This window comes from Drosophila novamexicana, unplaced genomic scaffold, assembly GCF_003285875.2.
Source record: "Drosophila novamexicana strain 15010-1031.04,08,12 unplaced genomic scaffold, DnovRS2.1 tig00000024-arrow-pilon, whole genome shotgun sequence".
Taxonomy (NCBI): domain Eukaryota; kingdom Metazoa; phylum Arthropoda; class Insecta; order Diptera; family Drosophilidae; genus Drosophila; species Drosophila novamexicana.
Window position 1 is genome coordinate 532982 of NW_020824768.1, and position 253235 is coordinate 786216.

At 42.0% G+C, this 253235-nt stretch overlaps 19 protein-coding genes across 37 annotated transcripts in view; 6 read left to right on the forward strand and 13 right to left on the reverse strand.

Moving 5' to 3' along the window:
* The window catches only part of LOC115771210 (serine/arginine repetitive matrix protein 2), a 4786-nt gene extending 1067 nt beyond the window's left edge, over positions 1-3719 (reverse strand). The window contains exons 1-3 of the mRNA XM_030716809.1: positions 3608-3719; positions 1655-2102; positions 1-560 (exon numbers count right to left, since the gene is read on the reverse strand). The exon at positions 1-560 is cut by the window's left edge and continues 1067 nt beyond it. Of these exons, the coding sequence (XP_030572669.1) occupies positions 1-560; positions 1655-2102; positions 3608-3719 (1120 nt within the window). The remainder of the gene's footprint in view (positions 561-1654; positions 2103-3607) is intronic.
* Positions 3720-25941: 22222 nt separating this feature from the next.
* On the forward strand, positions 25942-30212 carry LOC115771153 (WD repeat-containing protein 63). The gene is made up of 7 exons (XM_030716726.1): positions 25942-26290; positions 26348-27012; positions 27063-27225; positions 27681-28969; positions 29027-29202; positions 29262-29461; positions 29524-30212. The coding sequence occupies exons 1-7, from the start codon at positions 26091-26093 to the stop codon at positions 30164-30166; spliced, it is 3336 nt and encodes a 1111-aa protein (XP_030572586.1). The 5' UTR covers positions 25942-26090; the 3' UTR covers positions 30167-30212.
* A 2999-nt stretch (positions 30213-33211) lies between these two features.
* Positions 33212-36070, reverse strand: LOC115771146 (gamma-tubulin complex component 2 homolog). Its single transcript, XM_030716717.1, has one exon. The coding sequence runs from the start codon at positions 35731-35733 to the stop codon at positions 33574-33576; it is 2160 nt and encodes a 719-aa protein (XP_030572577.1). The 5' UTR covers positions 35734-36070; the 3' UTR covers positions 33212-33573.
* A 6842-nt stretch (positions 36071-42912) lies between these two features.
* LOC115770999 (rho guanine nucleotide exchange factor scd1) lies at positions 42913-92212 on the forward strand. Of its 3 annotated transcripts, none has more exons than XM_030716499.1 (17): positions 42913-43046; positions 49761-50717; positions 50811-51086; positions 65207-65330; positions 66299-67054; positions 71001-71126; positions 71461-71584; positions 75614-75914; positions 76121-76726; positions 87546-87671; positions 87738-88327; positions 88382-88543; positions 89264-89996; positions 90057-90270; positions 90331-90447; positions 90509-90961; positions 91238-92212. In XM_030716499.1, the coding sequence occupies exons 1-17, from the start codon at positions 42921-42923 to the stop codon at positions 91450-91452; spliced, it is 6006 nt and encodes a 2001-aa protein (XP_030572359.1). In that variant the 5' UTR covers positions 42913-42920; the 3' UTR covers positions 91453-92212. The 3 variants fall into 3 exon arrangements, with proteins under 3 accessions (XP_030572359.1, XP_030572360.1, XP_030572361.1); XM_030716500.1 differs by having other exon boundaries at positions 50814-51086; XM_030716501.1 differs by lacking the exons at positions 42913-43046; positions 49761-50717; positions 50811-51086; ... (4 more) ...; positions 75614-75914; positions 76121-76726 and adding an exon at positions 85416-85629 and having other exon boundaries at positions 91238-92191.
* Positions 68628-69524, forward strand: LOC115771000 (protein late bloomer-like). The gene is made up of 3 exons (XM_030716502.1): positions 68628-68775; positions 68845-69018; positions 69081-69524. Exons 1-3 carry the CDS (start codon positions 68698-68700, stop codon positions 69477-69479), a joined length of 651 nt encoding a protein of 216 aa, XP_030572362.1. The 5' UTR covers positions 68628-68697; the 3' UTR covers positions 69480-69524.
* A 120-nt stretch (positions 92213-92332) lies between the features above and the next one.
* LOC115771120 (ubiquitin-related modifier 1 homolog) lies at positions 92333-92954 on the reverse strand. Its single transcript, XM_030716684.1, has 5 exons — positions 92885-92954; positions 92764-92831; positions 92623-92704; positions 92508-92556; positions 92333-92446 (listed from the first exon to the last, which is right to left on the reverse strand). The coding sequence occupies exons 1-5, from the start codon at positions 92914-92916 to the stop codon at positions 92378-92380; spliced, it is 300 nt and encodes a 99-aa protein (XP_030572544.1). The 5' UTR covers positions 92917-92954; the 3' UTR covers positions 92333-92377.
* An 8131-nt stretch (positions 92955-101085) lies between these two features.
* LOC115771161 (four and a half LIM domains protein 2) lies at positions 101086-172164 on the reverse strand. Of its 9 annotated transcripts, XM_030716739.1 has the most exons (9): positions 171932-172164; positions 149156-149241; positions 130422-130798; positions 130123-130367; positions 112638-112838; positions 112018-112192; positions 102019-102188; positions 101725-101911; positions 101086-101653 (listed from the first exon to the last, which is right to left on the reverse strand). In XM_030716739.1, exons 1-9 carry the CDS (start codon positions 172007-172009, stop codon positions 101496-101498), a joined length of 1677 nt encoding a protein of 558 aa, XP_030572599.1. In that variant the 5' UTR covers positions 172010-172164; the 3' UTR covers positions 101086-101495. The 9 variants fall into 9 exon arrangements, with proteins under 9 accessions (XP_030572599.1, XP_030572598.1, XP_030572600.1 ...); XM_030716738.1 differs by lacking the exons at positions 149156-149241; positions 171932-172164 and adding an exon at positions 146236-146472; XM_030716740.1 differs by lacking the exons at positions 149156-149241; positions 171932-172164 and adding an exon at positions 131097-131319.
* LOC115771163 lies at positions 157263-159387 on the reverse strand. The gene has a single exon (XM_030716744.1). It carries the CDS (start codon positions 159206-159208, stop codon positions 157661-157663), a length of 1548 nt encoding a protein of 515 aa, XP_030572604.1. The 5' UTR covers positions 159209-159387; the 3' UTR covers positions 157263-157660.
* Positions 172165-173770: 1606 nt separating the features above from the next.
* Positions 173771-175694, reverse strand: LOC115771023 (coiled-coil domain-containing protein 22 homolog). Its single transcript, XM_030716549.1, has one exon. It carries the CDS (start codon positions 175533-175535, stop codon positions 173880-173882), a length of 1656 nt encoding a protein of 551 aa, XP_030572409.1. The 5' UTR covers positions 175536-175694; the 3' UTR covers positions 173771-173879.
* Positions 175695-176131: 437 nt separating this feature from the next.
* Positions 176132-177448, reverse strand: LOC115771170 (probable E3 ubiquitin-protein ligase sinah). The gene has a single exon (XM_030716753.1). It carries the CDS (start codon positions 177348-177350, stop codon positions 176418-176420), a length of 933 nt encoding a protein of 310 aa, XP_030572613.1. The 5' UTR covers positions 177351-177448; the 3' UTR covers positions 176132-176417.
* Positions 177449-179427: 1979 nt separating this feature from the next.
* Positions 179428-183594, reverse strand: LOC115771111 (E3 ubiquitin-protein ligase sina). 6 transcript variants are annotated; one of them, XM_030716675.1, is made up of 2 exons: positions 183577-183594; positions 179428-181457 (listed from the first exon to the last, which is right to left on the reverse strand). In XM_030716675.1, the coding sequence occupies exon 2, from the start codon at positions 181328-181330 to the stop codon at positions 180386-180388; it is 945 nt and encodes a 314-aa protein (XP_030572535.1). In that variant the 5' UTR covers positions 181331-181457; positions 183577-183594; the 3' UTR covers positions 179428-180385. The 6 variants fall into 6 exon arrangements, with proteins under 6 accessions (XP_030572535.1, XP_030572534.1, XP_030572536.1 ...); XM_030716674.1 differs by lacking the exon at positions 183577-183594 and adding an exon at positions 183143-183218; XM_030716676.1 differs by lacking the exon at positions 183577-183594 and adding an exon at positions 182264-182572.
* Positions 183595-184334: 740 nt separating this feature from the next.
* LOC115771290 (dnaJ homolog subfamily C member 16) lies at positions 184335-187030 on the forward strand. Its single transcript, XM_030716913.1, has one exon. The coding sequence runs from the start codon at positions 184596-184598 to the stop codon at positions 186933-186935; it is 2340 nt and encodes a 779-aa protein (XP_030572773.1). The 5' UTR covers positions 184335-184595; the 3' UTR covers positions 186936-187030.
* Positions 187031-187110: 80 nt separating this feature from the next.
* LOC115771289 lies at positions 187111-194180 on the reverse strand. The gene is made up of 6 exons (XM_030716912.1): positions 194074-194180; positions 193703-194006; positions 190398-192356; positions 190136-190335; positions 189779-189916; positions 187111-189715 (listed from the first exon to the last, which is right to left on the reverse strand). Exons 1-6 carry the CDS (start codon positions 194083-194085, stop codon positions 187325-187327), a joined length of 5004 nt encoding a protein of 1667 aa, XP_030572772.1. The 5' UTR covers positions 194086-194180; the 3' UTR covers positions 187111-187324.
* LOC115771296 lies at positions 192385-193231 on the reverse strand. Its single transcript, XM_030716920.1, has one exon. The coding sequence runs from the start codon at positions 193141-193143 to the stop codon at positions 192472-192474; it is 672 nt and encodes a 223-aa protein (XP_030572780.1). The 5' UTR covers positions 193144-193231; the 3' UTR covers positions 192385-192471.
* An 87-nt stretch (positions 194181-194267) lies between the features above and the next one.
* LOC115771297 (transmembrane protein 258) lies at positions 194268-194749 on the forward strand. Its single transcript, XM_030716921.1, has 2 exons — positions 194268-194366; positions 194427-194749. Exon 2 carries the CDS (start codon positions 194428-194430, stop codon positions 194662-194664), a length of 237 nt encoding a protein of 78 aa, XP_030572781.1. The 5' UTR covers positions 194268-194366; position 194427; the 3' UTR covers positions 194665-194749.
* On the reverse strand, positions 194738-196653 carry LOC115771292 (tumor susceptibility gene 101 protein). Its single transcript, XM_030716917.1, has 7 exons — positions 196499-196653; positions 196320-196404; positions 196190-196255; positions 195858-196133; positions 195590-195804; positions 195174-195529; positions 194738-195114 (listed from the first exon to the last, which is right to left on the reverse strand). Exons 1-7 carry the CDS (start codon positions 196541-196543, stop codon positions 194928-194930), a joined length of 1230 nt encoding a protein of 409 aa, XP_030572777.1. The 5' UTR covers positions 196544-196653; the 3' UTR covers positions 194738-194927.
* Positions 196654-196885: 232 nt separating this feature from the next.
* Positions 196886-204902, reverse strand: LOC115771291 (tyrosine-protein phosphatase non-receptor type 61F). Of its 4 annotated transcripts, none has more exons than XR_004018928.1 (7): positions 204417-204803; positions 201042-201215; positions 200718-200980; positions 200290-200656; positions 199374-199912; positions 199005-199303; positions 196886-197029 (listed from the first exon to the last, which is right to left on the reverse strand). XR_004018928.1 is itself a non-coding variant. In XM_030716915.1 (7 exons), the coding sequence occupies exons 1-7, from the start codon at positions 204525-204527 to the stop codon at positions 197011-197013; spliced, it is 1599 nt and encodes a 532-aa protein (XP_030572775.1). In that variant the 5' UTR covers positions 204528-204811; the 3' UTR covers positions 196886-197010. The 4 variants fall into 4 exon arrangements, 3 of the variants coding, with proteins under 3 accessions (XP_030572775.1, XP_030572774.1, XP_030572776.1); XM_030716915.1 differs by having other exon boundaries at positions 199178-199303; positions 204417-204811; XM_030716914.1 differs by lacking the exon at positions 196886-197029 and having other exon boundaries at positions 198500-199303; positions 204417-204802.
* A 25-nt stretch (positions 204903-204927) lies between these two features.
* Positions 204928-205898, forward strand: LOC115771294 (mitochondrial assembly of ribosomal large subunit protein 1). Its single transcript, XM_030716919.1, has 3 exons — positions 204928-205353; positions 205408-205668; positions 205727-205898. Exons 1-3 carry the CDS (start codon positions 205065-205067, stop codon positions 205882-205884), a joined length of 708 nt encoding a protein of 235 aa, XP_030572779.1. The 5' UTR covers positions 204928-205064; the 3' UTR covers positions 205885-205898.
* Positions 205899-205915: 17 nt separating this feature from the next.
* On the reverse strand, positions 205916-206975 carry LOC115771293 (rhythmically expressed gene 2 protein). The gene is made up of 3 exons (XM_030716918.1): positions 206697-206975; positions 206546-206634; positions 205916-206480 (listed from the first exon to the last, which is right to left on the reverse strand). The coding sequence occupies exons 1-3, from the start codon at positions 206852-206854 to the stop codon at positions 205942-205944; spliced, it is 786 nt and encodes a 261-aa protein (XP_030572778.1). The 5' UTR covers positions 206855-206975; the 3' UTR covers positions 205916-205941.
* Between the last annotated feature and the right edge of the window lie 46260 nt (positions 206976-253235).

The following is a 253235-nucleotide window of genomic DNA, read 5'->3' on the forward strand; positions in this document are numbered from 1 at the left end:
GGCTGCTGCGCCTAACCGGACTGTATGTGCTGTGTGGCTCCTCGGGCAGCACAGCCGGCTGCCCCCTGGCCCAAAGGGAGCGACTGCCGACACGTGTTGTCGTGGCCACGGTCTTGGCAATGGGCAGGCTGATGCGTTCGCGTTGCGGATTAAAGTCAAAGGCTCGGATGCCGCCGCCAACATTCGAGAGCCTCGAACTGGCGCGCGACACACTGACCGGCTGCTCGGCGCCCACGAACTTGGCATATTCACGCTGTCCGCCGCGTCGTCTGGGCGGTGCTGGGGTCGGTTGGCCGCTGGACAGGTCCGACTGCGACTGGGAGGCGCTCGACTGTGAGTTGCCCTCGAAGCTGAAGTGGCCATCATAATGGCCCGGTTTGTCGCGCAGGCTGGTGTAATCCTTGTAGACGGAAAAGTGATTTTGGCTATGCGCAAAGCTCTCGTAGGGTCTAAATTTGCGACTCTTGGCCAGCTGATCGGCCAGTTTTTCCCATTCGGTGGTGCTGGGACGACGTAGCTCCTCCTCTTCCTGCTGCTTCTCCTTCTGCTGCCAACGATTTCTGCATTTGTGTGTGTGTGGGGGAGGGGGGTTGTTTTTTGTGGGCGGGGTGCGTTTGTGTATGTATGTTAATACGGATTTTTTTTGTTTTTTTTAGGCAGCTGTTCTGTGTGCTTTGTGTGTGAGGAGCTCTGTTTTATTACACTCTTGCCAAACTCTAAATGGATCTCTTATTTTGTAACTACGGATTATTGCGGACTATTATACTGGAAATGGACATTACGAAAAGCTAGCTTGTGGATGCTCCTTAAGTCTGAGCTTTTTTTGAGAACCGGACAAGCACGACGGAGTATCGGATTCTGGCCCCGCCCGGACTGGGCATCAAGGTAAGTTTAAGTTAGAAATTTTATATTGAGCAAGACCTAAAACCTTTTTTGAACCAGCCCGATTGAGGCCCTAAACTTGTACCCTAAAGATTCCAAAGACAGGTAGAAGGTTTGAGCGTCGTATAGCGAACCCTCCTCTACTATTCTGTTTTTGTGATTGTTGCCCTGAAAGAGTTACAAAAATATATTGCTTATGAGAGAAATGAAAGACTTGAGAAACACGATAGTTCTCATTTCTTGATACTTAGTTATGATAAGTTACAGACAATTAAACTCGCAGATCCCCAATTTAAAGTGAACTATTTCTGACCCCTCCATTGAGCAATAGTTAAGCAAGAGCTCTTATAAACCTGGACAGGCCAAAGTTTTGTTTATAAGTGTGTTATAGTATATTTAAAGATATATAATTATGTATTACCAATACTACGTACAAGACTTGTTGCTGTTGTTCTTGTTAGTTAGCTAATTGCTAGCTCGCAATAATAAGAAATGCAGAGTATATGATATGTACATGGAGATAAAAGTTATTTATTTACAATTTACACATAGTTTAAGAGAGGGAAAAAGAGAGTAGTTTATATATATATATATATATAAGATAATTATATAGTATTATATGATAGATATTTACTTGGAGCTACAAACGGGCACTACAAAAGCTAAAGTACAAACTACGCGCTTATATGCATCTGGGTGCAACAGTTTCTACGTTTGATTCAGTGGACTCTACGGGCTCTACGCAACGGCTGTGCTCGCTAGGCTTACTTACTCCACGCTCGCCGCCGCCTGCGTCGCAGCTGGCTGCACTGCCTCCGCTGTGGCTGCCTCCGTGGCAGCTGGCGGCAGAGCCTTCGTATCGCTCATCGCCTGGGCGCTCAGCTCGGCGAGCTCCTGCAGCGATGGCTTTGGCGTTGGCGGCGCCTCCTCTTCATTGGCCAGCGCTCGCTCAATCTCCGGCTCCGGCGTCGACGTCTTCAGACTGTCCGCATCTGCCTCAAGCGCGGGCGTGGGCGCTCTTGATGTACTTGGCTCGGCCGTGGGCGCTGCGTCCGTTTTTGCCTCCAAGTGCAGACCCTCCATTACCTTGTGCTTGGCCTCGTCCAGTGCTTCGGTGCCATCCTTAAAGGCGCTGCCCAGCTCATTGGTGATGCCCGCGACGGCGGTGCTCACCGTTTCCTTGGCCGTGTCAATGGTCGAACAAAGCGCTTGGGTGGCATCTAAATGACAAAATGTTGACAATAAGTAAACATTTATGCTATTCTTGTTCATATTGATTAATATGCGACAACAGGTCGTTAACCTGCCTGTCAATTAAGCTGCCTGCAATCAATATGTGTAGTGTCGGGACTTTCAGTTAAAGAGATACCCTGCATAATTACCTATGGTATATAAATGCAAACAAACATCATGCATTGAACTCAAGACAGACTATTGAATACATTGTATTAAAAATTAAAGTGAAGAATGTTCAAACGATTCTTCGATCGATATTTATCGATTTACGATTATGATCTTGATATGATATGCGAGATCATTTTATGTTTGGAGTAAGCCACATTGCAGCAAAAATGAAAATGAACTGAGAATGATTATTTGGAAAGCTTTTTTACACTAAAAGTCAATCAATTATTATTAATAATAAAAAGAAATCTAGCTTCCTTTGTAAATAATATGATCACAACTCAAAAAGTTTGTTCAATTTCGCTTAAACTTTCTTTGCTCCTTCACAAATCGAAATTATATTATGATCTAAAGGAAAAACACTTGCAGAAAAATATTCTAAGATTCTAAGAGTCAAGTAGCTAAAGTCTACGACTAATAATAATTGAAAGAAAATCTTTGCAAATAACTACCTAGAAGTAGTCCAATTTGCTGAATCATACTCTTTAGTGACACACTGCTCCAAACTTTAAAGGCTTCTCCTCCCATTTATTCAACCTGGAAAACTAATGATAAATGTCTGCAGGTCCTTTGCGTGGCAAGGCCACAATTAGTTGGTTTCGCCATCTAATGAAATAGACTCTCACTTGTTTGCCGTGTAATTTGCCAAAGTGAATGAATCAATCAATTTGGCAATTGGCCTAGCAAAATGCCAGCAACACGTATATGTAAATTTCTACCTATATTATTTAAAACAGAGGCCGTCTGCTCCAATTTGCTGGTCACGCAAAAAACTCGTTTTTCTTCATATGCTTTTAATAGAAATATGTGTGTAATATATGCATAAATATGTATAAATATGTGTGTATATGTGTGTGTGTATAAAGTAAGTAGTGCTCATAAAAAAAGGGAAAAAAACGTGTCGAAGCGCAGGACACGCAGCTTTTTGGCTTTTGCTGCTGCTCAATTGTTCTTGATTAGCTGACATTATTATATTGGCCCCGGGCTCATTATGCGAGCTCTTTATGATGGGACTAGCACAATAGAAAGCGTGGGGTCAAAGGTTGAATAGTGTATTGCGGTTGGTTTCATAAGGCTAATGAATAATATGCCCGATTGATTTGCTGTCACGACGCACTATGCAAATATTAAGTATACGTCTAGTGTTTAACATTTGCTGCCTGAATGCACTCGGTTGGTTGGTAATGAGAAATGCGCTTCTAAATGTCAACCAACACACACACACAGGCACACACACACACACACACACACACACACACACACACACACACACACACACACACACACACACAGGCACACACACACACAGGCACACACACACCTTCAACAGCCGCCTCGCCTTGCTTCTTGACATCGCCTGCCACATGAGTGGCGGCTTTTAGCATTTCACTGCCCGCGGTCGCCACCATTGGAGTGCTGCTGGCGCAGCCCATGGCTGCTGTCGAGTATATATACTCAATATATATATATTTTTATAGAACTGCAGTTGGCTGTTGTTTTGGTTGCAGCGCACAATTTTCAAATCATATTCATAGAATGCAAGTGATACAAAAAAAAAAAAGAAACTGCTAAATATGAATAGAACACAACGCGCCCGCCTTTGGTCACGAACTCAACGCAACTGAACTGGCCCAAAAGTACAGGACCCAGGCAGAGGGTCAGTTGCCTTGGTCATTTAGCAATGGCAATAGTACACCAGCAACAACAGCAACAACAACAACAGCAACAACAACAACAGCAACAACAACAACAGCAACAACAACAACAACGGTAACAACTACTTACACATACAATGAGCACTCGTTGGGGCACGCAACAGGACCTCGGTTCAGAGTCAGAGTCTTTTGCCCATTTGTGTGTAGGTTCGTGTGCGTTTGCCACTTCAAGTGAACCAAATTGTTGAGGTCATGCGCGTTGTGCGCACATTTTATAGGCTAAAGGGTTTCACTTCTGTTGCTGCTTAAAAAAAAAGCAACACAACTAGCATAAAAAACTAGCTAAAATAGGCTAAATATGAGTACCCACTGTGGCGTGTCTAGGTGGCGTGTCTGGCTACGCTTTGCCCGCCGATAGGTGGCGTGCCTTCACATGTGTGTGTGCGTGTGTGTGTGTGCAGTGAAAAGTTGTGCCACCAACACATATGACGCAGTTTTTCACTTGTTGGTCTAGTTTGTTCATGGTATATGAAAACCAGCAGGCACAGTAAGCTCTGCAAAGTGCAAAACAAACAGATACCCTTGCCACCAATTCTGTCTAAGATATATTTTTATTATAGTAGTCAATATTGCCCAGATTACACTTATAAGCTGCCACAACATTCAATGTTGAGATATTTTGAAGAGCAAAAAAAGGAAGGTTTCTAAATCCGCTCAAGGATTAAACGGGTCTATGTTTATAAGACTTATTTCACATGTAACAAGCATACTAAGGCTATCCTATCTTCTTGAGATGGTTCACATCTAATACTCTTATATTTATCTCAATGTTTCTAACCGCTGAACCTTGCACTTGAGTTCATTAGGCAACTGAACTTTGAGGATCTTACTAGTTCGACCTGCAGACTGCCTCAGGCTGTTTTTCTATCTCATGGAAAGGTCATCATCCTTTAGATTAGTTCGTGTCTTCAACATGAACTTTAATTTGAATGATTTATCTAATAGTTTTTTTTCATTCCCAGAACTGTTTTAACTAGTTTTGATTAAAGATCAAGCCTTGGAATATATCTTTAACATTTAAAGAACTTGTCCTCGACCTGACAAAATTTATATAAATATGTGTGCCACATCTTTATTGCTTTTTACACAACCGTTTCTCTCTCTTTATTTTGTTATTATTTTTTTTTCAGTTTTTCCAAGACAATTGCCTTATTATCTTTTGTGCTAGTTAGCTGGAACTAGTTAAAACCCACACATACATATATATTTATATTCTGCTACTAAGATCAAGATCTTCACGATGGATGCCAGTTAAGATTTTGACGTCGCGTCGCGTTATTCTTTTTCTCGCTGAACATTTACGAAAATTGATTTTTGATTTATTTTTTGGTTTTTTGTTTTGCTTTTTATACTCCGAATCCAATGATTATCAAGGGTGTATACATTTTGTGCAAATATACGCAAAATATTGAAAGTAGCATCTGTGATCTTATAAAGTTTATATATATATATTCCGGATCAGCCTGACGCACTAATTAGATCTAGTTATATCCGTCTGTCCGTCCGTTTGTCTGTATAAACACGTCGATCTTGGATATCATAAGAATCTTGGGTCTTTAATATTGATTATTAATATTGAGATATGGTTTCTGTATAAGCACTTCGATCTTGGAAACCTTAAGAGATAGAGACTTGAAATGATAAATATATATATTCTTGTATGCTATACCTCCCCCATTTTCCACAGAATTGCAATTGTCCCACGACAGCTCACTTTTGAGTTCAGGGTATCTTAAGGACGTGCACTCCCGACTAGAGCGCTCTTGTTTTTGCTTATTTTGCGATCAACGGCAACGTCCGGCGATTGGCGCTGACTGCGTTGGGTTTGCGGCTCGATGGGTTCGTCGAATGGGTTTTTGCGCGTGATTTATGTCAGTCAGGCAGTGACAGCGCTTTTCATGAGCCAATAAAGTTGTCCATGTCGCTTTGTCATATTCATATATCATTGCCATACACCCGGCGACTTATGTCACATGTTCCGCTACGGCTTCAGCTGCGACTCCATCTGACTTTGACTTTTCAAATGCGAATACAAATATGAGTGCTCCGTTGGAGAGGCCTGCGTATAAACGGGGCTTAAGTGCGCGATCGAATTGTGACAAAACACAATTTGGTCGGTACGAAAAACGACACTCGACCAACTCGCATATAAATCAGCGCACGCAGCTGGCCAAAAGCTGAGCGCGTCGAGGTTCATTAGACTTCGTCTGTTGGCTCTTGTCTGTCTGACGTTAATTACATAAGCTAAGCGGCGCTTAATTATGTGCTCAACAATAGCACCCAAGTGCTTAAACTCCACATGATGTAATGCCCTCACCCCGAACGGTATGCGAAAGTTAATTGTTTCCATACCCTTGCTGCAGGTTAACTCAGCTAGCTGTGCAGGCTTGTTACGCGCGGAAGTAATGAAAGTTAATGAAAGTTCACAAAATCACTCACAGTCCATTGAAAGCTTTTCAATGGAGCCCTACATTAAGCAAAAGCTGCCGAAAGCTTCAATAAGCTCATGAAAGCTCGGGAAGTGACTTACAACCAAGTTAAAACTCCTTTTATATCACACATTAATCAAAAGCTGCCGAAAGCTGATTAAAGCTATTGAAAGCACATTCAAGCACCAAAAGCCCTTCACAGGCTAGTTGTTCTTTATAAGCTTTAAAAAGCACAGAATCACCGAAAAAGCTCATGAAAGTTCAAATCCAGTTTAGAACTAAATTGAAGGCTACTTTCAACAAACACAGATGAAGTCCAGCTGTTGCATTTCTTAATCTATTTAATATATCTTAAGATTTATTACTTTTTTATATTCAAGGGCATTAAAAGTTCGGTATATTTGTGAACAGTCTAATAACTGTTGGTGGTATTCGTGTTCACTTTCAATACACGCAAGAATAATGGCAATTGTCAGACAGGTAGACAAACTGACTGACAGACGGAGGGAGACAAAGAGACGGACAGCTTCCTCTTGCAATTTGTATGGGCTTTTGTCTTTGGCGACAGCTTCCTCAAACATGCTTTGAACTTGGCTTAGCAGTAGATTGTACAACTTGTTTGCTGCTGCCCCAAAGGGGCATAAATTGTAATTATGCCTGCCACTGTGGCAAACAATAAATCTCAAAGTATTTATCGTGCAACATGACAGAAGTGGGTCGTACCTGGGCTGGGATACAATTGCATTCAGTTAGCGCCTACCCTATTTTTTTTCTCCTCGCTTTATTATACCCTAAAAAACGGTTAAAAAGGGTATGATGATTTTCGCAAATGTATGTAAGGGACTGAAGGAAGCATCTCCGATACCATAAAGCACATCTATATGAACAGGAATACAAGCGAAGAGGATCTTGTTGACTTTCCGTCTGTCGAAAACTACAATAATTGGAGAGATTATAGCTAAGTAGCTTAGTATGTATATTTTTGCATAGTATACACAGTTTGGAAATTTTGTATATATTTCTAATTCCTCCTATATCCCTCACAGAATTGCAAAAATCCCCATTTTTGAATGCAGCGTCTTGCACTTTGGTATATACACATATTTGTATGACATATACAAGAACTGAAACTTTCATCATGATCAGGCTATAAGTTCCTGAGTTAATCAAGAATGCATTTCCCATAAATAGTGTGGGGCAAAGGAAGAAGAAGCACATGCAGCCTGCCTGTGTATTTATGAGTATGCGTGTATTAGTAGGAACCTAGAGGTTGGGAATCATGGGTTAAGGGTATCTTCCAGTCGAGCACTCTTATTTACTTACTTTTTGCATATGGGGGGAGTTAACAAAAACCCGAAATAAAATCAAAATACTCGTAAAGCCGAGCTTAGATGTGTGAGTGGTGGCAACAATCGAAACACACATTTTTTAAATGCAGTTATGACTAAATGCAAAAGTTATTTTTATGGAGCTGTTGTTGTGATATTTGTTGTTGTTGTGATTGTTGTTGTGGCTGCTGTCGCTTAAAATTGTGCGCATAACTTAAAACATGAAAAGTTACTTAGAGATCGGGGCACCGCGTCGTGGCAGCCTTTAATTAAAAGCGACAGGTTTCCAAGACATTCTGCGTTATTTGCATTGATGCAGTTGCAGTTGCAATTGCACTTATTGTAATTACATACGATATGCCGCTGACCAAAATGCCGCGCCCCGGCCCCCAATGCTGACACACATTCGCCTGCGTTTGAAGATGCAAATGGAGCCGCGATTCGCGGTCAGAGGCGCCAAATTTATGTAATCAAAAACCAAAACCAAATCAAATCAAAAAACGAAGTAAAGAAAAACATAGCCAACTTTAGCACGGCATTAAATTGCCAGCTCCGCGCTTTGATGATGTCAGCTTTAGATGGCCGGCCAAGTCGGCCATTGAAGCGAAGGCAATACAAAACCTAAGCAAAAAGGTTATCGATGTCTCAAGATCGCCAGTGAAATGGCAGGCAGCGAACAAAATTTCACCCGTAATGCAATCGCACGCAATGTCCAAGGTCCAAGACAAGATCTGAATTACCAGAGCGCGCCTCCTGTGTGCCAAAGGGAAAGCGGCGCGACGTTTCTAGCCACGATGAGTTTTTGTTTTCCTCTTTTCTTTTCTTTCGCTTTTAATTATATGTATATCTAAAATGTATACAAGTATAGAACCTGTGCAGCATAAATCAAAAGCTGACGGGCAGCTCACACTTGAACTTAATTAAAAACGCTCGAGAGCTGAAGTTGGGCTTAGAGCGTGATTTTTGTAGAAATATCATAAATCAATGCAGTGCGAAAGCAAACGAATAAAATTCAATTTGTAATCAAAATACAGAAAAATAATAAAAACAAAAAAAAAAAAGAAAGACGACGCCTGCAACGCCCTACACAATGTAGGCAGAGGCAAAAAAGAATCTGTGGCTTCAATCAGCCAGTTGCCGCAGCCAGAAATACCGCAAGAGTCTTAGAGCCAGAATCAAGGAATAGCTTAGCCATAGCTTCTAAGAATGCACTTGGGTTAGCTGACGGGTTTTGGAGAGGTTGTGGGGGGGCGTAGATGAGTAGATGAGCCCGAAAGACCATAAAAATGAACATGCCAGGCGGCTGTCAAAAGGCAACGGCGCTGTTCTTGAGACGGCTACTCAAAAAAGAGCAGACAAAATGAAAAGAACGAACGAACTCAAGAGTGTGTTTGGTTTTCCTTTTTCTTTCTTTTTATTTTTGGAGTGACGTTTCGGGTTTGGCATTCAGAAGAACAAAAGCCAGCGCCGCAGCGCTGCTCCATTGCCCGAGGGGCCTAGAGACGGCAGCGTGACGGATCGTGAGAGCTACGACTAGATCAAGTGTGGACTGTCAATGAAGAGTCCAAGCTCAAGAATGCCTTAGTTTTTACAGAATGTCGAATGATAATGAACTGGTCACTGAGCATTTAATTGTAGTGGAACTAGTTAAGCAATAGAACCAATGAACAAGTTCTCTTTAAACTTTCTTTCGTAGCCATCACTACTGAACTATTGTCAAGCCATGAACCAGTTTACCAGCTTGTAATTTTATTTCTTGAGATTCTACAATTTGGTTTGTTATTTATAGATATTCTATATATTATGTTCTAAGTGTGAAGTATCAGCATTTATAGTGAAATATTTTCTTGGAAAATCCTAAGAATACGAATGTCGCTGGTTCCGTTCTCGGCTTTCGTGAAGCAGCTTTTCCACATCCTGCACCCAGCATATATGTTCTAAGTTTTAATGCAACATGTCTAATTTAAATTGCCCGTTGTTCTGAAAATATTGAAACTGCAAATATTTTCGTATACAAAATGCGGGCTAGATTTGTGCTCTAACCAAAATTGACATGCATCAAATATAGTCAAATATAATTGTTGGAGTTTCTAAATTTAGTTTTAAGTTTCTCATTTAGAAGTTCAAAATATGAAGCAAATCAACTATTTTTAGTCTGTTTAACTATTTAACAACTGATTTGGGATAAGGTTCAGATCTTAGTTAAAAACAATTTTAATTTCATGCTTCGAGCACGAACTAGTTCATTAATAGACTTCTCAAGATAGACTTTTAGACAACACGTTACCAATACTCGAACCACTTTAAACTAGTCATGACTTCAAGTCAAGAACTTGCTTAACTCGGGTTAAGTAAAACAGTCAGACTCTTGATCCAGTTTATGAACATTTAAAACGCGCTAGCTACAACTTATTGTCCATCTCTAGCCAGGAGCGATCGGCGACGGAATGTGTATGGACTGCGCTTCATTTGATTTCGTTCCATTTGCTGTTTTGGCCTGTTTGCGTTAACCTTGGGGCCAGCGGATCGGAGCAGCAAAAGAAGTTTTTTTGTTTTGCATGCCGCGTCTGAAGCGAGCGCGACGCGGTGGCAAACAAAAGTGGCAAAGTGATTGACGTCTTGCAACGCTGACTTTTCTTTTCCTCTTCAATTCGAGATCTGTGAGCGCACACAAATTGAACCTGCCAACTGGCAGCTAGCAGCTAGCGGTGGCAATGCCAGCTGCAATTGACTTTTGTGGGTCAGGGTCAGCCAGACAAATGTCAAACTAACACATGCAACACGGGCGGGGCAAGCGCGGCCAATTGCACACGCAAGCGACTCGTTCGAATATGCGAATGCGAATGAGTGTATTCACATGTGTCCGCAGCCACTTTCTTTACAATTAATATGAGTTACTCTCTGTGTGTTTGTGTGTGTGCATTGTGTGTGTGTGTTTATCGCTTCTTGCTAATCGCCAGGCTGGCAATCAGCGAACGGTGACAGTTGCGGCTACTCCTACTTGCCACAAAAACAAAAATCGCGGCCGTTGCATGAATTATGGCACATAATTTGCGTGCGCATGCGCAAATTGCGGCACAGCCTTTTTTTGGGGCTGGGCATTTTTTTGTTGCCATGTTGCCATGTTGCAGCTTCCTGCTGACAAATGAGGCAGGTCGATTGAAAAGTGTGTCACTTGCATTCTTGTTGCAGCTCGAATTACCAACCAGAAGCAACAGGCAGGAGGATGCCACAGCAGCTCTGTGGCAGCTCAGCTGGATTTATTGGACTCCCGCGACTGTGCGACTGATTTATAATTTCATTGAACTATTACCGAGCCTCGCTGGCAGGCTGGCAGGCGGCTGGCAGGCAGGCTGGCAGACAGCAACAGCAACAACAACAGGCGCGCCAAATTGATTAACAATCAAAATAAATCAATACACAGCCCCAAAGCAAAAATGTGTCAAAACTTGCAACAAGCAAATTGCAATTGCAACACTTTCGCTGCAGATTTGTTGTGTTTTTCACACTTGATTTACATTTTAAATTGAAAACGGCCGAAACTGAAACCAAAATTCGAGCCAAAATAAAGTGTATATCGTTGCTGGAGCCGGTGCGCCACAGCCCAGACAATTTCCAGGCCGGCGGGCATGAAAACTGCAAGACGAATTGGGCGACATTGTCAGGGCAAGTCTGTGGAAATTGTTATACCCTGTACCCATTGGAAATGGCCTAAAAAGTGCATATTCGTTTCGTTTCAATGGAAGTAACAGGCAGAGGAAGCAATCTCCAAATACCTGTATCATAGCAAGGATCTCAGAGATTATGTGTTTGAGACTTTACATTCTGAATATCGATTTAACTTTCGCCTGCACAGAATTCATCTAATCAATAACTCTTCCCATTAGCACGAAATCAATAAATATCGATTTTCAGATAAAGTTCTTTCAAAGCATATCTCGCAGTTAATACGAGCTGGAGAGAAAGATATATTGTATGACAAAATATATACATTATTTCATTTTATGGATAACTCCAGACCTTTCCTTCTACCCGAATGTACTAATTTCTAGAGATAATGCCTTGGGCTTTGGTATGCATACATTCTCGTATGCCATATTAAAGCCTTGAAAATTTCATTAAGATCGGACTTTAAGCACAGAAGTTATTTAAGAATGCATTTCTTATAGAGTGTGGCAATGGAAAGAAGTTTATCTGCTTGTAACGGCAGCTCAGCATTGAATCCAGGGTATCTGCCAGTCGTTCATTGCCGACTAGAGCACTCTGACTTGATATTTGTTGCTGCTGTTGCATGTTTATGGATTGTGGGGCATATGCACAGACGCCACAAGCTGATAAAGAGATCAATGGCAGAGTTTTGCCTGTCTGGGCTGTCTCACCTCTCTCTATCTCTGCCTCTCTCTCCCTCTCTCTCCCTCTCTCTGTTTCTTTCACCCACATGCTCGCTCTTCTGCAGGTGAAATGTCAAATCCTCTGCACATTTTACACTTGGCGTCGACTCCATGCTCGTAATTTAAGTCTTAATCGTCCACGCCATAAGGTTGTTAAGCGTCTAATTGAAGTTTCACTTTTTTCCATCTTTTTTTGGCGAAACGCAACTCGAGTCTGTGTCTGGGCTGGCACAGATCGAGACCCCAAGCTGACCTCTGGCCGCAGCGCAGAGCGCAGATACATTAATTATCTGTAATGAACGTTTACACTTATTTATTGGCATTAAATCAACGTTTAACGCGCTTTGAGCATGCACTTTGCCTGCTGAGACCCGGCTTCTGCCAGCGACGCCAACTCTGACTTGACTTCAACTGCAACTTTGTGGCTCTGTGGCCTTCAAGTGCGTCTCGGACTCCACGGCCTGTCGGCTGCTGTTTTTTGTTGTGCCTGGCTGCTTGGCCGCCCGGTCATGGCCCTCCTTGTCCCTCCGCGTCCACAGTTCAGACACTGTAACTGCTCTGATATGCATGTCAAGCGGCCGCAAATTATCGCCCGCTTTGGATGGCACTTGAGGTCGCTTCCGTTTTGTGCAATGAGTCGCTTTGTGGCGCGCTTCTAAGCCATCCACTGAAAATTGGTGCCGCCTCGCGGGTTCATTGGCATTTTGTGCCACATAACAAATGCCTGGTGCTTACACGCTTATGAGTTATGCGCCTTCAGTTAAGCAGTTAACCAGCCAGCCTTCCACAGACACTGACTCGAAAGTGTTTGAAAATGAGCGCAATTCAATCAGTGAGAAAAAATTTAGAATATTGTTTTGTATTTTTTGTTAAAAATATGATTAGGATCCCATTTTTTAACAAATGCTTGTTTATTGGTTAGTAAAATATAATGGAGGTATATGTATAATAATAGATAACATTCCAGAACTATAGTAAAATATGTAGCTCGTATCTTTAAGGCCTACTTTCCAAGTAATTTGCGAACTCCGAATGCATGTTGCATTGTAGTTCGTTTTCTCATGTTACTGTCAGCAGAATCTGATTGGCAAAAGTTGCAAGTCACTTTTAAGCTTTAAAGTGCAATTGCTAAGTTCATTGTAAGTTTAGCAGTTAGTTGCAGTTGCGTTCTGATTTTCGTGCTCTTAATTGATAAAACTGGACAGGCAAACTTGCGGGAGACTTATCTGCCTTATCTGTATCCACAAATCATCACGAGAATGCTTGGCAAAACTTGCAAGGTACTTTGAGTACCTTTTTAATGAGAATTAAAATTACAACGTCTTTTAAGCATTGCAAGTTTCGCAATTGGAAAAAGTTGCAAGGAACTTTAAGTGCTTTGGGATAATAAGGTAGCTGCTTGTAAAATAAGTTAAATATTTAACCATTTTAATGTAAATGAGCACAATTTGTCGTCTAGCTACATTTGTAAACTCGGCGGTTGCCATGAAGTTGACAGCAGGAAAATCTGTTCTGTTTCAGACTCAGTTTTGTTTTCTTTATAGAGTATAGTTCTGTACTCTTGAGCATTGCAAATTTTACATTTGTTGCGTCAGCAAAATCTTCCTGGCAAAAGCTACAATTTATCCTCAAGCTAAATTTATACATTCGCCAGCTACCATGAAGTTTGTCAGCTTGAAAATCTGTTCTGTTCGTGAGTTCTGTACCACAGTGCACAGTTGTTAAGGTTTATTTGGCCAATCAGCAGGCGCAGTCTTTGGCTCATAATCATAACCATTATGATCTCATCTTAGTCATGTTTTATGTATGTGCTTTGGGCTAATCAAACATTTATTGATTGCCAGCTAGCGATTTAACAGCAACTGTCAATTGGCAGGTGAAAATGTTAGATTCTATGCGACGATGCTGGCAGCTTTGGATCTTGATGGTTATGCAAGGGGCTTGTTGCGGGCTTTGGGGTGTGTTCATTTGGCCACCAGGGCCGCCTTCAATTGACACGTCAAACCGATGTAAAAAATGCAGCTTGAAATACTTTTGAATGCTGCAGTTGTTGGCTTATATGTTTTTATTTGTATTTTTATATTTTGGTCTTGGCTAATTGCAGCCACTTGCATGCCATAAAGATTTTTAGTGTACAAAACATAAATATATTTATGTCGGGCGCCGCGGCCGGGCAACTGCAACTGCAACTGCGAATGCAACAATAAAAAACTGTGGTAAAGACTCAAAAGGCTGCATGTTGAACACCCACAATGCATAAATAACAACGGCAACAACTGAGACCCGCCCTCGCCCCCTGCCAACCCCTGCCAACCCGTGCTCCTGCCGCGCGCCAACAGTCACAGCAAATCGTGGCGAAGGTGAAAGTGTTTCTTTGACTCTCCGCTTGCAATTATATTGTAAATGATTTTATTATTTATTTGGCGAATTAATTTCCATTGGCTCGCAAACGACTCGCAGCACATCGCATGGCTCGGCCGAGATGTGATATATTCCATATAAATATTTATGTTTTAATTAAAAAGGCCACAAGGAAATTGAAAATTACATAAATTTGGCAATTCATTTGTAACGCATTTTCCACGTTGCAACCAGCTTGAAACCCCTGCTGCCCCCTCTCGCGGCCAGGAAATTGTGGCATTTATTTCGCTTTTATAGGTTGCAATTTATGAATGCCATTAATCCAAATTAAGTTGGATAATTGCACGTAATTTACAATCCTGATGCGTGTTATTTGGTTTACACTACATGCGATTACGGCGACAATTTTGAATATCCTCTGTACAGCAAGTGAAAGAAAATGTTATGCCCATTTTGCAGGCTTTAATAATATGGTGATAAGGTCTAAAATACATTAGAGAAACTTTAGACTCCACAGCTGAGCGCACATTTAATGCAGCATCTAGAGCTAGTTGAAGTCCAATACTTGTTGAAGTATATGAAATAGGTCAACAAATTCCAGCAGCAGAAAAAACTCCCAGCTAAAAATAAAAATTATAAGCACCTGTCAGGAATGTGTAATAAAATACTTAAAAGATTAATATACATTTGAAAAAAAAGTGAGAACACATATTTTAAAGAGTAAAGAAAATGTTGTGTAGATTATAAAGTGAAATTCATTGACCTGATAGACAACATATTCAGGCAAGCTGAATAATCATAAATGGAATATTCTTTATATGATGAGAGCTGCAAGACTGAAAAAAGTTATGGATTGCTAGGCTCATAAATTGAACCAGCACCTTTTCTATATGCTTATGTTTTTCGGTTCGCCATGGTGCAAAATATACTTTGCCGACTTGCAACCGTACTTTGTGTCAAATTAACTTACCTTCAGAAACCCCTTAGACATATTTTTACTCTTTTATTAAATTTTCTGTTATTTCTTTACAAAACAAAAGTAATTTATTTTCTTCTCGTCTTGTGTTATATATTCTGTTATTTCTATACCGAAAAAAAAGAAGTAATTTATTTTCAAGCTTGTTAAGCTTCCCAGAAACTAGAAACTCTGAGCTGCTTACATAAGAGCTTATCGCATATATGTTTTATTTTAATTTTGTTGTCTGACAGCTGAGCTGACTAATTAGTGCAGGCTTATCTAGAGGAGTCATCGCTGCTGATTGCATTTCGTGGGTTAATCGGGCAAGATCATAATTCATCATAACACATCTCTGGATGACAATGCGACCTTCAAGCGTTGGGTCAGTCAGTTTGTCACTGGGCACTGTCTGAGATGCTGCATAAACCTTAAATTGGGTTCAGCTCAAGTGATTCGAACTGGGACAGGGGCTATCTGGCAGTGGGGCAGCTGCTGCCTCTGCTGGTTGAGCATCCGCTACAATTTGCAACGTATTTTGGTTTGTTCGGCAACTGGTTTTGCGCAATTTTTACGTGTTCATTATCATACAAATGGAGAGTACTGAGCAGATGCACAGTCACAGTCACAGTCACAACGACATCGACATCCACATGCCACATGCCGCATGCCGCATGCCGCATGTACAACGTAGTTTTTTGGACACAAACGAAAGTGAACTTTTTAATGGCGGGGCCAAAGCCAAAGCATTTTTATCTGTGATGCTGCCTTCGAAACGTGTTCCATGGAATGGCCTGGCCTGGCCCGAAGCTGTAGCTGGAGCTGTAGCTGGACCTGGAGCTGGAGCCTCTTATTTATCGTCGCTTTTTTTATGATTTAACATATGTACGTGTTGCTGTCACACATATACGAGTACACGCACCCAAACATGCTTATATATTAATTTCATTAATAATAAGTAATTTCACTTTTCATTTCACTCAAAAACGAGCCAAGAATTCGCAACTTTCGTTGCGGGTGAAGATGCCGCCATCTACCGCTGCCCCTCCCTACCTCTCTACCGCCCCTCACCCCTATCTCTACGCTCGCTCGCTGGCAGCAGCAAAAGGCCAAGCGCTGGGGCCAGATGAGCGGCCAGACAAAATCGATGGGCATATTAATTGCTGCCGACTGCCGGGCCAAAAACTCACGTATGCGTATACGTAATTTTTGATTATTGACTGTTAATTACATGCAATTTTTACGTTGCCTACATTTTGTTTTTATTTTTGTTTTAGCATATCCCTTAGCATATCCTTACGAACATAATTAACAAGGCGGGAGTACTCGACTTTAATATACCCTGAATCTTCTTCTGCCAGAGATGCTTCCTTCTGCCTGTCAAATACATTTGCACAAATACGTTATACCTTTTTTAGCAATTATCAGGGTATATAAATAGAAGTCATGCCCGTGTGGTTGGCGGGGCATAGAATACCACCACAGCATGTCCAACGCTTGTCGTACGAGGCGACTAAGAGAGACACTTTGCTGTATAGCCGAGTTTTTCGGGATTAAAATTGTGAGAATGTCTGAGTTCTTTAGTCGGGGCCACAGAAAATCTATAATATATATATATTGATATCTGTATTCTCTTTTATTATGCGCAGAACAATGTTATCATTGATCATAATAAGATATTCTTCCGTTTCATTATATCAATAAATATCGATTTTAATACGTGGTTTTATAAGCAGAACTTAAATTCTAAAAGCTGGACACAAGAAATTTGTTAAGTTCTTGTATGAACAACTATTATAGATCTCCCGATATTTTAACCAGACTTGAGCTTTGCTATATTTCAAGTATTTGTGGAATATTGCATTTGTTTGCTAGGGCATTTAATATTCGGTATGCAGCTGATGTTTTAATCAAGCTTGAGCTGTGCTTTACTTCAAATATACTTATATGCAAAATTACATAAACAATTAAATGTACTTATAAGTCATATGTCTGCTAGAGTATGTAGTATTCGGCGTCCTGTTCTCACTACTTTATTTATTACTTCAATATATCATTTCTTTTATTTTTTCGTGGCGTCAAAGACAAATGTTGCAAGTTGCCGCCGATCGATGTGTGGGCTTTTATCGCCTTGCGGCAGATCAGCGCCAGCATTTTAATTGCTCCCGAAAATTGAGTTATTTTGAGTTATTTTGATTGCAGCCCGTTGACCTTTTTTGTGTTGTAGTTTCGTTTTTTTCTTCATTTGATTCGTACTGATTCTGGTACACACCCAGCAAAATGTCGAGTGCTTTGCGGCTTTGGTTTCGCTTGATTTTGGCTAGCTGCCTGGGCCTGGCCAAGATCACTTCTGGCGCTGGAGTCGTGCATGCCGATGTTTATCGCCTTGCCGATTCATGCGAGTGCTGCTGTTGGCCAAATAAAATTGTAAATACAGGGGATAAAAAAACAAAAATGTGGCTTGATTTCGATTCGATTTGTGCAACATTCTCAGCCCACGACTGGCGGGCATTAGTTTTAGTTTATTGTCATTGTCAAATGCTGGCCAATTGGCTGGGAAAATTAATCATTAAACTTGCCGCGGGTGGTGGCAAATGCTAATTTTCGCTTAACAGGAAATTGGCATTAATTTGTGTTTCTTTTTTTTCATGGGAGTTTTACGGCCAGACGCACTGTTGTTACATGCAACGGCCGCATGCAACTGCCGCATGCACCTGCAGCATCTGCCGCTTGAGTCGCGCAATAAAAATGTAATTACGCCCTCTAATGCCACACACAGGCGGCAACAAGTGGCAACTGCAGCCGTTGCCGGCCTATGCCCCTGACACTGTGGCAACCATCAACATTAGCAACGCCCTGTGGCTTCTGCCTTGGCCTCCGCCACAGCCGCAGCCGCAGCCACTGCTCGAACGATGGCCATTTTGATTGATTACACATGCGCCGCGTGGGTCGCCGTTAATGTTAATGTTGCCACGTTGCCACAACAACTTTTATCTATATATGCAACACATCGGCATGACGTCATGTCACAGCTAACAGCAATGTTTGCAATAAAAAGATAACTAACGAATCCAAATTTAACTCCTTTGTAAAGTCTTTAAGCGAATGCATGCAGCGTGCTACAAACTAAAAGTGGGTTTTAATAGCTAATGGTTCACTTTTCTTTGGCGCCATTCATTTTAATATCTTATGCACATTATTCCTAAGCATAAAAAATATAATTGAAAATATGTAGTTTTTTTTACAGTACTACTTAAAATGTTAGAGTATTTTACTAAAGGGACGGTGTAGAGAGAGAGAGAGTGGGAGAGAGTGAGAGAGGGAAGGAAAGGGTAAGGGAGAGTGGAAAAGGGGAGGAAAAATTGAGTGGGGTGTTCTATTGTAATACCATTTAAGCAGCCTTTTTAAAATTACTTTAAGTACTTACACGAAATCTTGAGAATTGCATAGAGAGGCGATTTGTTAGTAATAGCTTGAGTGTCAGTTACAGGTATGCTGGGTATGAATAAGCTGATAAGGGCAATAAGTCAAAGCTCAAGGCATAACTGGAATTTATGAGAATCGCAAAAAACTTCGATGTAAGGAAGATCTTATTGTAAAAGGAAAAGGGAAAATCAAAGTGGTAGAAAAACAGAACGGAGTTGATAGAGAGGCGAAGCGAAAAAGATTCAAGTGTAAGAAGCGCAATTTTTAAGGAAATGTGTTGCAAGCCCATCTTTTACCTGTTTTACAGGGTATACAAAATACTTTCGATTTCAGTAGTTCTTTGGGGATTCTTGCTCTCCAGCCACTTTGCCATTTGTCTGGCTGCCACAAAGATTACCTCAGCAGCAGATAGAGCAGAGGGGCAGCTCGCCGGTTAGCAGACCAAAAGTCTGCAGACTTAGCCACAAAGCTAAATTTCGCTTTCTATGGCAGAAAGTTTGACAGCGTGCGGCTAAAATTTTGCACGTTTGACCAAATTTGGGCCTCACAACAGTTCGGGCGACCGCTGTGGCCAAATGGTGATGACGATGACGATGACGCCGCTGACTGCTGCTGGGCTGGCAACGTTAACGCCTGCTGCTCAACCTCCTCCTTCTCCGCCTTCTCCTTCTGATGCTGCTCCAGCAGCAGCTCCTGCTCGTGGCCTGGCGTTGGCGCAAGCTCTGGTAGCTTCTTGTCGCCGTATGTCATGCGGTTTTATCTTGATGCCGCTGTCGTCGGGAGTCATGCGCCTGAGCCTGAGCCTGAGCCTTAGCCAGAGCCACGGCCAGAGCTGTAGCCTGAGTCAGATTTCGCTGTTTAACATAGTTAAGCTGGAGTGCGCGCGAGGGATTTTCACCGCAATACAGTAGCCGCTGCACCGTACTACGTAGGTTGAGGTTGAGGTCAGTGCACCCGGTCGACTCACATCCAAACTCAAACTGAAACTCGTACTTTTCGTCGTCGTCGCATTCACATGTGATTAAAAGCTAAAACGCAAGACCATCATAAATATCAAATGCGCCACAATTTAGGGTCTATGTGGACTCTGTTGTTTTTTTTGTGTTTTTTTTTTTTTCGATTTTCATTTTCCATTTTCACTTTTGTTTGAATGCTGAGCGACACCTGGCGACGAACTATGGAACAGCACCCAGCACATGAGTCACACAGGCTGTCACCGGGCGCCCAAGCCCCACAAAAGTGCATCATAAATTATGTTTGGCTTGGCGCTCAGTAAACCTTTTTTCCTATTTTTTCCTATTTTTTTTGTTTTGTGCTAACCATTTTCATTTGCTAAAGTAGTCACACGGTCAATTGGCTGGGACGAAGACGTGGACGTGGACTGGCACAGACGGACGTAGCACATTTGTCGCCGGCCAAAGCGAAATCGAAATCGAAATTGAAATCCTGGTGCTGCTGGCGCAGTCTCAGATCTCAGGTCTCAAGTCTCGGTCTCGGTCTCAGTCTCAGTCTCAGCCTCCAAGTTCCAGGCGGAGCATTAGCCACAGCAGCCACACTTTGGTCACGAATGTCGGTCAAACGTGTTTTTCGCTATTTTACAACTTTAAATATGCCAACAATGGACGGGGTACCGCTGCTAAGCACCACCACAAAATCCGCCATCGCCACCGCCATCGCCACCGCCATCGCCATCGCCCTCGCCATCGCCATCGCCATCGTTTTGGATCGCCGCACTTTGGATACTTAATTTGTGCGCATATTTTTGCAGGGATTATCATTGTCACAACCAGACACACTGCCACTGCCAATTCGATGCGGCAGCCACATTTGGCCACATGTGAATTCTAATTTACAGATTTTCCTCAACAGATTACTGCAAATTTTCACAGTATGCCGCCAGCGAGCCAAAGGGGAAAGTCTATGCTTGGGGTTAATATGGAATTAGCTCGGGCTAATACCCGCCGCAAATATTCTCACTTATTGAAAATTTAAACTATTAATTTAATAATTATTTATTGTTGTAAGCGGCGAGAGCTATGCTTATAGGAGAAAAGTTTCGCTTTTGAGAATTCTTTAAAATGTTATCGTGAAAATTTAGCCGAGTCGATCTAGATCGAATGTCCGTCCGACTTTCTATCTGTCTGTCCGCCCGTCTGCTCGTTCGGCTGTCCGCCCGTCTGTCCTATAGGAGCCTAGGTCCTACGTTTTTTTTCGATAGTCGACAACTTGCCCTGTTTCCAAGCAAACGATAAAAATCGATATCAAAATCCTGTTGTTTGAGTTAATATCTTAGGTTTTATGAGCTAGAGTTACCAATTGTGAGCATGAAGCTTCGCGAATAGTATACACATATTTTTTTCATATTTTACTCATGTATAATTTCTCCTCAAATGATCAGAATTGGATAAATTGCAATTTATTTGTAAAATATTCAGTCTCTTTGCTTTATTAGCTCCCCTTTCTGACACAAATTTCCAACATTTCTTTTGGCACTTTCGCGCTGCACAACACTGCACAAATATGCATGAAGAAAATGTGCCGAAATCTGGCCTAATCTAAATTGATCGCTTTTTATCACAATTCGCCATTTGTGGCGGTCTTCAGCCTTAATGGCACACTGTGGGTGGCCCCAATTTCAAGCTCTAATCCAATTGCGTTCCTCTACCCCAACCGCGCCGCTGGACTTATTGCGCATACGCCATGGGGCCGAACACAGCCAGAGCCGGAGCTGGCGAGTCAATGGGCTTGGAAATCAGTAAAGCATTTAGCTCACTTACAAATTTCTCACATAATTCACAAAACGTCGTAATACGGAAGCCGATTGCTGCTAAATTTCACTCGCTGATAAGTCGCAAAGTAAATTTGGCGCTCAAATTTGAATTTCATGTCCCTTTTATCGGTGCGACTATCTAAGCTCAGCCTAGAAGTGGGCATTGTTTGGGTTGTTGTTGTTGTTGTTGCAGTTGTTGTTGTTGTTGCTGTATTTGGCCAATTTGGCAGCAGCTAATAACGGTGCTTGGGGGGTTTGCCTTATTGGGCGGCCGGTCCATTGGATTGATGTGCCAGGGTACAGCCATTTTTTGGCTACCGCAAGGTTATAAAATATCGAAAATTATGCGCTTCGACTACCGTTGCTGTCGGTTGTCATCAAAAGCGGCGCCGTAGAGTAAACGTGGCAACTCTGGCTGTGGCTGTGGCTATGGCTGTGGCTATGGCTATGCAACTGCAACTGCGGCCGTGTGGCACTTAACACCTTTTTGACACACAGCCAACGACGTCAAATGCAAATGAAGATAAATCGCTGCCTCTGATCTTTTTAGCACCTTTTTGCATATATTGCAGGCAACTGGCGGCAGGCAGCAGGCGGCAGGCAGCAGGCGGCATGCAACGGAACGGCAGTCGCTGGTGACAGCCACAAACATGCAACATTTTGTCGCCAGTTGTACAACTCGCCGCCCGACTGTCTCACTCTTGTTGCATGGCATTGGCTCTGCCCCACACTGCCTGCCGATTATGCTGCTCAGCTCAGCTGAACCCAGCCCGGATTTGGCCCCCGCTCGGCCAATTGCTTGTCTTTGCCGAGTATCTCATAATTTCTTATGATGTTTGTGACAGGCATATATCGTAATCTAATAGATTTATATATATGTGTCTGTGTCTGTAAATAACTTGCTTGTTGCAAGTGGCAGGCAAACAGTTCAAATAAACTTACGGATATCTTGATGAATATTAATTAAAATCATTCTGAAATATTTAATTATTTTGTTGCAGTTGTTTATGCTTAAAAGATATACGATGTTTTGCCAAAGGTAACAAAAGAAAATATAAAATGAAAATAAAATTAAGAAATTTCGGAAATTCATTAGGGCAGCATTATAATAATATATGATATTCCTTTTTATATCATGATTTATTTCATTATTAAATTAGTTCATATTCTGTTTTTTGATTTGATTAATATGGATGCATTAATTATAAACATAACTATAACAAAGGGGTTTAATGAAGTATTCAAGCTTGTTTTTAAAACATTTTAACGACAGTTTCCTGAGAACTTGGGTGGAGTTAGGACTCATTCAACTTTTCTGGCGCTTCTTTTTATTTAATATATTTTTAGCTTTATTTTCAATCTACCTTTAAATTTCTTTTGCCGAATGAAGGCTTAATCAACCTAGATTCTTTCATGAATTAAAGGATTTTTGTTTTATTTTGGGTGTGATTGTAATATATATATGGAATCAGCAATAAAAAAAGGATAGATTCTATACAAATCTTATAATAGTGAGCTTATATGGAGAAAAGTATATAAGTATTATAAATGTGTGTGTGTGTGTGTATTTTGTGTGCTTATGCATGTGTGTGTGTTGGCGAGTGTGTGTAAATGTATGCATGCATGTATGTATGCATGTTTGTTTTCTTGCTGTGCTGCAAATTTAAATAAAACGAAATTCTACCAAGTGCTCTCCTCCTCGATTCTCAAAAATTCAAGTAGGCCTTGCTGCAATTCAACAAGGCAGGAAAAGTGGCCTGCGGAGGAGCAACGTGTGACGGTGGAGCAGTAGGAGGTAGAGCGGGTAAGTTGATATGTGTGTAGATGTATGTATGTATGTATGTCTGTATGTCTGTATGTATGTATGTATGCATGTATGTATGTATGTATGTATGTATGTATGTATGTATGTATGTATGTATGTATGTAGATGTATGTATGTAGATGTATGCATGTAGATGTATGTAACATGCTTTAATGTTTCGTAAGCATGCACACAAACATATATGTATGAATGCATATATTTATATATGCTAAAATGCATGCATACATACATGCGTGTATATATGTAATAAGAATAATAAAATAAGAAAGCAAATCTTTAGCAAAGAAACGTTTCCTATGCTTCGTTTCTCGGCTAAAGCTAAAGCCGCACTTCGAGGTTCGGTTCGTAAAACTGGCTTTCCAGATTAAGGCCTGCGGCTTACATGCTTTTCAAATTTTCATAAATTATATTTACAATTTCTACCTTCGCTCTTCTTGATAAATATGCAAAAACAAATCTGTGGCAACAAACAATGCCCGGTTCGGGTAAGGGTTCAACTGTTCCTTAAGCAATTTATACAGAATAAATTATTGTGTAATTCCGGGCTTAAAGCGGTTCGGTTCAAACCCTTTTGCTTATGAGCAGCAATTGGAGTCTGTGCCTGGAGAGAGTATCACGTATTTGCTGTTGCGAAAGAGCAAAAATGTTGTGCCCCGTTTGTATTTAGTCAGACTGTCAATAAGGTCAAGGGGGGAGTACGTACTACGTAGCTGTAGTAGCCGGCTATTGTGTGCCCCTTGTTTTTTGGGTCCGCCTTGGACTCACTTTGCATATGAGCAGCTTGCGAGCTGCGGCGCACAATCAAAAAAAATTATCAGCCTGGGCCACGTCGTGGACGTCGTCGTCGTCGTCATTGTTGTGCCTGGCTTTGGTTTGGTTTGCCTGTCGGCGGATGAGGAAGTTGTTGGTTTGTTTGTTTGGTTTGTTTTTCTGTTTATTTTTTTTCTGTTTTTTTTGGGTTTGAACTGGGTTTTGAGCTGCATTGCATGCTGCTACAACTATCGGTAGGCAACTATCATCGGCAGCTTGTCGCGTTTTTTATTTAAATTACGAAATGTTTTGTCAACAATTTGTCGAGTGATTTATTTGGTTAGCCGAGTGTCGAGAGTCGAGAGTCGCGAGTGGCGGCTGGCGAACTAATCGGAGGTGCAAGTTATCAGCTGACAGGTGCATAAATTGCGTTTCAAAAACCGAAAGTTGCGCCCAGTTGGTTGTCGTCGTCCAGAATGCTTACGAAAATGAAAGTGAGCGACGTGCATCCATTAAATGTGTGTCAGTTGCAGTTGCAGTTGCATCGGTGGCACCGGCAACACATAGCTGGTGCATTGACATCCACATGCGGCCCCATGCTCGGCGGCCTGTCCATCACAGAACTTTCGATTTCGATTGCGTAGCGCTGCCGTATCGAACGCTTTCCACATTGCCGTTTGTTGAACTGCCCCAACTGCCACAGATCATGTCCAGGCAATGAAGAAGTGAGGGAGGGGGGCATGGTCACAAGAAAAACACATATTTCTGCCAGCGCTTTTTTGAAGCGCCAGTGACTGACACACAATTGCGTTGCTTTTTATTTTGATTTGCGGCGCATAGTTCCGTATTTGGTCAAAGATAATGATGTGAAATGCAGCAACAACCACAACAACAACAACAAAAACAACGGCAACGAGAGCAACGACAACAATCACCCACTCAAAAATTGTTGAGAGAAAAATTGCGAGGCCTCGACTTGGCCAATGCATGTAAATGAGTGAAAATCTTTTCCAACTTAATTTCGTTTGCTGTGCGTGTGCCACATGCCCCAAAAGAAGTTGCCACACACACACACACACACACATGTTTACACTCAACTGCAAATATACCTCTTAGAAAGTCTGCATTAAATAAAACATTTTATTATTATCAGAAAGTTTTCTATCTTAATTAGAAAATACATTTCAATATTTAATTTTTAGAAAATGTTTTCTAATATTATATACAGGGAAATTACTTTCCTATATTTAGGCTCATTTAACCAACAAGTTTTCTTTAGAATTTTTTTATATTTCTGGAAGAATATATTCCTAAATTTAGAAAGGCTTTATATGGCAGCTATTTCTACTAGCTGGAACATAGTTTAATTTAGATTGAAGTAATTTCATAAATGAATAAGAAGTCTAGAGTCTAATAATTTCATTAGAAAAAAGCCTGGAGAGTATAAAGATTCGACTTGTTTAAAGAAATTCACTTTCTGGAAGTTATAAATTTTTTTCAATATTTTAGAAATTTTTTTTCTGTTTTTTAGATAAAACTTTTCGCTTCTCAGAAAAGTTTTTAACTTTCTAGTAAATTTACGAATTGTTTTCTCGTTTGCTAAAGAATAGAGAGAATCGCTTAGACAAATTCTAAAAGGGAATTTCTAAAATCCAATTTGATTTCGTTATGTTGTTTTTCTGAGTGTATGCCCAGGCAATTTGTGGGTGAAAGCCCACTCGGCGCATGCCCAGCCATTGCCATGACACAGTTGAAATATTTGAGTTCGAGTCAAACGTAAACAACAACAAATCTGTAGCTAGAATAAACAAATATAAACCGATATTTAATATTTAACTAAATCAAATATACAAAATGGATGAGGGCGTGGACATCGGTGGGGATTTGGATATGGGCAATGAGCTCGGGGGCATACAGAAGCGCCGGCCCTATATCAAGAAGTTTATTCAGCCCGGCTCCGATGAGGAAATCGACGACATGCAAAAGCTGTACAGTGTGCAGGACTCGTGGCGCACTCTGCTGGCGCTGCCCACCTGCCAGAAGATTATGGTCGTGTAGGTGTTGCAAGATGCATGCTAAGATATCTTCTAATCACAGTCCATGCCACGCAGTGAGTCCGTGCAGAAGGTGCTGAAAATCCAGGTGGGCGTGAATGTTACACAGGAGTTTCCATGGAAGCAGCTGAAGTACAAGGATATGCGCGATGTGCTCTTCGAGGAGCTGGAGAACTCGGCGGACCTGCTCAAGCTCTTCAAGGGCTTCAATCCGGAGAATTATGTGCTGATCGGCTACTGTCCCACGCTAACCGAGGCCGATGAAGATCCACCTGAGGGCGATCCGTTCATATTCTACATTAGCAGCAAGGACACCAAACTGGCCATGGGCATCGTGCAGAACATGGAGGCCTTCGAGCGCTGGCGCATGCAGCGCCGCCTGCGCAAGAAGCCGCGCCGTTGGGTCAGCATGGGCACCGAGGAGGAGATGACCGTGCTCGTGGAGCGCTTTCGTGACGAGCCCGTCGACGTGGAGATCCAAAGCGTATATCCCATACAGCAGCCGCGACATATTGCCTTCGACTATCGCATGGCGCGCGATGTGCGCGATGGCGTCATCGAGTTGCTGCCCAAGGAGGATGTCAAGTACGAGAACATAACCAAGCGTCGCTTATCCATGGCCGTGCAGTCGGCGCCGGCGTGCATCAGCCGGGAGCAGCAGACCAATCCGACATTCCCCTCGAACGCCTGGTCGCAGTATCTCTATGAGATTGACGATGAAGGTTAGTCCTTGCATTTATATTACTGGATACTCTACTGATAACCCGCTCAGATCTGGAGCTGGATGAATCGGACGTGGAGGAGGAGGAGGGCGCCGCACAGCGTCCTGGTTCACCGGCCAAAGTGTCCGTCATGCCGAAACCAGCACCTGAAATGTCGAATCAAATGCAGCTGCTGCTCGAGACGCTCGACTTCAATCAGATTGATAGCTATCGGTGGGTATTCAATGGGTATTGATATGTGTGCAAAGGGTGTACTGGCTGTGCGTCCATCTATGTAATAGGCATAAGAAACTGTCTCCGAGTTAGTTATGTCCGTCCGCCTGTTCATTTCGGCAACTACAAGACCTAGAGACTTGATATTTGTTGTATTTATTCACATATAAACTAGACAGAACGAGCTTATTATCTCGTCGATATCTTTCCGTTTTCGAAATATCGATTTTGGGATATGGTTTCTTGAGCATAACTCGAGGAATTTAAGAGCTGGATACACAAAACATCAGGTGTAGGCTCGCGTTGCATTTTTATCCTTGGGTGCGATACCTTAGTTCTAATTTTACAAAGTTCGGACTCTAAATACCGATGCTATTCAAAAACACATAGTGTGGGGCAAAGTGGAAGATTATTTTTCTTTCTGTTAATGCAAACCTAATCGGAACGCCTTGCAGCAACGACTATCAGCTGATTTCGGCCAAGCATGTGGTGCACTATACCAATCCGTTCCTGCAGGAGTTCATCTGCTTTGCCAATATCTCGAAGAGCGACAAACGCTTCGTGGCCAGCTGCGATTGGTATCCCAAGCTGTCCGGCCTCATCGCTGTCTCCTACGCCTTCAGCACACCCGTGACCGTAGATCTGGCCACACATCAGGTGAACTTTGTGCAGCGCGCGGTGCTGGAACCGAATCCCGTGCTGCTCTGGAGCTTTGCCGACAATTTAAACTATAAGCTGGAGTTTGAGGCGCCATTTGAGGTGACGACGCTCTCGTTCTGTCCGTTTAATGGAGATATTTTGCTGGGCGGCTGCCAGAATGGACAGTTGGTGGTATGGGATCTGCAGGGGCGCTGCGATCACCTGGAGGAGGAGGAGTACTTGACGCCGGCGCAGGCCAAGTATCGAGCGCTGATTGGCGAATTTCTCAACTGGACGCTGGACATCAACGAGGAGGTGGTGGTGGCGCCGGCAACCATGTCACCATTGGAGCACTCGCCTAACGGCGCCATCACCGGCATCTACTGGCTGGCCAAGAACTTTTATTTGAATCACTTTGGCAAGGTCTTCTCCGATCCGGATAAGCGCAGTCATCACCATTTCTTTATCACTTGCGCCTTTGACGGCACCGTCGCCTTCTGGAATCTGGACGGTGAGACATCCAAGAAGGAGAAGGAGGCGCAGCGCACCAAAAACCTGCCCAAGGAGCTGACCCAAAACGAGTCGGTGTTCAAGTCGAAAACCATTAAGCCCACCTACAGCATCTTCTACAATGAGCCGCTGACTGGCATCATAGCGGACACTTCGGTCTTCTCGATACAGACACCCTCGCCCAAGGTGATTGCCAGCTCGCCCAACAACTATCCCATTCAGGTTGTGCCGAAGAATCCGCCCGAGCTGCGTCAGTCCCTCATACTGTCCACCTATTATGGACACATTATACGCGTCGAGTGGCAGGGCATGTACAGCGAAGCGGGCGCCAAGGAGCAGGTGAATGCCTCCGTCAACTTTGCCATGGTGCACGATGGACCCGTGGTGGCCATGAGCAAGAATCCCTTCTATCCAGAAATGTTTGCGTCGATAGGTCGTACCGTGTTTGCGCTGTGGAAGGAGGACTATCATGATTCACCCATAATTTGGCGCAAGCGTCCTTGCGATCTGACTGCCGTCGCCTGGAGCGAGACGCGTCCGGCTGTCTTGTACATAACACGCATTGATGGCATTCTGGAAGCTTGGGATATTTTGGGTAACTAACCAATAGTCATCTTCCAGAGCTTGTCCCACATGTATTCATTGACCGCAGCTCGGGATGATGATGCAGTCCTGACTGAGGTACTGGGCGGCGGCATCATCACAGCCGTCACCGAGCATCGGCCCTCGCTGCCCCACAAAATCCTGGGCATTGGCGACTACAACAGCAGCATACGCATGGTCAAGCTGCCGCACAGCTTCGATGTGCCGCTGGACAATGAGCTCGCCGTGAGTCTAAGTGGCTGGCGAAATCCTTTCATTCTTCCATACTCCACACTCTTTCACAGAAACTAATGAAATATGTGCTGCGTCAAATCACGCGCAAAATGAACATTCGCGCCTGGGAGCAAAAGTACTACGAACTGAACAAGGACATTATCGAGGCGAAGCGCGAGGCTGAGGAGGAGGCACGCAAGGAAATGGAACGCCTGGAGCGGGAACAGCTGAATCCACGCAAACGCGCCTCCGACATGGAAGAGGAGCATACGTAAGTCTAAGGGTTGAGAGCGATTCGAGGGGGATGGTTAATTCCAGCTCTTTGAATCCTAGTGGTAACTTGAAAGGGGGCTCCAACTATAATGAGCGCATGGCCAAGAAGTGGGACGAACTGAATCTCAATCGCATGATGACCATACTCATGTCGCGCAAGCAAATGGATCCCGAGAAGCTGGCGCGCGAAACGGCACTGGAAAAGGAACGCCTCAGCTATGAGATGGCCAAGAAGGAGTCGCACGCCCAGCTGCTGCAGACTGTCGACGACGATGTGGCCACCATACGCTCGCGCATCCTGCCCGCCGAGGTGCAGGACCTGCAGCGCAGCGAGATGATCGCGGAGCGGGTCAAGAACGAAATGGCCATGGCCGAGTCCTACGAGAGTGTCGAGCGGCTCGCCTTCAAGAAGCTACAACGTTTCCCCGAACTCAAGTCCATCGACTACATCGAACTGCTCGAGCGCGGACTGCAGCGCCGCCAGCTGCTGGATCAATCGCTGGGCGGGAATACCGAACGCCTGCTTTGGTACAAGGAGAAGCTGCGTGACAATCAGATCTTCGAATGCGATTTCGGCGTGGATCTACTCTACAATAAGCGCAAGCTGGGTCCCAAAACCAATACGGATTCCGAAGTCGAAGCCGAAATATCCACAACGGAGCTCGTGGAAGTGGAGCTGCCGGAGCAGCCCGCGGATGAATAGAGGAACAATTGCATTTCCATTAATTAAAGTAGAATATGAGAAGCAAGAGGGTTTCTTTTTGTTTATAATAGGTTTAAGGCTCGAAACGGTTTGCCTGGAAACTGGTTTAGCTGCAAAATAATTACGATTGAACGGGAAATTGATTCCGTAGGGGGAATATGATGGGATGTAGCTTAGTAAACCTTCTCTAACAAGATGTTAAGCTTGGACTTTTTTAGAACTAGCTCAAATGGGAACTTAAGCAAACTGAATTGCCAACTGAATTGTAACTCAGGCTATTTAGGAACAAATAACATTCCAATATATCAAAAAAAGGTTTCAGGTTAAGATTCGGCTGCTCTTTAAGCAAGTTATTCGGCTTAGAGTTTGGTTAAGGTTTTGGTTTAAATATCTTTTGGCTTTCGAGCACAAACTTAATTGCAAATTAGGCCCTTCAAAACGCTCGCTTGGCAATTAACTAGCTTATTAATTATGAGCTTGTTTAGTTAAGGCCTTTTATTAAAAGCTTCATCAAGCTTTGTTTAGGGTTAGTAATTATTTAAATCTGATTTTTGATTTGCGCACTTCCGCAACGAACCTATGTCCGAAAGTTCTTGAACAAATCTGTTTTTGAATGACAGCTCAACCAAATTGCGAATTGATATTTGAATGTTATGAATTGCCAGCCAACAATTCATTAAAAACAATTCAATGGGTTGGCTGTGGCAAATAATTTGTGTCTTAATTAAACGTGCAGTGAACCTTGACGTCGCACTTCCGCCGCAGCCGCCAAACAAGAGTTCGAGTTCATGACATTTCTAAGCGGCGCACAAATGAAGTCATCTCGTGACCGAGGCGTGTCACAGGTTTAATGAACTGAACCGCAGTCGCGGTCGCAGTCCGAGTCGCAGCCGCAGTCACAGCCCCAACCACAGCTCCGACCACAGTTTCCCACGGCACTCGGCCGGCTGCTGGGCATCAGCTGGCCGGCCGGCTGCCATAATGCACATATCAGTGGACACAGCTCACTCTAGCCCGAGTGAGAGCCGCATTCATCTGGTAAATGGATCTGGACAGCGGCAGTCCATCATTTTCGCAAGCACATAATGATATACATTTCGGAAGCAATGCATCTGAACTTTACCATAATTTTGCGACCATTATTATTGGTGGTTGAGTTTTGCTCTGCCGCCGGCCGCACTTTATTGTTGCATCATCAACATCAACATCATCAACAACATCATCATTAACATCGTCGTCATCATCAGCTTTCGAGCTCGACCACCTGTTGTCCTTAAAGCGCAAAGCGATAAATATAAAGTGAGTTCAGTTTACCTTTTGATGAACTTTTTATTTTGCAGTTGCCGTTTTTGATACCCTGTTCATAATGTGAAAGGGGTAGATTGACATGGTGTGTTCGTTCGTCTATCCTTTGCCTGTGGTGTTTCAGAGAATGAACAGAGTTCTGTTTACCTTCTGATGCTGTTGTTACTTTGCAATTGCCATTTGTATACCCTGTTCAGAACACGAACAGACTATACTGACTAAGCTTGGGCTGTTCGTTACTTATACTGTCTTTTGTGAGGGCATATCCCCAATGTTACATACACTTCAGTTTGTCTTTTCATGCATTTTTAGTATGATAGTTGATGCACTGTTTTAATACTCTGTTCTCAATGTGAAAAAGTTATATTGGCTGATTATGTCCTTCACATTTTTCGTAAAATCGATTCTTCGTCGTGGAATATGAATGTCAAAGGTGGTAGGAGCGAAATTTCAATGTTCGCGCGAACTACTTCAAGCTCTTTCACGGATAAAGCCGGGTAATAACCGCTTAAACATCTATTTGAGTAAAACTATGCTCGACTACAGGGTAGCAGCCAGTCCAAGCCTTTCGCCAGCTGCATTCTTACTTGCCTTTTTTCACATTTTTTTAATATTTATTCATAAAAGATTTCTGCAGAGCATTGCGTGAGGCTCTGCCCGCAAATTCGACCTGGCTGTGAGTGCATTTTCCAGATTTACATAACAATTGGCCTTTGAATTGAAATTGTTGTCGTGGCGAGGGCGAGGGGGGCGCAGTCGGAGCTGACCAGGCGCACAGGCGAACAGCAAGTGCCTAAAATCGCTTTTGCCGCCATTTAAAATAATTTACGATCTTATGCAAATCGATGCTTGATGCATTCGCTGCCGTGACTTGGCATAAATAGTCGCACTCTGGCCAGAAATTAAGCACACAAATCGATTATTCACGCCCATTGTACGCAGCTCCAAGCTGTGGCCTGAATTTATGTGCGCGCTGTGTTCGGACCAAGATAGTGGTTCGAACCCGGAATTATACACTTTATTTGTAACATAAACCAAGCCTGTAAGTCTATGAAAAGCCAAGTCCCCAAGTTTAAGCCTGAAACGTATAAACTTTTTTAAGTAATTCATTTAAAATTTTTTCGTAAATTCCATTTCAAAGTTCCGCGCTTCATGTTGATGTCGGAAACTTTGAGAGCTAGATACTTGAAATTTGAAATATATATTCTCATGCCCGATTCGTAGAACCCGCTCAAAATTTTCTGTCGATATCTCCTACCATTTTCAACAAATCGATAAATATCGATTTTGGGCCATGATTTTTTAAGCACATCTCGAAGATTTTACGATCTAGATCCATCAAACTTAGTATATAGTTTCTAGAGTTGTATTAATAGACTTCTTGGAAACTTCCTCCACTGGCCGGCTGAATCACTCATAAAAATCGATCAAAATCGATTTTAAATCATGTTTTTTAAGCATAACTCGAGTATTATGCGAGCTAGATAGACCAAAATTGCTGCGTAGATATGTGTCGAGTGAATAGATTACAAATATTTGACTCTTTCAATAACTTGCCCCACTGCGGACAGATGAAGTCCAATTATCGATATATATCGATTTGTAGACATGGATACTTAAACATAACTTGAGGAGCCTAAGAGCTAGATCCATCAAGGTGTAGATTAAAAATGTTCCACTCCTTGCATACTTCCCCTCCATCTTCCCACGGAAACACTCTTGATTGTATTGGCTTGCAGCCATGATCGCATATTTTTATTGATCAACTATTGTTAATTTAATTAAAACTGAACTATTTTTCTTCGTTTACTTTTTAAAACTGAAAATAACTCGAGTAATTCATAAATTTTCGTCGCTTTCGCCAAAGTTATTTCTAGTTCTAGGGAAAAGTTCTAAATTGATTTTAGATGTGACTGCGACTTGCTGCGATTTGAAGCAACTTGTTGCAAGTTGTTGCAACTTGTTGTAGATTGTTGCAACTTGTTGCCAGCTAGTCTGAACACCTCAATTGGGCATTATGCTTGGGCAAACACAGGGAATTTGGGGGCCACGGTTAATTTGGCATGGCTGAAACACACACACACACGAAAATAAAAGAAAAGCTAAAACGAATTCTCGCTGGAGGCGGAACTGTCACCCAGATCCTGGCTAACATGCTCGAGGCGCTTCAGCAACTGCTTGCAGGATTCGCGCTCCAGGTGTCCGCTGGCGCTGTTCGGCCGCGCCAGCTCGATGAGCAGATCCAGGATGCCAATGAGCAGGCTGTTGAGCTCCTGCTCGTACTCGGCCACGCCAGCCTCGAAGTCCGGCCCGCCCCCCTGGCGCTCCAAGAAGCTGCTGTAGTTGAGGCACAGCTGGCCCAGCGTGTGGAGGGCGCGCACAAATGTCGCCGGCGCGGAAAGCAGGCACAGCAGCTGGCACTGGTCGAGCGTGTCCTGGAACTGTTGCAGCAGCTCGTCAACAAATTGTGCCTTCTGCGCGTTTTCTAGCAGCGTCTGCCAGCGTGGCTGCACAATGTCCCCGGTCATGTGCTGCTCCAGCTGTCGGATGCACTCGGTCATGCGCTCCAGCAGCGCATCGGCCCGTGCGCCGTGCTTGGGGGTGGCGCCCATTTGTCGCAGCACATAATGCAGATAGAAGAGCACACGATGCAGTAGCTGCAGCTGCTCCACGGCATCCTCGTGAATGACCAGGCTGATGGGCCACTTGGGCTCGTAGCGCAGCGTAAAGGCCTCATAGCCATTGATCGCCAGCTGTGCCGGCAGTTGGCTGGAGTCCGTCTCACTGGATGCCTCCACCTCGCTTGACTGCTCCTGGTCGAAATTCTGCTCCGGCTTCGACTTGATCAGACGCTTGTGGCGCCTGGCCAGCTGCGTGGCCACATCGCAGTCCATCAGCTGGCTGCGCAGCAGATGCTTGTGCGGATCTGTGCTCTGCTGCAACAGCTGCAGCATTATTTGCTGCAGTTTCTCCGGCTTCAGGCTGTCCACGTTGCACTGCAGCTGCCCCGCACAGTTGTCCAGCACGGCCTCCACCAGCTCCAGACGCTGCAGCAGAAAGTAATCCTGCAGATTGTTCAGGTGCTGCAGCAGCTGCTCCTCCTTGACCAGCAGCTCGAGCAGCTTGCGTGCCGGCAGCTCATAGCTGCTGCGTATGAGCGCCACATGTGCTGCCTCCACCTCCACCTCCCCATCCATCTCCACCGGCGGCACATAGATGAGCGAGGCCTGCATCAGCTTCATCTGTACATTGCACTGGCGCAGCACGTTCAGATACTTGCCGGCGAGGAATATGCGCTCGGCATGCGCCGCCAGGAAGCTGGGCAGCCGTTCCATGTGCAGACGATAGCGTTGCGCCCAGTAGGCGTGGCAGCACTGCTTGGGCGAGAGCAGGGTGCTGCTCATGTCGCTGGCGCTGGTGTCCTCGACAAAGAACTCGCGCCGCACATCGTACAACACGCCCTTCTGCGTCCACAGCTGCACCATCTTCATGTAGTAGTGGGAGACGTCGCTGAGGATCAGCTTGAGCTGCTCGCACTTGAAGTGCGCCTGGTGCTCGTCCATCAGCGAGAGCAGCTGGGCGCTGTTTAGCTCCGAGCGACGCACCCGGCTGGTCAGGCTGGCCAGCGCGTGCATGGTCTTCAGCCAGGGCCGCAGCTGATGCACCAGCTGCTGCAGATCCAGCTTGCGCTCCTGGAGCTGCGTCTCGAGCCCGGCCTGCAGCTCGAAATATTGCTGCATGCTCTTGTGCAGCGCAATGCCCAGAGTGCGTGCGCAGCCGGTCGTCATGATCGTGTCCTCGATGAAGCCTTGGACATTGATGTAGTAGCCGATCAGGGGCAGCAGCTCGTTGGCCAGGGTGCGGAAGGCGCCGCTGAAGCTCTCGTCGATCTTGAAGCGCACCTTGTCGACCTGATCGGTGCGCAGCTGCGAGATCTCCTTGTAGGGCATCTCCGGGCGAATGTGCGACGAGGGCACACCCGAGAACGCATAGATCAGATCCCGTATCAGCAGATGCTCCTGCCGTCGCGCCGGCAGCTTGCTAATGTCCTCCGTGGGCATATAGAAGCCGCCAACGCTCTCGAATATCCAGGAGCCCAGCTTGCGCTTGAAACGCGCCGGCCCAGCTGTGCTCCCATCCTCCGTGGGCTCCATGACATCAGCGGACCGCTCCGTGGCGTCCTCCTTGGGCGCGTTGTCCTCAGCTTTGCCCAAACGGAAACGCACTCGCGGCTCCACGTTCTCTGATGCTTCGGAATCCATAATGGCAATCGGTAAAATATATATATATATATATATATTGCTTTATTATTGTGATTAAAATGGGAAAGTGTATTGATTGCTGCTGAATTCGTTCAAAATCCAGCAAATGTAAGGGGATTCTGTCCAGAATTCCTTCCCTTGCTTTGCTTTCAATTGAAGAGTTTTTTTTTGTTGAGCACAAACTTCTCTAAGCTGCATAGATTTTGAAAATTTGGACTATATCTACATAATGTTTATAGAAAAGATTACAGGAATTTTTAATTTTGGGGCGAACGAAAGAAGCTATTACAGAAATGGAATATTCCTAATCTGAGTGTGCTCTATAAGAACCTACCTACCAAATTTCATGCATCTAGCTGTAAGAGTCTCCGAGATATTTACGAACGGAAGGCCGGACAGGCATGGCTAAGCCGACTCGGATGTTCAGACTGAGTGGGAATATATATATATACTTTATAAGATCTAAAAAGCTTTCTTCTGCATGTTACGCACACTTGCGCAAAATCATTATGCTTTTCTTTTATCTATTATACAGGGTATAGAAACAGTCGGCTTTCCTTGTATCTATTATACAGGGCATAGAAACAGTCGGCTATTAGCGACTGTGCAATACTCTGCTTACATTTTTAAGGCAGCTATGAGTTAAGTGCCTCTTAAACTGTAGCTCTAAGACAATGACTCTCAAACTGTATAAACTGGGTTTGACTAAGTTTAAGCTTGGTCTAAGGAGAAGAATATCAGTTATCACCTTACGATTCTCAAGCTCTTTAACTATTGCAACTATATATTTTCTTGATTGACCCGATCTCTAGTAGGCGTCTATATATCCCAAGCCCAAAAACCAATATACCTAGCTGTCTCATGTGCACAGAGTATAGAATGCTGTACACACACAAAAGAAATGTGCATGTGTATTTAGCATAACGGTTCTGTATCTGCAATAAGGGTATTTTATTAAGCCCGAGCCAGTTTTGCTGTAACTCTAGAGTATCGCATGAATTTATGATAGATACTCATGCTAAAGGTTAAAACCTGAAGCCATGCCATCCATTTAACACCTGCGAGCCGTGCCAGGCTATGGCTAACTTATGAATGAACCGGCATCACAATTCATTCAACAAAAAACTGGCAACAGTATTCATTTAGTGGCTGTGGCAGTGGCAAGTGGCACGTACCCACGGCAGAGACCAGGCCGTACCCAGCGGCGACATCAGCCGCACAGGTGGTTTTCGCATTGGATACCTGAGGCAGTCACATGAATCAGCTGTGCACCTTCGTGCTCAGTTCGGGAAACGTGTTGAGAATTTTCCACAATTCGAAAATTCACAGCGCTGGGAAAGCCAAAACTCTCAATGCACTTTCTTTATAAATAAATAAATAAATATTGTAGAGTACGCTGCACAGATAACTATGAGAACACTTTATTTATGGGCTTTGTCGCGTGAGTGCCACTTGTCGTTGTTGTTGTTTTTGTTCCTGTCGTCTCGCTGTTCTCATTCTAAACAATGCAACGTCAGCGTCGACGGCGGCGTCGTCGTCGACAGCAACATTAGCATAAATAAATAAATAACCGTAATGACAACGACAACGCCAACGCCAACAGCAACAATAAAGTGCATTGGCAACGTGAGCGAGCTAGTAAATAACAATAACAATGACAACAAGAAGAAGTACCGATAAAGCTTTTGGGCTTCTGTTGCGTTTGCGGCTGCTTCCTCTTCTTCTTTCTATCGCCGCAAAATGCACGCCGAGCTTTTGTTTTCGTTCTCTCTCCTTCTAGCTCTCTCGCACTAATCGTCTTGACAGGGAGTAGGTAAAAGCACCCACATGTGTTCACGGCACTGTGGTGCCATATGCATGAAATTTTAAGTTATTACTCAAAAAATAAACAAAATATATTAAATGTATTGACATACTTATTTTATTTCATAATTTCAATGTTAAGTATTATATGTAACAAGTTGTGTTCGATACATTGCCTTTGTATAATTCATGCCTATTCACTCTTACTATCAACCACTGTGCTTCGGTCTATTACAATAACAACAACAACAAAAGCTCCTCTGGTATGCATGTATTTGACTGTTGCTTTTGTTGCTGTTGCCGACAATCAAATTGAGTGCAAAGCTTAATTTCAGTTTAGGCAGCGACCGCGGCCTAGAGAAGGGCTGGGCTTAACTGTGACGGCGGCAGCGACAGCGACGCCGGCTTTGAAGTGCGATGTGCTCTGACTGCAAAAAAGTGCCGTTTAAGGTTTCGGGGTTTTTTTTTGTCTACTTGTTGTTGTTTCGCTTTTGCTTATTGCATTATTTATACGCTCGCATTTACTTTCTTGGGCGCTACTCACGCACGCACACAAGCTATAAACAAAACGTGCACGCAGACAGCGACAATATCAACAATAGCAAAAGCTACAACAACAACAGCAACTACAAGGTGTCGCATTGGTGACAATTTGCGCCTACTGCAACACTCTCGGTCTCGGTCTAAGCCGCTCTCGCAGTTGACGCTGCCGCGGCCGCAGTCGCAGCAGCAGCGCCAAACGCGACCGCATTCTCAGTCAAACAACAATCGCAACTGAAGTAACAACGGTGTCCGCGTCCCGTCCACGGTATTAATAAGTATTTACCAGACCACCCGCCCTCCGTAAATCGCAAGTGCTATTAAGAAATAAGAAGAAGCAGCCGCTGAAAAGTGATTAAAGTAAACACACACACACGAAATATTGTGCAAAAGCTTTGCCAAAAGAGCGCCAAGTGCAAGCGACTTGTAGTGTTTCTGTCTCTGTCGCTCTGCCCGAAAGTGATGAAATTGTTGTTGCCGCATTCAGCCGGAGTGTGTTGTTGTGCTTAATGTTGCGTCTGCCAACGCGCGAGCAGTGTGTCGAGTGGCTGCAGTGCATCCTGGTGCTGATCCTGCACGTCTGGAGCTTTTGCAGCATGTCGCTAACACGCAGTCGTCAAACGACGCTCAAGTGGATTAAAAAGCGTTTGGCGCTGCCGCGTCGACGCCAGCAGCAGCAGCAGCAGCAGCGGTCGCAGCAGCAGCGGGTGAGTGTCCTGAGTGTGACCAAAGTGGGTCAACTGTAAATTTCAACCCCATTTGACTTTGTTTAACTCCATCAAACTAATTGATTTTTGTCTAACGCTTAATTTCTGTGGAATTCAATTAAATGCGACGGACGGACGGCGTCCCGGCATAAATTCAATTAAAGCCAATAATTTTCGGCGTAATTTTGCAGCTAATTTTGTTTTTCCTGCGAAAGGGTTCAAGCTTTTCGCATTGGCGTGACTTGCTACAATTTCTCCAAAACTGCAGACGTCAAAAGCTCAACCCCCCCCCCCCCCCCCCCCCCCCCCCCCCCTACGACAACGACAACTCTCCCCCCGCCCCCCTGGCCGTGACGTAGTCGCCAACTGTCTGCCGCTTTGTTCCGTTTCCGCTTTTGGGCCACGCCAAAAGGTAGGTGTGTCCACCAGCCTGGCCTGGCCCTATCTGGCCTGACCGTGAGCCGCATTCTTGTTGTTGTTCTCGTTGTTGTTGTTGTTGTTGTTGTTGCTATTTTGCATGTTCACTCTGTGCCTGCGCCTGAGCCTGGGCCTGTCCCCAGTTTGAGCGATTATCGCTGTCAGTTTGAAAAACAGTTCTGCGCCTCTTATCATCAATTCAAGCTAACTGTACAGCATTTTAGCCGCATTGTTAGAAATCAAATTTATGCGAATTTTATGAAAGTTTTCTTGTTTTCTTGTTTTTTGTTGAATTTCTATATTTTTGTGCATTTTTGGCAATTATTTGCGCGATTTCGAAATAGTTTTGTTTGGGCGTGTTGCCGTAGCTGCTCATAAGCAGGCAAATTGCAGGCACAACACGTCTAAGGGGAGAGTACGGCAGACGCTGCGAGCATATCAAAGAGTTTTCTATTGCCCTGATAGAGAGTATGGACTGTTAATACCCTTAACCCATTGAATTGAGTAACAAGGGTTAAATGGTTTTGGGCAAATGTAACAGAACTGTGTTTCCCTGTAGAGAGCCTAAAGATCGGGTATATTTGCCGCCAATTTGAAAACCACTGCTTTAAATTTACAGTTAGATAGTCAATAAAAAGGGTATTCAAGAAGCGTTCTTGTCTATATTTCTAGTAGATAGTCTAGAAATTACCTCAAGTCCTTTACCTTTGAAAGTCCACACTTTAAACTTGCAGTTATAGAGTCTAAGAAACTCAAGAATTTCTCTTTTCGATCAGGTTTAAGGTCACTGTGAACAGAGTATGGTGCAGTCGAGTGTACACGATTGCAGCTATCGTACTTAGGCTCGTGTCGTACTGGCTTAGTTGGGTTAAGAAATAGGATTATAAGATCCAGGGTTGTTAGTTTCATTATAAATCATAATTTTATTATAAGTTTAATAATAAATTTCGCTGGTTCGCTTCAGAGTTTGAACCCGCGCACTACCTTTACGTTGGATTCCTTTAGTTGCTTCTCCGATGTCCTGCTTAAGATTCGTTTCATCGAAAAGTAAATTGTAATTTTTGGTGCCAACTTAGCAGCCCCGCTAAGCCAACATACTTAGGGTCTAAATCAGGTTTTTAAACTAGGTTTAATGTCATATGAGATAATTGTTGGGTTAAAGCATTTCCAGCACATTAATTATATCTATTGTATCTAATTAGAAAAGTGCTGACATCATTAATTGACTCACAATTTAATTGAGTAACAACTGGCGGAAATGCACATTGAATGAGTTAAGAACTCAATTGAAACTGATCAGCTGATCAGAGATGTGATCAGTATTTAAGAGCTCTTAGGAGCTAGTTGCAGCTTAAGAGAGAGTATTTGGCGTGTGGCATTCCTCACACATAGCTTCGGTCTGGTTGTAAATTAAAAATATAATATTTATACGCTGTCCAAATGTTTATTTCTCATCACTTAAGCGCTCGGCCTGGGCTGGCTGTAAACAAAAATCGCATGTTCCGATAATCGAAATCACGCGGAATACCGGGGAATCGAGCATAAAACCATTCTGTGTGCGGTAAACAAAGGGCCTGTCAAAAGACGGACAGCGAGTGTGGAAACTATTCGAGTATTTTATTTTTGCCAAGTTCAAGGCGCTGGCAGATGTCGCTCTATGCGCAATTATGGCTAACAATGTCCGCCGGGGGCATGGTCGAGGGGAGCGCAGTGCAAACAATGAGACTCCCCTCGGCACACAGCAAAACAGACTAACAAACAATAAAAAGAAATACCCTGTCTCCCCTGTGCCCAGCAAATGTGGGTGTGTTGTTGTTAGCGGCAAATTCATCCATCACTATGCAACACAATAAAACAACGTCCATAAGAACGGGGTGCCTAAAGTCATAAAAAGAATTTGAATATTACTTAGAGACGGGTTTCTGTTTAGGAATAATTAATAATGCGTTCCGAGAACAATTACGTTCAAGTCTTAAGAGCAAAGGAATTCATACTATTTTGTTTTTGAATATTCTTCGTTCGTTAGTTTTTTTAAAGCAACTCTATTAACTGCGACTGAATTTGCGACAAAATGAGTGTCAACTTTAGCTAAAGAAAGTTGGGACTACTCAGTAATAATTTTATTATTATATCAAATTGTATTAATTAGATAGGGTGGAGATATAATGATTGAAGAAATTTCAAAGCAAGCCCCTTGGCACGCTCCGAACATGCCAGAAGGGCTGCAACTACTCATCAAACATGTTCGATGGTTCGGTTCGAGTCAATGACTCGTCTTGATATTGGTTCGAGTATCTGGTTGTGCAACAAGGGCGCGTTCGAGCCTTGGCTAATCAAATTGAAAGAAAACACATTCGCTTCGATCTTGAGATATTTTTTGATTATTCAAAAGCAAAAGTAAACATTTATTGATATTACTTAAGAATAAAATGTTCCCATTTATTTATTTCTATTTATATAATTATGAGAATTTAAGTTATGCTGTAGCATAGTGTATTTGTTTATTTGGAATTCGACTGACTGACTGGCATTCAATCAATTCAAGCGCGATTCATTCGTTCAGCGGATTCACATTGAAAATCGTTCGCACGCATGGAAAATCATTCAAGCCTGGCAATGGGCGAGTGTATCTAAGCGCTGGGTGTGTATCCGTGTGTGTGTGTGTGCGAGTGTGTGCTGAACACCCTCTAAGCTATTTCTGTGTGTGTGTGTGTGTGTGTGTGTGTGTGTGTGGGGCGTGTGTGCGGCTTTTCCATTTGGCGCTCGGCTCATTTCAATTTAGTTGCGCGCCGCAAACGCTTTGAACTTGTTTTCCACCGGACAGACGCGGACACATCGCATTCGCAGCGCCCAGTTGAAGTCGAAGTCGGAGTATAACCAGACCCCAATACCTGTGTGTCTGGCCCTGCCCAGAGCCAAATCCTAATCCCGGCGCGTTTTCCCATTGATCTCGTCGTTCGCATCGCGCAACGCCCCCCCGCAAAAATTTGTGCGCGTTTTGATTTTTTGGCGCGTTTTTCATTTGGATTTTTCTCGACTATTTTTTGGCCCCTCGCACATTGCACGTAGCTGGGGACCTGAACCTTTCTGGCGCTGTCTCTTGGCTCTAGGCTAAAAAGAAAAAAAGTTAAAAATAAAAAAAAAAAAAAAAAAAACAACAACTATGTATTGATAAATTGCCAGCCGACGATTTCCGTCGTGACCCGCGCGTTATGCAAAATGCTCAAATGTAAATAAATATTAAAATAATACAAAAATCCGACTGAGTGCGGCTTTGTTGGTTTTTTGTTTTCGTGAAAAATGAAGTGAATCTGTCTTTTGTAAAGTGAATCGCCATTGCCATAATAATAAGCAATAATAATAATAATGTAAGCCGACAAATTTCGGAGTGGCAGCCAGTACGAGGCGAGTCGAGGCGATTCGAGTTGAGTTGAGTCGCAGCAAGTCGAGTCATTTCTCGCGTTTCTTACAGCATTTTCTTTATTTATGAAAACAATAAACGCAACACAAACTACGCATTAAGCGTGCCCCGCGACCCTTTCAATCCTCCCCTGGACCCAGCCTCGAGCCGAGCTCAGGCCCTGGCCCAGTCTGGAGACGGTTTCCTGGCACTGTGGCACGCATATAATTTGCATGTGGATATCTCGAGCGGCGCGCATCGATCTTTATGAGTCTCTCACCCCCCTCCGCACCGGCGCCCCCGTCAACTGCAGCAGCGAGATGTCTTATGTAATCTGGAAACTATTCATGAAGCAATATGCTCGCCTGCGCCTGGGCCTGGGCCACAATACGCAGCAGCCTCTGAGGCCGACATTGATCTGGCATTCGTATGCGGCCATTGCAACGGTAGGTGGCTTCGCTTTGGGGCATCCACAATAGCTTATGGAAATGGAATTGAAATTGGAATTGGTTACGGGATTGGGATTGGGTCTCGGTCTGGGTCTGGGCATGGGCATGGGCTTGGGGGTCACCTGGTATATGGAACAGCCTGTTGCCTGAGCTGAGCTTTTATTGATTTAAATTGAGTAATTTGTAATGGCACAGATCCATATTTGCCAGTTGAGCTCGCGTGTAATTGCAGATTTATGTTGCACAATTACTCATAACTAAGCGCTCAAATTGAGAGATCAAGACACGATATCATATTAAACCCATTTACAACAGACGCCCATCACTTTAGCAAAACGTAAGCGATTCCCACGGGGAATACCTTTTTTGGCCATGGCATGACAACATTTGTATTTAAGTCTTTGTTTCAAGAACTGATTTTTGAAACGTTAATCACATTAATTGCATGTTCAAGCCAACGTCCTTTGCTCTTCATAAATTTTGATCTGCCATAACTTAGACAAATGTATGCATGTAAAATGAATGTGTCATGCATGCATGTATGCAAATATATACGAATGTCTGTTTGCATTCTATATATCTTCTATATCTGTTTATTAAAAACATTTTACTTTCCTTGGCGGAAAGATGCACTTTTAATAAAACGTATTCTTAAATTGCGCCCTACTACGCGATTCTCACGAATTCAAATAGGCCTTGCAGTTCTTCATGCTTCGATAGCAAGTGAAGTGTCTCTCTGTGTGTGCTTTTCTGCATGTGTGCATGTATGCATGCATGTATGTATGTATATTTGTATGTATGCATATATGCATGTATGTATGTATGTATGTATGTATGTATGTATGTATGTATGTATGTATGCATGTATGCATGTATGTATTTATGTATGTATGTATGTATGTATGTATGTATGTATGTATGTATGTGTATGTATGTATGTAATGCATTTACATATATATGTTTGTATGTAATGCATATTTATATATGTATGTATGTGTGTATACATGTATGCATTAATATATGTTGTACTGTTCCATTATCTTTCTGAAAATGGAATTGATTTCCCTGCGATACGCCTTTTCGCACCTGATTTTTTACTCTAATTTGATTTTAATTGATTTTTCTCAAAATAATTATTTGAATTAATTTTTGTTTTTTGTAGTAGATAAAGTAGAAAACATTGACAGCACATTTCCCGCACATTAAAGCGAAGCCAAAGCGAGCCGCAATTAATGCGAAGGAAATGAAGCAGATTTGGGGGCCAACAAAAAATGATGCAGAAAAACGAAAGCGCCAAAAAGACAAACTAAAAAGTTGCCGCAATTGACGTGCTCGTAATTTTTTTTATTGATATGATATGAAGAGCAGGAGACGGGACCACCAACAGGCCAGACCCGAGATCCGAGAGCCGATTTGTTGGCCAATGGCCATTTGGGCATTTGTCCGATTCGCTTGCCGGCTTAAACGTACTGTCTGCCCCATTGATAATAACAATCTGGCCAAGAGACAAAAAAAAACAGAAACAAAAAACCCAGCTAAGAGATGCAATAAGTCAGCGCTAAGTGTTAAAATGTCGATATTAATTGTGGACTGGCTGCCACCGGTTGCAGCAGCAGCAGCAGCGGCTCCTGCCACAGACCCTCCCCACCCCCCACCCCCCGCCGAAGCTAGACACACGCTCGCATTTAAATAAATTGCGATTATGGCCGCAAATGTGGCAGGCAGCAGAGCCAGTGAACCGCGCAACGGCCGCCAATGCGCTAATAATATTTATCAGTGCCTCATTTGTTGCACGGACATGGAGTAGGGGTGGCACTCGATGGCCAATAAACCCCCCAAAAAAAAAAAGAGGAGAAGCAAATAAAAATTGTTGGCTGCCTGCAGTTGCGGCTAATTGCAATGAATGTTGTTGTTGTTGTTGCTGGTTGTTGCCTCGCTTTAGTTAATGTTGTTGTTGTTGTTGTTGTTGTTGTTGTTGTTGTTGGCACGTTGTTGCCTGTTTGGTGGGGGACGCTGCTTTGTGCATCCGCTCGTCAGTTTTCGGTTGCCGTTTTCCACATTGTTTGCCAGCCATCCCATGCATATTTATTTATTGCAACTAAGTAAGTTTTGCATTTTAACCAGAAATCATGCAAAAAACTGAGACATGCAACAGCAACAGCAACAGCAGCAACAACTGCCACAACTCAGACGCTGAACGGCTTTCAAATCGCCTTCGAAGCTGTTAACTGAGGAAAGAGCCACGGAGAGCGACAGCGAGACATGAAAACTGTTTAAGTTTAATATTTTCCCGCGCGCGCACACGCACAACGTGGGAAAAACTCATGAAAAATTCAACAACGCATTCGGTTTGAATACAAACATTTTGCATGCCCAATTGCAATACGGCAAAAGGCAACAAAAAATACAAACTCGGACTTTGGCCGGAGTTACCATAGGGCAAAAGCCGGAAAAGGCGCCACTGATAAGCTGCACGGCACAAGGAAATGCATGAAGAACTGCTCACTCAAAAAAATCATAAGCGCATTATATCATATCATATCGTATATGCAGACATATCTATATTAAAATGTAACCCGATCTGCGATTGGTAATCAGCTTTTAAATGAAGTGCTAGCTACAAATATTATTAGATACCTTAATTTGGCATGAAGTAGACCTCCCAGTAGAGCATAAATTGCCGAGCAGCATTCACCCTTCCTTAAGCTCTTCCAGCTGTCCGTCTTCATTACATCTCGTCTGCTTTTAGGTCTATATATAAAAGTCTATACATAATGATAAATTGCCTATTATATTATATATAGCTCCAACAGCAACAATCGATTATCATTATAACAAAAAACTGCTCTGTTAAAGTTCTTGGTTTGAACCAGCGCCTCGCCTTTAGTTTCAGCTTATTTTCCACATCCCTGCGCCTAGCTTTTATTTAAAAACTTTGCCATATCTTTGAATTTTCGTTAGACAATTCGATTTTCCATTTACATCTGCCCCTTGTACTGAAAATATTGCCAGCCAGTAAATATTTTCACAATCAAAATGCGGGCTAAATTAGTTGCTCTACTCAAAATTGGCAACTGTCAGATAAATGCAGTGTTTGAGCTTAAAGTTATATTGTACTTTGAGCCTGTAACTGCCTTAAATGTGTTCTTTAATATTTTTGGTGCTTTTTAAAACCTTATCTAAATAAAATAATAACTAATACATTTCGAGCTTATGCTCGTTCCAGCTTTAACAGCATAGAATAAAACATTTGGTCTCCTTTTTGTCAACGTTTGAGTCTACAGCTAAAAGGCTAGCTATTGGTGTATAATTGAGTATATATATATATATACAGAATAATCTTTGTTAACTATTATTATTATTATTAATTAGTTAATTAATTGTAACTTTTAGTAATAGTTGATAAAGCCATGTCTGTGTGTTCGTCCGTCCGACTGCCTTGAAACTTGGCTTAAGTACGTTTTTCTGCTACAGGTAGGACATATGTTAAAACTAGTCGGATCGGAAAACTATATCATGTAGCTGCCATAGGAACAATCGGTCGAAAAGCAGATTCTTTTCTTTTTCTCACATATTCTCACATATCTGCAAAAGGCAATTGTCTACAAAGGTATTAAATCTTCGCCGTGTCGAACATAAACCTACTTTCTCGATGAATTATCTTTATTATTATTTATTCTTTTGTTTATTTTATTATGTGAACCAATTTAGGCGCAGTTGCCTTAAATGTTTACCCTTGCCAACTTCAACTTATCTTTATTATTATTGTTGAACTTACTTTAAGTCATTTTGGCTGAGCTCTTAGCCAATCGATTTAAGTTGAATTGATTTAAATTGAATTCCCGTCTTGTTTGGGCCACTTAAAATGCGCGTCATGCAATCGTTAGCCCGCACTTTGCAGGGTATGCGCCATTCGTTTACACCTTGTCACATGTCACACGATATTACGGGCATTTTTATTTTATTTCTTGATTGTTTTGATTTTAAAATTTTTTGATTTTTTGTGTAACTGCTTAGCATGCAAATGGGTTTTCTCACATCATTTCCATTTACAGCCATAGCCAGAGACTCGACCAATTCATTTCTCTCTCGTTTGGGAAGGTGGGAAGCGGGAGGGAGGGAGGTAGGGGAGGGGGCAGTCAGAGGTTAGGCCAAGCCATTAACGCGTCGGAGTTGGAGTTGGAGTTGGAGTCCAAGAGTTGCGAGCTGTGGACTCAAGTAATTTTCAATTTCTTTTTTGGCTGCGGCTGTCGCTTAATTTGGGGAGCGGGAGCAGTTGCAGTGGCCACCCACGCACACACACACGCACACACACACGCACACTCGAATGTGTCTCCAATGCGAGTCCATTTGTGGCGCGGGCGCAATTGCAATTTGCACCGCCAACGCAACCACTTGGCCACATTCAATGTCCACACACAGTCGCACACATACTCGCACACACAAATGTGGCGCCCCGTTAGCCAGTTGCTAACAAATTAGTTACTGACGCAATATTTTCGTGTATTCCGCTTGTCTTTTGCCACTATCAAAATCACACGCAATAAATTTAATTTGTTTTTAGTGGGGGCAGGTGTCTAGCTTGCCGAGTGGAAGACCTGGATGCTGGCGGCGGCAGCAGCGGCAAGCGGCTTGTCCAATTAATAAAAGAAAACGCAGTCATAATGTTTTGATTAGCACAAATGTGACAAGCAGCTCGCATACGAAATTCATTTTCCAGCTTAGATTTGGGCTCTTGATTTCCGATGTGGGTCAGCCAAGTAACTGGACACGCGTGAGAAGCCAATGTCTGGCAGCTATTTAATATATATTTATGTACAAATATGTGTTTATGTGTGTGCATCAAATGAAAAGCAATTCCAAGCGCGCCGCAAGGTTGGAAACTGGTCCACGATGCACTGAAGCGACCTTCCATTAATGGCCAAGCTGGCTGCGGAGCTGGGCGCAACACTTTTCTTTGATTTGCCTGCCACTGGCCAATAAAACCTGGCCAACTCGCTGCGACCCACTGCCCAAGACCAAGACCCAGTCTGCAGTCCGCAGCAGACACGCACGCACGCATAAAGACGCCTCCGGGCGGCCCCAGTCTCAGCCCGGGCCAGGCTAATTAATTGATGAGCTGCGTCCGGCCGCAAATTGGATGCCGCTGCTTTTGCTGCTGTTGTGGCCATGGCAATGGTGCCTCGCCAGAAACTGGCACAAATGTACAATATTTTAGCTGATATATTTATTGGTATTTATTTTTGGGGCGCACTTCAAAAGTAGCCGCCTGCTGTTGGCAATTTATTGTGGCGCATGCGCATGCCGCATGCCGCATGCCACTGGCGACATCTGGCGGCCAGTCTAGAGCTCCGGCTAGGACTAAGCACAGGACACCAAATCAAAGCAGTTAGTGGCCAACACAAAGCGGTACGGACAACGCGTTTGCCAATTCTCTAGGTGTGTGTGTGTGTGTGTGGTGTGTGGGCAGCAGAAAAAAGTGTTGCATGTGCGTGCCTGTGCGGCTTATATGGCAAGCGGCCGCTTAGCCAAAAAGTGTCACATTGTCAGCCGAAATTTTAAGCATTTTTTTTTCTTGTTGTGGGTCGGCTAGCCAAAAGCCAAATTCAAATTCAAAATCCCAAAAGCAAATCCAATGGCATTGTTATGTGTTATGGTCAAAAAGGAGGCGGCGGCGACGGCGTTGGCCACTTTTTGGCCACTTTCACTGCGCAAATTTGTGCAGTGTGTGCAAAAGAAAGTGAATTCTACTGTGCTACACTTGACCTATGACAGTAACAACAACAAGGAGACCAACAACAACAACAACAACATGAGAAACATTTGACGTTTTGAGCTTTGCCAAAGTCATTTGATTGTCATGCAATGCAAATGCGACTGCAACTGCCAACTGCTGCGATTGCATTTGTTTTTACTTGTATTTTAGTTAAGCGCAAACGCCCCCTTCATGCCGTGCCACGCCCATTCTGTTGTCTGTGGCTCTGTGTGAAATCGGATCAATGTTGTCCCCAATTGATTTTTTGTTTAACTTTTAACATGCACCCGGTCACCGGGTAGCCCCAGGCAACCCAACCCTGTGTGTGTGTGTGCGTGTGTGTGTGTGTGTGTTCGAAGAACCTTTTTATTTTGTTTTTGTGCCCCCAATTGGAAACACACCCTATTTTAGGTAAACACATGTTTAACAGCCAAGTGCAGCAATTTATATTACTGGAAAATCTCAGAAAAATTAGTTAGCTGTTGTATCCCTCTAATTTATTCTGTTCTCTCTAGCCTTCCTCTCACTCTCACTTCTAACTTATCTTGAAAAATTTCTAACTTATCTCAAAAAACTCATTAGAATCTTTAAACATTTTATGAATGCATTCAAAGTCTACTTCTTTCTCTGATTCTTACTTTCTCATTCCTTGGCATCTTTACATCGCCGTTCTATGCGATTTTCACTATACAAATTTTAGTCAAACAGTTCTGTTTCCTTGAACTCTCTTCAATTATTTTCATTATCGTTCACGCCTGCCTTAACTCTCTCTGTTTCTCTTGCTTTTTGTAGTTCCCACAGGATATTTCAAATTCCGAGCTAATTTTAACACTATTTTAAGGGTTCCGTAAAGTCCAATAGTTCTATGACCAAAATGCATTAACTCTTTACCTTTGCTTGTATGTATTTTATTTGTAAGTATTCTCTTTCTGTTGCTGTCTTTTCGCCCAATGCAGACTGACACAAACAAGGCAGCTGCAGCAACAACAACATCTGCAACAACAACAGCAACAAACGGCGACCCAGGAGCCGAATTAGTGGATCAGGGCCATTTAAGCGAGATCTTGGTGCTGAGTGACACTCAAATCGATGGCCAGGCCGCGACGGCGGCGCCGCTAGCAGTGGCCATCGACATGGACAACATGAACACGGACATGGACACGAGCACGGACACGGACACGGCCAACAACAACAGCAACAACAACGACATGAACGAGGCCAGAGCGGGCCACACAGCGCCAATAGCGCGCGACGAGTTTGTAGAGGAGCTGGAAGAGGAGGAAGCGCAACTGGAGACGATGCAGCAGCAGCCCGAGCAGGCGGAGCAGCTGTCGGCGCTGGCCAAACCAAATGCTAATTATGTGTGCTGTCAATGCCCAGCAACAACAGCAACAACAGCAGCAACAGCAACAACTGTGAACCGCAGCAAGTCGCGGGTACGCAGCTATCTAAAGAAATGCAAGCAACGCCTAACGGGTCAGCAGAGCAGACCAGCGACAACAGCAACAACAGCAGCAGCAACATCTGCAACAACAGCAACAACAGCAGCAGCAACATCTGCAACAACAGCAACAACAGAAACAACAACAACAACAATTACAATGATCAAGAACGAAGGAACAGCACCCACAATAGTGCAGATAGAGTGCGAGGAGCAGGCTGCCGAGACTAAAGAGGAGAAAGAGGAGGAGCAGGAGGAGGCGGAGGAGGACTCCAGCTGTGGCAGCAGAGATTCAGCCAGCGCATATATCGACTGCATGCCGCTCGACTTGAGTCTGCGTCGAGCGCCAGCCGCGCCGCAGGAGTCCAGCAGCGATGCCAACAGCAGCGACTGCGAAACAGAAGAGGAGCTGAGGTTGCCACAGGAGCAGCAAGAGGTGCAGGAGGTGCAAGAGGAGCAGCAGGCTGTCCAGGTAACCTACAACAACAACAACAACAACAACAATAGTTAGCCCACTAACATGGGCCCTTTTTCTCTTTTTGGGGCGTACTTAATGTGCCCACAGCAGGCAATTGTAACTGGAGCTGGAGCTGGAGCTGGGAGTGCGAGGGAGACGGAACTGGCTGTGGATGTGGATGTCATGCTGGCTGAACTGATTGACAGGCATCTGTCGCACATTTATCCCATCTACTGGGCACGCACGCGTGCGATTTTAATGCGCCAGGCACGTGAGCTCCTCCTAGACCATTTCGAGGGCTGCCTGCCCAGTTTCGAGCAGCGATACCTATGCAAATTTGCGCAAATTGCCGCCAAGCTGCGCGCCACTCATCAAATTGGCGAGGTAAGTGCCCCACAGACCCAACAGGCCTCCTCCTCCGCCACCCCCTCCCCAGCTGAGAACCCCACCTCGCAGATCGCAACAGATTGCCAGATAGAATGCCACAGATCTATCATTTAGTGTGTGCGTTTCTGCAGGCTCGCAAATTAGCGCATGAGCAATTTAACGATCCCCAGCTATGGAAATGAAAATAACAAATGCGAATTGCATGGGGTTGGCGAACGGGAAGGGGAATGGGAATAGGAACGGGAACGGGAACGGGAATGGGAATGGGAATGAGCACGGGAATGGGAATAGGTATGGGATTGGGGATGGTTTATGCATATGCATATTTAATCGAACAATAGCCAACGTTTTTATGGCTACTTTCAGCAGATCTATTTTCTGCAAAGGCAACAAAGCAGGCAGATGACCCAAAAAAAATGGGCTCTAAAAAAGATAAATAATTTATGAACAGCAGGAACAGAATGCAGCATATCGCAAGCTAAATAGCCTTATAAAAAACTGTTAATTAATGAGGCGGGAAATTCAAAATTTAAGTAATCAGACAAAATTATAAACAATTTTACACTATTTTTGCAAGTTAAGCTAGTAAATAGTTAAAGTTCATATAAAGTGAAGCTTGTTTCGGGAGGTTAATTAAATGTGACTGCCAATCCATGCATATCTCTGCAGCTAACTTTTAAATATTTATATTTTATTTCAATTCACATAATTGCTCTATTATCTGCATAGTTTTTCCATTTAATTAACTAGCTAATTAGTTGGTAAATCCCAAACAAGCTTTAAATTTTCTGCCTATCTTCACGCAAAGTGTTTTAGCGCAGCCCTGGCAGCTGTTAATTTAGGTCTAATGCTAACAGCGTGCAGCCGCATGTTACAGCTGCTTAGCAGTGCCATGCTGAGCATAACAGTGCCAAATTGAGTACAACAGCATGCGCTTTGCCAATTGGACAGCTGCGCGTCGTGCAAGCGGCACGAAGTGAACAAATTTCAATTTTTCGAATAGGTCGAATTGGTTTACGTTCGGATTCGTGTTGTCAGTTTGAGATTTGAATTCGCGGCGCGCAGTCTTGTGAGCGGCAGAAACCAAACGAAGACGAACGTGCAGCGCGGAACGTGCAACGCATTCGTATTTCGTATGTTTTTTCAACGGCGACTCGACAACGAAATGTGCAACACTTTTTACAAGGAATAACAACAGTTGGCAAACAAATCAAATGTCCCAGTGAAGTGTCCGATAAAAATAATAAAAAAAATCAAAGAAAAACAACAACGTTTAAGCCAAAAGTGTGCCTCAACAGTGTGATGCGAATTGCATAAAAACGAAAGAATAATCGTCTTTTTGTTACTATAAAAAAAGATAAAAAGCACAAGCAAAGTACCTATAAAAGTGCCTACTTAACGATTTATATGCGCATAAATCAAGCGATTTATTTGTTTTTATAGTCTGAGGTAATTTCTGGCTTTTATAACTTAAACATCATTTACAAGAAGTCAAAGCTCAATTGCAAAGCAAGTTTATTATTAACAGACTCAATAGTTGGGAATTATAATAAATAACAGCTGTCATAACTGTTGTTGGCGAGCGCCCCTGAACTTTCAGGCAATTAGCAATGTATTTGGGAATGTGTGTTTGCCATATTTGCATGACAATTACAAAGGCCGGAAGCCAAATGAAAGCCCAAGTTGCGTCCTTCGACCTACGCTCAGGTATTCTACATTTTTTTCTTGTAGAACCTTCACTTGAAAGACTCGACGAGAGCGCAAAGTGCGAGGCGAAGCACTCGTAAATAGGCTTTGGATTTGACTTGATTTCAATGACAAAGCCAGAGACAATGTGTGGGCTGCCTTTCAAAACAGACTTTGGAAAGAAAAAATCAATTTTGTTAAATCTGAATCGAAATCTTGTCCATTACAAAATATGTTCTTGACGAATTTGTGTTAAATGCCGCTTATCAGCGGCAGACAACGAGCTGTTGCCAGTGCCCGAACCGTAATTTATGGTAATTTGCGTTACGCATACGCAGTGTGGCACTCGGTTTGGCCACAGCCAACAGCCACAGCGATTGGCTCAACACATGTTGCACATTCGTCTGTGGGAGTCTCTAAAGTGCTCCACATGACCTACATACAACAAGCCGCAGCAACAAGAGCAACAACTACGGCAACTTTGACTCGGGCAGTGTGTGGAACAAACGTTCTTTTTTATTTGAATCAATCAGCAAAAATTACTACGCACATTTGCAGTTGATTTTCGAGAAGCCGTAAAAAGTTTCAGCATATGCTGAACCCACAGCGTGGCAACAGCAGCAGCAGCAGCAGCAGCAGAGGGCGCCCCTTCTTGACCCCGCAACGCCTCCCAAAGTTGCAGCTGCCTGTTGCATGTTAATTGCCTTTTAATTTCTCAAGCTGTGCGTTGTCTGTGTGTGCGTGTGTGTGTGTGTTTAATAATGAAACTTAATGCACTCTCCGCAAAGATTCTTAACCGTCTGTCTGTTTTTTGTTATTTCTGATGCGTTCTTATACCCTATAAAAAAAAGAACTTTAAAGATGGAGAAATTTTTAAAAAATTGTTTATCTTGGGAAAGAGTCAATTTATGGCTGACACAAACAAATTTGTTCATTCATATCTTTATTAGTTATTTTATTCAAATATTAAGTTATATTCCAAAAGTTTTTAATAATATCTAGCTGATTTACCTGCACGCTTCTTGACATTATCTGCTCGAGTCGCACTTTGGCTTTTCTCACCTCTAAGAAGTAGAAACAAGAAATTGTGAGCTTAAGACTTAAGATTGAGAAGGGTTTTGCTTTCACATCAAATGCTGTCAGCTCATAACACATTTTTTCAAGACGCCTTCAAACCTTTTACAGGATATGTCGCAGCCTAGCATGCCTGAGAATAGAAAACACTTTATGTAGGATTAAAAACTGGGGCTTGAGTTCAAAGATCTAAGAACACAGTTTGGAACTCTCTAAAAGAAACCATTTATGAAAGGATTAGAAACTAGAATTAGACAGTTTATTACTTGAGATTGAAGATTAAAGATCGAAAACCACTTGGAATTTGGTTAGCTCCCGACACATTAGATTAAATACACTTACGACGATTTGACATTTCATTTGACATCAGGTAAAAACCATTTTCAAAGCTAGAACATTTCTGTAAAAATTGAAATATGAAGGAATTGAAAATGAATAAATTTAAATAAGGAATAATGGAAATTCTTAAAAAGAAAAACAAGAAATAATATCTATTACCAAGTATCTTGTGATTTGCTAATTACTAAAAGAATGTTTTAAAGTTTAATTTAAAATATTTTTATGTAGTTGTAGAGGGTTTTTTTTTATTATCGTACTACTATATTATATAGCACTATAGGAAGAATCGGCCGAAGTGTTCGGTTTTCCAAAATCTTTTCATCAAATTTAGCCTTTTTTTTACACTTCTCACTAATTTGCCAAATTAAAAGGCAGATGTTTGCAAGGATATTATATCTTTGGCGTGCCGAAGATGTTCTTACTTTCTCGTTTTATTATTATTTGTGCGGATTAGTTAAGAGCAGGCTGTATAGATGGGTCTACTTTTGAGATGGCCACCTTGTTTAAGTATAACGATCTCTAAATGTCGCGCCGATACTCATTACTCATTTAAAGATGAAAAGCAAATGAAATCCATAAAGTTCCTCAACTCAAGGGAATATAGTTCGTTTTGGCAGCTTTCACGGGGTATCGCGCAGTTTGGCAGCTGTTTAAAGAACTCTTTAACTTGCTTTATTTATTTTTATATTATGTGATTTTTTTGTTGGTGTTGTTCTTGTTTATTTTTCAATGAAGCACGTTCTGTAATTTAATTCGAGCTTGTGCGCAGACGCAGCGACGCACTCACATAGGGAAAAGGGTCGCAAACTCTCATCAGGTTGGGTTCTGTGCTTTGTTCGAGTGCCTCAAATCGTAAGCGGAAATTGTGTATTAAGTGGACGCAGGGGGAACCTACAAAATAATGTAGAGTGTTTGGGGTAGCTGCCTTTTGTTGCCGTACGTCTGTCTCTCTCTCTGTCGGTCTGTCCGTCTGTCGGTCTGTCCAAACTGATTAGGCCCCGAACAGAGTTTCTGATTCTGTAACTCTGCAGCTGGTACATGGCATATCACTTAGCCTAACAGCAATTACTGTCGAGCGTCGAGCGTCGAGTGCTTAGATAGAAAACAGCTTCCGAGTTGAGCCAAAGCAGCGCCAGTTGCAGTTCCAGTTGCCCCATCATCAATCCCCCGATAAACAGACTCTATCCAGACCCAATTCCAAATGCAGTTGCCGTTTTTGTTGCTGTGGTTGCCAGACGTACGTACTGCGGCCAGATTTTCGCAGTCTGGCAATAATTTTTGCTGGAAAAGTGCTTTGAACTGTGTGTTGAACACAACATGATCGGCATTTGTTAGCGATAATGAATTGAACATTTCTGAAAACATGTTTGTACATAATTTGTATGCAGGCACCACTCGGCACCACTACGGGACTTGTCTCCGTCCGTCCATCTGTCCATCTGTCTGTCCATCTGTCTGGCTGTTCCTCTGTCTCACAGTCGCCCTCCCTCTGACAGGCTCCCTCTCGGCTTGTGTTGGTCTAACTAAGAGCTAAGATACTCGATCTGTATCCTATGGCTGGCTGTTTGTTTTGTGCGCGCACACAAAAAGGCTAACACAGAGAGAAAGAGAGAGAGGGGGAGAGCGAGAGAAAGGGAAAGAGAGAGCAAGACAGCGCCTTGTTGTGTAGAAAGAAAGAAATGTGCAAAGTGTAAAGTGCATATTTATGGCTTGCATAAAATAACTTGTAAAATGCATTCACGAGTGCACACTCGCATTCATATGAACAGACACGTGTTGTGCATGACTGAGTGTGCGTGTGTGTGTGTGTGCGAGTGTGAATTGGCTATAAAGTCATGACAATCACATGTCGAATTAGAGTTGAAGAGGAAGTTGTCGTTAAGGATATGGATATGGATGAATTATAATGTTCGCATACGCATTGAATATGAATTACGACGCAAACATGTATTCAACATGTTTGCAGTTTTGTTTGTGAATACTTTGAATAGTTTCTTCACACGCTTCGCACAGATAACTGAGTTATTTGAGTTTGTAAGGCTAAGCTTTCAGCTTCGAGTAAGACTTTTTGCAAGCACTTAATACAATTTAATGTGCTTTGAGCTTTAATGAGCTTACAAAGTTGTGCTCTAAGCTGAGTCATAGATAATGAATAGATATATTATTTGACTAGTTTATGGCATTTACAAAACCAGCATTATTCAAAATACATTTTAAGCTATGTATAATATAATATTTATATCAAGATACAAAAAATGTATACTAGCCCAGCTTCAATTCCTTTGACATCTTTTTTGTTAGTTAGATCAAAATTTCATCCAACTTTCATATTTAAAATATTTTAGCCAACAACTCTTAGGAGCTCTTTCTTGGTTTTTAGCTCGCTTTTTATCTGCTTCATTTCATATATCAGTTACCAGAGACATAACTCTTTGAATTCCTGTTCTTCACTTTTGTTTAAGCCATGCAGGAGATGCTTTGAGCTGCTTTTGCCACTTCATTATAAGGTACTTAGCTATAACTAAGTAGCGACGCCTCAAAGCATCTGCGCAGTTAATGACAGTGACAAACGGAATCCCAATGCCCAATCCGAATCCCAATCCCGATGCCCTGCCCACTGTCCACCGCGTATTGCCCCTGCCCCTGCCAGGCGGATTATGTTACCCACAAGCTGAAATGATGTTTGGGCTAAGAGAAAAAAGAAAAGACTTGCAACTTGTGGATGCGCAGCTGTGCAGTTGGCAATAGATATGGCGACGGCGATGGGGACGGCATCCAGAAGTGCATAGAAGATAGCCTTGAATTATTCAAGCGCGTGTGACTTGCTTAGTAATTAACCCAGCACAAAAGCCGCAGGCTGATGATGAGTCGCGGTTTGGATTGACTTTGAGTGGGGGACGGGACGGCAGGAGAGGGAGCTGCAGCTGGAGCTGGGCTTGAGACTGCGACTGCGACTGGAGCCGCAGCTGCTGTTGTGGCTGGGGCTGGTGCTGGGGCTGGAGGCGGCGGCCACGTCAAGTGGCAGTGGCAGACACCGAAACCGAGACACAACAAATGTGTGTGTGTGAGTGTGTGTGGCTACATTGTGTTCCTTTTTGTTTGACTGACTGACTGCCAGCTTGCTGTTGTTGTCTGCCCGTTGCCGGCTGTTTGTTTTACTTTGTTTTTTATGTCATTATCGTCATTGTCTGCCCGTCTCGGCGCGTCTCGTCTGGCGAAGGTGAATGCTTCCTGCAATGCCTGACAAAAACGCTGTGAGAATCGGCTGCTTCAAATGCTTGCCTGGCACACCAAATAAATTGTTATAAATTTGTGCAACAGCAACAACAACAACAACAACAACAACGAAATCCCATGAATGACTGACAAGCCCTTTGCGACAATTGTGTGTACTCTAGACCACGACGAACGACACGCTCTACTAAATGGTTCAATAATAAATAACACTCGACTGCATTGCGGCCAGAGAGTTGCCGCCAGGATTATTGTATTTGGCGTCACGTTATTTCTGCATTTGTCAAGTTCAAGCGTAACCTTTATTACACTAAACAACAAGCTATTGCAGCTTGAACTTGGCAACTTGAACTTTAACAGAGATTCAAATTAGCTTGAAAATTAAAAATATATTTAATTTGAAAGGTTTTCAGACGAGCTTTAAGCTACGATCCACTCCACTTTCTACTATCAATTTCACATGCTTGAAGCTTTAACAACTTTTTTAAGTTGTTAGACGAGCTTTAAGGTCCGATTTATTCCATTATCTACAATCAATTCAAGGTGCTTGAAGCTTTAACGTGTTTGCATAACTTCAAGCCGAGCTTTAAGCAACGATCCATTTCACATTCCTACAATCACTGCATAGGCTTGACTTTAACGCATTTCTACAAGATAGAGACAATTAGTCAAGTTTTTAAAGCTTCCACGTGCTTTCAAAGACGAGCTTTAAGTTTCGACAAACAACTAATAGTCAGGCTGGAAGCAATCGGTGTTATTAGAAGTTTTAAGAGTAAGCTTTGGTTTAACTTAAAACTTCTACCTGCAATTGAAGGATTCATTTTATTTGATCAAATTTATTGCTAGAATTTTAGTTTAAAGCTTGTTGCACAGTGTAGTCCGACATAGAGCTTTTCGTGTAGACAAACAGCGACACCTTGCCTGGGGCGAAGTTGTGAGTAGGATGTCAGATCGCGCCACCTTCGTGATTTGTGACTGGAGGGCACATGTGCCGGCTGAGCCACCATTGCAGCCATAGCTGTGACCGCCCGGTGGTCCCGACTCCTGGTCAATTCAATGGGAGTCCGTTTGTCCGTCCGTCTGTCTGTCTATATGTCTCCCCGTCTGTCTGTCTGTCCGTGTCTTTGTCCGTTTGGCCGCCGGATTAGCATTGAAATTGACTTCGTGCTGTGCTCATTAAAATTTTACGTGCATAAAGTTTATTTCGATTTGCCCGGCGATGTCGTTGTCGTTGTTTTCGTTGTTGTTGTTGTTGTCGTTGTCGTTGTCTTTGTCGCTGGCCACGTCCTTATCCTCAACCTCAACCTCAAAGTCAACGCCACCAACGTCATAGTATTTTCTCAATAAAAACGCCAAAAAAAAAACCCGAAAACAATTACATTTCGTGGTTGCGGCTAAGAACTTTCCTAGAATCTAAGACTGAGGAAATTCTCTGCTCAACAAATAGCTACTCGTTGATTTTCATTTTGTGATTTTTCTCATATTGAATTTGACTTCCTTATTGGCCAAAAAAGCAAAAGCAAAAGCAAATCGAAGACAGCTACTCGGTTAGAAATGAAAAACCCTTTCGGTTATGGCCCAGACGCAGTTATTGGCGTTGCTTTTAATGTGTTTCAGCATTAACAAGTTTACGGCCGTTTTTGGAATTGATGTGGCTAACAACTTTTTCAATTATCCAGCGAGACGCAGACCGAAAGAATCAGAGTCCAACACTAAGTCGCAGACCGAGCCAGATCATCTTTTTGTCCACAGTTTGTTATGCTTGCTGTTAAATTTACCCTATCAGAGAGTTCTTTTAGTTTGTCGCCAAGTGTGTAACGCTGTGTGTTGCCATATAGCTTATATATATTCTTGAGTAGTAGTAACAGGCGATTTGATTAAGTATACATATGTGAACTAAGCTGCCAGTGAAGCTATCTCTTTAGAATTTGATACAGCTGCTTCTCTGGGCTGCAAAAAGTATAAGTGATGGGATGGGATAGATCGAAACACTATATCCCATAGATGCCATAGGAATGAACGCTCGAGAATTAAATTTCTGTATAAATAACTCTTGTGTTTCTCATTATATCGTGACTAAACTTGGCATTTACGAGTTCTACCATGCTCCATATATTTAAGCAGATCGGTTTACTATATCATATAGCTCTGGGGAAAATATAAGTCGTAGAACCGAGTTATTGTATGCAAAGTTATTCTGTTGTTCAAGAAATTTCAATCAAACACAGCAATTACGAGCAACGTCTTCTGCCAATGTATCCAATCGACACACTTTAAGATATATTCTTTGTATAGGAACAGTCGGGCATAATTCAACTCAAGGCCCTTTCTTCGCAAGGGTATTTAGGATTCGCCGTGGTGCGGCAACTCTTAGTTCTTTCTTGTTTTTCTGTTATTATGCCATGGGGCTATAAAAACTCGTTTTCAGCTGTTTTGCCGAAGTTCATGATCAGCTGTGAACTGAAAGTGGTTGATTGGAGCAGGCAGCCAGCAGCAGGCAGCAGGCAGCAGCAGGCAGTAGCCCGGCACAACCACAAACTGTCGGCAGAAGAATATCTGCTCTCAGCCAGCCTCTAAGTTTGTACCGGTTTTTGCTGTTACTCGCCGCCAATTGGACTCGTAATTGAGCCGCTTCGCAGCGCATCGCATCGCTTTGGATCGGATCGCATCATTGTCTCAATCCCGGGTCCCTCTGTGGCATTACGTGCACTGCACTGATGTAACAGCAACTTGCCGCAACTTTGTCTGCCTTGCCAGCCTTGCCACAGCAGCAGCAGCAACAGCAGCAGCAGCAGCAGCAGCATCTGGCTTTGAAGTTGCCACGAAATCGAAAATGCGCTTTTGTTGTTATCTTAAGCCCGTTAAGTTGACAGGCTGTGAAGTGCCTGATTCGCATATAATTTTGTATTTTTATTTTTTTTTATATTATTTTCTGATCTCGACTGCCCTATAATATTTCAACACCCGATTGACGGGCAGCGCAAGCAGACACTTCCTGCTTGCAGACGATGCCCAAATCATATAGCTGCCAGTGCCGCTTTGAAGAAGTTGCAACAACAACAAAAATATGCACACCAAAGCTGCCAAAGAACAGCAACAACAACAGCTGAATTTGGCATGCCATCATCTGTATAAAGAGTTGAGAGGGGGGCGGGGGGCAGAGAGCAGGGTGCAGGAGTTCGTCTGCCTTTGCATTCCGGCCATGCAACAAGCATGACAGCCTAGACCTGATCTATTTTGGTCACGCTGCGCCCCGCCCGTGCCCCTGCCCCAGCGCCAGCTGCGCCAGCGACATGCAAAAATATACATGCCATATTACATATGTCTGCATGTGTGTGTGTGTGTGTGTGTGTATTGCTCCTGCTGCCGCAAAACAAACAATTTGTAGGTGTGGCTGCGCCCTGGCTTTGGCCATTGCCGCTTCTGCTTCTGCTGCTGCTTCTGCTTCTGCTGCTGGTGGTGCCATTCTCTTGACGGCCGTTCTGGTAGATGAAGCGGAAATGTGACGTTGACTGCAATAAATTCACTCGCTTTGTTTGTGCAAAAGTTCAAAGAATTGCAGCGGTAGGCGATTTGCAGATGCTTTTCATTGGAATGCCAAATGGAAATGCATTTCAGTGTTAAAAATAAATTATGATAGCAAATAATCAAAAGGAAAAAACTGATCTCAGTTTTAGTCAAAGTTCAAATGGAGTGTATTTTTCAAAGTTGTATTTTTGTTCTTGTTAACATTCTCTGCTGCTAAGCTACAGCTAGCATTCTGTTATGTTAATTTCAGCCAAGCATTTTCTTCCGCGCAATCAACGTAACATGGTTCATTGTTAACATTGCTGCGTAAGTTATGTTTCTTAACATTGCCTTATGTAAGCTGAACAGCCCTTTTTAACATTATTCACCACTGCCTACATAATGTTATTAGGCATTGCCTTAGGGCAGCTAAGCAGTCCTTTTTAACATATGTTCATTTTTCCCTTTAGTTAAGTTCTGCTAATTTTATCTTCTTGTGCGTATTGTTATTTAACATTGCCAAATTCTCCTGTTAATCTAGCTACTCGCTGTCTATTTCTCGTTACGCTTGGCGTAACTGAATTATGTAAATGGAAAACTTTGATTTTTTTCACACTCATATTTCATAATGTATTACACATTATTTTTTGGGCCAAACCAATCCAAGCCCAAATTGAACAAATGAGTTTCAATGCATTTCCCACAAAGCATTGGTCACAAAGCCCTCAAGAAGCCGTCAGGGACGCGAATATCAAATTGATTCGCCAAATTAACGGCCTTCTGTCGAAACGTTTTCTCATGCTGCTTACGCGGCGTATGTGTAATTAAAATTTGCGCCAGCGGCGCTTTTGACCAGGTGTGGCCCTTTTGCCAACATATTAATTATTGTTAGAGCCAAACAAAAATTCCAAAAAAAAAAAAAATAAATAACAACCAAAATCTCCCAATAGACAAAGTACAAAAATAGCAAAAATAAATTCAACAAATTTATAAACTGGGCGTCGGCGCACTTTTTATACCCCACAGGCCAGCGGCCAACAAGTTGTCTCTGTTTTCATTTTATATTTCTATAATTTATTAAGAAAACACGCCAAATGCATGTGCGGCAGTGTGTATCTACCTTTCCCTCTCTGTCTCCAACTGCGACTCTGTCTCTGTTTGTGCAACGCCTTTGTGCGCCTTTGCATGCGTAATTTGTATTGCGCCGTCGTGGTGGTCCCAACGGCCCCGTCATCGTCATCGTCGCTATCCCCGTCCCTGTTCCGATCCGGGTGCGACGGCACCCGCACTGAATAATTGGCATAGGCTGGGCGCCACACGATACCGGCAGCGGACCGACAGCGGATCGACAGCGGACCGGGTCCGGGTCCGGGACAGGGATTCGGATTTGGATACGGATGTGTGTATTTTTGTATATGCATATATCTATATCTGCATCTGCATATATGCTAATGCCACCGCATGTCGGCTTGATTACTAACAGAGCGCGCCGAAATGCGTACAAATACCCTGTAATTCAGTTGCAAAGGCACAGCTGAATCAACATGCAAAGCATGTTCTTAGATATGTTTGCAATTATTAAGAACTTCTAGTTATACATACCACAATTTCAAGTAAATGAACAGGTTTGCAAAGTTCTAGCTAATCAAATGCCTGCAGGGTATCTCTCTCGCCGTTCACTTTCACTTTTACCCAATACATAGACGCACATACATATGTATTCTGACTTTTTGCGGACCGCACGACTGTAATTTAGTTTTCAACATCAAAGGCGTGGGAATGTTGCAAAAACCCGCACAGAATAACACAATGATAAATGCGTCTGTTTTGTGAGCCCAAATTCTGAAAGGATTCAGACAAATCCTCGACAAAAACAAAAAAAAAAAACTTGCCATATTTATGGGTTGCGCCAAAAAAAACTAAAACAAAAAATGCCGCCAATGGAACGGAAATTTGTCGCCGCAGCAAATTGAAAACAGCGAAGCGATCCACTAACAAAAATTTGCTGACTTGACTCTGAAAGCCAAAATGGGCAAAAATTCTAACAAAAAGAGAGAAAAATCTAAAAATACATTTCAAAAGAACAAAAATCGAACTGGGGCTGGGGCTGGGGCTGAGGCTGCTTTTGGAGGCGATGCCAGCGATGCCAGCGATGCCAGCGATGCCGTCGATGACAATGACAAGCGGCGTCCGAGCGACGCGCGCATTTGGGTCAATGACGACGAAACCGAAGCGGCGACTATGCTCCATGATTTAGAACCCAGCGTTGAAGATCGACAACAACAACAGCAACAACAGAAACAACAACAACAACCACAACCACTGCCTGGCCTGGCCTGGAATTGGCGGTCAATCAAGCAGAAAATGTTGCACGAGAAGCATCATTTTAGCATGTGGCGACAGCGGCTTATACAATGTTGCCCCCCCCCCCCCCGCATAACCCCTCCCGCAACCCACCCTACCCCCAATCCATACACTGCCAAGCCGAAACTGACTGTGGGGAAGTTGTTGTTGTTGTTGTTGTTGATACTCGTTTACCGTGCGGAAATGGGTGTATTCAATTGAATAATAAGTGTTTGACTAAATTAAACGTCTTTTTATCTTTTTAACAAAATTAACAGAAATTTTCTTCCATTAAAACGAAAAACGATTCAAGGCCATTTTCAAAGTTGCCATACAATTAAAAGTATTTTTTATATAATTTACAAAAGTTAACTAAACACAAAATAAATTTCCTCCAAATCAAAAAATCAAAGGTCCACAAATATAAGCTCTTAGATTATTATTTTTTTATAAATTGCCATAAAATGAAAAGTACTTGTATATCTTATATTTTTTGGATTATATTATATATTTTGATTTTAAAATTCAATCAATCTATCTCTGGAAGATAAGCTTCTGCAGCTCTCGAGCTCTTCTAAAAACATAAAAATATTTTGCCAAACAAATGTTATCTCTTCATAAATGTGAGGAATAGTCTTCAGCTCTGAGCGAGTATTGTGCAGTCGGTTACAGCCGGTTGCCACATTCTTATTTGTTGTTGTTGTTGTTTTTGTTGTTGTTGTTGCTGGCATTTGCTGTGTGTGGCGATGATCATTTTGTTCAATCGATTGTAAACGATGCGTTGCGATCGTTGCTCTGCGGCTTTGATCAAATGACAAAATTGATCATTTTCTGTTTGAATGGATTTTGGAGCAGTCTCAAAGCGCACAGCGCCTCCCCCCTCTCCAGACCCCCTGCCAGCCACCCCTCGCGCTGCCTGGCCGCACAACAATTGATTTATGTTGGCTGTTGTCTCTGCTGTGTGGGGTCTGTGGCATGTGCAACAACAGCAACAACAACAGCCACGTTGTGTGTTACCTATAAAATATCAGAGCTTTTGTGTTGAGTCAAAAGGTGCTATAAATCAAGCCAAATGTGAGCGCACCTCTTAAATTTTTGTTCGCTGGCTTTTGAGTGAACGTTTTGACCATTTTCCGCACTCTGGCTCTGGCAAATTAACAACAATGCGAAAAACATTTTCGCGTCATAACAATTAATAGCGAGCAAGGATCGCAGTCGACCCGCCGCAGACCCGAAGGTCTCTCTCTCTCCCTCTCCCTCTCGCTCTCGCTCTCGCTCTCCCTCTCGCTCTTCCTCTAAACTCTGTTGCAAGTCTCTTGAGTTTTATTTTGTTGATGTTTTTTTTTTCGGGTTTATTTTTTTTCTGCGAGTTGCAAGTTCGATTTCACATTCCCGTAGGGGTGAAATCTTTTGCGGGTTTTTCTTTCTGAATTTTTGTACGTCGCGTTTATGTTTTTTGTTGTTTTTCTTGAGCCGAAAACGCTGTGGGTAATAACCAAAAATTAGCAAAAATTGCTAAAGTTTGACTTGCATGATTTATCTATAATTTTGCATCGCAAGTCGCCACTCGCCGCATTGCGAGCTGGGGCAGTCCGGCCACACTCGCCATCTGATAGGCCCACAGTCAAGCACACATACACACACACACACAGCGAGGGGGAGTAGGAGAGGCAGGTAGACCCCAACTACATCTGACAGCCTGGGCCAATTTTTTAGTGCGCTTTTCAGCCTAAGCGATTTTCAGTTTTCTGTTTTCTGTTTTTGTCGGTTTCGGTTTCCTTTTTGCAGCTTAACACTTGCGGGTGTTGTTGTCTACATAATTTGACTGTAGCTGCTGCCTTTTGGGCCGCAACCGAACCGGCAAACATGTAATCGTCGTAATAATAAAAATTTGCAAATGATTTCGTTACTCAATCTCCGATCTCTCGTTACAGTCCTGGTTATGGCATGCCGGCTGGCCGCTGGCCACATCCAATGGAGCGCTCGTACTGCAGCTGAGCGACTCTGAAATCGCGCACGCACTTCAACCAGCCGAGCTCTATCTGTGTGTCAAATTGGGTAAGTGGGTCGGCACTCAACAAGCCATCAATATACTCAACAAATTACCAGAATTGGAGAGAACCTCAATTGTGCATGCACGTCCTAGAACGTATTCCAATGCAACCTCTTTAAACTTAACATATTGATACCCTTGAAAAGAAAGTTGGTTTTCTTCACTTTAGAAAATTGCCAGAACTTCTTTATTTCAGTAAATTTAAAAGCATACATTTATAGCAAATATTTTCTAAAATTTAGGCAACACTTATTTGGAGCGTAGTGCTCCTGACTTGTAAAATAGAAAAGATTTCCATACAAAAACACATTTAAGGACTTAATGTTTCTATATGTTAAAAAATTCCGACATGGATAAGGGTTAGCTTATATGTTAGAAGTATGCTAAGACTTGTCATATCCGAACTTGGTCAAGATATCTTTAATAACAGGAAAGATTTTCATACAAGAACTTAATTATCGGTCGAACAATCTTATTCCAGCTCTAGGATATAGTCCGACATAAGTACAAAATGGAACTATGCTAAGTCTGGTAGCGATACTTTGAAAGCTGAGAGACTCATTTGACTCATTTCATAATAAGCTGTTATTTTATAGATTAGTTTAGGAATGCAGTAAAAGTTTATAAAAGAACAGAGACAATTTGAAGCTTTTATCCTGCTGATGTCAAGCTTTCGATAAAGTATGGCTTAAATGCAAAGAAGCTGAGGAACTTTCCATTATTGCTAAGTAAAGGCTGACGAGGTATTGAAGCCATACTTTATTGAGAGCTACATATGCTCCAAAATATTCTCTATTCGTATTAGTTCCTAACTCGCTCTGAATTTTATATCCACCTACAAATCCTTCCCCAAAGCAGACAACAGTCTGACAGCCTGCTTCAGTCTAACCCAAGTTAACTCATATTACAAAATACTTCCATTTTACTAATAAATCCATGTCTTTGCATTCATATTTTCTGTTTAAATTTGCAGATTCTGACGCAGAGGCCACACCGCAGCTTTATGTTGTTTGGCGCTCGTCCCAGCAGCAGCAGCAGCAGCAGGAGCACGAGGGGAGTCAGGGACAGAGTAACTGCCTACATATCGATTACAATAATTCGCAACAACAGACACTGAGCGTGCTTCAGCTAGAGATGTCTATGGCGGCAATGGCAGCAACAGGACACGCACAGAGTCCGGGCCAGGGCCAGGGGCAGGCTAACGATGGCATCGAGTTGCCGCAGCTGCTGCAGAATTTGCTTGTGAGCGTGGAGCGCAGCATTGAGCGCGTGTCGCTAAACGAGCTGCAGATGCCGCTCGCCCTGGGCGAGGACCAGCTCGATGAGGCCAACAACAACAACAACAGCAACAGCAATAGCAACAACATTGGGTCGCCAAAGTGCGCGCTGAGACGCAGCGATTTAATTACCAAAAACAAACTGTTCAACAATCGTTACATGCTCCGGCGCCTGACCAATCGGCAGGACAGCATGAACTCCACCTCGTCGGGCAACAGCAATGCCAGCGAGCGCAGCAGCTCAAGCGGCAGCAGCAGCGCCGGCGAGGAGCTCCACAACCACTTGAATATCAACAACAACAGCAACAACAACAACAACAACAGCACGGAGCTTGTGGCATCCACATCGCCCGCCTTGCCGCTGTTTTGTCTGGGCAACTCATTTCCGCACATTGACAGCGACGAGGAGGCAAGCGATGCGGCAACCGGCGGTGAGAAGCGTCAAGCGCTGGGTAAGTGCATGCACAATAACTAAAAGATACGTATACGTAATGCTGCATTACGCATACGCCGCGCGGGCCAACCAGTTGTGGCCCGTATGCTTGCCCCAGTTGCACTTGCTGCAACTTGCAACTTGCGGCCTGCTACGCTTATCTCAATTGCTGGGCGGTGTTTGGCTTATTTGTTTTTGCCGCCGGAGCACACACAAAGCGAAAAAAAAAAACGTTTATGCAGTCCGCAATTGTGCTATGCAAATCGAACCGCCCCGTCGCGCCCCCCCAACAGCAGAAATACTGAAAAAAATATTCAATTAAACGCCCCGCAGCCAAAGTTGAGCTCATTTTAATACCCTGTATTCAATAAAAATTGGGCTAAGAGGGCTTAACAGTTTTGTGCAAGTGCATGTAACAGGCAGAAGAAAGCGTCTCCCATTCCTTAAACATATACATATATTCTTGATCAAGATGAGGAGCTGCGTCGATCTAGCCAGGTCCATCATTTTGTCATTTGTCGTTTTCCTCGATATATCTTTAATTTTCATAATATCTATGGATATAGAATGTGTGGCATGATTTTTTATAAGAGCTAGATACACCACACTTCGTATGTAGGTTCTTGATAAGTATCACATTAAAGCCCTGCAATATTCCGATCGGATCATAAACACCGAGTTAATCAAGAATATGTTCCCAAACGTAGTGTGATGTTAAGGTAAGAAGAAGCACAGCATACATTCATAAGAGTTTGTGTGTATGAAAGGAAGCTGGCATATTTGTCAGGGTATCTCGTAGTCAGGCAGTCCCCAACTAGAGCACTTGGTTTTTTGTGATCCAAAACGGCGCTTTGAAGTCAAACTCGGGCTGGTTTAATAACACGATTTGATATCGCTCGCAAATTTAGCGTTAATTTGATATATTTTCAGCGCATAAATTTGCCAGCATTTAATTCAATTAATCGCGCTGCGATTGTAGATTTTCGTACAGAATTCTAGTGAAAGTGTGTTTCAGCTATTTGTACTATGCTAAATCTTTCGCATTTGTAGCTTTCGCTGGTTTTTGTACTTTGACTAGAAATCGAAATTGCGAAAGTGTGATAAGAAACAAGTATAGCGAATGTTTGCGAATGTCTGCATAATGAGCTGTAAGATTTGGATCTTAACTAATTATTGATGTAAAGTCTAGAGAAGTTTATACCAAGGCAACAAATATGATAAGTCATGGATAGAGATCGATTCTGAGAGTGTTCGATTTTTTGTACGCTTTCATTAAGTGTAGCTGATTCCCAATCTTAAGTATTTCATGTTTAATTTTCACTGCAGATATATTAATATGAAGACAATTCGTATATTTATCACATTGTACATTTTTATTTTCATATATTCTTCTAATATATATTTAATTATTCCGAAAGCTAAGTTTAAGTTTTCTTAAATAAGTAACAATCAGCAGCCAATGCAAATATCCTAAAAGCTATTACTTGAGCACACTTGCTTTAGACGAATTGAAATACTTACTACTTACATTAACTACTTCGTAGAACCTACACTTTTATCCTTATGTCAACGTAGAGAGAGAGAAAGAGAGGGAGAGACAGAGAGAGAGAGAAAAAAAAAAACTAAAACTGGCTGTGATTTGGGTTTTCCGGCAGCTGTGAGATGTGCTTTAAAACCGAGTGGGAGTGCACTAGTCAACAGCTGACCGGAGCCTGCCTCATGCTCAATGGAGTATTGACGGTAAATTTGCTCGACACATAAATATATGGTATATGTTGATAATTTAGCTGGGCTGTTGCCACAGTGCAGTATCTCTACCTTGGTTCGCTATTCCAATTTGTGTACGTGCTCTGCAAGCTGGGCACCGACTATGAGTTTGGCACCCTGTACGTGCTCTTGTCCTGGGTGGAGGGCATATGCATATTGCTGCTGCTCGTCGACTTGTGCTGGGTATGCTGCAAAATGGGCAACCTCCTGCTGGCGGTAAGTCGATAGACGCACACACTCAGCCAGCGCAGAGTCGTCAATCGTATTCCTGCTCGCAGGCGATCATTCCTGCTTATACGATGGGCTTCTTCCTGCTGATCGCCGGGAGCATGAGTGTGGTGAAGTATACCGATGTCTATGTGGTTGTGCGCAGTTTTTATACAGACAATTTGATGACCTACGAGAGCATCTACCAATGCTGCGGCATTGATGGCCCCAAGAGCTATGGCAATGCCAATACGACCTGGAATGTGCCGCCCTCCTGCTATCGCAACCAGGACGAGAAACCGGAGAATCTCTATCAGCGTGGCTGTCTCTATGCGACCCAGGACCATTGGTTCTGGTTTGTTTTCGCCAATTGCTATTGGTTTGCCTTTGTTCTGTTCACGGTCAATCTCATTACGCACTGGAAACTAAATCGATGTCTAAGGGCAAGAGCGAGGCGGCGTATTCCATAGGCCATATCACAATATAGAACAGAATTTAACCAGATTATACATTGTTGTGTATCGTTGTTTCAATATCTTGTTGTTGACCAGCTTTGAATTGCAGTTTCCATTGCAACCACGGTTAGCTGGGGGGACTAGAATGCGTTGCCAACGCCCACGGCTCGACCACAAAAGCCAACAAAAAGCCATTAGCCATTAACAACGGCGGCCCACAGCATCCGCCGGGCGTTGGTTAACCACAAAATATCGTTGTCTCTACGACAACAAAAACAACAGCAGCAGCTGCAGCAACAGCAGCAACAACGGTGCAAATGCCTTTTAATTTGTCAAAGCCTAAAATATGAAAATTAAATGAGAAACCAAACCAGTGCAATGCACAGTGGGGCAAGGTGTGCAAATTTTGAAGCGAACTTTGAGAACAAACATAAATATTATTTGAATATAAAGAGACATAAACATAACTTAATATACATAACTTAGCACGAATATGGTAAAGTATAAATGAAAGGATTAAGAAAAGAAAATTTCAATATTTATAATTATTAATTCATGTGGGACAGTTTAGTGGAGAACAATAACTAACCCGAGTTAAGCTGCAGCCTACTATAACTATAAGTAAAACCCAAGGCAAATAAGATTTCCATTTCGCCTCACTAGTCTCACTTAATCATTTTTATAAAGAGCTTCAAAGTTATGTAATGTTTCTTTTATAGATCCTCGTCAGGTCTTACGTTTAAAGAGCTTCTAGCTAATCTGAAACTACTTGCGAATTATACGCAAAAACTGAAAAACTAACGTCTTTGTCATCCAATGCTGTTTATTATAGAAAAAGTATTAACTCCCTTAACTCCACAAATTAGGTCAACAGCTAATTTTGGCTACATTCCATTCGATCAGTTCATGGTGTGCGATAAGTTTAGGGTTTTGCCCAAAAGCAAATGGATCACAGATGCTTATCTTGGCCCAATGTGCGCCGGAATGCGATCGACTCGCAGTCGCATTTCGGGTGTGTGGGTGCAATTTGCAAGCGCACATAAATCAGCTGACAAGTGCGGGGGCATTTGTGGCCAGGGTATTGAGTTACATACTTATGTATGCAATGGCACCGTCGAGCACCTGGCATTTATATGCGGCACAGGTGGCGGTGCATTTGAGAGGGCGACGGGCGCAGAGATGCGGAATTTCTGCAGACGCTGCAATGTGTCGCATTTATAACAAAAAAAAAAAACAAAAATTGTCGCACGCGAAAGTGCCGGGACGGAAATTTATGGGGCAACTGGTTAAACCAGCCACGCCCACCCCCAAACGGACATGATGTGATGTGTGTGGGCCACTGTGGCTGCTGCTGCTGCTGCTGTCGCCAAATTAATCAAACGGCATTATTATGCAAAAAATAAAAGAGCTTCGCAGTTCCTGAACCAGTTTTCAAGGTTTCGTCAAGCGTTTAAACTGCAATTAACCCATATCTGAAATGTATATATAAAAATATTGTATATTTATGTGCGCAAATTTGTCAATTTTTGTTCGCAGCGAACAGCGAGTCGCAGCCGGAGCCGTCGTCGCCGATGGAGACGGAGACAGAGACGGAACTGTTGCCGCCCAACTCGATCAGCGAATTGCCCGAGAAACTGTTGAACAGCGGCGTCTATTTGCCAGGTAAATATCTATATATACATATATATATATATATATATCTAGACTTTCCATTTTGCCGCGCTGCTGTGCATAATTCTAGACTTTCGCTAGAAACGAGTCGAACCGAAATTTGGCTTATAAATATAAATTGGAAAATTCGAATCACCTGGCAACGCCCCGTCAGGCAATTTGCCTGCCAGCCGATTGGGTGAAATGCGCTTTTCAATGCGAACTGAAAGCCACAATTCCGACTGCGATTCAATTCAATTAATTCACACACTTTTTCGCACATTAACGCTGTGTCGACCACCCAGAGAGCAATTGAGATTCAGATTCGATTTGCATCTATTCGCAGGCACACGCACCCTCCAAGGCGACCCACTTGTCCATGTGGATGCGGACGCTGTTGCCGGCGCGGGCCTCAATTGCTATGAGCTGGCCACACTGTTGCTTTACTACAGCACCATACCGGAGCGCAGGTGAGTTCAATTGTGGGTGGTTAGCTGGTGTAGGGGGAGGGGCATTGCCTCAATCAGAATCGGCCAGTTTAATGTCAAATGCAAAACGCATGGGAATGGGCACAGCGCGCGCAGCTGTGTTTGTGTGTGCCCCGCACTTCAGTCCAGGCATTTCAATTTGTACCTCGTCGCCGGGGCATGCAACAGGAAAAAAAAGATCTAAGTTCATAGACTCACAAGCAGCCCATCCATATTTACGAGCAGATATGCAAATGTGCAGTTAAAGACTGCCCAAGAGCCCCAACTGGCGCTGGGAACGACTAAGACCAAGACGGCGCTGCACTTAAGCTGCACTAAGATGTTCTAGCCGGGCACGGGAGACTCTCTTTTTGCCCGGTGAAGCCATCTCCTTCGCACCCCCCTCTCTCTGTCTCTCTCCCGCTCGCTCAGTCGTCTGGCTGTCTGGCAATCAGGCAGTCGAACTCATTGCCGCTTAAGAATATGCATGCCAGTCAATTTGCCACTTTGGCTAAAAGGAAACATGCAACAACAGCAACAACAACAACAACAGCAACAAAAACATCGAACAGCACTTGCATTCAATGCTGAGAACTTTGCCATAGAAAATAGAACAAAAGCTTCAGCTTTAAGTCGATAACACTATGCAACAAATCTGAAAACCAAGTAAATAGTAAGAAGAAGTTGTCTAAGCAGCTAAAGAAATGGCATTTGGATTTGAAGCTTAGATTAAAGTTGTTTCTTTAAAATGTGTGGGTTGCAAAATCAGAAAAGTCGCTGGTTCAAACTTACTGACCCAGCTTCAGCTTATGCTTGTTTGAAGCCTTGCTTTGTCATATATTAATATTATTTAAACTTTTATTTTTATAGCTGCCCGTTCTACTGAAGATATCGCAATCCGTAGATATTTTCATATAGAAGTTGCGGGCTAAATTCGATCAGTACCCAAAATTTGCAGCTAACAAATATTGTTAGATAAATGCAATGGTTGGGTTAATTATACTTTAGGCAGAGTCTGCTTAAAAAGTTTTGAGTCTTAATCTAAACGATTTTTAAAGATAGAGTTAACATTTCTACCATTGACTAAACCTCCTGAATTTCACATGTTACATAGATATTTTTAAGATTAAATAGATGTAGATATAATATATATTATATTATATTAGTACTTGCATTGATTAGATTAAAGGCACTTTTTTATTATGTGACCCACATTAGAATAATTTCGTAATATTTCAATATTCAGCTATTTTTTGGTGACCCACTTATCAGAATAGTTGATTAAACTTGGGCCCACCCTCAGCTTTGTTGTCTAGTGTAGCTTAGAATTCTAGTTTGGCTGGCAGGCAGGCAACATTTGCGGGCTCTACTAAAGCATGGCAGACACGTCGCTTGAGGGACTCGGCGATTGCGGCTTCCCTTTGTAGCGAGCGCAAGAAGGAGACAAATGCAGAGCAGAAGTGACAGAGAGAGAGAGGGGAAGAGATAGAGAGAGAGAGAGAGCGAGAGAGAGAGGGGAGAGGGAGAGGAAGCTGCTGCTGCAGGCATATGAATGATCTTTCAGACAGATTCGTGACACTTTGAATTTATGATGTGAACTTTTGTGGCCCAGCGTTGAATGCTTGTTGTGTTGGCTTCTCCACCACGATTCCTGGAAATATCACAGCACAATCTGTGAGATCTAAATCGACATGCGAGAGAGAGACCGAGAGAGAGAGAGAGAGAGAGAGAGAGAGAGAGAGAGAGAGAGAGAGAGAGGGAGAGGGAGAGGTAGAACACACACTCGTTGGCCACTTACGACATTCCCCCCGTTCAAGCATTCCCCATTTCCCATGATTACACTTCTGATTCGGCTTCAGCTTCTAATTCCTGCTGTAGAATCCCGTTTTCAGCTTGAGCTCCAGCTGCATGTTAATTGCTTCAATGCCAATTGCTAAAATGCGGCCAAATCGTGTAGAAAACTTTGACAAACATTTGCGTTGATTATTCGTACTCAAACTGCGCTCCCAAAAACTGGCACAACTCGTCATCAGACGTGCGTCCGACGTGAATGACTTGAGGCTTTGGACTTGGACAGCCACTCACACTTGGTGTGCCATCTTCCTCCGCCCCCTCCCCGCACTACACCTGGCCAGCACGCAGAGCGCATCCATTGACATTATTTGCGTTTGTTTGTCGACATGTGTAAGGTATTCATTAGCTTGGTTGTCCAAATCCAAATGCCAGTCGACTGTGCACGCAAATATTAAATATTTGAGCTGTGTAAAGTTTTCACCAAGAGAGACCCAGACCCAGACTCGGAGTTAAACTTAGACTGGGCGCAGTGTCAACAGCAAACTTCATTTGTTTTTGTTGTCTTTGGCAACTTGTCGCTTATCCAAAACTTACATCATCCACGATGGCCCCTCCTTTCCCCCTCTTCCTCTGGCTCTCTGACAATGATCCATCTCTATGCAGGCTTGTGTGTGACAGCTTGCTGCAATTAAATTTGTTTTTATGGGGCTGCACTTCTGGGAATCTTTAAATGCCGCCTGTTACGAGTGCCAAAGGTATTAATATGCATGCCTGCGCATAATACAAATATAAAGAAAGCTCGGGTTACACACGAACGACCCGGACTAGGACTGCACTCATATTTTATTGCACTCGCCTCAGGCGAAGTACACTGAAATATTTATAACATTTGTTTCTGTTAAGTATAACAAAGCTGCCCTCAGGAAACTTAACATTTCGATTTAAAATAGTAACAGCTCTTTTAATAACATTGCCTAACTATATTAAGCTGAAGTATGTGCAGTAATAACAGACTTAATGAATGCACAACATTTGATTAACAGCGCAAGATCACAAAACATGTACATAACATAGTATGTATAAACTTAATATACAGCTGTTAAAATGTCCCACAAATGTAGATATAAGAAAGATTAGAATAACAGAAGAATATATTGGTCACGCCATAAAGGTCCTTTAATAACATTAATCTGTTATGTTAAACATATTTAACAGAATTTATCCCACAAATATGTTAGTTAAATACAGTTGTTAATCTTAGCTTTACGAGACTGAAAGTTGATAGATTTAATAGTTCGTATCTTTAAATTGAACAAAAGCCTAAGTTGCTCTAGAAAAAGATAGATAAATTTAACATAGTGATCAATATGATAATTTGTAAGAATTCAGATGCATAACTAGTTTATAGAGCATTGCAAATTCGTTGTAAATTTCGCAGTTGGATGTGGCTGGCAGCTAAGTTCATGTGTAGGCTGCTTTAAAATTGAAATGCCAAACGCTTTTGATGGCCGTGCTGTGTGCGGCATCATTAAGCCCGAGACATGCCAGCGCTGATGATGAAGCTTGAGACTTGCAACCCGCAGCTTTGGCCGCTTGCCACTTGCAGCGCGACCCGCCGCATGCGCATTGCGTGCAAATATCAACTGAAATGCGGACTCCTGACGGGGGTGGACCGCGCGCGCGCACTGAGCTCTGTGAGAACAAAACTGGCTAACCAGACGTTGGCATGCATTTACAGTTAGTGCTGCAACAGGTAGGCAGGCGGGAGCAGGGGGGTCGGCAACTATGCGCAGCTGGATAAAACTTTGGCTAAAGTGTTAAGAAGTGCCTGTTGGGCTTTTTATTAATAGGCTAGCTGCCATTAGCGGCAATTTTCAATTTTTATTTACGCTGATTAAAAGTGGCTACCAACTTGTCATATTTACAACTGGCCGCAGCTTGATACACTCAAAGGTACAGACTTTGTGGCAGCAGCAGCAGCAGCAGCAACAGCTCCACAGGCGAGCATCTAGTTGTGGGCCGTGCTGTGGCCAAGTGGCAGAGGCCGCTTATTGCCAATTAAGCTGAACTTGTTTTGGGCGTTGCCAGCATTGGGTACTGCGCGCCGGCAACCAGCAACCTGCCACATTCACAATTTACACCACACACAGCCGCAACAACACACTTGACGTTGTTTATGGGCGCCTGACCGTGCACTTCTTACGGAGACTCATTGCCTTTTAACTTATGTATTTGCAGCATTGCCCATAAAAGTGCACAACAGCAACAGTTGCAGTTGCAGTCGGAGCAGCAGCAGCAGCAGCAGCAGCAGCAACAACAACTGAAACCCGCCCAGCAAACATTTACCATTTTAATTGCCATCGAGAAGTCGCAACATTTATGCGTAATCGACTTAATTTGCCAAAGCCTCAAATTGTTAAGCAAGCAAATTGGCAATTGTGAAATCTTGGCCGTTTGCCTCGATGCGAATTTGCTGCAATTGTGCAACCAGCAGCAGCAACAGCAGCAGCAGAACAGCAGCAATAGCTGTGATCAAACGGTAAGTTCAGGCTTTGACCTTTGCGATTGCAGCACACAAAATGAAATCATTAGGAGGGCCGCCGTCTGCCTGGGCTGACGCCCCACAGCAGACACAGACACCCAATTAAACCGCTTTACACGGCCCAAGAGCCACAGATTCTGGCCACTAATGACGGCTTTACGTTTTTCTGACCTCCTCCTCCCCCACTCTACTAAAACATACAGGAGCAGTCGCAGCAGCAGTCGCAGTCCCAGTTGCAGTCGCAGCCATCGCATTTGGTTAAATTCATTAGCGTGGACCAAGTCACGACAAGTGTTGCGCCACCGCATTTGCCGAGCGGCGCGCTCCGGGGCCAGCATCATCACGACGCGCGCAAGTGGCGCGAGTTCTTTGCCCAGCTGGAGGCGTTCCAGCGTCAATGTTCGGCGGCCGGCGGTCGTCTGGTTGGCGCTTTGAGCGACATACGCGCCGCCGACTTGTTGGGTCTGCCAACGCGCCGTCAGCTTTATGGCCAGCATCGTGCCCTCAGCCGTGCCCTTATGGACTCGCAGCTGCACAATCTGCGCAAGCACGGCGCCACCCAGCTGGTGCGCCTCCAGGCGGCGGCCAGTGCTATCAATGCGCCGCCAGCCACAGTTGCGCCCGCGCCAGCTGCTGCTCCAGATCCAAGTGCCTACCATCTGGACGCGGACCATAAGCTGCGTAAGGTGACGCTGCTCTACAGCGAGGTGGATCGTGCTGCACAGCGTCTCGAGCAGCTCACGGAGCAGCGACGCGAGCGCCTGCGCCAACTGACGCGGCAGCGCGCCCTGGAGGATGAGATCAACGAGGTGAGTGTGTTCTGTGCTCTTTTTATTACATTTCCAATATATCGAGAGTTTATGCCTCGTTAAGTTTTGAATGTGTTCCGAAGAGGGATTACTCAGGCGCCAATTAAAAGCATTGCTCAAATATTCCTGCCAAACTTTCCTTCACCTCGGGCAGTCTCTAAGACTCTTTTAAAACTGTTTGAGAATTCTAAATGCTTTATTCATTCAATATAGCTCTTATCGATTAATCTTGATGTCTTCTCTAAGTGGCCAAATCTTTAATCTAATCCGAATTCCAGGAACACAATATTTTTATGAAAATGCATAAGTTTTATACCAATAATCTGATACCAACACTTGATTCCCTATAGATAATATTATTTTGCAGATCTCTTGAGGATAGGATGTTAAAACTGTTAGGGAATTATAATCATCTCCTAACATATCTTCAACTGTGCCACAATGTTAAAACTGTTTGGGAATTGTAATTTTTGCATTCATGTTCTTCTTCTTCTGTTTGAAATAAGAAATTGTAATATAAAAATTACTTCTCTTATGTTTTCGAATTGAACCCCGAATTTAATATGTAGAAAACTTTATTTTAAATACCTATTTGTATTAAAACATTTTGTTAATTGTAATTTTTCTGTTGAAATTTCTCATTCCTTTATTTTGTCCACTTCTTGAACATAACCTCAAATTAATTCTAATTAATTTTGTTATATTTTTCTTCTGAAACCAAGAAAAAATTTCTTTTTGTCGTCAATTGATATGCTCGAAACGTACCAGGCTCGATGTTTGGTGTCGTATGTGATGATAATAACAAAGTTAAAGAAAGAAGGCGGAGGCGCCAAACATTGTATTAGGGGAAGATGGTAGGGGGAGGGGGATGGGGAGGGGGAGTATCTGTTGACAGGAAATGCGCGCAAGCACATTCGAAATGCCAAATGTATCTGACAGATACGCGGTGCGCAGTCGGGCGACATTGTTAATTGAATATGCATTGCATTTAATGCTGGCTTTATTAATTTATTACGCGCATCCGCTTAATGTGCGCACAACGGGTTCGCCTTGGTAGCCAAACGGAGTCGGTCAGCCAAATGGAGTCGTTAGATAAGCCTGCCAAGATGCGCATCACAGATGCAGTTGCCAGTGGCAGTTGCCACTTGCCAGTTGCCAGTTTCCAGTTGGTAGTTGGTAGTTGGCAGTTGCAATCGTTGTCGTCCTCGTTGCCAATTCCATTTCCTGGCATTTTAATTGACTTGTTAATGGATATGCCTGCTGCCGGCTACCAAGGGCCGCCTGGCCAAATGAATGACTATGCATGATCTCGCGTCTCGCGCCGGCTGCTACCTTTAACCCAAGTGCCAGGCCATATGCCCGGCTGCATAATTGAGCACGCACGCACCCACAACTGGCTGCTGGCGGAGAGGAGCTCCAGCTTATCTGGCCAGGGTAATCTTCGGCTTCAGCTTCGCTTAATCAGCGCCAGTGACAGTTGCAGCAACGCCCAAATGCGCCGCAGACTCCGCTAATGCAATTTCGCTGATTAATCACAATAATTTGTTGTGGGATTAGTTGGCGCAGTCATAAAGGAAGCTGCAGCAACTGCAACTGCAACTGCAGCGACTACTCGGATGCGTTTACATATTCGTCATACTTTCGCGCTACTATTAAGTTTTTGCCATTATTATTATGATTGTTGCATGTGTTGTTGTTGCTGTTGCTGTTGCTGTTGTTGTTGCTGGCCAACAAAAGTATGTCAAATTGGAAACACACGACACGCAGATACGCAGATACTTGTGCTTGTATCTCATAGATAAACGGCTCCTGCATCTTCAATTTCATTTAATAATTTACGGAAATTGGCATTTAAAAATTTGCTGTGCCTTGTTAACGTATCTGCCTGGCCTCCAGCCTTCAGTTTTCGCTTTACTGTTTACAGTATTCGAACATTTTTCACACGCTCCTCCGCTTTTTGAGCAATGTGCAGCAATTTATCAAAAACAAAAATAATAAACTTGGCTTTGGCCAAAAATTGAATTTTAATTGCCGACGAAAAGTTAATGAGAAAAGTGAAAGCAAGGTTAAAGAAATTAAATACGTTTCTTGCGCGATTTTCAATCGATTTGTTTATATATATATATATATATTTTTATTTTTTTTTGTTATTTTGTTTTTTTGCTAACTGGAGCTGTCCGGCTGCCCATTGATTGCTTCATTGATGGCTTCAGCTGGCAGCTCGCGGTTCGCGCATTTCATTAGTTCGCTTCATTCAAAAGTAGTTCCCCGATAAAGACTGTCTCTCTGACTGGCTGTCTGTCCATCTGTCTGTCTGTCTGTTCAACTGACTAACTGACTGGGCTGCCTCTCAATCGATCTGTCGCTCTCTGTCATACCGTATGTCTGTCATATCGCGATCGCCGCAAAAATCATACTAACAGATACTAAAAGCTGGAGAAATAGCAAAAACATTTAACACCACAACACACGCTTTCAATTAAAAGCTGTTGACATCTACTCCAATTTTTGGGCTTTGCTTTCGCATTTGAAATGCTCTAACTTTAGTGCAGAGTATTGTTAGTTTGTCGTCACAAATCACACGACAGGCAGCCAAAACAATTGCCGTGGGAAGACGCTGCTGGACTCTGGAAGGCAGCACACTTCTCTAGAAAGTTGCCTCTATCTTAAGCTCTAATCAGTTAGTTCAGATATTTTAGAAATTAAACAAGTTAAATGCTTTAAAGGCTCTTGAACTTTGCGCTGCTTGACATATTGTTGACATATTTTGGAAGTTTAGTGTATTTATTAACTTCTGAGGTTCTTGTTGGCGCCGATGCGGAGATCTTCATGTTATAACTGATATTTAGTTGTATATGCTGATCTTTTATCATTAAATGTTACTTATATTCAATTTTGCATATTTGGTTTTACCAGGAAAGGCATTTTTGTAGCCCAAATAAGGCTCCGCCAGATAACGTCAGTTTTTTCTGTTGGCGCCCGAGCAGAGTTCTTGATGTTCTAACTGATCATTTTTTGCATATGCTGGTCAAAGCAAAAAACATGTTATTTGGTATTAGTTTTTCCAGGAAAAGTCTTCTTTGTAGCCCAAACAAGGCTCCGGCAGATAAACTCAGTTTTTTTCATTGGCGCCCGAGCAGGGCTTTGTTTTTATTCATGATTATCAATTAATTGCAAACAAAATAATAAATTTAATATTAATAAATTAATATATTTTGGGCTTTGAGACAGCTGAATAAATAGTATAAGGTATATATTTGACTAATAAATAAAAGTTAAAGTTCCAAATAGTTGTTTTGTATATAATCCTCGTATGGGCAACAGCTCCAGAATTCCCAGCATTCTATTAGCCACAGACTCTAGCAGCCATGTGCTATAAGAAAGCTAGCTCTAATATCTTATAAATTAATACTCTTCTAACAATTATGATAATAATATCCATCATGATCATAAAAGTATCAGTCAAATGCACTTAAAGCTCTTGACAGTGTCGACAATTTATGATCATGATAGATATTATTATCATAATTGTTAGAAAAGTATACATTTATAAGATATTAGAGCTAGATTTTATATAGTAAATAAAACTAAGCTTACATTTATTTATAGCTATAAATACCTTATAAAGATACGCTCTACTCTGATGTCAAGTGCATATTGCAGCAGTTGTTATGCGATATTTATTTATATGTTGCTTCGTTAATTTATGCCCAAGAAGTGTATTAAATCTTCGCTAGCCTTGTTTTGCTTAATTAAATCAATATATTTATGTAGTTAGCTAACAAACCGCAACTAAACAGAGCTTCAACTGCTTAACCAATGCCAAATCCGAAGCCCAATCCAAGTCCGAGTCCGAGTCCGAGTCCGAATGTGAATGCAGCTCTGTCACCTAACAAATGTCGCTGTCGTCCATTAGGCGCGCATTCAAACAAGGTGCGAAAAAAGATGCCGCCGTCGCCATTTTGTTGCACTGCAACAACAACAACAACAACAACAGCGACAATGACGACAACGACGACAGCGACAACGACAACGACAACTACGACGACAACAACGACGACATTATGATGCGATATGCGATATTATATCTAAATTGTTGATCGGCTGCATTAGTTGCGCGGGCTGCGGGATGGACTTTAGCTCCAGTTATGGCCACAAGTGTTGACTGGGTGTGTATCGGTGTGTGTGTGTGTGTGTGTGTGTGTCTGTGTGTAGCCTTGGGTGTTGCTGCTGCTGCTGGTTGGTGAAAGAGTTGACGCGTCTTGGCCGATAGCTGCCTGCAGATAGAGATAAAATACACAAGCGCTGGCGGTGAAATTGGATTTGTTTGGGGCGCTTTCTTTGAGCGTTTGCCCGTTTATTTCTATTTATTTTTATATTTTTTTTCAAATTAATTTGCGCGCTGTCGGCAGCTTTTGTGCAATGAAAACTATGTTTAATTGTTTCGCGCCTTGCATTGCAGCAGCAGCAGCAGCAGCAGTGGCAGCAGCAGTGGCAGCTCCAAGGAGCTGCTGACTGACCAGGGACAAGTTTTGGCTTGGTTTGGCGGAAGCAACGCCTCGCTTATTTATGGCCTTTGACATACGAACCCGGGGTCCTCGTAGCGCACAGGAATGCGGTGGCAGAGTTGGCTACTTGCATAACTGCAGCTGCAGCATTTGAGAACTGGCTGGCATAGAATTCGGTCAGCGGCCAAAACTGGCCATGAAATATGAAGGCTTATTTAGTGTCGACATGCTAAAGGAGGAGAGAAGACTCCCAGATCCATTCACAGTGGCATTAATAATAGCTGCGTGTATTAACCCCCACAGCAGACCCGGCCATGGGCAACCGGTTGATGCATGCAAATTCGCCACGCGAACAAACAATGCCTCATGCTGCAACCTGGCTGCCAGCACAGCTGCAACTTTATCTGCGGCTCCTTCAGCTGCGACTGATGCGACTGATGCTCCAAGTGCCTCAACTGCTGCTGCTGCTCCTCCTGCTGCTGCGGCTCTGGCTGTGTGTGTCATCAATGTGGACGTTAATCATACGCTTAGCTTGACAGACATCGCCCCGAGGCAGCAATGCAGCAAGGCAGCAAGACAGCAAGGCAACAGCAGTTGCCGCCTAGAATGTCTGCATCTGCATTTGCATCCGAGTGTTTATTGAATCAAGAAGCTCACCTGCCCCGGCCGTGGCCATAAGCCAGGCCAGGCCAGGCCAGGTTGGAGTGACAGCGAACAAAACGTAATTGTTGTCGCCGCCGTCGCCGACATCGTTTGGGGCATGTCAAAATGTAACTGTCATATTGAGTTTGACATGTTTTTTAACACTAATTTTACACGCATTTTTAGAAATCGTCAACTTCATCAACGGCTGTCATCATTTTTTTCTCTACATTTCGTTTTGTTTTTTATTTCAAGCGTCGTCACGTCCGTTCCGTCTCTGATTCCAGCGATAAGCTGCAGTCACAGTCACTGTCTGGCCCGTGCCCCGTGCCCCAGCTGCTGCTTGTTGTTGCACTTGCCGCAGCAAAGCTGCTTTGCGACCAGCCACAAGTCGGTTGCATGCAATATTGTCACCACATTAACGTCTTGGCCTTTTGTGGCCACAATTTATGACTTTGTGCGTGCACCTCCTCTTTGCTCTCTGCTCCCGCTCAGCCCGCCCCCCTTTTTGGGGCGTATTGCGTTTGGAAAGTGAAAAATAAGTAATATTGTAATCGCCTTTTCGCGCCAAATAGTTTAACGAAATTGCTTTATTATACATATGCAAGCTGTTGTTTTTTTTTTGTTTTGTAGTTCACCAAAAAAATGCAGCCAGGCGCGCCTCGCCCCAAGCCCATGTCAATATTGGGTTGACTGGCCAAGTCAAACTAAAGCCAACTTCGCGGGCAACACTAACACGACTTCGCTGTTTAACGACACCTCTAAAAGTCACAGAGTCCACTCAAGTTTATGTTGAGTCCACTTTAGATTAGCTATTTCAGCCCAGACATTAACTTTAAGCTAGCGTAATGCATGACTTAATGCTCCTATTCCGTTTATTTATTTCGTATGTAAGACTCAACTCTCAGGATTGTGTTTCAAAAGTGCTTTAACTCGAGAGGCACAAGCAGAAGCACAAAACACGACCAAAGTGACATTAAACATGAAAAACATTTCAGTTTTTACGCAGAGGGGAGTTAGCAGAAGGCGGGAGTTGGAAAACCTTTATAAACAGACTGAATATATTTCAATGCAAAATTAATCCAGATATCAAAATATATGATATACCTTCAAATAGTTGTCAAGTCTGGGCAGAGCTTTAACTAATGCAGAAGGTAAAAAAATACAATCAAAAAGATTATAAACTCATCTATATAGGCATTATATTCATTTGATATTTAAGAAGCATTGTGTTTTTGGGCTTTCGTTCATTTCAATAGTTGTTCATCAATTTTGATCAAAATAATATCGAACATATTTTCTTTACAAATGCATTTAAATGCAAAATTAAACTGGAGCTCAAATTCTAGAATATCTAATTGCTCAAATTGATTCAGTTTTTGACATAGCACAGTCAGTTTTTGAAGACCCTTGCCTTACAGGGTATACGAATTTGATCAATGTTACAGTCAACTCGTGTTTGATGGCTCACTTGGCGCACACATCTGCCACTCAGATGTTCTAGGCGAGCCCCTCACCCCACCTCCCCCCACTGCTTTGTGATACACACACTTAGCAATCTAGAGCTTAGTTATTGGCGCTATAGTTTCTGAGTAACTGCCATAAATTTGCAGGCAAATTATACGACATGGCTGTTAAAATAGAAAATGGGAAAATAAAGAACTTAAGAGCCAGAGATAAGCAGCTCGGCGATACGCTTGGACTAGAATGAAGAGCCACAAATTAGCCGTGCCGAAATGAGACAGTCCGAATGGCAAATGGCAAACGCATATCATTTAAGACGCACTTCAAATAAATAACCCAAGACCAGAAATAGAAACAGAACCCCAAAGCCGACAGAGACAAAATCCCCAATAGCTGTCGGAATTTTCTAAGATAGCAGCAACAGCAACAACGGCAACAACGGCAACAATGGCGACAACTTTGTAAAGTGTCAAAATAAATTCGATATTGTGGCTTAAAAAATGTTTATGGCTGTGAGATAAATACGCGACATTTGCGTAAATTACACGACAGCAGCAGCAGCAACAGTTGCCGCCGTCGCAGCAGCAGCAGCAGCAACATTTGCCACGCAGAGCGCTGGAAGCCACGTATGCTCAGTGCCACACAGTTGTTGTTATTGTTGTTGTTGTTGTTGTTGTTGTTGTTGCTGTTGTTGTAGGTGTTGCATGTGTTTTATGGCGCATGCGATCAACTTGTTAAACTGTCACGTTAAATTTGCGTTTTATGTCAGAGCCAACACCAAGAGCAACAGCCACAACCGCAGCAACAACCACAGCAACATGCCCCAACCACAACAGCTTCTCTATGATGTGCCGATCATTGCCGCATTGTGATATAGAGTGCAGTCAACTGGCCGCTGCAGGCGCTTATCAGCGCTGACAAAAGACAAAAGACAACATCCGCTGCTGACGCTGCTGCTGCCGCAGACAGTTGCCACCGGCTGGCAAATAGAGTAATAGAGTCAATGCGACGAGGCTTATCATCAGGCAGTCGCCCAGCTGCAGTTGAAGATGTGCCTGCAGCTCACATATTTACTTAGCTAAGCAAATTTCCAGTCGACAACATCAGCAACATCACAATCATAATCAACAGCCAACATTCACAGCGGTGCTGACAGCTTTTGGCTGTTGAAATTAGCTAGTTTAACCAGGCAGAAGTGTGAGAAAAACTGCTAAATATTGTTTAGACAAATGAGAAAAGAAATGCAAAAGTTCTTTTGTTGCTTAGACATTTTCTTTATTAAATAATACAACTTATATATGATAGAATAACAAATATGACTTTCTAGATTTTCAGTCAATCAGTCAGTCATTCGGTCAGTCTCTCAGCCGGTCATTCAATCTATCAATCAGTCAAGCAAACAGTCAATCAGTCCATCAATCAATCAGACAGTCAGTCAATCAGCTAGTCAGTCATTCAGTCAGTCTGCCAGAATGGTGTGTCTTCAATCAATCAATCAGTCAGTCAAACAGACAGTCAGTCAGTCAATCGGTCAGTCAGTTAATCAATTAGTCAGTCAATGAATCGTCAGTCAGTTACGGCCTTGTAAATTTAAAAAACACGTGTTGAATACAGCTAAAAGTTTTGCCGCCATTGCATTATAAAAAATAGCCAGATTTGGCGAAAAACAAGCCAAGTCGACAACACCGATCAATATGAACAAGATCATGATGTTCGCTGTGCGTTCTGTGCCGGGTTGCAAGCGGCTCGGAGCTTCCAATTCCAAATGCAATTCCAGCGACATTTCCAGTGCCAGCCAACAACCAAGTGCCCATTATTTGCCCAGACTAATTGTTTTGATTTGATTGAATTTCATTGAGCGACGACGGGCGTTAGGGGGGTGAAGTGCATCAGATTTGCAGCGCAGTTCGAGCTGCGGCCGAGTAGCCGCTGAGGAGGGCTGGCAGTGACTGCCAGTGGCTGCTAACGCTTGGCAGCGCCGCGCTTTTCCAGTTCCAATTCCAATTCCAATTGCACTTCCAATTCCAATTCCAGTTCCAGTCGCAATTCTGAGCTGCCTGTGGCATGTTGTTGTTGATGTTGTCGCGCTTAGCGGGCAGCGTTAATTGTTATCGCATTTTGAGCTCAATACGCGTTATGATCTCCACCGACTCCGGCTCCACGTCGCCAGCGACGCCTCCTCCGCCGCCGCCTGCCTCCTCCTCCTTCACCGGCTTCGCCTCCTGCTCGTCAGATGCCAGCGAGCGTGAAACAGCTGCCAGCCATTTGGCAGCCCAAATAGCCAACTATGTGAGTCATCATCCTCCACATCAGCCACATCAACGTGCATCCAACTGAAACTTGTTAAAGTTTCATTTCATTTCGTTTCGTTTGTTTTGTTTTGTTTTTTATTTGTTATATCGCTGGCTTTTTATGATGCTGCATTTGATTTCACTCGAGTCACTCGTAAGGCGTTTGCTGTGCCTGCTGCAGCAGCTTCTTATCGCTGGCATTAAAAATTTCATTGAACCAGCGATTTACTAAATCAATTAATTTATTTATTATTGACTTTTGCCTGTGTGTGGCAATCGCTCAGAAACAATCTCTCAAATGCCATCAGCCAATAAAACTAAAAAAGGCCTTGCGCCCCGTCATGTAAACAATGCCAGCAACTGAGCCGGCTCCACAAAATAAAACAGGGTGTGCCGAGCCTAAAAAGGAAAGACGCGAAAGTGCTAAAAAAATTATGTGCAAAAATACGTTAAAGGAATTAGTTTTCTTTTATAATTTAAATTATGTGCAAATAATAGATTAAATAAAGAAAATATATTAAACATTCCGGAATGCATTTGCAAAAAGTTTTCACAGAGGTCAGATATATTAAATTTATCATAAAGTCTATAAAGTGTTGAGAAATATTTCTATTAAGTGATAAAAAAAACAATTGCCGAATCATTTCCAAAGTTTTGTGAGCACATTTTTCAAAGAAACTTTTACTTTATTGTTTTTATAAAGAAATTTATAATGAAATTCAAAGAACTATTTCAAAAAGTTATTAAAGGGAATGATTTTTATTCAATCTTATTGATCAATATTACAAGAGCTCTTGTTTTTATTGATCGGCGCGAAAATTTTATAAAAGAAGTTAAAAAACAGTTTTAAAAAGCCGAAAGTTAATTTGCACGAACTATCAAAGATTCATTACATCTCTTATTTGTTTTATATGATATAAAGAGCATTTGGAAAACAATTTCAAAAGGGGAAAGATTAAAGATACAATCAAAAACTAACCATTCGATATTTTTGCTGGAGAGTTACCATCAATAACTCACGAAGTTCCTTAATGTACAATTATTAATATCTGCGCTGCATAAAAAGAAAAAACAACTCTCATCTCAAATGAATAATTGCGACACCCTGTATTATTACTCGTACATGCTTATACGTAGACATGTGTATGTATGGTCATGCCTGCCATATCTGATGAGCATGAAGCGTCCGACCAAGTCCGAGTCCGAGTCCGAGTCAGAGTCTCTGTCAGCCGGCTGCTGCTGCTGATTGTGCGGCAACTGTGAAACTGGAGCAGCTGACGCTGGCTGAGCAACAGCACCCGCTCCTCCATAGCCGGCAGACAGTTTCATTCATTGGGGAGGACGCGAACGTGGACGTGGACATGCCCCCAAAAGTGGCTCAGGCATTATCTCAAAGCCAAAGATCGACAAAACACAGACCAAAAACGGAAAGTGAACGCGGCGCGGCGCACGCGTTTCCAGCTGGGAGCGGGTGCTGCAGCTGGAAGCTGGTTAGTTAGTTCAGGTTGGGTCTTAGCCCGCTTCCTCTCTTCTGCTCCCCTGCTGCCCCTGCCATAATGCGTCGCATCATCGATTGTATCAATTCAATTGGACGCAGCAGGTGATTAAAAATTGGTTAGAGCCACGAAATTATCAATGTGAGATCGTTGATTGGCCCGTGTTTGTTGTCGTTGTTGTCGTTATCGTTGTTGCTTTCAATACCTTTGGGAGCTTTATAATACGTCCATTGAGGAATCATTTTATTTGATTTGTGCGCGATTGGTTTTTAATTTGTAAAGTGGAGCCTAATTAGATCGCCGATCGCTTTGTATGAGTTTCACTTTTCATCGACCGAGCCTTGAGGCCGGCGTGGGCGTGTTTGCAACAGGTTTGAAGGTTCCACACTAAATCTTCAACTATTATATATATTTTTAGGTCACCTCTTGGTTGGGCAATGACGGCGCTGAAAACTTGCAAAAATTCGCACAGCTTCAGTTGGACAATGAGGCGCAGCTGAAGGCGCAGGAGCTGGAATTCGAGAAATACTATTTCATAGCCAGGGTGAGCTAAGGCCTTTAAATAATAGATGTAAAGTTAATTTAACCGACAAACCTTTATTATTTACAGAAACACTTGGCCAAGGGTCGCGACCTGCACTTGGCGGCGCAGAAGATAGCCGTACTGAGCGAGAGCGCACGCAACTTGAAGACGGCGCTGGATCAATTTGCGGAGAAGTTGGAGAAGACGCGGGAGCGCATCGAGGGCGGCGCACGGCTGCTGCACTTGCTGACGCAGCATCAGCGCGAAACGGCCGCGTTGGAGGAGCTGCAGCGCCTGGCCGCGGAGCTAGGCGCCACGGCGCTCATAGACAAACATTTGCCGGCCATGCACAGAGCCAGCTCCCAGCCGGGAGCGAGCAGCACGCCCGCTCAGGCTGCCACAAAGCGTGGCAGCTATCGCTGCAGCTCCGGTAATGGCAGCTCCTTTGAGGGTGCCACCGGCGGCAGCCACTGCAGCTGCTGGCGCGAGAGTCGCAATCTGGAGGACATGGACGAGCCGGAGGAGGAGCACGATCAGGAATGCGATGGCGATGCCGATGGCGATGGCGAGGAGCAGCAGTCCAAGATAGCCGATTCCGGCGTCGGCGTTTGCGACAACTGCGAACGCAATCCGAAGCTGGCGCGCATCTGCAGCTGCCAGAGCCTAAACGAGAAGAGGTAAGTGTTGGACGAAACCCAACTCAGATGCTGATGCTAATCCACTTCTTGCAGCCACGACGAACTGCTCGAGGACGAGTGCTTCGAGCGGCCCACAAAGCGCTACATGGACATGCACTCGCCCATGGAGGCGAATGCCCATCTACAGTGCCATGCCTCCAATCTGGAGCTGACCAAACTGGAGGAGCTCAGCTGTTTGGAACCAAAAATACAAAAGTAAGTGCGTCAAATTAGTTAGACCTCTGAGTGGAATCTGAACTAAACAGAAATTGAAATCCTATGAATTTTCTAACAGCTCACAGTTATTCCATAAGGAAAACCTTAGCCATGATCCTTGATCAGCCATTATCTATTTATTCCTTTGCGATGCTAACCATTAAAACTTTATGTTTTGCAATTTAGTTCAACCTGTTCCTAGCCCCCAACCCTATATAAAACAAAGAAGTTCAAATCTTAACCTAATTTCTAGATTTGCTTGCATTATTTCCAAAGCTGGTCAACACTAGAATAATCGACTTTATCCTTTGCAAAGATAATCATTCAAACTTAAAGTTTTGAGAGCAGGCTCACCCGGTTCCTAGCCTTCAACCATACGTTAAATTAAAAGGTTCATGGATTCATCTGATCCTTTCTGGATTCCTTGATTTGCTTGCATTACTCAATATTTTTAAGTAGCTAAGGTTTAGCGTGCTGATCCTATCTAATCTCAACTCTGAAATATAAGTTGTGAAAGATGACACGCGATGAAACTCTAGCGCAATATGGGGTAAGGCCCATAAGAAAAAGAGAGCATTTAAGCTGTATAAAGAGCTGTAAGGATCCTTTTCAAGCGAAAGGCACATAAACCTAGTCTACGGATTGAAAGACTTTACATACATATATTATTCCATTATTATTATTCAAATCATTAAATTAATCTTTCACTTTCGTTGACAGAACGCTTCTATTGATCATGCGGGAAATGATTGGTACCGAACGCGACTATGTGCGCTCCCTGTACTACGTAATCGAGAACTACATCGACGAGCTGCTGCGCGAGGATATTCCGCAGCCGTTGCGCGGCCAGCGGAACGTGATCTTTGGCAACATTGAGAAGATCTTTGAGTTCCACAATTCGCACTTTCTGGGCGAGCTGGAGCGCTACGAGCGCAATCCTCTAAAGGTGGGCGCCGCCTTCCTCGAAATGGAGTCCAAGTTCTATTTGTATGCGCTGTACAACAAGAACAAGCCCAAGAGCGACACGCTGCTGAGCGAGTATGGCAGCTCGTTCTTCAAGCCCAAGCAGCTCCAGCTGCAGGACAAGATGGACCTGGCCTCGTACCTGCTGAAGCCGGTGCAGCGCATGGGCAAATATGCTTTGCTCCTGCAGCAGCTGGTCAAGGCGGTGAAGAGCGTGGAGGGCGCTGCGCTGCAGGAGATCGCCGCCGATGTCGAGGAGTTGCAGCGCGCCGAGGAGATGGTCAAGTTTCAGCTGCGTCACGGCAACGATCTGTTGGCCATGGACTCGCTGCGTGACTGCGACGTAAATGTCAAGGAGCAGGGACGACTGCTGCGCCAGAACGAGTTCCTCGTCTGGCAGGGACGCGGCGGCAAAAAGACACTGCGCCAGGTGTTCCTCTTCGAGGAGCTGGTGCTGTTCAGCAAGGCGCGACGCTTTCCCGATCACAAGGTATGCATGCCAGCCTAGGCCAGACCAATCCCATCCCAACTAATTCCCGTTCCATTGCAGAATCTGGACATTTACATATACAAGAACAGCATCAAGACCTCGGACATTGGACTGACGGCGCACACGGGCGACTCGACGACCAAGTTTGAGATTTGGTTCAGAAAACGCAAGCCGGACGACACTTGGATGCTGCAGTGCATGTCGGAGGACATCAAGAATTCCTGGACCGAGGAGATATCCAAGCTGCTCTGGAAACAGGCGAAGCGAAATCGAGGTGAGTGAGATAGCTTAAGAGCGCAAGATAAACTCTCTAATTAACTATCAACTACTGCAGAAATTCGCCTGGCGGAGATGTCTTCGATGGGCATTGGCAGCAAGCCCTGCCTGGACATACGGCCCAGCAACAATCAGATCAGCGACCGCTCCATACCCCTAACCCAGCTAAACAAAAGTAAGTGCCTGGCCCAAAAACAGAAGCAGCTCTTATACACCTTTGTTTTTTCTTTATACAGCGCCCAAGCTGCGTCATGCGGAGCCGGGCAAGGGCAGCATGCGCCGACCCAATTCGCTCATCTCGGAGAGCTCGTTGTCCAGTGGCACCAGCACCACCAGCAGCTCCTCCATCAGCGGCGGTGGCGGCGGCTGCTCCTCGGGAATGCATGCGGCACACGAAACTGGACGCCACAGTCTCAATCTGAGCTTCAGCAAACTGTCGGGCAGCCACTTGGGCATCAGCAGTAGCAGCAGCGGCAACAACAACAATAACAACAATAATCCCACGGCCACCTTGGAGCTAATAAACGAAACGCAGGCGCTGAAGCTGAGCAACAGCAGCGAGCCGGACAATGCCAACGCAAGTTCCAGCCAACGATATGCCACGCCCACGCTCGTCAGCAGCGGATCGAGCAGAAGCAACAAGCGAAATCACAAACGCTCCACAACAATTGTCAGCCAGCTGTCCATGGGTATAGAGCTTGAATTGTGCTACTTCTTCTAGAGGCCAACAGTTGCTTTTAGTTTTGTATTAAATGTTTGTCTTCCCCGTGTATATAAAAAACACCCCACACCCTACCCCAGTATTATTTGACACTCTACTGTACATAAAACACCCCCCGCTCTGTCGCTCACCTCTAACCTCTAGTTGTATTTGCATGTTCTTTGTCTGTTTCCGGCTAGATATGAATGTTATTCGTGCATAATTTACACTCTACCCCTATATATATACTTATATGCATATCTAGAGAGCGGCATTCTGTCAGACATGTCCATCACGCCGGATCATCAGGAGCACGGCCACGCCCACGCCGCGGAGCAGTTGTCTGGCAGCCGGGGCAGTTGGTCCACATCCACATTCTGCACGGCCACAGCCACGGCCTCCACCTCGACGGTGATCCTGCGTCGCTACAAGTCGTACGCCCACGCTGCCGAGGCAGCAGCGCCGGAGAGCAACAAGTGAGATCGAAGTGGAAGTCGAAGTGTCGCAGTTTTCATCTCAGTTTTCGATGCCCGCATACTTAGTTACGAGAAAAATGAATACATAGCTTTAGCGAAAAACGGTTTCATCAGATTCAGATTTACATATAATACATATGCATACTTATTATTATTATTATTTTTTTGTTATTTATTATTTATTTTTGATTTTAGTTGCGTTAATATTTTGTCATCAATTTTCATCCTATTGTATTATTTGCCTTGGATGCATTTTCTTACATTTATCACATTCTCTGTTTTTAGAAAATTTTGAAATTATTGAATTCAATGTGTCAATGTCGAAATATATTTCATAGCTCTTAATCAACCTTAATCTACGCGTACAACCCACACACAAAACACACACACACAACACACAAATCGAGGGGCACACACAAAGTGCCAGCCGAAAATCAATCGAAATCGAAATTCATAACGTACAGTTAGTTAATATATGTAAATTAAGTGCCTATCTTTAGATTATCGTAAACAATATACATACATAATTGCATATCTTTACAAATATGAATAATGTATACAATTAAGCAAAGAATTGAATAAATGTTGCTTCGAAATATTTAGAATATCGAAACATATCAGCAGGGCGCCACATAAGCCAAGAATCTGCGTATGCTGCTTAACAGTTAAAATGTTACCTCTCCGAATTCAGTTTGTAATTCCCAACAGCTTATTCGCTGCCCTGCTGGTATAAATAGCTAGACGAATAGAAAGTTGTGTAATGTGAAGATAATTTTACAACCCGAACCATCGTGTGGGCCTTTGCCGTTTTTGGTAAAGGGACGTAATTCTGATTTATGCAACTTTTGTTTTTTTTGTATATACATATGTTTTATTTTATCAAAAATACAAAACTTTGTACTTATACTAGTTAACATAAAGCGCTTCTGTTAGCCGCCGTGCAGTGTGGATATGAAAAGCACGTTATCATTCTGTTGCAGCTCATAGTCTAGCTCGCCCTGTAATAATACAATAGCTTTAACTGACGTTTCTTTATAAGATAAGATTAGGTCATCTTACCAGCAGCTCCCAGTCCGTATCATTGATCAGCACCAGGATGCCGGGCCGTCTGTGAAACAGAAGTGCCAACAGCCATAACAAAAGGAACAATTGCTGCTGCCAAAGACTCACTTACACCGTGTTTCCCTGCATGAATAGCTCAGGACGTTCTGTTAAAATGTTGGCGTGCATCCACTTTAGCAAATTCGCTATGGTCCCTGCAATAAATTGTTATACGGCTGGCAGTAATTGATAGAAAGTACCGATGGATTCTCACATTTTTGGTCGCCGTCCAATGCAAGTTCCCGCCGTTTGATATTGCCAAAGAGCAGTTCGGCGCCAGCACTGAAAGAAGGCTTCTTTTAATAACGGTAAGCTTGAAGATTTGCACATATTACCTGAACTCCAGTATTATTTTTAAGTCCGGCATCTTTTGGCTATCTACAGTCAATTTATTATTGTTTTGGTTGTTTGACATTCACCATGAAAGACAGAAATTAACATTGCGTTAAGGGCTCAGTTTTGCGCAATGTTACTCATCCTGCGTTTACATAGCTGCTTTTGCGTTATTGAGCTCTTTTTGCGTTTCTGAAAAAATCATGAAAAAACTTTTGATTTTCGAACCGACCCCGATTTTGAGAAAAAACGTGATGTAACGCCTTGCTTTTTTGGTCGATTTGGGTCAAAATTTAGATTTTCATTTCTTGAACGCCAAAAAATGGTATATCTTTCCAAAATCGGACATTATTTGGCCGAGATATGCCAAAAAATCAACAAAAAAGGTTGACTTTACAAACGAATCAGTTTTTGATCTACAACTTTTGTCGAGCCATCGATTGTTAATAACCTTGAATGCCAATTGATAGTAGTGATCCGTACGAATTCAAAAAGGTATAACATTTCAAAATCAGACGATGTTTACCCGAGATATCCAAAAATAATTATCGAAAAAGTTTTGATTTTCGAACCGACCCCGATTTTGAGAAAAAACGTGATGTAACCCCTTGCTTTTTTGGTCGATTTGGGTCAAAATTTAGATTTTCATTTCTTGAACGCCAATCGATAGTTCTCATCCTTACGAGTTAAAAATGGTATATCTTTCCAAAATCGGACATTATTTGGCCGAGATATGCCAAAAAATCAACAAAAAAGGTTGACTTTACAAACGAATCGGTTTTTGATCTACAACTTTTGTCAAGCCATCGATTGTTAATAACCTTGAATGCCAATTGATAGTAGGGATCCGTACGAATTCAAAAAGGTATAACATTTCAAAATCAGACGATGTTTACCCGAGATATCCAAAAATAATTATCGAAAAAGTTTTGATTTTCGAACCGACCCCGATTTTGAGAAAAAACGTGATGTAACCCCTTGCTTTTTTGGTCGATTTGGGTCAAAATTTAGATTTTCATTTCTTGAACGCCAATCGATAGTTCTCATCCTTACGAGTTAAAAATGGTATATCTTTCCAAAATCGGACATTATTTGGCCGAGATATGCCAAAAAATCAACAAAAAAGGTTGACTTTACAAACGAATCGGTTTTTGATCTACAACTTTTGTCAAGCCATCGATTGTTAATAACCTTGAATGCCAATTGATAGTAGGGATCCGTACGAATTCAAAAAGGTATAACATTTCAAAATCAGACGATGTTTACCCGAGATATCCAAAAATAATTATCGAAAAAGTTTTGATTTTCGAACCGACCCCGATTTTGATAAAAAACGTGATGTAACCCCTTGCTTTTTTGGTCGATTTGGGTCAAAATTTAGATTTTCATTTCTTGAACGCCAATCGTTAGTTCTCATCCTTACGAGTCAAAAATGGTATATCTTTCCAAAAACGGACATTATTTGGCTGAGATATGCCAAAAAATCAACAAAAAAGGTTGACTTTACAAACGAATCGGTTTTTGATCTACAACTTTTGTCAAGCCATCGATTGTTAATAACCTTGAATGCCAATTGATAGTAGGGATCCGTACGAATTCAAAAAGGTATAACATTTCAAAATCAGACGATGTTTACCCGAGATATCCAAAAATAATTATCGAAAAAGTTTTGATTTTCGAACCGACCCCGATTTTGAGAAAAAACGTGATGTAACCCCTTGCTTTTTTGGTCGATTTGGGTCACAATTTAGATTTTCATTTCTTGAACGCCAATCGTTAGTTCTCATCCTTACGAGTTAAAAATGGTATATCTTTCCAAAATCGGACATTATTTGGCCGAGATATGCCAAAAAATCAACAAAAAAGGTTGACTTTACAAACGAATCGGTTTTTGATTTACAACTTTTGTCAAGCCATCGATTGTTAATAACCTTGAATGCCAATTGATAGTAGGGATCCGTACGAATTCAAAAAGGTATAACATTTCAAAATCAGACGATATTTACCCGAGATATCCAAAAAAAATTATCGAAAAAGTTTTGATTTTCGAACCGACCCCGATTTTGAGAAAAAACGTGATGTAACCCCTTGCTTTTTTGGTCGATTTGGGTCAAAATTATATTTTCATTTCTTGAACGCCAATCGATAGTTCTCATCCTTACGAGTTAAAAATGGTATATCTTTCCGAAATCGGACATTATTTGGCCGAGATATGCCAAAAAATCAACAAAAAAGGTTGACTTTACAAACGAATCGGTTTTTGATCTACAGCTTTTGTCGAGCCATCGATTGTTAATAACCTTGAATGCCAATTGATAGTAGGGATCCGTACGAATTCAAAAAGGTATAACATTTTAAAATCAGACGATATTTACCCGAGATATCCAAAAATAATTATCGAAAAAGTTTTGATTTTCGAACCGACCCCGATTATGCAAAAAAACCTGATGTAACCCCTTGCTTTTTTGGTCGATTTGGGTCAAAATTTAGATTTTCATTTCTTGAACGCCAATCGTTAGTTCTCATCCTTACGAGTCAAAAATGGTATATCTTTCCAAAAACGGACATTATTTGGCCGAGATATGCCAAAAAATCAACAAAAAAGGTTGACTTTACAAACGAATCGGTTTTTGATCTACAACTTTTGTCAAGCCATCGATTGTTAATAACCTTGAATGCCAATTGATAGTAGGGATCCGTACGAATTCAAAAAAGTATAACATTTCAAAATCAGACGATATTTACCCGAGATATCCAAAAAAAATTATCGAAAAAGTTTTGATTTTCGAACCGACCCCGATTTTGCGAAAAAACGTGATGTAACCCCTTGCTTTTTTGGTCGATTTGGGTCAAAATTTAGATTTTCATTTCTTGAACGCCAATCGTTAGTTCTCATCCTTACGAGTCAAAAATGGTATATCTTTCCAAAAACGGACATTATTTGGCTGAGATATGCCAAAAAATCAACAAAAAAGGTTGACTTTACAAACGAATCGGTTTTTGATCTACAACTTTTGTCAAGCCATCGATTGTTAATAACCTTGAATGCCAATTGATAGTAGGGATCCGTACGAATTCAAAAAGGTATAACATTTCAAAATCAGACGATGTTTACCCGAGATATCCAAAAATAATTATCGAAAAAGTTTTGATTTTCGAACCGACCCCGATTTTGAGAAAAAACGTGATGTAACCCCTTGCTTTTTTGGTCGATTTGGGTCAAAATTTAGATTTTCATTTCTTGAACGCCAATCGTTAGTTCTCATCCTTACGAGTTAAAAATGGTATATCTTTCCAAAATCGGACATTATTTGGCCGAGATATGCCAAAAAATCAACAAAAAAGGTTGACTTTACAAACGAATCGGTTTTTGATTTACAACTTTTGTCAAGCCATCGATTGTTAATAACCTTGAATGCCAATTGATAGTAGGGATCCGTACGAATTCAAAAAGGTATAACATTTCAAAATCAGACGATATTTACCCGAGATATCCAAAAAAAATTATCGAAAAAGTTTTGATTTTCGAACCGACCCCGATTTTGAGAAAAAACGTGATGTAACCCCTTGCTTTTTTGGTCGATTTGGGTCAAAATTATATTTTCATTTCTTGAACGCCAATCGATAGTTCTCATCCTTACGAGTTAAAAATGGTATATCTTTCCGAAATCGGACATTATTTGGCCGAGATATGCCAAAAAATCAACAAAAAAGGTTGACTTTACAAACGAATCGGTTTTTGATCTACAGCTTTTGTCGAGCCATCGATTGTTAATAACCTTGAATGCCAATTGATAGTAGGGATCCGTACGAATTCAAAAAGGTATAACATTTTAAAATCAGACGATATTTACCCGAGATATCCAAAAAAAATTATCGAAAAAGTTTTGATTTTCGAACCGACCCCGATTATGCAAAAAAACCTGATGTAACCCCTTGCTTTTTTGGTCGATTTGGGTCAAAATTTAGATTTTCATTTCTTGAACGCCAATCGTTAGTTCTCATCCTTACGAGTCAAAAATGGTATATCTTTCCAAAAACGGACATTATTTGGCCGAGATATGCCAAAAAATCAACAAAAAAGGTTGACTTTACAAACGAATCGGTTTTTGATCTACAACTTTTGTCAAGCCATCGATTGTTAATAACCTTGAATGCCAATTGATAGTAGGGATCCGTACGAATTCAAAAAAGTATAACATTTCAAAATCAGACGATATTTACCCGAGATATCCAAAAAAAATTATCGAAAAAGTTTTGATTTTCGAACCGACCCCGATTTTGCGAAAAAACGTGATGTAACCCCTTGCTTTTTTGGTCGATTTGGGTCAAAATTTAGATTTTCATTTCTTGAACGCCAATCGTTAGTTCTCATCCTTACGAGTCAAAAATGGTATATCTTTCCAAAAACGGACATTATTTGGCTGAGATATGCCAAAAAATCAACAAAAAAGGTTGACTTTACAAACGAATCGGTTTTTGATCTACAACTTTTGTCAAGCCATCGATTGTTAATAACCTTGAATGCCAATTGATAGTAGGGATCCGTACGAATTCAAAAAGGTATAACATTTCAAAATCAGACGATATTTACCCGAGATATCCAAAAAAAATTATCGAAAAAGTTTTGATTTTCGAACCGACCCCGATTTTGATAAAAAACGTGATGTAACCCCTTGCTTTTTTGGTCGATTTGGGTCAAAATTTAGATTTTCATTTCTTGAACGCCAATCGATAGTTCTCATCCTTACGAGTCAAAAATGGTATATCTTTCCAAAATCGGACATTATTTGGCCGAGATATGCCAAAAAATCAACAAAAAAGGTTGACTTTACAAACGAATCGGTTTTTGATCTACAACTTTTGTCGAGCCATCGATTGTTAATAACCTTGAATGCCAATTGATAGTAGGGATCCGTACGAATTCAAAAAGGTATAACATTTCAAAATCAGACGATATTTACCCGAGATATCCAAAAAAAATTATCGAAAAAGTTTTGATTTTCGAACCGACCCCGATTTTGAGAAAAAACGTGATGTAACCCCTTGCTTTTTTGGTCGATTTGGGTCAAAATTTAGATTTCATTTCTTGAACGCCAATCGTTAGTTCTCATCCTTACGAGTCAAAAATGGTATATCTTTCCAAAAACGGACATTATTTGGCTGAGATATGCCAAAAAATCAACAAAAAAGGTTGACTTTACAAACGAATCGGTTTTTGATCTACAACTTTTGTCGAGCCATCGATTGTTAATAACCTTGAATGCCAATTGATAGTAGGGATCCGTATGAATTCAAAAAGGTATAACATTTCAAAATCAGACGATATTTACCCGAGATATCCAAAAAAAATTATCGAAAAAGTTTTGATTTTCGAACCGACCCCGATTTTGAGAAAAAACGTGATGTAACCCCTTGCTTTTTTGGTCGATTTGGGTCAAAATTTAGATTTTCATTTCTTGAACGCCAATCGTTAGTTCTCATCCTTACGAGTCAAAAATGGTATATCTTTCCAAAATCGGACATTATTTGGCCGAGATATGCCAAAAAATCAACAAAAAAGGTTGACTTTACAAACGAATCGGTTTTTGATTTACAACTTTTGTCAAGCCATCGATTGTTAATAACCTTAAATGCCAATTGCTAGTAGGGATCCGTACGAATTCAAAAAGGTATAACATTTCAAAATCAGACGATATTTACCCGAGATATCCAAAAAAAATTATCGAAAAAGTTTTGATTTTCGAACCGACCCCGATTTTGAGAAAAAACGTGATGTAACCCCTTGCTTTTTTGGTCGATTTGGGTCAAAATTTAGATTTTCATTTCTTGAACGCCAATCGTTAGTTCTCATCCTTACGAGTCAAAAATGGTATATCTTTCCAAAATCGGACATTATTTGGCCGAGATATGCCAAAAAATCAACAAAAAAGGTTGACTTTACAAACGAATCGGTTTTTGATTTACAACTTTTGTCAAGCCATCGATTGTTAATAACCTTAAATGCCAATTGCTAGTAGGGATCCGTACGAATTCAAAAAGGTATAACATTTCAAAATCAGACGATATTTACCCGAGATATCCAAAAAAAATTATCGAAAAAGTTTTGATTTTCGAACCGACCCCGATTTTGAGAAAAAACGTGATTATTTATATGTTTAATTTAAATGTGTTTTTATCTTTTCAGACTGACAAATTAAGGACTACAATAAGCTCTAAGGACATATGTCAAAAGAATTGTGTTGGCCAGGACTATCAACTGGCCAAATTTCATTATTTTTGCTCGTTTTGTATAATTTTAAGAGAAATAATTAAGAAACTTAGCATAAAAAATAGCAATTTTATAAATTGAAACATAAATAAATTTAAAATAAAAGCGAAATTCCTGTTTTTTTATTTAAAACGGTTTTTAGAAATCCATTGCATACCGCTGGCGCTGGAGCTCTGTCGTTTTGGAACGTCATATCTCCATCGGCAGCCGCTGGCGCTGGAATTATGTCGTTTTGGAACGTCATATCTCCATTGGCAACCACTCGCGCTGGAGTTATGTCGTTTTGGAACGTCATATCTCCATTGACAACCGCTGGCGCTGGAATTATGTCGTTTTGGAACGTCATATCTCCATTGGCAACCGCTGGCGCTGGAGTTATGTCGTTTTGGAACGTCATATCTCCATCGGCAACCGCTGGCGCTGGAATTATGTCGTTTTGGAACGTCATATCCCCATTGGCAACCGCTGGCGCTGGAATTATGTCGAAAATTTAAAATTTAACGGTTTTTAGAAGTCCATTGCATACCCGTAAGGGGCGCCCGTTGGCAACCGCTGGCTGCCGAGATTTTTCTTAAAATCTGCCGAAATACCAGGCGAACAGAAATGACCAGAAGGTCGACGTACAATAATTTTTCGACCGAAAAAATGCATTGCATACCATCACGGGTTGCCCTGGTCGGCGGCTACGCCCCAAATTGGCCCTAAAATTCCAAATACCAGGCGAACAGAAATACCCAGAAGGTCGACAAGTGGTTTGAATAACAATTTTCATTGCATAGCATTAAGGGGCAAAAATGTAACTCAATTAAAATGATCACTGTAAAGTAGCAGAATGAGTACTGTAAGGCGGCTGTTAAACAACAGCTGCAGCTGCAGATAATTTAAAAGGGCTCCTGAAAGAAAAATCATACATGTTTTTGGACGATTTCAATGCACATTTTGCAGGGATCTGATCCTTTAGGTTTCCAAGGACTACATTGATGGTATGGTATAACCAAGAATAAGCTAGTCAACTAGAAACCATCCAGGGGCTGGGGCGGCTGTAAGGGAAAAGCATACATCATTTTGAGCCATGTTCTTGCAAATTTTGCGAGAACTTTATCCTTTAGGTTCGCTAGGACTATATAATTGATATGGAATAATCAAGGATATATAGGTCAACTAGGTACCATGAGTAGAGAACATTTACTGTTTATATTTGGTCCATGAGACAAAAGAGAAAAAACGTAAACTTGCTTTTTGGTCTATTTTTGTAAGAATTTAGATTTTCACGAGGGTAAATGGTATCTCATTCTAAGATCTGAAATTATTTAGCCGAGATATGCCCAAAAATCAACAAAAAAAGGTTAACAACATTTCTGAATCGTTTTTTTTTTCTTATTACACAATAAGAAAGCATAAACCAGACGCCAACTATAATTATTAATTTGTTTAGCTTTAATTTCATTAAATAGTTAAGGACATTGACATTTTGTTGGCATATGTAAAATAATAATGTGTGGGTGTTTAGTTAGCGCAAAGTGTTCCATTTACAATACGAAACCATAAAAAAAAATAACTAAACAATTAAATTGCTAGGACGTGTGCATGTGTGTGTATGTGTTGGCATACACACACATATATATATATGGTTTGCTTTGTTTAATAACATTTAAAATAAGTATATATTTAACTGAAACCCGCGGTTAGGAAACTTTTCGCTCTGTGTGTGTGCGTGTGTGGGTTAGAAGAACTTAAAATAAATAAATAAACATACATACATTATGCAAATGTGGCAACAATAGTTACAGTATATTCCATTTGTTGTTCTGTTTTTTTTTTTAGGTTTTAGGTTTTGTTTTCGCGCTCAAATGCATTTACAAAAAATAATAAATAAGTATATATTTTATACAATTTGACGATTAAGCACAAATAAAATATCAAATTTCAAGCGAGTTTTTTTTTTCTTTTTCTTTATCTTTTTTGATTTGTTTTGTTTATATAGCATTTCTTTTTTGCAGCTATATTAATAAGTATACAAGCACTCGTACAAGAGTCAAAAATTTGTTGCTTCTGCTTGATTTTAAATTGTTTTTGATTTTAGGACTTTGTTTAGCTAATTCTCTCATATCTAATATATGTGTAAGAGTAAGGCAATATTTTGTTTGTATATATCGTTTAATACAACATCTTCCGCTCATCGCTGATTTTTGATCCATTTTCGTTGAATTTCTGTTTAATTTTTATGGCTAATTAACGCTGTGCATCCGCCTCCGCTCCAGCTGCTCCGCTTTACTCTCCCTCCTATCCTCGTCTGTGGCCATTTGGTTGACTTGATGGGACTCCGCAGTTTGGTTTGCCATTTACATCAGCTTCTGCTTGGCACAGTCCGGGCAGAGAATGTCGGGTCCGTCGGTGATGAAGCCGCGTCCCACCAGGCTGGCCTTGCAGCTGGCGCACACAAAGCAATCGTGATGCCAGTGACGCTCCTCGAACGAGATGAACCGTGTGCCGCCGATGCCTGTCGAGCAAGAAGAGAAGTTTTGGACAATGAGTTCCGATCAGTTGCCGTGCAGCTCAGCTGCAACTTACCCGTAATGGGCTTCACGCACGATGTGCAGCGCTTGGCAAACAATTCGCCGAAGCATTCGGCACAGTAGGGCTTCTCGTCGCGGCTGGTGAAGCGCTGCCCGGCCAGCGTGATGTTGCAGTGGGTGCAAGTGAAGCACTCACGATGCCACGGCTCGTTCTTGTAGGTCACGCCACCCGAGGTGATTACCTGCAATTGAACAACTCGTTAATGGGCAAATACTTTTGTAAATGTCTTCAGGGCATCTCCAAGTGGAGCACACCCAACTAGAGCACTCCTTCTTGTAATATCCTCACCTTGTTGCACTTGATGCAGCGCGTGGCAAACTTTTCCTCGTAGCAGCCGGCACAGTAGATCTCCTGCTCGCGCGGTATAAACGACTTGGTGCCAATGGCCGTCTTGCAGACGCAGCAGCAGAAGCAATTCTCGTGCCACTGCCGGGTTTTGTATTCCATTTTTTTGGTACCTGTAAAGGAGAGCGAGACATTAGACAAATCAATTGCTGGCAGCCTTGAACTTTGTGTGCCCGCCCGGATAACATAGTCTATTAAATAGCCCCAAATTCCCGACATATTCAGGGCACAACCATCACAGAAACTCAATCAGAACAATAACTAAAAAAGAAATAACAACAAAAGCCAATATTATTATGTGCGAGTGACATGCAACTGTCGAAGACACAGCCCATGCCCAGCACACAGCCCACCTGCTACCAGAGCTGTGCCTCGACTTCGCATTTTCATAACGATTAATGCAAAAATTATTCAAATTTGCGAGTCTCGAGAGACATCACATTCATGGACTATATATGTTAGATAGATGGTTTCATTAGTTCCCATATAAAAGTGTGCATGGAAATATGTTTATATTATTTATTGCGTGCTCAAAATTTGTTACCAAATATGTGAGCGAAGCGAAAACTTTTGCTGGGTTCACTGACTGCCGCCCATCACTGTGTCAGAGAAGGGTAATTGACTGGAATAATGTCAGGGCAGCTGTTTCTATTGTTGTGCTTTAATTTTAGCCCATAAGCAACAACAGTTCGTATTTTGACAAATTATGGCGAAAAAAAGATGGTATTAATGCACGACAAATTTACGATGTCCATATAAATGTTGAATATCTCCAGAGAGTCGTGAATAAACTTAAAGAACTCAGTGTAGAACAAAGATTTAGATGAGGACATTTTGTTGTTATGTCCCTAAAACTGGCACATATATGCCATAAGATTAGTGTAGAGTTTTTTAGGGAAATTTAATTATTATTTCCCCAGTATTGGTATACATGTGTCTCATTACGATTGGTGTGTAATTCTTTGGGAAATTTCCTTAAATTGGCACATTTATGAGTGTTAGCTCTTAAGGGGAATTCTAGAGGAAATTTAGTTGTTAACATTCGAACCATGATACATAAATATCTGATAAAAAGTTAGTGTAGAATTCTGAATTCCAACTAGTATTAGTACATATGTTATATGTGGAATATTGGGAATATTGGGAATATTGAATTATTTCCCTAAGGTTGACACATATAATTCCCATTATTAGTTAAGTCGTTCACATTAGCAATGTCATTTTCAATGCACTGCTTATTATTATTTCATATTATTATTTGTTGAAAGTAGAATTATAAAAACTCACTTAATATTTTATATTTTCTAAAGTCTTGAATTCTGATTACCAGAACAAGTTTTCAATTATGACACGTAAATAATTAATAATTTATGAACTTTAAAAATCGCTTTAAAGCGGACATTGTCAACATTAACTTGACTTTACCCAAAATAGCATTTTAAATTCATTTAATTATTAAGTTTTTAATGTAAAAGAAGGGGCATTAAAAGAGAGAAGCCCCTTCCTAGCAACATCTGCTTAATCATAAAATGTTTCTATTAATATTTCTTTGAGTGTATTTTTTGGCTCCCATTACTCATCAGGCCAGCGTTGGGCCCAACGAAAGCTGCGATGACGTTATGGAGAGCTGGACGCAACATCTCCGGTAAATTCATGGGGGCGTCTATTTTGTTTTGGTATTTTACCAATTTGGCAACAAGTCGGCCATTAAATGGGCAGTAATATTGATAAATTATGATGTATCGCTGGATTTAATTAACATAATTTACGAGCAACATGCGCGCAACATGTTGAGCACTATTTTACCTGCTTTGGTGGCACGGGGATCGCCCAGGCGGCAATAGTCGCCGAGGGAGCAATAGAAGCTGCGATTCTCCTCGACGGCGCTGGCATTTGGCAGAAACATGCTCAGCACGGCGATGTCCTCGTTGTTATCCTTGGCCTTCTTGATGCGATCGGCGCCAATTGTCTTGCTTTGCAAATGCAAGCGCGACTTCATTCTGGCGCTCAGCACATCCACGTCAGTCATGATTGATCGATTGAGCTTTCTGCTATTAACCAGTGAGTGAATTTTTTGTTTCAACTGCAGCACAACCTAAAGTGTCAGAGCCGACGACTTGCAACTGGCCTAATAAGTCACGACTTGAGCTAAGCCTTTTTTTTTTGTTGGTTTTCGGCCATAGAGTCTTAGCTTAGGCTAAGATGCCATCATCAATTTGGTGCACGGGCAACTGTGTCAGCTGAGCGCCGATCAATGCTCTCACCCAAGAGCTGGAGAGGGGCACAAACCAGTTGCCAGCGATGCAATCTATTGCTAAGCACACGCACTACAGCTAACCAGCTAACCGAACTCGACCAATACTCTATAAAAACAATAGGGGCTGACAAATTTGGCGACGTCGGGTCTATCTCGCTTTGCCTTCAAGGCAATGACATCACTAAGCCCCGCCCGGCCAAAAAATAACACACAAAAATTGACTAGCTAAGCAACAAGTTTCATTAAAAGTTAGAGAATGTTTATAAATAACAACGAGACAACAGCGAGACAACAACAACAACAACAACAACGGCAACAATAATGCCTTCATAAATCATTAAATAATTAACTTTTTACACACAAAACAAAAGCAAATAAATTGCTTGAAAATTTCAAGAGCGCGTGCGCAAAGCTGAGCGACAGGAAATTGAAAGATTTGCGCACAGGAAATTCAGTCAGTGAATATGGCCAAGCAATTAAATCTGATCAAATCTGGCCCAGAACTAAAGACCAATTCCGTCTTCTGCTTTTGCAAGTCGCAGAATAAGTCGAGCTTTAAGAATTTAGAGCCTAATAACAGTTTATATGAAATGACTCACGTATTGTGCTTAATTCAAGAATTTTTATCTTGATTCTATCTGAAAAACTTACAAATTGTTTGCCTAAGAATCATTTAGTTTTCGTCTGCCTCTATCTGTCTTTCTTTTTCTCTCTATCTGCCTCTTTCTGTCGCTCTCTCTCTTCCTCTTTCTCTTTCACTGACTCTCTCTTAGAATCTCTCTCTTCTCACTGTCCCCCTCTATTTCTCTTCCTCTTTCGCTCTACCTCTCTTTCTCTCTCTATCTGTTTCTCTCTCTGTTCAGTTAGCCGCAGTGCTGCACTCATAAGGCTTGCCTTTTTCTTACTCTCTCTCTAGAGACAGAGTCTCCCTCTCTCTCTCTCTCTCTCCCTCTCTGCACAGTGAGTCGCAGCGCAGCGCAGCATTCATAAGGTTTGTCTCACCTCTGCTTGTGGTTAGCTTTTGTTGCTATAGCACAACGTCACATAATTATAACTAATTGAATCGAGCTGGTTGCCAAGCGCTGCCAAAGACTTCGCCCACAACTTGCCACCAAAACGCCCACAAGAAAACACTGAGAGACGACGCCGCCGCTGATGCCGCCAGCTGAGGTCAAGTGTAGATCTGAGCTGGAGGCGACATTGAAAAATTTGCCAGCCACTCGGCCAGGCTGTGTGTGTGGAATCATCTGAGTCCACATTGACAGCCAGCTGTGATCTAAGTGGATTGATTGATTGATTGCGGGCTTGAGACAAAGCTGACTGACTGACTACGTGGCCCCCGAAACAGCGCAGAAATGGAAAGTGCCACAAAAACAAAAACAACAGAAAGAAAAAAGCATAACGCGCTCTGCATTTTTAAACGACACTCGAAATTTTTCACAGTGCTCAGCGAAAATTGACGCTGTGTGCGCGTTGACATTGCGGGCGGTCGTCGCGTGGGTTCGAATTTCAATTACTCCAATTTAATTTAAAATTTACAAAAAAGTTGTCTTTTTACTGCTGTTAACATGCATAAACGGGCATTTGTTGCATTATTATATCACACAAAAGTGCCCGAAAATTGGAGTCTGGCCACACTGTTCGAATATAAATGGCGAAACAAGAGAGAAATGAGAGCGAAATGAAGTCGACTTTAGCTTGCTTAAATTAAATGCCATGTTTCTTAAAAGAAAATAATAATTAATATGTTCTTTTACTGCTTTTAATGCAGCTGAGTATTATGAAAGTGCATTTTTATATCAATAAAATGATCAAAAGTCTGGCTACTTTGCTCAAACATAAATGGAGAAATTGTAGCGAAATAGGAACGAAATGAAAGAGACTTTGTTGAGCTCAAATGTAATGTTACGTGCCTTAAATTAAGCTGAGATTATAGAAAAATTACAGAACAATTGATTATATTTAAGCCAAACAGTACAAAAGTCTGGCAGCTCTGTTCAAGCGTAAGTGGCGAAATTTTAGCGAAAGAGGAGCAAAGTGAAAAATGCTTCTTTGTTCCTTTAAATCTAATAAAGTACTTATAGAAAATAGAGATATATTGAATTTAAATGAAAAGTAATCAATCTAAAAGCATAAAAGTCTGGCAACTTTAATGAAACATAAAAGACTTCATTTGTGCAGAAAGTGTAATGTGTGATGGGCCTTAAATTAAGATCTCAGCTACAGTACTTATAGAAGCTGAAACTACAACACACGAAAATGAGAAGTAATCGTCATAAGTCAAGCAAAGCTGCCCGAACAAAGGTGGTGAAATCATAGCGAAATAAGAGATAAATGAAAAGGACGTTCAATTTTATGTAATTAACATAATATTGAGAAATATGACAACTGAGCCCGTATATTAGGCAATCGCTAAAACTGTTGTCAAAGCTGGGCAAGAAGACAATATCACGAACTGAATCGTGTAAGCCCATCAAAGATGTCGCTTTGTTTGGCTCAGTTTGACCCGCCTGTGCAAATGTCAGCAGCTGCAGGGCACAAGAAACAAAAAACAATAAAAAAAAAACACACACACACACACACACAACTGCCGTGTAGATTTATTAGTTTTGTCAGATTAGTACGACAACAAAAACAAAAGAGAAATTTAAATTGGAATTGAAATTTGTTGCTGTTGTTGTTGTTGTTGTTGTTCTTGTTGCTGTTTTGTGGCTTGTTTGATAAGCCGAGCGGCAAAAACCGCACAAAAGCCAAATGACATTCGATTCATTTGTTTATGTACATTTATATATATAAATACATATATATCTGTTTGCAGTTGAACGCCGAGATACATTATCAAGGGCTTGAGACAGTTCGATTTATTGGTTCGGCTACCTTTTGCTTTGCCTTATACGCTTTTCGATTAATTACAGCTCAGGCTTTCGTCATAATTTCAATGCGATTTCATTTTGATTTCGATTTCATTTCAATTGGCATTCAATTGCAGTGCCAACAATAAATAAATTCATAATAAACAAAAAAAAAAAAACGACAGAAAGAAATGCCAGCTCAAGTGGGCGACCTGCCACAGCTGCCTCTTGGCGTGCATATTCATGATAGTCTGTGTGTGTGTGTGTGTGTGTGTGTAAGTGTGTGTGCCTTGCTGCTTTTCATGTTTTCCATTTAGCTCTTTAAATGTGGCACACGTCGATGTCGATGTCGATGCTATCGCCGCATTTTTTAAATGCAGCCCAAAAAAAGCAGCTCAAATTCATTTCCGGTTTTGGATATGCAATTTCTAGGCGAACTCCAATTGGAGCTGCGCTGTCTCCAGTTACCCCCCCCCCCCCCCCCCCCCCACCACCTGTTTATTAATATTTCATTTTATTATTAATATTGTTGCTGTTGTTGTTGTTTGTGCTGGCAACATGCAGAGGTGTTTAAGCTGCATATTATGCAATGCCTGTCAAAACTCATATCAAGTGTCGCCAAAAAATGTCAAAAAATGCGCATACGCCCATTGTGCGTGTGGGCTGAAATATTGCGCATACGCCAGATGCAACAGCGTGAACTGTTTCATATCAGTTGCAAGTTAACGTCGCCTGTTGCCTTTTCTTTTCGGTGGTGCTGCTGCAGTTGAGAAATTGTTTACAAGCAAAACATTTCGTTAAACAAATTGTCTTTGTTTATGAGAAATGAAGTGAACTACAAATTAAGTGCGGATATATACTTAATAATGCGCGTTATAAATAGTCCAACAGCTGCTCTGTTTACAAGCAATTAATATCAGACATGCAACACGTTGCTTTTTGCACTGCTCAAAACTGAAATTCAGTTGGGTTCAGTCAACACTCGGTTTACGTCCGCGGCACTGGCCAAGCGCTTTGAAAGCCGTTTTGAGACTGAGAATAGCCGACAAAAACAAAGAGCCACAACGTAAACAAAAACAGTCGCAGCCGAGGTGAGTTGAGGTGAGTTGACTTGAGCTGAGTTGAGTTGCAATTGAGTTGCGTTGAGTTTGAGTTCGAGTGAAATCTGTTGACTGAGACAAAGATCTCGTCTTGTTGAACATGGCACAAAAGACATAACAAGGCTGGGGCAAGGTGCCATTTAGGCTCCTCGGGAAATTATGAATTATTTTGACTGACGGAAACTGGTTGCTGCCACCGACTGACTGACTGACTGACTGACTGATTGACTGATTGACTTTATGCAGTTGCCCAGCTGCAAGTCAAGTGCCCTGACATTGCCAACGCCGGGGCGTTAAGGTGAGCCGCTCGAGGAAGCCAGCCAATGCTGCCGCCGTGTGGGAAGCTGCACTCACTTTGCATTTATCGAGTGGTTGGCTGCGATATGGGAAATGCGATATGGAAATGTCAACGGAAAACACTTTCAAATGCCCGCCCAGTGGCAAAATTGCGTACATAATATGTGACATTTGTTGCAGCCCAGTTGCCTGCCCCCCTTTTATGGCAACTGACAGACAGACAGACAGCCAGCCCTAAAGGCCTTTCTCCATATACGGCACATTGTATCTGCCGCGTTGCCCCAGACGGAAATGTTTAGACACGCGCTGCGTGGGCTTTTTGCCCGGCTACCAGTAAACAAAATCAATTGAGCTGCAATAAAATGGTTAACTACGCTGCGCTTGTTTTTATCTGCAATCAATTAGGCAATTAAGCAATTAAACTGCCAGCAGCTGGCTGCAAGTGGCACATCGAAGAAGTTGCAATTGCAAAGCGTGAGATAGCCAAGGCAAACCCACTCAAAAAGACACTCAAAGTGTTTTACTCAACTTATTCACTTATAATTCCCAAAGGGTTTTAGCTTTGAGTAGATGAAATTACTTTTTCTTTCTTCTGATTAATGATGATAGGGAAAAATATCTACAAAAAATACTGTTTGAAGGCATATTATTATTCTATATTATATATTATTATCATAACAATTGAAATTGGTTCAGAAATAAATGCAGTCGAGCAAAGATTTGTCTAAAATGTAAAATGATTTAGAGAGAAAGATATATAGGGCTATTCCCTGCCGGACTCCCCAATATAGAGAACTGTAACTTCTGCTAATCTAGCTTCATATTTGTCATAACTGAATTATAACCTGAATATAGTTGATTATTCCTCAAATCAGCTTAACGTTAGTTGTATACCATAATTTGCTCAGTTCTAACAAGTACTTCTGAGGAACATGCCGCAGCGCTTGAATAGAAACAATACCCATATCTAAAAGCATTAATTTAATTCCACACGCTTATCAGCGATCTTTAATAATAATAATAATAATTTTTCAACACGCTGCGTCTTCGGGCAGGCTATTTAAAAGCCACAAATCATACACGCAGCCAACGCAGAAAATAAATTAAAAACAAGTTCCAATCCATTAAAAAAGAAGAAGAAAAAAAAACAATTCAAATATAAATTCAAAATTTTCTGATGAGTCAGAGCATCGAATTAGACATATGCTTTAATGTGGATCCATCTGTCTACGCAATTTGCCAGCCTTTCGCCTGAATTAGCATAGATGACATAGAAGGCAGACGATGCCTGCGCCGAGCCTGGTTAATTCATGTGATTTATGTTTATGTGGGTGCAACTTGTGGCAGGCAGTTTGACAATTAAAAGTCAATTTTTAATGTTCACAATGAAATTAGCAAATTAGCAAATTAGCAAATTAACAAATACGTTAGGTATTTGATTAGGCAATTAGTTAATGCCTGAATTGGCAATGCAAACGACACTTGTCGGCTTTGACTTACAGGCAACACCTTTGCCAAACAGAAGTAAATATGGCTATATTTTCATATTCATAGAGATGTCTATTCAAATGCCACTCGGATTGGCAGTCGAGCGTGTGGGCCGCGTTGCTGGCATTGATCTCAGCTCTGGCCGCGGCTTGCAGCTTATTTAACTGCCTCCTCTCGTAATTGGCAATGTCAACGTGTACTTCCAGCAACTACAATAAAAAACAAGCCCCATTTTGGGCAATGCCTGCAATTGCGGCTAATAAACGGCCACGTTCCGCATTGACAACGAAAGTATCTGAGCCAAATTTGGAGCGTGCCTAACACTTCATTGATATGAGAATCGGATGGCGTTGATCTCGTTTTGTTTATCTCAATAAATATATAACACCATATGCGTAATAAATTGCTTATACCCTTGCAGAGGGTAATCACATTTTGATATGCCATGTGTGACGCATGAGACAAGATATTTTTGAACACATTAAGTAAATAGGCGTATATATCGTATATACCTATCGCAGCAATCACGAGTTTCAATATGCTCTCCACATGTTTACGTCCTTGTAGCGGGTATTCACATCTATCATGCAATTTGTAACGCTTAGAAGAAGACATGTTGTTGGACCCCATAAAGTACATATATATGCCTAGTAAGTATCTGCAGCTATGCAAGTTAGTTATCAAACAATATGCGCTCCACATATCGTCAAAAGAGTATTTAATCTTCGGCATGCTGCATGCAATTATTCCTCCTTATTTTAACTGATATTTGTCTTAACCAACACGTATTTGCACAACGCTCCAATTGAATGGGAGTCACACAACTGGGCCGCTTGTCATATTTAACACCTTTTGTTAGTCGCCCTCCCCAGCCCGCCAACAACGTCGTCCACCTGCGCGGGTTCAGGGTCTGACACACAGACGCATCTGGCATCTGGCACCTGGCCGGGCTTTAGCCAAGCAGCTGGCTTGGGTTTTAGGCTGGCCGCGTGGGTAGCTCTGGATGACAATGAACTTGCATTTGTGCCGCCGACTGACGTCCATCGAGTCGCTGACTTATGTCTCGAGCATCGCGAGCAGCGCAAACAACAAACTTGGACACAAAGTGTTCGTAACGCGCAAATTGCAACTAAGTCAACGTGTAATGAAAACAGATATTGGACATTTACGTTCTGCTCTAAAACTGGCCCCCAGGCATCATCGTACGTTGCACGCACTCAACTGTAGCAAGTTCATTAGTTGAGCACGAGCAGCAGACAATACGACTCGAAATATACCCTGTAATTAGTTTAAGCATCAACAAAAACTAAGCACTTGTAAGAGTTCCAACACTCTTTTTTTGTTATGATTAATGCTCGAGTTGGAGCTTTCAATTCTGTGTTATACCCTGTAATTAGTTTAAGCATCAGTAAAGCTTTAAGTTAATTTTTCGATTCATCTCATATATTTGAGCTTTAAGCTTTTATCATAAAGGAGCTTGCAAAAGTTTAAAGGACCTTGCTTAAGTAATGCACAGGACTCTTCATTGTTTGAGCTTTAAGTGCGTTTAATTGTATTGAATGCAACTTTGTTTGAGCTTGCAGAAGCTTAAAGCTTTGCTTCAATATTTTCGAGTGTTTCTTAACTAGTTTTGTAGTATACCCCATTTGATGTTTCTTAAAGGGCATGCAAAATGCGCGGCTGTTATTTATGTTTATATGGCAGTGCACATTGGAGATTTATGGAATGTGTCGCCAGTTGGCAACAAATTGCCCTGCGAGTGCAATTAATTTGACATAGTATTAAGCACACACACCAAAAATGCCATTTCTCTCCATTCCCCGCCCCTGCCCTGGCCACTGCCACCCACCCGGCAAACCGGTTGCAGCCTCATCACTTGACTTAGTTTCTATATTATTTATAAAGCCCCCGCAAAGTATGCCACACTTGGGGGCAGTTCTTAGCTCACCTGCACGGAACACTTCGCCGCAGCCATCGCAACGGGATGCAAACTGCGAATCGTAGCAGTTGCCGCAGTAGATCTTATCGGCCTTGGCGCCAAACTGCTTATCGACCAGGTTCAAATTGCATTTGAAGCACAGGAAACAGGCCTCGTGCCAGTGCTTGTCTTTGTAGGATAGATCCTGTGGAGGGGATAACAATTCAAGTCAACTATATTAGTCGATACAGAATATTTAAATAATTATAAAAGAAATGTTTAATATTTTATTATATACTTATACTCAGAGTTACACTTAAGATAAAGATCCATTTCATATATGTATCAGATGATCTCAAGAAAAAACAATATGTTATATTATACTAACTGCATATTTTAAAATCCATTTAATATAAATAAAAGGTGATCTCAACAAATATTGATATATATTATTATACTATCAAATTATTGCAAGATCCATATCGTATATATATGAGATGATCTCAACAAATATAATTTTGGACATATCTATCTTATTATTTCAAGATCCACTTCTTATATATATATGAGATGATCACAACACAAATACAGTTTGGGAAATATAATACTCAGTATTAATTTTTCAGTTATTTGATCTAGTTTATGCTCACCTTCGAATCGATGCCAATGATCTTGTTGCACTCCTCGCACGTATTCGCGAACACATTCTCGTAGCACTTGATGCAGTACGGATGATCGTCCCGGATGACGTAACGCTGTCCGGTGAGGCTCTCGTCGCACTGCCAGCAGCAGAAGTGTCCCGAATGCCAATCCTTGTCCATGGCCTTTGTGTACTCGCCACTGAAAATTAACTGCAAGGCAAACAAAAACAAATGCGATGTTGACTTAAAAAAAAGCAAAGGGAAGCACTCCATAAACAGGCAAATAAACAATCAAAAATTGATATTAATGTAAAAAGTTCATTTGAGTGTTTGCTTTGTTTTCAATTTGCGTGTGGGTCAGTGTAAAATGTTGTATCTTCTCATCAAGTATAAATCGGATAAGTATATATATTTTTGGACAGTATATGCATGTTTCTGTGGCAATACTCTATAGTATGCATGTATACACTTGTTTTGTACAGTATTTCGGTTTTGAGTTTTGAGTTTTCTTATTGGAATTTTGAGTTTTGTGTGAAGTGAACTGTTTGTTTGTTTGTTTTGAATTGTGGTTTTTATGTTGTATGTGTTGCATGTGTTTTGTTTGTTTTGTTACAGACATATATATATATATAGACACATATATAGACAACGACAGCTTCATGTGGGTACCTTTTAGTAAACAGTTTTGCCGAGGAAAGAAGGTAGTAAACGTGTCGTTTTGTACAAGTTCGAGATATGCGAGTACTTTTGGATAGTTTTGCTTGTGATCGATATATATTTTTGTGAGCGAATGTGCATGAGAAATTCAATAGATAATAATTTCGACAAATCGTATGATTTCTAGCTGAACGAGCATACAATACATATATACGAGTCTTGCTGGCAAGAAAAACTGACAGTTGAATGGCAAAAATACCAGCATATCAGGCTCAATGGAAACCTAGACCATTCTGGATGCTCTGTATTGTGTTCATTATTAATTTTTGTTTTAGACGAACTGCCACAAAACTGAACCACACGTAACACGTTCCACCTACCCCCTTTCCTCGCTGGCGGCATCGACCTCGCTGATTTGCACTTCGGATTCGCGACGCTTCGACGACTTCTTGACCTTCTTCGTTTTCTTGGTTTCCGTCACTGTTTGCATAATTTCCACGTCCGCCATTTTGTGACACGCGCGCGCGTTTCTCGTATCTAGAGCCCAGCAAAAAATAAAAGACTTGCACTCTGTTGACCGACTGAACTTTCGAAAATGATTATTATACTATGTCCACGTCTTGCAGGTTTTATGCCGAACCAGCCGCAATTTTCGCGCAACGTTTTGAGCTTTTCCGAGTCGTGATGCCAACTGGCGCGTTTCTTTCACAAAATATTCGAAATCATTTCAGAAAAAAACCCAAGAAAAAAAACTGAATACAAAATCTCGCTGCGCGTTGCGTGTATCTAGTTTCGCCCCCGGAGGCGAGTGTATAAATAAAATCTCGGGGAGTGCCGAAGAGCGCCGGCGAGCAGCGCAGCACAGCGCTGAGCGCAACAGAGAGAGACTGATCTGGGGCAGAGACAGAGAGAGAGAGAGAGAGACAGAGAGGGAGAGAGAGATTGGGTGCTCTCTCTCTCTCTCTCTGGTTAACAAATTACCTTAGACAATGGCCAAGCACGCTAATTATTAATCACATTTTTGAATCGTTAATGCAACGTCAAGTTGGCAATATCGTTTGTTATATTTCATGCACAAATCTATAAATATATCAAATTTGCAGGTGTATGTGCGTGCGTAAGTGTGTGTGTGTGGCACACACCTGCAACAGCTGCTGTGCGCGTCATTTGCACGCACACACACACACACACACACACACACACACACACACACACACACACGCGTAGCCAAAGAGATACAAATAAGCATTTTCCGAAAATTCAGTTTTCCTTTGTTGTTGCCTGGCGCTTGTGCACACGACACACAAGTCACACACACGCACACACATACACACACGCACACACAGTGGAACTTTCGCTCATTTGGAGCATAAATTCCTTGATTTTGTGTCTGCTCCCGCTGTCTGCAACAGCTTTTCCCGCACTTGCAACGTCGATCTATATAGATTTTTAATTGATCTGCTCGGAAAAAAGGGCGACAGAGGGGAGGGCGGGCTGCTGGCCACAGCGTGGGCCGTATATATGATTAATATGAGCTAGATTTTTTTCTTATTGCGTTCCTCAACAAATTGTTACAGCATTTTGGCACAGAGACCGCACATTAAAATGCCAATGGAAATTGTAACATGAAATTGCAAACAGCTGCAGTGAAAACACAAACTGGAAACAGTTCTGGAAATTCTCAAGAGAACACACAAATAAAAGAAAAAGATAAAAATAACGTAAAGAGAAATAATAATAAATCATATCATCATAGTGTATACATAGACGAAGATAAATAATAGGAGCAAAAGTATATCAAAAGAAAATTGTTTCATTTTTGAGTAAAATAAATTAGGCTCCAGAGCTCAAGCCAGCTAAGTAAATATTTGTAAATTAATAATTATTATGATATTTAAATGAAAACTTATAATATTAGCTAAATATTATTTAAATAATTTAATATTAATAATGTAATAATAATGTAACTCAAAATAATAATTAAAAATACTAATAAAGTATTTGAATAACTTTGATAATAATTACATATGCATATTAATTTAATAAAATACCCAAATAATATTGATAAAAATAAGAACAATAATAATAATTATAATTTATAATATATCAAATAAATATTCACTAAACAATTGAACAAATAAGAACAATAAAAGGAATAATATTGCTGTTGAAAACAAATTGTGTTCCCAATTTGTAAGTGCATTTGACAGCTGACAAGTTCTGTCAGATGGATTAATTTGACACCAAAAGGGCAAATGTCCAAGGTAAATAGCACTGCCCATCAAGTCGAAATCTCAATTAGACATATAGCTTTGGGCCGAGACAACTGAAAAGCGGCTAATTTGCAGACGCAGACAAGGCCAAGTACAACAAAATATGCACAAAATTATTAAACACAAAATATTTCTTGCATTCAGAAATATTACAAAACGAACCAAAAATTGGCAATGTTTAGAAATGGCAAGAAAACAGTTCTCGAATTCAAATGCCAACAAAAATGTTGTCTTAAGACTGTCGCAAAGCTAAAACACAGCCACGAAACATGGAAAATAGTCTTGTAAAGAGCACAATTTTTGTTAAAGACTATTTTGGTTAGTTTCATTTACCCTATAAATGGGAAGAGGCAGTAGGAATGTTGTCCAAATATATGTATCAGACAGTATGTAAATTATATATATGACAGCCCAGAGGCTCTGAAGATATTCAGTTCTAGCCTAGATTTTCCTCTTATACCCTGAATACATTGAAAATGCCTAAGAGACTCTGTTACGGATAATCGATAACTTGAAACATTTCGATGAAATCGATAAAAACCGTTATCGAAATCCATGTTGTTTAAGCAAATCTCTTAGGCTTTCAGAGTTAAAGTCATCCAACTTGACTTAACTTCTAGAAAAGTATACAAAGATGAAGTATCTGCCATTTCATAGTAATTTTTAAGTCGGGCATTCCTGACTAGAGTTTGTATGTGCACATATATTAAATCTATGTGCAAGTTATTCAAAAATGAAATTCAGCTTCTTATGAACAAGTTTTATGACTATTCCAAGCTGAATGCAAAGCATTTTTTTTGTCGCGCATCTGTTTACGATCTTATCATTATCTGTGGCTAATGGGTATCTGCTAGTCTGTATGTATTTCCCATTATTTTTTTTTGCATTTTACAAAACATAAAAGTAGTTTTATTACAAACGAAGCCCACAATATTTGCGAATTTATGTCGACTAACGCGTGAATTTTTAGATTATATTTTATGCATGAAGCGAATTGCCGAGTCGAGTCCATGTGCATGGGCACAGACTAAGATACTATATAGACTGCAAATATATATATATATGTATGTATAAATAATTGCTGCTATTAATGCAGCAGACGCCGAGCAATGGAGCAGAGTGAAATGCAATCTTGTTTAATTTTAATTTGTTTTATATTTGTTGTTTTTGTTATATATTTTTGTCTCTATAAATAAATGCAATCCGCGAATCTTTGATAAAAGCTTGCGTGTTTGCGTTCAACATTCGGCGGCATGAAGGCGTTAATTGGGTCATAAATTTATAAATTTTCCAGATTTTATTTTTGTATAATTTCATATTTATTGAACGCAAACCGAGCAGCAGCAAATGGACAACTTATGGAAATGATGTCTAGTCTTTAGTCTTTTAGTCTTTATTTTTGCTATGCTTAAAAATACATTTGATAGAATGCAAAAGTCTGCGAGTTCAAGTTTAAGTTTGTTGTGGAAAATAAGAAATAAATACAAAAAAAAACTGAGCAGGCAGCTATTAAATTTTATGTGCATTTAATATGAATGTATATAAATAGAAGATCAGCTATTAAATGACATTTGGCCAATTATTGCACGCGGCACAAAACATCATCAATTATTTGGCTGGGAAATACACAGAAAAACACGTCAATAAAAAGTAAAGTGTGGCGCATATTTGTATATGGCAAAAAAAAAAAAACAAATAAAAAGAAAAATTAAATTGAAAATGAAAAATGTGTTTGCTGAATAAATACAAATACAAAAGTTTTAATGAAAAGGTGTTTCATTTTTGGTGGCACAGCTAAAAAAAAAATACAACCAAAAAAAAAATGCCAACAGTTTCGAGTGAATTTTCACAACAACAAGAATTTCTTAAACAAATAAACTCCGAGCAGACAAAAAGGCGACTTACAAATAGCCGAATTTCTACAAATTCTCAAGCAGAGCTCGTTCAATTAAAGTCCTACACAGATCTTATATACCCGCTTTCATCTACGGTGCCAGCATAGCCAAAAAAATATGAAATGATAAAATGCGCCAGCTTTTAAAGTACGCCAAATGTTTGCGTCGCAAAGAAAAATGAATTCATGTCAAAGACAAACTATTGAATAAGACTTTTTGGCAACGTATTTCGCATGTTTTTTCCGAGTGCTACGAGAACCATACGTAGTTCATATACCATACATTATTTTTGGTACGTACGTACATCCACATGCCATTACGCAATGGATATTTGTATATTCTTTTTTTCTTTCAGAAAACACACAACACAAAGGCCCTGCGCTCATTGCAAAAACAAACAGCTTGGAGTGCTGCGGTCGGGTGTGCACGACTGTAGAATACCCAGGCTTGCTTTCTATACACACACAAATAAACTTATATACATGAACTTTTTGTAGCTGTTGTGCTTCTTATTTCCTTAGGTAAGCACGATGTATGAAAAATGCATACAATATACATATATAAATGATTAAACTTCTATTAGGCGCAAAGCTCTGCCTTTAAATAAGATGCTATTTTGCTATTTTTTTCTAAGAAATAGAGAGAGTTATCCTAAAAGGAAGTATTTTTAGTTTGTATAAACTTTACAAGAACCTACATATATCATTTGGCGTGTCTAGCCTTCACAATCTTCGAGCTATCCTTAAGAAAACATGTCTAAAAATAATTTGAAAATGAAAAGAGATATCAAGGAACTCATTAAGCTCATACTTAAAAACTCGTAAGCTCTTGCCATTTATGGTATTCAAGGATATATATTTATTTAAAACTTAAGAAAAAGCTTCCGAGATAGACACGTTCACGGAGACGGCCATGCCTCAAGCGGCTCAGCTCGTCCTCCTAGTCAAGACAATAAAAAACTGTATGTGCTCGGCATTCTACAACGCGTTACATATATTAAAACATAACCATTATGCCCCTTTCTGCCCATTGAAAGTAGATTTAGGGTATAACAACAAATGGCAAATACAATGAAAAGGGGACCCCCCAGACCAAAGTGTCCGCAAAGTGAGCTAAACAAATCACCCGAGTGACACACTTTCCTGTTTGTTGTCATAAATATTTTAACGCGAAACGTACAGCCACATTTAACATATTCAATTGGTAAAGAATTCTTTTCAGAAATGAGTGAAAAACCATTTTTACTGTTGGCCGACGCCTAATTTGACAAAGGATATGACATAAGAGAGCTGACAGCATTATTTCAGCGACAAAACAAAAGATGATTTCTAAAAGCTGATTGAATTGAAAAGAAACGGAACACGTTTCATCAAAGCAAAGGGGTTTCTCCTCATTGGAAAAACTAGAAAATTGTTTTAGCTGTGTGGTTTTCAGGTTCTGTTGCATGCTTTTGGGCGCCAGCTGATTTGAAAGCCAAGTGGAAAAACAAACTAGAAAGTATAAGCTGAAGAAGAGATGCGCAGGAATAAGCAGGATTAAAAGCTTACAATTTGTGGTGAGAACAATTTTGTAGCATAAGACAGGAATATCTCCCAAGTTAAGTTAAAGGGTTTGTTATGTGTTCGGTATATTATTTGTCTAAACGAGGGTCAGGGGGTTTATTTTAAGATTATTTATACGCTTCATATAAGTATCCAAAATAACTATAACTTGCCCAATTCAGCAGAATTGTCTAAGTGTAGACTTGCTCGGAAGAAGAAATATTAGATAATAGGCATAAATATCTTAAGCAACTAAAGAACAGGTCTAGCTCGGCAGATACTATATCTAAGTTGAGACCCTAGTTCAAAAAAAGTGAATGAGTCTGCAGACTTGTGTCATTTGAATTTGTATTTGAATTCGATTTTGAATTTTAAGCCAGAGCCTAACTAGCGTTTACCTATTACAGCTTTAAAAGGTAAGAGAATTAGTTAGACAAAGAATCAAATATGAAAATATAATACATTATTTGTCAAAGTGATTCATTTGACTAAAAACAACGAGGATCGAGCCTCAAGTTTGATTTCAGGCAGCGTATAGGGCAAGGTTCGTGTTTTGCAACTACATCCTAAACCAAAAGCAAAGACTAAAATGTAATTATATCCTCATGGACATTTCGGCATAGCTAAAATACAATCGTATTGTGGCTACTTAAAAAGCGCTTCGAAACATGACAGTTTAAGTATATTGTGATTGGTTGTCAAGAGCATTAAAATAAGAACCATCAAATGACTTAAGTGAAATGCCTCGGAGCTCAAATCGATGACATCATGAGACCGAAATGAGCCAAATGCAAAATGGGGCAAAAATATATAGTATACATATAAATATGCCATATAGACTACTTGTATATATATTATATGGCCAATTGTCTCTGGCTGAATGTCAGTGCACTTGGCGCATGCATTTGGGGCGCATTTGTTGAACAAAGTGATCTCAATGTTAGGGCATTTTTCTTCTTTTTTTTTTTTGGCAGAATCGAGAAACGAGAATCGAGATTTGGGGAGAAAACACGCAGACATACAAATAAATGGGAAATATTTTTAGCAGCTGTTGCGCCGGGTCGAACGTTGCGTCAGATGCAGTTTCTGAATGAACCGATTACAAACTATATTCCATCATATATATAAATATTTACATATATATGTATATATTCATATGTTTATTGTGCGATAAGCTAGATAAAAATCATTCGAAATCATATGCAACACAATCATAATCAATAAATAACAATTCAATTGAGCTCTCATTCGATTTATAGATCGTTCGTGCGTTTTTCTGGGTCTGGTCGTTAGTATAATACATGATTCGGCTACCCTCAGTCTGGCGGAGTGGGTGCTGGAACTGGTTCTGGAACTGGAACTGGAACTGGTACTGGAACTGGGTGCAAAATAGTCGTGCATTGTTTTTGTACAGCGTGCGCATTTTGTGTGCTTTTTTTTGGTTTTGGACTTATGAACATGTCTATAAGAAACAGATAGAAATCGAGAAACAAATGTAAGTGTATAGATTATTCGTGGTAAAAATTGTTTGCGTGCGCGCTAGCTAGAAAAGCGGATAGAAATTGGCATCCTTGAGTATGTCAAAGCTGTCCACAACGGAGCGCGCAGGCGCAGCTGTCGCCGCTGCCAGATCGGAGCCGGGCGGCTCCTCGATGGATGAGGCGGGTGTGAGGCACAAGCTGTGCCCGGCACTCAGGCTGGCCAGGAGATTCTGCTGTGTGGAGGCTGGCGTTAGATTCGTGGAAGCCGACAACGTTACGGGCGCAATCTTGGCCAGCGCCTCGGCCAGGGCCACATCGATGTCCGGCTCGGCGGGCTGCTCCTTGATGGACTTCTTGCGCTTCTTGGTTGTCTTTTTCAGCGCGCCATCTTCGGGCGCCTCGAGCTCCGCAATGCCCTCCAGCGCCGCCTCCGGCAAGAGTCCGACGCTGTTGCGCGGCGAGAAGGGCGCTCCGTTGGCCTCCTCGTTGGCGGAGCTGCTCTTGGAGCTGCGTCGCGAGCGCACCTTGCGCTTGGTCGGCGTCTCTGTTGGGTTCTCGGCATCGTCTCTGGTCGCAGAGGAACGTCGTTTGTATTCCTGGTTGTCGGAGTCGTTGTCGTCGCGCAGTTCCTCCTTCGTCTTTAAGCCCTTGCGCGTCTTTTTCTTGCTCTTCTTCTTTTTGGGCTTCTCGCTGGGCGCTGCTTCTTCTTGGTCAACAGCTGTGACCTCCATGTGTCCGCTCTCCTGCTCGGGCAACGTTTCCTCGGCCACAACGGACAACAACTCGCGCTCCGGACTGCGACTGAATAGCGTGATGCTCTCGCCGCCGAGGCTATAACGACGCAGATCCAGTTCGCCACTTGGTGGGAGCTCGTATAGATCCAGTTCCTGTTGCTGATCCTCTGCCTGCTCCTCTGCCTGCTCCTCTTCCTGCTTCAGCAATTCCAACTGATCCTCGCTTGTCTGGGGCTCGACTGGGACATCCTCGCCAGCATCTTCGTCCAGCTTAAAGTTCTTGCGCCAATTATACTCCCGCTTCGGCTTGTAATTCAGATCCACCTCGATGTCATCCTCTACAACGCCCGCTGGCAGCTTTGGGCTGTAGCCGTAGCGCGTGCGCAGACGCGCGGATTGGCGTGCCGCCACCTGGGCATCGCCCAGGTAACGCATTTCGGTGTCCCGGCGCTCGCCCTCGAGCAGTCCCAGCGAAATGTCTATGTCCCGGTGCCTGCCGCCGCTGTCTTCGGATCTGTCCAGCGCTCGGGTCTTGGCCCACAGCGCATAGCGTTCGCTATCCGAGCCCGATTTCTCCTTGTCCGATTCGCTCTGGTCGGCACCTTCCGCCGGCAGCTGCTCCTGCACCATCGTCTCGAATTCCCTGAGAATGCCGCTCTGTTTGCGGTTCTTGACGGCATCGTTGTAGATTTGCTCTATAAAGGAATCCGGGTCGGAGTAGGCGCCGCCGCCCACAGCCCCATCGTCCAGGCTGTAGTCCGCAAAGTCCTCCACATTGTCCACTTCCTCCCAGTCGTTGGCACCGCGATTCGCATAGCGATCGGCATTACGTTCAGCCTCCTCGCACTCGGATGTGTCGTGATGCGATTCATCCGTCGGCTGCGTGCGCTCATTGTTGTCCGAGATGCCCTCGTCCAGCTCAAATTCGTATTCATCTACGTCCGCGTCGTCGTCGTCATCCATTCCGACCACCGTCTGTCGTTCGTCCTCGCTGTCGTTGCTGCTGTAGGCATCCTCGTTGCCCGGCTGTTCGCCGCAAATGTCAAACTTGTAAATGGCGCTCGTCTCATCGAACTCCGCCGCCTCCGCCTCGGCGGCGAGCACGGCCCGTGCCCAGGAGCCCTCCCCTATTTCCTGCTTGCCTGAACTCTCGAGCAATTCGCTGCTTTCATCAAAGTCCAGCTCAAGGCTGGCCAGGTCGTGCGTATAGAAATCCTCCTTTAGCCAAGTTCTTTTGCCCGTCAGGGAGCGCACTTCGATCTGTGATATATAGACGCACTCATCGCTGGGATACTCCTCGACGGGCTGCTCCTGGGCCAGCGAGTAGCGCCTGAAATGATGATATTCCTCCGGCTCCAGATCAGCATACGGATCCAGCTGCATTATAGCCGAGTCCGAGGCGCGTCTCTCGCTATCCAGAAAATCGGTATTCAGATAGCGTGAAAAGTTCTGAAAGTTGACGCTGGCGGCAGCCAGCTGATCCAGCAGCTGATCCTGTTGCTCCCGCTTGGCCGCCTCGGCATCAATGTTCCGCAGAGCATGAGCCTCCTGCTCGTCCCGGATGGGCGACCGACTCTGGCTGCGCGAACGCTGAAACTCGGCCGTGCGATGCCGCAGATCATCCAGCTGTGGGGCTATGCCCAGATCGATAGATTCGCCCACGTACGTGGAGCGCTTGAAACGCTTGGACAGCGCCTCCTGCTGCATGCGCTGCGTATCCTTGAGCTCCTCGGAGAAGCTGCGCTCGCTGTACTCGTTCGTCTTGGGCTTGGCGCCCAGACGCTTCTCGTTCTCCACGCCGCTAGCGCTGATCAGCGAATCGAGAATGGCCGCCTGCATCTCGCGCTGCGCTGCAGCCTGCTCCCGGGCCGCGGACAGATCCAGCGTGGGCGAGGTAGAGGGCGAGGGCGTACGCGAGCGCTGAAACTTGAAGTTCGGCTCCAGCTCGCTGTCCATGTCCACGGATTCGCCCACATAGGTGGAGCGCTTGAAGCCGCTGACATTTAGCTCATCCTTCAGATCACGCACCGCCTCTGAGAAGCTGCGCTCGTAGTCGTAGGGGTATTCCGATTCGTCGACACGCAGCTCGACCTCCTCGCTGGCATGTTTTAGCTTTTGCAGCGCCTCCAGGTCGAGGTCACGCTGCTTGGCACTGTTGGCCAGCAACTGCTCCAGCTCTGCGCTGTGCTGACGCAGGGTTCTGTTCTCGGCACCCTCCAGGTTGAGCATCAGCTGAAAGTTCTGCTCAGCTGCAATGTCCGCGACGGGCGACACAGAGCGCGAACGCGAGGGCGACAGCGAGCGCATATCCCGACCGGTCGGAGAGCCGGGCTCCGGTGTTGTCGCCCGTTGCTGCAGCTGCTCGAAGAAGGCATCGTTTTGGGCTATCAGCTTTTCGTGCCGGTTTTGCAGACTGTGCTCCAGATTGGCAACGCTGGGCAATGGCGAGCGGGAGCGAGAGCGCGAATGCGAGCGACAGCGATTCAGACGCAGCTGCTCGAACAGCCGGGCCATCGACTCGGGCGTATCCTCCGGCTCCTCCGCGGGCTCCTCCTCCGCCACATCAATCGAGATGGTGGGCAGAGGCGGAATGACTGGAGGAAGTGACACTGCTGCCTGCTCGTCCCTGAGATGATCGCGGATTTCGTCGTTGTGCCGAATGCGTTTCTGTCTTCGGCTTTCCAGGCTGCGAGCAATGTTGTCGGCTGTGGGCAGCGGCGAGCGGGAACGGGAGCGGGACTGGGAACGACCCCGCGAATTGGCGCGTTCGGCGCGCATTGTCTCCACAAAGAGACGCATATCCTCGGGCGTGGGCATCGGCTCCGGGCTGTCGCTGGCTGCCTCGGCCATGTCATTGATTTCGATAACAGGCTGCGGCAGGTCGACTTCCGGATGAGCCTCGGCATAGCCATTAGTTGCCAGCTTCGCCGAGTTGTCGTGCTCCTGCTCGTCGCCAGCTTGCGGCGGCGTCTCGTAGACCATGGGCAGCACCTGGCTGCTGCCATTCTGTAGATCGTCGGCGACATTCTGCAGCTGCAACTGCTGTTCGGCTTCATCGGAGATGGTCGCCTCCAGCATTTGCAGCACGAGCTCGCAGTTCAGTTCGCCGGGGATTAGGCCCTCCTGGCTGTCATCGTAGACCTCCAGGGTGTGCGCCTCGTCCACGTCCATGCGGTGGGCGACGTTCCTGGGCTGCGGCGAGGGATTGCGTGATGTGGAGCGCGAACGCGACGGATTCACAGATGCCGTAAAATCGTAAAAGTCGCTGATGCCCTCCATGAGCAGACCGTACTGATCTCGCCAAGGCGCCGTATCCGGCTGATGCACCGCGATGCTGGGCGGCGGCGACGACTGGCTGGCCGTGTGGCTAGCTGCCGCGGATTCGCGCCAGCGCTCCTCGTAGTGATCCATTTCATCGATGCGCGGACTGCGCCGCAAGCCGGGCGAGCCACCTCTCGACTGCTCCTCTGTGGCTTGAGAGGTTTGCAGCTGCGTAAGCAAAGCCGGAAGCGAAAGCAAAGGCATATGAAAGGCAAACGGAAAGCGGTTAAAGCAGCTGAGGATTATGATTAGGGCCAGGCGTGCGTGCGGGAGGGTTAACCAAAGCCAGAAGCACTTACATTGGACTTAATGTCACTGCCGCTGGGCTCCGACTCCGACTGCAGCTCCAGCTCCCGCTCCGTGGCTTTCGCGGCCTCCGCGCTATCCCTGTCCTGGTGTGGCAATTGGGAATTATTCGACATGGATCCATGCTGCTGCTTCATTCGCCACTTACCAGTTGCTCCTTGGAGCGCTGCTGCAGCAGCGTGTGGGCCGCCAGGGCATTTTGTTCGTCCGTCGCGTGCTCGAAGGAAGACTCTTTGGGCGTGATTTGCGCTTCGTCGGGCACCTCTTCGCCCGAGGCTCGCCGCTCCAAATCGAGCTCCTCCTCGTCAATGGACAGGGCCTTCTCGCGCTTCCAGAACTCCGTGTTCTTATAGGGTTCGGGCAGCACCTCGCCCCAGGGATTTGTGCCCTCCTCGCCAAGCATTTCCAGCGAGCCGCTCGCGTCGGTCGCCGGCATCACATCCTTGGCTGGGCTTCGTTTGTGGCGTCTGTGATGGGATTTGACGCGCAGCGCCGGCTCTGTGCTGTACTTGATGGGATTGTAGTCCGCCTTCTCGCCATGCTTCAGCTCCTCCTCCTCCAGCGAGGTGAACATTTTCAGCTCCTCGTCGCGTGAGGCGCGTGAGTCACGCGATGAATTCGAACTGCCGCTCGATCTGCGCTTCTTAAAGGCGCGTCGCCGACCCGAACCATCCTCGCGCAACAGCGGCCGACTCTTGATGCCATCTAGAGAGCGCAAGTAATCCTCGGTGTACTGGACATCGGGCACATAGTCCTCGCCCTCTGGCTCCTGGCGCTCCTCCTCCGTCATCTGATGCGAACGATCCTCGGACAGCTGCGTGCTGAACGAGGATTGTTGGCTGGAATCGGGCTCCACGGAGGAGCCTTCATCGGAGACGCCCGGAAACGTGAGCGTCTTTGAGCGGGCGTAGGGTGCTGCCTCGGTGCTGCCCGTTTGGCCAAATTGCGTCTTGACCCGTTGCACGATCAGCGGCTCCTCGATCGTTGGCTCCTCGAACCGGGGCGGCAGTATTTTCTTGACGCACGGCTCCTCGACGACCGGCACCATGCCAGCATATTCCGCATCCTCCTGCTCCCGCGCCGCCTGCAGCATGCGCTGCTGCAGCATCACCATCTCCTCCTCGGCCTCCATGAAGAGTCGCGCATTCTCCTCGATCGACTTTTGTTTCCTTTCCATGCCCGCTTGGCTCGACGCCAGGCGCCGGGACTGCTCCAACACGAGCGCCTCCTCCTCCAGCTCGCTCTCGGTCGCGCTCAGCTTGCGCTCCCGCTCTGCGGCCAGCAGACGCTCCACAATTTCCGCGTCCCGTTGCGCCTGCTCGGCGTCCAGCTCGAGCATCTGGCGCTCTGCCTGTGCCTGAGCCTCTTCCTCTTCTATTTTCCGCTGCGCTTCGTTTCGCTTTTCTTCTGCTTCCTTGAGTTTTCTTTCATTTTGCTCTCGTTCCCGCTTTTCTTCTGCTTCTTTGCGTTCTGTTTCCCCTTCTTCCAGTTCACGCTGTTTTTCTGCTTCTCTCAATTTTCTTTCGTTTTCCTCGCGTTCGCGTTCGATCTCTTGCAATTCTCTCAATTCATTTTCCTTTCTTTTGCTTTCAGCCTCTTCCAATTTTCTTTCATTTTCCTTTCTTTCTCGTTCGATCTCTTGTAATTTTCTTTCATTTTCCATTCTTTCGCTTTCAGCCTCTTGCAGTTTTCTTTCATTTTCCTCGCGTTCTCGCTGCGCTGCTTCGCGTTGCTTTTCAGCCTCAATTAGTTTTCTCTCATTCTCACGCTCTTGTTCTTCCTGCTCGCGTTTCCTTTCGCTTTCCTCCAACTGCCTTCGTGCGCTCTCCTCCGCTTCGGCTCGGCTCGCCTCGGCTTTCCTGCGCTCCTCGGCCAATTTGTGCTCCGCCTCGGCCAGCTGTTGGCGCGTCTCCTCCTCGATGCGGCGCTGACGCTCCAACTCCGTGGCTAATGCCTCGCGTTTGTCCACACGAAAGCCGTTGCTGTAGAGGACGCCATCCTGCATGACATTCTGGCCGCCGGCGGCTGCCTCGCGTTCCGCCGCCTCCACCAGCTGCTTGTCCAGGCGCTCGCGCAGACGCGGCAGCTCCTCGGCATCGGCGGCGGCATCGACCAGCTCATTGCTTCCTTCCGGATGCCGGCACGTCCAGTGGTACAGATGACGCGCCACAAAGGCGAACTCCAGGGCGCCCAAATAGCCAATCAGCAGGGAGAAGATCAGCTCCCCAAAGCCGGCGAGCGCCTCGTCCGCAGCCATTCGCGTTCGCTTGCGTAATGCGCCGAGCGTCCAAAGAGTATATCCCAGCAATGCAATGCCCTGTCTGTGTGTGTGTGTGTGTGTGCGTGTGTGTGTCTTATATAAAATTCACCACGCACTCACAGACTCACTCACAAGCACTCGAAACACTCGAAGCACTCACTCGGTGATTAGGTAATTCAATTAAAATTTTATGCCACGCGAAAATTTGTCGAAAATTCGTTGTCTCTCAAGCAAAGTTCGCATATATTTAAATTTCTTGCTATTTTCTTAGAATTTGTTCTTGAATATTTAATATATATAGATTTATTTTCCTTTGCACAGTTTTCACTTTTGCCAGCCGGAGGGCAGCTGAGGGCGGCGCCGAGCTGCAGTTGTTGCCAGTTAATCGATCGTCTTGCAACTGATTAATGCGGCCGGGACTAAGGGCCGATACGACTGAGGTGTGATTCACACGGCCAAGCGAATGCCTCGCAGCAACAACAATCAAAAGACTGACAAACGAGCAGAGGCGCTAATTGCCGAAACGGGGCGTGGCAACGGAGGCTTCTATTTTTTGGCAAACGAAATTGGCGAACGGAACCGCGCGCGGTTTCTAATCAGCGCGCCATGTAAATGGCGAGTGATTTTTCGAAACGGCAGCCACAATGAATACACTCACAAATACACTCACACACACTCAAACTTATATGTGTGCATGCATGTATTTTTATAGAAAAATATTTGTTTCACATTTTGCGTTTTTGTTTTCGCAGCATTTTCGCATTTGTTTCGTTACGCTTTTCATTCTGGCTATTTATGTTTTTTAATACATTTGTGCGGCGGGCGACCTTCGCCATTTGCGGCATGGCCAATGTCGCGGCGAGTGTTGCAGTTGCCACGCAGCTGCCATAAATTTGAGTGGCAACAACAACAACAATACTGGCAGCCAGGGCTGCAAAACTAACAACAATTTGTTTGTGGTACGAGCCAACTAAAAGCCTTTAGCCTCGATTCGTGCAGCTAACTTCTCACGTACATAAAACCAGATTCGTGGTTCAAACCCTATTTGAACCAATTTGGTTGCAACCCTAGTTTGTCGAAGCGGATTTGAACCAGTTTGGTTCGAACCTTAATTTGTGGAAACGGGTTTGAATATCTTTGGTTCACAACTTGGTTTATCAATCCGGACTTGAACAAGTTTGGTTTAAATCTGCATTTGTCAAATCAGGTTTGATTCACTTTAGTTTCAACCAAAGTTAGTCAAACCGGGTTCATACCTTGGTTTGTCAAACCAGGTTCGAACCGGTTCGAACCGGTTCGAGCTATATTCGCAGCTTTGCAGCCTTATGTCCAACATAATTTATTTTAATCACATTAAACGATACACAAATCGTTGGCTTTCAGCATATGTATCAGAAAAAAATAAAACAAACAAAATTTCTATTTTTATAAAATTTTCTTTTTGTTTTTCTCATAAATATCGAGATAATGTGCCAAAAATAAATGGGTCGCCTAATTGTTAGTTTGTATTTGTTTGCGTCGAAAGCGAAAGTGTGAGACAGCCGCAAGAAAATCATACGAAAATTGCCTGACAGAGCACCTAAGAAGAGGGCGTGGCAGCACCATATGCCATATATTTATTAGTCTCAATGGCAAACGAATGGGTTTTAATGGCATAGACATTTAGAACTTATATTGAAGCCAACAGCTGTTTAGCACGAAGTTCTCTAAGACTGAAATATTATCAAAAGATGTTCGAGCGAATGACAAGGACACGAAGGAACACGAAGCACAAACGTTATTATTATTATTAGACACCAAAAAAGGCTGTTTTAAAATAATTAAATCGTTAAACTAATATTGAAATAAATTATTATGTGATTCATTTGCAAATACGCCGCAAAAAGTGAACACAGAAAATATATCTAGAGTCGAAATAAAATTCTAAAAACTAAATAAATTAAAACTGGTAAACTATAAAAACTATCTTAGTTGGAATATATTTTCTAACATGAAAATGTATACTATTTTTGTTGCAATACAATAAACGTTTAAAATAATAGAATTAACAATTTTCTACAATTTTAATATACAATTAACCTATAATTTAGCTCAAAATTGATTAACATTTGGGAAGAGATTATTCACCAAACATGTCTCTAATTGAGCATAAGGAATGAAGAGTGTAACTCTGATTATAGTTAACATACTTCCACACAATCTTAAAAGTATACGAAAATATTGCTGATTGTGGCAACATTTGTGGGATTATATTCCACAAAGACTTATAAACTTATAACACCTTCTCTAATCACGAGTCTTGAGAGAAAACATTGAAAAAAAGTTAAAGCTTCGAAATATAAACCCTTAACTTACTATGATAATCTTTGAAAAGTGCTGCGTTTTTTAGAATTCAGATTAGTTTTAAGCTAACATGAGCAACAATAACATTCTGTTATTAGCACGCCGTTAACATCACTTTAACATTTGCAGCATTAGCAGAGGCAAATCATGTAAATTCTTAGGTGTTGTAGCCTAATAAAGCACAGTTCGAAGGGACACACTTTAATCAAGAACGAAAGAGCCTGTTCCACAATTTTGTGTATAATTTTTCTTAAGTCCTGAACAATTTGCTGACTTTGCACCGAACTACTTGCACTTACTCTCGAATTAAAAAACCCGTGCCGTACGATGTCAACACGTCAACAGACAATGTCACAAATGAACTGTCAACTGGCCCAGGTAATGGCCAAAAGTTGCATTAGCTGACTTATCGTTGGGCAACGATATGAAGTTCAATGAGAATAGGTAAGGACACCCGTGCAGGGATTGGGCCGGACACACCTCAGTCATTAAAGGTGAATGCGTGCGACAGGCCATAAAAGCGTAGACCGCGACAACTAGATGACATGGCCGAGCGCCAATTAGAAGCCACAACAATTAAAAGGACCGCCTGAAAGTGTGCTAAGCATTTGACAGCGAGACGAATGTGTGTGTGTGTGTGTGTGTGTGTGTGTGTGTGCAATTTGGTGATGAAAGAGACTCACCTCATCACAGCCCGTGCAGCGGGGTTTCAGCATTTCCGCATAATGACGCTCACAGTAGACCTTGTCATCGTGAACACAGTAGGTGAGATCCACGAGCAGCTCGTTGCAGGTGCTGCAGGTGAAGCACTTGGGATGCCACATGACGCTCTCCACGAACTTGGGCGCGGCCACAATCAAATCGCCGGCTGCAATCTCGTTATCACAGTGCGCACAATGCTCATCGTAAGGTGCATCCTTGATGTAGGCTAAATACCTGAGAGTTAACACCCGAAACTTTGACTCTTTGCAGGTTTACCCACCTATGTCTAATGCGATTTCGTTGCGTGCCGTCACAAAGTCCTCGAATGAGGCCTCGTGCTGCACCTCCAGATGCTTGCAGTGCTCCAGCGACAGATCCTGCTTGGGCAGCTGGTATGCGATCTGCTGCTCACGCAGTCGCGCTCCCTCGCTGCCCAGGCGCGGCACCTTCTCGTCGGGCAGCTGGTCAAAGTAGCGATTCACCCGGGACGAGGCGCGCACGCCGGGCGGCACCCACGTATAGCCCAAGTCCCGTGGCTCCACGCCCGAATCCGCCGGCGAGACCACCTTGAAGCCCAGCCGCTCGTGCACATTGGTCGTCTGCTGCTGGTAAATGGCGTGCGCCTCGCGCGGACACTTGCAGGATTGGCAAGTTTTTCTGCAAAGAAGAAGCGAAGAGATCAACCAAAGAAAATTATAGTGCATGGCTTGTAATTTATATATATATATAATTTATATATATTTTAATTTTTATATATTTTCATTTGTTGAAAAATGCATTAAATAAATTCCAATCTATTTTTCAATAATTTTGCATTTCTTTTTTGAATTAACGAAATTTCGAAATTAAAATGTGGCGTAGTACACTTTATTGCCGCTGCTTGCGGGCAGCGCTAGCGCAAGCTCGTGGCGCGGCGCCATCTAGCGGCAGCTTTCTATACACTGCGGTCGCTTACCTTACAATGAGATCGTAAATTTCGTTCCTATCGAATACTTTGCAGTAAATGCTGAGGACATTGAGGCACGCATAATGCATGCCCGTCCAGGGCACATCGGAGGAGGCCAATGCCGCCCACAGTGGGCACTCAGCGTGACGGTCCAGGTCGAGCATTTTCACCATTTTACGTTAACGACACTCTGCATTAACGTTAACTGTACTTTAAGAGCTGCGTTTAGTTTATGATTATTTTCCAATTGTTGTTGTTCTTGGGTTTATATATTATTGCTTATTACTTTTTATTTTTGGTTTTCTTTTATTTCACTTCTTTTTCTGTTTCAGTTTCTGTTTCTGTTTCTGTTTTTATCTGCCGTTTGACTCATCAAAATTTTGGGTATTGCTGGGGTCGGCCTCTCCATAAGCACTCGGGGGCGCCTCGATACGTAATCCGAAGTGGAGAAATTATATATACGAATAAGTTAAACTGCCATTTGGCACATCTGTTTTGTGGGGGATTATTTGCTCATTGACATTTTGATGAAGGTGTTAATTTGAACCTTTATGCGGGCGCTCACAAATTTACGACGGCTTTGTTTACTATTCAACAATTATTTAAGCACACATATAAATACGCGCTGGTAATATATTTAGTGTTGGATTGCAATTAATTGACTGTTTATTTAGTTTCTTGCAATTAGATAAAAGTAATCAGCGGCATAAATACGACCCAAACCAGCCCAAACATGAGCTCATTTGGCCAAAATGGCATTTGCCCAGGTGTCCAGCACCTGGGATACACTCGAAAGGTATTCGTTGGCGAACGCACATAAAATCAAATGAAGGTAAAGGTAACAATTTGGAGGCAGCAGCTCCAACTGTCCGATAAGATTAATCAACAAAATAAAATAAAGTGTCTGCTTCGCACACACACGAATTCCAATTGGATTGCCTGATGTCATCGGGGGCTATGCCAGCGGGGGCGTGGCTGAGCCTAAAAGATTGTCAACGGCCACGAAAGTGTAGCAAAATAACATAAAAAACGAAAAAGATATAAAGTCAAGTACGTAATAATATAAAAAAATAGCTCGTGAGCAAAGGCTATCTCTGTGTAGAGATAAGTCCAATAAGACACTCGTAATTCCAATAAGAGGAAGTGCACTAAGCCAGAGCTGACCTTTTATAGAGTCGAGAGGCAAGCGCCAGGCGCAGCTCACGATGTTTTGACGTCAATGCGGAAAATGCAACAGGTTTGCAAATATCAAACGGAAAAGGGGCCAAGAGGGAGGGGGGCAAACAGAGTGAGAGGGGGGGGGTTGGCTGCGGGTTGTTCGGTTCTGGCTCGGGTAACGCAAACATGGCATAAATTAATTGGAATTATGGCATGATTCATTATTTGCCATGTCTGTTGCCATCGAGAACGAGATCAACTAAAGGTTTCTTTGCGTACGAATAATATTAGAAAAGCCAACCAAAAACTCAGCTCAAACAGAATATTTAGATAAGAATCTAAGAATTGTTTCGAAAAGAAAAAAATAAGCGGACAGATGAGTAAGCACACGAGATTAACTATTTTGTTATCATGCGAAATGTTCTCGAAATCTTTGGAGAGAAAGTTCACGAGAAGCGCAGAGAAAATAGAGCTAGTCGTGGCATTAGACAGGGTATCATAAGGGTCTAATTGATATGGAAAATGTTCCAGGTAAAGATACATTTTTTTGTGAAGTGAGAACCTAAGAAACCAAAAGCCACAGCCTTTATAATTAGCTTATGCCTAAAAGGCATACATTGTCTATAATTAAAATTTGTGCCATATAATTAAATGTGAAGTAGGAATTTTTTAAATTTTTTCTAGCTAAAGATACATTTTTTCAACGAAGTGAGAATTGCAAAGCTTTTGCCACGCGCGAAATAACTAAACCCAAAATTAATTTTCTCAAAGTAAAATTTGTGGCCTAAGATGAGAATTAATAAAAGTAAATTAGAAAATGAATTTTATAATTATTGAGGCGAAAGAAAACTTAATTTTTGTCTAAAAACTAACATTGATATAAGAAATCGACAATATTTTCTAGCCAAAGATACATTTCCTTTGCGAAGTGAAAATTTCAAATATTCATTCTTTTAGAAAAACCCTCAATTATATACAACTTTCTTATTGGATAATGCCTACAAGTCTCCGATATTTTTATATTTTCTATAATTTAAATTTGTGGCATAAGCTGAGATAAAATAAAAGTCAATTTTGCAAAAGAATCTTATACATTTTTCTAGCGACAGATACAAATTTTTGGATGAGTATTTAAAAGCTTAGTTCTTATAAAAAACAAGTAAGAGGTTCTAGTCGGGAGCTTCCGACTAGGGGATACCCTGAACCCTCTTCTTCCAACATCAAATGCATATATATATTCTATTTTCGAAGCTATTTGTCAAGTTTGGTGACTCTAGCTCTTATTATTTACCAAAATTGTCCAAAAAACAGGACATCGATAGCGATTTTTATCGATTGCTTGGAAACGGAGTAAGTTATCGATTATCGGAAACAAACTCGATCTGGGCGGGAACTAGGAGCACCTACATCTAAAATTTCAGTCTCTAGCTCTTAAAGGTTCTGAGATCCTTGCGTTCATATATACGGACGGACGGACGGACGGACGGACATGGCTAAATCGACTCGGCTATTGATGCTGATCCAGAATATATATACTTTATGGGGTTGGAGATGCTTCCTTCCGCCTGTTACATACATTTGCATTTTGCACAAATTCCCATTTTAAATGGGTTCAGGGTATGAAAAGAGCTTCACTTATGCCACAATAGAATACGCTCTTTACAAGACTAGCTAATGCCAAAAGGTCTTCGATATTTATATATTTTCTACAATTAAAATTAGCAAAAGGAAACTCAGAAGCGTCTCAGCAAAGCCAGAGCAAGTCCAAAATTGGCAAAGAATATTGTGAACTTTTAATATCAAAATAGAGCACATTTAGCTGCTTGGCTCTATAAACAGATAACTAAAGCAACTATTGCCATTACCTAGTACCCGACATATATATATATATATGCATGCATGTATATGCATGTAAATAATCAGAGTTTGTGTTCATGAAGTTGTCATTGTTGTGTGTCTAGTTCTCTGCGGGATGCGCAGCCTTATCGCAGAATAAACAATTACTATGCCATTAAAACGTGTTCACGCCAGATTAAGTGCCCCGACATTGGGCAGATGTGCGTTTGCATTCGCGTTTTCAGTCCATATCAGCTGAACGTCAAGCAGGCAAAAAAAAAAAATGCCAGCACAAGAGCAGATTTCATTTAATTGAATTGCGACAGAATCAGAAAAGTTAAATAGCCGCGAGGCTTTTCACAATCAACAGAAACGACTTTAATGGGCGGCAACAAGTGAAAGATACCCCGTAAATGATTTTGAGCAATCGGTTAAAATATATAATTGAACCGAATATAGTAAGATTTATATCTTTAATGCTAAGAGAGCTATGTCTATCTGATTGAAACCCCATTTTACAGTATTTTCAGGCGCAGCCAACTTAACGCACGCATTTAAGCATTCTGTGCTGCCAGATCGCTGCACGCCCCGCACGTATGCAATTATTTGGTGCTGCCAGATCGCTGCACAAGTTGAGAATTACAAAATGTAAACATTACAAGTAATATTAATAAAATTATGCAATATATAAAAAAAGTATGTTTTCTATTGTAATATTTAATTTCCCTCAAATATATAATTGTCTTTTATGAGCGAAAAATTGCCACTCAAAACTAAACTTTGCACTCAAATCCGTTTTCCAAAAGTCTAAACTCTTAAAAGTTTTAATTGCTGGGCAACCAACATAATATTTGATTTCAAATTGAATGCAAGTACTTTAAACAGTTTTTGGGTTTGCTGCCTGGTTTTGCTAATAAAGTTTTAGTTTGCAAAAGAAAAATGTTTAGCCAACATATCAACGAATACAATATGTACACTATTCCGGCGTATGCCTCTTGCCGGGGGGTATAGTATAGCGAAGCGTATGGAAACATGAAGAACACGGCGGCAACAGAAAGCGTAAAAGTCGCTGCCAAAGTTTTGCTGCCAGATAAATGTAATTAAAAGCCAGAAAGTGCTCCACACACACACACACACACACACAAGTAGACGGCGCTTGTTGTTGCCCGCAGAATTTGGCAGTTTTTAGGTTAGGTTAGAACAAGCGGCAGGGTAGTGGAAAGGGGCAAGGGGCAAGGGAAGGGAATCTGGGCAGCCAACAATTACAATTGATAAGCACCAAATTCACTTTCATTTAGATGCGAGCAATTGGAAAACTTTTGGCGACATTTGAGAGAGGGAGCCCCTCCCCCGACCATCCACCCCAGCACAATACCAGGCGACAAGCAATTGCAGTGTACAGAGCTGTCGGTCTGCTGGTCTCTTGCCGCGCTGACCTTCTTCGCCAGCCGGGAGAGCAAAATCCAATTTTCCACTATAATTGAACATGTTGCGCCATAAACAATAAACCATAAACAATAAAAGCGCGCATAAATGTCAACGGCGGAGTGCAACAAATCTCAATTATGAGCTACCAGCTCAGCCGCAAGGTGTGCGAGCGTGTGAGAGAGAGAGAGAGAGCGCGCGAGAGCGAGATGGCGTGCCTGATAGAGTGAGTGCAGTGAGTGACGCGTGCACGCTCGCGCTCTCTTACTCACCCACGCGACGTAAGCGCGCTCTCTTTTCGCTTTCGATTAAATGACTTTTAATGCGATTACGGCAACAACAACAACAACAACAACAACAACGGCAACAATGAGTGCAGTATTCTATGCACTTGAGTGCGGCTACTGTCCCACATAAACTTAACTAAATAAAAGTCGGTTTATAAATGATGCGTGTAGATGGCAGCCACTAATTGAATCAGTGAGCAGCGAACCCAGTGATAACATCGCCCAAGGTAGATAATTAACATATGCTGTGAATGAGGAAGAGCGAAAGAGCGAGTAAGAGAGAGAAGCTGCCCCCCGCTTGGAAGTTGAGCTGCGGCTGTTGTCATGACAGCGCAGCAGAAGCAGCTTCTAGTTTATGACTTGCAGACACACGCACACACACACACACACATTAAAGTTTATATATGTATACATATAAAAAGAATTATTTTCTTTTGCAACTGTTACTTTACTTAAGTGTGCGTGTGTGTGTGTATGTAAATGCCAAATTGCATTGCGCTTTGTGAATTATTACGGCCTTGCATGCACATTACTTTAGCTTTAGCTTTTGCTTCAGCTTTGCGCTCGTCACTCTGCTGGGCCGGAGCGGCGGCGGGGTGGAGGGGTGGAGGGGGGCGATTACGGTTCCGCGAAATCTGGCCACAATGTGTAACACAAAAATAAAGAAGAGGCGCAACAAATGACAAAGCCGGCTGATGCACTTTGATACATATGAGTGCGAGTGTATACGCGTGTATGTGTGCTTATTTTGTGTGTGTGTGTGTGTGTGTGTGTGTGTGTGTGTGTGCCAAAATGTTGGCAAGTCAGTTAAGATCCTCTTAGTTTTTATACCCCTGTCACGAAATGTGCAGGAAATATCTTCGAGCCCATAAAACGAAATATATATGTATATGTACAGTGTAATCCCTAACAAACGAAGCTGCCTTACACGAAACTGTTCCCAGTATTTTAATGCTCTTTTTATATAAATGGAGAGACAATTTGCTTGTTGTGGGAACAACTTTTATGTTCTTCTGAGATATCTGAGAATCTGTCGGGCTTTAACCTGATTAAAACCTTTTTAAAATCTTTTTGCTTATTCTTAATAATATCTTATAAGAATTATGAAACATATAATAGTGGGAATACCTTCTGAATGCCTAACTACTTGATAAATCTTATTAGAATCAAACTAGCATATCATATAGTAACCTCTATCGGAACAATCACTTGAAAATGAAGTAGTGCATGCAAATTTTGACTTTTGGTATACTCCGTATCTTTTATGTGTTTGAAAAGATATTCTATCTTTCACACTTAATTAATTATGCACTTTTTACTTATTTTTAGCTTTTAATTATGTTTAATAGCTATATTTAAGCTTAACGAAATCTGAAACCTCGTTATAAAACACTTTCGAGTTTTAATACAGTTATAAAGTAGCTTTGGGCCATAAAAAGAGGGCTAAAAAGCGCGCTTATCATTTATGAACTAATGAAAAATGTTCATGAAAGTCGTTTTCTTTAAGCCAAAGCCAAAGGAATTCCGCAAAACTTATTTCGTGTGCGCATTCTATAAGAATTATGTCTTTACAACGACCATCTCCTTATCATATAAAAATGTTCGTGCCAAAAATATTTGACTTTTGATCAAATCTGGCTGTCAACGCATTTGTAAATAACAACAACAACAACAAGAACAACAGCAAGAAGAAGAAGAAGCACAGAAATTGCAAGAATTTCTTTGGGTTTTGTTGCTTTATACAACAGATTTTCAGATGTTTATACACATAACGAAACCGCAATTGGATAAATGTAAACAAATATGTCTGGCAGCAGCAATTGGCATTTAGTTTGTGAACATTCGACGGCAACAAAAATATGAGTTGGCCAATTTGTGAATTTGTGAGCTCCTGAACTTGAGCAGCCGTGAAAATGGGCCGCACAGACGTCACAAACAGCATGTTTCAAAATTAATTACATTTATTTTATCTTAATTTCTTGAATTTAAGTTAAAAAAACCCAAAACGAAACACGTTAAATGACGCGCCGAATAGTCGCGCGGTAAACGCGCGCGTTTGCGTAGCGAGTTGAAGGGGCGCTGCGAGAGCGACCAACCGCACCGTTACACAATTCAATCCTAACTGAACTCTGCGTCGGCGTCGTCGTCGTCGTCGTCGTCGCCTGGTCTGGGTCTGGTCTGCTCTGCTGCGCCACGCTGTGTTTGTTGTCGTCGTCGGCGGCGACGCCGAACGACGCCGTCGCAGCCGAAGCGTAGCATAAACGAAGCTCCCACAGAAAAGAAAGCCAAGCGAGAACAACGCATCGTGGGAGACGGCCAAAGAGCATGCCTTGGAGAGAGTGCGAGTGGGAGCGTGGCAGCGGCGCCGGCAGCGAGCAGCGATAATGACACGGCACTTGCCTATGGTGTTGGCTGCTGCTGTTGCTGCTGCTGCTGCTGCTACTGCGTCTGCCTGCAGATGGGGCTGCATTATGTGCTGCAGCCGCAACCGCTTATTAGCAATGCGAATGCGTTAGGGTTTAAATATGCACTGCACCCTTGAAAAATGCCTAAATGTGAGGGTATATTGGTGGCATAGTAATGTTTGTAACAGGCAGTAGGCGACTTTTTTGGCTATATGGGGTATTCATAAGGGAATATATTTTCCTGATCAGCATCAACAGTCGAAACGTTTTGACCAGCTTAATCTATCTATCTATATCTGGTCATAAGCATGAACAAGTCGATCTCAGATGCTTTAAGTTATTTATAATTTGTTGTGCATTTCAAGTTTATTTATATTTATAGATATCTCTTTAAATTTTCCCAAAATCAATAATCGATCATCACTAATCATCAATTATCGATAAACATCTTGCTTTTAATTGAGCATATCTCGTAAATTACGTTAGCTAGGCACACAAAATGTGGAATTAAGCTTCTGGTATGGCACGTGCAGAACATTTATAAATATATTGGATTATCGATCACTCAGTTACCAATAATCGATACTTATCGCTTATCAAATAAGGATTTTTGAACATATCTTGTAGATTATCAGAGCTGGACTCTTATCGCTGGCTCTTCTATGGCACACATCTTCCTCCCCATCGAAATCGATAACTATCGATTAACCGATTATATCGATTTTTGATAAAAAATGATAGACACAAACATAGGAATATAGCTACTTGTATTTACGCAATTTTGTATAGCTTGCCTGGTTACAGGGCATCTGCCAGTCGACCATTCGCTGCTCATGTTCGTTTTCATGGCGATTCTTCATTAACGCGACGCAGAAACGTGTGAGAACCGCGCTGCCAGTTGGCGGCTAATGAGTCAACAGGTAGTGCGCTTGGCTGCCCCAAAGTGGAGTTGAGTGGATCCGAGTTCGAGTTCCAGTTGTGCCACAAATGCTCTCGTTTGGCTAGGCGAGCTGCATTTCGCTGCATGTAGACCAGGCATGTGGCATGCCACGCTTCCGCTGGCAGCAGCTGCTGCTGCTGCCGGAGAAAAGCCGGCCAAGGTCACAGTCACAGTCACAGTCACAGTCACAGTGAGAAGCGGCCAACTGTGGCCACATTTATCACAGTGGCTGCGACAAGTTGCTGGCTTTGATTACCACATGCAACAAATTACGTTTATTTATAAACAAAGTAGCTAAGCGGCCAATTGAAATGTTTTACTTGAAGCGCGGAGGGGGGGCGGAAAGCGGTGGGGTTTAGCCCACATTGTCAGCAGCTATACGAAATCCATAAAGACAACGCAAATGGCCCGTAAAAATATTATGATGCCATTGAATGTGGCCCGAATTGCCGCCCAGTTGCCTTTGCCGCATACCCTAACTGCGTGCGGTATGTGCAACCATGTGATTGTGCTTGCGACAGCGACAGCCAGCCGCATACCCTGTAAGCTGAATGTGGCCGGAAGGGGGCATATCGGAATTGTGAAATATCTATTAAACTATACAAATTCGATGATCTTAAATTTTGAGCAATTGCCTATAGATTGATTATAACTAGATAATTATATAGGGTATATTGTATTTGTGCAAAATCCAAATGTATGTAACAGGCAGAAGGAAGCATCTCCGACCCCATAGAGTATATATATTCTTGATCAGCACCAATAAGAGCTAGAGACTTGATGTAGATGCTCCTAGTTCCCGCGCAGATCCGGTTTGTTTCCGATAATCGATAACTTACTCCGTTTCAAAGCAATCGATAAAAATCGATATCGATATCGTGTTTTTCGGCAATTTTGGTAAATAATAAGAGCTAGAGTCACCAAACTTGACAAATAGCATCTAAAATAGAATATATATATGCATTTGATGTTGGAAGAGGAGGGTTCAGGGTATCCCCTAGTCGGGAGCTCCCGACTAGAACCTCTTGTTTTTATTTAATTATGTGATATTAAGCAAGAAATACCCTACATTTGGGCGCTTTCAGGTGAACTAAATTCGAAAAAGAATTCTAAAGCCGAGTTTTACCAAACAGAAAACCTTATCTTACAAAAACTGATTCTTCCCAAGGAACTATATGATCTAGTAGTTCAATATTGGCTAAGATTATCTTCCTAAAACTATTGAGCCCAGTTTTAGTTAAGATACATTGAATATTAAAAAGTAAATCTTCGAATAGTGCTTCGGTCCGCTTTACTTGACTTCTTGCACACATACAACATATATATTTGTATTCATATTGCTTATAAAAGTATTTAAAAAATGTGTATAGATACAATCACAACGACGTGAAATACACTTATAATGCAACAGGCAGGCTCCAGACACAATATGTATGTCAACTGGGCAAAGAGCTTCCCCTGTTCGCCAATTACGGGAGAAACTTAAAATTTGTACAACTATTCAATTTGGAATGTAAAGGAAACGTTGACTATGTTAAGAATGCGTTCAGGCCCATTTTGCACTGTTGTTATCCAAAATTTCCATTCTTGATAAGACTTGCCTTCTTGACTGGACTCGAAGATCGTATGACTAGACCTCAGCTTTATATTACACTCGGACCGCGCAAGGCCGGGCAATGCCCGCTTGTTATAATAAATGGTATAAAGCAAGCGACGTCATGAACTTGGGACAAATTCTTCGTGATCGTAAGGCGTATTCGCTGGTTACTCGCGGCGCTTCGATGTCTACAAGATTTTCCCGATTTTCTTATCAGCTGGGTTTATGTATATATATATATACATAATCATAAGTTTGTTTGCTCTCGTTAAACCATATAGATAGTCATTAGATTTACTTCTAAGGCTTTTCGATTCATCTTTCTGAGATACAAAGATGATAAAAGATCCACAAAAATAAAATCGAAGTGCAGGTAAAAAACGTTAGACAACCGATTAATTTAACTAATCGATAACGTTGGGGCCTGCGTCCATCGTCATCCCCCATCCCCACTGGCTAAATAACTGAAAAGTTGTTTAAAAACTTAAAACTTAAACTATAGTATTAAAATATATATTAAATAAAAAGAAAATGTTGCTATGTTCAGTCTAATAAAATAAGCCCTAAAATAGCATAGTCAGACTTTTCCACACGGTGGAAAAGGCGTGGAAAATTAAAGCCGCACAAGGCCGGGCAATACCAGCGAATTCATAACACTTTATCGTATGAAATCTAAGAATAATTTATCCATATATCCAAATTTATATATATGTATATATTTAATTTGTATTTCATGCTAGATTCCACATTTTTGCCCCTATAAAGAGTATGCGTGCTTCGGCTTGAATATTATTCATTATGTTTTCTTATATTTTTGCTAGCTCACTTTGCGGCCACTTTGGTAAATTTTGTATATTTGCACAAGAAATATACAAACATGCGGCATGGGTTGGGGTGTTAACGGGGGGTGTGTGGGGGAGGGGGGCGGCGCGGGGGCATGGCAATGAGTGTTGATTGTTTTGGCCAAGTGCTTTCATTCATGGCGTACGCGCCCGAAAAGTCAACAGACCCTCAAGAGTCTCTCTCTCTCTCTCTCTCTGTTTCTATCTATGGCCAATCCCCACACCCCACTGCTCCCCCGCCCCCGCCCTAACCCCCTTTTCTGTGATGAACAACTCATTTCGCAGCTACATCTTGGCCGTGACGCCAGCAAAGGTCGCCCCACCCACCCCCCAGACGCCGCCCACGCCAACCTCCTGCCTGCTGATCATCATCGGCGAAAAGTTAGAGATTCATTGCGTGCTTTTGGCCAAGTGGGCAGGGTGGCAACGGGGGAACGGGGGGAACTGGGGCGTAATTTATGAGATTTTGTTTTAATGCACAAATCGCTGTAAACATAAATGATTAATTGGTCACAATTGGCAAGGGTGAGGGGCCATATATGAGCCATGTCAGCGAGCCAACTACCAACTGCTGCCTGGACGTGTACTTTAGATTGATGATATGACCAGCCCCAAGCCCTGCCCCTCCCACTCTCCCCCTGCCGGAACACTCTTAATTAGAGGCAGGCACCCCTTACAAATTGCATGCATTATGAAGACCTGGCCCAGAAGGTGGCACTGCCACAAACAGCCGCCGCCGTCTCCGGCTTGTCCATCAGCTTGATAAGCAGCTCCATTAAATGGCCCACAAATACATATACATATCCCTATCTAGTTATATATATCAGGTAATATTGTGCGAGTACGTATTCATATTCGATTACGAAATGCAAAACGTGACTTTGGCGACGCAGCTGATTAATTGATGGGGAATGGGGGCTGCTTAAATGGCCAAATGCCGGAAAAAGTTGGCGCTGCATCGCAGAAAAAAATAAGTAAATAAATACATAAATAAATAAAATAGCAACAACAACAAACAATATAATGGCTAAGCAGAAAATGATGATACCAAGCGGCAATAAATATTGCGTGCAAACGCGGATATGGCTTGACTTCAAATGTGATTTAAATTGTGATTCGAAATGTGATTCAAAGTGTGATTAGAAAAGTGATTTCTTCTTTGCTTAACAAAGTCACGACTTCGAAAACCCCAAAAAGTTGATTGAAGTTGATTTGAAATGTTGAAAAGATCCAAGATTATGTTGTATATAAAATTGACTGGGAGACTAAGTTACTAAATAACTGAATGACTGGCTGACAAAATGACCGACTGATTGACTGCCTGAATAACTGATTAACTGATTTACTGATTGACTGACTGACTGAATAACTGACAGGCTGATTGACTGACTAACTGAATAACTGATTGACTGACTCACTGAATGACTGATTGACTGACTCACTGAATGACTGACTGATTGACTGATTGACTGATTTACTGATTGACTGACTGCCTGATGGACTGACTGACTCACTGACTGATTGACTGACTGACTGAATAACTGATTGACCGACACACTTAATGACGGACTGATTGACTGATTGACTGACTGACTGACTGATTAACTGGTTGACTGACTGACTGAATAACTGATTGACTGACTGACTGCCTAATTGACTGATTGACTGACTGACTGATTGACTGACTGCCTGATTGACTGACTGACTGATTGACTGACTGCCTGATTGACTGACTGAATAACTGATTGACTGACTGACTGCCTGATTGACTGACTGCCTGATTGACTGACTGACTGACTAACGAAATAAGCTGCAGAGTACAACTTATCCTGTCTGAAATATTTGTACATATATATCAGGACTGTAGACTGATTTTGATTCAAGCTGAATCCGGAGTTCCAGTTAACTTTATTTACTATAAATCGAAGCCTTAAGCCATAACAGTTGGCCAAGAAAAACAGATGAGCCATAAAAGGTTTTGGATTAATATCAAGCAAATTAAGAGCTATAAAGCATAAATAGCTTGAGCCCAAAATATTATTTGTTTTTATTTAATTTTTATTTTACGGATGTCAACTTTGATGAAAAAACAAATGTAGCGCGCATTTTGTATGGAAATATTTATGACTTGCAATATTTTCAGTAGAACAAGCGCGCAATTATAATTAAAAATGTATTTGTATAGTTGAATTGAAAAGATATGACAAAAGTTTTAAGGCAAAAACTTGTTTCAAGAATGTGGAAAGCTAGGTTTTCATATACAGTTCCTTCAAATAAGATTTGAATATATTGTTAATATTAATATTACAAATACGTGATTTGTTTTAGGCTATATTTCTAACATAAACTCTCCTGGAATTTAACAAATATATATGTCAATGCTTTAACCCTAAGAAAACTATTTTATGGAGGTGCATATAGCCTATATCAATAGATACATACCCTTAGTCCAGAAATTGTGTCAAAAATAATACAAAAAAGTTTTGCAGAATTTTCCTTATTGGAAATAGACTAGAACAAGCAGATGGGCAAAATAAACAATGCCTTTTGGCAATAATATATAATAGATTTAATTTTTGTATTTGTGCCCATTTAACATATTCGCATGCTTTGTTTATATTTTAAATATGCCTCTACGATATTGTCCATAAAAAAAGAAAAATAAAAAGAAAAACATTTAATTCCTAAAATAATGCAGATGGTAAATAAACTTTGGTATATAAACGGCTTTATAAATAGCTCAGTTGGCCAAATTTCTATAGTATTATTCCAGGAGAATTGTAAATATAAGCCAAATACTATTTAAACTGTGGAACTTTTCAAGTTGATGAACCTTGGACTTGGCCGTCCAGCCATTGACCAACTATAGTTGGCTTTTGCACAGATACATATGTATATATATTGCGGCCAGACCAATATGTTTATTACAAAAGCCATCTATCAATAGATCTTACGGACCGTAAATACAGATACAAAGCCGAAACACACAGAGAGAGAGAGAGAGAGAGAGAGAGAGATGTGTGTGAACCTTTGGAAAAAATTCATGTAGGTTCATTTGGTTTGTTTATTTACCTGTCCATGTCTATGATGCATGTGCCTGTCATTTGCCGCTTTTAATTACAGCCGTCTTTTTGGAGAGAGGGGGCGGGGGCGGAGGCGACTGTGTAACATACAGCTGCGTACTTGTAGGCACATTAGATACATGTATCTTGCAGATACATTTGGCACTGCGTCTGAGTCTGTTTTGGGCTGCCATTAAGGCCATTATTTAACATTAGATAATGTGCCTGTACAGGTTGCTGCTACACGACTGCGTGTAGCCTCTAAAAGGTAGCTAATGTTTTTATACATTTTACCTGCCCCGCCCCCTCCATCACCCCTCACATATTTTTGTCTTGATTTGTGAAAACATCACATGTTCAGACAGCGCAATTCTTGTGTTTATTCTAGTTCCAAGTAAAATATCATTTGCCAGCTTTCAGCATGTTTGAACATATTTGCACATATTGCCGTTAAATGTACTATTATGTGTGTTTCTTTTTCGGGTTCTAACTCACGCCTGGTAATTAATTTGCTTCACGAGACGACCGAACTAATTGGGTTTAATGGGGGCACGTCTCTCCGGGCGAAGGCGTTCTCGAGAGTGCGATTACGAAATGGGAAAGCTTTTGGAATTGACCAATACGATTTATTTGACATGTGTTTACATATTGCGTCAGTTTCGTACATTTTCTAACACTAGCTAAACTATAATACTGTAATACGTCCACTAGGATCTATTTAGTGCACACTACATAAGTCAAGCGTGAGTTTGCTACATTTTGCAACACTACCTAAACAATAACTTTACAATACGCCCTCTAGAATCTAATTAATGCACTCTCCATACGATGTAGTACAGTTTAGTACATTTTCCAGCACTAACATTCGATTTATTTGACATGCGTTGGCAGATTAAGTCAGTGTAGCACATTTTCCAACACTAACAGCTCTAAAACTCTGCAATGAGCTCTCTAAAACCTATTCTAAGCACCCTCAATACGAATTACTTGACATGCAGTTACTGAATGCCTCAATTAAGCACGCTTTCCAACACTAACACAACTAGAAATCTATCATGCGCTTACCAGGAACTATTTGATAACCTTGAAGCTTCAATAGTACATTTTCGACACCCTCCAAATGAATAATATCACCAATAAACATGAAATAAAGAAGAAATGAGTGCGAAATGATGCAAAACATGCGCCAAAGCATCAACCAAAATCAAAGCAAAATTTATTTTCAATCTTTCATGTTTTTCGCCACCCTTTTCGACGATTGCCAAAAGATTGATGATCAATTAAAATACTTTTCGAATTGGCAGCAAAATTCATTCGCTCATAATTATCGGACAATAACTCATATATTGCGCCCGTGGCCGCAGTTTATACGCTGCCCATTAGCCATAGTTGGATTGGCGATTAGCGATTCGGGAACGTGAAAACATTCGCAATTATCATTAACGATATATGGAATTAATTTACAGCTTACAGAAAAGAAGAACAAGAAAACTTGTCGCAGACCAGTTACGTGATTTGTGGCCGAATTATAGAAATGTTCAAAAATTGCTTTTGACAGCTCACGAGCTGATGCGATGAATATCGTTAAGCACTTACCGCTCGGTCGACTGTTTGTCATCGCTGCCGCCAGGTGTCGTCAGTGCTAACGTCAGAGCGGCAGACTTCTTGCGTCTGATGGCCATGTGACGTTCGCGTGTCGGAAACTTTGGCTGTTTCTTGACCAACACTGGCTGCACCTCGAGCACATCACGTGACGCGCGCTGCATTTTCAACTGCATCTTGCGAAAACTTTAGTTGTTTCTTATTTTGTTACTGCTGCTGCTGTGTAAAGAGCGCGACAACAACTGAGCTCGCGAGTTTAAAATGTAAACAATGACAGCAGTTGACAGCTATCTATAGCGGCCATATATAATGCGTGTGACAGATACTGATAAGCCCAGCACACACACACACACACACGCACACAATTGCTCTCTCACTTGCATTGACGTCCGACTGCGAGAGAGAGAGAGCGCGCGAGAGCGCGAGTTGAATATGGAGCGCGTGTAGCCAAAAGCGGCTCTCGATCGCGCGCTCTGCCTGTTTTCGATTATCGAAATTCGAGTTGAAGTTGAGTTGAGTTTCGTTTCGTTTCGTTTTGGTTAATTTTATCCACCTGCAGCCGCCAATTAGCAGCAGCTCATTAACTAACTTTGGCAATACGCCGACTGATCGCGTGGGCAACGCACAAGTGCTGCAAAACAACTAAAAACTAAAACTAAGCCTGGAATTGAGCGTGAGTCAAAGCGAGGCGTCTGTAGGCGGCAGAAGAGCGGCAGAGGCGCGTCAGCGCGGCTGCGAAAACTCAAAAGCTAAGCACGAAGCGCCGTTAGACAACGTCGGCTGCATGAAATAAAAAGCTTAATAGGCCAAGTATAAGCACGAAGTCGTCTGTCTGTCAATTCGTCACTCCGTTGTGCTCGCAGTTTTGCAATTCAATGTCAGCCTCGGCTCCGTTCATTGCTCAAGCTCAGGCCCTTACTAAAGAAAACTACAACAAAAACTGCAAACATGGCCTTTTAACTTGAACTTAAGCTGAACCCCAAAGCTCAGCGCAATTGCAACAATTCAATGGAAGCGCCGACGCGAGGTTCAGCTTTTATTGGCGCAATCGGAATCAATTTAAGGCCCAAGCTTTTAGAGAGCAACGAGAGCAATTGTGCGAAGCAAAGTAAACAAGAAGAAGCAAGTCAAGGTCTGCGCAAGCACTTTAATTACCGTTGCAGCAACCGAAACGACCAATCGGTGCAGACGTTGTGCCTGGAGGGGGGCGAATGAACGATCGCACTCAGCGTCAGGTTATCATGCAACGCCCCCTATGAGCATTTGCAAGCAACACAAAACAAAAACAACACTGTTTTTGTCACGCAGAGTTTATTATGGAAAGATGGCGCCAATATTTAAATGGGAAGATATTGAGCTATTCTCTTGAGCTGAGGAGGACAAAGAGAATTAAGAAGAACTAAGGGGAAGAATTTTTAATATCTTTTCGTAAATCAGAAATCTTTTGTCACTCACAAATTAAATTTTATATTTATTCAAAAAGATTCGCTGAATATTTTTTAGGAATCTCAAGACGTTTTTGGGCGCTGACAACTTAATTTTTATATATGTAAATTTTTAAGGATTTTTCTATTTAATTTCCAGCAATGTGTTAACAATTTTATTCAGCCCAATTTCAGCGACTTAATTAACGTTCAACAAAATAATTATAAAATGCCGCAGCATTTATTTGTCAGGCTATTCACATGATTATATATATATATTTTGAATTTTTTTCAATTATAATTTATGCCCAATGTTTTTTTTTACCATTAAAGTCAAACAGAGCGCTATAAAAAACAAGGCACAATAAAACAAAAAAAAGAAAACAAAAACAATTGAATTATAGCAATTCACACACACACACACACGCGCGCGCGTACACATGCACACACACACACACACGCACGCATGCAAATCGAGTGGAGCAAAAAAACGCGCATACGCCCCGCATATCTAGCAGAAGTTGCGCTTACGTCTGCCCCTGCCCCTCCCCCTTGCCTTGTGCTGCGCAATTGGCGCACGGCCAGCGTCAAAATGAAAATGCCAACAACAACAACAACAACAAAAAGCCGCAGTTAGACAAAAGGCAAACGCAACCGACAGACAAACTAATTTTACAAATTAATAGCGTAATTTGAATTTGCGGCCTGCGCCCGGTTTGACCGTTAAGTGCTTTTCCCAATTGGCAAAGCGACGCCCGTTTCCATTTCCAATTGGACTTTTGCATTTGCCTTCTCATTTGCATTTGTGCATATTTATTTACGCACTGCAATTAAATGCGCTTTAAATGACGCATTAAACATAAATAAATGCCAATTAATTAATCACATTTAAATGTATTTTTGGCCCAAAAAATGTGCCCGCCTTTGGTTTTTGCGGTTGAAATTTAACGGTTTGTTTTTATTTTCATATTTTATGTTCGAAATATTTGGCAAACGTTTTATCGCTGGCAGACATTTTCCTGCCGTTTTTCTTGGCAACGTTGACGCATTATTTATTAATCCCAGCAGAGCTCAGCCGTTGGTGGGCGGGGCTAACTGGGGGAGGGGCGTTGTTAGCGGAAATGCGCTAAAATTATATTGATTTGATCGAAATTGCGGTTAGCGTAGATTGAGTAACAAGTGCACGCCACCTGGCGGCAGTTTAACAAAGCAAGCGCGCACAAAGCTTCTGATAAGCTTTTACAGTACGTGACGGAATATTGTGCCAGCTGCATTGAAAGCAATTGGAATTCGTCTTTTTTATGTTTAAAAATGTGTAATAAATAAATTAAATAAATTTGAATAGCAAATAAATTTATAAAACTGATTTTACGCAAATTGTACAAAAAAAATGAGTTTAGTTGGATATTTCTGCCTTGTATCGCCGATATTTCATGCTTAATCCCCAGACACAACTTAAAGTAATACTCTATATTTTATCTGGAACTCACCTCCAATCGTGTGCCGCAAAACCGGGGCATTCTGTTTTGCATTGCTCGCAGCGCACGCCGTCGTCCACCTCGCGTATGATGACACCCTGGAAATAGACATTTTTTAATTGGATAATTAAGTAAATGCAATAGAAACTTTATGAATTATAGTTAGATAATGCTGATAAGCGTGCTACTTAAAAATAATATATTAGATAATTGACGAACAAAATACACACGACTCTTAATACAGGGTATAAGTTACGCTAATTTGCAATTGACGGAATTTGTTTTAATTGCGGCAGATAATTCAGATAATATATGTATATATATATTTTGTTAGAAATATCGTGCATTTACAGAGGAAAAGATATATATGTATAATATGTGTACAGGGTATGCTCTAGTTGCTCTCGTTTATAGTTATTTATTTATTTATAATCTTATATATTTTGCAAGATTTTTTCGATTCCCAAAAAGGCACAAATACTTACAGAAGTACGACTAGGGCATACCCTGCACAAGTTTGAATGCCAAATGGAAGCGACTATCAATGAAACAGTTGAGGAACTGAATAACACGCAGGCACGACTAGGATATACCCTATAAAAAGCGGACTAACAGCTAGAGAAGCAATTATGACAGCACAATTTAAAGAACTACAAGGAAAACAATTAAAATTCAGTAATATTTTGCAACTATTATTGAATCTTAATTCAAGTGTAAAAATACTTGTTATAAGTATTTTAAACTTAAGCCAAACACTTGAATTAAGCATAAGAAATAGATAAGCAAATTAAGTTCTAATAAATTTCTAAATTAAATATTTACTTAAAAAAATAATCTTAAATAAAGCTTGGCAATTGCGAACTTAAGCAAATTTCTTCATCATTAAAAGACAAAAATTCATGGCGATTTGTGCCCAACTTAAAGCCCCGCGTACTCTTCGTACATAGTTTACAGGGTATTGCCGTGCTAAGTACAATTTACGATTGCACAACTTAATTTGTATTTTGCCCATTTTCGCTCCATTGCGCCCCTCCTCTCCTCCCCCCTCTCCAGCCCACCAACTGTGGCGTGGAATTGCATGGCCAAGGGCCAGAGAAATTTGAATCCGTGGCCGTAATCGTGCCCATTGCCAGAGAGGTCAACAGTCAGAGAAAGAGGCTTAGCACAGTCAAATTGCTGCAGTTGGCAGCTGCTGCTGCTTCTTCTTCCTCTTCTGCTGCTGCTGCTGACGCTATTTCTGCTTCTTCTTCTGCTCCTGCTGCTGCTGCGGCTGCTGCGGCTGCTGCTGCTGTTGTTGCAAGCAGCAACACTTGTTCCAAAATTACACTCAAATATATGTAAAACCAGCATAAAAAGAAACAAATGAGCTGGCTGAGTAGCACATGTACGACTAGCAGATACCCTACAACTAGCTGGTATTGTTTGCCTTGCTTACATTTCTAAAAAAAATCATTCTGGTATAATTTTGTGTTATCTGAATGTTATCAATATATATAATCTACAGATATTCATTATGGCGGCCAAATGTCTGAATATACAAAAGCACACGGCAATACCCTAGAAAGTAAATGTTTTTTTTTTTTCAATTTTAGTGAGAAAGGGGCGAGCTTCATAAAGATTGAAATATTACGGAGTTTGCTGTCTCTAATTCTTATAATTTCCGAGATATGCTTAGAAAACCGAAACAGAAAATCGATATTTATCGATTTTGGCAAAACAAAATGGTTTTCTGGAATAGAAACAAGTTTAATCAGAATGTTAAATAGGAGAACATTTCATTCAAGTACGGTAAAGCCAGCTTCTAGCTGTCACACAAATTTCCTCCGAATCATTATACCCTTGTGTACATAGGGCTACAGGGTATCGAAAAATAAACAACAACTTGGCACGTTTCCACTGCAATTCTGGCCATGTTTCTTTGTCTTAATGTGTGTTATTTGGTGTGTGTTGTGTGTGTGTGTGTTTGTGTGTGTGTAGATGTTGTGTGTGTTATCTTATGTGGTGTGTGTTTGAGCTTGTTTGAATGCAGCTGCAGCAAATATTTGCAGGCTTTTTAGTAATTTTCTTCTTTTTGTTTTATTTTGATTTTCAACTGCAAAAGTTGACTTTTCAGTGCACAGCATTAATATGTAGGCTGCGGCAGAGCTTTGTCCTTTGAGTGGCGCCTCACAATGTGTGTCTGTGTGTGTGTGTGTGTGCGAGTGTGTGAGTGTTTGCCCTTTTTGGCGGCAGTCCATTGGGGCAACTAGTCGAACGTATCCAATGCTGCCGCAATAATTGTGACACGCCGCGCTGAAAATCGATGCTGACCCAGTTCGTTGGCAACCCTACACACATATATATATATATATATATGTGGCTGAAGGGTACAACCCTGGCCTGAGAGGCCCGACGACAATGGCGTGCAGCAAACATTCAAACTGACGGATGTGGCATTAAGTTGCAAGTTGACGGCTTAAGTGCGCAAATGTTTGACTGCCACTTAAGCGGAGCTGCCACTCCCATTCCCCCCCCCCCCCCCCCCCCCCCCTCTTGGCATACCCTAATGGCTACCCAAATCCCCACAGATTAATGATCTGCCAATTAAACACATGTCACGCCAACATATAGCCCATCATACCCAATCACAGCCGCTCGTTCGGCGACAAATGAGTTCTTGCCACATTTAAGAACGGCGAAAGTTTTCCAATTTGCCAAAGAAATAAAAAAAAAACGCTCAAAGATTTACATATTCGCACAGCTGACAGTTGACAAATTTGGCGCTGAGTTCGGCTGAAACCATATATAGGAAACGCCCCAAACGTAAAGTTCCATTAATATTTATAGCGAATAAATGATAATTTCTGAGGTCCAGAGAAACTTAAGCTGACTCTTGCATAGAAAATGAAGCACAAATAATAAGTTATTTAAAAAGATGTGCAAATCTTATATGCGGCTGATAAATAATGGTAGAGGGAATGCCACTAATTTTATAATTATATTGTAATTCTGTTCTAAGTCTGAACTGTGAGAGCTAAGAATAATTCTCAGGCAAGTTTAGGCCACAATAAGTACCTATAACACATTTAACTGATCTAAAATACATATGGAATATCCCTAATGTTATCGATTAATAATTGCTCACAATCGACTTGAAGTTGGCTGCGCTGTTTCGATAAACTTATCGTTATATCGTTCTGTTCAAACGCAAATAAAGAAAAACTTTCCGTTCGAGCGAAAATCTATTGACAAAAATAAATTAAATATATGTTTACGCTCAACAACATATAGATATATCATTTTTTGTTTTTGCAGCTCCATGCAGAATGATGTCATGCTCCAAAGTCTACCCAAAACAATAAACCCAATTCTGAATGTAAAATACTGGCCAAAATAACGCTGGGAAACTATGTGGAAATTGCCATTTGAAGTGTCGTGTAACTCGCATGCAAACTAAATAGGCTAATTCGACAGAATGAGAACTAGTTCGGCCCACACACACACACGCACACACAGTGAGTGTGTGGGCAGCGCCCGCGCACTTGCTTTTTAGTTCTGGGCAAACAAATTTAAACATTTGTATCTGCGTCTACAAATGTAGCTCTGAGCGATCAGCTCAGTCAACTTTGAGCAACGATTTTTTGAAGCTATGACGCGATGCAAGTGTTGACTGTTTGTCTACAAAAAAATGAGTCCGTAGGTCGACGACAACAACAACAACAACAACAACGACAACAACTTAAAAACCGGCTCCGATTTACTTGGAAAGCAATCTACGTATGAGCCACATATCGTAAAAAGCAGCAGAACAACAGAATCTCAGAGCCCCAAAAGTATTTGTTTATTGCAAAATACAAAATACACACAAACACAAACACGCACAACAATTAAAGAGCAACAGTAAAAGGAAAGACGAGAGGAATAAACAAAAAGAACAGCTTACTTTAAGTACAAAATTAACAATTTTACAGAAGCGCCGAATTTCGCTGAAAATTGTTTGCTGCTTTGTTTTTTGATACCCTATAAAAATGGTGAGTAAAGGAGGAGGCTGCAGGCGACAACTACAAGTACATTCGAATTGTCGATCAGCAACAACATTCCAATCGATCTAATCTGTTCGTGTGATTCGACAGGCAAATCTAGGGTATATTTAAGCTAAATGCTTTTATTACATACATGCATGCATGCATACATGCAGACATGCAGACATACAGTCATGCATGCATGTATGCATACATGCATAAATATATACATACATAAATGCTTTTATTACATACATGCATGCATGCATACAAACAGACATGCATGCATGCATACATATGTATGTACATACATACATACATACATACATACATACATACGTATACACACATACGTATACATACATACTTTCACACATCTACATACATATCTACATACCCGCTCCACCTCCTCCGCCACCGCCACATGCTGCTCCTCCACAGGCCCTTGGAGGCAACGTTTCCTGCCTTGTTGATTTCCAGCAAGGCCTACTTGAATTCTTGAGAATCGAGGAGGAGAGCACTTAGTAGAAATTCTTTGGTCTGAGTCTGGTATTAGAAAACAAACCTGCATGCATACTTATAGACATAAATACATACACACATGCATACATACACTTACACACACACACATACACACACATACATACAGACAGGCACACACACACACACACAGTTATATGCCTTGTATTATTATATACTTTTTTCCATCTAAGCTCACAATTAAAGGTTTCATATATAATCCATACTTGATTTATTGCCAGTAAATGTATATTAGGGCAGCTGAAATTTGGTTACAGGGTAACACGCAGTCGTGACGTCTCCTCTAATGCAATCAGTTGGCTCAGTTGACTTTATGTTTGGTAGCTTGTCAAATTTTGCATTAATTAACACTTTTTGGTTTGGGCTCTGATGATTTTCAGCGTTTAACCTGTTTGCAGATGGGCCAAGCAAGGCTACGACTCCAAAGTTTACATTACATTTATTTTTCACAGTCTAGTTAAGATGGCACAAAGCTAACCAAATGCGTTTCCAGCCTAACCGAAAACAAACCAAATAGCAACAAACTTGGGCGTACTTTTAAGTAGCTCAAGATCATGCGTAGATCAGCGACTAACTAAAGCAGTTGTTGCTGCTTTAGTTGCTTTTTTAGTTGCTTTTTTAGTTGCTATTGCCATGCTAAGTTGGCGACTTATCTGGCCTAAGCTCAATGCGAATAGTCAAAGCAACTAACAACGACCCCGTTGTGACTACATTAGAAAGTGTTATAAATAGTCGAAGCTCAAGTTTCAGGTTGATGATATTAGAGCAGAGATTTGTTAATTAGTAAGCTTACTAGTTAAGATATCGATAGAGATAGAGGGAGATAGCGAGAGAGAGGGAGAGAGATGTCGAGAACTAGGGAGAAAGGCAAAGTATATTTTGGAGACTATCGACTCTTCTCTAAAACATAACTAATTGAGGAAACATTGAAGAAAGTGGAATCATTTCTAAATGATTTAAAAACCATTTGTATACATACAATCGTGATTACTATTATTAAGTTAAATTATTGTTATTATGATTGTTTTTATTATTATTTCTTTTAATATAATAATTATTATTATTTTTATTATCATATATTTGTTAATTCGCTCGAGATCCGAGTCTTTATTCATATAATAATAATATTCATTATTCATTCATTATTCATTATTCTTTCATTATTCATTATTTGGTATTTATTACTGTTATTATTTTTAATAATATATTATCCATTTAATATTTTTTTATTATTATTATTACTTTAGATGATATTCTAAGATTCCTAAGACCGTTTCAGTTTTTGAACGTCTTGTTCCCAGGCATCTCAGATATGCAGGTTATTTCCTAAGTTCAATTTCTTGATCTTGGCGCAACATATCGTATTACTGCATATTCAAATAAACAAATGTTTATAAAATTCAACGAAAACCTTTTTGGCTAAACTCGTCGAGAGTTGCGGCAGCAAAGATGGCTTATTCAAAACAAACAAAATGATGTGGGTGCAAAAAACAAAAAGAAATAGAAGCAATTTGACAGCAAACCTCAATTCGAATACATTAATAATAATTCAGCGGAAGGTGTTAGTTCAATTACCTTTAACTCTTTCGACATATAAACAGCTCAGATTCTCAGAACAAAAGGCAATTATCCATTTATATAATTAAATGTAATTGAGAAACTCTCGCAAGAAGCTTTAATAAGAAACTACTTTCAAAAACTTTGAAAAAAATATATATATAAATATTGATAATATATAATAATAAATAATATATAATAAAAAAATAATAATAATAATAAAGAATAACAAATAATAAAATATAAATAATAAGTACGTAATAAACAAAATATAATAAATAAAAAATTGTAAATAATAAATAATGATCGATGAGTAATGAGTAATAAATAATAAGTAATAAATAATGAATAAGAAGTAATAATATTTATGGAATACCTCTAATGCAGTTGGTATAAGAACAGCTTGCAGTTGTATGTAAATAGTCAGAGAGCTTTATATTCAAGGAATATTTTATAAAAATCAAATAATGCATTATAAAATGAAATGCTCAAGCCCACTTACTATGCGAAAAACCCAACGTGCAACAATATAATCGCATAATGAATATGATTCATTTTGATCTACTCGAACACATATTTGGCTTAAATCATTTATGCCCTCATGCATATGTATATATAATATGTGTATAAAGATATCCGTATATCGTTTTTTTTTTCACAACTCAAAAAGGTGCTCGAACAAATCAACTGGTTGTTGACGTCATTTTTTGTTTATACATCATATATATATATATATATCTGCGGGGGAATGTATGCCGTTAAGCGTAGTATTCTGAACATCCAAATAGGGCCATAATAAGCGCATCTGCTTTCTAACTAACCCCCCCGTGAATCAAAATATGGTCGCAACTAAATCGAATGCTCGTCACGTAACGCTCAGACATTGTCATGCACAGTTAGTCATACGAGGGACACGAAAACCCGTACACGGAGTTAATATTGACCAAAATAAAGAATAAACAAAAACTTAAAAGAAAAATAAAAGTCATAATAAAAAAAAAAAAAACTTAAAGTAAAGTATGGTAAATTTTCGAGATTTTTAAAACAAATACCACGAACGCAGACATAATTAACACCTCAATAAAAATGTCTTGTATATATAGCTGCCCATATCTGAATGAATGTATTTTTGCAGTTTTTAATTTTCTTCTCAATGAAGCCGCATACAACATTTAAGGAGTTGATTGGGAAAGATTTTGTTAGCCCAATAAATGTTAATTATCAATTTACACAACACAACTTGGATTTGTTTTTACTCTTATTGCTTGTTTGTAAACAATTCCCATTGTTAAATTAATCTTCATTTTTTTACAGACATTAACAACAACAACAACAAAACGTACAAACACAAGAAATTTTCGGGTACTTTGGACATTTCTCAATTGTTAGCACAATTTGTAAATAAAAATGGGTAAATAAATAATATTCGCTTCGAATGACGCAAATTGTCGCCTGCCTCATGATCTCCACGGGGAGTTTTGGCTAGAGATGAGCGCGTGGCGATAGTTATTTAGGTGTGCCAAGAGCATGACATTTTCAGCAGACTTTTCAGGCTAAACTTGGTTTTGAATAGTTGAATATGGCCTGCGAACGCACAACATTCGCATTTTTTTCAGCTTGGTTTTTAGAAGAAGAATATAGCCTTAAAAGTAAGTAAATTTTGACTTGAATCAAGTGCAAAACCTCTTAAAGTCTAGCCCAGTTCCAAGTTTTTTTGAAAATGCAAACAAAGTTCTTACTTTACAGCCCGTATACAAAACTGAATCTTAAGAAAAAGTGTGCTTCATTAATAATTTTTATAATTATATATGCAAATTATAAAAATTATATTATAAGAGTATTATTATAATATAAGAAGTCTTGAATTAAGCACAATTTATTTGTAAAAATATTTTGTCAATTTAAGAAGAAGGAAAGTCAATAAGAATGTCTCTAAAACCATTTAACATAAGGTTTCAGGCTTATTTCAAGTATGCAAAATTTTTTTTATAAGTAAATTGTGCTTAATTTAAGACTTTTCTTCGTAATGATGTAAAATATTTCAGAATAAGCACAGTTTATGCTTAACTAAGAATATTTGAGAACGAGAATTGATGTTAATATTTTTTCTAGCAGCTTGACGAATGTTCGAGCCCTGAATTCCGGGCACGACGCTTCGTCCACTGCGCTTTGAATTTTAAACAGCATTTTTATCTTTTTACTCCTTTATATATGGAATAACAACATGAAACACATAAAATGTGATATTTATTTTTTATAATTTAAGATTCATTCATTAAATTAATGTTTTTATTATTTAAAATTTAGTTTGTGTTTCGTTTTGTGTGTGTTTAACTCGTAAACACGTCTCGTTTCGTGCTCGTGTTCGTGTCACGCGCTCAGCTCTAGCTGATTGTATTTGATCAGTCGTGTGTTCGATCTATCGCCATGGAATCTTGATCGGCGAGCGATTGCGTCGCGGCGCGGGGGCGTGTACGTGAACGGCTCTGGACGTCGGCTGCTCGCGACGCCCCCAATTGGTGCTGGTAACGCCCACACCGCCGGCAGAACTCTGACGCGACGTGGTCAACGGCTTCGCCGCGGGCACAGGTGCATTATAATGGCCGCCAAAGTAGGTGGAGGCGGGCGACTGCTGCAGCTGCTGCTGTCGACTGCTCGGCTTGCTGCCGTACAGCTGTACGCGGGTGGGTGCACGTCCTCGGGCGGGCGCCGGCGACAATTTGGCCTGCTCGCTGCCAATCTGCACGAGCGTCTGATAGCGACCGCTGCTGCGTTGCTGCTGCTGCTGCTGTGGCTGCTGTGCCACGCCCATATGCCGCGTGGGCGAATGCTGACTCGGACTGCGATACCATTTGCCCGCCGGCGGCGCCTGGCGCGCCACGCTGCTGGCCAAGAGCCGCTGCGCATAGTACTCCGTTGTGGGCATGGGCTTGGCCACGCCCACCGGCACCAGGCGGCCCGGCGAGTGCGGCAATATGGAGTTCTTGATCTCGATGCGTATGGCAGACGCGGGCGTCGGCGGCGTCGGTGAAGGCGACATGTGCCGCAGCGTGGGCTGCGCCACGCGAAATGTCTCGTTGCGCTTGACGGGCGAGCGGGTGGCGGAGCGCGAGGGTCTGTCGCGCAGCGGCGAGCGCGACTGCGGCCGATAGTTGTCATTCTCGAAAACAAGAAAATCGGGTCGATTCTCCTTGGATTCCCAACGATGGCCGGCTGCTGATTGCTGCGCTGCAGCCGGCGGCGCGGGCACCTTCACAAACCAGGCGGGATTATGCGGCGTCTCCTTCTGCTGCTGCAGCAAGCGATCCCTGAAGGATTTCCGAAAGCTGTTCAGTGTGACCGTCTTGTACTTGTCGCGCTCATCCTCCTCGAGCAGATCATCCTTCGAGTGCGTCTTCAGCTGCTCCAGCTGCTCGCGCAGATGTGTTGGCGTCTTGCTCTTGCGATAGGTGCTGCTGTCGAAGCTGCCGCTGGACGTGGAGCCGAGGCTGGGCTGCCGCTGCATGCCATCCGACGATTGTCTGGACTTCTGACTGCCCTGTTCGTAGAGGAAATTGAATGGATCCGTGTGCGCATCGTAGTCGAGCATGCGATCCCCATCGCTGCGCCATTTGTAGTACGTATTCGTGGCCGTATCGCTGGGATGATGCTCATAGCTGGCCACCTCCTCCGGCGAGGGCGGCTTCTTGCGCTTGGTAAATGTGCTGAATTTGCTGAACACCTTCGATTTCTTGGACTTCTTCTCCAGCGTGCTGCTGTTGGACTCGGCGCCGCGCTGCTGCTCCTCATCGGAGCCGTTCAGTATGAAGGTATCGCCGCGCTGCAGCGTCGAGCTGGTTGTGGAATCCCGTCGAGAACTGATCACGCTCGCTGGCCGGGAGCTGCCGCTGCGCACGGGCGTTGTGTCGCGCGACGAGCTCTTTCTGGACGAGGCCAGCGACGAGCGTATGTTGCGAAAAATTGACATCGCCTTAACCTTGAGGCCGCCGGCGAGAGAGAGAGCGAGAGAGAGAGAGAGAGAGGGGGAGACTTGCCCCTCCGTCGCGTGCAAAGTCTAAAAGTCGCGTTGCGGTTCGTTCGTTTGCAAGTCTTGAGATCTCGGCTTAAATTACGCGTCTGACTCGGCCAACTGTCACGGCACAACTGAGCAAGTTGGGCCCATTGAGCGTCGCATTAACTTCAGCTATTACCCGGATCACTAGAATTTCTGCGCCGCTCGGCATTTATTTTTAACGTTCGTTTGCTCGTTCGTTTGCTTTTATTTATATATTTTTTGCTCTTTTGTTTTGACCAATTTGGCGTATACTTAATATCATTAACGTGTTTGTTGTTATGGCCATATTTTGTGTCGATTAGCAGCTGTTTGCGCGGGCGTTACAGGGCCAAAAACTGGTTTGCGCCCAAAATCTGGGCTTGAATTTCGTTTCATAATTCATGCAACAGAAAGCGCTCTAATTAGCGATCGGCTGTGTGGCATCAACAGCTCATTTAGCACAATGCAACAGCAACAACAATTAGAACAACAATACACATTTACACCAACCACAACACCTCAGTTGTGTTAAGTAGTGTGTTTTTGTTGTGCACACTTTGCCTTTGTTTATTTGTTTGAAGTGCCAACCAAGCAGGCGGCTGCACAGTGGTTCACGCATGTTGAACAACGAATGAAATGTCGATTGTTTTTAAAAATAAACAAACAGATGAAGTCATAGAAGAATAAGAGTAGGAATCATAGTAGTAATAAAATATATAAAAATAAAATAATAAAAAATAAAAATATTATACGATTTTTTCTATATAGTATAATATTAAGTAGATATTCACAACACAAAGGAATTCTAATAAAAATGAAAGAAAATTAGTTTATGCCATTTTCATGTTGTATTTTTGAGTCAACTTTTAAATTCTTTTTCTTAAAATCGTTCTCATATATACTTTTTTTTCCTGCCTTTACCATATAGCCTGGTGCCACTGTGCCGTGGTGTTCTGCCCTGGACTGAATTATCGATGGCTTTTGATGCTAGACGCCTCATTGTTCGCCTTAATGAATGATTGAGTTTCGTGTGCCCACTTTTGTATGGCATTTGATTTGTTTCGCTTCCGATTCCGCAAAAAATAGCAGCTTAATGCCAGTCATTAGATTGTATCTGCGAGACACGAGTGCGCACAACCAGTTGATGGTTGTTAAATGCAGCAGCAGCTGTTCGCATTTAATTATTTACGATGACTGCATGGGTAAAGTACACGTGGGTAATTCCCTAATGAATATTAAGGTTTGTAAAAATCCATAAATTCAATAATAAAAGCTGCCAGTCAATGGCTAAAAATGTATTCGAATTTTCAACTGCAAGCGAATACGAACATCATTTATTGTTGCCTGCTTTTGGGCGCGCGCTTGCCCATTAACCGCAGCAGCCAGAAAGTAGGCAACGAAATTTGTAGCAGGCCAAGAGGCAGAGCCAAAATATTTAGAATCAAGATTCTGTTAGGGAAAGAAAATTAAATGGGGGCGCATTGGAAAAACCAAGTCATAAGCACACTTGAGCAATCGAAATTCGCAGCGGGCGTTGGCAAAGTTCACGCTATTTGCCGAAGCATAAATACACAAAGGAATTATCCACGAAAGCAGACACACACACACAAATATACACGAGGTGTGTACAAAAGGTTCTCAGAGTGTGAAAATGAGTTGTTTTTGAAATATTCAGCATAAACAGACAAAATATATATCAATTTTTTTGTTTACCTTACAGAAAAATAAACATATATAGATCTTGGCAGAAATCTTACAGAAAAATATATAAAAATAATTTTTGGTACTCAAATTTATTGTTTTTCTCACAGAAATCGAAAAATATGGCTGTTCCACAATCAAAATACTTATGATCGGATAATGTTAAACTTGAATAAAGCTAGAGACTTAATAAATCGATTGGCAAAACTTCGCAGAATTAGAAGAAAACTTCTTGACTAAGACAATTGAGGCTTTAGTATAGAAATAAATGACATTGCCCTGGCAAGAAAATGGGTTTCCGAATTAAGAATTTCGTTGAGAGCCTTAAAAAACTTCGACATATGCCGAATGCTTCCAACATTTGCATTTTATTTAAATACAACATTTACTGCATTTTTTATTTCATGTTTCATTTAATAAACAACTTGTTAAGGTTCAGTCTAGACTGTGCAACTTTTGGGGCGACTCCGCCAAATGCTTGCAACGGCCAAGAACAACACGATATTTGTTGAATTGTGGCACTTGCCACATTTTGTTGCTGCGCGCAGCAGTGGATCAAAAATACCACGCACCATATTATTGCTGCGGCAAAAATGTTTACAAGTGCAATAAATTTATTTATGCGAATTTCTCAAATTTTTGTTTAATCTTGAAATAATAAAAATACGAATCAGCTGAAATAATAAATAGTAATAAATCGAAAAATATGCCAGAAAAAGGGCTAAAAAATATAGTTTAAAAAGCTAAAAGGCATACATTTATTAGAAAAAATAATAATAATTATTTAAAATTTGCCTTTTATATATTGTTAAATTTAGAAACAAAGGCTTGTTAAATGCCCACAAAATTAAAAATTTAATGCATATTTAAGAAAATTTGCAATTTATAAATAACCTAAATAAATATTGATTAAAGGCTTGTTGAATGCCAAAAGGCCTACAAATAACATTTATTTAAAATTTGATTTATATTCAAGGCAAATAAAGGATAAACGCACACACACACACACTCACACGCACACACTTATTCCCATATACACAATTACATATTTCCATCTTTGCCAAATGAAAGCAATTTTGTGAATAGGTCATCAGCTCTAAGTGGTATATGTGCAGGGACCCTGGACAGAATGTTATTCATTTCATATGCGAGTGCCGCAATAAAAATGTATCTAGTATCCCTTGAGATACAATTGTATCTTCGTCTGCGATAATGGGCCAATGAGCATTTGACACATTTTGAATGCATTTTGTACACAAGACGCACATGTGACGACCATTTACGATGGGCGAATAGCATTATTTATCAGCTATTAAGTCATACCCAACACACACACGCACACACATGGATACAATGACAGCTGCTGGTGCCAATGTCAGCTAACAAAAGGCAGCACATATTGCCATTCATGCCCCACAGCTAACAACAACAACAACAACGGGGCAAAGCCACAAATAAGCCAAATCATGGGTGGGTGTTGAAATTGAAAATTGTGAATTGTGAATTGTGAATATTGTCGCTATTGTTGTTGTTGCATTGTGTATATATATATCAAGCTTTTGTATTTATCTGTGTTGATATTTATGTGCACATTTAGCACAATTAAAAATTAACACACACTCACATACTCGGGGCCTGCCAATGACATGCCCACACACACTCGCACACACACGCACAACAATGCTAGCAATGAAGCAATAAATGAAACCAAAAATCAAACACACGCCACATGGATACAATGCGCTGCCTCCGACCCAGTCCCAGTCACAGTCCCGGTCGCAGTCGCAGTCGCAGATCCCATGCTCCAAGGAAGTGGGCGAGCGTGTTTTTACAGTTATGAGCAGCGGGCTGCACAGCTGGCCAACCAGTCAACCAGCCAGCCAGCCAGCTATTCAGTCTCCACTGGGGCCAGAGCTGCAGCCACAGCCTACGTCTTTGTCTCTGACTCTGACTCCGAGTCCGCGTCCGACAATAAACGTGACCGGTTGCCGGCAATGCACATAGCCTCACAGCGGCCGGCGCACAAAATAGACCATGGTGCATGGGGATAGGAATAGAAGAGGGTAGCTCAACAAATTGCTTTAAGAAATATAATAATATGCTCACAAATACTTTGGAAATTTGCATATATTTATGTTAAATGTGTTATTTACTTTTATAAGCTACATGCCAGCCCAAGGAAATTTGTTTATTCTCCTATTTAAATTTAATCAAATTTATATTGATGCGTCTTTCTAAGTCAAATAATGCCCTGAGATTAACTGATAGCTGGCTGCATTGAACAAATATATCGATGCTTCGACTATCGATAAAAATCGATACATATAGTATTATCGATAAAAATCGAAATTCATGTAATCGATTAAATCGATACGCAAATTATCAACAAAAATCGATATTCGTGTTATCGATAAAATCGATACACAAATTATCGATACAAATCGATATAAAATCGATATTTAGATTATCAACACTGATATTCTCATTAAAAACTATATGTTCAGATTATCGATAAAATTTAATAAAATTATCGATTAAATTCGTTGTTTGCGAGTATCTCGAAGGTTTTAAGATTTTGGGACACCAACACTTGAGAGCGAATATCTCTAAATTTTTCACACATTGCTACATAAGTTTGAATGAAATCTTGAAAATATATAAACACAAATTGTTAGCACTATTTACTATTTACTTGGTCGCTAAGCATGAGGTGCCATTTAACAAGAGACATACGCAAATTGTGCCTCACACAGATAATAGAGGTATATTTCGAGAGCAATACCTGCAACATTTTTCTATCAAGCCACCCTCTTGCCACTTATACATACACTTCTTATCTACAAAGGTGCCAAGTGGCACGCATGACGAGTGCCTTGCAACAGCTCGTTGCCCGTTGCTCGAGCGCCTCATGACGTGCCTCATGACTGTTTTATTTGAATTTTGGAGAAAGGCCATATGGCGTTTGTTTTTTTTTTTTATGGTAGTGAGGGAGGAGGGGCAGGTGGGCGATGGGAGAAGGTGAGCAGCTGCAACAACTGCAGATACTCGACTCGACTCGACCCGACTCGAATCACGTCGAGTCCGTCGAGTTGTTGAGCTGTTGCCCGGCTTCGAGTGCTGCTCGAGCTGGTGGACCGTTAACGAAATCTAAATGTTTTTCTCTGTCTTTGCCCAGTTAGCGTTGGCGATGACGTCGAATTTTATTTTTAACAACAAAGCCAAACAAAAAGAAAACAATTTTGTTTAATTTACTTATTGGCAAACATAACCCGTTTCCTTTGGCGTTATCTTTTCTATTTTTTTTTTTTTTTTGCGCTGGCAGCGAAACTTTGGCAATTATCAAGCGCCGCGGCGAAAAACAAATCGTGAAATCGAATTGAAAAGAAAACTGTTTACGCACAGTTATTATTAGACTCTAGAGATATGGTCAAAAGCACAACACAACTTTTGCCATTCAGAGCCAAAGAACAAAACGCGTTATAATAAGATTATTATTATTATTGCACAGCCAGAATGCAATTTATGCTCTTCTAAAGTCAAATTCTCTTAGCTTTTGTAAAACTGAACCAATTTTTATGAGGACCATTTTGGCCATGGTTTAACCTGTTAAACAAATCTGTATTTAAACTTGGAAGCACAGTTTTAGACAAAATTAATGTAAACGAGAAAGTAAAGTTATCTTCGATTTAATACCCTTCTATACATTTGCCTTATGCATAATATGTGTTTTCTCAGCTTGATAAAAAACATCTTGGAAAACTTTAAACATGTATGCTTTGTTAAATATTAGCTTATGGTCCATTATCACAGATCATTAACAAATATTTTGACCAAAGGACTACAAAATCCTCGGTTGAAGGTCTTCCTAAACTTTAAGTTTCCATAAATTTGGCAAAACTGAACCGATTTTCATGGAGCTTAATTTTTCGAACTGAGCTGAACTTCATTTAAATATCTGCATACCAAATCGACAGCATATTTATATGTCATCTTGATGTCACATATATTTCAAGTATTTTTGAAAAAGTATAGAGTACTTGAGAGTCGTCGCAGTGCCTCGCATTTCGCTCAACTGTTGTGGCGTTGACTTCGCAGGTGATTAGCAATAATTAAAGCGTGTTTTAAGCAAAACAAATCGTAAAAACAAAAAAAAAAATATCCCCAAGTGATGTGCGCTCCATAAATGTTCATCTAATGCTAATTGGGGGTTACGCGAGTTCGGATTTGGGTCCAACTAATGATGATGCTTAACAGCTGGCTGGACGAATGGAAGCCATGCGCTTTGGCTGATATTCACATTAAATTGCTATTTTAAACGATTCGCATTCAACAGTGAAAGGTGTCTAAAAATAACAAATTTCAGCTATAAACTAACGCAATTTGACCAGCTGCCCGTTCAGAAATCAAAGCATTAAGGCCTAAATCAATTATATTAATAATGTCACAATATTTATGGGCGGCACGCACCCCAAATGCCACGCCCAAAAGGACAAAAAGTTACTACTGGGCAGAGGCAAGACGTCAACTAGAGATGGGCGTGGCGGGAAAACAGATATTTAAGTAATACTCTATCATTTGAGGCAAGAAATAATAAAAAATACTATATATATAATAATTTTTAAATGGACAAGAGAAATAGACTCTAATATATTATTTGATACAAGAAGAAGAAAAAGAAAAGAACAACGAAATTATTTTATTATTTTATGATTCAAGAAAAAGTAAATAAATATATATATAAAAGCTAACGATTATCAAAATAAGATTTAAAACCAAATGGATGAGATTAGGTCAGGGTAAGGGGGGGGTGGGAAATTTTGAACTATATGTCTATACAGAATACTTGAGAGTACCATGAATCCAGATTAAGATGCCAAAATGATAAAGAGACCGAACTATGAACAAATAGCCAAACCTTAAAAGAAATCGGATGAAATGGAGGTAGAAAATTTAGAATATTTAAAATAAATAAAACTATTTTATGGCAAACCCAGCTTAAAAGTATATGTGCCCCAATCATTTATCATTTATCTAACCATATTAGATGAAGCATTTTTCTATTTTAATTAGGATTTAAGCTTTTAATTTTTATATTTTTGTGAAGTAAATACTACTCGAACTTTAATAAATAAATTAGTTAAAGCAAATTTTCATAATTTAGCCCGCAAATTCTTTAAGAAAATATTTAAAGCTTGCAATATTCTCAGCAGAACGGGCGCGCAATTGTTGATTGAAAACTGTAAGTTGAAATTAAATTAAAATTAATTACGAGACAAGTTTTCAAGGCTGAATTCAGCCTAGAAAGAAGCAGAACCGAGTCAACAACCATTTTTAATCCAAGTTCTGCAGCTCTGAGTTTTGTTCATAATCTGCCCCAAATTTGCATTTGAATTTCTCCTACTAATTTATGGCTTATATGTGTAATATTAGGTCATTTTGGGATAGGCACTTTGTTTAATACTTGGCACACAAATTATAAATTCAGCCAAAAACTCATTCATTAATTTATCGGCACGCGCGCATCTCTAATGCAAACATTTTGAAGAGGGGGGGGGGGGGGGGGGGGGGGGGGGGCGAGGAATGGGAAGGTTTGCCACCGGCGAGGCGCTGTTCGTGCAACCAGCTCGTTGCGCAAACACTGCCATATGATATGACAGGCCCCCGAGACCCCAAACGTTCAACTGGCCAACCATTTGACTGGCCGCCTGGCCACCTGGCTGAAACGACGAAAGGTGCGCTGTAGCTGATAGACAACCCTCCCCCCCCCCCCCCCCCCCCCCCCCCCCCCCCTATACACACACACACGCACACACCCGGAACCACCCAGTGCGTATACCAATGTAGTTTGACTAACACACCCATGGGAAATATAACAGCGACACGCAACAATTACCAGGCCAGCAGATGATTATGCTGATGGCAACGGGACGAGGGCCGCGGGCCATGCCCACCTTTAGTTGGGGCCAAGTGGGTGTTAAATTTGGTATTCGTATTCGTTATGAGCTTTGAGGCATATACAACAATTTTCTAGATTGAATCAATGGAATCTCAAGCAACGCTCCATGAAAAACAAATTCCGTATGAATAAGTCAAGAGTTTTGAGGACGAAAATTCACTTGGAGCTCAAGAGAGAAGGAGAGAGAGAGAGGGCGAGAGAGGGGGAGAGAGCGAAGCCTTACATGCACTTTCACAATAATATTAGATATTAGTTCTTAGATCTATCGCATGCTAAGCAAAGTTCTGAGAGTTCTTAGAACTCCTACAATAGTTTTTCACGATTTTTCCACCGATCCGGGTGGAATTACGCAAAACACAGAGCTGAAAGAGACTCAAGACATTCCTTTTAACTGCAATATGATCTATCTGGCAGGATTATCTATTTAAAATGAATGCACAATTCATATTATATAATTTAAAGAAATACATTTTTAAACATTATATATAAATATATTATTATAATATATTATAGCCTTCATTTGGTTTAATAAAGACTTATTTCGCGCCACAAATTCCAGTTTATAATAAAATACAAATGTAATCCAATAATAATGCAATTAAAAAGTTGACAGAGTTGTCAATTGTCAGACGTAACTCAACAAGTGCAAGGTTTTTAAAACGCAAATGAGCTCGCAACACACACACACATATATATATATATATAGCTATATTCACACATATATACAAATATTCACATATTCAGATATTCACATATACATATGAAGTACATAGCAAAGCCGCAAAACGCGCAATACCCCACTTAGGCTAAAGTCAAAAAAAAAGGCCCATTATAGACGTCTACGATTTCCCGTGTCAAATATGAGATGCGACTGGCTCTTGTTCGGCTGCTGGACGGGATTCTGAGCTGCCGCTGATGAGTCAGTTCGACTTGCTTTAGTTTTCAGCAGAAATGCCGACAAGAACAAAAAAATAAATAAATAAAAGAGCCCATCAGCAGCAACACGAACACCAGAAATGGAAAGTTGCAGCAAATGTTGCAACTGTAGCGCTGTGCAACACGATGATGCACCATCAAAGCGCAAGACAGACAGCATAAAATGTTGCACCAAAGCCTGCCTGACTACGAGATACCCTAAGGTGCGACAGATCTGAATGCAAATCAGTTTTTTTGTGCCAGACAAGAACAAATGTGGAGCAAAAATATTTAAATATTTGTGAAACAAGTTCAATGTACGCCGAGGCCAAAGAAAAAACTTAACTTTTAACTATTTCATTTGAATTTCAGATTCAAGGCGCACAATAAAAATTTCTATGCCAATTTCTGGATTACACCGATTTCTCAAGATTCTAACTGACAAACGGTCTTAATATTAAGAAATAGCTGATTATTTTCATGGATTTTCCATAATGGACAGATTTTAACTTATGGCAACCAAATAAGGATCTATACTTTTAGTTATAGATAGATTATAATGGCATGCGTTAATAATTCTTTGTATTTCTTTTTCTTTTTTGCTTAAGATTGATAAAAATCCATATTAGTTAGATTTTAATAGAATAAGTTGATTATTCCTTGTTTTTCTGTAACAGCGATAAATTGATTATAATCCATAATAGTTGGTTCATAAAAGAATAAGTTGATTAATATATTGGTTTGTCTTTTCAGCTTCAGATAGACTATAATCCGTAAAAGGCAAAGTTTTAGTTCAGTCATAAGATAGATATAGCACACAAACTTAAAGCAATTCAACAACGAACAACTTTAGTTGGAAATTTGGACAGGCCCAGCATACCCGTTCAGCGACATCGCGTACTGGGTATTACAGCATCGTGAGTGAGAAGATAACACACTTGAAAATGAGTCAAGTTCTTAAGACAGATGGATTTTAAGTGGCTGCATAAGAATTCGAAAATCCTGAACTTAACGCCTCGCCAAATGGGCTTTTCATTATTATTATTAACATTATTATTATTATTATTATTATTACTATTCTTGTTGTTGCTATTGTTATTAGTGTTATTATTGCCGGCTCATTACGCTCGTGTGAGTTTTACGTAAAAGTAATATAAAGCGCGATTCTGGTTCGGATACGGTAAGCAGTTTTTAGTCTTTGTTGTTGTTGTTGTTGTTGTTGTTATTGTTGTTGCTGTTGTTGTTGTTGTTGTTGCTGCTGTTGTTGTTATTGTTGCTGCTGTTGTTCTTGTTCTTGTTTTCTGTAGGTTCTGCGATGATCTCATCGATTGCATCAGATTTCGCACGGCATGTCGTTATGTGGCCCACAATTTAAACTGAAATTCTTGTTTTTTTTTTTTAGTAAAACACATATATGCAGAATATTCAAAATTAGCTGTTAGCACGACAATAGCGTTGATGATACCGAGCCGAGTATAAAAAAAAAAACCAACCTCATAGCGAAACGCATTAAAGGCGCGCCAAAACTCAGCTAAAAAGCTAATGATTCTTTTTTTTTTTTTGTTTCTTCTTCATGGCCAATGCCTTCAAATTAGCTGCATTCGAGCATAATAAAAAAAAGACACTATAAAAACATACAATTGTATAAACATTTGATAGATGTATATGTGAAGAGCTGCATATATAATAGATTATGTCCTGACTGACTGACTGACTGATTGACTGACTGGCTGACTGATTGACTGCCTGACTGATTGATTGACTGATTGTTGATCAAAGCACAGTCCGAAGGCAGTTTTCGCAAAATTCCTCCAACCTGTGAGTGAGTTTTGGCCTAACAAGCGGCAGATCAGGAAAAACAAAAACTTATATTTTATTCAAGTATATATAAGCATATATATGAGAGTATAATTACACCTACATATGTCGAGTTTATCGAGTTACAAGAACCTGCCTTTCGACCGATTGTTGCTATGACAACTATATGTTATAGTGGCCCGATTCCGAAAAACATACTGCCTGCAAGAGAATGACGGACCTATAGAGTATAACTGAGAGACTAGACTAGAAACAGACAGACGCACAGACGGAACTGGCTTTATACAGTCTGCTGCTGATGCTGATCTAGAATATATATACTTTGCGAAGTAGGAGACCTCGCCTTAATGGAAAGACTTACCCTCTACTAGGTAAATTCAAGGTCTGTTAACAAATTGATAAATTATATATTTTTTTTGCTTTAATTGTTATGTCAACTAGAATGCTATCATATATATTTGCGGGAATGCAGGCAATGCCGGGTAATTTCCCCCACACATAACCCTACGTTAATTTTCGCCAATGAAACAGGTCTCTGGCAATTTGATTGATCTGCATCAGGTTCAAATGAAATTAACACTGTCTCTTGCAAATCAATAAAATTTTCGAAATAAATAAGAATTTGCTGATTTGTTTCTTTTGGTTTTTTTCCTCAACTTAACATGCATATCTGAAAGCATTTCGTTGACAATGGATCTCTTGTGAAAGCAACAGCTAAGCCATAAAAATCCTGATTAACATATGAATTCTTAACTGTGAAAGCCCTCTAGAAAAAACTCTCCTAAGTATATTTTAGATCGAAAATCGTAGAACTTAGCTTATTAGAAGCCCAAACTCGCAACGTGTAGGAATTTAGCCGCAAGTCGTGTTCTGTCTCTATTTATTTTGTTTTTTTTTTCATATTGTAACTCATTGACCTCTCGTTTAGCTCAAGCTGCCTTGCTTTTATTATTGTTTTGTTCTTTTTTTTTTCTCGCTTTTTTGCATTTTGCATACCAAATGGATTTTTGACGTAAGTGCAACTGCAAACGCAGAGAAAACAAAACAAACTAATGAGCAAAGTATGTGGTATGCGTCCCTGGCTAATGATATTACACAGACGAATGCAGTTTAACTAATAAATATTTAAGAAATAAACATTAATATATACATATGTATAACAACAAGTTGGTCTAATTTGTAAGCAGGCAGAAAATGCTTTGAGCTTTCCTCTTATTGGTAAATGATTTATTTTAATAAGTGGAATTCTGTTGAAGATTTTTCTATAAATAAAAATATAATTCTCTTAAAATTGCTTTCTTTTTTACAAATGTAATATTTTTTCTATTTCAGCAAAAAACGATTTCACTCTAAGTCTTTATTTGATGAAGATGAATTTAAACAAATATGCCCAAGAAAGAAATATACATTGTTATCGATAATTGTTTAATTAGTGGCATTCCTTCCACTTAAGCAGTCACATATCCATATCCAAAGTAACAAAAATATATAGCTCACATTGTAGTTAATAATAACAACAGCTTTAGCCTGTTAAGTTCAGCGTAAAAAGACTCCATTGAAATATATTGTTATCGATAACAGTTGCAGTTCGATATACGGAAAGCCCGCTTTGCACCTAAGTCTCATCTCTATCGATAACTAAGTAAATGGCAATAAATCAGGAATAGATCAAATTAACAAAAGTTCCCACAACATTTTCTATACATGATGATAGAAATATTGCCGAAACGTATCTATAAACAAAAACTTATATATATAAAGATCGACAGAAGCACAGCTAATTATGGTACTTGGATCGCACAATCGATTATCAGTTAACGGTAACTGTCGATATCTTATCAATCAGATATCGCTTCGAGCCATTTGATTAGTCACTGTGACAGAGGCGCAAAATGTGATTTAAAAACAGGAATAGATTTTCGATTACCTGGCAACAGGCTAAATTACGACACAGGGCAGACAAATATATCTGTTGGATTACTATATGTTTACTATATATAAATATGTACACGTGTTCTGTATATAGTAGTGTATGTGGGTATTTTGTGCATTGCACAAACAAATGCCCGGCAAATGTTTATATTTTTTAACCATGCCAAGAATACAAAGCACATTTCCATTTCCATACGTTTTTTTTTTGTTCATCTTATTTGCTCTTTGAGGTCGGATCAATAAAAGCACAGGAAACACATTTGGCAGCATTTAAAAATAGCACTCGACTAAATTATGGGAACTATAAAAAAAAAAAAGGACATGGCTCGACTCACCTTTTCGGCAAACTCCTCGCGCGGACGTCGCGAAATTGTTGACGCATTCATGAGCTCCTTTGTGGGCGATGGTGTCATCTTTGCTGCTTCTACTTTTCGAATTCGAATTCGAATTTGAAGTGTAATTATTGTTAATTAATTGGTAATATTGCTTTTCGTTACACAGAGTTCTACAAGGCGTTACAGTGATCGCTCGCTAATTAGAACGCCAAAATTGCTTCGATTCGAATTTCTGAAAGTTGCAAGAAACATACAAATAATGAATCAAATATTCGATATTGATTTTTTCGCTAGCTTCTAGCTAAGCGAGTGATCACTGTAGCATTAACATTTTTATCAGTTTTGCACATTTTTGCTATAAACAAATTATTGCGTTGTCGCCTAAAAATGTCGCTAGCAAAAAAAAATTGTTCACTGCTTTTTTTTTTTATTTTTTTTTTCTATTTATTTATTTTTTTTTTATTGGCGCTTTGATTATGGCGTCTTGTTGTTGGTATTGGTGCTAGCTGGCGTGACGTGTACCGTTAGTTTTTCTTTACCGTTCGTTTTGCTCACAATTATTTTCGACTTCGAAAGCGACGCCGGCCGGCTAAATTCGAACTGAAGGCTAATTAATTTTGGGCAGCACCGCGAAGCCACGACCTTCAGCACATTTTTTTGCAATTCTAATTGGTTAAGCCTTCGTTTTTTTTTTTTTGTATTTTTGTATTTATGAGCTGCAGCAGTCGCAAAAGGGCCGGCAACGTCATCAGCGACCAAGCGCAACAGTTTGTTGAAGGCGAAATACACTCACACACTCACAGGCACACGCACACACACATGCAGAAGCACAGTCACACATACACACAGTTACACACGCGGCAAACACACGCACACCGGTTAAACTTGTTATCGCGGCATGCAAAAGAACCTAAAACTCTAGGCCACAAACGAGTTCTGGAGCGGCACAGGGCAACACCAGTAACAACAACAAGAAAAGCCACAACGGCAGCAACAAAAGGGGCACCCAGCAACTCAAGTGCTTTATTTTGATATGTTGCCTCTTGTTGTTGTTGTTTTAGTTATTTTTATTTTGGTTTAGAAACATATGTATATAAAACCCTTAAGCACTAGGCTGGAGCACTCGGGCCCAAGCCAAGTGCCTGGATGCTTGGAAATTTACTTTAAATTAAAAACAAACGAAAGTAAATCAACAAAAATGAAACGAAAACACGACACGACCAGCCGCCAACGCGCTGCAGCTTCAAACACTTCAGAAGGCGAGCAACAACTAACAGCCGGGTCCGGGGCCGGCAGTTATAACTGCCGCTTCAGATTCAAAAAGCAGAGGGAGTAAAACAAGAGAAAAATCAAACTGTCAGAGAGCGAGAGTTGCATACTCTACCAATCAGTAATAAGCTATACACTCTTTTGCACTCACTTTCTGAGAAAACTAGATGCTTCAAAAATACCTACGCAGTCAATTCTGAATAATATTTAGCATAAATTAATTAATTCTTTTTATTTATTTAGCACACGCTGTTATTACTTATATGTAGCACGACATGTTTAATGTGCAAGTTGTACTGACCAGCTTGGGAGTGTATAAAGAGCGCATGCTCGAAAAGAGAGCAACAGCAAGAGAGCGCAACCAGCTAATGGCCCATTCACACTGGCACGAACATTTTGCGTGCGTTCACACTGCGCATGGTGAATGATACTTAAAAAAAAGCTTGATTTTAAGCTGCTTTACGTTATGAAAGGTTATTTACGTTATCAGGTCCGTTTATTTAGCTCTTTAAAAAAATGCATATATATATATATATATATTGAGAATTGGCTACGAGAAACTACGCTATGCGTGAGTGATCTGTTGTAATTGGCACTAATACATAAGTAATATATACTAATATCGTTTAGCGGGCGCTCCTCCTTCTCCCCCCTTCTCTAGCTACTTCCCACCACTCGGCTAACCCGCTGTAATTGCATTCTCCACTGTGCGTATCTGGGTCTGCAGCTCCTGAATGTGCTGCTCGAACTTGCTGATGTCGCCCGTAATCTGCTGCAGGCTGACCAAAACGTTCTTCATCTTTTCGCCATCGATTTGCACCTCCAGCTCGCGTATCTCCTTGCTGACGCTGCCCGTGTTGGTGACGCACTCGACCAGCTCGCTGCAATGGGTATGCAGCTGTGCCAGCAGCTTGTATGCCTTCTTGGCGTGCAGATCGTGCTTGGCGCTCTGGAAGAGCAAGTCGTCCGTATAGTTGAATTGGCGTTCCAGCTGGGCAGCCACCACATTGAGCTGCTTCTGCAGCTGCCGCGTGTCCTCCAGCACACGGTAGATGTCCTCTCGCTGCTTGCGTATGTTGCCAATAAATTCGTGTATGCGTCGCGTGTATTCCTTGCGCGGCGCCAGCTGGGTTTGGGTGGCACTGCGCAAGGTCAGCTCGTTGTGCAGCTGGGTTTTGGCCAGCAGCTCCTGCTCCAGCTGCTCTATGGCCAGGCGCACGCTCTGCACCTGCTGCGTTTCCTTCACCGACTTGAGGCTCTCCAGTGTGCTCAGCAATGGACTGCGATAATCCTGCCATTGCTGCGTCAATGTCTGTCGCTTGGCCTCGGTTGCACGCAGCAGCGCCTCCAGCTTGGCAACATTCTGCTCCGGCTCGGCCAGCACCAGGCAGCTGCGCTCGTGCAGCTTCAGCACGGCTTGCAGGCACTCCAATTCCACTGCTGCTGCAGATTCGCGTGCCTTCAATGCGCCTATGCTGGCGCTGAGCGTCTTACGCTGCGCCAACAGCGTCTCGGATTGTTGGCGCAGCTCCTGCACCTTGTCAGCCAGCTGCTGCGCAGGCGCCGCGGTCTCAGCACTGCTTACGACTGGGGGCAGCAGTGGGCTGGGCGGCACGTGCTCCTCCGGCACTGTGGTGCCCAGCACCGCTTTGGGCACCTGGTCGCTCCAGCGTTCCAGGTCGTTTTTGTGCAAGACCGAGGCGATGAGATCGAATGAGCTGCCATCCACCTGCTGGAATAAGTTGGGCGCCAGCTGCTCAAAATACTGTTGCACCTCTTTGCTGCGCTCGGCCAGATTGGCGCCGGGCACATTAAGATTCAGATGCGGCTTAAACTCAATGCACTGACAACTGCATCCTTGCTTACGCCGGTTGGCCACGGAGCGGCAGAATTGCGGCACCCAAGGCGCCTTCAATTGGTCCGACAATTTCTTGCGCACCTCCCGCTGCAGCTGCTCCCGGGCGCTAAGTGCATGCGCCTTGGCGGCGACATCAAGATTTTGCCTCTCCCGTGGCAGTCGTTCAATGAGATACATGAGCAGGCGGCGCAGCTCCACAGCGTTGGGGTACAGAAATATCTGATAGCCAATGTCACCACGATATCCATGTTCCTTGCAGCGCTCGGCCAAGGTTGTTGCTACGCAAAAGCGCTGCGCCATGGCGCCGCCGGGCAGGGAACGTGGCAGCTCCGACATCGAAGGATTGATTTCCAGCAAGCAGCTGGACACAGCGCGCACCACCTGTTCGGGCGTGAAATTGGCCAATTGATCCGTGGGCTCGATGCTGTCATCGATTTGCTGCAGCTGGTGCATAATTATTTTATCCACTTCGTCCATTTTTCCATTTATTTACTATTATTTTGGCATTGCAGTTGAATTGGTCTATTTTTCGATTACGAGCAGGTACTTATCGATAGGTTTGCGAATCGAGCATTCACCGCGCAACGTGAACTCAACTTAAACCAAAAAAAAAATACTGTTTGCTACAATAAGAACATTTTTCAACACTACAAAAGGCGGGTGAATTTGAAAGAGGGAAAATACATGGCCACACAAGGAATTGTAAAACTAATTTAAATTTAAAAACTAATACATTTTATGCACAACTTTATGACCTCCACATAAATTAGAGGACTTCGGCACAAAGAGAAAATCATATATGTGTGGGACTATCCATATTAACGTTTCATCATTGAAGATCGTTAGGATACAGAGAGAGATTTCTTCTACAATTTTATGATATTTGCCAGCAGCTGACCTTTATGTACGCCAAGCCACACCCATATATATAGATAGATATTGAGAATTCGATGGGAAATATCTTTGATCTGCGATTAATTTGACCTCTTAAAAAATATATATAATTTGTAAAATAAAACTTTCGAAAATATCTGGACCAAATTTCGGACGCCGAAAGAAGAATAAGAACAAAGGCATGCGGATTACAGTTAGCAAATGGTTTTCCAACTTGTCCAATTTATTTATCTGGCTCGTTTGGAACAAGTATTGTGTTGTCTCCTATCAGCGCTTATCCAATTGCCACCCCAGACATGGCAGAATTATGAATTCTGTCTGGCCACGGAGCATTTACAAGTTATATATACATTATGTGAGCACATAGAGAGTAGATACTACTGCTGAGACTGGACTGGAGCAAAGGGGCAGATCCTTCCTGGGCCACAGGGATCACAGAAGTTAAAGTTGGCCGCACAGTCCATTCTAGTCACCATTGTTGGCCTTCTTGATAATGATATTTAATGCCAAATTACCATCCTCGGAAAACAGTTCCACCGTCGATTTGTTGAGCACCAGAAAATCGGCATTTGTATAGGTTACGAAACTTTCGCGTATGGAGCGCGGCTTGGACTTCCATTTTAGAGTGCGATTGTTGGCCTCCAATGAAATGAGATAGTCAAAGTCGGCGGCATCGCGCATGGTGCCGATCATGCGACAGGCGGCAAAATACTGCTGACAGCCCTCGCCCAGCTGCACCTTTTCCAGCGAGAGCAGAAAGTGTCTGCCATGACAGGACTGTATCATGGTCCAGTCGAGTGCGCCCACCTGATTGACATTGGTGGCCAGAAAGATGATATCGGTGCCCTCCATGGTGATGACATTCTGATGCGTGCTAACAAAATGTTTGTACACATCCTTGAGTGCACCCTGCCACACGCACTTCTCGTCCGGATAGGGGCAGAAATATGGACGAAATTCACAGTCCTCCTCGTGCGATTTCTTGTCCGCATAGGAGAGACGCACACGGCAGCCATAGCAGGCGTGCTTACAGGGAAATATCAATTTGGAGCCGACCTTCTCCATGGCCAGATTGCGTATATTGCTCATCGGTACACGGCACACGGGACACACGTTCAGCTTGTTACGGCACTGCGAACAGATCAAATGGCCACGCGAACACTGCATTATGGGCGGCATCATATAGCCAAAGCATACCGGGCACTCCAGCAGCGAGACCAGAAACTCTCTCGTTGCCGTCTCGGTTGGTTTCTCGCAGTCACTGCTGCTGCTGCTGCTGCCGCTACTCTCGATCTGGTCCAGCGGCGCCTCCTGCTCCTGGTTGCTGTTGTCCTTTGGCAGCGCAACTGTCGCTGCCTGCGGGGCATCAGTTGCCGGGCGCTGACGACGTGGCTGCATCTCAAGCACTTTCAATCACGTTGGTCTCTAAAAAAAATACCCTATATATATAAGTATATATATATATATAGTGTGTGTGTGTGTGTGTGTGTGTGTGTATGTGTGTATGTGTGCGTGTATGTGTGTGTGTGTGGGTGTGCGAGTGTTTCTGCGTGTGTGTGTGTGTGTGTGTGTGTGTGTGTGTGTGAATCCCTCAGACTAAAAGTGGAAGCACTTTGTAATTTGGCGCGGCGCGATTAGAGCATGCGAAACGGTATGCGTATGCCTATCTACCGAAATGGGGTCTATAAAAAATAAAATCGAAAGTTTCAGAGTTAATTTTTCGTACGCTTGGCAATTTAGTTCTGTTAAAAAAATTATGTCGGGTTTCAATATTACTAAAATTTGTTCGTCTGTTTTGTGGCAATGGATTCATGGAAATGGCCTGGCCTGCTCCAATTCATCTCACATGCTTCCAGTATCTAAGATCGTAGATCATGAAATAATTTCCAAAGGAAAAACCTAAAGGGCACACACACACACACATATCAGGAAATCAAATAAATCATAGTATAATTATTTTTAAAATTTTTTTAGAAAACCGTTTTTTTTTTTTCAAAAAAGTTTTAGATATTTTTTTGCCCCTGGGAGAGGGTTATCTATAATATTACCCAAAAGTATATCGTGAGGATATATACCTTTTATATATTTTTGATCCGAAACCATATTTGTTTCTATGATCTCGACTCTTATCTCTCAGCTTTAAAGCTGACTTGATGAAACTTCGCCCAGATCGAACCCCTATATCATATAGCTGACAGCTTTTATCGCTTAAAGATAGATAGATATTTATATTAAAGCAAAAACTTGTTTGCCTCTTAACATATCTCGACCAAACTCTAGACTAACGAGCTTAAGTCTGCCTCCAACATATAGGCACAGACCTCACCAAATCGGGCTACTATATCATACAGTAACTGTCGGCCTTTATTCTAGTTGCATAAAATATATTCTGCCTTTTTTAGGTATGCCAACCATTTCAGACAAGCTGCACATTGCTCTTAAAATTGGAGGATTATCTTATCATAGAGCTGCCATGGGCTTTATCGTGCGAAAATACCGTTATGTGGTATATATAGAACGAGAAATTACGACTTTTTTCGGCACTACGAAGATTAAATACCCTTCCAAAAACTTGCCTTACAGCGAAGCTCGTTAATATTCAGTTTGGTAAAAATATCTGGGCAACTTCTTTTGCAAACAATTCTTCCCATAGAGCTAAATAATATATAGTTACACTTTAATATATTTGCATTTTATCTTCATTCGATTCGGCGCTTATATAAGCACAAAGAAAAAAACTAGTAAATGTTGGGTTCAGTAACAATATCTTGATAAACAAAAAGTTGTTCATACAAGAACCTAATTTTCCACCGATCGTTCCTATGGCAGCAATACGATATAGACGTCCGATGTTAATAATATTTTGCATATATGTAGAGAGCATTATAAGACTTATAAATGCCACGTTTGAACAAGATATCTTTAAACACAAAAAACTTTCCCATACAAGAACTTAAATTTCGATCAATTGTTCCTATGGCAGCTATATGATCTAGTGATTCGATGTTGATAAGATTTTGTATATATGTAGAGAGCATAATAAAACTTATAATTGCCAAGTTTGGTCAAGACATGTTGAAAAACAAAAAACTTTCCCATACAAGAACTTAATTTTCTATCAATTATTCCTATGGCAGCTATATAACATGGTGGTTCGATCCGGCTTTATCACCCCGGCAGTTGTTGCAGATCGGGTATATTACATTATACTTTATGTTGTCGGAGATGTCTTCCCTTATGTTACACATTTCATGACATAATCAAAGTATCCTCTGGTAGGGCATACAAATATATCATATATATATATATGCTGTATGCGTGCAATTTTATAAAAACTTTCGCACTTCGTAGATAAACTTTTGATATTCTCATTCGTTTTCATTGATAAGACTTTTCATTTTACTAATCACGTTTATTTTTCTTCTTCTTTAATTGTTGTTGTCGCGTGTGTGTGTGTGTTTGTGAATGTGTGTGTTTGTATTGGTTGGTTTTTGTTTTCATTAAAACTAAATACATTGCAGTTGCATTAAAAAGAAAAACCGCTTTTCATTCACAATATCCAATTTGCAATTTCGAGTGTTTGCGAAACAAAACAAAATCAACTGTGCGGGAGATCGGTCTAAACTATATAAATTTAAACTTTAGATTGCTTTTGTTTGTTTTTTTTTTTTTGTTTCTTGTTTGGATAGTACCAAAATGTAACTGTCTTTTAATGAGGGGGTGGGAGGGAGATGTTTTTTAAAGAAAAGTAGCTTTGTGTGTTTCGGTTTTGGCATAAACAAAAATTGTCGCAATCGCTTACAACTCTCGAGTTATTACATATTATTATATATATATATATATATATATATTTATATAGATTTTATTCTTGTTAATTTCGTTAAAAGTGATGTTTACTTTTATAGCATTTACAAGTATATTTTGTTGTTGTTTGTATCAAATAATTTACATTAACTAAACTAGGCTGCATTTAGTGTACGTGTGTGTTGGTTTGTGTGTGTGTGTTTGTTTGTGTGTGTTTTTAGGGATGTATTTATGTATTTATGGATGTACGTTATGTGGCAGCTGCCCACGCCGTTCGGCTTACAAACTAAATTAAACTAAAACCCACAAAAAAATAGTTGTATATATTAAATCGCTGTTGAATAAATGTGTTTGTTTGTTTTCCTTCTGTTTTTTTTTTTTTTTCGAAAATGAAACACTAGATCTACGAATTATTGCCAGACGGCAGACGAGACTGACAGACCGACAGACTGACACACAGACAGAGAGAACTGCCGAGCTACATATACATACATGATGTACCTGATGTACATGATGTATATCGAGTATCGTTTTAGAAACGATGCATATTCATCATCATCGACTCCATCATCATCATCATCATCATCATCGTCTTCTTCTTAGAAGCCACATTTAACGATCATCATTGATTAGACCAGAGATATGGTTACATTGATGCCAAGATTCCCGTTATCGGCAAACAGTTGCGCAATCGATGTATCAAACACCAGACAATCCGAATTGTGTATGGCGGAGGCAACGCCCTCGTGTATGGAACGCGGCATTGCCTCCCATGTTAGGCGGCGTCGATTGCCATTTAGTTCCAGTCGATAGACAAAGTTCTCGGCCTCCTTGCGTGATCCAATCAATTGGACAATCGCAAAGAACTGTTGATGTCCATCGTATTTCTCCTGTTTCTCCAGCACGAGCATGAAATGATGGCCAAAGCAGGACTGCATCATAACCCAGTCAACGGCGCCGGGCAGATTGATGTCGGTGGCCAGAAAGACGATATCCTCGCCCTGCAGCGTTGTGATGCTCTTATGGGACATCATCAGATGCTGCATGACTAGATCGAGCGGTCCCTGCCATTTGCACGAAGCGCCCGGACAGGGACATAGGTATGGCCGGCATTCGCAGGTCTCCTCGTGCTCGGTCTTTTCTGTGTAAACAAGCGAAGCGGTGCAGCCGTAGCCCGAGTGCTTGCACGGAAACTTCACATTGGAGGCGACCTTCTCCATGGCCAGGTTGCGTATGTTGGCCAATGGGCCGCGGCATGTTGGGCAGCATGTGAGCTTCGAACGGCACGAGACGCACACCAAATGTCCGCTGGAGCATTGCAGAATCGGCGGCAGCACATAGTCGAAGCAAACGGGGCATTCGAATAGAGATGTTAAATCGGCGGACATGCCCGCATCACCGCCACCGGCGGACGACAGTGAAGAGCTGGACGAGGACGATGTGTTCGCCGAAGATGTGTTGCCAGCACTGGAGCCGGTCGAGCTGCTCGTATTGGTGGCCACCACAGCCGTGGCTGCTGCTACTGCTGCTGCTACTGTCGGTTCACGGCGCTTTGGATTGATTTTATTGGACATTGGACTTGCTTGATGTTCTATCTTTCGGATGTGTTGCCTCCAAATGCTACTCCAGCACTTCGACGGCCCAGCGTCCTGCTGCGTCCGGCAATCAGTCAAACGCGTCTCGCTGCCTTCTTCCGGTTCACTGCAAACAGTATCAAAGTCAATTACAGCTAATATTTTATAATCTTTGCATTGATAACAGGCCCTCTTACTCATGCAATATCTAGCTTCATACAACATTCATAAAACATATATACATTCATTATAATACTAGGAATCAACTTTAAAGCGACATATAGAAAAGTTCTTGCTCTCTGATTGAAGGCAAAACAAAGCATTTTTGAATGTTTTTTAAAGATCAGATTAGGGATAAAACATTAACATTAATGTATAAAACATGTCAATGCCTGGACATAGGTACTTAACCAATCTAAAGAATATATAATCAAATGTTTACAAAGACTTTGTTTATGGACAAATTAAAGACTTGTCCAAAAACCTCAACAAAAAAACAGTCGCAAAATGGGAGACTCTGTGTATTTCGCAAATACGGAAATAGGTGTCGAAAAAGTAAGAAACACTTGAGGTTCAGGTGAAACCAGGTGCTTTACACCATGAAAAGGAAACATATTGATATGATAGCTACCGTTAGAGCCCCCCTCCCAACCGCCCCGTCAATTAATCCTGACCGACCTTCAACTTGGGCGACAGTTGTCGAAACAGCGATTAACATTAATAATATGAAGCGTATAGATTTGAGTTTTTTTGTCATTTGTTGTTGTTGCGCTGCGTCATTGTCGAAGGTTCGAACTGCTTAGCGGGCCAGAATCGGGGTAGGCGTTGGGTTTAGGCCTTAGACGCGTGCATAACCGCGCAAATACACGTATGTCACAGTCTTATCAGAATCGATGACAAATGCGGCCATTAGCCGCGGTGTCCAAGACGTACACAGGAACAGTGTCTCGCAACTGATTGAAATTTTGTCAAAAGGTCGGACGAAAAATGCAAAACAAACAAAAAAGGAACACAAATTTTCGTATTGAGGCAAAGTGTTGAAAAATGCTTATAGTATTTTTTCTATCGATAAGACATATGGCAAGTCTGGCACTTGATGCACTTTTGGCTTGCATGCGCAATATTGTTTCATAAAGTTGTACAGTGGAAGCTCTTTCGAGCGGACAACCACATGAGTACAATAAATGAAAATAGCTAATAGAATAAAATAGCTAGCTGACAGTTTCTTTTTGAAAATTAGTTTCGACGGACACTGTGCTGGCTAAATGAGATGTACGCCTGTTCTTTAGGAAGAGCCTTCACTGTATTATATATTCAATTAAAGCATAAAATCTACATATATGTAAATTTCTGACTATGGTTGGCAACACTGTGCAACGATCCAAAATTTGTGAATGCATGTGTCGGTGTGTGTGTGTGAGTGTGTGTGTGGGGAGCATAAACAAATACGAAGCGACGCGAGCTGCGTCAACAATATGGGCTTCATTTTGTGGCAACTATAAACAGTGAGGGCGGCGAGGGGGGCAAGCGGGCATAGTTGGTAGCGGCACATAATTAACATTTGGCTCTGTTGGCTGCGTACCGTAAGAAATTTCCATGCGGCAGTCGGTGGCAGGGGCAATTACTGCTGCAGCGAAGCCATGAATGTAATTAAAGTTGATTTTTTTTTCAATGAGTTTGCAAAATCAAATAGAAAACGTAGACGACGGAAAGCAGAGCGATATGTTAGCAACAACAACTAAATCGGAACAACAACAATGCAAATGTATATAAAAATAAACAGCTACAAAATAATCATAAACGTAAACTTACAAAGCTCTGTGTAAGGCGTCAGTGTGTGTGCGCGCGTGTGTGTGTGTGTGTGTGTCAGGCTTTTATCAGTCAGTCAGCATGTGTGTGTGTGTGTTAAGTGTGCACATATATATATATATATATATGTATTTATATACTGCTGTATATATCCTCGGCTATGTATGTATGCGTAAATCAATGCAATTGCAAATGCAATCGCAGGTGGCAGCACTTTCAGGTTCGCACACGCACGACAAACGCACACAAAGAGAAAATTGAAAATTGTTTTCGTCTTTTTGCACTAAAATTTTTATATACATTCACAGTTCGGTTCGGTTCGGTTCACCTTGCGCCAAACTCGAAATTCAGGCGTGCGCTAATTTCATTTTATTTTTTATCTAATTTTCTTTTATACGCTCGCGCACACACTCATTGAATAATATGGCTATATGTACATGTTTGATGCTGCTGCTGCTGCTGCTACGGCTGCGGCTGCGGCTGCTATTGCTGCGCTTCGTATTTGTTGTTGTTGTTTTTTTTCTCAGCATGAATATCATCTGTTTGGGTCGCCTTCGTCGTCCATCGGTTACATTTACATACGGGACGCAACGCCAAAGCAGACAAACGACAACGGCAACAACGACGGGGCAGGGGCAAGAGGCAGTGGCTTGTACTGCTGCTTTAGCCAGTAGCCGTAGCTTGAAAATTTGTTACTAATAATTTGTGCGCTTTGCGTACGCTGCCCGTATTTATTGCACAAACACTAGCTCAAAATCTTTTCTATTTAGGCATTACAATTGCAAGCACAACTATTTAACTATTAGCACGTCACACACGCGTATTTCTGGCTATTTAATTTTATCTTTAATTTGCCTAGTGCTGGGCAAGCACAACAGTGTTGACTAACGTTGTTTCGGTATATTTGGTATTTTAACAACAATTCCAGCTTGGTAGGAACCAAAACAGTCTGGCAACACTGTTAATAAGAATACCAAGTCTAAATTGTTGGAATATGTAACAATTTTAGAATACATAATTACATTACTGAAGAAAATGATATATATAAAGCTATTAGTTTAATTATTTTATCTAAATAATACATTTTTCATACCCTTGTAGCTATTTAGGTATTTTTGTGTGGTCAGCGTACTGTGCATTTGTTCCGCGTATGGCAATACTGCAGTTTAACACTCCGCGGCAACCCTGACGGGTTTAGCGTAATAATTTGTCTGTCACAGAAAAACAATTCAAAAAATAAGCTTGTGTTCGGAGAATTAACAAAACAAATTTTATTGGAACGCCATGTGCGTTTCCAGCATCGCTTAAAGTTTTAAAGAATAAAATATATCCAGTCAAAAATCAATAAGCTCATCAGTCATTCTCGTATCTGGAGCACGGACCAACCCCCAATACGCATGCAGCGAAAAAAATAAAGGAATTGGAGTAATATTGTAAATTGGAGAAAGCAGTCATCATGTTTAAACCAATTGACTTGCTGCACGTGCTAATATTCTGCACATTAGCCGCCTTATGCCTGTGTGCGCTAAATGATCCCTACAAGGAGCTGGGCGTTAGCCACACAGCCTCGCAGCAGGAAATAAGACGCGCCTACAAGCAATTGGCCAAGGAATGGCATCCGGACAAAAGCAGCCATCCGGAAGCCGAGCGAAAGTTTGTGCAAATCAAAAAGGCCTACGAGCTGCTGAGCGACGGGGACCGGCGGCGCATCTACGATCGACATGGCATAACCAGTGAGGATTCGCATTATCTAAAGCAAAAGCATGACTATAGCGGCTACAATCGCTTCGGATTCGACCCGGTCGAAGAGTTCTTTGGCAAGCAATTCGGCTTTGACCAGGACATTAGCCTGTATCACAAGCTATCGGTCACATCCAACTACTTCGAGCACACGATTATACCGAAGAGCAAGAACAAGCTGCACATTATTATGTTCTACAATGACTGGTGCTTTGGCTGTATACGGATAGTCGGTGCATTCAAGAAGCTGATCGACACATTCGAGCCCTTGGGCGTACACTTTGCGACCATCAATGCGGCGCACGAGCCGACCATTTTGCGCAAGACAGGAGCGGATGATATACCCAGAATGGTGCTGGTCCTGGCCGGACATAGCTATGTTTATCGCGAGAATATCTATACCCAGCAGAAATTGGCCGAGTTTATACGCAAGAAGATGCCCTTTAAGATTGGTCAGCGTGTCAATGATGATAATCTCGATGAATTTCTAAATGGTTGGACCGATAATCGGGTGCGTGCTCTGGTCCTGGAGCCAAGGAGCATAACCAGATTGAGATACCTGATAAGCGCCTTTGGCTTTCATGATCGCGTCGCATTCGGCTTTGTCGACCTGACCAGTAAGGGCACCAAGTTGATAGCGGATCGCTTTAAAGTAAATCCCAAATTGGATACGCTCTTTCTGTTCAATGAGGACTCCTTGCGGGCTGTTGCCAGCATATCGATGGCCGATATACCCACCCAAACGCTGGATAATATCATCTCGACAAATCAATTTCTATCGCTGCCCCGGCTGTCGTCGCAGGATGTGCTCGAAGGTGTCTGCCCGGCCGAGTGGAACAGGCCCCGGAAGCGATTGTGCGTCGTACTTATAACAGAAAACTCACCTGAATATGATATAGCGCGTGGTGCACTGCGACACATTGCTCTGGAGTCGGGCTACAGTATGGAGAGAGTTCGCTTTGCGTACATGTACAAGGAGAAGCAGGCCGAGTTTCTCAATGCAATTTCCAAGGGCTCGTTCGAGGACAATCTCCTGAGACTTGTGGTCATCTGGCGGCGTGACAGCACCCAAATCAAATACGAATGGGTCGATGGCGCCAAGCTGGACATAAAAACAACAGATTTTCTGAATAATAGTGCAATCAATACGACAAAACATGAGATCAATCTTACCATACAGAGACTTCTGAAGACATCCGAGGCGCTGACCTATGAGGCATTCGTGCAGAACCTGCTGGACGAACACGCTCAGGGCATATTGAGCAAATGGATCACTAGATTACTTTATCTGGTCGACTATCTGTCCGATAATATTGAGGATGAACATTTGTTTGCCGCCTTATCGCTGTTGGGCACCATTGCATTTATGTTCGGCATCGGATATGTCATGATGTACTTTGTGCGCGCCGAGGAGGAGAGTCTCAAGGCCCAGGGTCAGCTGAACGAGGGCCAGTGCAATAAGCCGAGCAAGCCTGTGCCGGAGCTGAAGCTCTACGAGCTGCGCGCCGAGAAATATAATGGTCTGGTGCGTCTGCTCAAGCCCGGCTGTCGCACCATTCTCCTGATTACCGATATGCAGAGCCGTACGAAGTTAATTCCGCCTTATCATCGCGCTGTTTGGCCTTATAGGCGCACCAAAACTTTGCTCTTTGGCCACATGCTGATCGAGAAGGGCCTGTCCTGGTACTCGGAGCTGTTGCGCTTGTCGTTATGCACAAATCAAAGCCTTAAGATCAATCCCAGAAATTGTGTGGGCACCGTTATAGCCTTAAATGGACACCGAAAGTATTTCTGCGTATATCATGCCAAGCATCCGGAATGCGCGCGCGGCACCAAACGAATGATTAAAATGACTAAGCAATTGCTGGATAGAAATGATGATCCGGAAATTGGAAACTTTCTGGGTGTCAACTATTCGGAGGAATCGGATGTTGAGTCGAATGTTCTGTTCGAGGACAACTTGTTGGATGGTCTGAGCAACTGGCTCGATCGCCTGTTCGAGGGCACAACACACAGATACTACATTAACTATTGGCCAGATTTTCCCACAAAGTAGACACGTCCCGATCAACTATTTATGTAAATTACTTTGTCAGCCCAATTTCCTGTAAATCCTTGTCTAGTCAATAAAGATAATACGTATTACTATCAGCTACACACATATAATTACGAAGCGCCGAATCTCTCATTTATCCAGTTTCCTCTTGGACTGATCTGAACTCGAAGGAGCGTGGAAACTGCCAACATGATGCTGTATTAACTATTTGTATTAATAATCTTAGCATAATTTATGTTTCACAACCAAAGAATAAATAAACTTTAAGTGCATTATTACATTAGTTAAACTGAAAGTCCAAAGTTCTTTTATTCGGTATTTGGGTAATATCCTTGACATACCCATGCGATTGAATCCATTTGTTAAGCTCATCTCTTAAACTAAACTAATTAATTGTAATTGGGCTCCATTAGCGAGTGCAGCCGTATCACAGCGCGGTAGTCATTATGCGACAGCTGACCGCGTCGCGAACGCTCCAGCACGCGCTGCAGTCGCTCCAAGGTCTCCCCATTGGCCGTCAGCTTGAACAGTTCGTCCAGATATTTGAGCGATTCACGCGACCAAAACATGGACGGCTTCGAGGCATCCGTATTGATGCGCGCATCCCCACGCTCCATGCCAGCCAGCAAACGAAAGCATTCCGACTGCAGCGGACGATTGCGTTGCAGTTGCAGCTGCAACTTGGCGGGTGCACGTTGCTGCATATTGTTGCAGGGCAGCTGCTGTTGGTGCTGCTGCTGCTGCTGCTGGACTGGACCTGGCAATCTGGCATATGGCTGTAAGCGCTGCTGCTTACCCGGCCTTTGTCTGTTGTGGTTGTTGTTGTTGTGATTGTTGTTGTTGCTGTTGTTGTGTTGATCCCCGTGCTGCCAAATGGGCGGCAGCGGCCGTTTCTGCTGTCCAGCGAACTTGGCCTGCGGTTGTGTGCGTGGCTTTGGTGTGCGATTGTTGTGTGGTTGCTGCTGCTGCTGTTGCTGTTGTCCGGCGGACGTGACCTGTGCTCGCTCATCATGTTTCCAAACTGGCGGCGGCGGCGGTTGCTGCGACTGATCCGACCATTTGGCTTGCAGCAAAGCACGTTGCTTGGGCGAACGATTCTTGTTAGCGTCATGTGCCCATGCAGGCGGCGGCGGCGACGTCATGCGTTCTGTGCGCTTCTGCCCAGCCGGCGGCGGCTTGTAGGCGATTTGCTGACCCAGCAGCGCCGGCTCTATATTGAGCGTAGACATGCGATTCTTGACATCCAGCTTGCCGTAGCTCTGCAGCAGCGCTTCATAGTTGGGATGCGGAAAGGGACTGAAAATGATGCGCCAGTGCTCCTCGATTTCATTGCGCAGCGCGGGCGAGGCATTGTCATCGGCAGCATGCTCCTCCAGCAGACGCTTGAGTATGATCAGCAACTGATCGAGATGCATGTTGCCATTGCAGAGACCCGCCTGTCCGAATAATATCATGTTGAGCAGACGCCGCTTGCGTTCGGCCAGTTTGTAGCCGTTTTTGGTATTCATTTGCTCCAACTCCTTGATGCGAAAATAATGGCTTTTGGCATTGCCAAGATCGCCCGTTAAGCTATTGATGCCATCGCGCATGAAGCGTATGAGCACATCGATGCGCTTGGGCGGTTTTTGGCTTTGGAATTCGCTGCTCTTGCGCTTGACATCCTGATTGCGACGCAACAGCATCAGCTGCAAATCCTCCTGGTTCTTTTTCAAACCGTAAATGACCAACACGTAGCCGTATTCCTTGAAATCCATGCGCACATTCACATTACACTGTTTGGCCGAAGCCGTTAGGAACTCGCGACCCTCTGGACTGAACAGATATTCGGTTTGATCGCGTGCCATCAGAATCTTAGCCTCCGACGGCAGATCTGGCAAGCCCTCCGATTCGTTGGTCGCGGATGTTGCTGATGACGATGGCGCCTTGCTATTTACGCACATGGAAATGCCTTGGCTGCTGTTGCTTATGTCGCCGCCATCCCCATCCCCAGCCTCATCTCCATCCCCATCTCCATCGCCAGCCGAGCTGAGAGGTATAATATCGGGCAGATTTTCCAGGGGTCCAGTTTTCGTCTGCGCCTGCACGTGCTCAGCTTCATTTGATGTTGTCGTCGAGCTTGGCACTTCAAAGTGCTCCGAGAAGCTGTAATTCGAATCAGAGTCCAAGTCGTGTGGTGTAACTGTGGATCTGCTAGCTGCTGTGCTCAACTTGCTGCTGGGTCTGTTGGCCGCTTTAGCTGCTTTGGGCTTGCTCTGATAATTGCTGCTAATCTCCTCCTGCTGTATCTGCACGGGTTCTGCAACTGTAGCAGCTGCTGGCTCTTCAGCAGGCTCCGCTGGCGGCTCCTCGATTGTCACAGTCGAAGTAGCTGGTGCTGTGCCACGCGCGGCTCTTGCCTGTGGATTGGGCACATAGTCATTCGTGTAGACTTTCAGGTGCATCGTTGGAGCGAACTTCTTGCGCTTGTCTACGGGTCGAGCCAAGCCAACTGCTTTGAGAAAACGCGCATAGCAGCTGTTCCTTGAAAACTCCGAGCTCCAATTGAAATGAAAAGGCGTATCGATGTCAAAGAAGGAGCGCAGATCTGTCAGATAGCTAATAGGTCCACTGCGATCCTTGTAGACCTTCTGATGCGATATAATGCGACTGGTGTAGTTCGTATTGCGATACTCTCCAATGCGATGACGACACTCCTCAAACAGATGACCGCGCGACGAGCAATAGCTGCAGTGCTTGACACGATACTGCACATTGCTCTCCAAATGTGCATTGGTGCGGGTCTGTGAATAGATTAAGAGATTAATTAAGATTGATAGAAAGTGGTAAGAGTCATTTAAGCTTACGGTGGAGTGATAGCGACGCCACTTGTCGGGACACATGTCGGTGCTGTGGCCACGCATCTTGCACAACTGGCAGACCATGCGACTGTGAAACGAGCATTTGTTGCACTTCTGCACATACATTGACTGTTTGGCGCCGCACTGTAAAATATAAATTATTGTTATTCGTGTTAAAATGGAAAAACTAAAAGGCAATTCATTAGATTGTACTGTTCTCAACAAGTTAAAGCTTCAAAAAAGGAATAGATAGAACCATAAGATGCTCTATGAGAAAGAGATCCGATCGGTCACGAGCACGGGTCCAGTTATGTAGCTATAATGCCCAAGCTGAAGTCTGTACTCTATGAACTTGGCACTTACCCCCAGGCAGATGGCGTTCGGGCAGCGCGGTTCGGCGTGACCTGTCATGCCGCAGGTGTAGCAAACGACGGGCTTGCGTGGACGCGGGCACTTCGAGCGCATGTGGCCCATTTCAAAGCAGTTGGTGCACTTCAGATTCGAGCGTTTGCGCATCACAGGAAAACGATCTGCATTTACTATGCGCCAATCGCTGCGTTGTCCTGGAAAAGAGAAGAGCATTAAGCGATTTCAATTGTATTTGAATAAAGGATTCAACACCTACCTGACATGGCTTTTAGTATCTTATGTAAGCTAATATTCTCGCCATGCCAGCTGTCATTGTAGAAGCGACACATTTCATCATTCCAACCAACCAAGTCTCCGCCGCGCAGCTTTTCCTTGAGCCCCGCCATGTTGTGCTCCACTTGCACCAAAGCTAGTTCTGGTTCTGGTTCTGTCTCTGGCTGCAGATCCATGCTATTCACTTCAGCTTCAGCATCCGCCGCTTGCAAGTCCAGCTCTGTCTCTTGTTCCGGATCCGTGGTGCTGACCACCTGCTGCTGTCTGTTATCCGGAGAACTCTGCTTGGCTTTGGCGCGTCTTGTATTCTTGTCAATGCGCTTGAAGACTGCGCTTATGCGCTCCGTCATGGCATCATTCATCTCAGCCTCATCCTCAGTGTTCGCGTCGGAGCCAATGCTGTCCATTGCCTCATCGCTCTCACAAGCCAGCTGCGGCTGAGTCTCTAGCGACTGCTGCTGTTGCTGTTCCGGCGGGTGCTCCTTTTCCTGCTCCTGCTGCAGCAGTCGCTCGGCAATTTGTCGTGCCGTGGGCAGAGATTCTTCAGCCCCGGACTCCGAGCTGGCTTCCTCCTGCACGGGCGCTCTCTTAGCATCCGCTGGAACGGCACTATCTGAGCTGCGCCTTTGACTGATTCGTCGAATCTTACGCTTGCAGCGCTCCACAGCCATGCCACGGGCTATGCCCGGCACGCCCGTTGCCTGGACACCAGCATCATCGCTGTCCGTGTCGTCGTCATCCTTATCGCACTCATTGTTCGGATCAGATTGGCTTTGGTTGGTGCTCGAGGCGCGTCGCTTGCGCAGACGCTTCGTTTTGTTCACAGTGACCTCCACGACCTGCTCCACGTCCGTTGTATCCGACTCGGAGTCGACGTTGCGTATAATTGTGGGCACAACCTTCTGCTTGGCCTTGCAGTAGACGCCGCTCTCGGTGAGATCTGATTCGCTCTCGTAGACATCAAGTGCGCGGAATTGTTGCTCATCCACGCGATAGTTTTGCTTGATCTCTTCGAGCCTGGATGGCGGCACGAATTCGTATTCGGATGAGGTGTCTGCCGCCTGCTCCCGCTCCGCTTGGCCGGCCGGCTCGGCAGCCTCTCTGATGGCATTTTCCGTCAATACCAGAAGATCCTCGTCCGTGGCACGTGCCCGTTCGGCCAGCAGGCGGCGGGTATCATTTTGCACAATAAAATCATCGCTGGACAGCACCGAGCTGCAGGGCGAGTGCAGCTGCGGCGCCATGGACAACTGCTCTGTGGCGCACTCACCGCCCAGACTAACATCGGCCGCATCCATGGCGTTCTCCTCCAGATAATGCTGTGTGGTCGGCTGCTGCTGCTGCTGCTCCTCGTCGTCGCTGGCGTCCACGTCTATGATGGGCACCGGCGGCAACGGCACAATCATCACGTCATCCGCATCCGAGGATTTCTCACTGTCCACGAGATCGATAAGTTCCAAGGGCTGGCCCTCCGAGTTTGGCTTCAGTTTCTTGTTGGTCTGCACGCGCTTGGACTTTTGTCGCTTCTCTGCCAGACGCTGGAACTGCTCCAGCTTGCGACTGGCCTTGCCAAACGGACCTGGCTCACGTTTCACTTTCGACCAATTTGGTGGTATGGCCACCAGCAGGCGTTGATCAAAACGTTCCGGTTCATCGTAATCATTCGCATTTGTATTTGAGGTTGAATGCGGTTTCGGTGGTTTTTGTACTTGTGGCTGTTTCTTCTGCGGCTGCTGCTGCTGCTGCATCTTTGGTGGTTGACGCATTTGTTGTTGTTGCTGCAGCAGCTGCTGGACTGGATTGAGACCTTTGGGCTGTTTCGACTGTGGAGCAGGCTTTTTGGGACCGTTCACCTTCTTTGGCAAGGCGTGAGCAGCAGCAGCGGGTGGCGCAACAGGCTTATCCTGCTCCGCAGTGGATCGGGGCTCCTCTGATGTGGCAGCTACGGGAATATTGAGAGGGGAAAAAGTCGTTTATTGGCAGAACGAGAAACGTTTTACTTTTTATTGCTATTAACTGGTAGCGTTAAATCAATGATGTACATTTATTTGTCATTGTTAATATCCAGGCGGATTGAGCAAGCATTTTAAATGCTCGTTACGAATATCTCTGTTATCGGGTTGACTCAAACTATAGCCCTGACTTTTGAGCTCGTCCAGCTGCCCCTCGTCAATGTGATAGAGTATGAACGCGTCCATTTGGAGATCGGCTCGATTGGGCCACAACAGCACAGCCACCGAGCTGCGAAAATCGTTAACAGCTTGATGGATCTGCTGATGGGATGAGTGCAAGTCCTCTAGCATTGCCATTTCCTGTTCGTTCTGCCGTCCCTGTCCAGTAAAGCGTTTCTGCATTTGCAAAGCATTCTCGAGCTGTTGCACCAAACGCATGACCACAAATCTTCTATAGCGCTCTTCAAAGTATTGCCGGGGCTTATTGTAGCGGCACGTGTTGCGCCTAATAAGTGTCGAGAGTATTGTGACCTCGACACACGACATCACAACATGCACAACAACAGCCAGAACAATACCGGATAAAATATATTCCACCGGTTCCCGGCGTATCTCATCGAGCCAATAGATCAGATCATAGCCATAATGGACATAATAATAGTCCATTAATGTTACGATACACAACAGCTTCAGCATAATTAGCACAACAATATTGTAATTGATATCGCTTATCTGACTGAGAAGGGTACGTGGAATGGCCATCATCACACGGAGCATGATTGCCAGCCAGAGAATTCAATATGTAATTTTGAATGTAAATGCTTGTGCTACACAAAATGAATTTCGAATTTTTCTAGGCAACATCGATTCTAAATGTTTTACCCCTAACAAATCTCAATTTAAGATGGACATGATATTGATTGATTTTAAGACCATTTTAATTTCGTCATAACTCCAAATATATATATATATATATATATTGGACAGTGTTGCCAACTTCCGCTGCAAGCATTTTGCTAAATTGGCTTTTGGAAATAGCCAAATTTAGCTTTTAAACAGCAGAATTTGCAACACTGATTGGAACTATGTTGCCAACTATGTTCTTCCTAATATATATATTGAACAAAATGTTGCCAACTTTTTTGCAACGGAACAAGTAGCTAAGTTAGCTGTTGTATGTAAATAGCCAAATTTAGCTGGAAAACAGCAGAGTTGGCAACACTGATTGGACCTGCGCTATGGTTCTGCAAGAGTATTTTCATTTTTGGTGCGCTAGAGCTAACTGTTTCTTTCCTATTGGTATGTATCCACATATACTATATAAAATCGTACTTACATTCAACAGGCGCGCTTGTCTTTGATTTTGAGGCATCGTTATGCGTTACAGCTTCACTTTTGGCTTCTTCCCAGTAACGGGGTTTTGCTACCGCATTGTTGATCACACGCTTGCCGCTGACAATGCGGTGCTGTTGTTTTTGTTGTTCCTTTTGCTGAGGCGGTGGTGGCATACTCTGTGCGTCCATGTCCATGTCCAGTGTCGTATGTGGTTGCTGCTGTTCGCTGGTTGCATCATTGTAGTGTATGGACGCATAAAGAATTGATTCCAGCTCATTCAATCGCTCACTGTCCATTTCCTCAAGCTGCAAACAAAGAGAATTCGAGTGAATATGCTTGCACATACATTTCTCAGTGTGTAGATATACTAACATCGCTCATCATGCCAGTCTTTGATATATTTTGATATCACTATAATTGTTTTGGACATTAAAAAGCGTATCTTGTTATTTTTATATTATTTTTTTTTTTAGTTTTACACAAAACCACGTTTTGACTAGAGATGAAAGAATTGTTGCTCATGTAACGATATATCGGCAATATCGATTCAACAAACAGTGTTGAACAATGCGAGAAATCGATAAGTAAAAGAGCATACCTTACCGCTTGCAGGCCGGCCACGTACAACTACAAGAAATTAACAAAAATTAAAATACCAATTGAACGTGAGTTAAACAAATAATATCTAACATAATTACACTCACCTGTTGCATTTGTTTATGCAGCATGGAGACAATGCAGCGCTACGTTTCGCCCATCAACCCAGCGGTCTTTCCACACCTAGCCACAGTGCTTCTCATTATTGGTACATTTTTCACAGCCTGGTTCTTTGTTTTTGTTGTCTCGCGCAAGAGCACAAAAGAGAACACATTAATTAAGGAGCTCCTAATCAGCCTGTGCGCCTCGATATTCCTCGGATTTGGAATTTTGTTTCTTTTACTAACCGTTGGCATATATGTATGAGAAACGAATCAATTGTTAGCATTCCGATTTTAAGATAAATATATATATATACATACATGAATAAAATTATTAATGCGCGAGCGAACGTACGTTGGGTTTATTCATATACATGTATGTAATTTCAAAGATTCAATTTAAACTTAAAGCAATACCGAATATATTATAATAACATATCAATTGTGTGCGGATTGAATATTAGTTGCACTTGAAAACTGCAAATGAAATTATTACTGCAATATACTGGACACATCCTTCACATCCTACTAGCCAGCCAATCCCGCCTTTTGTCTACATTTTTGCATTGTAGCACGCAAAATGAATTGCTTGCGAGATAGTGTGCGCACATGCTTCAAGAACGTCTCAAGATCAATAACTCCGCCGCGCAGCCCCTCGCCTAAATAGTAGATGGCATCCTCTGTGGCAGCTTCATCAGCGTAGGCATTGAGTAATCTATAAAATGGCCAATTAGTCACAGGACACAAAATTGAATATGCTCTCGAATCACTAACTGTCTATATAATGGTGCAGTTGTGGTAACTGCCTCGTCAGGATCAATGGCTTCTGCACTCTCGAGGGTCTCCAGACTTTTCTTCAATTCCTCCTCCTTATCCCTCAATATGCTAATGTTCTTCTGCAAATCAACTTCCTCCCGCTCCAAGCGAGTTACGATGGCATCAATCTTGGCACTACCCTCCACCAATTCTTGCTTGGTGCGATTCAATGTTTCGATTTCAGCTTGATACTGATTTACCTTCTCCTGTATGCGACGCCTCAACTTGTCCTCGACGGCGCTAATAAGTGATGCCTTAATGTGCTCCTCTGTAATCGTGCCCGTTGAGCTGGGATTGGCATTACCCGCGGGATTCTAAGACGAGGAATATATATTATCTATATTGTTTATCCATCGTAGTTTCGTAACACTCACATATCCAGCGGCACCCGGATAGACTCCTGGCTGTGGGTAATTCATGTAGGGCTGATAGCCGGCGGAGTTACCTGCCGGTCCACCAGTCGCTGGGTAGGACATATAGCTGCCACCAGTGGGATATGGCGGAAAGTTACCACCGCTAGCGCCAGTCGCGCTTGGATAAGGCAGAAACTGATTTGAGGCACCTGGACCGCCTGGCTGAGGCATGAAAGCTTAAATGCGAGGCATCAGTGCATGAAAACATTCAAGATTGATTTGCACTTACAATTTGATGGATATGGCGCGGCAACCTGCTCCTTCGGCTTGGAGTAAACGGGCGGATGATCACCGAATGTCACAATCATAACCTGTATAAGCGATAGCAGATCCGAGCTATGCGGCTGCCAGTCGTGCAAGTAGGGCAAGTACACCTTACCATTGTGATCCACATACATGGACACCTTGATCTGCATGGTTGGCGTTGGTTTCACAAAGCACATGGGCGCATTTTGTGGATGGGTATCCATCAGCCATATGCATATGGGAATGTAGTAGGTGTTGTCTGTGAAATCAATATATATATATATATGTTTTGAATCAGTTAAAATGTTCACTTACTTTTGTAGACCACCGGAATGGTGCCCTGCAGCGCGAACAAATCTTTTGAGCTTCCATCGTTGAAAACTTGGGGGAGAAATTGTTTATTATTATTTGCATAATCTTACTCATGAAAAATGCCACAGCTCACCAAATTTTTGCAGGTCATATGTCAGACTGCGATACGTGGTAACGACATCGACAACATCTTTCCTGGTGGCCGCAACATTTTTATACTGTGAATGTGTGGTCATTAATTAATCAACAATTTAATATTGCGTGACGGGCAACAGGACGGATAATGCCCACCGAGAACATGACTCATCGTACCTTTGATAGATATTTGGTGATTTGTGCCTCTTCTATGGCAGGCATTATAGTTCGTTAATAATAAGTCGAATTTAGAGTTAGCACCTGCTGCTATAACAATGATTTTAAAACAAATTTCTTTATAGTCGCAGAACGAAAACAAAGTCGTCGATTGAGTACTTTTGATGTGACAGCATCGAGTACATTGACACAATTATCGCATATGTACGATAACATTTTATATATATATATCGATAATCAGTGCATACGTTATATGTGCGATTGACTCTAGCATTACGAAAGCGTTACATTTCACAACATTCAAAAAAAAGTTAATGCGAATGGCTGGAAGAAAATATAAATTGATTTTTGAGTTTGTGCATACAAAAAGCCATTTAAAAAATGATTGTTTATTTGTGAATTAGTTGCTACAAATATGGAAAATGATATGTTCAACGTCTTTCTTTCTTTCTTTCTGTTGATGCAGATAAATGGAGCGATTGCCGGCAGTGTTAACTTTGTCTTAGGCGCAACTATGTGGCATTTGGGCGTCTGTAAACAAATAAGAGCACAAAAATCATAATTTGTAATAAATTGAAAAGTCGCCACATAGGCTTGGCTTTGTATCTTAAGTGTTACTTTATTTGAATACTTTCGTTTTTGTCTCTTTACTCATTAGGCATATATGCATATATCTATATGCACATTCATATATACATATATATATATTAAATATATATCTATATATTAATATGCATATAGCTATATAATTTACGTGTGTGTTTTGCTTAATTTGTGTCAGTGTACTTAGCCAATGTTCAGTTAACTAGGCATTACTATAGGTATTGTTCATTTGTTACTTTTTAAATATATAATATATATATATATTTTATATAAATATGTATTTTTGCAATAGGTTTAAATATATATATTATAAAAATCATCATCATCATCGTCGCGGTCGTCGTCGTCGTCGTTTTAAGCGCACTCGCTTTCTCATTGTGGGTGGTAGTTAAATGTAGTTGTTAAATTTGTGGATTACACATATAAAAATAATTGTTCAGTTTTACTTGCGTTTCTCTTACGCTACACGTATATTATGTGTATTTTATTTATTTATACTATGTACTTCTTGTTTGTGTACTTGTATATGCTGGAAAATGTGAGGGAGGCAGATAGAGTATCTAGGGCATACGACTTACGACTAAAAACCATTAAATAGTTTCAACTCATTCTTTTCTTTGTTATCAGCTTATCTGCATTAGGTTTACATAAATTAAATGTTATTGTTAGAATACAAAATGGTTTCGCTCGTATCATCTATATATATATATATATATATATATATATTATATATATATATATATATATATATATATTTATATATATATATATATATATATATATATATATATATATATAGTATTTTCCATTATTTTTATATTTGTGCTACGTATTTGCATTAATTATTGCTTTAATCGGCGCCTGCATATTTTTCAAAGTTCCAATTTTAATTTCACTTTCAATTAGTTAATTCCTCTGTTTTGTTAGTTACAGTCGTTAAGCGTGCAAAACAAATGGCCAATTATCAAGTATTTTCAAATGTTCGTATCAATTCAGTTTCTTCTCATTATTCATCATGGTTTCGGTTTCATTTCTCTTTTGGCACATTAATGCATTCATTGCCGTGCGTGCTCGTTAAATTAGTTAAACAAGTGTTTCATCATAATTCTTCATAAATAACAACACATGCTACAGACTCACAGTTCTAAATGTTTACGAAACGTAAGTGTTTTAACAACAAGTGAAGCGTGGGCGTGGTCGTCGTCTGTGTGTGTGTGTGTCTATGTATGTGTGTGCACAATATACATATAAAATATTTTAGATAGCAACGTTTCTTTCTCTGTTTTATTTTATATCAAATTAATGCAAAATTGTACATAGTTAGCGAGCGCAAAATAAAAATGCATTTGCACGGATATTTCAAGTCGATATATATATATATATATATATATATATATATTTTTTTTTTTTAAGGTTTGTTCTGTTCCACCTGCTTGGGTGATTTATTCCGTGTTTTTGTTATTTTGTATTTTTGTTTTTGTTTGTTTTTTAAAGTGTATCGAGAAAAATTTGTTCTAAAATGTCAGTCTATTGCGCAAGAATCTACTTTTGTGCTCGGCTTAGTGCTACACCGAATTCCTAAGTTTAAATGTTGCAGTTGTTTATTTTCTTTTTCTCCGTTTCTTCTTGTCTTCTTTTTTCATTCGTTTTTTTTTTTTATAATTTATATATAAAAAAATTCCCTAATATGCATTGTCATTATCGTTTCAACGAATGCGACTTTTTCGCATTGACGGCTGTCCAACTCGTGTGGGTGTATCTCTGTGTGTGCGGGAGTGTCTCTATGTGTGTGTGTGTGTATATCTGTTTGTTTGTGTCTGTGTTTGTGTGTGTTTGTGTGCAAGTATTTGTGTCGCGCTGACATTTGATGTTAGCTCGATAAGACCTACATACATATACATACATATGCCCAGAATTGGGATCATTGTCACGCTACTGCCACTACATGCTGATAATTGCTACATCTACGGGCTACTTTCTGGCTTGATAGGGGCAAGGACTTAGGCTAGCTTCGTGTACGCGTAGGCGGCAATGACGCCGACCACAACGCCAGCGGCAATATATTTGAGTAATGACCTTCGTTTTTTCGCCGCCTGCTGATTGTCCTCGTTCTCACGCTGTTTGCGTTTAATTTCGTTGACTTTATGCTCCAGATTCGACTGGTATTCGTTGCGTTTTCGCCGCTTCAGCTCGTCGCCGGTACTGTGAAAGTTATATAGACATTACTAATATACCGTTTAACCCTTATAAATATGTATGCAGTCAGATGTACCTCGCTGTCAAATCAATGCCATTGACCTTATGCTGATCCACTGCAGTTGGCTTCTCGCTGTTGGCATTGACATCATCTTCGTGTGGTTGCAACAAGATGACATCGCCATTCGCTTGCTGTTCATTGATGTTCTCGTACTCCTCGTCCTCGTCGTCCTCGTTCACATCGTATTCCTCATTGTCATCGCTATCCGATTCCTGTTCGCTGTGCTGCGGTAACGTGGGCAGCGGTGGCAGTGGACGATTGTTAAGCAGACTGTCTGCCACTTCGGCATTGACAATCTCTGGCTGATTGATAATAATGTTGTTGAGCGCATCCTTGCTGCTCAAGGTCTGTTTATCGCTGATACCATCCCCGTCGCCCATGTTATCCCCATTGGCCTGTGCTGCATGCATGTCCAGGGAGAGCACCCCACCCGTGATGGGCGCCAAGGGCAAGTTCAGCGAATGGGAACGGGGTGGCAATGGTGGCGGCTGTTCCTCCTGTCCGTGTGAGTCCATGTCGTTACTAATGATTGGCTCCTCGACACCCAGAAAGCTCTGCAAATTACAAAAACATATCCGTTAGCAAGACGTGTCTCAGCGCGGACTAAATATTAATTTCGCTTAAAATGAAAGTAGTTACAATTGTTCTTATATTCGACTTGGAACATCTAATTTTGGGCGTACGTAAAACAAGATTTTGATTTTGAGCACGATTTTAACTTTTACCCAAAATTCAACAACAAACAATTTATACAATTTTAGTTTTCTGTAACAAATTCTTATACAAAATGTTCAATTTTGCTCCACGAAAGCCAGCTTAATGACAGGTATGACAAGACTTCCATATTACTCTGGCTTTGCCAAGCTTGCTCTGTTTTTTTAGATTTAGTTTTGAACGCAATTGTTTAGTTCAACAAAGTTAATGTACGTACGGGATCGTTCAGTTTTTTGATGCCCTCAATGATTGCCTGATATGAAAAGTCCCACTGATCGGCCGTCTGGATGAGACCCATTCGATAGCTGCGCAGCTCGCGCAGCACTTGCGACACATTGCACTCGCCGTACTTTTCCACAAGCACCAGACAGCAGTCGACCAGGCAAAATGTGCCGGAGCGACCAATGCCGGCACTGCAGTGTACCACGGCTGGGCCCACATCCGCCGCCAGAGCGCCCGAGTCGCGCACCAGCTGTAAGAACTTTAGAAAAGTATCCGGCGAGCTGGGTATGCCAAAGTCTGGCCAGGTCGTATAATGGAATTGCATAACCTCGCGGCTTTTATTCGTTTCGAGATCAGTTAATCTGTAAAGGAATTCGCATCATTGTCTTTTTTAGATCCTCTCGTATTTTTGGCTTTGCTCACTTGAACCACCGCCGCACAAAGTTCTGATAGTTCTCGCAGCAAATTAGTTCCACGGACAATTTGACATCCTTCAGATTGAGCGCCTGCTTGGGCCCCACCTGATCCGGCCAATATAGATGGCATTTAACTTGTTTCTTCTCCACCAGCTTGTTGAGCATAAGAATGGCGCGTGAGTTCTGCTCCCAGACCATCAGCCAGAAATGACCCACCGTATCCAGCAGCGGACCCTGTGTCAGTATATATTGACGATCGGCGCGTTCCAGCTGCAACAATATTACGATATTATAGAAAAACGTTAGCTTGAATAACGTGCTTCCAACTCACCTTGACCAGGTTGGCATTGATGTAATCTACGCTGCTGCGTTTCAGCACAATGCGCGAATGATCATAGGGATTCACATCCCGATAACGGTTCAGTCCCCGATTCGGCGCACGCTCCGATTCTAGCGTAGTAAACTGTTGCTCTTTAGCCTCACGATCGCATTTATCACTTATTTCCTGCATAAAAAAACGATGTGTGGGTGGAATTTTATTAAAAAGTAATTATGGCATTTTGCAGTGATACAAAGATTGGAATTTCGCAGTGTGATTCACACATGCAGTGCCATATATATATGGGGTTGCCCTCTCACAACTATCGACCCGTCATTAGCCGCTCCAACGGTTCGTTATCTGGGCCTAGCGACTGGCTGGCTTCTCCGTCAGGTCGAGCTGGGCCACGTTAGCATGACTAATTGGTCAGAATGAGCGCGACATGTATGCGCATGCATGGCTAACGGCATTATCTTTGTTATCAGCTGTCGCAGCTGTAACTGTTAACGCTCAATATCAAATTAGAACTAACAGCAAGTTCAATGTCGTCTGCCCACGAGTTGGCTAATGCCAATTGTTAGCCAATAAATAGTCCAAATTGCCAATGAGCGGATTTAAAAGAGCCGGGAAAAGGGGCGGCGCGGTGCAGATGGATGACTAACGCGAGGCATAAAAGCAGTTAATTTACTTGACTTTATTTGTGCCAGCCTTCTTTATTTTGTGCTGCGAATTGTATGCGACGCAGTTTTTGATTGCAGCGCGAAAAATCAGTTGCTAATTGTCAGTTCGTCATTAAGTAGGTGAATCAGTTTGAAGTCGTCAAGCCGCCACTCCTCGATAATCAGCACAAATTGAGGCTGACGACTGGCGAGTGTTATGAAATTGAATTGAAAAGAACATTGCCCGATAACGTATGTATGTAGAGAGCGAGCGAGAGAGTGAGAGAGAGGGGGAGGGACCGCGACACAGCAGAGATAATGCAGTGGCAGGCACATTACAATTTGCATATAGACAAAACCAAAAATTGCGATGAGCATCAATGCGGTTATCAGCAGCGTAACTGTTTATCAGCAACGGTTTATCCAAAAAATAACGGATTCAATTAGCTGTACACTCTAACCATTTTAACAAATATATAAACATATATGGGAATAGATATGCATAGATATTGTAAGGCCATGTGGTAATGTAATCAATGTTTGCTTCTCTAGCTTTTGCTAATTAAATCTCTCTCCAATTTTCCCCAAATCACCTCACCAATTCACTCAAATGGAGCTTACTAGACCTTTTGAGAATCGCATAGAGGCGACATTCAATTATGCCTAAATATGTATATTTAACATTACAACTAATATACACTTCTGTGAGTTCGCATGTTTTACAGGGTATCGGAATTGCATGCTGCATGAATTGCAACGGCAACAACAACAACATATGCCGAACTGCATAGAATGTGGGCATCGAGTTCGTCACAGTCTGTGCGGTATTTTGTTGTTGTTGTTGTAGCCTCTGTCATAACGAGGAGAAGAAGCAGAGATGATAAACAACATAAGAAAGCAGGCGAACGAAACGGTACTACCAGAAGATTCGTGTATTGAAGTGCGCATAAAGCATAACAATGTTGCCCGTTTTTGCTGCTATTATTATTAATATTACTTTTATTGCTGCTCCGATTAGTGCTGTTGGAGGAGGAGGAGGAGCATAATTCATTAGAATTCATTAGGAGATGCTTTCAAGCGAAAAACAATTTTGATTTCATCAAGCTTGGCTCTGCTGTTGCCGAGTTAGTTGGAAAGTTAGATTATCCTCGCAGCGCACAAAGGACCGAAATGACACACGCACACGAAGGATAAGCAGACGGAGCAAGAACAACGCCAACAACAAATTGAGTTCATTACACAAAAATTCGAACACACCTACACACACCCACACGCACACGCACACAGATACATGTAGCTACAGATACAGCTACACGCAGCAGGCAATGTCATCCTAACTGCGAAGTTAAATTCCGTGAAATCCCAATTCAAGTGAGTCGCAAAGCGACGATGAAGCGGGCTGAAGCAGCAGCTGAAGACACAATTCGCCGGAACTGGCCATAAAGCAGAAACTCCAGCTCTGGCAAAGACGAAGTAGCGAAGTAGAAGCAAAGAGAAACCCAGGCCCAGGCCCAGGCCGAGACCGAGACGTATGCCCTTTGTGCCAAGCGCAAAAATTATTTATGTCTATGTGTGCGTGTGTGTGTGTGTGAGACTTCAACTACTTGCATTGGCAGGTCCCGGACGGCCAATTTATTTCTGTTAAGCGATAGCTCATCGAACTTTTCAATACTAATTTGATCCTTCTTTACAACTCTGGAAATAAAGGGTTGTAAAATGCCTACAGATATATGTGTGTAATGTAAGCAACAATTACAATTATCAGCGGGCAGCAATCAAAACAAATGAAATTCAAAACATACACACACAGAAATATGTATGTATGTATGGATTTTCCCAAGAATTGTGTACAAATACCGACAACGAATTCGCAGAACTCCAAATGCTTGCGACGCGTACGGCGCTTTTTGTTATTATCAATAATAATAATAATAAACGTAGAAACAATTTTTGGCAATCCTAATCGTAAACACCCCGCCTGAGGCCAGAGTGCATGCCTAGTCAGAGAACTAGTGTAGGAAAATGGCTACAGTAATCAGAATTTGAGCGAATTGCAAGGAAAGAGTAGACGCCGAAGAAGAAGAAGAAGAGGCAAAAGCAGCATCCAAGAGCAACAAGCGAGAGCGCATGCAAAGTGCAGCAGGTGAGCGTTAGCGTCACTCTGTATGTGAATGTGTGTGTGTGTGTGAGTGAGTCGGATGAATGTGTCTGTGTATGTTTGAGAGAATGTGCCTGTGAAATTTTCGGCCAAACGTTGCGCGAGCGCCACAAACTAAAGCCAAAGACCGGAGTTGGGCTGCTGCTGCTGCTGCTGCTACTTCTGACCAACACCGACACCAAAAGCTACAAATACAGGCGCACGCTCACATGACAGCGACAGCAACAAAAAAATAATAGCGCAGTGGGGCTGACCGTGAGCAGCGTGCCTACACAGACACACGCGTCCATGTATGTACATTTGTAGTTGTTTTTTTTTTTTTTTTGCTGTGTATGTGTGTGTGTGTGTGATGGTGGTGGTGGTGGTGTTGGAGGCATCGGCATCTGCAGAAGCCTTTTGCGCACTCATCACATTTTCGTGGAAATCGAATCAAAAAGGAATAAAACTGTATGTGTGCGCCCGAGTGTGTGTATGTGTATGTATTGTACATTTTGGTGTGCGCTGGTGCCCTTCTTGCCAGTCGCTGTTCCTTGTCGATGGGTGTACAATGATATAGTACTTGGTACTTACCTTGTAGTATTGAAGCCAACCCGATCCAGATTTTTTGTCATTATATTCCTGTTCGATTTTGAGCCTGGCGGGCGTGTTGTCCCTTAGCACTGCTGCACTCGTCTCAGTCATTGTACACTCGGTTTGTGTGTTGCTTGTTAATTTAGAATTTGGAGTAATTTGTAATGTCTGCTTGCTTTTCTATCTTTCTTTCGTTTGCGTTTTGTTTTCGACACACCGACACACCAACACACGACTGAAACGACCGAGTAAATAGTGCGTAAGAAAATTTGACTACTGCGGCGACGGTCTGACGGTTGTGTTGTCTGTTGCTAACACGCTATAGCGTGTGTGCTGGCGGCAATTGTATATTAATAACTAAATGCAAGCGGTCAGCATTTGCCACATTATTCACTGGAAATTGCGTTTAAAACACTAAATGCGTGCGTTTAGTTTTGATTAGTAATGTTTTTCTCTTTCGCCTTTTTTCTTTCCGCAAAATTAGCAGTAATTGATGTTTCGATGACGAGCAACAAAAGTTATCGCTTTATCTATCGATTAGCGAAGTTGTGCTTAGCACGGTCACACTGGCCCTCAATTTGAACAGGCTGGCATGCCCATACGCAAACAGCTGTTTTTGTTCGCGTAATAATAATTTTTGGTTGAAATATGTTAAAAACACGCATTTTTCGCCTAATACACGACAAACGTTTGAGCGTGCCCATTTTGCGCGGCTTTCATCATGAGTTCAGCAAACCCGAGCCACAGCCCACCAATCCAAATGTAAAGCAACAGCAAGAGAAGAAATCCTTTGTTGCGGGCGGCGTACAAAATAAATACAAAGTATTCCGCGATGAGGAGGCAACGGAAATCTTCGATGTGGAGGAGGCGCGTTATCAAGAGCGCGAACTGCCCGTGGAAGTCGAGCAGGATCAGTACTTCGGCCTCAATTTAAAGAGTAAGTGCGCTCAGTAATATTTTGTGTCCATTGTTTATCCTTATTTCCTGCCAGGAGGCGTTCGCGGCGTCTTTGATGTGGAGGATCTGGTGGAGCTGTTGCGCAAGGAGAATGTGGATGATATTTTCGTTTGCTATGTGCCCGAGGAGCTCAAGTATGTGGATCATCTGGTCGTTTGCAGCGCGCGCAGCTATCGCCACATGCTGGCCACAGCGGAATTCGTGCGCCGCATGTTCAAAATCAAGCGTGCCAAGGGGGATTTGCTGCCCCGCATCGAGGGCGAAAAGAGTCGAGACTGGATGGCCATGGATTTGGGTGAGCAGCTGTCACACTGGCTACAATCCATTCATTTATTTATATTCCATTCCCGCAGGTAACATTGCGCTGCACATATTCTCGCCCAAGGCACGTGAGGATTACGATCTGGAATCTTTGTGGGCCATTGGCCCCCAGTACGATCACGAAAGTCAAAAGCCACAGAACCCGCTGGGCAACATATTCATTGCGCAGGTGCCAAAGCCAGAAACGTAGCCGTATAAATGTACAAAATACAATTTGTTAATTAAGATCACATTTCATTATAATTGTCTACCAGACGACAGCACCGTCAGACAGCTTTTTGTGAAAGTCATAGAGGCTGGGAAAGACGTGATTCCTGTTGATGTCGACGCCATACTTCTTGGCCAGATACGAATAGCTCTTCTCGTGCACCAGCGCCGCATGCCAGCCCACCTCCTTGGCGCCCAGATAGTCCGTGGTCGGCCCATCCCCAATGTGCAGGCACTCCTCCGGCCGTAGCTTCTCCAGCCCAGATTCAGCCATGGCACGCTCAAAAATAGCCGCTTGCGGTTTCTCAGCCTTCGCCGCATACGAGTTAAGCGCAAAGTCCAAGTACCGATCAAGTTTTGTGTTGCGCAGCAGCGCTTCAAGTCGCGGATCAAAGTTGGCTATGACGCCGACCTTGCAGTGTTTATCCGGCTGGTTGTGCTTGCTCAGCTGCTGCAGCAGCTCCACGCTGCCGTTGCACGGCTGCCAGCATATGGTTGTCTTGTACAGCTCCAGCAAATGGCTGACAAAGTTATCTAACTTTGCATCGGGTATGGGTGCGCCGCTCTCCGCGAAAGTGCCTTGAGAGCAAATCAATGAGTATTTTAGCTTTTGCACTTTGAACCAGCTGCAGTTTATCGCCTACCTGCTATCAGCTGACGCCACCACTGCTGCCACTCAAGACGCGGGGACGTCTCAACGCCAAAATTCGGATAGTCGCGATTCATCTTGTACCTGGAGAGTACCACAAGGAGTAGCTAAGAATGCGTAGCTTATCTGCCAATTGCTGTGCTCACCAGTTCGCTTTGAAGTTCTTGGCCAGCTCATTGTTATCGCAGCGCGCACCGAATAGTGCTCCGATTTCGCCATATTGCTTGCCGGGACTGGTGCGAAACTGCAGCAGCGTATTGGTCACATCGAAGGTTATCAGACGAAAGCGATTCAGGCTGCGCATCTTTGCTGGGGTCTTCTCTCTATCTCTCTCTCTCTCTCTGTGCTAAACTGACCTGTTGTCTATTTACTTGTCGATTTCTGCGCCTTGCGTTGCGTCCGAGTTCAGTTCGCGTACTACGTGAGCCGAGTCCATAATTATTTTCTATGACCGCTGCTGCTGCTTCTGCTGCTGCTGTTGTTGTTCTTATCAGCAAACAGATTTGTGAATCTATTCGTGTGTGTGTGTGTGCGTGTGTGTTTAGCTGTTTGTTTTGCTTGTATCTCCAGCTGGTTGGCAATTCATTAATGACAAGTCCCATAACTGTCGCTTGTCTTTATCAGTAATCAACTTTGTATTGATTTGCATTAAAAACATGTTGATAAACAAAACCCGTTCATCGATCGCTTATCTGTTGTGATTTTTCTTGCTTGAAACGCGCGCACTTGGTTGCGCGGCGTTGCCAGCTGGCTGCCAGCTAGCGTCAGCTGGCAACTACGCTGCACAGCACTGCCAGCTGCAAGTTTTGCTGCTTAGCAAAGACACCCACCTGCGCGGTAGGCGCGCGTGTTTGAAATTGAATTTAACTTGCCTGCACTCAATTTTCGTTAGCTGCAACGTGCGCTTTGGCGCCGTCGACGTTTCGAGGTCGACGCAGCAGTCGGTTACGTTTTTGCCAAAATATGTGGCGAGGCAACTTCGCATATGGAAGACGTGTCAGTTTTATTAATGCTCGTGGGAAGCAATAACAAGCAGCCGACAACAACAACAACAACAACAACGACAACACAACTTGCACGTATCTGCCGTTTTGACCTACCAACTGTCTACCTGGCTCAAGTTGCGGAATTATATTTGTTTTTGTTGTTCTTTCAGTACTGCAAATGCAAAAAATAATATTGATGTGCAATCAGTGTGACCAGCTGAGCTTGCATCATTTAATTTAGTATTTAGGAGGGTAGTGTTTGCAGAAAGCGTATTTGCTATTCGGTGTGATGTCAGGAGTTTGTAATTGCGGAGGATCAATTACGTTGAAAGTAGCGGGACAGCCAAATTTGTATCCTTTTATTGATGGGCAGCGGCAGCATGCGAGGCAACAAATATAAAGCATAACAACAATAACTACACTCTCGCACACACACACACACACACACACACATGCACAAATGAAATGCCGTAGAAGGTATTCAACGAAATTCCAGTGAAAACACACATAAAAATAACAAAAGCATAAATTCATTCATACCCAAAGCGGCGGCTGCACCGACACCGACAGCTACCAACAATAGCAGCCGCAAACCCAATGGACCAAAAGTGCTGCCCAATCACCCATACACACACACACACACACACACACACATACTGGGGCAACTTCTTTGTTGTGCAAACTTCAATGCGGGGATCGGACAGGGACTCGGATCGCAGCGCTTCGGTTGGCGGCCGCTGATTTTTGTTGACTTGCGCGCCCACAAAAACCAACAACAACAACAACAACAAAAAGAAGAAAAGCAGCAACAAAAAAAAAAAAATAAAAAACTTTCTGCTTATTTAATCTTTGGGCTGCGCCCAGATCGCAGCACTTTTGGTATTTGCCAATTTTGTTCGTTTTCGCTATAAATAAAGTATCAATATGCCTCAGCCCGTGCTTAGGTTCGGGTTTCTATGGAAGGGCGAGAGGGCCAACGAAAGCATACTCTGTAAATTCCATAAATGCCAGACATCGTTAGTGTTTTTGCTGCTGTTGTTTGCTGTTTGTCATTTTTGGTAGGGCCCCGACTGCAGCATTATTTATTTGGGCCAAATCGAGCGATACCAAGAAGAGGCGAGGTATGCTTGGAATTTACTAAAAACTTCATTTTGAGCAACGGGCATGTTGTTCAACAGCTTGAAATATTCTTGATGCGCTTGGAATTGATAGTCACATTTAATCTTACAATTGTAAAAGTGAGCTATGATAATATTTAAATGAAGTTCCTACAGATTTCGCTTAGTTATAGATTCCGTTAAGTTAACCTAGTATTCGAAAAGTTTACATATGCAATCTACCAGGGCAATAATTATCCGGGAAACGTGCCTCAATTCCAGGCTAGTGTATTGCCTGGTTTAAGCGAGCTTCTGTATCTGTATCTCTATCCATATGCGTATCCGTATCCATATCCATATCCGTATCTGTATCTGTATATGTATCTGTATCAGTATATATAAATGTATCTGTATTTGTATCTGTATCTGTATCTGTATTTGTATCTTTATCCATATACGTATCCGTATCCATATCCATATCCGTATCTGTATCTGTATATGTATCTGTATCTGTATTTGTATCTGTATCTGTATCTGTATTTGTATCTTTATCTGTATCCGTATATACATCTGTATGTGTATCTGTGTCGATATCTGTATTCGTATCTTTATATGTATTCGTATCCGTATCCATATCCGTATCTGTATCAGTATATATGTATCTGTTTCTGCATTCGTATCTGTTTCTATATCTGTATTTGTATCTGCATCTGTATCCGTATCTTTATATCCGTATCACGTACTGTATCTTTATCCGAATTTATATCCGTATCTGTATCTGCCTCCAAGAACCAAAATTCTGGTATATAAGCCAAAATTCACTTTCACTCTATAATTTGTTTATCTTATTTAAGGACGCCTCAGAACTAATAAAAAGTTAAAAAATAAAATAAAAATATGCTAGTAACACGTGCATTGCAGATCTCTGCTTTAAATTACAGATACTTCCTTGGGCTAACTAGAAAGTTAATTTGATTGATCTCTGCAAACGTTTCGATTGCAGCTAAATAAACTTACAATAGATATCTACTGACACATGTCCTACCCAATGATTATTAAGTATTTACCTTCGTTTCGCCAACTACTTCAGTTGCAAAAAAACAAAACGAACAAAAAAAAAAAAAACAAAATGAAAAGGCCGCCCAACTTTCAACAAAAACTTTCCCAAGAAAATTAACCAAGCAACCAGCTCAACCAAGTCAAGTCAAGCCGAGCCGCCGATCCGCCGGGCCGCCGAGCCAAGCCAGAGCCAGAGCCAAAGCAAACCAAGCCAAGTCAAGCAGCCCAGCCAGCCAGCCAGCCAACCAACCAATAATAATAAAGTCAATGACTCCCATGGAATTTCATGTTGGCCCTTTTCGAAATGTGTCTGCCAGTCGGTCGGCCCAACTCCAACTTGGCTGCTTGGCTGACTGGCCGTCTGCCCGTCTGTCTGTCTGCCCGTCTGCCCGTTTGTCTGTCTGTCTGTCTGTCTGTCTGTCTGTCTGTCTGTCTGTCTGTCTGACTGGCTGCCTGACTGCCTTTTAATATTATCTGCACTTTGGGTCTTTGGCTGCCGCCGCTTTTGTTGTTGTTGTTGTTGTTGTCGCTGCAGTTGCTGTTGTTGTTTTGATTGGTCGTTTTAACCTGTTTGCGAATTTCAACCATGTTAATAAATAATTTTTAGAGGATTCGCCTGTACGCTTAGGAGTTGCCAGCAGCAGCAGTGGCAGCAGCAGGAGCAGAAGTACCTCTGGCCATTGGCAGTCTTTGGATTAGATTTGGCTTGTTGCTGCTGCTCTGCCCGCCTCTGTGTGCCTTGAAATGCGGACAGACAGCGCCTGTGGCAGCCTCGCCCACAAGTCCATGTCAACACTTCTTAGTTTACAGTTCGCACAACAATCTATCTGGCAACGCTTCTCATTTTTTGCTTGCCGCTTACCAACACTAAAGCTATAATGCAATATTGTTTGTTAAATGAGTGTTGCAAATGGCGTTGTGCATTTCTTTGGCACCGTTCTTAATTTCCCATTTTTAAGTACCAGTTCTTATAAGAAGGAAATCTCTTGATTACAAACTAAATCGAAAGTAAAATTTGGAACTGACCTCCATTTAATTTTAAACATGCTCAAAACTATGCAGCGAAACGCTTGCCCAAAAGTATGCTAGCCAAAATTAACGTATCTAGATGATAATGTCTATTTTTGGAAATTTGGATTTATAAGCCTATAAGTAAAAAGATTTCCCAAGACTTCAAAACTAAAGCAATTTTCATAAGGTATCCCTCTTTACGATCATGGTTTGATCACGATATAAATTTGATATTATCTGAAATTTCTTGTCAAAAAATCTGTATTTAAAGATGTTCCTTTTAGACTTTAAATATTTATGAGAGACACCCTTTTTTCATGGTTTGCAAACAAATTTTGAGTATAGAATACCCCAATTATTATTTATAGTTCTTCAGAGACATATGATATATATAAATGAAAAGATTCTTAAAGGGTTTAAGCTTTAATGGGGTGAAACTCTTAATTAATTCAACAATTATTTGTAACTCGACTTCCACAGAGGAAGCTTGGATTCTGCGAAAAGTATGAAACACGACTAAGCTGAATTTTCATAAAGAGCCTTGTGCATGAATTTATATCGCATTTAAATTCATATCCAAGGCACTTTATAAAAAGTCTTTGAGACGTGCTTTATATTTTTCACCCACCAAATCTATCAAGAAGGAATGGATTTTCCGAAAAGTGTAAATAATCCCGCAAATGTTTTGAAACAAAGATCTTTGAGAAAGAGTTTAAAGCCGATCGGAAGGTTTTTCACGATTATTCCACACTTTCGGGTGGAATATCCCAATTTCCACATAAGATAACTAGAGTGAAAATTTCCTAACTCCTACAGCTTGGAATGTGAGTTGATCAGCAATCAGTTTTATATATATATATAGGGAAAACAGGAATTGGTATTTTAAATGTTCTTATCAAAATAGATGCCATAAATATTGAATTTCCCAAATGGAAACCTTTAAGCTTCCATAATTTGGTCTTTACTCAATCAATTTGAAGGGGCATCAATTTGTAATGCCGATTTCTTGCCTTATTTGATGAAATGTTCATTTTTGGAAAAATATGATATTTAAGAAGCGCTTTACTATCTAACTTCCAGTAGGGACTGGCCACTTCACAGCTTCATCTGCAACTCGAACTCAGGTTTCCCAGTCGCTTTGGTTTGTTCTTGTTCGAAATTCCTGGTCCGCCTTTTGGCTTGTGTTTTGTTGGCGAGTCTCTGAGCGAGCATCTTTGGCTGCGTCTGCATCTTCGTCTTGGTCTTGGTCTTGGTCTTGGTCTTCATCTTCGTCTTCGTCTGCGGCAACGTCGTGTTCGTCTTCTTGGCCTTTGTCTGAGTTGTGTGCCGCTGCTGTTGCCTCTGGTTCGTTTGTTAAATGTTTGGGTTTTGTTTGAGTTTATTGAGTGAATTCCTGGAAAAACGCAAGAATTTGTCTTTGGTCGTTGTGTTTTTGCTTTTTGCTCTCGCTGCGGCTGCGGCTGCGGCTGCTGTTGCTGCACTCTGGACTACGACGAGACCAAAACGATGCCCAACGGCAGATCAGAGACTGTGAACCAGACGGCGCTGTAGATGGAGTTGGAGTTGGACTCGGTGGCCGAGGCAGAGGCAGAGACTGTGGCTGCGGCTGATGTCGTTGCCAGCGGTGCATAAAAATTCGTTCTCAAGGTGTCTGCATGGGTTTGAGCTGATGTAGGGTGGACAGGTGATTATGACTTTTTAGGAGGACACCCTAATGCACAGCACGATCAGCGGCAAGATCAAGACCAAACGGACACAATCAATACAAATGAGCCCGTTTTTACCGAGTCTGCAAACTAAACCGATTCGACTTTTTATTGAACCATAAACCGAACCTTAAACCAAACGAGTTGCTAAAAAAAAAACAGTTGAACCGTAAGAAAATGCCTGAGTTATCAATAAAAACTTTTAAATAATAAAATACCTTGGATTCATCTAGCCATATTTTGGCAGTTGCCAATTCGAATCTAGCCCCCAACTTCTATATGAAAATATGGAGGGCAGGCAATATTTTCAGTAGAAAGGGCACTTATAATTGAAATATAGAATTGTCTAATAATTCGTATATGTTTTATATATAAGAAACTAAGGCGTAAAGCCTTAATGCGGTACCTAAAATCATTTGAACCATCGACTTCTTTTTTGCTGGTTTGCTAGCTACTTAAGGATTTCACTTGCCAATCACTTGAGAGCTTTTAGCTGAATCACCGACTGTAGAAGATTTCCAAACATAATGCGGCACACACACAAATACACACACACACACGCACATGGCACAACACATTCATGAGGTCGGAAAATGCGGCGTTTTCCCCCAGTCAATGGCTTCCAAAAATAAGCGGAAATGCGTGCGTTAGACATTTTTTGCTATTTTCGACCGATGATTGAGTTGCAATGATTTAGGGAATATACAGCCATAGCTATATGGGCTATAGGCTATGGGCTATATGGCCATACGGAAGCATGGAATGCATATGTACCATTTTGTCTGTCTATATGGGGGCACCCGGAATAGCTAGCGCGCAGAGCAACAAAGGGCCCGGCCGACAGCGACAGACGCCGCATTCCGTTGCCAAACGGCGGGCACTGGGCATTCCCAGACAATGCTCAATGCCCCAATAGCGCGAGAGAGAGACAGAGGGTGGGAGGGAGAGAGAGAGAGAGAGAGAGGGGGAAGTGAGCTAGAGAGCTAGAGACAAAGGTTGTGCGATCTATATAGCTTCTATATATGCACACATACAAATACATATAACTTTAAATAAAACTTTTGCTTGCTGTGCAACACACACACACACACACACACACACACACGCACAGCATTTTTTATTTGCTTAGGATGGATTTTCCCTGTTGTTTCGCTGTTGATGATTTCGTTGCTTTCTTTTCAATTTTCTAGTTTTTCGGATCTTCTATTCTGTTTTCCTTTTTTTATTTATTTTTTTTTTTTTGGTTCTTTTCGCTACTTTATTTAGACGCTCAAAAATTTTGCTATTTTGTTGTTGTTGTTGTTGTTGCTGGTTTAAATTTCTAATTTTGTGGGCAAGTGAATCTGAATTTGAATTTACGCTGTAGGAATGATCTAGCATCTACCATACATATGTATGTACAGTACAGCTTGGCTACAGTGAATTAAGTAAATCTTTTGGGCTGCAAAAGGACTTCGAAGCGGGGTTTCCCAGATTGTACTGCATATATATAGTATATTCCATTTGTTGTTGTTGGTTCCCGAAGTAGAAGAAACTGAGCATCCAAAGAATTTCAATTAAGCAGCGTTCACTGTAATATTCCGCAGTTTCTTAAAGAGAAATAGATTGGCATAGCATAAAACTAAAACCCGATATATCTTTGGTAATTCTATTTCATAGATAGATCAGAGATTTACGAAAGACATACAAAATAATGTTATATTCATCCAAAAGACTTAAGTTCCTACAATATAAACTTTTTAAAAGGGTTTCCTGAGTTTCTGTGTAGAAAATGTATTCTTTTTGAAAATATATATATTATCTTAGCTTATTCATATTAAATTCCTTAGAATCTTCCTAAAGAATTTGTTTCTATGTCAATTTTATGGCACTTCTTCCAGCCCCCGCCCAGACAACGTTCCTTCAAAAGCCAACTGCCAACTTTGATGAATATTTGCTTTGGTTATAGCTCTACCACACTGAGTTCCTTATATTGTGGCTTTACTGTATGATGCATGCAAATAGCTTATGCGTCCCACAGATCTGTTCCGTATCCCGACGCTCGTCGCAGTCGCAGAGTCCATTACTCAAAGCAGATACGAAGAAGCGCTGGCGCGACCAGACCAGACCAGACCAGACGAAAAAAAAGAAGCATTTAATTTGTTTGCGCAGAGCAGCGGACATGGCTGCAGTTCGGCCGGCCAGGGCCGGGGGCGGGTATGCAGCCGCAAGAAGGGGGGCTCAATAATTTAAGCACGCCTAGAAGTAGGCAACGAATGTGGGTCACAACAAGCGCTGGCAAGGATCAGCTCGGCCAGTCGAACTCCGGCTGGATGAGTCATCCCTGAACAGGCGAGCAGCCCTGGCCGCCAAGGCAGCAACGCAGTTCATGTGAACGAAGCGCCACCGTTGCGACATTATCGCCATTCGGCCGGCGGCTGGCGCTGACGTCGACTGCGGCAGCGACGTTGGCGTCGTCTGCTGCTTCGTTTATTTTTGGCCTGTCGCTAGGCTATTTTTTGACTGTTTCGTCCACGGGCCGCAGCCGCGTCTGTCCCGACTGAGCGGGGGGGAGGATTGGGTGGCGAGCTGTTGGATCGCTGGGCGGCGTTGGGGGAGGGTGTGCATATGTGTGTGTGTGTGTGTGTGCGTGTGTGTGTGCGTGCTGGGCTGGTCGTTCTTCTTGCCTTTGCGCTGTGCTTTGCATGTTATTTTTGGTATAAACATCTTTATGTGCTTTTAAATATGCTGCGAAGTGACATTAGCTTTTGAGCGCTTTTCAGCTGGCTGCCGACTGGTTGGGGTCGAGCGGGGCAGACGGCGGGGCAGGGGTTGAACGGAACGAGACAGACGTCGCCGATCCGCTACAGAAATAAAATTTGTCACAGACTGTTAGATCACAGATGTGTGTGCCTGTGCCTGTGCCTGTGTGTGTGTGTGTGTGTGTATATGGCAAACATGGCTAAACATAGCCAACAGCGACAGGCGACGGGGCGTGGCGGGGGCTGCCGCTGCCGCTGCTGCTGTTGATGTTTTGATTGATTGTTGCCCCGACACCGCAGCTGCCCAAGGTGGCAACTCCGGGCTCCAATTGGCTTAGCACGAAAACTCAATTTTAGAGATGAGCTCAAGTCGAGCTTTTGTCTGACTCGTGCGTGACAAAATGCAAGGCACGATTAATGCATGATCAAAGCTGTTCGCTAATTGCAGACACGAAATAGTTTTAAAGACTTTTGATATTCCTGGTTGAAGTATACAAAGCCCTATGACTAAAAAAAAACAATTTCCTGGAAAATCATCTTAAAAGCAAAATTCTTTCTAATTTCAGAATCTTATTGCTATATCAAAACAATTTTTTTTATATTTTTTCCTGAACGAAGGTACTTTTTTTTTTAAATAATGAACAGCCTAAGCGAACTAAATGATTCATAAAAATTCCTATACTTATAAGTTTTCATTCATTAATTAAAGAAAACTCAATTTATGAATATTATTCTGAATAGAACATTTCTTAAAAAACAAATAAAATACAAGTTTCCTAAAAATAATATTCCTTAGATAATTGTTTGGGCATATGGAAAATATTTGAAAATGATTTAAGTTTTACTGTATATTAAGTTTTCTGACTTGTCACAAAAGCAACAGAATACAATTCATATTCAAGCTTGGAATATGACACCAGACCCTCATGAATCACACCTAGGCCTGGAATTTGAGCCCGTATCCTTGTTAAATCAGTTGGTTTAAAGATTTGCTTGCTTCGATTTTTGTTTATAAATGAGAATGCGGGCTAATATAATAATAATTATATTGAATAAAAATTCTTTGTCCCAATAATGATAATAATAAACCTTTAAATAAATATAATATTAACATTTAAAATAAAATATTGTTAATATAATTGAATAAATAATCGTTGGTTTAATGGAAAATTTGGCATTTAAAAAATCATCGTGTTTTGGACTTAGAAATAGTTTCATGGCCATCTCTAGTCAAGATCCAGCGCAGCTCTTGGCACACACACACTCACACACACACACTTATACACACACACATCCGTTGGCAATTGCATGTGCAGATGCAGATGGAAACGCTAAGCGCTTTTTCTTTCCTGCACATTTATTTTCGAATTATTGCGCACAGTTCTTGAGTCATGCTTCCGCATTCTTGGATGAAAATGACCGTTGGACCTGGACTTGCAGTTGGACTTGGACTTGGAGAGCTACTGCTGCAACATTGCAACATTGGCTACTGATGATGCCGGCCTTATTTGGCAAAAATTAGCAATGCCTTTGTGCGCTGCATTGTATGCAGATGCAGATGCAGTTGCAGTTGCAGCTTAGCTAGGGAGGGGGGTGGGGAAGGGGAAGGGGAAGGGGTTGGAGGGGTAGCCTATATGGCACACCCAAATGCAGGGCCTGATAACAAAGAGCAGAGCCGAGTCGAGCCAAGCCGAGCTGAGCAAAGCGGAGCGCAGCGGACGGACAGGCAACTGCATTCCAGGCATACCAGAGACCACATACCACATGGCAGCATACAACGGCGACGCTTTTCATATTCAAATGCGACGTGGCCCAAACCCAACGCGCCACGTACTTAACAAAACAATAACAACAACAACAATAACAACAACAACAACAATAATGCACTCCAGTGGACAAATGGAGACGCAGACGCGGGCGAAGCTGCCGCTGGCGTTGGCAATGGTGATGATGTTGTCGCTGCAACTTCAAAAGCTACGCTATTTGCGTAGAAGACTCAAGTGTGAGCCAGAGGAAGCGAGAGAGAAATATATAGAAAGAGAGAGCGAGAGAGACAGAGAGCTGTTGGATCTCTGTGGCGTCTCTAGGCGCGACTTTGATGCGGGCAAGTGCATTGTGCTCCAGCCGAGGGCCAAGCCAGCATGGCCAAAGGGAGGCTGGAAAGAGTTTGTTCAGCTACTCTGTCGATGCATTGCTGATACGATCAAAGCATCTATCATATAATGATTATAATCAGATAATTATCTATTAGTATTGTTGCCTATCGGAAAAGTTGTTATATACAAAGCAGTTTGTCCTGATTGACTGACTGACTGGCCGACAGACTGATCTGTCTGGCGATCTAGGCACAGTTTAAACCTTAAGAGCCGGAAAGCCAGTAGTTTTACTCTAGTCACCCTGTTAAGCACCCTGCTAAGCGTCCAGCTAAGAGGGGAAATTTGTTGGGAAAATTCCATGCGCCAGTATGGAAAAACCGCGGAAAACAATTGCATGAAACTTACGTTTATCATCCGATTGGCTTACAACTCATTTTCAAAGATGCTTGATACAATTTATTTTAAACATGATGGGCAAGGCTACCCGCTATTATTCTATATAGATATAAGTAAAAATTTCCCAACCCCATAACTCGGTCAAAACTCATCCGATTTTCATAAGGTTTAGCTTTTTGTCCATAGGTTTCCCTCCAGATAAATCCGGCATTTAAAACTGAACAAATATTTTGTAGTCGAAATTCAAGTCAAAATCTGCCCCAAGATCCGTTTATGGACATGGGTAAAATTTGAGACGTGTTTTACACTTTACGCAGAATCCTAGCTTTAAGTTTGGATTTTTATATGCATGCATACATGCACATATGTATATACATATATACGAACAAGAGTACATACATATATACATACATACATACGTACATACATACACACACACATACATATAACATACATACATACATACATACATTAATACATACATACATACATACATACATACATACATACATGCATACATACATACATACAAACATACATACATACATACAAATATACATACATACATACATGCATACATACATACATACATACATACATACATATATACATACCTACATACATACATACATACATACATACATACATACATACATACATACATACATATATATATACATACATACATACATACATACATACATACATACATACATACATACATACATACATACATACACACATACATACATACATACATACATACATACATACATACATACATACATACATGCATACATCTACATGCATACATCTACATACATACATCTACATACATACATCTACCTACATACATCTACCTACATACATCTACATACATACATCTACCTACATACATCTACATACATATCTACATACCTGCTCCTCCTCCTACTGCTCCACCGCCACCAGTTGCTCCTCCATAGGCCGTTGGAGCCAACGTTTCCTGCACTGTTGAGTTTTAGCAAGGCCTACTTGAATTCTTGAGAATCGAGGAGTAGAGCACTTGGTAGAAATTCGTTTTATTTAAATTTGAAGCACAGCGACAAATAAGCTTGGTCTGCGTTTGGTTTTAGAAAACAAGCATGCATGCATACATACATACATGCAAGCATACACACATACCATATACCAACACACACACACACACATGCATACACACGCACGCATAAAAATATACAACTTATATGCCTACGTACAAAGTACTTGTAAATATAAATATCGGACTAATAAGACTTTGAAAGACATCTTAAAAATATGTGCCTTCTTTGTACAATAAATCAAATTTTCAAATTTGGAGACAGATGGATGAACAGACGGACAGACAAACGGACTTGGCTAGATCGGCTATTGACTATTGATGCTGATCAAGAGTATATAAAGAATATATATTTTGGGGTCGGAGATGCTTCTTTCTGCCTATTACATACATTTACAGAAAACCATTATACCCTTTCTACCGATTTTCATTAGAGGAAGGGTATATAGATAATAATGAAGCTTGATTTTGGTGATCTATTTAATATAAATACTAATATGAAGCTGACAGACACGGGAATAATATTGTTTAGTTTTTATATCAATTAAATGACCCAAAAAAAAAAAAAAAAAACAAGTTATAACCACCAAAATAAAGCCAGGATGCTATTTCGAGAACCTCCCTAGCTCTATCCTCAACTCATTTTGCTATCGACCCTAAGACTTCTTTAAAAGCTTTAACTTTTTGTGAATTACAAGCGCAGCAATGATAACAGATCAGAGTAGATCGTGTATAATCTACATAACTATTTATTTAAACTACCTTTTTATTTTATTAGATGCTTGAAACTAATAAATAATCTCACAGAATAGATGCTGCTGGACCAAGCTATGCATCATGTGCCTAATTTTTATGAGAATTCCCAGGAACCACTTAGCTTAGTTTCCCACATTCCACAAATGTGTGTGTATGTGTTTGTATGCTGCCAAATATTGTATTACAAACGTTGATTTTTCATTTCATATGTATACATTTCATTGTTTTTCCATCTTTGTGTTCCCCTATATTTTATTAGGGGTGATAGATCCATTGTGCAAGTTGAGCGATAACACAGCCCAAATTAGTTCCAAGAGTTACAAGCAATTTATGTTTGGACTCATGAATGGCTCGTTTTTCCCGAGATGCAGTTGTTTTCTTGGTGAGAAAAGTGTCTCACGCTGCTCGATAAGAATTGATTGCATATTTACAGTATTTACTGTAATCCCCAATCTCTCTCTCTCTCTCTCTGCGCTGTTCAGTTCCTGGAAACTAAACGGCCTGCCCTTTGATGTCCTTAAATCGGTCAGTTCGCAGCCGGTTCGAGGTATCCATGTGTTGCCCTCGGATTGTTTGTAATCAACACATCACTTCCCACACTTGAGACGGCGGAGAATAGGACAGGGCAGGACACACAATATTGCGGCAATGTCACTTTGATATTGGCACACCCACAAACACACACGCACACACATGCTGAGACCAGGAGCTGGGCTACGTAGAAGCAGGCTCTAATCACTTCACATTTTTGTTTGTTGGTAATCTGTGGCACAGGAAGTTGTTGTCAGCAGAAATGATTACATGCTGGCTAAATTGAATGGTCCGTGGTGGTCCCCGGCAGTGCTGTTGGTGTTGCCGTTTCCAGGAATAACCCACAAAACCATTCAATGCAATAAATGCAACTGACCGATGCTGTCGTTAGGTTCTTGAGAAAACCCCGTACCTCCTCCTATTTCAAATGCCTGCTGAATGACTTCTACGAATTTTGCAATGCATCGATGCCGATGCCGATGGCGATGGCGATACCAGCTCCGATACCCCGATACCCCAATACCCCGATACCCTCTAATGCCACAACCGAGTGCTGACCAGCCACTTGGCCTGTCACACGCAGCGAAATCGCAGCGGCTAACTCAAGCGGACAGGCACAGGCCCCTGGGAGATAGGTCCGTAGCAAGGGCCAGGGGCAGGGGACCGTCCAGCAGCAATATGCCCAATTTGTTTGTTATGCATTTTGCCGACATTGATATTTTTCAAAAAACACCGCCTACAATGCAATCGCATTATTAACCCAGACACTTGAGTTTCCTATAGTCTGGTCTGGCTTTCTGTGGTATTCGGTCGCCGCTTCTAGGTCGTCGATCGTCTGGAATCTCTATCCATGTGTCGCCATGTCTGTGTGTGGAAAGATGAAGCTGGGAGTTCCCTTTACTGGAATCTATGCATTTATGGCAATATTAATTCTTGAAAGCTCAAGATGATTCATGAAATTATGAAAATTATTACACAAATTTAAGCAATCTAAAACTTGGATCTATTTAGATTCCGATTCCTTAACTGATCTTAGAGCTGAGATAATATTTAATTGGGGAAATTCATGGGTTTGACATGTATTCATATATATCCATATAAGTCCTGCAATTAGTTCTCTTTAGTGCCTATTAAACATTTCATATATACATTCAGATTGAAAAACGCCAATGCAGCAGCTTTTAATGCTTATCCTTAAAAAACCTTCCATATATACACAGATATGTTCATACATACATCCATACACACACACACGCATGCACACATGCATGCACACACGCATGCACACATGCATGCACACATGCATACACACATGCACACATGCATGCACAAATAAATTTAACTAGACTGCAAACGAGACCAGTAAAAATGAAAATAGTAAGAACCAAAATGTATATTGAAAGCAGAAAGCTTGTGTGACTCAGTTGAATTTTTGAGAATCGCATAGTAGGGCGCTATTAAGAAATGCATTTGTATTTAATTGCAGAGCAGCGGAAAGTTAAGTTGGGGTGCATTTTGATTTCAGAGAACGTATCTATATGCATACAAAAACATCCATACAATATGCAGCGCATTGAAATAAACTTTGCATAAGAGATCCACCCATTTGCCGATCGTGAAAAGTTTGTATGTTGCCCTTACCCCCTTGAATCACCATTTATAGCTGCCGTTGTGGAAGCTTGCGCTTAGGTTTAAAAATCGATCGAATGAATTACAAAAAGTTGACATCAGCAAATTTTCGCCTAATTCGCAAAATCGATTGATCTTGCGTAAATGTGCGCTTGATCCTCAACAGCTTGTGTATTCTAACTCGACCAGACCTTAAATAAAAGCAGCGATGGGAGAGAAGCACATCGACAATTTACCCTGATATTTCTTTTGAATGAAGAGGAATTAGGAGGCTTTTCACAGCTGGATCTGCCTGGATCTTAAAGTAAGTGAACCAAGCCACAACCCGGTCATTTTTTCCGCATATCGCCCGATTGTGTGTATAGAAGACAATCTGATCTTCGTGCCAGTTGATTTCCCAATCAAATTCCTCTATTTTACGATTGTATATGCCTCTCCATGTGTGGTATCTAAAAGTAACGAGCCTTGGGCATATTTGTCTATCTATTGGGGGCTGTTTGTCTCGTTTGACTCTTTCCCCCCTACCCGTCAACCCAGACTATCTATTTGACGTAACTGTCGCTACGTCTGTCCGTCTGCCCGGCTGTCTTTCCGGCTGTCTGTCAGCCCAGGCCCGGACCCGGACCCGGACCCGCCCGCTGCTCCGATCTGCGTCTGCTTTGTTATGGTTGGGCCACATTACTGCATTCCACATGCGCAAAGTTTGCCTTGATGTTTTTAGGGTGTTGATGTTGTTGCTGTTTTGTTTTTTCTTTTCTTGTGTTACAAAATCATTCATCGTACATATTAAAATTGTAAAAAGCAACAACAACAACTATATGTATGCATGTATGTGGGCTGCGTGTGTGCATATGTAGATAGAAACATATAAAAATTCTTTGCATTCCAATGAATCATGCTGCTGCTGTTGTTGTTGTTGCTGTTGTTGTTGCTGTTGCTGTTGCTTTAACTGCGACAGCGTCTACTTCTTCTTGTATACTCTAATTAGGTAACATTGAAGTATGTGTAGGTATGTACACACGTCTGGCACGTCGCTTGATTGTTGCTGTTGTTGTTGTTGTTGTTGTTGTTGCTGCTGTGTAGCTTTCAAAAGTCGCCACAAATTGTTTCGTATGCAAGTTGCTGCCACCGCTGCCACCGCTGCTGTTGCTGCTGCTGCCGTCGCGTAGCTGTTGCTGTTATTAGGCAGAGCAACTGCAAAGGCGACGGCGACGGCGGCGGCGACAGCGAAAGCGACAGCGACTGCTTCTTGGCACGCAGCGAACGCATGAAAACCAAGACCAAATATCTAAGAGAGATACGCACGTCTGCACTGAGCGAAAAGCTAGATGACATAGGCAAAAGTAAATGCTCATCAAGCCTGCAAATACATCAAAAATTGTCTTTGTTTCGGGTTCAAAGCGACTTCAGTTGTGGCATTTGGACCCGCCTTTTCAACAATCAAACAATTTATTTGTTAATTAAATAACCTGACATATCTATATTTTTGTCATAATAAATGAGCTGGTTCGAGGTCCGATGTTTAATTTTTTAAAAGAAAAAAAATAAAAACAATTCTTCGTTCAAATTTAAAAACTGCCTCTTTTCTGTAAAATGTAAAATTGTTAATCTCCCAGAAACTTATGATTTTTAACAAAAACATACTTTGAAAAAAAAGAGCATTATAAACCCTTTACCCATTTTCATAGGGCTCAGGGCATTGAACATATATAAATTCTGGGTTTGAACCGGCGAATAGCTCGAATCTTATTCGCATATGGAATTATATTTAATCTACGGCAAAATTAGTATTTTGATTTGATTACAATATTATTTTTTATGGGAATAAACTAGAGATAGTCTTTCACACGTGCGTTTCTCTCAGTGTCTGACCAATGTCTACAGTCGTGCTCTGCAGCTGTGTGTGTGTGTGTGTGCCTTTGTATGTCGTTGTAATTGTAAATAATGATGATAACACGATTACACGGCTGGTTAAGGAATTTATTGTAATTCGCTTGCCATTTGAGTAAGAAATTAAGACAACAGGTTGTTGCACAAACAATTGGCCAAAGCCAAGGCGGCAAATGAATCATGTGAAGCGGCTGGACTTGCCGCCGTGGCAGCAAAAGTTGACAGCAAAGTATTAAAAGAACATATACAAAATATCTATATATATGTATATATATATATATGAATTCAACAAAGATATCGATAGATCTGTGTGAGAGAGAGTGATTAAAGGCATAGCTGAAATAGCTTTGGACAGGCAATCGTTGCGCCCTCCCCTTCGCACCCCACCGCACACTCGCTCCCCCTGCTGCTGCCACAAGCAAAGTCCGTGTCCGTGTCGCATGCCAAGCGCCAAGTCTCAGTCACTGTCAGCAGTTGCAGCGGCAGCAACAACTTCAAAAATGTGCAGTCTGCTGCTGCGCTCCCCGACTCCCATCCCCCCTTCTCCTTCCCTCATCCCTGCTGCTGCTGCTTGCAATGTTGAAAATTGTGAATGAAATGACGGCGGAGGTCTAACCTCTTTCGCTTGGAATGCGGTATTGGTATTGCGAGTTGCCACTGCAACTGGTTTGCAGCGCCTCAGCTCCCCACTGACCCCTCTCCCATTCACACACACACTCTCTCTCTTTCTCTCTCTCTCTCTGTCTGTCTCTCTCTGTTGCAGTCGTTCGCTGTCAGCTCTCTTTTCGTTCATTATCGCTTTGCTGGCACGAAAGTGTGGCGTTAGCTGGCCCCCATGCTATGTGTGCGTGTGCGAGTGTGTGTATGTGTACGTATGTGTACGTATGTGTGTGTGTGCTGCTCTCACGCTCAGCTTGTATTTGTATTTGCCGCTTCCTCGACCGCCTTGACGCCCACCTCTCACCTAGCCCCAGTCGAAGAGTATCTGCGCAGTGCGAACTACGTGATCAAAGTCTCTGCTCACACCCCCCACTCCCAACCTGCTCTGCCCTAGCCAGCGTTAACGTCTCAGCGACGTTTGCACTACGATTAGTGGCGTAAGAGCGGCTGCATTGGTATGGGTGCGTGCGTGTGAAAGAGCGCGCGCTTGTGTAGGTGAGAAATTGGCGCACATGTGCGCGTGTGAGCGATCAATTGGCGCTTGCGTGTGTGTGTATGCGCGCGCGCGTATGTGTGTGTGTGTGTTGGTATGCGTGTGTATTTGTGCTCGCGTGTGCGGGAGCTTGCGTGTATATGTGTGTGTGAGTGAGAGATACTAGCTTTTTGTTGGGTTTTGACATATTTGTTGTTGTTGTTTATTTGGAGAGCCGCCCCAGCTTTTTGGACATGGGGTGCACGAGAAGTGGGAGGGCTTCGAATTTGCTCTTTGCTGTTGTTGTTGCTGTTGTTGTTGTTGTTGTTGTTCGTTTTGAGAGCGACAAAAAAACATAATGGCGGCGATTTGATAGAAAACTCAAAAATTGCGTTGTAGCAAATTGTTTAAACTTTTCAACATTTTCTTGCCTGCATTCTATTTTTCATATATTCGATAGGGCGGGGCAGCTACATAATTAAATTTATATTTTATTGATTATTCAAAATTCGAAAATAATTGACGCCAAACTAATACAAACACTTCTATTTGGACATTTTCCTTCTTTTTTTTTATAGTAATTACAACGTAATTGGGCTATTTTCCAAGTTGTTTACAACATTTTGATGTCATATTTTATTTGTATATATTTTTTATTACCCTGTTTTTCTGGCCATATTGTTTTTATATACATTTGATAATCTTTCAAAAAATGTGGACGTCAGCGAGAGATTTTATTACAGTACAAGTTTTTCATGTCAAGCCTTTGGCAGTATTGAAAATAAATGCATTTCAATAAAAAGAGTTAAAATGTATATATCAAAACTATATTTTAATAGTTAAGAAACGTTTGCCCTGCTCTTAAAAGCACATAAGACAATTGTGAACCATTTGCAATGGACGCAGGACTCATACAAATATATAAAGTTTTTCATTTAAATATAAATAGTTCAAATGCCATTTATTTTGTTAATAAAAACTATTTGTTTACTCTTGCGAAAAGTCAATTTAGTGGAAAATGAGAAAATTCTCAAGCGCAAAGTCTCATAGTACTAGAAATGGAAAAGTACATCATGTATAAGACATTCCTACCTACCTGAGTAATAGATTTTTACTTTCGTTGTCAAACAATGCTTCCTTCAATTGATTGACAACGAGAAATTGAAATTCCATAATGTTTCATTAAACTAGCAGTAACGGCATTTCACATCCTTTTCCCCAGAGCTACGCACCTTTACCCAGGTCATATTAGCAGCAGGCTCTGAGCACCTTTTGCCAGTTAGTGCAAGGCTGCTACACGGAACAAAACCGAATTCCAGACCAGAACAAGCTGCGCTCGACCCTTTCATTTATTTTTTATTTGCGCAAAAAAAGAAGCACAAAAAATAAACAAAAAGCATTAAAAACAAAAAAAAAAACGCATAGCATGCAAATTTATTTAGCGCATTAACAAACGCAACGCGATGCGATGCGTGGCGGCATGGAGGGGCGGGGCCGGGGGCAAGGGTAAGCAAAGAGGCATAAACAGGATATGGACATGGAAAAAATGCGAGTAATTATGTATGAATATGTGTTATGTATGTATTATAATTAACATTTCTGGGAAAATTCGAATGCGATGCGCAGGACAAAAGGCAAAAGACCCAAAGCCAAAGCCGATGCCGAGGCTGATGCTGCGACTGAGACGCAGACGGAGACGTAGACTGAGACGCAGACACATCCAGACAAGACCAAGACGCACAACAATAACAATAACAACAGCGGCGACCCCGACGACCGCGACAACAACAACAACAACAACGACAACAACGACAACAAACAAAAACAACAACTGACAGAAAAGGTAACGTGCGGCAAGGTACGAAAAGGGATTTGCGCCTGCGCCACTCACACATTTCCCATTATAAATGAGCTGAGCGCTGCGTCCGTGTCCGCATCCACGTCCACGTCCATGTCCAGGTCCAGGTCCATGTACGCAGCAACCACGTCCACATCGACTTGTTGTTGTTCTACTGGTTTTGCCAGATTATGTGCGGATTTTTGCACAGTCGCAGTCGCAGCTACGAGCCCAAAAATGCCTGCCAGAAATAATCATAATGAACAATATGCGGCGCACAGGCCGCATGCCTCCAGGAATAACAGACTCGGCCCCGTTGACCATCCGCCAAAAGCCGAATTCAAAAGAAAAACAGCAACGCCTCCTTGCCTCCTTGCCACTCCGGCTCGATTGCCACTGCCACTGCCACTGCCACTGCCACAGCTACTGCTGCTGCTGCTGCTGCGGCTGCTCCTTGCAGCTGAGCGCGTCCAGTTTTTCTGGCTGAGTAGCTGCACGGCTTTAACTGCCTAATGAACAGCCCATAAACCTGATGATAGCCATAATGAGCAGAATATAGGGCCCAAGCTTCCAGTTTGTCTATCAAGACAATAATTGCATATTGCAAGAATAACCCTTCGAACAAGCCTATTTATGTTAACCGGAATTGATAATAATAAAGCTAAATCTCTCATCTGATAGCCCCTATACATAAGGTATACCTCCGATAGCTTTTATATTGGGGTAAAGTTAAATTGTGATCCCAGTCAGAAAACTTACATTACATTACATTAACCCTGAGTTATTGATAACCCAGCTAAGACACAAGCAGCGGTTGCTATATAAGGGATATATCTGATATCCTTTAGATAAGGGTTGATTCGTATCTAAGCAATCTATACTATAAGCATAAGCCCTGCACACAAATGTATGTAAGGCCGAATTATTGGTCATAAAGCATAATCTCTCAAGAAACAAACGTTATATAAGGGATGTGCATAATGCCTTTCATGTAAGTGTTAAATCTGATTGTAATCCCAATCTGAACAATCCATGCTATAAGGATAATCCTTGAAATAAGCCACTTCTTGTTATTGGTATCCAAACCAAATCTTTCATCTGATAGCCTTTATATATAGAACAATAATCCGATAGCCTTTATAAATGGGATATATCTGATTATAGTCCCAATCTGAGCAATGCATATTATAAGGATAAATATTTCCAATTATAGCCTATATATAAGGAATATATCTGATATCTGATTGTAGTCCCAATCTGAATAATACATAGTTTAAGGAAAGCCCTTTAAAAAAGCCAACTAATATAAGCCTAAATTTCTGGTAATGTACCTAAATAAATCATCTGATAGCCCTTAAAGAGTATACATCCGATAGCCTTATATAACAGGGTTTTATCTCGTACTCCCAGTCCGAACAATCCATTGAATTAGTTGAAGTCTAGGCAGGCCAATTGGCAAGGTGAACTTTCAAAATACCAAATGAGAAGCCATTAACTCCCAGTAGGTTTATAAATACAGATTAAACATGAGCTGCACATGTGACCCAGTCAATCAGGCGACAAGGATTACCCAAGGTTGAATATTAAGTTCTTCTGACAAGGGTCACATTTAGCTTGGTATATAGCTTATAACTATATTCTATAGCTATGAGAAATGATTACAAAAAAAAGGATAATCAATATATTTGATTTATTCCAGAAATCATTCATACCATGCAATTGCAATCTCTATAAAAGCAATTTCTCAATTTTTACCAAATAAAGAGCAAAGAGTGCCTCCAGAAACTGTGAGAGATTATTCATATAGTTTTTTGGTCCTAATCCAGATTACCGCACTCCTAAGATATCTTGCAGTCAGCACAAAAAGTATTTTACTAATGCAGAAAAGCATTTGCTTGCATTAAAACATGATAAGAAATAGATCTAGAAAGATCTCAGAGTGAGCTAACTAAATGATAATAAACCTTAGTCAGACTAAGTAGCACTTTTTTGAGTGTTGAAGAAAGAAAATAGAAAATACAGCGAAAATAGCTTGAGTAACATTTAAAGTCTCTTTCATATAGGCCAAGACAAGGACACATTACTTTTTCAGCTTAAAGTCAGCCTAAAATTCACTGATAACGCGCATCTTGCATGGGTGACATGGGAATTTTCTGAGAAAACATGTTCTTCAGAATGTTTGGCAAATCAGAGCAGCGAGTGGATATATATTGTATATTTGTTTACTCATCAAAATCTGTTGACAAAAACATTCCAATTCTGACTAAAATTAAAAGCCAAAGAAAAAAGCTAGATGGTTTCCTAAAGAGACGCTGAAAATTAGTCATTCAAGTCTTGGAAGAAGAATTCCTAGAAATTGGAACTGCTCGATTTAAATATTTTACAGCCAATGTTATGGAATTTAAGAAGAAGAGCTGAAGGACTAAAACCACTTTAAAATTATATAAAACAGGCTAGAACTTTTTATAGATATTAATCCAGTTTTCCTGTTTGAGTTATCCTTGTCGGGCATAGGCAAGAGTCTATAGGAATTATTAAAATTATAACGAGCAGCGGCCTATTGGATTACGATTTGGCTTAAGTAATAAATCTGCTTAGCTGTTGCTGGCTGGAATCCGGATCTACATTGGTCCAATGAAATGATACCTGGTGTGAGGTGAGAAGATTTTCTCTACTCGTAAGGCAGCATTCCATGCAAAAGGCAACAACTGCAAAGCAGAGTAGAGGCCACGACAGAGTTCCGACTGCCGCAGACTCGGGCCAAAACTTGAGGTGAGAGGACAATCAACTCCGCAGCAGCAGCAGCAGCAAGAAGCAGAAGCAGCAGCAGCAGCAGCAGAGGGAGAAGAAGAACAAGAAGCGGCAGCTCGGCTCGAACTCGTGGCTAACTGAAGCGCTTGCGCCTATTTAATTTGGCTGCCAGTTCGAAGCTCCCACAGATTCCAGATTCCAGCTTGTGCTCCGCCCGGCCCGGCAGCCGTTGTCTTGGCATCTTGTTAACGATCATGGCAACAGGATTCTGCTATTTTGTCGCTGCCCAGCGCCAGCCGCAGCAGCAGCAGCAGCAGCGGCAGCGGCAGAGGCAGCAGCTAAAAATTATGCAGCAACGTCGATGGCGGCGCGCACATTCCAGAGGCAACGTCAGCAGCAGCAGCCCAAAAAGAAATGGACTGCTTGCAACACACACTCGCACACACACACTCACACACCCACACGCGCACGCAAAAATCGCTGCAAATGCAAAAACAAACCAAAACAAAAACAAGCCAAAAGCAAGCAAACAAAATTGTGGCAAGCAAACAGAATAACTAAATGCGGCAACTGCCAGTTGCAAGCCCCACACACTTCCCCCCCCCCCCCCCCCCTTTCCATCGCTTAGTTGCCCGCTTGCTGCCCCGCCTGGCTGCCGCCCCCACTTGGCATTCTACCCAAAAGTGCCACAATGTTGTCGCGGAATTTTCGGCTTTCTCCCCGATCAGCCGGCTTTATTAGCCAAGTCTGGCACACTGCAGCACAACATTGGGGCGACTCCCCCGACTACCGACAACCGACTCCCGACTCCCGACTCGTGCGATTCGGCTTGCTTGCCGCACACACACACACATGCACACACGCACACGTTTGCACCTTAAAATGCGCCGTTTTTGGCTGCTGCAATACAAAATTCCAGAAGAACTTAAGTGTATACAATATGAATGTCTGGGGCATGCGGCAACTGCAACGGCAATGGCAACGGCAGCGACAGCGACAGCGACTGCGCTGCGACTGAGGCAGCGACTGCAATCAAACATTGGCCATGGCCCGAGCCCAATGTAGGAGCCACCGCCGACGACGACGACGACGGCGACTTTCGGCTAGGGACTGCAGAGCGCATGAAAGAGGTAGATAGTTATATGCTATAAGGTTGGGGCACACAGGCTTCGTATCTTGAAATGAAATGCAAAGAAAAGAAAATAACAAAAACAAAATTTCTCACGTTCCTCTTCCTAAATTCTTGGAATTGCAATACATTAAAAAGAGGTCTTTGCTTCGTCTTGTGCCTCCGTGTGTGTGCCTGTATGTGTGTCTATCTGTGTGTGTGTGTGTGTGTGCATGGGCGGAGAACGGACGGCAGTTTTGAGCCGTGCTACAGACCATACGCCCGTTCAACATATTCCTTTTCTCATCGATTTTTATATCTATAAGTGAATGTGTCGATTGTGTGCACTGAGAGAAATTCGAGGCTAATCGACTAGGTTCTACTTAAATAGCTTTGGAATATCGGAATGAGCAGAAAATGTTAAGCATGTTATTTCGACACGGTTCGGGAAATCCTTGGAAGTATCTCAAGACATTTTAAAAAATTTTAACTTTTTAACTTATTTTAATTCATATTAACATTGCAAGGTGCAAGCCCTAAGATCTCTTCTTGTCCAGGTCGATCAAAGGAGAAGCCATAGGAATGGTATAAAGGCTTATTAGCCGACTTCTTAATAAGGACATAAGCATTTTCGTATATGGTATGTACCATATGGAAGCAGATAAGAGACTCTCTGGAAGCATCGAAAGTGTATTTATTTGTGGTAGAATTATCCCTTGTTCTATCAATTTTCGAGACAGCTGCTAGGCAAGATCTTAAGTTAAAGAAGCATATTTTCCAAGACATAAAGATGGTTGAGATTTATAAATTAAACATAAGTAGTTCTTAGTGAATAAGGGAAAAAATCATTTAGGGAACTGAACAAAAACCTCCGAGCTCGAACCCCCGACTAAGGTGTGAATTTACTCCTTTGGTTATTTAACAGTTGATGTCTGGATGAGATAACTGTATCCCAAATTAATAATAAATCCAGTCAAAGAGATATTCAATAGTGAGATAATGGAGCCCCGGGTTCGAGCCCCCGACTGTTGTATGGATGTGGCATTGTGCTATCCCTTAATAGTTTATACCTAGTATATGCGATATTCCCTAATAATAATTCTCGTCAAAAAGACACTTAAAAGGGAGTCAATGGTGAATCGGAATCGAGCCCCTGACAGGTATATATGCCAAATATATATCCCATACTAATAAGTAGGACAATGAAGCATCGAGTTGTGGCTTAAGTTATATCTTAAGCTATATCTGTAACTTACGTATTTGCCTGATCTACAGTTCAACTAATCTATATTTACTCACTTACCCGTGCATTTCTTTCAGTGTTGTTGCTGTTGATTTTGTTGTGGCTGCCGCTGCTGCTGCTGCTGCTGCTACTTTGGCAATATGATTTTGTTATTTCTTTTCTCTGCTTCAATTTGATTTTGGACTGCATTCGGGCGGTCCGACGATCGACTGGTCTTCGCTGCGGCTGCGGCTGTTGCAGTTGCAGTCGCTGTGTGGGGAAAGGGAGGAGCCGGAGGTTGAGGAGGTGAAATGGCCATTGGGGCATAATGAAAGTCGTCGTTGCTTCGTGCTTGTTGTTGACGTCTTCGGCGGTTTGATCAAATGAATGAATATTATCATCGATGCCTCCCTCCACCCTCCGCCCTGCTCCCCTTACCTCTTGCATGTTGAACAAGCTGACTTGATGACCGTAGACCGTAGACCGTAGACTGTAGACCGAGCGAGCTACGTAAAGAATGTCTGCTATCTGAGTGTGTGTGTGTGTGTGTGTGTGTGTACATACATATATTTACATTGGTGGCTTTGTGGCTTGAGCGAGGGCGAGCTGCTGGTGCACAAGTTGTTGCCACTCAGCAGGAGTAAACGTTTGATCTAATTGGTTCGTTCGATCATCGGCTTCTTGGGGCGATCTTTGCTGCACTAAGGTGTCCGCAAAAATAAAAGAAAACCAAACCCAAATCGCCTGCCTTGGACTATTGTGCTGCTGATTTGCTGCAAGATGCGTTTGCATCCATCAGCAGAACATTTTCGTAATGATAATAAACTTTTGGGGCCAACGACCCCAGCAGAACTTTTTTTTTACTTAATTATTAAAGTAAGATATTTATTTATTTAAGTAAAATCAGTTATCAGAGAAAATTGCACGCGTGAAGTTTTAGGTTCGCTTAATATAAGGTAAGATTGAAAATACCAACCACATGACTTTTTCAGCTAAAAGTAAGCATAAAATTCACTGATTGCGTGAATCTTTATGGGAAAACGTTCTTAGAAGCATGCTGCAGAAATGTTTTTAATCAAATGGGTAAAGTTTACTTTATTTTAAGTCCCCACCAAGTGGAGAAAGGATGTAAATATTCTGTACGTTTTTCACATATGAAAGTTCCTGCTGGGCCGCGGCTCACACACTGAGAAAACAGACCGATAAACAGATAGACAGACAGAAAGACGGATGGATGGATGGAAAGTGCAGCAAGCGGGGGAGAGGAGAACAGACAACAGACAGATAGACAGACGGCAGACACAGCAGGGACAGAGAGGGAGACAGAGTCTGACAGACAGACAGACAGACGGACAGACGGACTGGCAGACGGAAGGTGAGTCGAAGAGCCGGCGTGTACAAATACAGCAGTTGATATTTAACAAGAGTCAAAATTCCAGGAATTTAGGATTGGTTTTTGGTTTTGAGAGCGGCCCAGAGACCAGAGACCTGGTCAGCTCAGCTCAGTTCAGTTCGGTTCAGTTCGGTTCAGTTTCGGGCAACGGGGCATAATTAAGTGGCCTTAAATGCCGCTAAAGGAATTTCCCGCAGGCGACATTATTATCAGTTTTTTAGGGGACACCGGACCAACCCTGGGACTGGGACAGACATTATTATACTTACCGATAGGCCGGGCGCATTGCAGTTGTTGTTGATGCTATTCATGTTAATGCTGATGACATTTCCAGTCAGGTTCCCATCGGCAGAACGTTTTATATTTATTATTATTGAATGGCATTGATCTCCACGTTTACCATAAAGAAGTTGGGAAGCTGTCTGCCTGCTGCATGCGGCATATAGCTAGACATACCTATCTTAATGCTTATGTCGACAAACAATAGAATGGACCATCAAATTAATATTGTTGCCTCTTCTAAATTGGGCAGACTTTCTGTTGATTAGACGCTGTCGAGCGCTGCGACTCAGCCAGCGAGCTAAGAAATTTTAATTGCTAAATGCCAACAGGCTGCAGTTCTCTGGCTTGCACAACAAACATTTGTTCGTCATCATCATCAAGACATACATTCCAATATCGTGACTGCATATCACACAGTCGCTGCTAGCATAGGCGTAGCCCAAAAGGGGGGGTGACAGCAGCAGGGTTGCATTTGGGCGAAAAGTATGCCAGAAGCAGGAATACTATAGGAGTCTTACTAGAATGGCTTGAAAAGAAGACTTATATAAGGTTTCCCAAAAGGAATCGGGGGAAACAGGGTTCTGAATAAAAAATGGAGGCTTGTCTAAGACCAGCTTGTAAAGACTTCATCTAAAAGCAGCTTGTAAGCATACGATTTGAAAATCTTCAGCTTAAAAGCTGATCAGTCTAATCGACAAGCAAGCTGGAGTTACATAAAAGATATAATGTAGGTATAGAGCAGGAGCATCATTGATGGATGGATCATGTTAAATGAAACCCCGCTGATAGAATGCAGGTCTACAGCCATGTGTGGCAACTAGTTATTTGCAATGTAACTGCAAGTTAGTAGGTTTGTACTTGCTCTCAGTCAAGTCAAACCAGTTGCCCCATGACTCAGTGTCTGACTCTGAATGTGGCGACTCGTGAGCCCAGGTCTGAGACCGCGAGACCCAGACTGCGAGACCAGCAGCAGCCACAACTAATTGCATATGCATTTTGCATAATCTCATAGTAATTACAATAGTTCGATCTATGCGCGCCGGCGCCACAGCAATTCATTCATGCAACCAAACGGCCAACCCAGAGCCCCAGCACAGCTCCCAGGCCCCATTCATGAAACGAGGCAAACTGAAACTGGCTGCAAATGCGACTGCGACTCCGACTGCGACTCCGACTGCGACTCCGACTGCGACTGCGACTCCGACTGCGACTCCGACTGCGACTGCGGCTGTGACTGTGACGGGGCTTGGTTCATTCTCATGTTTGTATGTGAGAGTGCATTTCATCACTTTACCACTCAACACAAACGAAACGAAAAAAAAAATAGGAAAAAAAAGAATAAAACTAGCATAAGAAGAGGAAAAATAAGAACCAAGAGATACGTGTTCTGGTACTCGTAGCACTCGCTGCCGTTGGCTGTTGGCCTGCATACTTCTTGTAAGTATTTTTTTGACACCAATGCACTTTGGGTCTTATCGCGCATATATTTCATATCTGGTTTCTTGCCGTTGATGGTTACTCTTGTTAATCTCTTTTGTCGTTTCGTTAGACGGCCGGGGGGTGGAGTTGGGCTGCGACTGGGACTGCGAGTGGGACTGGGTCTGGGGGTTGGGTTGCCCACTGATAAAGCGGGCACACACGCATTAAAATTAAATGCCCAATGCACTTGTTAAGCGTTAGAGTCTAATATTCCGTGCACACACACAGAGAGAGAGAGAGAGAGACACACAACACACACACGAAAGCATATTTCAATTTATTAATTTCGTATGCATAAATCTTGCGCTTTATTTATTCAATTTGAGTCTTTGTTGTCTGCTGCTGATCGCTGGCGGTGGCCCTGGCCAGATACAATGCACCAACTAAGCGACAGCTGGGCAGCCGGGCAGCTGGGCACGGGCAGATCGGTGCTGGGAGCCGTCACTATCGTTGGAGCGCGGCACATTCGATCTTTGACTTATGAATTCTTGGAATGCAGCTAGTGGGGCATTTTTTAATGGAGGCTGTCGCACTCTTAGACGCCTCGCCATGCCCAGCCCTGGCCCAGCCCTGGGCCACCCTGGCCCATGCAAAGTGCGCGTCCAAGCTGGACTCAGACCAATCGAAGTCGAACGTTTAACTATTTCTCAGTGCAGTTAGCAGCAAAGCTGTCTACTGCAGGCCGGCCAACAATTGAGGCCAAATCTAATTGTACACATATTTGAGCGCGACTCTAAAAGTCAGCTAATAAAGCTATTACTTTAGCTGCTTTTCGATTTATCGTAAATATTCTGTAATGGGAATTTATTGATGCAGCTCCACTTAAGAACAGACAGCCTTAAGGCTAACTATATGGCTTAAGGACCTTAAGGACTTTTAGGCCTTAAGGCTAGACCCTAATTAGCCTAGTCTTAAGGTTACCTGATCTCAGGTGCAGCTGCTTTTTCTGCGAAATGTTCTTCTGCAATTTTCCAAAATTTCCAACAATTTAAATTGGGTTACTCTTTTGTTTATCGAAGTACGAGCATTTGAACAGCCTTCGCCATCAAAATCTTTCTTTAGAAATAACTTTTCTGTATTATAATATTAAATTTGTATAAAAATGCCATTTACAAGCGCCCAGACTAAGCATCTGCTGGTCGTCATACTTCAGTTAAATAAAAGACAATTATTTGATTTTTACATACACAAAACAAAGAAAAACTAACTTAACTGGAAGTTAAATTGGATAATAGGAGTTAAATTCGTTTTAAGTTAGTTATTTGTTTTTGAGGTTTTTTAAATGATTGGAGCGTTAAATTAATTAAAAGCTATTTGTTTGCGAGCTCAAATGTGTAGCTTGATGTCAAATTAGATAGTTAGGTTAGCTGACGGATAGTTAGAATATAATTAGAATATTTAACTTAATGTTAAAGTAGAGAACTTGAATTCAAAGAGAGTAAATGGATTTTGACTTAAAGAAAAAAATTATTTCGATAGTGTCAAGAATGCTTTGAGTTAGTTTAAATTCTAGGATTAAATTCATTAAAAAGATTATGATTTGATTTTAGATATTAACAGAAGAAAAAGAAACCAGAGAGAATATAAACAATGTTAAAGAAAACAAAGTGGGAAAGAAACGAATCTTGTAGTTAAATAATTAGTTTTTCCTTTGCTAAATTTGTAGTTTCAGCTTGAACAAAAACTTGCAAAGGGTGGCAACCTTAGTTTTGCTACTGTACTTTTCTAAATAAGAGTTTACAAATATAAATATAAAACAAATATTAACAAACAATTGAAAAGGGTGGCAGCCCTTGTGTAGCTCTGTAACCTTGGCAGAACAGAGTTTACAAAATGGCGGCCTGTTTTAAATATACAGATACCTTAGAAAAAACTTAAAAAGGGTGGCAACCTGTGTATTCCAACTGTGTAAATCGGAGCTAACAAAATGGTGGCACTTTCAATATAGATATTTCGCATTGCTTATTTTAAAATGTTTTTTTGAATATTAGCTAAAACATATTTAAATATTTATTTCCAGCGCAATTCGAACTCCAGCAAATCATGCTTAAATTTTTTGAAATATGCCTAAAATTTAAAAAAAACTCAAATTTGCCATAGATTTGCGGATTATTAATTATAGTTTATAATAATTAAAAGCAATTTGGTTTTGTGCCCTGAAGAATAAGCACAAAACCACGTCAACAAAATTACCTGGCGGCCATTTTGTTTTGAAAAAGCGACGCGTGGGCTTCTCTCCGCGAGTGTCGAGCATATATTTTATTCCAACTGTTGTTGTTATTTTTTATTTGTTGCTAATTTCGGGCGCTCTCCTCTGTTGCCGAGCATAGTGTAAAATACGTTGGCCGTTTCGGGAGTACATTGGGAACATGTGATTTTTTTCATTTTTTTTTTGGCACATGCTCTCTTTGAAAAATGCTGTGCCAAAATTCTGTGTAGGCGTTACGAGCATGGCCAAAGGGTATTTTGGGCCAAGTGTCAAGGATCACAAGTGCGACCAGCAAGGATATTGCTGGCGACCTTTGTTAGGCTCGCATTTAGCTATAAAGCGACGACATTTTGTCCATTATTCATGTTCGATATTGGGCACGTCATTTGAAGCTCTCTTGATTTCATATATGTATGTGTATATATATATATATATATATGTATATATATTGCGATCTTTATAGAAAGAAATTTGCTGTGCGTGTGTGTGAGCTGCCTGCTGGCTGCGTGTGCGTGAGAAATGCTGCGTTTTTCGAATAGCTGACAAAATGTTCACTTTTATTAGTGTATCCGTGTGTGCGTGTATCCGTGTGTGTGTGTATACGTGTGTGTGTGTGTGAGAGAGAGAGATGCGTTGATATTGTGCACGCCCCTATGAGTTGTCGACTGTCGACCCTTACGTCAGCATTAGCACGTGGACTATTATTAAAGCGTTTAATTAACTTGAAGCATTTAGGATCAAATTAATACATAATTGAGCGGGGGACAAAACGAGAATACAAATAAAATTAAAAATAAAATTAACAAAATAAAAGGGAAGCGAAACGAAACGCTCGAAAGGGCTTCTGTTTTTTTTTTTTCGGCACCCGTCTGTCTCTTCGGGGCCTTGTGTTCGTTTTGTGGTTTGATGAATTCGGTGCTGTTTTCGTTGATTTTGTGGCGAGAGCCATTTCATTGGACTGGACGATGACAACTCGTAAACTGATATCAGTTTGACGCGGTTAAAGGTTGGGCCCAGTCTTTCATAATGAGTCTAGATGTGCATAATTAATGTACTGTATTATTTCCGTTACGGATTCCAGTGCTTGACGCCGGCCAAAGTGTTTGCCCATTTTCGGCTTAAATAATTGTGCCTATTTAATTGCATATTTGAATGTAAGTACATTTATTTGATATCAAATTCATTTCAATTTCATGCCTGCCATTTGAAAATGCCCCCATGGCAATCACACACACGCACGCACACACACACGCACACCCATAGGCATATCAGACAGCTCTCGCACACACACACACACGCACACCAGCCCAAAATCGAAATGTTTTCTAGTATATCTGTATCTCTGTGTCGGTGAGTCGCTATGTGCTATATGTGCGCCGATGTTACACATTTCATATGGCACACACATCACACTCGGCCTGCGTGCGTGTTGGTGTAAAGCTAAATAACTAGCTCCTCTTGGCTGGCTCTACACACACGCACAGGAATTGTGTTATATATACCCTGTACCCATTTTCAAAATGCTTCGCAGAAAAAAAGGTATAACCAAGTTGTGCTCGAGTGCAGCTGGAGACGGCGCCCAAAGGTATACACATGCCCCATATAAGAGCTAAGCTCAACAAATATGTCTCTCACATGCCACGCACAGCTGCTTAAGTAGCTAATTTCCACATGCGCACGTTTATTACTGTCTGCATGTGTCTTAATTGCTACGTACAGGGTAGCTGTTGGTCGAGCAAACTCGACTAGAGCGCTCTTACTTGTATTCAACAGATTTCGATGGGGTTTTGGTTGCTCTTTTTCGTTGATTTCGATCGTATATGTGCGTGTGTGTCTGAATGAGTGCTTCGGGGTGCCTTACACTGTGCACAAAACGTGTATAGTTGGCTTTAGTACGAAGTCAGGCTTTATTTCTGTTTAAATTTATCACTTTGCTATCAAATTGACAAGTATTTACGCATGTTGCTGAGGGACATTCGTCTAATGACAATTGATTTGTGACAAAACAAACTATTTAAATGTGTTATTAACTTATTTTTTATAGCATTTTTTATTGATTCTCATGATCTACACACCCTGATCTTCGAGTTTAACCTGCTGCGCTCGTAAAATATAAAATATTTCTATACCCTTCTTTAAAATTAAATCAGTTTAACAACTAGTTTTTCGCACACTCAAAATACATTTAAGTCGAGGCTAAAAGCTAAAAATTTCCCTAATTCATATAATTCTATAATTTATTTTAAAGCTTAACAATTAAAAGAAACTGCTGCAGCTTTGCAAAACAAATTGAAATTGATAAAAACAATTGTTTTTGTTATTTTAGTGCATTTTCAAACAATTTATTGTTGGATTTTGTGAAGCTAGATGCAAATTGTTTTGCATTATTTTCAGTGCTCGCTGCAAGAATTATAATAAATTTATTGAAAATATTTGCATTTTAGCCGGCTGCTGCTGGTGCAAAACCCATAAATCATTTAAATTGCTATTTTCTGCCATAAAATTGCGATTGATATGCGAAAAATGCAATTGCTGGCGCCGCCATTTTCTTTTTTGCTTTGTTAATAAAATTTTTTACCGTGCCAAAGCAAGCGCACTCGCTCACACACACACACGCAAGCGGCCGCCGCAAGCTTTTGAGAGTGAGCGCGCGCGCTCTCCCGCGTGCGCCTGTGTACGTGCGTGTGTGTGTGTGTGTGTGCCATTGTGAGGTGTCGGTGTGTTTGTTTTGCTATTGTTTTTTGTTGTTTTCTTTGTTGTATTTTTTTTTTTCAGCGCCAATGCGGCATATGGCGTTAACCATTACATGCAAAGTCACACTCACAGTGTCGGGCAGCAGCAGCAGCAGCGGCGGCAGCAGCAGCAGCAGCAGCTGCGCGGCACATTCATTCAACATTCAGACATTTCAAGACGGTCGTGCCCGACGCACGCGACGTTTTAGCTCTCTGCTTCTACTTTGTACTTGTTGCTTCGACCGATTCTGTGACTAAGGCAGAGAGTCAGGGGCAGAGAGGCAAAGGCAGAGGCTGAGGCTGAGGCTGAGGCTGGGGCAATGCTAAAGCAAAGCAATTCATTGATACCAAGAGACCTTGCTGCTGCTGCTGCTGCGGCTGCGGCTGCCTGCTCTCGCTCAGTCGCTGCCTCTGCTGCTGCTGCTCTTGCTCTTGCTCTTGCTTGTGTTTGTGTGTTGTGTGTTGTGTGCTGTGCTTATGTGTGTGTGCGTGTGTGCGCCGCCAGCGTAACCATGCGCCACAAACTAAACTTTGGGTGATTCAGTACGTCACCGACAGCGCCAACGTCAAGAAGGAGGAGGCGGTGAATTGCTCTGGCTGGGCGCGGCTTACTTTGGCTAAACTGCTTGGGCTCTTCTTCTCCTGGTCTCTGGATAGCGGCAACGGCAACGGCAACGGCGGCGGCGGCAGCGACGGCAACGGAGGCGGCGGCGGCATCAAAGTGAATTTCAATTAAAACTGTGCAAAGGTGTTGGTGTTGGTGTTGGCATCTGTGCATGTGTCTTTCTGTGTGTGTGTGTGTGTGTGTGTGTGTGTGCGAGTTTGTGTGAGTGTGTGTGTGTGTGTGTGAGTGTGTGTGCTGTGTGTCCCCATTTAACTTGCGTTTAATTATATTGCTAAACAAACATAAAGAAAATTAAAAACTGAATCCCATTTCAACTCGATCGAGTTAGCCGAAAAACAACAACAACAACAACAACAGCAACAACAACAACAACAAAAACAAGCAAAAATTATAATTTGCAAATTTGCGACGCAGTTTGAAGGCCTCGCGCCTCACTTCCCACTCCCCCAAAAGACGTAGCCCATTGCCATAACGTAACGTAACGTAACGTAATTGCCTAAACGACGTTTAAAATAAAAATAAAAAGAAAAAAAGTTGGAAAGAGGAAAAACAAAACAACAGCAACAATAGCAAGAAGAAGAATTAAAAACAAACTAGCGCGCGACTTTTGAGCTTCGCAACTGAATAATTAAAATTAGAAGCGGAAAAGTAAATAAAAGAAATAAAAAAAAAAAAAAATAGAAGCGCAAGAAAAAAACTCAAATAAAGAATCGAAATGTATACACGCATACAGACATACATACATATGCATACAGGTATAGATATGTATTAAAAAAAATAAAATAAAAATGGCGCACAAGGCAACTGTAAACTTATACAATCAAAAAACAAAAACAAAATAATATAAAATAAAATAAAATGATTTGCATGTATTGCATATAAAACGAGAAGAACAACAAGTGAACTTTGGCCAAGTGACAACGCTGATGATGATCATCCTGATGATGATCATGATCATGATGATGATGATCGAGTAGCTGCTAAATATCAATTACAACAATAATCACAGTTACAATGATCTGGCAATATCACTCGGCAAAACTAATTTCCACCAAGCCAAGCTCCCTACCTACCCCCAGCCCCCCTCCACCTCCTTGCTGCTATCATCTGTGATAAGCATTTTTGTTTTTTTTTGCTGTCTCGTCCACTTTGGCGGCGTGCATTGAACCAATTTTGTAGTTGTTGTAGTTGCCTCTTTTTTTATAATACCACTGTATATTTATTTAAAGCGCAAATGTTTTAGATACTACACAAATGTCGCCGCCAGACCAACAGCAACAGCAACAACAACTGCAACAACAACAACAACAAAGTAAACTACACAAACAACAACAACAACAACAATAACGGCAAACAGCAACATCAACAACAAAGGCAAACTTGCCTATCTGTTACTGCCGCTGCCGCTGCCGCTGCCTCTGCCGCTGCCGCCGTCGACGTTTCGTTCGGTTGAGTTCAGTGCGTGTGCTGAGCATTTGCTAAACTGGCACACACCAACACAAACACACGCACGCACACACACACACAGCACAGCACAGCACTCCAACACACAGGCACACTCACACACACGCGACTGCCTCTGTGTGTGTGTGTGTGCTCGACGACGCTGCTTATATAATCAACAACGACATCGCCATCGCCAGGCCGCCTAATGGCTTTGTTTGTAAGTATCAAGCAATTTGTTTAAACTTTTACTAGTTTTAACGTATGTATACCCCATATCTATCCATATACATATATATATATATATACGTATAGGTATTTGCATTTGCATATATCAATTTGCTGACGGGGTCAGGCTAAATGCAGCTGCGCGGCAGCGCAACAGCTGTTTTCGGCTGCGCTTGTCCGGCCGTGCATTGCAAAACTGACAACAGAAAACAGCTGTTTTGTGCAGCCTGCTGCAGCAGAGCGTCGCGTCGCTGCGCAACTTGGCGCAGCAGCGCAGCGCAGCTTAAGCCGCCAGACAGCGAGTCCTCCGCACACGCACACGCACACGTGCGCAAGTTGCGCTGCTGGCCATGTGTCCTTGCATGTGCGCTGGGCTTTTTGCGCACCAAAATATTTTAAAAACACACAAGCGCAGGCACACTCACACACACGCGCACACACTCACAGTCGAACGAACGGACAGACAGACAGCCTGCCCCAGACAACAGCAAGGCCAGCCTGCCGAAAAGCTCGCTCTCACGCTCACTCGCACACACACACACACACATGCAAAATCTCACGCATACAGAGAGCGACATTTGCTTGCTCACCCACACAGTCGCAGGCGCAACAAGTTGTCGTTGTCTTTGTCGTACATTTTGTTTTTGCGCTCTTAAGCTCACTCGGCTCTCTTCATGGTTGCCCTTGCTCTTGGCGTTGCCAGACTGTTGGCGTTGCTAAATTCAACTAATTAATGATTGGCAATGCCTCATTAAAGCAAATTAATTTATTGTGTTTTACATACACGCATACATGCTATTATTATTATTATTCTTATTATAATATTTCGTTTAATTGTTCACACGTGCTTTAATTGTGAGCGTTGCCACCTGATACGCGGCGCTAAGAATAGTGCGCAAAAACGTTTTTGCACTGCGCTTCTGTTTTGTTTGCAAGCCCATAAACTATAATACATAATAAATAGCCCAAGGCGCAATATGCGCAGCTTCAAAATATACGTAGGGACAGACAGACACATGGTTGGCAACGCGAACGCTGTCAGCGGGTTGGTCGGGCACGGGGCGCTTAAGGGGCAGCCGCACGTTTTGGGGAAGGCGCCTGTGCCTCAAGCCTCAAAGTTCACAATGGGCTGTAAATTTGCTGTTTTTGTATGTTGCCTGTGTGTGTGTGTGTGTGTGTGCATGTGTGTGTTTATAGTTGTTGTTTTTCTATTATAGTATGTACATACGAACACATTTAAATGCGCAATTAAGATTGGCACAGCCGAAGCGCACAAAAGCAACAAAAACTATCAACAGAATTGAACCAGTTTGATATGTTACGCATTTATCAAAAATATCTAGAAAAAAAACAACAACAACAAAACAAAACGAACACATATAAGGAAACAATCAAATTTGAAAAAGCTTTTCAACACATGCTCTTGAACACCCTGTGCTCGATCGTTTTATCACACTGCGTTCGATAATTATCGATTAATTGTTATTGCGTGTGGCATTTGGCAATAAATTGGCAGCACTGGCCCAGTGTCTGCCATAATTAGGCGCACATTTGAGCAAATCAAAGCGCTGGGCTCTGGGCTCGGGGCTCTGGGCTGCCTCAATGGTCACAGAACGTCATCGCCCGCAGCTCTAATGTAAATAATCGTAATCTAAATACAAGGAAAAGCCAGAAAGAAAATAAAAAAAAAATGGTAAAAATAAAACTACAACAGCAAATCACATGGAAATAGTAGCTGCTGACGTAAAAGCGGCTAGTTGTGTGTGTGTGTGTGTGTGTGTGTTTGTGCCCAGTTGCGTTTGCTGTGCGCCAATTTCATTTTCATTTTCATTCAGTTTCTCAATGACGTAGAAAAACTTCTGCCTGCCACCCTGCACCCACAATCCGATTACATTGGCGCAGACGGGCAGACAACCTTGTAAAGTTGTTGTGCGTCATTTGGTTTGTTGTTATTATTGTTTCTAAACAATTCTTACAATATTTGCGGCACTTTCGCTGGCGTCTGTTGTAATTTAAATCTCTTGGCCGCAGCTCTCGATAAATATCAACTCGTTAAAGTCAAGCCCTATGCCTATACAATATAAATACATGTAGGTATTCTGAGTGTGTGTGTGTGTGTGTGTGTGTGTCTGTATGTATATATCCTGTGTATTTATATTTGCTGAGATCAGTGTGTTTTACCTGCACATTGGCGCAGTTCTGTGCGTCATAGTTGGACATAACAACAAATCTTGAAATTCTATTTATATTTACATATTTATTTATTTATTTTTCTTCGTAATTTTTACTTCAGTTTTTGTATTTTTATGACTTTTGTGCACGAGTCCAAGTCCAATTCCAGTCTAGTGCTTCAATAACGCGCGGCACTTGTAATACAGTCAATCGAATTTCCGTAGAACCTCAGCCGAGTCAGCCAATCATTCGTTCAAACATGCATGAATATACTCGAATACACTCATTTCGCCTAAAGTCTACATTCCAAATAGGCTGCTTGTCCGGTTCACTGAGTCAGTGCGAATTTAAACGGCAAATGCAAATTTCTTAATGTGATATTTTTCCAAGAAAATCCCAGCTAATCAAATTTCCCAAAAATCATAACAAATGAAATAAGCTGAAAAAATGTCGAGCGCCATTTATCGTCGTCTCCAGACAATTCATTAATTTATTTATGAAATAATTTCTCATATCGGTACCCCATAAATTTATGGTCCCTTTATCAACGTAGATTCCTGAAAGTTGATTGTTTAAATGGGCCAACGTTTTGCTTTTTTGAATATCCCATTTATCATCCAATTAATCATAGTTGTACTCGATATTCCCATTCTTATTATCTTCATTGATCGTTTATTATTATTTTAAATTCTGAAATGTAAGTATACTGCCTTTTATATAGCATACTTTTGAAGACCTACGAATTCCTTTAATTGATAAAACGCATCGGAAATTCATAGCTATTTTCATGTTCAATTTATTTATTTTTACTGATAACTGCTCAAAATAGAATTTCCTAGAAACTTCCTGTAATATAGTAAAGCTGTAACAGCTGATAGTTTCCATTCTGGTAAAAAGACATTTGATACATGCATAAATGCATACACACATGCATGCATACATGCATACATATTTGCATACATACATGCATACATACACGCATACATACATGCATACATATGTGCATACATATGTGCATACATACATGCATACGTATATGCATACATACATGCATACGTATATGCATACATGCATGCATACATACATGCATACATATATGCATACATAAATGTATACATATATGCAAACATGCATACAAACATATTTACATGCTTACATAAAAACATGCATAAAAGGATACATTCTTAAAGATCCAAGCATAGATACATACACAACAGAATTACATACTAACACATTTACAAAAAAAACCTACATACATCATATACATGTACACATAGATACATACATACATACAAACGTACATATATTTATTTTGAAATCTTGAAATGCTGAATTCTTGATCTTGAAATCTTGAATTAATGAGAATCACATAGTAAGGCTCAGCGGAAAAACTATTATAAAAGTAAATTGAATTTTAACTAGGTAGATAATATGATCTAAATCTGTATGAACTAAGCGAGAACCTTCTTAGCTAGCCTCCATCCTTGCTTAAAACTCGATATTGATCGACATAATGGAAAGAGAAGATATCGAGAATATATATAAGATTTATAAACGTTTTGACTAGCAGTCTGGCTCTACAAGAGCCACGTGTCTCGATTAGTCGCCTCTTACGACAAGCGATGACATGCTGTGGTGGTATTCTCTACACCGCCAACCACACGGATGCGCGGGGAATACATACATACTCCGCACATACTTGCACACATTTGCATGGCACCCATATACCCTATTGCTCCCCATTTTCAAGGGTATAGGAAATCCGTTTCAAGTGCCCAACGCAGGCTGAATTTTACTTACTTTTACTCAAAAGTCTGCCTTTGGGTATTTGCAGCCATGTATGTGCACAAGTAGCACATGCGTGTACATATATGCCGGCATATGTACAAGCATGTATGATGCATGCGTGCGCACATATGTATTATGTGCACAACATATGAGTGGATACTTGAAGCCATAAAATATTCTACAAGTATCTTATCCGTAGTTGAAAATCAGACGGGCATTCATGCCATCCAATGGGGCATGCTGCTTCTTCTGCTGCTTGTTATTGTTGTTGTTGTTGTTGGTGTTGTTCCCATTTACTTCCGTTTGTGCTGCATTTGCTGTGGAGTGTGTGTGTGTGTGTGTGTTTGTTAGTTTATGTTGTCGTTGCTTCAGCTTGGGATTTTCATTCATTAAATGCGAGCGCGCACCCACACACAGACGCACACACATACACACACACACACACATACACGGCGATTGCGGCGACACGCCACAACAACTACACGCACACACACCCAAACACACACGCACACTCGCTCACACATCACATCACAATCACATACACTTTCATTCATTCATAAATGCATGCATTGCCCGAAAGCAGCAGCCGTCGCCGTCGTCGTCGTCGTCGCTGCCACCGCCGACGCTGCCTTCGCCTCCGCCTCCGCCTCCGCTGCGGTCGCCGCAGTCTCTCGTGTCATCGCTCGGAACAGTTTGCCCCAATGCGTTTCAGTTGTTGTTGTTGTTGTTGTTGCAGTTAGTTTATCGCCGCCATCGCCAACGCCAGTCAACGAGCCATTGTGACCCCCAAATCATGTGTGTGTGTGTGTGTGTGTGTGTGTGTGTTGTATCTGTATCTGTATCTGTAGCTCAATGTGTGTTTGTTGTGTATGGATTTAGTACGCTTGTAGTTGCTGTTGCTTGCTTCGTTGCATTTTATAGATTTGGTCTAAATTTCAATGAATTTTCATTGAGCACATGCGCGCACACACACACACACATAGATACACACACGCGCACACACACTCGAAGCTGATAAGTGAGGAACGGATCCGTATCTCCGTTGTTGTCGCTTTTTTTTTTTGGGGTCAGCACCCAATACATTCAGTATTTGTTTTTGTTGTTTTTATTTATTTCGGACTGCATGTTGTCGCAATCACAAAACAACAACAACAACAACAACAACAAACTAAATAAAACTTCTTCCATATGCGGCTTTGCTGTATTTAATATGCCCCATTCCAAATAATCGTATCCCCATTCCATTCACATACAATCATGAATGAATGTTGCGCAAAAATATGAATGAAACGCACACAGGCACACATACAGTGAGTCGCACTGGTATTCGTATCGGTTTGTATCGCAACCATCTATATAGTCACAATATTTCCGGCCACTCGAGCAAACGCTTATTTATAGAGACCGCCCCGTCGCGGTCCCGGCCCCGGACACAGCTCGGCTCCAAATGGCGTCTGCATTTTGGTGCGTTTCATAAGTAAATATGAGACTGTGAATGTAGAATTGATAAAAGAATGTTTAGCACGCCAGAGAAGTCTCTACTTTTCGATCAAAAAGATCTTGCCTTGGTTTCAATTCATTACACGTGTCGGAGTATTAGGTCGAAGTATTTCTTTTAATACTTTTCCAACACTTGCAAATAAAAGTATTCCAAAATGTAATAATTAACAAATAACAGATAAAAATGAATATTTCTTGAGCAAGAGAATTCCACAATATATTTTTAATAAAATTTATAAAGTGAAAAAAAAAAGATTTAAAATCAATTTCTTAATATTTAACCAATATTTTCGAGAATTTCTTCCAAAGAACTTGTATCTATATCAACAAAAAATGTCATCAGGTTTAAAAACACATTTGTATTAAATCACTTTCCCCCCCCCCCCCCCCCCCCCTGACAAGCATCTCGCATAGGGTATTCAGTGTTCGACCTGCCTGGGTATTTTTTTGTTTTCTCACATGCTTTATTTTTGGCTTGCACTTTGAAATGCAGTTGCACTTCCCAGCTACCCCAGCTCTGCTATTTCCATTTCCATTTCCTCTCTCTACCCCCTCCACCGTTCGCCGCTTGCCTTCTGCACAGTACTTCCATTTCCCACTTCCTCATTAGGCCACACGCACAGGAAGTGAGCGGGAGGAAGCGAGAGCCAGAGCGGCTCACACTTGGCGCATTAGTCACTTTTGTTTTCGTTTTTCTTTCTTGCTCTCTTCTTTTTCTTCTACTTTTTGTTTTTGTTTTTGTTTTTGCCACTTCCTATCGTTGCCTGCCCGCCGCCTCAGCCCTAAGCCGTAGCTAATACCCTACGCCTCGCAGCTCCCAGTTGCTGTTTCCGTTGATAAAAACAAACGCAGCGACGTCGACGTCGACGCCGGCAGAGCAGCCGTCACTTTTGCTATTTATGGCGAAAGTGTTGCCAGTTCGAGTTCAATAGTGCTTTGAACTTTAGCTTTACGCCTGGGAACGGGCACGAGCATAGACATGGGCAGGGGAACGGGAACGGGAACGGGAATAGGGAGGGGTCGAGGCAGCCAAAATAGAGCGGCGCATTGTCTGGCAAGCGTAGAGGGGCCACGGCAGGAAGAGGGTTCGGGGGGTCTAGGGGGAACATACAACTTCCGCTGCGTCGCAGCTTTACGCAAAAAAAAATACGTTAAATTTATGAATATGAATGAGGCAGACGAGGCCGAGGAGACAGAGGAGACAAAGCAGGCAAAGAAGACGACAGCGACGCCAACGTCGTGTGCACAGCTGTTCCCAGTTACGACGACGACGACAAAGTCGCCCCCACGACGACAACGAGGAAAACTGTTAAGAAACTGGGCCAAATGTCATTAATACATCTCAGATCGAAGGCGGAGACGCTGAGACTGAGACAAATCATGCGCTGACGAGCGAACAGTCGAGCGGGGCGGGGCGGGCGACGCCCACATTGAAAAGTCAAACGACTCCTACTTGGTAGCCAAATCCACATCCGATTGCAGCTACTTTGTGTCATGGAATGTGCTATAATTATGCCAGCCTCACATGGCCGCTGTCTGCAACGGCGACGTCGACGGCGACGGCGACGGCGACGGCGTCTGTGTGGGCTCAGGAAGCGGCACAGCAATTGCCAGTTGCCCGCTGCGCTGTCTGCCCCCGCGACGACTTTCCCCCACGGCAGACACACTTTGAAAGCAGTCGGCGGTCATAGACTTACCCACACCCAAGGCAAGCATAGACAGGGTGCTGCTGGCAGAAGGGGGGGGCGGGATGGCAGCCAACCAGGGGGCAGCATCGGGCCACTGCCCATAGCCAGCGCCCACTGCAACGGCAACGGCAGCAACATCAGCATCAGCGTCGCTTCAATGCATTTCTCTTCTCTAGAGGCGTCGCTCTGTTCGTTAGCAAGAGCTACTCCTTGTTGTTGTTGTTGTTGTATGTTGAATCTGTGGCCAACACTTGTATGCTAATGCATGCAACATGCAACTGCCAAAAGTCCACCCCAAACAACAGACAGTGGTACGAAAAGCACTTTAAAAGTTAAGTCCTAAAAATAATTGTATTCTTTATATAAACCAATCCGGAATATGAAAACTATGAAGCTAACTTTCGACTAAGAGCTCCATAAATGTTTCGAGTTGAATGGGTTTGAACCAGAAAACTTGCCTGCACTTAAGTAGTAAAGTTCTAAAAATAATTGCAAATATTTCTTAAATATAGAAACCAATATACAATAGCGTGGATTTGAACCAGAAACCTGTCTGGTCAGTTGTCTGGGTTGATTGCAACCGTTAACATTTCTTCATTGAAGCGATCAAAAGAAAGCTATAAATCATTATAAAGCAATTATCTGTTGGTCAATTTGTGCTGCACGTTTGTTAAATTCATTTGGCATTTGTGGCTTGGCTTTTTCTGCTGACCGAATCAGACCATGAACCGAAGCCAGTTATTCTTTTGTTTATCGAAGCATTAACCCAACCCAGCAGCGCACAAATTAATTGCATTTCCGTAAAATATTACAACTATTCCAAACTATGCTCAAGAAATTGGCAACCAAAGTCGAGCAATTGAGCTAAAGGCCGCAGGTTCGAACCACAGGCTGGTTTTTAAAATGATGTTCATAAATTTGCTTCATATACTCTAAGCACAGATCCTAGATAAGACAAAATAATGCTCATTAGATTAAAGAGGTAAAAAGAGAATGCTGGTTCGAATCCTCTCTCAGGTAACTTCCCACTTTCAGACACAGATCAAACTATTATACAGAATAATTATCAAAATAACAAACATTCTAAATTCACAATATATAAAAATACTATCTTTGGCACTCCTTAGTTGAAATACCCTGTACTCTATATGGTATATATCCTATTAACATAGGAACTATATCATACAAGCAGGTTCTTAAGATTTCCAAAATATGTTCATAAAAGTCTGTATTTTCGTTGTTTGATTTCATTTGCCAGCACTTTTGGATATACCATGACATGTAGGGTATATATAGAGCAGAATATAGGGTATATATAGATTTATACTTTCAATTTAATTTTCCTTAACTTCCTGCCTTAACTCGCATCAAAATCGCCGATCTAGATCTACGTAAGAAGTATCTACACAGCTTATTTATATTTTTGACTACTTTTTCGTGTGACTTTGTGCCAGTGTGCAGTTACCAACTCTTGGTCTGGGTTAGCGTTCGTGTGTGCCTTGGTGGGTTCTCCATTTCGCAGCGGCTTATCATCTAACCTGAGCCAGTTGCCGGCGGCAGTTGCAACGCGCTCTGCCTTCGCCTCAGTTAATAGTTTTTGTTGTTGTTTTTGTTGTTGTTGTTTTTTGCCTGCAACTGATTCTCTCATGCATAAAATTGCACATAAAGACGGAGACTGGAGCAGAGAGTCTGGCGACGTCAACTGAAACTAACTAACTAACTAGCTCCCCCCTCCCCCCTCTCTCTCGCCCTTTCACTTTGCCTATGGCCAACTCTTGCGCTCGTGTGTCTCGTTTTCGGGCAGGTTCGCTGCACTTTTTGCCGCTTGCTCGACTAGAAATTATGTGCAATTTGTCTAGCTGGGGGTCTAGCGGCACAGCTCACCTGGCCCCGCACCTGCTGCTAGCAACTGGGCTTACATTTTTTAATGTTACCTGTTACCGTCTTATGCGCATCACGTGCTGGCTATTAGACGACATTATTGAGCCTTAAAGCTAGGCCAAAGTTTCGATGCGATTACCAATGGGTCTGAGTACTTTGATATTGATACGGCAAGCCATAAACGATTTTTATTTCGCTCCATTATTGTTTACTTTGTTTCCCCCCCCCCCCCCCCCCCCCTTTTTTTTTTGTTCGATTACAATACGTACGGGCAATCGTTGACCGTGCGTGGTGCACAATTAACCCATGACACTGCATTGGCATTCCAATCTTTCCACGTCACAGCCAAAGGCCTTTTAATAACATGTGCTATATGTACTTGTACTTCACTTTTGTTGCTGTTCTTGTTGTTGTTGTTGTTGCTGTTGTTGTATTTGGCGGCCCTCTTAGCGGCAATGGCAACAGCAAGTCGCCTGATAAGATTTATTAATTATTTTTATGTTCTTGACGTTGCTGTTGATGTTGTAAATAGTTCAAACAGACGAAAGTCCAAGTTTTGTTTGCCTTTTATTATTATTTCTTTTTTTTATATATTACTTTTTTTTTATTGAGAAATCCCTTGCGAGGAAAAAACAAATATTTCTAACAATTTCCGTAACCCTTTTCTCGCTTGCTTTACAGACTTGCTGCAACTGCCACCTGACGCTCTCCCCGCCCCCCCCCCCCCCCCCCCCCCCCTCGTCCGGCCACCTCGTCGCTCTTCAAGCAGCGCCCAGGTAAGTGTAGAGCATGTGACTCAAAGAGTTGCTGCAATGCCATCACAATTCTTTTGGATTCCTGATAAGCCTTAGATTGAGCGCGTGCTTCATGCAGTGCGTGTGCGTGTGTATGTGTGCGTGTGTGTGTGGTTGGGTGTGTGCGTGACAGGTGTGTGTACACTTTCGAAATTCCAGAAATTCTTGCGTCAAGTAGCCGCCGTTACTTATCAATCGAGCTGCCAGCGACGAGCGCTCAAAATAATTGTCAATGGGCCGCATTCATTCGTCGTGGCATTACAAATTTACACCTGGCGCCCCAGTTACGTGGAACTTTGATGATGCAGTCGGCTTATCAACAGACCACGGCACAAAGAAAACCAACTGTACAACATTCGAAGCACTTTTCATGTCCAGACACAGTCACATTTTCGGTACGCATCACCTGCAACAATTGCCACATGACGTGTGTGTGTGTGTGTGTGTGTGTGTGTACGTTTTTTCTGCTGTAATTCCCCAAACAATTGATTTCCAGAATTCGCCAAATCATATGTCATATGCAGTTATAAAAAACAATAAGCTGATACTCGTAAGACTCTATTATTTATAAATATTTCTATGACAGGCTAGGCTAGAGTGGATAATATATGGGTAACTGGAAGAATGGATAATATATGGTTAACTGGAAGAATTTGAAGAAAACATTCTCTAGAAAAGAACTTGGAACTAAGTAGAAACAAATGAGAGAATTTAGGGAAACTTAACAAATTTACAGATTTACTAACCGAATTACTTTGTCTATAGACAATTTGTATGATCTTTTCTAGAATTTTGCCTCAAGCAGCTTGATAAGCTTATAAGCCCAACATTTTGATGTCTTTGCCCTGCTTTTATCATGGGAAATTTATGTTAATTCTTAGATCCTTAAAATGCTGCCATTAGTTTTCACACTAATCTTCTATCGAATTAGACATTGTCACACAAATTTCGTCAATCGTTTGACATTTATTTCTCTTCAGTTTTTTTTTGTTTTTTGTATACCCTTTCCCCCTCGGGGTCTGTGCATTTGGTATTCATGTCATGCCGCTGCCCCGGCAACTATAAATAACGCCTATTTTAAATTTAAAGAGTAATGCCTATGGAATTTCCTATAAATACCTTCATGACGAATACAAAAAAACCAAAAAAAAAAATAACAAAAACAACAAAATATATACAGCTTTTGCCCCCCAACCCGCAGCACTATATGCTGTGCTTTGGTTTTTTTCCTTGTAAATGACCTCGTTCACAAAAAGTTCAGAAATTCCATTTACAAACATGTAATTGAAAAAGACCATACACACACACACACACACACACACACACGCGAGCACTGACAAAGTCAAACACGTTGGAATTTGTTTTTACCGTTCAATGGCGAATTTCGGTTAGTGTGCGTGTGCGTGTGTGTGTGTGTGTGTGTGTGTGTGTTGTTTACGCAAAAG

Coding starts and splice junctions, on each gene's coding strand:
- LOC115771163 (XM_030716744.1), bottom strand. CDS start 159,208: ATGTCAATTTTTCGCAACATACGCTCGTCGCTGGCCTCGTCCAGAAAG.
- LOC115771146 (XM_030716717.1), bottom strand. CDS start 35,733: ATGGATTCCGAAGCATCAGAGAACGTGGAGCCGCGAGTGCGTTTCCGT.
- LOC115771292 (XM_030716917.1), bottom strand. CDS start 196,543: ATGCCTGCCATAGAAGAGGCACAAATCACCAAATATCTATCAAAG. Junction 196,405..196,498: donor TCACCAAATATCTATCAAAG/GTACGATGAGTC, acceptor ACACATTCACAG/TATAAAAATGTTGCGGCCAC. Junction 195,115..195,173: donor ACTGCACCATTATATAGACA/GTTAGTGATTCG, acceptor GCCATTTTATAG/ATTACTCAATGCCTACGCTG.
- LOC115771291 (XM_030716914.1), bottom strand. CDS start 204,527: ATGACTGAGACGAGTGCAGCAGTGCTAAGGGACAACACGCCCGCCAGG. Junction 200,657..200,717: donor TTTGTGCGGCGGTGGTTCAA/GTGAGCAAAGCC, acceptor ATTCCTTTACAG/ATTAACTGATCTCGAAACGA. Junction 199,304..199,373: donor GGCATTGATTTGACAGCGAG/GTACATCTGACT, acceptor TAACTTTCACAG/TACCGGCGACGAGCTGAAGC.
- LOC115771170 (XM_030716753.1), bottom strand. CDS start 177,350: ATGCAGCCACGTCGTCAGCGCCCGGCAACTGATGCCCCGCAGGCAGCG.
- LOC115771120 (XM_030716684.1), bottom strand. CDS start 92,916: ATGCCGGACTTAAAAATAATACTGGAGTTCAG. Junction 92,832..92,884: donor AAAATAATACTGGAGTTCAG/GTAATATGTGCA, acceptor GCCTTCTTTCAG/TGCTGGCGCCGAACTGCTCT. Junction 92,447..92,507: donor ATACGGACTGGGAGCTGCTG/GTAAGATGACCT, acceptor GTATTATTACAG/GGCGAGCTAGACTATGAGCT.
- LOC115771000 (XM_030716502.1), top strand. CDS start 68,698: ATGTGCTTTAAAACCGAGTGGGAGTGCACTAGTCAACAGCTGACCGGA. Junction 68,776..68,844: donor TGCTCAATGGAGTATTGACG/GTAAATTTGCTC, acceptor GCCACAGTGCAG/TATCTCTACCTTGGTTCGCT. Junction 69,019..69,080: donor TGGGCAACCTCCTGCTGGCG/GTAAGTCGATAG, acceptor TCCTGCTCGCAG/GCGATCATTCCTGCTTATAC.
- LOC115771161 (XM_030716734.1), bottom strand. CDS start 127,093: ATGGCTGCGGACGAGGCGCTCGCCGGCTTTGGGGAGCTGATCTTCTCC. Junction 124,923..124,984: donor AGCGCTCCAAGGAGCAACTG/GTAAGTGGCGAA, acceptor TTGCCACACCAG/GACAGGGATAGCGCGGAGGC. Junction 124,699..124,829: donor GCAGTGACATTAAGTCCAAT/GTAAGTGCTTCT, acceptor TTGCTTACGCAG/CTGCAAACCTCTCAAGCCAC.
- LOC115771293 (XM_030716918.1), bottom strand. CDS start 206,854: ATGCGCAGCCTGAATCGCTTTCGTCTGATAACCTTCGATGTGACCAAT. Junction 206,635..206,696: donor AAGAACTTCAAAGCGAACTG/GTGAGCACAGCA, acceptor GGTACTCTCCAG/GTACAAGATGAATCGCGACT. Junction 206,481..206,545: donor GTGGCGTCAGCTGATAGCAG/GTAGGCGATAAA, acceptor TTTGCTCTCAAG/GCACTTTCGCGGAGAGCGGC.
- LOC115771296 (XM_030716920.1), bottom strand. CDS start 193,143: ATGCTCCGTGTGATGATGGCCATTCCACGTACCCTTCTCAGTCAGATA.
- LOC115771294 (XM_030716919.1), top strand. CDS start 205,065: ATGTTAAAAACACGCATTTTTCGCCTAATACACGACAAACGTTTGAGC. Junction 205,354..205,407: donor CTTCGGCCTCAATTTAAAGA/GTAAGTGCGCTC, acceptor ATTTCCTGCCAG/GAGGCGTTCGCGGCGTCTTT. Junction 205,669..205,726: donor CTGGATGGCCATGGATTTGG/GTGAGCAGCTGT, acceptor CCATTCCCGCAG/GTAACATTGCGCTGCACATA.
- LOC115771297 (XM_030716921.1), top strand. CDS start 194,428: ATGGAGACAATGCAGCGCTACGTTTCGCCCATCAACCCAGCGGTCTTT.
- LOC115771289 (XM_030716912.1), bottom strand. Junction 192,357..193,702: donor GACAAGCGCGCCTGTTGAAT/GTAAGTACGATT, acceptor ATATTCCCGTAG/CTGCCACATCAGAGGAGCCC. Junction 189,917..190,135: donor CGAACGCCATCTGCCTGGGG/GTAAGTGCCAAG, acceptor TATATTTTACAG/TGCGGCGCCAAACAGTCAAT.
- LOC115771023 (XM_030716549.1), bottom strand. CDS start 175,535: ATGGACGAAGTGGATAAAATAATTATGCACCAGCTGCAGCAAATCGAT.
- LOC115771111 (XM_030716675.1), bottom strand. CDS start 181,330: ATGTCCAATAAAATCAATCCAAAGCGCCGTGAACCGACAGTAGCAGCA.
- LOC115771290 (XM_030716913.1), top strand. CDS start 184,596: ATGTTTAAACCAATTGACTTGCTGCACGTGCTAATATTCTGCACATTA.
- LOC115771153 (XM_030716726.1), top strand. CDS start 26,091: ATGGATGAGGGCGTGGACATCGGTGGGGATTTGGATATGGGCAATGAG. Junction 27,226..27,680: donor AATCAGATTGATAGCTATCG/GTGGGTATTCAA, acceptor AACGCCTTGCAG/CAACGACTATCAGCTGATTT. Junction 28,970..29,026: donor GGAAGCTTGGGATATTTTGG/GTAACTAACCAA, acceptor CATTGACCGCAG/CTCGGGATGATGATGCAGTC.
- LOC115770999 (XM_030716499.1), top strand. CDS start 42,921: ATGTCTTATGTAATCTGGAAACTATTCATGAAGCAATATGCTCGCCTG. Junction 67,055..71,000: donor TGAGAAGCGTCAAGCGCTGG/GTAAGTGCATGC, acceptor TTTTGTTCGCAG/CGAACAGCGAGTCGCAGCCG. Junction 89,997..90,056: donor GACGCTTTCCCGATCACAAG/GTATGCATGCCA, acceptor GTTCCATTGCAG/AATCTGGACATTTACATATA.